This window comes from Pseudopodoces humilis, chromosome 3, assembly GCF_049639895.1.
Source record: "Pseudopodoces humilis isolate 2021_Gansu_Grassland_sample_001 chromosome 3, ASM4963989v1, whole genome shotgun sequence".
Classification (NCBI taxonomy): Eukaryota; Metazoa; Chordata; class Aves; order Passeriformes; family Paridae; genus Pseudopodoces; species Pseudopodoces humilis.
In genome coordinates this window covers 108,461,065-108,749,422 of record NC_142202.1, presented here as the reverse complement: position 1 = coordinate 108,749,422, position 288,358 = coordinate 108,461,065, and the positions used below count along the sequence as shown (strand labels likewise).

Below are 288,358 nucleotides of genomic sequence, written 5' to 3'. Positions count from 1 at the left end.
AGGACTTGAGGAAATGGCTGGTGCTAAGTCAGGAGAGGTTTAAGTTGGATATTACGAAGAGGTTCTTCACCTGGAGGGTGTCTGGGCACTGGAAAAGGCTCCTGAGGGAAGTGGTCATAGCACCAACCCTGTCTGAGCTCTAAAGTGTTTGGACAATTCTCTCAGGCACATGTTGTGACTCTTGAGGTGTCCTGTGTGAGACACAATGGACTTGGACTCAATGATCCTGATGGGTCCCTTCCAACTCAGCATACTCTGTGATTCTATGACTTTACCAGCTAGATAGGGATCACTGTGCTGACACTGTGGCTGGGATGGAGATACATTGACCTTAAAGGTGTCACCTTTCCATAAAAATTATTAAAAATTCAATCTGGAAGGTATCTTTCCAGTGAGTCTGGGGCTGCAGAAACCCACTCTGCAGTCCCTTTTCTGATTGCAGACATCCTTTAGTCTGCATTTGCTCTGCCTGGCAGTGATTTCTAATGTGATTATAATGTATATTTACACACACACCCTCTCAGCACTAACTGCCTGGCCACACTAGAAAACAATGATGAAATAATAAAAGCAGTCAATCCCCTTCTTTCTTGAAGTTTAATGCTGTGTGGTGAGAGAAAAAGTCTTAAAAATTGTTTTATTAAGGGAGTAAATGGGAACCAGGAGGTGTCTAAATGTCAGTCACTTCACAAAAACAAACAAACAAACCCCAAACAAGTAAAAAACCTAGTTGTTGTTTTATCTAGTTGTTGTCTTCTTTTATTCTCCTTTAGGAAAAACATCCTGTTAAGAACAGTCCTCATCACAGGCAAACAGAGAAATAAATCTTATCAGTGCTCAGGCAGAAACTTACTGGTAATCAAGAACTAAGATATCAGATGGAGGTCAGGAAGGAGAGAGGACATTCGAGGAGAGGAGAGGAGAGGAGAGGAGAGGAGAGGAGAGGAGAGGAGAGGAGAGGAGAGGAGAGGAGAGGAGAGGAGAGGAGAGGAGAGGAGAGGAGAGGAGAGGAGAGGAGAGGAGAGGAGAGGAGAGGAGAGGAGAGGAGAGGAGAGGAGAGGAGAGGAGAGGAGAGGAGAGGAGAGGAGAGGAGAGGAGAGGAGAGGAGAGGAGAGGAGAGGAGAGGAGAGGAGAGGAGAGGAGAGGAGAGGAGAGGAGAGGAGAGGAGAGGAGAGGAGAGGAGAGGAGAGGAGAGGAGAGGAGAGGAGAGGAGAGGAGAGGAGAGGAGAGGAGAGGAGAGGAGAGGAGAGGAGAGGAGAGGAGAGGAGAGGAGAGGAGAGGAGAGGAGAGGAGAGGAGAGGAGAGGAGAGGAGAGGAGAGGAGAGGAGAGGAGAGGAGAGGAGAGGAGAGGAGAGGAGAGGAGAGGAGAGGAGAGGAGAGGAGAGGAGAGGAGAGGAGAGGAGAGGAGAGGAGAGGAGAGGAGAGGAGAGGAGAGATGTCCAGGAAGCTCTGTGCAGTCTCCCAGTATGTCATGGACACCTCCATGACAGAGCCAGATTGTAGGCAGGCAGTTCTGCAAAAGTGAGGAAATTATCACTGGGCTTTGAAACATCACCCAAATGGGTTTGAATCATCATTTCCTCAGTTTTCAGCAGGAATTAGCACTTAAACCTTCCTCAAGAAATGCTTCACTACCCTTCAGATATGCCTAGTGTGTTTCTGGGCTAGAGCCAGGCCATCTAAATTAAGGGACATAAATTAGCACAGTAGCTCTAGGTCACCCTCAGAAGGCAGTGAGGTCTTGGTGGCCTCCTTTTTGTACTGACTGCAGGCGATGTCTGGTTCATTTAGACTAATCTGCCACCTAAACTGCACATGCCAAGCAAGACAAGAAGAGCCTAGACCTCATTTTCATTAAAATAACATCACTCCACCTTCTAAAGGCACAGTAATGATCTACAAGATGAAATCCTGGGGTGCTGGAGCGGTGGAGACTGAACAAGCACACAAGCTGGAATCACTGTTTAGGACTGAATTGGCTGAGCCCACTTTTCATCATCTCCTGAGATGCCTGATGTGTCCCTGGATCAGCATCCTCAAGGCTCTTTGACATGGATGGGGCCCTCGGTGCTTTGAGACACTGGAGGGTTCTCTGTGGCACTTTGCACGACCCAGCTGCTGAGTTCCTGGATGCTGTGGGGACGAGGATTATGGATTTAATACACCCACATGCTTATCCCCATGTAAATCAGAAGCAACTCCACTGATTTCTTTGGCATCCAGCCCACCCAGGTCCTAATGGAGCCATTCATAAGAATCCCACTAACTTTCCATGTGGGAGTGTGGATATGGCCCTTGCCTTGGGAGGTCGCAGTCAGCCCACTGGGGTTATCCTGCGAACGGGAGGGAAGAATCAGCCCTCAGGTTTTTCCTTACTAATTCTGAGCATGCTGCCAGGCTTAACCGTGTTAATAATTAACCCACAAGCCTGGAATTCCCTTCTCCTTCTATTCTGTGTGGCAGCCACCACCAAGAAAAAAGAGGCAGCAAAAATGTAGGAGACCTGAGCTGGCTGCCCATGAGCACACCTCACAATCTGTGGGATCTAAACAAAAGGGGAGGCTAATTTCCTGTAGGAAACTGCAGAAAATCTTCTCCTCAGCACAAATCTTCTGTTGCAGGTGAGAAAAATGGGAAGTTTGCAAAACAACTGCATATTTGGATTTTATACCCTGCACACAAATTAACCTCTTTGAATAGGGTCACTCCATTATTATTATTATTTCTAGATACATAGTTAAAGTTATGGTTAGCTTTATCCCCTCCTGTGTTATTGTTGTTATACCACATATTAATGTAGTGCTTCTGTAGCTGGGAGAAGTATGGTTGAATTACAGTAACATGCTACAAGCAGGAGGAAAGAGCTGCGGTTTGGCTGGTCCACTACTAGATATACACCAGCACATCTGGACAGGAGATCATGTGACAAGTAGGAAAGCCAGAAACATATCCTGGATACTATAAAAAATGGGTTCTGTTAAATTAAAAAGGCTTTAAATATTGGCTCAGCTGGTTTCTGTATAGCGTTTTTAGTAGTTTTGGAATGTGTTGCAAGATTTGTGATCATCAAGAATTTGATTAAATATTACAAATCCATTGTGCTGCTAGTTTGTTCTCATGGGCTCCATGTTTCTTTGCCAGTTCTCCTGTACTCTTGTAACACAAGCCATGACTTCTGATTCTGGATGAGAACTTTGTGTCCTCAGAACAACTTCTGTGCAAAAAAAAAAAGAAAAAAAAAGAGAAGAAACCAACACACAGAGCACCACCATAAAAAGTCACTGCTTTTGCATAACATTTTGGATACTTACAAGGCTACAGTAGGTTTTCAACTCCTGCAGTATGCTAGACATGACTGCCCCTGGTTAAAAGCCAGTCTGTTGACTCAGAAATCTTAATCCTCAGCCAGACCAGTTGCTAAATTTCACTCATGTCTATTCACGACCTGCTATGAAGTGCTGTTCTGCAAACACAGCTTTGTGGCTGTATGTGCCATCCTACCTTCTTCCTACATGAACTGAAAATCCTGGACAGTCTTTGGTTTCAGGTCTGGGCAAAGATCATGTTCTCCTTCCCTTCTGATGCATGGAAGCAACAGTCTTACTGGAAGAGGTTGTGGTTCTCTAAGGAGCAATGTTCCAGCAATTTTTATAAATTATTGCTATGGCATCACAAAGGAAAACGTCATATCATCATGTAAATAAAGGGCTGGAAGGGATCACAGAATCATGAATCACAGAATGGTTTGGATTGGCAGTGATCTTTAAAGGTCATCTACTCCAATACCCCTGCCATGAGGGGTCCACCTTCCACTGGATGAGGTTGCTGTGAGCCCTTCCCAACCTGACCCTGAATGTTTCCAGGGATGGGGAATCCACCAGCTCCAACACTGTGCCCGTGTTTCCTGAATCTCTTCGTAAAAAAATTCTTCCTTATGCATAATCTAAATCTAAACTTTCCTTTGGGGTAAAATCATTATCCTTTGTCCTGTCACAACAGGCCCTGATAAAAAGTTTTCCCCAACTTCCTAAAAAGCCTACCTGAAGTGCTGCAAGGTCACAAAATATCTCCCTGCTCCAGGCTGATCAACCCCAGCTCTCTCAGCCTATCCTCTCAGGAGATCTTAAGGATCATTGTGTTCAAGCTTCATGTTCTGATATTATCTCTTAACCTGTGCAAGGCTGAAACAGGAAGCACAGGAGGCTGCTTGGCTAAAGCATGAACCCTTGGAGTCTCAAGCACAAGAAGTGGTAGTGGATACAGGGGACAGATTACCAGGATGAGTGTACAGGAAGAGCAGAAATGCGTGAGGGAATAAACTCAGAGAAGCCAAAATACAAAATAGGATTAAAGTTTCAATAAACATACAATGTATGAAGAAGTCATTCTACAGATTCATCAGCAGTAAGAAGAGAACCGAGGAGAGCTGGCCTATTACCAACAGAGGAAGAACTATTGTCAGATGAAGCTGACACGAGGATACATTTAACACCTTTTTCAATAAGTTTTCATTTAAAGGCCTAAAATGATCAACATCATGAACAATGAATAGTTCCATGATTTATTTGCTCTCAAATTGGTTGAGACTGATGAACTCTGGTCTAGGGTGCTGAGAGTGCAGCTCCACATCCCTTGAGTTTGGTTGAGGAATGCACTTTTATAGAAGATCTCCTAATCAGCTCTGTTTAATCTGCTCTGGTTTTCTTTCCAGACAGTCTTAGACCTCAGAATGAAACTAAACAGGAAGACACACTTTGGGAGTGTTAATTGGTAGCTGCTAACAGGCATGAAGTCCCTGGGACCAAACTAGAGCCAGTCTGAGGAAAAAAACAAACAAGCAGAGTGTGGTCACTGAGAGTAAATTTTTCTTACGACTGATCCACTGCTTTTGCAGCACAATGCTTGCACAAACAGATACAGTGTGGAAGAAAAGGGCAAAGCAAAATTACAGGTGTTAGCAATTATCATTGACAAGCCTTTGGCAGAAAGGTGCAAAACTGGAAGTGGAAATAGTGTCCATTATAAAAGAGGCAGGAAAAGAAGCCAAGGAACTGTAGGCCAGTAAGTTTATATTTTAGCCCCAGAAAAACTCTGGAATGAACGAGTGAACAAATTATTACACCTGGAAAATACTAAGGACATGAGTAGCAACCAGGAAGAATTTGCCAAGAGTAAACCAATCTAATATTCTTTCAAAAGAGGAAAACAGGTCTTTCTGTTTGGGGAAAGTTGAAGGATTTCACAACTGATGCTTTTTCATTTGCCGTTCTCATAAGCTAACTAAAGACGCAGTTCAGATGAAATTAGTTTAGGAGAAAAACTGACCAAATTATTTTATGCATTGAGTAGGTAGGAATCTGCCAAAATCAGAAGATATAACTTGTCAAGAAGTTTTCACAGAGGTCAGTCCATGAAGCGGAAAGTAGATAAATTAAATTTGCAGAAGGCATGAGGCAGGAAGAGACCACAAAACATCTTGAAAGAACTAACATACAGCACTACCATGACATTGTCCTTCTGGTCCTCTACTGGGAATGACCACCCCAGGAAAGACTGGGGGACAAATTTTCTAGTTTCCACTGCTCTCATTTTGACTAGAGACTCAAGGAGTCTTATTTTTCTCCAGCCTCAGGATGATGCATAGAGAGGACCTCACAGCCCACAGATAACTGCCACGATTTAATCATCCTGAAACCTCAGCTCCATCCTACAAGCACTTATGTCATTCGGTCAATAAACTTACATGGTTGGGGATTTTTTCTGATTCAGCCCTGCTCTCCTTTAATCAATGACAGAACTCCTGAGGGCTGTGAACTACCAACGTGCCAGCTGAACAAAACAAGGACTGGTGATGTTCTGCTTTATTTCTAGATGGTCTTGTTTGAAAAGCAATGAGTAGGGCAGGGAAGAACATGTTGAACAGCACATCTATCAAGCGATTCCTACACGCAGTGTCTGAGACATTACAGTTACACGCTCCTTTGGAGAACCATCGTGCACAGTGTGTACGTTATGGTTTCTTTTAGGGAAGCTTATGGGAATCATTGAGCTCCATGTAATAGTCACAAAATGATTAATAAGGACCCAAAGGTTCACATGCACATACTTCCATGTTAATGAAGCCCTCATGCTTTATGCATGAAGCAGAACACAAAGCTCCGGAAATAGTTCTCTTCAACGTTCTTTCCAATGTTCCCATTTTTTATGCTATAATAGACATTGATTTATTTGAAACCAGCATAAAATATGTACCAGCTCAATAAACCCCAAAGAGGTTCTCAGACTTTCTTGAGTGTCCTCATCAGGCAATAAATCACAGAAGCAATAAAGTATGTTAAATAGCTTAACCAATCATGAAGTGCAGAGCCATCAAATGACTCATTTAAATACTTGTAGGACATTAACCAAATAAGAGATACTGGAGTCTTTAAACACATATTTCTTTCTCACACTTTCACAATAAGTATGGAGATAGGGCAGTGGAATTCTGGGCCATACATAAAAAAATTTAAAACAAAAAAAATCTTTTTCTTATCTTTGTAAATGAGAACTGCTATACACTCTATTTACTTAGCATATATCTAGTTAAAATATTTTGTGATGAACTACAGTATGTGAAAGCTTAAAAACCTTTGCTATATTTATCTTCACCATATCCTATAGAAAAAAGGAAGTAACCTTGTCACCTTCTTAAAATAGGGGAATTACAGAGAGACAGAGAGGACAGAGAGCATTAGATCTATAAGTGAGCCACCACTGGCATTTTCTTAGGGTCTACAAAAAAAATCTAGATGCTTGAGAGTCTTACTGTAAATCTAATGTTAGAAAGATATATATTCCCCTTCAGAAACGTAGATTCTCACTGTCACAGGAAGCCAGGATGGGAGGCAGTTTGCAGGTTAAGACACCTAAATCTGGTCAGCTGAATCAGTGTAAAGACCTTGCTAACTCTGCCAGGCAGAATTTCATTTACTATGCCTGGAGCTTAGGCAGCAACTTGCAGGTATTCATCTTCATTTACATGTCTTATTCTGAACCACTACCACATCCTGGCAGATATATTACCTTCTAGAGTCTTCTGGAGCACCCCAAGGTCTTTGGGCAATGAAGTGCATTCATGTGGCAGCCTAAAATTTGACTCTCACCAGCTGAGTGATTCCCTTCCTCTGTCTTTAAGGGGCCTTTGAAGTTTGAGTCAGGTCAGTGTGGGAGAAGGAAGTGAGGCTGAAATTCTGCCTTGCAGTGTAGCTGTTTAGGGTCTATTTTAGTTTTAGTGGCATTTTACATAGTCTGTAATGAGAATCCAAAGATGAACCACCTCCTTTTGATGCAGAAAAGGTCTACGGGATATTCAGACAGAATTTCCCACTCTTGCTCTCCTTCAGGTTTATTACTCTTCTCCTTAGACATGTACTTAAGAAATAATATCTAGCATAAAAATTTCTCATGTTTATGAGTGTGTATTATAGGAAAATAAAACTATATCTATTCCTGTGTATACATGGGGCAGAACTGGCAGTAGGTGTTTCAAATACATGTGCTAACCACTAGATAAGATCATCTCCCACCTACTTTCCCACTCCTGTATTCCTGAATTTGCTCTGCCTGGAAAGCCAGTTAGCTCAGTGAAGATGAGAGTCAGAAAACGAGCTTAACACTGGCACTGATGATCAGAGAGTTCAGGGTTCTGCACAGACTCGAGACATGAGCCAACACGATGGTGTAGATTCACTCAGGAAAGAGGATGGGTCAGAAGATATGTAGCACTCCACAGAAAGGAAAAAAAAAAGTCTGGGTTAAAAGCCAAGGAGAGGATTCAAATGTCTGGCTTTTTACACTAACCCTGAATGCACCAAGCCAGGTTTAATTATATTAAAGGAGATCCTCCCTCGTAATTTCTGTGATAGAGTAATGGTAAAGCTCATGATAAGCAGATGAAAATAGGGGGATTTTTCATGGTATACCCACTCATTGTCCCACAGACTGTTCAGCAGAGGGTTTTTTTTGGAGTGAGAGGCTACAGTCTGTTCTGTACAGACTAATAAAACACCTATTATTATTCCTGGATTTTTGAATCTCATCTTAAGCTTATTCACACTTCTGGCTTCTGTGCAAGCCTGCAACAATTAGTTCCTCTGCATAATTACATTTTTGATTAAAAAAAATACTTCTATTTGATCTAAACCTGCAGACTGATGATGGTGTTCTCCACTTCCTATATTCTACAAAATGGAAAGCAAATATTTCTGTTTACTTTCTCCATAAACCTTCCATTTCTACAAGCCTCTGCCAGCTGTCTCTTTTTTTAACTTCCCTTTTTGCAGAGACCATATCATACATACTTCTGATCATCATTGACTACTATTCTCTTCACCATTCCTGACCCCCTGTAGTGTGCAAATCTGCACAATTTTCAAGAAATGAGCTCAAGGGAAATGCATATTATTAAAATGTTATTTTTCTGATTTATAGTTTAGTCTTTGCTAATTGTCTATCTCTGATAGACACCTGTGCTCATATTTTCAAAGAGTAACGCCAGGAGCTTTCTCCTGAATTGACAATTGCCTGTTTAGAGCCTCTTATTGTTTATGAACACCAAGAACTGTTTTGTTTTTCAACAGATGCCTTACTTCACCTGTGAAAATCATATATTCAGATATAAAACTTAAGCCTCTTTCTTAAAACCTAATTTATTTGCTTGTTGCAGAATCAGGGTGCTTGGTTGGAAGCACATCTGCTCAGAGGTGCCCACTTTCTGCACATTTTGTATCCTGTGAGCATTGATAGGAGTTCTGTGTTGTCAGTAAGAGACCTGTGACAGCTACCTGGAACAAACCTCTGTTAGAAAGCTACATAATGGGTACAGGGTGTTCAGCTGACTCTAGGATATGCTGGCACATGAAATGGGGGAGGGTAGTCATGTGTGAGAGGATGGAGACCTGTTGGGGTAGAGTCAGAGAATCACAAAATATATCAAGTTGGAAAGGTCCCATATCGATTAATTGCAGGAATAGAAGCTGCATATCTTGAGCACAAATTCAAGTTTGATTAAAAATACTCAGGAAGAAAGATGGAGGGAAGAAATGTGGTCTCTTCCTTACCTTGTAGTTATCCCTGTTGCCTCATGAAACTGCTTCTTGTGTTTCCTTCCCCACAAACAAACCCCTATCCTTTCAGAGTCCCCACAGGCAGCTGCCTCCTCACTCCCTGCCAACTCTCACCCTGCCTAAATGACCCCTTGTCTAAACTGCTCACCTTCCCATTCCTTTTAAACTTGAAGAGGTGTTTTTCCATAGGAGCCACCATGACTGACAAAGCCATACCTCTTGTCCTGGATCTTTCCATAGAAACAAAATCCCCCTTCTGCTCACTGTGATGGCTTGCAAAGCCTGGTCATGACTGATTTTATGAATAATCCTTCTGGAAAAGATAGAAGAAGGAGGAAAAAAGGAATGTGTCTGAAATCAGGTCCACAGGAGCATCAGAACCAAACCCTTGGCTCCCTGTTCATAACCTGATGAGGTAAATGGTGAAGTCTCACAGTGCAGCACAAAAAAAAATTGGGCCTGAGGCTCTGTTCATGACTATTTCCCAAACCACAGTAGACCTTGGGCCAGACTCCAGCTCTTTGGGCTGTAGGTGAGATGACTTAAAGTTAGGAGTAGGTGGTGCCTACAAAAGGTCTTTACCATTGGACTAAATGATCATTGTAGACCCCTTCCAACTGAATCTATTCTATTCTATTCTATTCTATTCTATTCTATTCTATTCTATTCTATTCTATTCTATTCTATTCTATTCTATTCTATTCTGTTCTGTTCTGTTCTGTTCATTTTGATTTGATTCTAAATGTTCCATTAAAGGCTTGATTCAAATTCTCAAGAAATCAGTAGTCACTTCACCCTCAATTCCAGTCATGTTGGCAAACTTTTAACAGGCAAGGCAATGTTACTAATTCTTAGCTTGGGGAAAATTTTCTTGGCACTCACCATTCTCCTATCCTTCCAAATGTCTCTGAAATTTTGGCTGAAGAATTATTTTCTTCCAGACATCATTTTCTCTCTGAGTGTGTGAGTGTCCATGCTCATGTGTGTAGGAAACAGGATGAGTTATTGTGGCTTGATTTCTTAGCCAGATCACCAGCTCCATTTGCACAATCACTGCACATGTTTCCACAGGATTATACAATGCACTGGCCATTCCAACCCGACTGCAATATTTGGCATGTTGATGGTTGACTCCTCCTTTTTCCCAAACATCCCAGAGACTGGCTTCATGCCAGTGAAGCCAGTGGAATTACAATAAAATAAAAACTGTGTTGTGGAGCAGAAGAATCAAGCCCATCTCATGATATTTCTTTAACAATCCACTCACTTTGTAGAGTTCAGGTTCTGGCAAGTGACAACTTATAGATGGCTCATTACTACCACAACATGACAAGTCAATGCCCTCTTCTCAATAGCAGCAACAGGAATGACATGTAACTGGGCTTTTTTTATTTGATTTATCTAGTTTTGTGTGATAACAAGCCCAGAAGAGAAAAAAAAAAATCTAATTAACCTAAATATTATGCTACAGGTAAAATACAGCTTTACACGTGCACTCCAAATGTAGAACCCAAAGCCTGTTCAAACCACCATATTGCAGAAGATATTTACCACCTACTGAAACCTCTGGGCATGGAAAAGAGCACAGAAGATCCCATTCCAAGCTGGGAGAGTGCTGGGCTCCTGCCTCCTCTCCAGACAGCCCTCATCTGATGTCAAGAAAATGAGTGTAATAGTACAGAGGGGTTTTAGCTGAGCAAACAAGCAGCACTTCAACATAGCTTTGTTGTGTTTACCAGAGCCAGGGCAATTTTCAAAAGCACTTCAAAACAGTAGGATGAGCCTCGGGTCAATGCAGCTGATTTCTGATAGATAACTTTTATGTCTCTCCCCTTTCCAGGGGAGGAGCTGCAAAGGGAGCCAGTGAGAAAGAGCCAAAGTCTGTAAGGTTTTCCCAAGAGCATGTAACAAATGTAGGAAAACATGAAGGAGAGGACTATAAATCAGGATCCAAAAGGATGCACTGTCCACGGCAGCAGCTCTGAACCTTCAACAAGACATTTTTCGAGCAAGGTTTTGGAATTTTGGTGGGCTCTGACCTGCAGTTTTCACTTCCAAAATAACTTGACTTTTCTAAAGTGGTAATTTCATTTTCATGATAATGCTAAACTCAAGCCACATGTGCTTTAATTTAAAGCAGGACTCAGGCAGTGGACCCTGCCAAGAAACAGTAGAGAAACATGCTTATTCTACTAGTTTGCTTGAGGCATTCAGCATTTTTGAATGCCTAGGCAGAAATATAGTTTTTAAATAAACCAATCCCAGAGAGAGAGAGAGAGAGAGAGAGAGAGAGAGAGAGAGAGAGAGAAAGAGAGCAGAAGACAGAGGGAGGGACAGAGGGACAGAAGAAGACTGCAGTACATGTTTGCAATAAGATTTCCTTGCATTGGCTGGTTAAATAAGAACTAATGAGCTGGCAACTGAGGAAATATTATTTAATACCTGCCCTAGCTATTTTTTTTTTTTTTTGACAGCAAAGGTGTTGTCCAGACCCCTTCTCTTTTTCAGACAAAAACTGGCTTCAGTTAAACTCCATCATGGCAATGGCTATTAGATCATTTTAAATATACTTTTGGTGGTTGCACAACTATTTCTACTAAATAAATCCCAGGGAGAGATGTGTTTACAGTCCTTCTGCTGGCATTTTTAGGATTATTTTAAAGTCTCCTGTGAGGTTCAGGATAACAACCTTGTATTTTATTTAGTAAGAGAAAAAGAGAGAGACAGAAAAGGAAGAAAAGAGGCAAGAATAAGTGGACAGAGAAGGTGAGAATTTCTCCCCCCAAACCCCTCCTCCAGAAAGCCAGATGGCTGAGCTCTTGGATTTGGAGGCACTCTGTCTGGGTGAGAAGCCAGCTTCTTCCCCCCACTAAAATGCCTTCTGACTCTTCTATTTGTCAGTAAAAAAAAAAATTCCCCAGATTTCAAACTGCATCACCAAGGCAAGAAAGTGTTCATTTCCTGGTAGAGAAAATTATACAGACCTGCATGGATAAAGTCAAAGGTTTTCAGGTCAGATCTTGAATTTTCACGACTTCTGCAGGATCCTTTTCTTTGTCAAGCTGGTCTGATTTCTAGATGTTCACAAAAGAGATGTAGGTGCTTGACATAAGGCACCAATGGTTGCAAAGAAACCACCAATTCTTTCCTCAAACAAATTAATTGACTACTGTGAAAACATGTTTCATTTTATTGGTTTCCAGACACACTAAAGATGCTCTTGACTTATGTCTCTTGGGGATTTTCTTCACCAAAATGGGCACAATTAATAATTACAGGAATTGGGAATGGCAATAACCACTGCTGTGTTACTTCCCAGCTGTCTGTATCTGCCTCATAGTGGCTTGGAACTGTGCAGATAACTCAGAGCACACGATGCAGGGATGGTAACTGGACACCTGTGCTAGCAGATTTTGGCCTAATATGCTCATTTTAAGCAGTCCCATTCTGGTTGCCTTGACCTGATCCTTGTCTTCTGTGACACAAGTAGAACTTTAATCCTTCAGTCAGGGTTTCCTCCTCTGCTTCCCTCAGCCCTGTCCCCAAATGTCCTCAATGGCTAAATCCTGAGCTTTCTGATCCCTGTTACAGTCACTGTAGGTGTCCCTAAACTTGGACCCAGCTATTTCCAGCCAAGAAGTCTTCCCAACGTGCCAGCTTCACACTGCAGCATCAATTTTCTGTTCCCATAGTGTCCAACCACATCTTCAGTGGAAGTGGGGTCAGCATGACAGATGTAGCTGGGTTCAGGTTAAAGCCCTGACAGACTCCAGATGCCTGCTGACATAATTAAAATAAACCCCACCCTCATAGGTAAAACCCCAATGATCCACACTAGTCTACTCAGGATGAGTTTTTTAAATCCCTTGAAATAATAATTGATGTTCTCAAACAAAGTGAGGTTTTGATCTTAAATAAAAGGTATTCTAACAAAGAATTTCTAATTTTGAAAAGCTGAAAGTTGCTTTTCAAACAATTCTTCCCTGGCCCTGGAACAGGCAGCCCTAAGACTAGTTGTTTTATGGTGAAACATCCTCAGTAAGAAGTATTTAGAAAAGGAACCACAATGCCTCAAGACAGACATGATTCAATGATTTCCCAAAACAGGGATTTTAAATAAATATTGCATTACATCTTTCTGGTTTTGTTTTGTTTTTATAAGCCATCAGTAACATACATGTAGCAGCTTCCAGGAAGGATGTGCAGGTAGTGAATTATCCATAAGAAATGACCAGGGGCTGAAAGCTCAAAGCTTCCCTCTTTCCTTGAATTACCTGGCTGGCAGGCTATAACAAACATACATGCCACCCACACACTGTTTTAAAAGAGCATTATTAAGGTTGCAAATCAATTCTTAACTCAAAAATGAACCTTAAATCATTTTCCTTGTGTGTATGAATTATATAATTCTTTAATTAAATGAACAGCTTGTATGTTTTCCACCACCTCATTCAGAGTGGATGGTGCGCTCCTAAGTCAATATTTTGTTCTCTGCTTATTATCTGAGGTGTGACCCCAGGCCTTATTTACAGTGAAAATCTCATTCTGAAGACAGAATTATTAATTTCCTTGTGGCTTCTCCTGTGGGGCTCATCATTATAGGATCCAAGGGATTCACAAACATTCACTCATCTCTTACCAAAACAGTGGAGGGGATGCTGTTGCCCTTGCTGGTCTTTCAGAGAAGCAAAGCACAGAGGGATGGAAAATGGGATTTGGGGGGACACAGTATGAGACACATGCCCTGACCTTGGCTGAAGCTGGGAATGACAGCTGCTGCTGCAAGCAGAATCTACGATCTTATCAGATACCTGGAAGATGAGAAATGTGAAGTTAATGACTTGTAGGAAGAGTTTAGCTTCAGTGACCAAAGATGGGTTAAATAAACACCAGGATAAATGTGAATACAACTCAACTAATTTAACCAAGAGACCATCCATTCTTGTCTTACAGCCTTAATTTTCTAGTCTTCTCTCATCCTTTTCATGCTTCAAAAGCACTGAGGGCAGGACTTAAAATGTTTCCTTCATTCAGGATGTCAGGTCCCAGAGCAGACCCTCCTTGCACTGAGACAGAGGGCAGTGAGAAATGCAGGAAGTCCTCAAGCCAAGAAAATCTGCATGAACACCACTTAGACACAAGAAACCAAACCATTAAAATTCAGTGATTCCTAATCTTTGCATCATCCTGCAGTTAACATTTACTGTTTTATTTCCTAGGCTTTTATGAAGACAGTCTGAAAAAATTGATTTGGCCAAAGGAATTATGCTCCTGGCACCCACAAGGACCATCAGCAGGGTTGGAGCCTCTCTAGCACCTTCTTGGACTTCTTTATTTGAGATAACAAAAGAATTGGGCAGAGGAAGACTTTGGGGAGGTTGCTCAATCAATGTCTTTAAAACTGTGTGAATTGTGGTTTTTCAAAAGCCTGAAACTTTGCCAAATCTGGGCAGATTCTCACAGGGAATGCAAAAGACTCATCTCAACCACAGTAGCCAGCCAGCTGTAAAAGTCGAGATTCCAATTAGAAATCAAAGGCAACCGTGTCCAGAACTTAATGCAAAAAAATAATTTAGTCTTGCAAATGACTATTTCACCCTAAATTTCTACAAAAAGTAAAAAAAATAAAAATCAAATATAAAATAACAACCAAAATGGAAAATTTTGATTCCAACACAGAATCTTGGGCAAGACACAAATAATTGGAAATTAGAGTGTTTTAACAGTATTCATTGTGCAATTCTAAAAGTTATTGTGACAGAGAATGTTTGTAAGTTTTTCTTTTCATCTGGAACAAGGACATAACCTGAGAGATGATATGTCACACCTTTTACCTGTGCTTTGTTTGCTTAAAGCAATGCAGACTAATCAGAAAATGTGATCCATTTATCAGGTGGTTCAGTATCTCTACTTGACTTTGTAGTACTTTGACATCTCTTATTAAAATGCTGAGAGGAGTATATGCAACAAAAACCTCAGATTGTTACTATATCTGTTCCCACTCCCACTCCTGGATGAGACATTGAGTCAGCCAATTCCTTGATGGTTTCTAGTAATTTTCAGAGGTGTGAAAAGATTACAGTTCCCCCACATTTGACTAGCCCAACTAGAAAATTACACATCTTTGCTGCACAAATACGATCTGAGTTGCCAAACTGGAAACCTTGTGACTGAAAATGCTTGACTTGTTTTTGAGATGTTCAAAGCATTATCTTGCCTACACTGTGCAAAAGCCATTGAGAAATTAAAGTACTTTTTTGATGCCTGGCCTGATAACTCTATGGTAGGTCAGGGGCTCATTTATTGTTGGTTGTTGCCACTAGGATTCCTTCTAAAGAGCAAATGTCACCTGCAGTAGGACATGGAGCAAGGATCAGTTCCTGCATGCCCAGGTGCAGCACCTCCCTTACCCCGTCAGCTGCCTGCCAAAATCACCATACAAATGAGACCTACCCTGCACACAGCAGACAGAGCAGGGAGCAGAGGAGTGCCAGGAGGTATCTGCAGGTGGAAAAGGTTAACATCTCCCTGTGGGGTCCTGTTGCATGTTTCTGAACAATGCTAGCACAGACTGGGGTGCCTCTGCTGGATATCTCTGCTGCCAGAGAGGTGGCATTCCCAAACCTGTGTGCAGTGCCAGCATGGAAGTCACCTGGGAATGGCTTTGGAGTGAGTAGCTGGAGAGCCCCAGGTTGACCATTTGGGTATTATTTTCATTTACATTCTTCTCATATGCCAGCTGATTATTATTGGATATGTAAATCCAATAATGTGCAATCCATGTTGTTGGCTGCAGCTGGCTGGTAATTGGGTGGGGTTAGAGAGTATTTTTTTAAGAAATCTTTTTGATGTTTTGTGACAGAAATGAGGATTTGTTACAACATCCTTTTTTTTTTTTTTTCTTGGTAAAAATAAAACACTCCCAAATTCAGATTAAACACATCAAGTGTTCTGAATATTTTCCCCATGATGCAGTTTGCCAAAGCATTTGAATTTTGAGCAGTAATGGGTTTTTCTCCCCCCCATGTTTTCAAGTTGAAGCCAAGCAAAAAAAAAAAAAACCAACAAAACATTTTGCCCAGTACTAGCTGGGAGATCATTTAGATAGATGCTCTGTCAACAACATCCATAGAATTTATCCCCTAGGGTGTTATATCTGTGTTTCTCAAGCTCTACTATATCACAGCTTGCAATATCCTTTGGAAAAACCATAGGTAGACCACTGAATTAATCAGGTTTACTTGATTTTTGCCCACTTGAACTGGAATAAACAAAACAAATACTAGTGTCTAAACCAGAACAACTGCATGCCTCTCTGATGGATTAGGAAATCCAAGAAGTATGGTTTTTTAAAGCACAAACAATGGAGAGCTGACATTGCAAAAGGCCTGATAAATGATACTATATTGTTTTCTTTTCAGTGCTTTCCACCACTGCCCACTTGCTTCAAGCCCTAAAGACCAGCTCCAGAAAAGGAAATCTTGATGTTAGTGAATGCAACATCTTCCAGTGGAGCTCAATGATTTATATAGTTGCTCTGTAATTAAAACCCCTCAATCTGGATGCCACGTTCTGTGAAGAGCCTTTCTAGACTGTTAGAATATTTGTGAGGAGATTTATTCATGGTATTAAAGAGCAAACTTCTGCTAGCAGTGGAGTATTTAAGTCATCTAAGCACCCAACAATTTTTTTCCCAGTCATCTGAATTGAATCTCCAAGGATGTGCTCCTGAAAATAATGAAATAATAAAAAAAAAAAAACACCAGCTGTTTTAATACATGGTTAAAAGCAACCAATAAAATAGTTCATTTTCCCTACCTCTGAAACACTTGCAAGTTTAGCTCTGTAAAGGTTAAATAATTGTTTTAACCTGATCCCTCTATGACTCTCCTCTACCTTGTGGGAAAACTCCTGTAAGCTTATTGTAAACATAATTATGCTGTGTGGGCTTTTCATTAATCTACCAAAAAACCACAAGATGACATGCATCAGACTGTTTTTTTTTCTCTTTCTGGAACTTGCCTCTACTTGCTGTTGCAGCAAGATGCTTATTTGTATAGTCTGAGCTTTTTTTTGCAAATATACCATGAACTAAATCTTTGTTTTTTACATTCTGAGAATTAAACAGGAGTCATCCCAGGGTTAATAATAATAAGTTTAATACAGACCCACCTCTGTAGCTATTACATGATGGACAGAAACCTCTCACCCTCCTGTTCTTGGGCTTTGTTGGCAAGTCAGGCCATAATGTATGAGGTGAGAATGTGAAATACAAAGAGTGGAAGTTACTTTGAGCAATAATGCTGAGTGAAGAGACACATTGCACAGTGTCTTGGTGGCAGGGTAGCCTGCTGATTTACATGCAGTTTGCAAGCTCCCAGGTGAGGATCCTCTACCTTGCATGTGGCAGGAGCTTCCTTCCCACACTGATGCCAAGAGACCCAAACTTACTACCCCAGAGCCATCTGAGCACGCAGTCAAGGCTATTCTGCAGGGAAGCAATTGGGACATCTGGGAGCCATTGGCTTCTCCACCTTCTAAGGACTTTTGGAAAGTACTTTCTGCTTTCTAAAGTATGTGATAAATATCTGGCGGCTCTTTTGGGATTTTGGGTTAAGATAATTGGAAAGGAATGGATTATTGTACTGGCTTTGTGGTGGGTAACGTGGACTTTCAGGGTGTGTTTATTAAATATAGGTTAAATCCAAGAATATCCCAGTTTTCGCATATCTACAGGCTAGTTGGGCTGTCTTCCTCTGCTTTCTCCTTTTCCTGTCAACCACACAGGGTTACTCCAACAGCTCAATCTATCCCACGTTCCAGCAGTTGCCTGTTGTAGAGTAGCTGATGAAAGACCAGAGCTGGAAATCACCCTACAATGTAAGACCCATTTCCCTTCACTATCTTCATTAATTAGGGAAAAAAGCAGAAGAGTGTAACACTTGTTTGGTTGCCTAAAAGGATGTTTGGAACACGAAAGGATAACAATGGAAAAAGAGCTTTAAATAGACCTGTTACATATGGCTTTAAACTGAAAGAGTAAATTTAGATGGGCTATTAGGAAGAAACTTCATTGTGAGAGTTCTGAGATAATGGCACAGGTTGGGCAAAGAAGCTGTGGAAGCCCCATCCCAGGGAGTATCCAGGACCAGGTTGGATAGAACTTTGAGTGGAAGGTGTCTCTGCCCAAGGACAGGTGTCTCTGCCCAACCAGTTCGTGGCTGGAATGAGACGAGCTTTAAGGTCCCTTCCATCTCAAACCGTTCTAGGATTCTATGATTCTATAATGTATTGAAAAAATGGGTACAGATCCCTTTTTGTCACCAAAGAGAAGGTGCAACCAGTGCTAGAATATGCATTAAAAAGTGAGTTTGTCAGCATGGCCTTTCACAGACAGCAGGACTCCAGAATGGTTGCACCTGAAGCAGCTGTGATCCCAAAGCAGCAAGGGGTTCTCTGAGGGCAGCCCAGCACTTCCCACACACTTAGGGACCTAACAAAGCACCCGACTTTCCAATCTTGGCTGGCTCCTCTCCAGCTGAGCCACTGCAGCCTCTGCAGAGGCCAGTGCAGAAAACCCCACAGCTGGTGCTCCTGGGGTGGGAGCAGGGGCAGGAGCCACCTTGCTCACAGCATCCAACAAGATGCATAATTCAGGTCAGCTCCTGCAGCTACAACATCACAGATGCTGCTTCCAACCCTGTATCACTGAGGTCTAGGTGAAAAACATCAAATAAACTCTAAAAATACTCTTCTTTTTAATCCCACCTTTGGGATTCAGAGGTTGGGCTGCAGCTGACCTTGAAACAACATCCATATCATCATCTGTAGACAAAAAAAGGAGAGCACACAGGCTTCCAGTCTGCCAACACTGCTACAGCCCACATGGGTAAGGTGGGGACAGGAAACTGCACTTCAGGACCTTCCTCTGCAAATCAAAGTATTTAGGTCTCCCATAACGTCCTAAAGCTGGGTAACTCTGTGGGCCAGAGCTGTTAAATGGGAATTACAGCGCCTGTGAAACAGCACGAGAGGAAAATTTGCTGTCGTGGATTTTTTTAGAAGAAATCCTGCCAAAACAAATTAAACCTTTTCTGGCACAGCAGCAGGCCTTTTGGATAAGGGAGAAGCACAGATGTTTTATCTTGCCTCTAATAAGCTTTTGATATTGTTTTAAACACTGTTCTTTGGATCAAGTCAAAGGGATAGTAAATGGGAGAGGAGAAATTGCTGAGAAACTAAAGGCTGACAATACTACACTCTCTACCAAGAAATGTGTCAAGAACAGTAGTCTCCTGTGGTAATAGTCAATCCCCTCATGCATTAATTGGTGATAGAGGAGAGAGAAAACTCATTAAGTACAAGGTTGATAAATATGCAGGCATCCAAAAATGAATTCTGAAAGTATATTCAGGGACCAGAGTAGAATTAAAATAATTTTCACAAAATAAAACAATGACTGGTAAATGGATGCTATTTGATAAGGACAGTAGGGAATCTTATTAATAAAATGTGATATACTCCTGCTTTACTTGGTTTGGCTAAATTTAAATTGAATTACTCTGTTCAATTTCAGAGAGATGTAGTCCATTGGCAGAAGACACACAGAAGTCCAACAAGAACAGTAAAAAGGCTAGAAAATGCGACCTGTAAGTGGAAGGAATTAGGATTATGTAGACTTTTCTTTAGAGAAGATTGCAGGCAGATATGATACTGTTCTTCACATATATGAAATTAAGAATAAAGAGGAAAGGAATAAAATATCCCCATGTCCTAGTGCAGGTAGAACAAGAAGTAATAAGTTTAAATTGCAACAAGAAAGATTTAGGATAGCCTGTGGGAAAAAATGTAAACATAAATGTAATTAAGTACTGAGATGGATTGTTTTGCAAGGCTGTGGAATCTCCAGCACAGGAGGTGTTCAAGAACAGGTAAAACAAGCATTTGTTGGGATTAATACAGCTATCACTTACCTAAGGCTGGTTTCCCACAATAGACTAGATGACTTTTCAAGGCTCCTTCCATCCTTTTACAATTTTGAGAGGGGAATAAGCTGCAATGCGTTAACTACAGCACTGTAAATATGGAGCAGAGCTCTAAGAATATCCTTATTTCTACTCCTAACATGTGACTTGATTAAAATACTCCTTTTTCCACAATAGTCTTCCTTAACTTTTAATTGCTTATCCTCTAAGTTATTATATTATACTTCTAAGTACCTTTGATTCAAAAATTTCTTCTGTGCAGGTTTCATAGACCCAATTATATGTATCAGTGAGATATCAGCTAGGGTACAAAATAACATGAGGGGGTTAGAAGAAGATGATCATTATTTCTTAAAATCTCCACTATCCTAAAATAACAATTTTATATGAAGACTAAGGACTTCTGAATTTCCTTCCCCTCTAAGACAGGTTTTCCATTAAATATTCTAGTTGAGAAGAATAGCTTTAGCTCCTGGATAATAGTGTTCATGTCTTGAATTACACTGTTTAAATTCAATGAAATTGAAAATTTCATTGTGGTGGAGCAGCAAAATCAATATAATAAGTACAAAGAAGATTCAACCCACAAACCAAAACAAAACCATGACAGAGAGGATTTTTGCAGACCTTGGCAGAAGTGTAGAATGTAAAAGGCAATGCAGTTTTGGATGTGACCTTAGTACTATATAATTGTTTGTGTGTGTGTTTGTGTGTGTGTGTGTGTGTGTATGTGGATATGCCTTAGTTGAATGTTGGTATCTAACAATGTTCCTTGGATGAACTGAATGCAGTCCTTCTCTTGTCATCTGGAGCTCATGCCATAAATGAAATTCCTCTCCTCTTCTGGACTGCTTGCATATTTGAGTGACTGATTACTGTGCAAACAGAAAGAGATGTCCTGCCCTGAGCAGTTATGAGGAGTGACTCTGAGGAGCAGGGTGGATGCAAAACACATTGCTCTGCAGATCTTTTCCCTGCTTTCTTCTCATTTTGGATGCAGTACTGGTAGATTATACTTAATATGTATTTTGAAACTAATTAAGTTTGGCGGTTTATTATGCATCTAAAAAGGCAAATGTCTAATTTCCAGTTTTAAATATTCTATTTCATATTTTCCTTTGCAAATTGCTAGTGAAAGCACTTTAAGTGGAAAGACTATGACACATCATCTCAAGAAATAAAGATAAGGGTGATTTTTTTCCCCACATTTGCAGAAATTTTTCCATACACTTCTTTGGATTGAAAAGCCTCATCTTTGGGATACATACCACAAGGCAGAAGGATAAACCAAAATCCTCTTTTGCTGTTATTGCAGCATGTTGCAGGAATCCCCTATATCCTTTGGGACAGAGCAGAAAGCATTGGAACAACATTTCAAAGGAAATAAAGCGTGCAGAATGTACTACCCCAAAATGAACCTCACCTATAGTGGCTTCCTAGACCTTAGAGGTGTTCAGTTGCTGTTTTTCATAAGCACCACTTTGATGCCCCCTGTTTTGCCTTAGGTGTTGGCTGTAGATCCTGCTGGCTTTGCAATTGTGCTTTTAAGTCAGCGCAGGCATTTTCCACTGACTTTATTGGTCATGGGCTCAGGCCCTATAAGAACGTATCCAGCTTTATGAGAATTTCATTAAACTAATGCACATGGGTCCAGACCATCTCACCTGACTCTCAAGCCCACAAAGGTGAAGTATGTAGGTAGTTAGATGAGTTTCCTTGATGCTGACAGATTATTTCTCTTTTATAGATGATTTAGGAAACATTGAAGGAGAATTACATTCAACACATTCAACACATCATAGAGGTAGGATGAACATACCTATGTATGTCAATACCTGTGCAACTGAAAACCCAGCTAGGAGCTGAGAGACATGGAATCACAGAATGGTTTGGGTTGGAAGGACCTTGTTCCACCCCCTACCATGGGCAGGGACACCTTCCACCAGACCAGGCTGCTCAAAGGCCCATCCAGCCTGGTCTGGAACACTTCCAGGAAGGGGGCAGCAATCACTACGGATGCTACTGTCTCTCTGAAGTGGACCTAGAGGAATTCTCTGCAGGAACTTGGAATGCTTTTGCTAGTCATGCAATATTTCATTGTACAAAGAAATTTTTCCGTAGTGCTGAATGTCTTTAAGATATGACAGTCCCTGTGATTTGTTAATATTTACTATTTTGATTAGTTTAATACTTTAACAGATACAAGGAGGACCAAGGGGGAAAATTACATCCAACCATGGCCAGAGATGAAAGATGCTGTAATTTAAAATAAGAAATAACATCTCAGACCCATTGTCTTCAGCTTCTGTATTGCCTCTAAAGGCTTATCCTTTTGCAAAACCCTTGTCATAAATTAAATACCTTCTCCATGAACTGTAAGAAGGAAAAGATAACTTTGAAAGCTTTCTCCACTGGAAGTCATAGAGAAAATGTGTATTCAAACTGGGCACAAGGTTGTGTAGGATGGGGATCAGGAGCCAGGTGCTTTGGATAATACCTTGATGCTGGTCTTGTCATCTCTGTGATACACTGAACATTTTGAGCTAGAGAAAGGCAGCCTCTCTTTTTTTAAATGCAAATGCTATAAAAATTAACTCTCATTTATAATACTGACCCAGCACAGTTTTCTGATTAATAAAAAAGTCCTGTCTTCCTCCAACATATTGATTGCTCTCAAGAGAAGAACAATTGAATACTCCCTTATCATCAGGAGTGAAGTCATCTAAATTTTGCTTAAGGATGCTCATACTATTTGCCTCCAGATCCTTTGAACCAAAATCCATCCTGGCTATTTATTCTTTTCCTAAAACAATGCCTCCTTCAATTCTTATGCTGATGTCATCTGAGGCATTCAGGATGTGCTTACAAAAACTGATGGATTAAACCTCACAATGACCCTTCAAAACAGAGAATTATTATATTTCTGACTTGGTAGAGAAGGGAATTGAGATGGAGCAAAAAAAAAAATCTCTTTATCCAAAAGACAACTACATACAGTCTTAACAGTGGAAGGCCTTAGCAAACAGAGTCATTGTTTGTTCTCTGGATTTCAAGTCCATTTTCTAGCAGTAATGCAACACTTTCCCTCCCCTATGTAATACTTTCCCCTCTTCCTTCGAACATCTGTCCTTGAACCTCCTGCCTCGTGTAAATGCATTATAATCCTTAGTTTCAATATTTCATTCAAGTCATCCCATAAACAGACACTTTCAAGAGTAAATAATTCCATTTTGAATCATCCCCTTTTGTATGTGAGTCAATTTTCCCATGTATCATATTTGCAGTCAGATGCTTTGTGCTTTCCAGCTGAAAAGTACCTCTTGTCTCAGTAATTATTTAGGAATCAGTATCTGCTTTCTATATGTTAGTAAGGGAAAGCTTCCAGATATTCTCAGAAGCTTTCTTGCATTTTCATCACAGCCAATTCAATGGCAAATCTGATTTTTATTCATAAAGAATAAGCATGTCAAGTTTTGAATCCCAGTACAGTCTTTACTGCAGCCCTATATTATGTATTCAGTTTATCCCATGTTTCCATTGTCTTCAAAAAGCGCTGGATCAGGGAGGGATAGAGCTGAGATTTTGGAACAGGTTTTTATTGGCATAAATAGAGTGAGGTGCCTAACCCGAGGCAGTTTGAATGCACAAGTATCATGGCTGTTCAAAGCCTTTGGGGATTTGGAAGCCTCTTCCCAATGCCCAGTGCAGTAAAACAACCAGATCCACACCTACTTTGTGGGAAGTGTGTCTGGATAGGATGGCAGTGCAAAATGGAGTGTGTGCTGTAAACTCACACCTGAATTTGTTTCACAGCAGCTGCCCTGTGTAGAGAACCCTCTGAATTTTCAGCAAAAGCAAATAAATTGTGTTCACCACTCTGGCTGTTTGCTGTGATCATATTAGACTGGACACTGGACTTCAAAATTAAGGTCTTGCCATCCAGTTGGCAAAATCTGGGCATAAATATGATATTTCCTGTGTCTATGTGAAACAGTACATCATGGTCCTTGCAATATTCTGTGAAATTATTGTCCCATGTCACATCTGTGTCCTGCTTTCTACCTTGTTTTGTTTTTAAATCCAGGAAAAGAATCCACTTAAAGCTTAAAATTTTGGAAAAAGAATAATAATTTATCAAATTCAGCAGAGTGACAGGACGCTTTTCCTGTAACCTGAAAGTTTATGTGGGATTTTGACAGCTAGAGGGAAAATTATTTCTCTTTTCTTTTAAGCCTCTTTCTGATCTCAGGAATTGAAGCTTCAAGGCTTTGGGCAGGTGAAATGATGTCAGAGTCTATTCCAGGAGCACCCTGCAGTGACTGAAAGGACACTTGGCACACTCATATCTCCTTCCCCATCTATGTTAATAGAGGATCCTCAGCTCAGGTTGGCCTTGGTGACTCAGCCCAGAAAATCCCCTTCCTGCAGTCACATGCATAGGAAAGGCTGACTGATTAAATAATTCTTCTACACCATTTTCCAGGTCCTTTTGGAACAAATGAAACAGAAAGAAGCCCCAAGTATGCTAGAATTAAGAACAGCAGGGTTCAGTGTTTGGTACTCATTTGGAGAGAGGGGAAAGTGAAACAAGATAGCAGAGGCAGATATGCAAAAAATTGCCTTTGGCATCAGGGAGTCAACAGATAATAAAATGTAGCTCGGGAGAAATATGGGCAGAGGGAATTTGCTTCAGCTTATAGCTGGGATTAATGTGTGTTATTGTGGCATTCACACATCTGAGCCCACCTGACAGAAGTCTACATCTCCTCATGCCTCAGTAGTAATTACACAGTATCCTAAAAATGTAGGTTATAATGGTCCAGCTGACATTTCTAGAGCCTGTTGTCCTTTTGTTAGGTGTTTGGTACCTGGAGGTAATACCTGGAATTGGTACCACCTTAGTTCAGGTGGGACAAGCACAGTGTAAGCTGAAAAAGGGAGTCAGTCTGCTCCCCACTGCCAGGCAGAGGTTATGTCAAGGATTTGACTGATCAACAGTGATTTTTGGTTGATCCATTTTCTAGGCTTGAGCTGTGCAAAAGCTGTGCTGAAATCCATGCTCTGCCCACTTCACAATTAAGATTTGAACCTGCACTTTCCTATTTTTCTGGAAAGTTTCCTGGCTGTTTGATTGCCTTTTTTTTTCACCAAAGAGTTTTATCTGCCTAGCTCAAGTTAGTGCCCTGCTGTTTAAGTACCTGTGTACATGTTAGTCCTCCTACAACAACAGCTGCTCACATGGCCAGTAGGAAACAAAAAAACCCTTAGGCACAAATGAAAAAGAGAAAAGTTTGAAGGATTTCATAAAAGTGACCCAATGAACTGTATGAATCCAGGCAAGTTCTAGTCACATCTTTAGGGTCTGGGGAGGAATTGAAATCCACAGAAGAAACACTCCCATGACAGCTGGGATCCCCCTGCAGATGGAGCAAAGGTGCAGGGTATGGATCTCATCAAAGACAAGCAAGACCAGGAGCCTCTTTGGTTTGTGCTCATTCATGCCTTGCCAGTTCAGCTCACTTTGATGATAAAATTCCTTCTCGCTGCAATTTCAAGGAAATGGGGAGAAAACACACAAAATACTTTGGAAAATGTCACTAAGGCTTTTAGAACAATTTTCTGTTAAGGAAGCAATATTTTGTCTCTAAGGGGGATTTGCCATGTTTCAACCAATACTAAATAGGAAACTAAACCAACCTGTCACTAAAAGTAAAATGTTGACTTATGTTGACATTTGAGCCAAAACTCATAACAGGCCTTGGGAAGAACAGCTAAGATCTCCTGCATCTGCTTCCTATCTGGAGGTAGAGGTTATTAACTTTGCTTTACTTTTGACTATGATAAAAAGAAAGATGAATTAGCATAAACTGGAGTTAAAAATAAAAAATCTCCTCATATTCATAGTGCCTCTCATAGAGAAGTAAACTCTTGATAAAACTATCAATATTTCCACAGAATCACAATGCTCATTCTTAAGCCTTTATTAATCCCATTCTAAGAAAGAAAGAAAGAATTCAAAGCATTCTTAGTGTTAAGTGTGGTGAAGTGGGGAAATGCTAAGAATTCTTCTCCAGTAATATTCACTGTTTGCAACAGCTAAAATAACAAAACCCAACTCACAGACAAATCTGACACAGAGACAACTTTCCTGGCCCTGTAATTGATGATGCAGAGGACTGTAAGTTCTGAGGACTGCAGATGATGCACATCAGCTGTGTTGAGGAGACAATCTAGAAATATTAAAACCTGAAATACACATAACAAGTGACAAGCTAATCAGTCTTCCATAAAACTTAACACAGCTTTCCAAGGAAGAGTTACAGTCTTTAGGAAAACATCTAAGATATCTGTCAGGGAAAAAATAAAGAACATTTCCACCAGATTTCTGAAGGTTAGAAAATAAAGCACATCTACTAAATCCTGGACTATATGACCACACAAGGGTAACAAACTGTCAGTCTCAGAGCCTTAGTTTCCCAAACTCTGTTGGAGGTGACTGAGACTCATTTCCAAAGCTTTCAGCTGGGATGTTTTATTTAATGGGTTTTGTTGTGTGGGAACTGATTAAGACCAGTGATATGATAAGGTCTGCCACTTAATTGGGAAATGGTTTGACTTAATGAATTTGAGCTCAGCCACTGCCAAGTGCTATCAGAGGGTGAAATCAATGTACCAAAAAGCCCCACCAAACGTTGTGTTATGGAAATGGGTGAAAGGATCTGGCTGGATCAGATTCTGATGGACCTAATGTGAGAATCATATGGTGAGGTTTTGTGGTTGGCTTTATTCAGGGAGTCAGTCTAAATGATGGTGCCTCCTGGCTCCAGCAGACATTAAACCAAAGGATGTTTTGATCTCTGTGTTGTTTAAAACCTGTTTCTTGTGTCTGTTTTTACACTGTAAGTGCAAGGCATCCACTTGCACTAGTATTTGTGAGCTTTTAGCTGCTCTAACCAAGATGCTGCAAATGTCTTTGGGAATGGGGCTAAATATATTCCAAAATGTTTGCAGGAGCAGGCATTAATCAGAGCAACCTTTCCTAAAAGCACTGCATTTAATTAAATTAATTATGTTTCTTTGTATTTAATTAATTCCATGCTTCAGGGTTTCCACTGGAGGCCTAGAGAGGCCAAGAAGACTTTTTTTCCCACCTTTGATGAACAACTTGGCTGCTGATTTTTGGTGTTTATTTTTTCCCTATTTTACTCAGATTCATCACAGATTGGCGGCACTCTGACATGGGACATGAGGTCAGGGGCAGTGCTGCTTCCCTCTTGATTTCTTTTTGCTCCTGTACTCAGGTTTAAAACACTCATCAGTTACACAGCCAGGAAAATATTCTCCATATCAGATTTGCAACAATTTTGTGCATTGGGTGAATTCCTGGGGCATTTTCCCCTGGCCAGTGTCCTGCAATTGAAAGTGCCAGAATCAATGGTGATGACTTGTGTCTGCTCTGGTCTCATCATGTCAGTACTAAAGTTATTTTGCTTTCTTGCGCTATAGATCTAATTTTTTACTTTCTTTTTTGTTTGTCTGAGTGTTGGGCAATGTAGCCAATCATGTTTGGATTTGTGCAGAGAAAAGGCTCTTGGGGGATCTCCCAGGCTTAAGCATCTGCTACATCTTTGCTCACAGAGGAGTAGGTTCTCTTACCCAGGTGATGCTCTCCAGTCTGACATCCCTGAGACAGCTGAGCCTGAAGTCAGAGCTTAAAATTGCTTTATGCTCATAATTCTTGGGGTAAATGCATCTAACAAAAGGCAAACTACACAAATGACAACTAGCCACAAATTTAAAGAGATTTACATGTTAAGCTCAATAAAAATAGGTGGTATATTTAAGAAATGATAAGCTCCTATTACAGTTCAAAGTAGCCACCATCCTGTTAAGGGCTTCAGCGCTGATCTGTTGGAACCCTGGGCACAGAGAATTTCAGGCTTTCTGTGCTGACAGACACTGAGCCTCAGGAGAACACTGTATTTGACCTGAGGCCATGGAAGCGGCTTCCAAAATTGCATGATAAAACTAAGAATATAAATGTGTAGTTTGAATAAAAGTGTGTTATAACACATGGTGGAAAATACAGAGTTTAGGGTTTTGGGATATAGTAATATATGCAATATAGCAAGATGGAGGTTTTAGGGTGTAGGCTTGTCTTGCTTTTTCACCTTCTTCTTCATAGGTTTGGGTAATATGTGATTAGGTGGAAAAGTCTGCTGTGTGGAACACAGGTGTTTGGTTATTGGGTTAAAAGTAAAAATAAATTAGTTGGCATTTCATAATTGGGTAGCTGACACTTAAAAGGCCTTGTAGAGAGCAATATGGGACTCCACTTTTCGTTTGTTAGCTTAGTGCACTGAAGAACTCACGGTCTGTGAGAATGTAACATAGATAAGAAATAATAAACATCTCTGAGTCCGAAAAAGAATACCATCTCTTGCTCATTAATCCTCACCCTGAGGAAAAGAACCTCAAGACATTTTACACTGATCCTTGGGGCAGAGTTGTCCCTGGCTGCAGAGGGAGAATTCAGAGCAGAGCTGAGGATGGAAGGTGGGATCTCCTCACAGCTGGCATGAAAACAAGCAGGAGACCATTTCTTGTTCTCCCTCCACATGGCAGGGCTGCATCTGAGTGCTCAGCTTGAAAGAAAAGCTTGGGATGAGAGCTGGGACAACAAGGTATCCTGGCATGCACAGGGATTTGTGGTGACTGTAATTGATTAGGACTGTGACAAACTACTTTGTTCAGAAGGCACCTAAAAGCCAGGTTTGCCGTGGAACTAATATACTGATAACAAAACATGGCTTCAGTTTTTTTTAGAAATAAAGCATGTTATTGATCAAAGGGTTTAAATGTGGGTTTTCTACTTTGCTTATGATTTTTTTTTTGTTTTGTTTTTTTGTTTTGGTTTTTTATTTGATGTGCATCAACACAGAGACACATTCTTCAGAAAGTGCCAGAGGAAAGGTCAACATCCAAGACTACCTTGGATGTGAATAACATAGGGATGGAATCACAGAAATGCTTTAAAATCATGCTGTGTCTGTACAGGACAAAGTTTGGTTCCCACTGAGACAACTGAGACTAAAGCCAGCGCCCTCAGACTGAGGAGCAGAAGTCTACTGGAGCCTCAGGGCTCAGGCCAATATTCTGTTGTCCATGTAAGAGATGTAAGGAGAGAGCAGCATAGCTCCTCAACACCCCATCTTTCTGGGCTCTACCCTGTGGAAACTTAATTTATCAGGCAGGTTTTACTTTGAGTTAAGCCTGGGACCAATGTCACTAGATTTTCCTTCTCAAAATCCTCCCGCTTTCAGGTAGAGAGGATGACAGAAATGTTCTGACACAAGTTCTCTGTGGTTCATCTTACAACTGGGTTGAGATTGCAATGCTGTGATGAGGCTCAATGTAGAGTGTTCCAGGGCTTGCTTGAGATCAAAGGCTGTGTCGTTTTTTCGCCAGAAATATTGGTCTGTGGGGGAAGGAAAATGATTGCTGTTAGTGCATCCTGTCAGGTGTGACTTGCAAGGTTTTTGTGTTCTTAGGGTTCCCTGTCCAAAAAAACAACTGTCCTGGCTCAAGTGAATTTTCTGCAATAAGGGTAAGGAGAAAGATTTCTTATTTCCTGGGTTGAATTGTGGAATTAATTTCCCAAGGAACTGATGAACATCACAAGACTCACTGTCCTCTGGTGAAATGCAAGACATCAACTTCTGTGGTATCTCCTCTAACATGGGACTTGAAAATATTCCTTGGGAAAGCAAAATCCCCTATTGCACACCCATGTCTGCTGGGGAAGGAGTGACACAGAGAAGATGACAAACTCGGTGGGCTCCTGGAAGGTGCTCATGCATTGTGGTGAGGAGCCCAACACAAAAACATTCAGACATACAGTCCCAGGGTCTGCCAGCCCAGCACCACCCCAGCTTCATACCAAAGCCACGAGGGGATTCTGCCTCAGTAACAGGATGTCTCTTACTCACAGCATCAGCATTTGTTGCTCTAAAAGTCTTGAAGTTTTTTGTTTGGCTGTTGCATTTTACTTTTTCCAATGAGTTTTAAAGGAAAAAAAAAATACACAAGAAATTCCTTCCCTTTAACAAAGCTGTCTCCTTTTTTTAGATGTGCAGATGAGGAAGGGTGTGTTCGAGGAAGAGAATGCCAGTTTGTTAGGAAAGCTTTTATTTAACAACAAAACCAACTAAACACCAACCAAAACAAAAGTCAACAAGCTCATGGGTAAACAGTCCAACACAACAAAACACAACAAAAGACAACAAATAAGAAACTAAACAGTGATGTCAGTCAAAAAAAAAAGGATTATAATTCTCAAATAACAGCTACAGTTAGAGCAAGCCAGACGCCAAACTGATTTTATTATTCCTCTACTTTAGCATAAAAAGGTAAATGTCAAAATACAGCATCTTGTCATTCGACAAAGTGAAATTTTACTAAATTGAATCAAGTTGAACAGACAGATGACTGTAGTTTAGACAGGCACTCCCTCCCCTCCTGACACCGCGGGCCTGCTTGGCAGAACGCTCAGGTTGCAAATGAAAGAAATGTGTTGGAATAGAGCAAGTGATGAAAAAAATGTCCTTAACAGGAACTTTATTAATTAAAACCCAAGAGGCTGACATGCCTTGAGCTAATACAGTGCAGTGTTGGGGTAAAGGGTATGTATTACTCAGATCTATAAGCCAGGTTTATCCCCTGCCCCTATTATCAGGACTGGTGGGGGTTTCTACTGTAATTTAAACAGTATTCACTGCTGGAAAAGAAAATAAAAGAAACACAACATCAATAAAACTGAGCATTTTGTACTTCTGCTAACCTTAGGGCAGTGTGCTGCTCTCATCATCTATAAAATCTGGGTATCAGTGTGAGGGTGTTATGCTGGGGCAGATCAGCAGAGTATCTCTCAAAGTACCTAAAGTAGATTATCCCCTAAAGCAGATTAGCCACAGAGTGGCTTCACAGCAGTTGTCATGGCCTTGTTGACTTCTGGCATTTGAAAATCCACCTTGGATAGGATCATGTCTCAGTTTGTCCATGAGTTTTGAGTTTCTCTTAGCTTTCTACAGCTAGATTGGACTTTAGGCTGACCAGAAGGTTGCTGGAGGGGAATCACCCGGGGGCCATTCAAGCATCTTTCTGGCAATAGCAGAAGAGATATTAAGAAAGGGTACAGCTTTTCCTGAAGATCACAGAATCAGCTAGGCTGGAAAAGACCTTTGAGGCCATCAAGACCAACCTATGACCTAACACCACCTTGTCAACTACTGTCAGATGTACCTTGTCTTCCATAAGACCTATAAAGCACATTTTAACTTCTGGTTTGTAGAGTTGTTCTGCCTGTCATAACACAGTAAGGTATTTTTCATCATAGGATCCTGTGTAAATATTCAGTGTCCCTGAATATTTATCAGAACTTTTTCCATGCCACTCATTGCCCTTCAAGCTGGATTTCTCTGGAAGAGTCATCAAAATATTTGATCACCTTGCCAGTACAGAGCAGAGAAAAAATATTTACTCTTGTCAGGCAAGATAAGGAGAGAGTGACTGGAGGGGAGTTTAGACCACTCAAGAACCTTGACGAATCTAATGAAAAATAAAACCAAGAACAATTAAAATAGGAACTCTGGGGTGAAATTGTTCAGGCTGTGTCCTGATGGAACCTGAAAGCAAAGAGATAGACTGGTGGAAAGTCACATTCCTGGGCATTATGTAGTTGCATAAACCATGCCTCATGTCTCCTTCTACAGCCTTTGTCACTTTTAGATTAATTTCAGCATGTGGTGCTAAGGAATTTTTGTCATAATGAAGTAGGAACAACCATCTTTTCAACTGGGGAGCATTTCACTGAGTTCCTGTCCTGTTCACGGATTGAAACAGTGATCCAAAAGCAGGGAAATCCACATCTGATTGGAAAACATTAATTTCACTGAGGACAATAGAAAGGAAAGGGCAGGAATTAGGGCTAGCACCTTGCTCACGGTGCACTTCTTTGCAAAAAAGTAAATTAAAGGATCAGTGTACCTTATGAGTCCTCCACTGCACTAAGCATCAGAGGGATTAACATGAGGTAGAGAAAGAAGAAAAAACATTTAGAATTGCAATATTGCAAAGGAGATCATAAAAAAACCTGCTTTGCTATCTTTCCTTTTTGACTTTGGTTTTAAATTTGATATAAATTTCACACAAAGGAGGAATAATTTTTTTAAACAAAACCAATAGCGCTAGGAAATTTCATCTTTTCATCATGAAATAGCAAAACTTCTTTCCTGTCCTCCTGCTGGTCAGTCCCAGCCCAAAACCCAGAGTCCAAAACCCATGCTCAAAAAAGTATATGAAATAAAACAATACACATGTTAAAATACCGAACAACTGGTAATAATCAGGCTATTGAAATCAGGGGAGTAAAAGAAAGGGAGTTTGACCCGTTTACCAAAGAAAAAGGAAAACATACCCAAGGCTATTGTAAAAAAAAAAAAGAAGAAAAAATGGCAATGAGAAAAATTTATTTCTCTAAACAGAAATTTCTTACTAATATAAAGGTCTCCTCAGGACAGAGGAAACAGGCAGATGCCTCACTCAGGCTAGCAGCAGTTAGTCATATTTATCTCATTGACTTTCACCTCCAGTTCTACAGCAGTTCCAGAAACCTCAATGGAAATGGACCAGCCATCAGATGACTCCAAGTAAGTTCTCCATCCATTATTTTAGGCCATTGAATGTTTACATCCAAATCTAAACACAATTTATGGCCTATGGCTATTTCTATTTAAAACTTCCCTTGACAGTAGAGAGCAAAATTTATTTTTCTGTTACTATTATTTGAAATAAGATAAGATTCCAACTTTGTCTGACAGGTGCAGTTAAATATTTTTTAATCTTTAAAATGGGATTAGATAAAAAAATTCTGGAATAATTCCTATATGAGTTCCTAGTTACTTCATATTTAATGAAATTTTGAAAAATTGGAAGGCAAATCTCAAATTACTAGAAATTACTTTCAGTGAGAAATTCAATCTTAGACAAAATTCTTCAGTCCATGGAGTTTATCAGAAAGATAACTGAGCAGTGATGCAACTAGATTCTGTGAGAATGCTCTTAAGGTGGAAAGCCCCAGCATGCAATTGGTCTTTAATCAGAGAAAGGGATAATGGAAATGGAAACCCTAAAAATTACAAATAGAAATAGAACAATGGAAGTGATTATTCATAAATACCAGCTACAAGGAAAGCAATGATATATTCACCTGAGGAACTTTTCAACAGGATATAAAATTGTCACAGATATATTTTAACCAATGAAATATTATGGCTTTATGGAACAAAAGTTATTGGAGTATTTAGCCAGGATAGTTTGGATAATCTGATAGATGCATCAGCATAATAAATGTCTTTTTATCACCTTCTATGGCCTTATATCTGCTGACTAAATTAGTCTACAGTGGTGTCCCCAGTTCCAGCCTTGAACATCTATGAAGCCACAGACCTAATCTTTCCAGAATGAGCACATGGTTGTGGTGTTTTGGCACAGCTGAGGGTGGTGAGGCACTGGAATAAGTTTGTCAGAGAAGTTGTGAAGATGCCCCATCCTTGGGAGTGTTGAAAGCCAGGTGGAAGAGGGCTTGGAGCAACCTGGTCTAGTGGAAGGTCTCTGCCCATGACAAGGGGCTGGATATAAATGGTCTTTCACATCCCTTTTGACCCAAACATTCTGTGATTCTATGATTATGGTGTTAAAATTTGAAGTTGCATAGTTCTAGTTTAAAATTTGATGCAGGATTCGTACAGCTCATGTATGTGATGCCCCAAAGGAGGTGAAAGGGGTTTCAACTGCTGGGGAAGGCTGTTAATGCTGTCAGCCTGTCCAGATCTTCCCTCTGAACAGAAACATGCAGAGCAAACTGTGATTTATCAGCATAAAAGAAGTGCCAAGGGAGAAATTAAGATCTTCCCAGTCTTTCACATGGAGCCTTTGAATTCAGGCTGTCTTCATAGCAGGAATATTAAGTGATCTGAGGAGACTGCCTTACAGTCATTCCCAGGCTTCTTGTGGAGTAGCTGGCAGAAAAGATGGGAGGTAAACAGCAGAGAAAGGTGAAAGATAAAAGGAAAAGTTTGAAGTGTTCCACTTATTTAACTGACTAAAGTTCACCATCTGTGTAGAGCGGTGTTGAGAGCCAAGGAATTTGCATGTTACAATGAACCGTTTATGAAATACACAAATACAGGTATAAATATATTATAGTAAATTTTCTAGTAGCTGGGATTTTTTTTACCATTAAAAGACCCTCTTTACACTAATGTTCATAACTTTACATTAGTCACTTCTTGTAAGGAATCAACAGGTTTCTAGAAATTCTGAAGATTTCATGGAAAGTTTCTCAGGATTACATCTAACATAGTTTTAAGCATTTACTTGAAGTTTTCATTACACTTCCAAAATGCACGGTTGTTTATTCCCCCTCTAAATACACCCAATATCACTTTCACCAGCCTGGTTCTTTTTATTTTTTTTAATTGGATGATACAGTGTGTATTAGGATCAAACCAGGAAGAATATTGCAGGTGAAAATGTTCCACTTTATTAGAAAAAGTGACCTCCCTAATCCTTTCTGACACATAAATAAGAAAAATCCTCTCCAGGACCAGGTCACACATGGAACCTCTGTTCCATGCATGAAGAAATTCAGTTTCCAGCTTAACTTTGTTCAGGTGAAAGGCTGCAGATTTGCAACGTTGAAGAATCTGGAGGCTCAGCTGCTATAATGTAGTAGATCTTGGCACAAAATGAAGTTCTGAACCCATCTGGTCACTTAATGGCAGTGTGAGTGGGTAGAGAGAAGATGTCCAGAGGTATCTTACTCCTGTGAATTCTTTTGAAGTCTTTGTCAGTCCAGCAGCATGCACAGCTCTAAATTATTCTGCACCTTCAACATCCCCTCAGTCTTCAGCTAAACTCTCTGCATTTCTTTAAGGAAATTGTAACCGTTGTTCAGTGCTGTTGAACTCAGTAATTCTTCTACCTTCTCCATGAAAATTGTGGTTTAGGTAGATAAAACCTACAGAGGGGTCTGCCCTGATCTTGCACTTTCAGTATGGTATGGATTTGGATCAGGATGAACTGAATACAGTGGAGAAATGGTCTGAAAGAACAAAGAGAAGCACATGCAAAATTCCAGATTGAGGATGAATAATCAACTGTAGAAACACAAGATGAGGACTGAAAATTTTATTGAAAAATGTAAAGGTGTTACAGTGGATCAGAGGCTGAGTGAGGGTGCATCAATGTTGTCAGGCTGTTGAGGAAAAAAAAAAGACAAACCCAAGACCTTGAAGCCTCTCTTTCTCTTGTCAGTATCAGTATGTCCCCAGCTGATTACAGCATCCAGTTCTGACACACCTCTTAGGGAACAGCATACCTGACCAGGTCATCAGAGAAATCCACCTGTGGATGGGAGAATGGCTAGAAAACCTGGTCTAGGAGAAAAAATGAAAGAACTATTTTTAAGGCAATAAACCTGCAGCAGCTCCTGAAGGTATCTTCCATACATTCCTGTTTACATGCAATGTCCATGGAACATAATTACTTTCCTACTTTAGCTACCACATATGAACATATTTACTTCTGCTCCCATAAGGTAAAACTCCCAGGGGTCCAGAGTCCTGTGCCTCCTCAATTGGCCTCCTCCAAATTTGGCTTTGACCTCCTCATCTCCAGCCTTTAGACAGCTCCAAACCTGTCAGCCAGCAGGTCAGGGCTCTCCCCAGCCAGCTGCCTTGCAGCCTCTGGATGAGGAGTTGGCTGGGCCCTGCCTGCTGTGTACAAAATAATCTGGGTTTAGGCATCGACATGTACTTGATTTCTTCCCCCTGTAGAGCAGTGTCTTCCCAGCTAAATTACAAGAGCTCTTATTTTGTAAGATATCAGGAAAGTAGTTAGCTATGAGCTATAAATGTAGATCCATTGTCTGTTCAGCTCCACAAAATAGCAACTGCTCATCTTTAGGGCCATAAAATTAAGCAAAATAAAACATATACTTTCCTAAAAGAGGTTGTGATTCAATGAAGCTGGAAAAGCTTCTGTCTGAATAGGCAATAAAACAGGTTTGGGGATCCAGCCTCTTTCATAGGTGTTTGAGCTACACAAGATTTTGATGCTCACTGGCCATGGAGAAATCTGTGATTTATTGAACTTCCTCTGCAGCAGGCAGGGAAAAAAAAGTGAATGTTGCAGGAGCATGTGCACTGCCATTACAACACTTACTGTTGTGCTAAGCAAAGCTACTAATCATAACAGAAAAAAGAACCTAAACTACCCCAAAAAACCCCTAAAGATACATTTTCATGGCAGAATATTTGATGTAGAAAAAAGTGTACAAATGTGTGCAAACAGATGTACTGAACTGGGTAAAATGTGGACACTCCCATTGAAAAACCTGGCCATGACTGACCAGTGAGTTCAGAATAATTTTCAAAAATTGTTTAATAAGTAATCTTTAGTATGGAAGAATTCCAAGGAAATCGTGGAAACTAAAAAAAATGAGATAGGACTTATTGGTAACATATTTTTGTGAATTATTAGCCTGCAGTCTGCACAAAGCACATATATCATATTAAAGAAACTAATTTTCCTAGAAAAGAAGTCTTAGGATAGACCTGAACTATAGTGAATATTGCATCTGTTCAAACTGATTTTATCTCCATGAAAACAATTCAAGTCTCTATTTATTTTTTTAGCTATGCTGCTGCTACTGAATGAGAGAGCTGTGATGTGTTACGTATGTGCACCCATTCAACAATCAGATTATTGACATTCCAGTCCCCTTAGTCTTTAGGCAATATCTTCAATGGAAAACTTCCCTGTGAGGTGATGGAATATTAGATCAGACCTTGTGGTCATGATCAATCCATAAAATGAAGCCAAACACAAGGGAATTGATTTTAAACATACGTTGAACAAATCATCTGAGGGCATTGCAAACACTGAACAAAAGTGCACTTTGGAGAAGAAAATACCTTGTTTTGCTTCAAATGTATCAAGCATATCCACGAGCCCACCTTAGGGGTAGATGTGTGCACCTACACACACTTGCACGCGTGCACAGAGCCAGCTACGTGCACACACATATCCATGTGCATATAAATAGTTTTATGGCAGGTGCCTCCAAATGGCAGTGTTCCCACAGAATCCCCAGTTCTGTTTCTTGGCATGGAAGCAGACTTCCCTGCCATGTAAAGACATGCTGTTACGCTCTTATGAGTTTTAATTTTCTGGCTAATTGTTGACAGAAGATCATGAAATCTCAGGGCACCCAGTCAACCCTGAGACTGCAAGGGAAAGCGAGGAGCCCAGACACACTTAGCAGCTCTTAATAACTTGTTGAATCTGAACTTCTGTCAACTCTGGCCTTTATTCTTTCCCTAAATCTGTGCTTGGAGCTGTTTTCTGTGTTGAGACATCTTGGGAGCCAACAACCAGCATGAAAGGAAGGATTGCTCTGCCCATCCTTGTAATCCCCTCTCTACGGGAGAGGTGCAGACATCTAAATAAAGAAAATTGCACTTTGTATGTCACCAGGCTCCTCATCCATCATGCTGCTCAGCCAAAATGTGTGCATATACGCCTCCAGTGAGCTATCTATGGGGGAACAGAAGAAAGAGCAGGAGGGATTGCTATGTCTGCCTGGTTTCTAAGAAAGCAATGGACTCCTAGCCTAGGAAAAAAAAAGTGTTCTGATTAGAACACCACAGCCCTTTCTGATTCATTGTCTTGGAGAAGTGAGAGCAGCTTTGGCATATACCCCTACTATTGTGTGCCAGCTCTGAGAGAAGCCACACTGAGAAGCCTGGGGCCATACACCATAAGCAAAAAAAATAATCCACCGCAGTAATTGCTTCTTGTTAGTGCAGCTCAAACCCACAGACTGCAAAAGGTTAAGCTTTTGGTATAAAACCTAAATAGAGTCTGTCATGTTGTTCCCTCATAAATACAGTATTGTACTGTTTAGTTTGTTGCTTAAATCCTAATCTTGCCAGTGCCTGGACATTCTGCAGAAGTCTGAACATGAGAGAAGATTTCTGGTGTCAAATTAATTTTGAGAGGAGACATTTATTTTGTTCTGTTGGGGTTTTTTTGGTGGTGGTGTTGTTCCGTTTTATTATTGATTTATTTTTATTAATATTTTTACTCTCTTCACTGGGATCAGCCTTCTACATGTGACGTGCCAAAACACACTTGTGTATGATCATGAAACAATATTGTGGCCACGTGCCAAGGAGAAGGTCAGGTCCTCAGGCCATGAACCTGTGGGTCTACATGTGAACAGCTTCAGTGTGGGAGCACACCTGGAAGGGTCAGAACAGGGCTCCAGCTCTCTCTAGGGAGGCTGTGGAGAAGCCACAACCCCCTTGATTGGGCTCTGAAGAGAAAGCAGATTTCTCAAGCATGGCTAACACTGTCCCAAAAGCCTCTAGACACAATTAACTTGGGGAACTCAGCACCACTAGACAGAATTGAAACCAAGGTGGGAGTGCTATTCAAAGATGGCTGCTGAAGCACACCACAGAAACATCCAGAAGTACCTTATCTTCCATAAAAATATGTACATAGGGAAAGCAGCAGGGAATTTTTATTCCTAACATGCAGATTTCTGCAGTTCACACTCATTAACAAATTGCCTTAAAAGGCAGTGAAACAGTTAACCAAAGCTGCAGCTCTCTGAAGAAACTCGTGCATAAAAATGTACAAATGTTGTTTTCCTTCTCTGTATCAGCTTGTGTCCCAATGAACTGCTATAAATTATTCTGCAATACAGATTCTGAGTAGTACAGTTAAGCTCATCCCAGATAAGAAAGGTTTGTTGTTTGCAAAGATGTCATGGTTTTACCCACAATAATAATGTATCCCTAGACAGAGGAATCTCAGCCTGCTCGTGTGAATCCTCATGACTTGCTACAGTGGGAAAATATCAGAGTTAAAGATGGGTCAGAAGATGTCGAGTGAGTGATCAGCAATTCAGTCTCCTGAACTAACCTCTGGAAACCCTTGTACCAAGTTCAGGGGTGAAGCAAAAGTTCATCTTGAACCGTTTCAGCACGACCTAAACTGTGCTGTTCAAGCTGTACAGACAGCAGGAAAGCATTTCATAGCAATTTCTCTAATTAAAAAGTAGTTTCATTTAACAGACTTCAAATAGATTCCATTTTCCAGTGACAATTTTTGTGAAGCAATTCATTTAAGCACTTATGAGTATGACAAACAGGATATGAAAGCAACTTGAGAATGAATGAGATTTCTAAAAGCAATTACTTTGCTAATGGTTAAGACAAGAGTTTTCACAATAGTTTTAATTAAACATATGTTGTAAATAGTCAAATAAAACTAATAATATTGGCAATTGTACACCCATAAAAATGTATCAGACAATTTGCCCTTCTTTAAAGCAAGCAATTTAAAGACATTTGTTCACCTGCTCTATTCTTTTGCTGGAAGCTATTAAACATTCAGTTACACTGATCTGAGATTGCGATCATGTCTGGTGTGATGAAATGTGTTAGATTAGATTTACTGACTGGAGAGCCTGGATCACAACTGCTTCCTATTCACTTCAGAATGAATCTGAAATTATTCCTTTAAAAATTGTTTCATGAACCTCAAACCTAACTCAAGTCTCATTTATAGGGTGTTACACAAAAACATATCTCAATGTCTAACCTCTGTCCTGACATCCCTTGTCAGATTCCTGCTCCACCAGTAATTTCCTTTAGGTTGGGTTCTTCAAGCATGGTTCATACTCCCCTGATCATCTCTGTTGCTGGTCTCTGATTTGGTGGTGATTGGTTCTGCCCCAACTTCCTCACTCTTACCCTTCCCTTTGGTGTCTCCTCTCTTTTTTCATGTGTCTGCTGCCTCCCCCAAATGGAACTCAAGCCCAGCTGCTTCTCTATCACCCCTCTTTGGAACAGAGACTCTTGGGGACCCCAGGATTTGGCTGATTTCTCTATTACCCAGTATATATTCCTGTAATTTTGCTAGTCTTCTAACTAAATTTTTTTAGCTATTTCCAGACAACTCAACATGATAACATTACCCTTCAGTGCAGTTTTCCTCTGCCTTGCTTTTGCCTCACCATCTCCACTTTGGAGTTCTTCTTGAACTTTCACCATATCAGATCTCACCCGTGCTTTCAAAATTGCAGCATCACCTTCCTCTGGTTTTTGGTGCCATTTATTTTGCTCTCTTTCTGTCTCAGAGCACTCTGCTTCCCTTTTTCTGACACAAACAGGGACCTGTATGTTCCCCCTTTAGCACTGGCAGATCCTGTCCTCCTTACCTCTGAATCTTTCTTTTCATTTTTACTGCATTTCATGCCCCCCCTCAAATCATGGTTCTCCCACTGCACCTCCAGAGACACTGGTCAGGACTTAGGGTGCCATCACACTTAGACTGCTGACTGTCACACTGAGCAGCAGTTGTCACCTTACCCTGTGCTTACTCCATTGCTCTCCACAGCCACCTCTTGTTCCTTGTCTCACACCTACCACCAATACTTGAAGAGTCACCAGGACCCACTGAGTCACCAGGAGAGCCCATGTGTGAGCCATTAGTCCTTGGCAAACATGGTGTAAGACAGCTTAAGTGGGAACTTTATTAACACAGGGTCTGTATTTATACAGCTCCTAGTTGGGGATCTGACCCCAGAGTTCAGGTTCCCCAGGGGCTGAGGCACAATGGCTAATAATAATATTAATCCCACAAATATCATCAGGGGAATGTTTCTGATTACAATACAGATGCTGATGTTTGAACACAGGGTTTCAAAATCTGTTTGCCTTGTAATTTAAAAGAAATGGTTATGCTGTGGAAGGCCCTTTGACCCATCTATACCTGCTCCCACAGTGATGTGAAATTCATCCCCTGCAGAAAGGCAGAACAATGAGCCAATTAGACCCCCAAGACCCACAAAGGGTGAGTCATGTCCACAGAGCACCTACATGTTATGAAAGTATATTGCTGAAAAAAATACCCTAACTCTGTAACAATCTCTTTGAACACAATATAAATGCTACTGTGGACCATAGGGGTTAATCCATTACAACAGGGCAATTAGATTTAGTGACTGTTTGGAAGATAAAAGCAGCGAGTCATAATCAATCCTGAGAACCCAGACATGATAAATTTCCATAATTTCCTCTTACTTCATAGATCTGAGCATGACAAAGCGAGTTAGGGTGGAGTGGTTACAGTCCCATGTCAGAAACGCAAGAGGAATTTTATTTTTATTAAACAAGTTACATGTGAAAAAGGAGTCTTTCTCTCACTCTCTTTCTGGCAGTCCCATTCCAGATGGTGATACGTTTGTTTAGCCCTCAAATATTTTGACGATGCTTCTTGCTAAGTTTTGAATATCAGTTTCTGGAGGAAGATGGGAGCAAAAAGGGCTTCTTTCCTGGTGCCCCTACAGCCAGGGTATTTAAAATTGAAGTTCATATTCACCACCTTCTGGTTAAATCCTGATCAGGATAGTTATACTCTTCTTTCAGCTTGTTTCACCCACCATGGTGGGTGAGAAATCACATTTCCAATCTTGTGAAGAGGTGGGACATAATGTTATGCACACCCAGGTGCTTCCTAAGCTGCACTTCAGTAGTGGACCAAACAATTTCTGCAGCTGAGAGTATCAAATCCCCCAGTCATTAAGCAGTGGGCTGTCCACAGAGACAAAACTTCAGGCCAGTGTGAAAGACTGGCTCAAAGGAAAACCACCCAGGTAGTTTGAGTTCTGCAGCCATGGGTCCACTCTGCAGCACAGGTCAGCTAACCCAGCTGCAGGAGGATCCTGGCTCCCAGATCATGTCCTCCAGCAACCTCTGTATTTGCCTAAATTAGGTAGCCGAGGTTGGATGCCTGCTTGGTGTAACCTCACTGCATTGTGACATGCCTACAAAGGAAAAGATTTTGTTCTCACTGGATATGGTATTGAGGCAACGCCCTTGAAATGCTGATGTGCAGAATCAGTGTTCAGACTTTCTCTGGAGACTTGAGTTAGAGGAACAGGACTGCAAGTGCAAGGCACTGCCACCCTGCACAGCACAGCTCCTCCCAGCAATGCTGCCTGGGGCTGGGGAGCAGCTGGGGAGCTGGCCTTGATCAAGTGGGATTCATCTCAGATTTGGCTCTCCAAAAATTAGTAACAACTAAGCAAGCCATTGAGTCTCCTTCTGAGCTCAGAGGGAAAAGATCAGAGAAGGATTAGAAACATAGAAGCGTTAGTTTGGGAAAGACCTTTAAGATCAGGAGTAGGCAGAGGTTACTGAGGGATAAAATCCCCAGACTGGGGGGATTAATATTGGGAAGGTGCTAAACATGCAACACAATAACAACTTGTATAGGAAAGAAATTTAACATTTAAAGAGATGAAGTAAGATAAATGCAACTCTTTAAACCTCTAGAAAGCTAAAAACAAAAAATTAGATAAAATACAAAATTGTTTGATACATCCAACAGCTAGTTAGCATCCTTCTCACCTTTTTCCCTCCCCCTAAAAGAAATCCCCAAATTAAGCAGGTTGGTCAGAACCCAGGCATTGTCCTTGCCCTCTGTAGAGATGTAAGTTCAGAAGCACCACACAGGAATTCTCAGGAAGAAAATTTTGTCACTAGTGGAACAACGCTATTTTTCCCTAGGAAAATATCAGAGTTGTCTTCTTCAGTGAGCCCCCAACTCAGCATCACAGGAGTTGCCAACCAAAAAGGTGACAGAACTCTAAGAGGAAATAAGCAGCATCCCCTTCCTCTCCCCACCCACCCATCAGACCCAGCATTGTGCATCTGCTGGCAACATTTGGGTTGGGAGAACTCGCTGGTTGTGCTGTTACTCGGCGCCTTAAGTGACACATAATCCCCTGTTTGACAACTGGCCTGCATGTCTGTGGTGATGTGACCAGCTAACAGCAGTTCAAGCATTCCTCTACTGTGTGCAGCTTATTAGGCCTTTCAACATTCTTTCTTATTAATATAAGAATATGTGAGGAGGAAGAACATGGTAGCAATTAAGTACAGCCATGAATTTTATGAAGAGTATGCTGGAAACCACATTAATGACTTCATCAAGGCAGAGTGCAAACATCAGCCCAGTGATATTTGCTTCTTAAAATAAATGTAGAGCTCAGGAAAGATGCTCAGCTGACAGCCCTGAGGACCAAAGCACACTTCCAGCCACAGAAAAGACACAGTGAAAGCAGCAATGGGGTATACCTCACCACATTACCATGCACATGTGGGCCCCAAGCCTGCTGCAGAAGGATCACCTCTAGACTGGCAGAATAATTCAATATTTCATCCTTTGCTGCTCATCCACACTTGGAAGAGGTTCCTGTTTACGCCAGCAGTAAGAGAATCTTTAGTGCTACAGTAACCAGAGCCTGGATTCTCCTCCAAACTGCAGCAAAACAAATCAAATTACACTTCTCCAAGAGTCAGCATCATTTCAATGCACTTCTTTTCCTCGTAGGAAGCAGAGGCTCTGAGCTGCCTGTGAATTTAATCTTTGTTGTCTATTTGCTATTTTTTCCTGATATATTCACACCTTTTTTCCCCTTGAGTTTGGAAGAAGTTTAGCATAAATATCCCTAAACTTTGCTTATTTTCATTACAGTGGTTCCCTTCTTAAACACTTCCTTTGCCACACTGTCTAAAGATGACCAACTTGAAAAAAAAAATCTTATCCCAGTCCTTATCATACTGACCAGCAATGCCCCGGTGGCTTTTACTCCAGGGCTACCTGTTGGGTTATTCTCATCCAGTGGGTGGCCAGTGGTCAGCTCTATCCCACTGGATGATTTATTCCAGCTCCAGACACCAGACACTCCCACTGCACACCTCAGGGGTGGACAGTCTCGGACTGTTCTGATGAATAGTTGGCTTTTGAATGCAGAAAAGTGGAGGTTTCTTTAAAACTTTTAGCTTTTTAAGGGAAGAAGCCACTTTTAATGCAGTTTATGCAGCGAGAGCAGTGAGATCCAGGTTTCCTGCAAAAACAACAACAACAACATATATTTCAGACATCCCCAACCACAAAATTCATATCCTGTTCAGGATTTGAACATCCATAAACTTTGTTCTTGGTTGTGAAATTCAGCTCAGATTCTCATGGCAAATAATTTCTAAGGCCAGTGTCATAACAGGACACAGGCCATTCTCTGCTAGGAACTGAATCCCTGCACATAGAAAAGTGGGAAATTGTCAAGTAACTAGAAGTATACTGAAAAAAATGTTAATGGACAACCCGTTCAGCAAAGGCTGCTACCTGGGTACTCCGTGCATAAATTTTTTAGGCTGCTTCACCCTCTTTATTTCACCTTGTATTCCAGTGCTAATGAAATTTATCACATGCTGATTTTGCACAGGTTCTATTTCATGAGTGGATATTTGAGAAAAAAACAAAACCAGATTTTGCTATGTATTCTTCCTCATAGTGAAGGAACTAAAAGAGTAAAGGAAATGCAAACAAAGTTTTCCAAATACAAGAGAGAAAAGAACTTTTTAACAATCTGAATGATGAACCTGTGAAATTCATTACTTTTACATAAGGTTACCAAATACACCTGAGGACCTAAAACAAATAATTGATTTTAAAGTAATCTTATGTATGAGCAGAGCAGATTTATCCTGGAACAAAAGCCATCATTTAATTTCTCTATAAACTTTTATGGGTTTTAATGAAGTTAAGCAACTGAGGAAATCATTCTTCAGATAAATCCAAGTAATTGTGCTCTCTTCAACAGAATTGCAAAATCACAGAACTGCTGGGTCTGGAAGGCACCTCTGAAGATTTCCCAATCCAAGCCCTTGCTCAGAGAAGGGCCACCTGCAGCAGGGTGCCCAAGGGTCTTTCCAGATGGGTTTTGGATATGCCCAGGGATGGAGACTCCACAACCTCCCTGGGAAACTTGTTCCTGTGCATGACCACTCACCCAGCAGAAAAGGTTTCTCTTATGTTTAAGTGGAATCTGCTCTGTTTCAGGTTGTGCCCACTGTCTTTTCTTCATTCATTGGGCTCCATGAGATGAGACTGGCTCTGCCTTATTTCCCCTTAGCCCCTTCAACCAAGTGTTTGTACACACAGTGGTACTTTTATTTTTCTGATCTAAATTCTCTATCACACAACCCTGCAAACACATATGTGTGTGTATATATCTATCAATTTAAGAACATAAGTATTCATAGCCATGTGGCTGGCTTTAAAACTGCACATAATCCTGATCATTTTATAGTTACTCTGGTGTGCAAGCCTGCACAGCATCAGAACATTTAAAATAACCAGTCTGGATCCCAACAAGAAATATGCATCTGACCTCAGGATGCCAGGCATCTCACAAACATAGTTAAGAATTATGTATGTCAGGAAACTTACGTGGAGAAAGATTAGAAATGGAAACTATGAATATTTAAGTGTCTCCTTGGGTTTTTTAATGTAAATTTCACTGAGGCCAATCTCTTCAGTCCATGTTTTTTTTAAACATTTCCATACCTCTCAAAGTATCTAAGGTATGTTAATAACCAGCTTTTATGCAGCACAAGCAAAATGACACCATTTAAACTTATCAGAGCTCCTGCTTAGCAAAAAATGTCACCTTTATGCGGTTTTTCACTTATTTTTGTTTAGAAAGAAGGGCTCTTCCTGCACCTTTTCTGAATTAAAAAAGGAAGGGCAAAGGTGGGTGATGAAACGTGCTGTGAAACACAGTTATATATGAGGAACCAGGCATGTAATGTGTATTTTCATAACGTTCCCAGCAGCAGCCAAACTTCCACTTCAGAAGAGCTAGCCTTTCACATTTCTTTTTTTCTATGGGAGGGAAGATTTCCAGCACTGTGTTTAGTTTCCATATCACGCTTTTGCTGGAAATGTCCTCTTTCCATACAGTACCTCTGAGTCACGGCTCAACGGGAACGCTGACTATAATCTCCTCTTGACATTAAGATGTTGCTGAGCGACCAGAGGATATTTCAAGCAGTGGAATTCATGTTCAGCCACATGTTTGGGCTGACGACCAGTTAAACCTTGCTAGAGCAATATTTTTCTATGCCGTTAGTTTTTATACCAAACAAGGTCTGTAGTAACTGGATGCCCCAATTGAGCAAAGCAGTTTACAAGAAATAAATCACTCCTGGCATTAAGAAAACACAAGGCCCATGACTCTCAGGCACGGCATCATTCAGATCTTTATTTCTCATAAACCTAACCCCCAACTATGTGCATTCTCCTACATGATGACTTTGAGTTGTGGTTGGTGCATTTCCACAACCCTTTATTACCATGCTTACCTAATCTTGCAGCCTTACTTTGCTGCAAATGCATAAGCCATGATTTTGCTGCTCAGAAAAAGGTAAAAAAAAAATGCAGGTGAAGACCTGACATGAGGTAGAAATTTTATTTGCATAGAAAACCAAACCTTAATTCTCATGCAAAACCCCCAGTGATGCATGAGGATTAAAATTTGGTGCTGAGAACCGTGTGTAGCTGGTGCAAGCTCCTGAGTTTCATGTCCTCTTTCCACCAACCCGCAGAGGATATGAATTATTACAACTCCTAGCGTGGCTTTCCGCTCTGGAGGTTCCTGAGTTGCACCCTGACGTGTCAGGTAAGCAGGACCCGTCTGACACTTGGGAGCCTCAGCCCTCTGTTGCAGACGAGCTCCCTCCAAGCAGAGGGGAAGTGCAATCCATGGCAATGTGGAGCTCAGTTTTCAGACAGATTTCAGACCAGAAGGTGGTTGTTCTGTTCTGTTTCTGGAGCAGCACCCTCAGTTTTAGAAGCCCCAGGGAGCAGCTGCTGCCAGCAGGGAGCACTGAGCGAAAGCTTGGAAGGAAAAAAGAAAACAGATCCCAGCATGTTGCTTGCTTCCCTCTCCATCACAGGAAGGTAAAAGAGGAGTGCTGGACCAGAACTGGAAGTCAACCCCAAACCCACAGATGTCAACCTTGTCTGTGCATTTTTGCATCAAAGAGTCAGTGGCTGGGCACCACCACAAGGTCATCTCAATCCCTCTACCTTCCTGTGCAAGATCAGATCAGACCCAAGAGGCTACAGAGGCTGATGCTCCTTGGAATAGATTTCTTTCCAACCTGGAAGTTTCTCATCTCATATAAAATTGATATTCAAACCTCTGCGTGATGTGTGTAGCTGTTAGTTCCCCTTTTACAATGTCAGGAAAACAGTACTTGCATTTTAGTGCCCATAATCTCATCTCTCCAGACAGTTATCTTTCAGCATCAGAGCCTGCTTCTTCCTCTCTTTCTGTACAACATGTACCATAAGAAGACCTTGATTTTTGACTCAGACCTCTCATTTCCTCACCATGAAAAAGAAAAAAAAAAAGCTATTTTGAGACTTTAAACAAGTTCCCACACAACAGAATCTCACTTTTTATTTCTCATATAGTTAGTAAAATGGTATCAAAAGCAAATAGTTACTGCTCAAACATAAAGTGTTTTACCTAAATTATATCAATTATATGATTCATTTTTAATGTGCACTGCCTTTGTCTTGAAACATTTTGTCAAATGTCTGAGGTTTTCTCAGCCCATTTTACTCACCCTTTAAAATCATCCAGTCCAACCATTAACCCAGTAATGTCAAGTGCACCCCTAAGTTATGTCCTTAAGCACCTCATCTATAATAATAATTATAAAATATCTCCTTTCTGCTGAAAAATAAACAAAAATATTTGTCATTCAATCTCAAGGGTGTGTGCATAAATTTTGGTTACTGTAGGAAAGGTGATTGACTAGATATTAATGATGGTACTTCTGGCTCTAAAAGCATGGCTTGCATCCATGAGGGACAATTCCCTTGTTTATATTGTTTTCAGCTAATCTGCTAATTGTATACGATTTCCTAATTTTCCCAACCTGGAAATGGCTTTTTAAAGATGTACATTACAAGAAAGGCCAAAGGATCCTGCTCAGAACAGCTACATTTACTAAAATAAATTAAATGGGGTCAAACCCCTTTCTCTGGTCCTAAGAGCAGATGGCACAGCATAGATCATATCCACGTTCCCAAAAATTCCAATGTGTCATTTCCTACAGTGCTTCTCAGGAACACCATGAAGAAGTCAGCACAGACCATGTGAGTGACCAGGTGAGCCCCTGGCACAGGCTGAGTTTCAGTGCAGAAGTTTAGCAGAGGTCTGTTTTTCAGCTTTCTGGGGATTTGTGCTTGTTTACATTATTGAATAAAATATAATCCTAGACTGATAATCCAGAGAGCCTCCTTTTTCACACTTCAGCTATGGACAATCCCCTGTCCATCTCTGCACAGATGCAGAAAATTGCATTTTGGAGCCAGTCAATGGAAGCAGAGGTGAATGCTCCTGCCCCAGGCTCACTCCCATAAATGCAGGAGCTGGGCTCCCTGTGTGGGCGCAGGTTGAAGCTCAGTGGGCAGATTTCCAGGCTCGGTGGCGAGGCCAGCAGGTAGATCTCCTGAGACTCATGACGGGAAACTCTATGGCTGTGAACCGCTTTAAGATGCCTTTGAAGTCTCAGCTGTGAATAATCATAACATTTCCACAAAATTGACATAAATTCTATGGTGATTATACTGAGTTCATGTTAACTGTGGAGCCAGAGGTATAAAGCTGTGGCACCGAGTGGCAAGTGTGCTCATGAAATTGGATAGCCCACACTGTAATTTGTAAAACTGGAGTGTGTGTTTGGCCGTTGGATAAAATTGGAACAGCTTAACTTTGTGTCATCAGTCCTAATAATATTAATAACACTTTTTTCCTAGATGGTAATTTTGGCCAATATTCCTCAAAGTATTTTACAAAGTGACAAGTAAAATTAACTCCAGTTTATAGGATAATAATTCGAGGCACAGAGAGGTGAAATTTCTGGCATTAGGACTCACAGTCAAAGATCTGAACACCCTGCACACCAGACTGCCTTCTTGGTGGTGCTAAATCCCTGTTTTGGACCAACAGATTCTGAATTCATGTCTTTATGCACCCCAATGCCCTTTCCATGTTTTACGTATGATATTTGTAGATATCACACAGATCTTGTGATATAAAGGATTCAGGCTGCTTTCTAAAGAGAAAACAATTAGTTGCTGTTGGAATATTGTTTTGTATCCTAAGCTGTGTGAGAGAAAAAAGCAGGTGAAAAGAAAGCAGAATAGATTTTTCAATGGAGCAGTATCACTTATGAGGGCTATTGGCCTTTTCTAAACTGCTTAACCATCCCCAAGAACTGTTGTTCTTCAGACAGAGGGAAATAGGGAAGCACAACACATTGCTACAAACAATTTAGACAGATAAATTAATAAAAGCAATTAGCAGATATGAAACACTAACAAGCTCTACACATCTTCTAAGCTCAAGTGTTGCCTTCACCCTCTCACATGGCAGTAAATAGGAACAGAGCCAGACACACTGGGTTTAAAGGTTCAAACTCTTCCTCCTGCCCTGCCCAGCAAAGAAGAGAGATGTCCAGAATATTTTCAAAGCAAATTAGGATGGAGCCAACCACAAGAATGTCCTGCCATTTTGCAGTGGCTTGTACCAAGCCAGTCTTGTTGTTTTCCTGGTGGAGCAAGGAAGAGATGCAGTGCATTCTTCAATTTCAGCCCCATCAGCCTTTTCCAGCCTCAGGAATCTCTGGATAATGGATGACCAGCTGGCCCCTGTGGCTATCTAGGTGATTAGATGTGAATGTGCTGAATGGTAAGTGCTGTGCACTTTGGACCACCCCCCATCACGGATCTCTTGTCGTGTTTGGTGCCAAGGTTGAGGATGGACTTGTCATCTGCATTCTACTGCTCCACCATGAAACACACCACTGGAAATCCAGGAGGACAACACCAGTGTTTTTTCTTGCTTTGTGACAGCTTGGCTTTCTCTAGAGTCCTTCAAGACCTTTTTCTTGGCTTTCTAAAGAGTGGTTTCAGCTCAAATGTCCCATTTCTAAAGGGGACTTATTAAAAAGAGGGAAAGAAGGTTTTTGCAGAGGCAGATAGTGATAGGAAATGGGGAAAGAGTTTTGAACTAAAAGAGGAGATATTTAGATTACATGTAAGGAAGAAATTCTTCCCTGTGAGGGTGATGGCATCCTGGGACAGGTTGCCCAGAGAAGCTATGGATTCCCCATCCCTGGAAGTGTCCAAGGCCAGGTTGGATGGGGCTTGGAGCAACCTGGGATAGTGGAAGGTGTACCTGCCCATGGCAGAGAGATTGGAACTGGGTGATTTTTAAGGTCCTTTCCAAACTATTCTGTGATTCTGTGATTTTTTATGATATTCTTCATTGCACAGCTGTTGGGGCCAAGAGCCACAAAAAGTCTTGGGTGATTAATTTGTCCTAATTATCCTTCTAAGTTCCAAATCCCTGAATTACCTCCCACCTAACTTCGGAGGTGCCTCCAAGGCACCATCAGCTGTATTCCCCACATTTGCCACAAATCCTTCCTCTTGGCACTGCTAAAAAGCAAAGAGTATAACATGTGTGTCATTTCTAAATGCTGCCAATCCCCTTTTCAGGGTACAGGTTACCTATCCAGGAATATACTTAGTGGGGAGGACAGGTGAATAAGGAAACTCTAGCCCTCCTTTAACACCATTTGGTATGGGATATGTCCTCTGTGACAGCACTGGGAAGAAGCTGGCAGGAACACAGCCCTCTGCAGAAGTGCATGGGACCTTAACTCCATACCATTATTCAGACTACACTGTCCTATATGTGGCTTTCATAGCATTATGACACTCCTTTTATACATCTTCATAACTTTGTGAATTTAACCATTCAGGCTGAAATTTTACAAATGCAGTTCACCTGTTTTCAAAACAGAGCCCAAGGAAAAATGTTCCATTGTCTCTGAGTATAAAACTCAACAGAACCCAAATAGGTGTTTCATTAAAAAATTCTCCTATTCCTCTTCTCTGGAGCAGGGATTTGGAATTCAGCAAGGAGCTTACCCTACTGTCAGAGACATGTCTTTTCCTGTGAATACTTTCTCCAGTGAAATTACCCTGTGAAATTATCCTATGAAATGAGCCTTTGGGAACTCTGAGGTCGCACACACTCCACAGAGGGTTTTTTTTTCAAGTTTAACAGCTTTGGAGTTTCCTCCAGCCCTGAGCTAAATACGAGTTTCTAGATAATTTGCTGCTCTTGGCTGTGGAAGGGGTGCTGGTAATGCCGGGGGAGCACGGAGACGGGGGATGCTTCTCGTGTGCTCCCATTGCTCCTCCTGCTGGAGTTGAGCAGCACGAGGGAGGTTGTTGGGGAGGGAGATGGGTAAAGCACCAGCTGTGTGGGTATAAGTAGGGCAAGGGAAAAGGCTTGATACGTTTAGACTTTTCCCACAATTACTGAAGCTGGCAATTTATATGGTTTTTTTAAGAGAAAATGTACTTTCTGTACAAGTTTTTTATGCTGTCAGCTGAACAAAAAAAAGTATTTCTAATTGCACAGGGAGGTGTAAGCACAAGTGTTCCCAGGCACAAGAGCAGGGATCTCAGCAAGAAAGCAGATGGGGCCTCTTACGTCTCTCTTTTCTGTCCCTGTAGTCCCTTACTCCATTCCCCCACATGCTCACAAGAGTTATGGGTCTGCCACATGGCGTATCCTAGGTCTCAAGAGTTCTCATCCTGAGCACTAGATGAGATCAAGATGGTTTGGAAGAGATAGGATATGATCATTTCATTATAAAGTCACAGAATTTTATGGGTTTAAAAAACCTCTACAAAGCTTGAATTCAATGCTTAACCCAGCACTGCCAAGCCCACCACTAAACCATATCACCAAGTCTACACACCTTTTAAATACTGCCATAGATCTTCTGCACATGGAAAAAACCTGAGACTCCAAAAACTTCCTAAACTGTGGCTTTTCCTAATTTCTTGCTTGCCTTTGCAACCTAAAGCTCTTGAAGAACAGAGAGATGTATTCATGTGTTTGTATGTAATATCCATTTTTCCCAGGTAATTTGTGCCTGGAATAACACAGACACCAGACTATCTAGTGTGAAAATGTACAATATCCTAAGGAAAAATGCTGTCAGAAATTGGCATCTGGCTATAGGCTGCAAGGCCGAGACACCACAAATAGGAAAACAATGAGAGTTTCATGAATCCTGTTGCTCAATAACCTAATGCAGTTTTTCAAAGCCTCAGTGGTGGATTCCTGTCTCCAGGCTCTGTTGTGGTCAAGGAAGTGTGAGGAGCCACAAATGACAGCATGTTCTTGGCAGCAGCATGCCGGCCTTGCAAGTCTTGCAGGACTCTGGTTCTTCAGGTCTTCAGGTTTTCATTCACCACAGAAATAAAAGGGGCACGCACATGATTTTCTAAATTTTCTTTCCATCTCCTGTACTTCATGTACATCCTCGGTTCATACGTGTGTGAGTCTGAGAATGAAAGAGGAAACTGACGGATTTATCTATTTCACATCACTTTTCAGTAATGTTATTAGATGGGAAATAAAAAAAAAAAAAAAAGAAAACCCATCAAGCAATGAAAAAGCATTTTTAGAAATGGAGACAGTAGACAGAACTGAAAAAACCTGTTTGAATTGTCATAAAATTTTATATGGACATAATTGAAATTTCTCAACAAATCTGAAAGGGAATTATACGTAGTTGTGACACAGGGTGGCAGAGAGCTGCATTCACTTTGAATTTCACTATAGGGGTTTTCTAGGTAAGTATCTCTCACCACTAGAAAACACAATGGCTGAAATCCTTTCTTTTTGTAAAGGTAAAAGATGTTATGTTGGACACTGTGCGAGACAGACTTGCCTGTTGAGATCCCTAGTGAAAGGAGGTGTTCAAAACTCACTCCTGGTAATTGGGAGAGGAATAAAGCACCACTGCCTCACCTCAGGTGCAACTCCTCGCCAGGATGTGCAGGGCTGCTCTTTGAGTTACTAAGACAAGCTCCTCTACAACTGGAGAATACCAAAGCTTTCTCTAGAGTCTCAACAAAGAAAACCAGGTTAAACTGAAATAATACTCAAAGATCAAAGTGAAAATCCCATTCCTTTAGGAAAACTGTGTCTTCCTAGACAGGGATAAATAAATGAAGTTAAAACTTTCTTTGGGAGACAGAGAAATTCAAAACTTTGTTTTGGACAATTTGGAATTTTTATGAGCTTGGACACACCAGGTGCAGACAAGGAGCAAGGAAAGATAAACAAGAAGCAATAAGCTTGAAATTCAACAAGAACAATTTAGATTTGACTAGAGAAAAATCTTTTCAAATCTAAGAAAGTATATCACTTAGGAATTTGAGTTTGTCATTATAAGCTGTTTTTTAGAACATGCAAAAATGTCAAGAAGAACATGGATGATGTTCATGCCTTCAATATATTTGTGAAGTCTTTTCCAGAATTCCTGACTTAATATTTCTCTAATTCTGATATGTCACATGCACACATGTAAAACTACGTTAAAAAGACACCACTAAAAGCAGGCTTCAAAATGCTCATAGAAATCAGCCTTTATACTTTTCCTGTCTTTTGGCCCTGTACATGTGTGATAAAACTGCCAGCAGCATTATCATTGCCTCACTGCCATTTTCATTAGGAGCAGTGGCACCGGGGCTGGACTGTACAGGCATGGGGTCCAAATACCAGGTCTCTTTCTGCTCCAGGCCTAAGTGATAATTGAAGGGTAAACTCACCTTTGCAGTGCATGACCAACAGCTGTTGTGGCTGTGCTGCCAAATCAGCCTCCTTCTGCTACAGTGGGATGGATTGAAGAACAGTTTTGGAGCAGGTACAAGAGAAATTGTCACCTCCTGGCTGATAATGGTGAGAACACAGGTGTTTAATGATATAAAGAGACTGAAGAGATGCTGTAGACCTTTTGCTTCAGTAATTTTTGATTTGGGTCTCCTTCAGCAGAGCTTAGGCAGAGATCACCAGTTCTACCAAGAGCGTGCTTGCTTTGGGACAGATCAAGAAGACCACTGCATCCATAACTTGTGTGTAAGAACATAGCATTGCTCAACTGCCTGTAATAAAATGCCTTGAAAAGTAGAACTTCTAATTTCTTTTATTTTTAAATAAAAAAAAGTAAGAAGAAGGGAAGAGGTGAATGAATGAGATAACAGAAATTTGAATGACTTAGCAGTTTGCTGAGCAAAATCTTTGAAAGGTTTAATCATGTATCAGTATTGTTTTGGTGAAAACAGTAAAGGTGCAATAGCAATTCTGGTACATCTCTTTAAATCTTCTAAATTTGAATGTGTGTGAAGATTGCATTTATGGTTTCACAACCAGCTAGAATCTGTAATGCCTCAGAGGAACCACTTTGTCAAAGTGATGACTGCTCAGATGGTTGGTTATAATCTGAGTCAACACTTCCCAAGATAGAGAAATGAAGAAGACATCATAATAATTGTCAAAAAATTATGATCTCAGAATTAGTGGTTTAACTCCCCTTCTGCAGCTATTAGCTCCTTTTTTTTTGCAACTCCACTTCTGCACTCTGCTTCATTTGATGCAAAATTAATAAGCAAATCCTCCAATTCTTTTTCTGCTTCTTAATGTTACATGAACATTATTAGAGACAGGAGCCTTGAGGAAAAAAATGTATATGATTAGATAACTAAAGACTATCATAATTTACAGTGCCAGAAGGCAACATTTGGAACTTGATTGACACCCTTAATTCTAGCATTTATCAGCTTTTATGTGTTTGGTTCCACAACTATAAAATGTTCTTTCAGGTTGGTTGGATTATTTATTTATTTTGAAATGTAATATCCTAGGTATCAAAAAAAAAAACCATTTTCCCTTCCCCTGCATGGCTCATCAGGTGCCACCATGCCAACGTTCACGTGGGAAGGACTGGGCTGTATTGACGCAGACTGTGGACCAAACTCTATTAAAGATAAAAGAGAAAGCAGCAGTGAGAGTAAACTGTCCTCTTCTACCAGAGTTATGTGGAGGTGAGAAAACTTCACCAGCAATTTTCACAGACATTTACTGACTTCAAAGGAATAATGAGCAATAGAAATGCTGGGAGTCATCCAGACTGCAATGAGCACAAAACCAGGGATCATGCTTTCTTCCCCTTCCGCTCTTACTTCTCCCAGTCTCCTTCTTACTTATGAGTATACCTAATCCCATCCTTCTATGCTAGGCAGACTCAAATACAGCTGCTCAACTCACAGCAGAAAAATATCAGGAGTCAAATTAAGCATGTGAGCATTTAATTATTCCCTGGATGGACAGACTGAAGAACAGCAAGACAGACAAACAAATAGATAAAAGCTCCTAAATATGTAGACTAGCACAAGCAGAGGTATGCTTTTATTTGACCTGCTAAATATCTGATCTCAGATTTCATATTCTCACTGTGTCTAAAAACTGCATTAAAAATATTTAGGGGCACATTATACTAAATTTACAAAATCTGGAGTCAGCACTTGTTCACACACATCAAAGCCCCGTATAAACATGGGCACATTTGACTCCATTGTACAGATGCTAATGACTTTTTTTTTTCTGTAGAGGTTTACTTCTTGGTCACTCATGTGGTGGGGAAGATAATTTTCAAGAAGCCCAGTAAGTAAATTCAGTAAGGCCCAAGGAAGTGGGTATTGTCATCTGTTAACAACCATGTTGAGCTTTGAAGTCTGGAGAAGCCACAGTGCTCACCACATGGCCATGGTTAATTCTGAGTGGTAATGTCTTCCTCCAGATGACATTATGTCAACCACTGTAATAATGTGCTCTCTCTAGCTTTGAAGGGTTTTTTCCTGATCTGTGCCTAGGATTTTATCGGAAGAGTCATGGACCTTAGGGGAAAAATTGCCAAAAACTCATTGTGAAATTTTGCAGGATCAGATTACTGTGGTGGAGAGAGGGTGAGAGTCCAAAACAACTTTAGACAAATCTGCCTAACTCAGTTTATTTGATATAGATTGTACAATTGCACAAAGCCTTATTTCCCTGTAAATAAGAAAATAATGCTGCTTAGTAACAAGACAATTATATGGCATTATTCCAGCTCAACAGAGTGAATCTTGTAGCAAAACCTTTTTTGCCTTAAGATAGTATATTTCTATTAATATGAAAGAATAGTGTAAAAAATGTTTGTAAGAAAGATGTTTTATGAATGACTAAACATTCTTCAACTCTTTATTACTCAGGTATCATGTACTGACAAGACTTGTGCTCTAATACTTTCTATTCTTTACCTCTTTATCCTTTGAGTAACTCCTTTTCAGTGCAAAGAAATTCTCTTTCAGGTCTGTAATGGTTGTGAAATTAAATTAGCAGACTTGGATCCTCATTATCTCAATTAAAATATGATCCAGAGCTAGTCAATCCTCCTGTGTAGCATCCATTACTGTATTACTCTTACAGTGCTACTTACCCATGATCAAACAGCAAAACCATGAGATGACCAGAAACTGAATTTACGTCTCCAATACCGAACTCCAGTGCCTTGACCACAACATCATCACTCTCTTAAATCAGTCACATTTGGTTTTTGTTATCCCAAATCTCATCAATGAGGTTTTGCATAAGAAGAAAAGCATCAGCATTGGGCTAAAAGTAGCAGCCAGTGGGAGTGTTCCAATCCTAATGGCTTTTGTGGGTTTGAATTGGTATTAATGAGGGCAGGACTTGCCCTTCTGCTACTTGGCCCACAAAAGGATTTCAGTATGCAGTGCTTGAGAGGTAGGGATAATGGGAAAAAGATGGTCAGGATATGGATTTGTGCATGTCAGTTACTTGGTCTCTTTGTCCAGTTCTTTTTCTGGGAGTTTAATCCCATGGTCAGTCGCTCCTCAAACACACTGATCTCACATCACCTTCAACACTACAAGAAGTGCTGTGTATTGTTAAGAGTAACTCACATGTCTCCTGTTAAGAGTCAAGTGTTTCAAGGCCTGCATGAGACCCACATACTGAGGTTCTCCTTGAGCTCAGGTGCCTGTGGTTTGTGGGTGGGGAGAGAGTTTGGATTCCAGCCTAACTGCCTTCAAGACACATGCTCTGGCAGTCTGAGGAATTAACAATTTTTAATTCAACAGATCTTGGTAACTTGCACGTAAAAACTATCTGAGAGAGATTTTGGAGGGTTCATACTTATTTTTAATAACCATAGAAGCTCAGAATTCCTGAAGATCAAAATTCATGTGCAAATTTTCCAAGGCAGAAAAGTGAGATGATGCAGATAGCTGACTGAGGTGACTTAATTCACTGCAAAATTAAAGGAATGTAGTAAAGTTATTCAATAAGCAAAGAATTTAGAAATAACATGCAATTGGGGCCACTCAGTAAATTCAAATTAACCTGATTCTCTTTTGAACCAACACACTGGTCTATAAAAATATCTTCTGAGATATATGAGGTACATAGGCTTTTGCAAGGTCAGTTGGGTGTGTCATCATTCTCCTGCAACCATGAACTTTGCACAGTCTCAATAGCACAGAAGTAAAATGAATTAAGAAATTATTAGCCAAGAGATGTCAGAAATAGGAATGTCAACAGGAAATTAGTTTTTAATATGGTACACCCCCCAGGCTCCTACAGGGATTGGTTTTGTGTCATGTCATCCAGTGCTTTGATCATTGTTCTGAGAACAAGTATAAATATTGCTGTTCATAAAGTTTTCAGATTGCAGAAAGTTTTCCAGGTGGCTAAATAACAAATGAAGACTAAGCCTCAATACCAAATGAATTGGATCAGTCAGTAACCTCGTCCCAATCAAACAAGAGACGTTTTGGCAGGAACAAATGGAAGTATAGCTCGAGAAATGAGTGGTTCAAACAGTGCAAAAGATCTCCAGACCAGCAATGGATGCTTTTCCAGAAAATATAGATAGTTACATTAAAGTTATGATTTGTCCAGGCAAGATGTGGGTCAGATCACATTATTTCCAAGTTTTCAGTTTTAGATCACGAGAACCAAGTTATTCTGACCACAAGTATACACTTCTGCATAGAAGTAGTCACTCTGGATCCCTTAATCACAGAGTCATAGAACCATGGAGTGGTTTGGGCTGGAAAAGGCCCTCAAAGATCATCCAGAACCAACACCCTTTCCCTGGGCTGGGGTATCTTCCACTAGAACAGATTACTCAAAGCCCCATCCAGCCTGGCCTTGAATACCTCCAATGACAGAGCATCCACAGGTTCTCTGGCCAATTTCAGGGTCTCACCACATTATCAGAAAAAGTTCTTCCTTATACCCAGTCTAAATCTCCCTTCTTTCAATTTAAATCCATTGACCCTTGTAGACATACACAGGCACTGGTAATAAGTCTTTCTCCACTATTCTTATTAGCCCTCTTAAGATACTGAAAGACCACAATCAGTTGGAGACTTCTTTTCTTCCAGCTGAACCACCTCAGCTCTCTCAGGGGGAGATGCATTTTAAACTCATGATGTATCCCTTCTATATATAGATAACAAAACCAGACTAGCCAAACTTAATCTAATTAAGCAATCCCCAAGGGATCCCGTTTCTTTCCTTTCCTTATAGTAGATGCCTGGGCTAGCATCCTCAAAGTATATTCTAAAGTTATACAAGATAAATCCCACCTCAAGTGAGAACAAAGGAAACAATTCCCTCTAAGTAATGAGACATTAACATATCTTTTACTAAATCATAACTTCAGAACAGCAAAAATCAGGAATAGCTCAATTCACTGTTAAAAAAATGACAACTTATATTGGAAGATAGTCTGAGAAACTATGAAAGAGTCCAGTTTTCAAAAAGAGCTGCTCAGTTTCACAGTGCACTTTTTGAATCACAGACTGTGTACCCCTCATATTTCATTTGTATCATGATATGGCAGATTGAGTGAAATGGTGTTTTTGTGGTAGTAATGCCATTTGTTTACTCCTAGAATCCATTTGTCAAAGTAAATTTCAACAATAACATCAATGTTTTCTGATTGGTGGAGAGTTCAGTGTGTCTTTATCACAAACTCAACCACATCTGTCCTTCAAGCAAGTCTACTGACATTTCCAATGATGAGGAAGGGAGAATGGCAGGCCTGCTCACCCCTACGTGTCTGGCTTGCCTCCCTGACGTGACATCATTGCTCATGCCCTACTCCAGCATAATCGAGGGGGTCAGTGGTTATTCCAAACTTCACCCATTCCAGATTCCACCCTTAACCCTACAAAACAAGTCTTTTATAGTTAAATGATTCACTTATTAGGTAAAATAAACATGAAAATAATGTCAAATTAAAATAAAGAGAAGTAGCATGAAGTTAAATTCAGACTGACACTGAGCAAACAGTCTGGCTGGAATCATTATACCCTTTTGGAAACAGGCACGGATATCAGAGCATGGATCCAATTAGTTTCAATTGGGAGGACCCTTCCTGTTCCTGGCTCCCTGAGCTTAAATCTCACCATTTAGATGTTATTTTAGAGCCAGGGACAACTGTCCTGCAGTTGCCATCTACAGGAACTCAAGAAACCTGCAAACTGTGTTCTGGGCTCAAGAAACAAAGTACTGAAACAAAGCATGTCATTTATAATCTGCAAAGATTTTTAAGACCTTCAAGAGGCCTTGGCTTCTGTGAAAACTTGGAAAGACAGCTAACCCAAGCCAGGTTCACCATGTGTAAGCGCAGGTCTTGGTGTCTGGAGCCAGCAGAGGGGCCAACATACACAGACAAAAAACGAGGGCAAAGGGATGTGCAAGGGCAGCTCTGCAGCTGCCTCAGAGAAGTGCTGTACCAATCTTTCAGGCTGGCTTCTATTAATTGTGATCCACAAGTGATTAATTAAGGTGCACTACCAGACCGCCTACTGCTGCTTTTTGGCTTTTCTGGTGCTGCCTCTTACCTCAGCCCATCACAGACAAAATGACACACAAAGTGATTTGAGAGAGCAAGTCAGCAGCACTGGGCCAAGCTTGTGGCTGTAGGCAACTTTCTGACTTTCAGACATAGTTCCCTTGTAAAAGTTGTGGTATCACATAGGGAAAACACAAAACCACAAAATTAACTTGGTGGTGCCAAGTGAAAGTCAGAGAGGAACTTTTTACAAGGATAGGTAGTGACTGGGCAAGGGGGAATGGCTTTAAACTGAAAGAGGGCAGGGTTAAATTGGATATTAAGAAAAAATTATTTACAAGAAGGTGGTGGGGCCCTGGCACAGGTTGCCCAGACAAGCTGTGGCTGCCCCATCCCTGGAAGTGTCCAAGGACAGGCTGGATGGGGCTTGGAGCAACCTGGGAAAGTAGAAGGTGTCCCTGCCCATGGCAGGGTTTGGAATGACATGATCTTTAAGGTGTCTTTTGATCCACACCATTCTGTGATTCTGTGATTCTGTGATTCTGATTCCATCCAGATCAGGATATGTTGGACACAGGATTCTTTACAGAGTATGGTTGCTGTTGGTACCACTCAAATATAAACCCCAAAAGAAGGAAGTGCATTTCCCAGGTAAGCTAAGCTTGCTTGAGCTCAATGAAAAGATATTTTTCAGGCCCACATGGGAGAATAATTCCCAGTAGCACTTGTAGATTTTACACCTCTATGGAAACCATCCCCAGGGTGTGTATAGTTCAAGGTTCATCCCCATTTGTTTGCAAACATTCCAACACCCTGAGAACTGGCAGTTCCCCCCAGCTATGTCACAAGAGGTGGCATTTTAATATCCTGACCCAACAGAACCCAGCTACCTCAGCAGCTACCTGTGATGAGGCACCTGTAAGCACCACAGATATGTGAAGTACCTGGTTTTGCATGCAGTGAGAGTCAAAAAGAGTGTCAAGATGTAAATTCAAATACCTAGGTCTTTATCTATATTTTGGGAGGAAGTATGGACATTGAACGCCTTTTATTTTGTTCAATTTCTTGGAAAAATCTTAAAGCAAGTGGAGCCACGGTATTTATACTGGTACACCCATCTTTTTCTTCTGATTTCTGTGTATTTTGTGGCAAGAAGTTTTCATCTTTCTTTCTCTGCTACACCTGGAATTACCAATGCACATAAATGTATTATCTAAACACTTAAATTCCCTTTCAGCAAAATAAAAAACATACACGCATTTTTAATTAATACACTTATTAATTAATAGCTGATATCACCATCTCTGCCAAGTCAGAGTGATTCAATCAAAACTTGTCATAATCAAATGGTATGAATTCTTCCCAACATTCATTACAATATTTAAAACAATCCTTCATCCAAAAAGTTGATACAGCATCAGTCAGCACTCCCAGGAAGCATTAACAAAAGAGGTGTAAGAAAAGGCAAAAACAAGAAGCTCTTATTAAAAATTATGCAAATAGGACAAGAAAAATCTTAACTTTGTTTTTACTATACTTGCCTTTCAAATATAACAGCTGATGTTGTGTACTTAGGCTTGTGTATATGTATTCCAGTATTCTCTGGATGGGAACCTCAGCTTTTCAGCAGGACACTTTACATCCTGGCAGTGTGTCACAGGGCTCTGGCCACACAATAAAAGCCATGTCTACACAATTCTTGAGAAATAAAACCAGTAAGATGGCATTGCTGTAGAATTTCTCCCTTTCTGTCCCTGGAGAAGGTGATGATGTGTCTCAGCATTTGGCAGCTGCAGGTCAAAACCACAAAAACAAATTAAAAAATCTGGGAGGTAAGTTTGGATGGGGAAAGAATAAAGGCATTTGCAGGCATATCTGTAGATTTCACCAGTTACCATTTCATGTAATACAACATTTCATCTCTTAGTACTAAGAATGTCTTAGAAGCAAACACTTCAGACCTATTTTCAGTGTCATTACACTGTGAGAAAGTTGAGCGGACACTATGGCAGTAAATGTGTTCCCTTTAACCTCACAGAAAGCAGAGACTAATAAGAAATGCTTCTGAAAACAACATCTTAAAGAAAAAATTGCTCATCTTGTTCCCAGTAATGCATTTTTTACATTTGCTGCCCAGAGCTGCTGTGAGCCCCATCCATGGAAGTGTCCAAGGCCAGGTTGGATGGGGCTTGGATCAACCTGGTCTGAGAAAAATGGCCTGCCCATGGCAGGGGATGGGAACAAGATGAGTTTTAAAGTCATCTCCAACCCAAAACATTCTGTGATTCCATGATTTTATGATTGCCACAGCCTTTCCTGGCACAAGGTGTAGTGCACAAAAGGGAATCCCTCCTAATGTCTGCTTTACAACAAGAGAATGTGCCCATTCTGACCCCTAGAATTTTATAAACAGTGCAGTTTCAGCACACTGGCTACTGTTTTGTATATTAAATTGTTGGGGGGGTGGTATCAATAAACAGCTGCATGGTCAAATTAGTACTGTTTACTGTCAAATTAACAAAGAAAGTGATACTTTCTGCTCTTTGTTTATAACCCTGCACAGTTGGCCCTGGCATCAGAAATACTAAATGAAAATGGACAGCTCCTGATGGTAGATGGTCTCTGAGATCAAGCAGAAGGGAAATTTTGTTTGTCTTAAAAGCTAAACAGTATCTTTTCAGGTTCATGTGCTCAGAATAACAGCTATTCAGCTGCACCAGCTGTTTTGTATTTCACTGCTAACTGTGTGTCTCATTCCTTGCAGGTCATTTTTTGATTGTTGATGTTCACTCAGGGAAGGGGAACAGGAGTCCAGAGCACATGTGTGTGCATGAGGTGGAAGAGTGGGGAGACGTTTAAATTCCTGGATGAAAGTTGTGTACAGATCTAGGTTTTTGTTGCACTGAGCTTTAGAAGATAGTGATTCACAGTCTTTCAGCTCACTCTCTGAGCTCTGCTTTTGGAATGATGGTGTAAAAGCAAAGTCAAACGCTTGCAACAGTTACGTGATACTGCACCCACACTGAGGGTGTTTTACCCCAAAAAAATGCCTCAAAAAATCTACAAACAGACTTTGAGTCTAAAGAAATCTGAGCTCTTCAGTCAAAATATAAATTTTGGACAGAACTGAATCATTGCTTTTATTAAAATATCTACTTTAATAGGGAGAACTTAATTTATTCCAGCTGACCCTCTCTTTAGGTGTGGTCTACACTATTTGAATCATGAAGATGTTACCTCTGCACATTGCTTCTTGCCATTCACTCACTCTTCTGACTTTCCTTCCTTCACCTTGCCAGTTATTAAAATTTCTCTTATAATAGTTTCTAAACTCCCTTCACTCAGACAGAAATGTAGAATGTAAAAAGGCTGTCATCACACAGCAAAATAAAAATAATTGACCATGAAAAACAGGCACAACCTTTGTTTATGATAGATTTACCTCTAATTTTACATTATTTTCCTTATTGTCACTTCAAGACAGGTTTTTACAGGACACTTGTTGTTGGTGTACCCTTCTCTTTAATCCAGTAATAATTCTACCATGTATTTACAGGAGTAAACTTATGAGAACTGTGTGCACAGCTTTCTAGAGCTGTATTTCCTGTCAGAGGAGGCAAAACTTGGAGACAGTAAATATACAGACTGTTTGTATCCTTCTGCTAAATGTTCAGAAGCTATGTGAATGAGGGTGGCATAAATGCTTGGATGCATTAAACCCAAAATGCAGCTCTCTGTCTCCAGTTAAAAGGCTTTTGCAGTGATATCATGTTGATAAGAACTTTGAAACACTATAAATAGGTAGATAGGATCTCTAAAAAAATGTGTTTGAGGTCATTCTGACTCATCTATCTCAAGAAAAAAATTCACTGCAGGCAACTTTTGCAGATCACATAACATTTGGCAAACAGTTAAAACAGTAAGAGGGATCATTGCTCCAGTGACAGACCAGCACCACAATTTGGCATGAACGGTGGAATGAATCACCTCCAAAGTGCTTTCAGGACACAGTTAGACCTGTGCTGGGCACCTGACCTGTGTTTAGTCATTGGAGGTTTCATCCCAACAGTCAATGAGGTTCATCTGGCTGTAGACACCCACATCTGGTCAGAAGCTCTTTCCCCAAGGTTCCACTAACCAGAGCAATAAGGCTTTGACTATAGTGGGAGTCAAGACAAATAGTTCACTGGTGGATATTGACACATGTAGACACCTGAAATTATGAGTTAAGTGGCATCTAAGTAACTTCTCCATGTTGCCTGTGTAAGAGATGGAGTGTTCCTCATTCCACCCTAAGGGGCAACTGTAAAGTAACAGGTAGGATGTCACACTCCCCAAAATTCTGAGGAAACCTACATGAGTGATCTAAACTATCCACAGCTTTAGAGGACTCAAATTCAATGAGATGAGAGAGAGGGGATGGGGAAAAGGGATGGGGGAGGGAGGGAGGGAGGAAGGAAGGAAGGAAGGAAGGAAGGAAGGAAGGAAGGAAGGAAGGAAGGAAGGAAGGAAGGAAGGAAGGAAGGAAGGAAGGAAGGAAGGAAGGAAGGAAGGAAGGAAGGAAGGAAGGAAGGAAGGCAGGAAGGAAGGCAGGAAGGAAGGCAGGAAGGCAGGAAGGCAGGAAGGCAGGAAGGAAGGAAGGAAGGAAGGAAGGAAGGAAGGAAGGAAGGAAGGAAGGAAGGAAGGAAGGAAGTGGCGGAAGGAAGGAAGTGGCGGAAGGAAGGAAGTGGCGGAAGGAAGGAAGTGGCGGAAGGAAGGAAGTGGCGGAAGGAAGTGGCGGAAGGAAGGAAGTGGCGGAAGGAAGGAAGTGGCGGAAGGAAGGAAGTGGCGGAAGGAAGTGGCGGAAGGAAGTGGCGGAAGGAAGTGGCGGAAGGAAGTGGCGGAAGGAAGTGGCGGAAGGAAGTGGCGGAAGGAAGTGGCGGAAGGAAGTGGCGGAAGGAAGTGGCGGAAGGAAGGAAGGAAGGAAGGAAGGAAGGAAGGAAGGAAGGAAGGAAGGAAGGAAGGAAGGAAGGAAGGAAGGAAGGAAGGAAGGAAGGAAGGAAGGAAGGAAGGAAGGAAGGAAGGAAGGAAGGAAGGAAGGAAGATTGATTTCTCTTTTTTATTAGAAACAGCATCATACATTAAAAACTATATGACAATCTTTACTGGCATTTTTAGAGAACAGCTGTGCTATAAAGCAAGAAATCAAATCAGAATCCTATAAACTGAATTTTTCCCTGTGCTTTCATCTAGATGTTTAATGATATTCTTCTGAACTTAAAGCCTCTGTAATATTATTTCTTCAGGATAACTCTTCACAAATGACTAAAATTCAGAGATAACTGAAGCTATTTCTGAACATTTCTGCACAATTTTAGTCTGATAAAAATGTGGAACACAACAGCAAAAGGTGCCCAAATAATATACGACATAGCTCTGTTAAACCGTGAACATAGTGTCTACTTTACTTAACTCTAACAGCATTTCTGTTATGTGATGCCAGCTAATGCAGGGCAACTGTAAAGTCAAAGAGGATAAAGGAAATCACTTTTTCAAATCTGTGCCAGACTCTTTCAAAAGACAACTAGGAATGTAGCAAAAGTGATCAAAGGCAAAAGAGCCTGCCAGGCTTTATTTACTCTCTACTCTTTGTCTGTTGGGGATTGACGTTTTTTATATTTTTGTTTCTTTTTTAAAAACAATAGTTTAGACAAATGTGTCTAGACTGACGGTAGAGCAAATGTGACATTAATTATGGATTCTTACACAGTGGCTCAGCTTATGTGGGCAGTTGCCAGTTCCCAGGGAAACAAGGATTGCCAGGCTGCCAAACTGGAAATAGCAGCTCATCTTACCATGGCCTCGTCTCAGAGTGGGACTGGTATCAGATGTTTCAGAAGAGGCTGCTGGCACATGGGCCTGGGCAGCTGCAGGGCAGCAGAACCAGAAATGCTCTGCCATAACTCCAGGTGTTAATGGAGAGAAGCCTACAACAAGATTTGTTTTCACAGCTCTGCAGGAGGTACTTCAGATCCCATCATGTGCCACGTGAAAGCTAATTTGGTTTTGAGAAGATTTTTGTGCAAATGTGATGAGGCTTTGTTTACACCCTAACCAGGTCCATTTAGTGAAATGCCTGAATCTGATCTCACAGGGCTGGTTTGCTCAGGCTTGACCAGACAACAGGGACCCAGGCATTAGGCAATATTGCAGATCTTTTGCAACAGTGGAAAACATCATCCTTGCTGGGGACATCTTCCATTTTGGGAAGACTTTTGTGGTATTCTAATTCCATTGCATTGGTGGCTCTGAATAAATGGGCTGTTAGCTAATAAACTAATGCCTTTCACATCTCAGTTGCTTCCAGGTGATGTCTCTGATACTAAAGCAAAAATTCTCATTAATAATTTTGTAGTAAAATCCTTATATTTTGCTCCACTGGAAAAATACTGTTTCTGCTTTTCTCACCCTCAGGACATCAGATCTCCCTGCATGATAACCCTTTACTTTGTGACATCAGCAAAATATAGAATCATGGAATCATAAAAGGATTTGGGCTGGAAGGAAACTTAGACACCATTCAGTTCTGAGATTCTGCCATGAGCAGGGACACCTTCCACTAGACCAGGCTGCTCCAAGCCCTGTTCCACCTGGCCTTGAACACTTCCAGGGATGGGGCATTTACAGCCTCCCTGGGAACCTCTTCTAGAGCTTCACCACAATCAGAATTTCTTCCTAATATCTAAACTAAACATAGCGTTCTTCAGCTTAAAGCCATTTCCCCTTGTCCTATCACTCCATGCCCTTGTGAAAAGTCCCTCTCCAGCTCTCTTGGAGGCTCCTTTAGGTACTTGAAGAGGATCTAATGCCTCTGTAGAGCTTTCCCTTTTCCAAGCTGGACAACCCCATGCTCTCTCAGCTTGTCTTCATAGAAGAGGTGCTCCAACCCCGTGATCAGCTTAATGGCTTCTTCTGGACTCATTCCAAGAGGTGCCTGCTCCCCTTGTGTTGAGGGCTCCAGAACTAGATGCAGCACTCCAGATGGAGTCTCACAAGAGCAGACTGGGAGATCAACAGGTTTTTATGCTAAAATGACCAATGGCCATATTAAATGTGTTCATTCTTAAGAAATGTTTAGTGACAAGCATAATTCTTGAAAAAAAATCTGATCCAGTAGCTTTCTTCCAGCCAAACACATAACTTTTCTTATAGCATTCAATATTTCTTTCTATTGAGATGATTCCTTACAGATTTTCCAGCTAATTCATATTTGATCACAGATGAGCCACCACATATATTCTGATTTCTTGTGGAGTTTTTGGAGCATACAGCAAGATATAAACAAACTGTAATAACAGGACAATGTCATTAATTGTGGAATATACTGCTGACTATACTTAGTTTATGCATATAAGTCTGAGCTATATTAGTATCTCAGACCAGGCTGTCAGATTCTACACAAGTTTATAGGTAATGTGTTATCAAGGAAGGTATTTTTTAATATTTGAGCCCATGAAAAGAAAGAAGGAAGAAAGAAAGAAAGAAAGGAAGAAAGGAAGAAAGGAAGAAAGGAAGAAAGGAAGAAAGGAAGAAAGGAAGAAAGGAAGAAAGGAAGAAAGGAAGAAAGGAAGAAAGAAAGAAAGAAAGAAAGAAAGAAAGAAAGAAAGAAAGAAAGAAAGAAAGAAAGAAAGAAAGAAAGAAAGAAAGAAAGAAAGAAAGAAAGAAAGAAAGAAAGAAAGAAAGAAAGAAAGAAGAAAGAAAGAAAGCTGTAGAAGCTGTAGGCAAATTGTTCTGTCCTTTAACAAAGACTCAGCATAATAATTTTTAGAATTTGCCGACGACACAACCCATTATTGGTTTGCCCATATTAAAAACTTCCTGGCTTTATATTTAATCAAAAATAGCTCTGACTGGCAGAAGTGCTGAAGGCTGTAACCTTCTGGTTATCCACAGAACTAGAATAACAAGGGCAGCGGGGCAACCTCTCCTCACCCTGCCTCTTCACACTGCGTCTGTTCTCCCATAGGGTCCAGCTTTTCCCACTCAGTCTAGGGCTGTTTTGCTGAGTCTGACACCAAAACTGTGCAACTGAGTTTCCTGTAGGGATGCCAGGGATGAAACCAGAGTCAATGTGTAGCCACAAAGAATCCCTTAAAACTTAAGACTAAGAAAAATGACTCAGACTGGCTGAGGAAGCCAATTCATACAGATAACTACGCTCTGCAGCACTCAGACTAGGGTGAAAGAGGTGGGTGAAAACTCTTGCCCTGTTATTAAAAAAGCAATTTCCCTGAATTCTCCCTGAATTGAATTCTCCATTGCCTTAAGTGATCTGCTGCTGAAAGTGCAGCAGTCAGCTCCTCTGGTGCCAGAACCACAGGCGCTGGGCATGGCAGAGCACCGCGCGCTCTCTGCAGACAACGCACTACCCAAAACCTTTCATTCCGCACTTTTTTGAGATGTGTGAATATGAGGCCACTGAAAGTAGGTTGAGTGGGGATGGACCATACTCTTCCCTCAACATGGAGAACCAAAGGCTGTGGGAAGATCCCATAGGAGCTCTTCTGTCCTTAAAGGGAGCCCAAAAAAGATGGAGACTGGCTTTTTAATTGGAAAAACTGTGTGAACAAGGGGGAATAGCTTTAAACTAAAATAAAAGATATTTAGATTAGATGTTAGGAAGATGATTTTTACTATGAGGGTGCTGAGGCCCTGGCACAGGTTGCCCAGAGAAGCTGTGGCTGCCCCATCCCTGGAAGAGTTCGAGGCCAGGTTGGACAGGGCTTGGAGCGACCTGATTGAGTGTAAGGCATCCCTGCTACCTCATTTTGGTAACTGTTAATGCTCATGCTGAACATCAATTTATGGTTCTTTTTTCCCTAACACATACAGAAAATCAAGATGCATAAAGTTCCATTGGAGGATCCATAGTGCAAAGGCACTAAGCCCATTAAAAGCATTTATTTCATAAAAATAGCAGGCTAGTGCCTGGTGTGGAAGAAACAATCAAGAAGAATAGAAAGAAGGTAGGACCTCATGGGTAGAGCATGATCTACCAAATCACAGTAAAAGACTCTGAATGACATTTTGAGCTTCCTAAGTAACCAAATTCCCCTAAGTGACCAAATCCCCCTAAGTCCACATTTGGACTAACATTGTCCACCCTTCAAATTATTTTTAAATTTCTAGGAGAATATTCATTTTCCATTAAATCTTGGGCAAAGGAAAATACTTCTCTTTCAGCTGACTGCATAAGTAACAACATCCCATGGGTTACAGAAATTAAATAACTGTCATGTTGTTCCCACTGTGCACAGTTGTATTTATTTACTTAAAATTGTTCAGCTTCTGCCAGTAGTCAAATGCTTACTCTGAGTGCACAAGAGGAGAACAGTGACTTTCCATATACCTCCATTTACAAGATGCTTCCTTAAACATGTAAATTTAAGTAGGTGGTATTGTCCCATGGATATTTCAGTGAAGAACCTGGAGCTATAATCTAGATATTCTGTATTTAAGTACTTGTTTTATTGTTTCTCTGTGCCTCAGATCCCTAATTCTTAAGCATTAATATATCCTGAAGTATTGTCAACACAAGGTAGCACAGTAAGATTAGCCAGCTCTGTTTATTTAGCAAATTCAAAAAGATAAACTATATTCAACATTAGTAAATGTGCATGTAAGTCTAATTTGAATTTTCAAGAATGCCCTAAAGGACTAAAACACTACAAAATAGTGGACTGGGTGCTGTTTGAAAGGGAATTATTCCCTTTGATTTTAAACCATCTTTTTACAGGTTTTTGTAAAAGTTTCTAGTAATCTCCCTGGTTTTGCTCATTCTTATTTTCATTGTGTTGAATAAGGCCTATGTGTTAGGTTGACTTATTTTGTTTTTCCTTTTCCAGTATTTTTTCATTGAATTGGTCACTTGTCATGGAAAGTGCTTATGTTTCCCTATCCTTATTGTGATAAGAAATGGCTATGAGACAGCTAAAAATAGGCATTTTTCATACCTTTTTTTTTTATATAATTGGACTTTTGGAACAGAAAATCCCTTACAATACATAGGATGCAACCTCAGAATAGGTTTTTATTTTATTTTATGAAAACTTGGTTTCTTCATGGGGGTGAGTCTGAGGCTGCTGCTATGAATTATATGCTCCCAGCATCCAAATATTTTGAACACTCACTGCCAAATGCCAGGATTTACTATTAATATCTTTTGACTACTAAGTGCCCTGTAGATGACTGTTCCTGACACAGAATGGCTCATACTTGGCATGAGCAGCACATGTGCAAGTCTGAACATGGAATTCCCTGTGAAAACATGGGCAAGGACACAACAGAGAAGAGAAGGGGGATGGGAATATTATAAAAGTTGTGAGAGGGAAGGGAAGAGCCAAAACACAACAAAAGGAACCTCTCAGACAGCGAGTCCCAGGCGAGGAAGGTGTGTGGGATCTCACCAGCATCAAGGGGATATTGACGGCTCAGGCTCAAGGCCCACTGAGACCCTTGGAAATCCCTCCTGTTCTGGATTCCTGCCCTCTCTCCTTGACCCCCAGCCTTGTAGCTCTTGTCCCAGGCCACCTTTTCTGACTTTTTGCTCAGTTAATTCAGTATATATTCAGTATTACAGTAACAAAAGATATATCCAACAAAAAAGGTGTGGAAATTTGCCATTTCCTGCCATTTTACAGTGGTAGCTCAGCTCACACAGACATTGGATATACAGTGGAGCCACCCAAGGGAAGGTGCAGAACCCCAGGACCCTGGTGCAGGACCCCTGTCCTGTGGATTCCCAGCTCACTACCCACAAAAATCTGCCAACAGTTGTTTGTGATGGATATATGGTTAAATATTTTACTTTATTTTGAACACAAACACACTGATGGCACCTACATCAATACATAAACGTGGGAGCAATGCTTCTCTGGATGTCCATGTCCCCACTGCTAAATTCTCCCCAAAACTGGGAAGCTGCATCTGAACAGCTACTGGGAACAGTCTGAGATCTCTGTTAGCTCCCAGTTCCCAACTGGGCCCTGCTGGGACCGGGCCAGAAGCATGCTGAGAAAAATTCAGACAATTGAACAGCAGAGACAACAAAGGGGCTGCACAGGAAATGCTCCTTGGCACTGTTTAATCTGTCAAAATAGGTGAAGACACTGTGTCCCTCATTAAAAAAAAAAAAAAAACAAAACTAAAACACCAAAAAAACCAATAGCATCAGCAACATAAAAATATGGATCAACAAAACCCACCACTGCTTCCCAAGACACTGTGGTGTCCATCCACATTTTGCTTTCAGAGCCCCTAATAGGATGCCTTGAGTCAACAAGGTATTTACTCACTAATTTGTTCTATATTTTTCCCAAGGTTGAGTGACCAATCTCTCATTGCTTTTCTGCCCTTCATGAGAGTTTTGTTTCATCTCCCCATCTCCTCTTTGTATCAGACAACCCTGCCATATAAACATTTCCCAAACACTCCCAGTATGTGCACAATAAGTTGTCATTTCATGAGTACAGAGCTCAGGACTTAATCTAATGCATATTCAGGGTGTAGGGGAAGGAGAGAAAAGGGAAAATGTAGAAGGAATTTATTTCTTTTTTTTTGCACTAGAATTAGCCAGTATTAATTCCAGTTGCGCTGATGAAAGAAAAATTAGTCTTGGTGCTGCCCAGGAGGCTCTTGTAGACTACAGAGTGTTCCCCTTCTTGGTTGTAGACCAACACAACCTCACAGAACACAGAGCTCACTCTTCACAGCTTTCATCCAGGCTCAGCCCTGATTTGCAGAGATATCAATAAGAGCTTTCCTCCAGGCTCCAGTGGGGGATGTCTACAAACCCAGTTTGTTTCCTACTCATCATATTTTGCTGGCAGCTGTCTCTGCCACTGGAGGGACAAATGTGTTCTCAGTTATCTCCTAATCACTGGCCTATGGCACTGCAATGAGAGGAGCTTTTGGGGGGCTGAAGCAGAATTTGTGCCTTTCAGAGGGTGTTTCAGTCAGTGGAAGCACAAATATTCCTGGGGGGTGGGTGTTACAGCTGCTGACTGACCAATCCAGCAAAGCACAAGCCCAGTACTTCACTTCAGGTCACCCCTACCCCCATGTGCATGCAAGTGAGATAATTCTCACTTGACTTCATCCGTCATAAAGCCAAATGCGTGGTCTGAGATGGCCCTCTGGAAAAGAAAATGTTCCTCCCACCCTAGGGAGGTGTGTCTGCAAGAAGAAAAGCAAATAGCTTTGTGGGGTGCTCATCTCACATCACTGGTGGCAGATACACCTTGGTCTGAGGTAGCCAACGTTAGATGAGGACAAGCCCACCCCAGGGTTTTGGTGTGAGCCCTCATCTTGACAGGGTGACACCAAGGTGCACTGGGCTCTCCAGAGGCCACACACAGCCCTTACTGATTTGAGAGTTCCTAAAGATAAATAAAAATCTCAGTTCTCCTCCTGCTCCACATCTCCCTTAACTAAGTTCATAGAATCATTGAATCGTTCAGGTTGGAAAAGACCTCTAAGATCATTAAATCCAACCATTAACCTAGCACTGCCAAACCATGTCTATCAGTGCCACACCTACATGTCTTTTAAAGCCCTCCGGGGCTGGTGACTACACCACTCCCCTAGTCAGGCTGTTCCAGGGCTTGATAACAAAGTAATACAAATAAATTAGCAGACTGGTGATTCACAGATGCAAAGTGAGAAAAAAAAAAACAACACTGTTTAACATCTTTCTGATTGAAGTTTTTTGCAGAGTGGGATACCACTGTCCTGGTTGGAGACATCCAGTGCTGATGGCTCAATTAATTGGAAAATCTGTCCAGTCCTGTAGACACAAAATAGCAAGAAATTCAGCTCCTGGGTCTTTAGAAAACCCAAGTCCTTGTACTTCAAATAGTTTCTTGTTTACCTCCTCCACTGCTGTCACCTCTTGCATTCTTACAGGGAGTCAGAAGCAATTCAATGCTAGAAAGCAGTATATAAAGAAATACCGAGAATTGCAAAGAACAAGCAGAGAACTGCAAAGAAAGGACTAGCAGGCCTTATTTTCAGAGCACATTTTCACTGGTACTGCAGACATGGCATAGATTTGCAGCTGTCTGAGACCCAAAGTTGGGTGACCACCTGTTCCTGTCAACCACTGCATGTGTGTAACCTACACAGCCAAGAGGTTTTTACTACAAAATGCACCAGCTCCTGGTTTGTAGCACTCCAGGCTGCCCTTCTGTGAGAAGCCACACAGCTCCTCAGGATGCTCCTGATGGCAAGCAGCAGGAAGGGGTTGACCTCCGGGTACCACCACCAAGCCACAGCTCAGCTGGAGAGGCAGCTGCAGAAACCCAGCTTCACCCAGGTGGGGTTGGACACGTGGGGTCAGACGTCCGGTCTGAACCAGGACCTGGGTTTCTCCCTGCCTAGAGAGCATGTGGGCATGCACCACATTTTTAAAACAAGGACAAAATGCTTTGAAACTGGCATCTCCACCACTGCCTTCAGTGCCCACAACTATGTTTGCACAAATATATGAGGGTTATCAAGAATTTTATAATGATACTCCCTCACCCATGGTTCCAGTTAAAACCACTGTAATAAACAAAACATACAGAGCACATCACTGGCACCAGAGGCTGTAATTTTCTCTGAGCAGAAACATTACCAAAAAGAAAAAGAAAAAAGGGAGGATTTCATCCAATTGAGGAAGAAATCTATGCAGACCTTTCATTAAACTTCTCAACCATTATTAAAGGAAAGTCAGTAGCCAAAAAATTCTTTGATGATGACATTGAATCCTTTGATGACAGAGTATTTTGGGAAAGACTACAGATGCAGATCACTGGTAAAAACCTTGAGTCCCAGGAAGAATAATCTTTCAACAGTCACAATACTTTCTCTTTTGTGGGGGAACACTTTTAACCCTCTTTTACAAGTGAGCTGCACATTTTCTCTGAAATCCTTTGGTTTTGCAACTATGAGGAAAACAATATGTGACATCTTTTCTTCTGAAGCTGCAGAAGATCTTGACTGATGGCAAAGAGAAAGCAAGTACCAAACAAGAAATCTTGATACTCCAGGATATGGAAAATGCAACCCTCAAGCATACTGAGAGCAGAGGTGGTTACTTCCTTATTTTTCTGCTTAAGACATTTCATAAAACCACAAGGAAAACATGGGCTACATAGTGAACAATTCATCACCAAGACTCCTCATTATTCAAAATTCTGCTGTCTACATATCTTTATGTTTCAAATATCCCAACTTATTTATTTTTCTCTAATTTTTAGCATCCAGCTGTGGACTCCTTAAAGAAACTACTTTTGAAGGTGCTGGTCAGTGGTGTATAGAGAATGAAGTTATCTGAAGATGATTCTCTTGCTGTATCACTCCTGTCCAGTGACACTGACCATTTACATGATCTTGTCTTTTTCTTTTTTTTTCATTTATATGAACCTCTCTCTCTAAATTCTGTGGAAATGCTCCTATTCAGTAAACCAAATGAACACCTCTTCAAGCACATGTTAAACTCTATCCCAGCTCAACAGACCATGTAACCCCTTGACTTCAATCGTGGATTTAAGGATAAGAATGTGCTCATGCATTTTTTCAGGTGAGAGTCAAAAAACAAAGGATGTGATCCAAGTTGCATCTGGCCAGCTTTGATCACCAGCAAAACAAAGCTATGGACTACCTGTGCCCACCCCTCTGAGACCAAAACAGTGATCATTTACCACAGAGTCATAGAATAAGTGTTTGTGTTGGAAAAGACCTCTCAGGTCATCAAGTCCAACCATTAACCCAACACTACCAAGGCCAACACTAAACCATGTCCCCCAGTGCCACATCTATACAACTTTTAAATACCTCCAGGAATGGTTATTCCACCACTGCCCTGGCCAGCCTGTTCCAATGCTTCACAACCCTTTCTGTGAAGAAAATTTTCCTGATATTCAATTTAAACTGCCCCTGAAACAGCTTTCCACTTCCCCTTTTTTTCTTGCTTGCTATTTGGGTGAAGAGACCAACACCCACCTCTCCACAATCTCTTTTCACATGGCTATAGAGAACAAGAAGGTTCCTTCTGAGCCTCCTTTTCTCCAGGAAAGGCCCCCCAGCTCCCTCAGCTGCTCCCCATCAGCCCTGTGCTCCAGCCCCTTCCCCAGCTCTCTTGCTCTCCCCTGGCCATGCTCCAGCCCCTCAATGTTTTTTTAGTCATGAGTTGAGCAAAACTGAACCCAGGATTCAAGGTGTGGTCTCACCACTGCCCAGCACAGAGGGACAGTCACTTTCCTGGTCCTGCTGGGCACAATATTGACGAGGCACAAATGAAGATGTTCACCCAGTCCACATGCCAGACAACAGCAAATGAGCTAAGCAAGCAGGTGACAATGACTATCAACCAAACATAGCCCATTTTGGTGCCCTGGAAGGAACAATTCCTTTTGAGATGCTATTTCACTTAAAAAATGTAATTTATTTTCCAAATGCTGAATTTCAATGAGATTTTTAACTTTGGTAACCTGGTTAGTAAATCAAGATTAACTGTTTTGGTGGGGTTTTGCTTGTGTGTCCAAACCAGAAATTTTATTTGGAAAATTTTGGTAGGATTACATTTTTTAATGAAAATTTCCTTTGGGCTGAAAAATATTTTTCATCTGGGATACACATTGCTTAGAAGATCCTTTAACTGAGAGACACACACAGAAAATCTATGAGCTGTGCATTCAAATTTTTGGAAATTGATGATAGCATTTAGCTGTTCTCCTGGGAGTTCAAGTCACCTGTGCAGCAAGAGGCTCCTAACCAGGTCTCTGGTGATGAACCACACTCAGGGGAGACATCAGGATTTCCCTGGCCTTGTTACAAAGTGGATAAAAGCAGGAGAGGAGCAGGCCTGTGATGTCCACCCCTTTAGCTGTGTGTTGGTTTGGGCTGGGACAGAGTTAATTTTCTTCAAAGTAGCTGGGATGAGGCTGTGTTTTGGGTTTGTGCTGGAAATGGTGCTGACAACATAGAGGTGTTTTTGTTATTTCTGGGCAGGGCTTGGACATCACCAAGGGCTTTTCTGCTCTTCACCCCATCCCACCAGTGAGGAGACTGGGGGTGCACAAGGAATGGTGAGGGGACACAGCTGGGACAGCTGACCCCAACTGACCCAAGGGAAATCCCAGATCATAAGGCATCCCTCAGAGGAAAGAAGGAAGGGAGGATGTTTGGAACAACAGCATTTGTCTTCTCAAGCCACTGTTACACGTGATGGAGGGCTGCTTTCCTGGGATGGCTGAACACCTGCTTGCCCATGGGAAGTGGTTAATTAATTTCTTAGTTTGTTTTTTTTGCATACATGGGTTTTGCTATATGTCTCTTTCTTAAGCCACAAGTTTGCTCACTTTGACCCTTCTGATTCTCTCCCCCATTGAGCAAATGCCTGTGTGGTGCTCAGTGGTTGGCTGGGGCTAAACCACCACAGGCTGCTGCAGTGGTGGTGGCATTGAAGCCATAAGGGCTTCTTGGTCAGTATTATTTATAAATTGCATTATTTAGCCCCAGGGCATGGTGGACCTCAACCCTCTGCATGAGATGGGAGGTCAGGACCTAAAAGGGAACATGGCACAGGGAGATGTGGCAAACAGAAGGAAGGAAGAAATGGTAATGAGATTATCTTGTTTATTCAGTGTCTGATGTCCTACACTTTCCCAGAAATAATGGAGCACCTGGGGACTCAGAGAGGAGGTTTTCAGAGCCATGATCTGGCTATTTTTTCCTCTGGAACCAGCAGATGGCAAAAAGGCCCTAAGGAAACATCATTCCCTTTGGCTCTGACTATGTCTCCCTAACCCACTGTCCCTGGGTTTGCCTTGCCACAGCCACCACTTCTTTCTCCCCTCTTCCTTTCTGTGGAGGAGAAAATCCTCTTGTGAGCCAGCAATGGGAAGGGACTGATGGTCCTGTTCTTCACCCATTGTCTGGGAGATGAACAATTAACCTGACCGTTTGAGTGATGAGTGAACATCTCTGGACAGTCCTCCCTCTGCAAATGGAAACTCCAATATGAAATCTTCATTTCATTTGGATTGCACATTCATGGGAGTAGCACAATGGCTTTAAGGACTTACTGTATCATTTGCATATACTGTCATATATTTTCATTATTTTATTGCTATTACTATGACAAGATATCAGGCTGTGTGGAAAACCTCTTTCAAAGCTTGCTGACGTTACCTATTGATGATTTGTCATCGTCCCTTATGCTTCTCTGTAGTTTTATCAGAGGAAAGGATTAACCAAATGCTCTGCCATCACCTCCTCACAGAGCCAGACAGGTTCTCACTCTCATCCAAACTGCTCTGGATAAACACCATGATTGAATTAAGGAGTGCTCAGGCAGCCCCTTACTCATGGAGAGAGTTGTGGAAGTTGTAGCAAATATGTGGGACCAGGACATTTTCCAGCAGCTCAGTATTTACTTAGCAAACCAACCTCCATGGCGTTGGTCACAGCCCCCAGGGGCTCTGTAGGTTAAACAAGACCAGTGTACTGGACAGAGAAAGGAGGGTTTGTGAAAGAAGATCTCTGTCCTCTGCACTGTCTGGGGTGGCTGGTGCCACCGAGGTCCCACCTGGCCACTGTGACTTGTGGCACTGGGAAATGCAGTCAATTTAATTCAGGTTGTGTTTCTCCCAATAAAGCAAATTGTAAAAGTGCATTAAAACGTGATTTGTTGAATGGTGACCAACATAAGGAGCCACCCCAGGCAGCTGCTTTTCCCAAGCCTTCCCTTCCTGACAGGCAGCTGGAACTGATAAAGCCATAATTGCCCCTTCCACTTCAGAGAGCATCATGGGGAGGGGTGGAGAGAAAGCAGCCTCTGTTCTACCTGCTAGGCACAGGGCTCTCATGCAAAGCAGATCTTTGGGTGGAACTGGTGCAAGGGTGTAGAGAAAACTTATATTTTAATCAACAATTATCACAGATATTTATAAAACCTGTAAATACTGTGGTCCCTCTACTCTTCCCAGCCCTGGTCCTGTTGGTCTGTCAGGTGCTGGTGGAGAGGATGGAGCACAGTTCCATATTGCTCCTCCATGGCACAGATGAGCAGTCAGTGGTTTGGCTGCCAAAAGAGCCCTGGAATCAGGCTGGTCTCCTAGGAAACAATGACATTGCTGCCACTGGAATAAACATCCTGGTGGGCCATTTGTGTTTATCTGGTATTTCCATTCTCTGCTGATTAACCCAGCCAAGTGAGGTCTTCATGTGGCAATTACAGCACAGCTCATTTGTGTGTGTTTTACAATGGTGTTGATATAATCCCACTAGAGCACCCCAAGCATGTGCAAGGAGTTCCCACCAGAAATCCAAATAACGCCCCAGCACTGCTGACAGCTTAATAACATGACAAAGTTCAGTCTCACTGGATGTCAGGGACAGGAATGCAGCTCAGGCTGCTCTGACCTGGAGCTTTCAAAATACTGTACAGTTGAGGCTGAGTGTTTGACAAATAACCTTTTCTTTGCCTGTTCAAATCCATCAGACGCTACCAGGTGCCATGGAGAGGCCACATGCCACTGTTAAAATGTTAAATTGAGTGGCACAGCCATCGAAAGCTCTGAGGAGGGACATTTATCTTTATTATTATTGTTATTAATAATGCAGATATTGCTGTGCATTGCATTCCAAGGTATTTTTGCAGCACTAAATCACCCAAACGCCCATCGACGGCCCTGATAAATCACACAATAAACCAAAATTCAATACAGCTGTCAGCCCAGACCCTAGGCAAAATCTCAGCAGGCTTAATTATAAAGCTCAGGCAGAGATTGAGCCTGCTTGCGAGGGGACAAGGGCCATCCTGGCACTGGGACCCGGGGCAGGCTGGCACTGCCACTCCAGGAGCTCAGGAAAGGCTGCATCAGCCCTCTCCTCCCACTCCACAGCATCCCAGCACTGCCACAAGCAGCAAGGTGGGGATAGCTGCTCATGACAACACCTCTCATTGTTTTTCTCTTTCTGCTCTTTCCACTCTGCTTTACTCCTGATTTATTTTAAGCTGTTTCTCTCTCTTTGTATTATTTTTACTTTTCCTTTTGCTCCTCTCCTTTCCTCTCACCCCTTCCCTCTCCACCATCATTTGCCTTCTGTCTCACCATCCCGTTCTTGCTCTCTCCCTCTTCTTCCCCTCCCATCAAAGCGAGGAAACTGTAACCCAAAGGAAGAACAAGAGTTGAACCTGTGCCAACACAATGGGCCAAGAGGCTACATATGGAACCAGCAAATCACAGAGCCATGAAGGATGTTAGTGATTTAAAGTTATGTATATTGAAGTCTGGATCTTAAAATGAATCCATAATAGTAGAGGTAACTAATGGAGAGACTTAACTGACAGCAAGCAGAGTTTTTTTCTTTAACATTGTTATGTTCCCACAAACTCCTCTTTTCCTGTCCCCACCCTTCCCCTGTTCCCCTTTCTGATTAGTTCAACATCCACGCTGACAATGAAAAGCTAAAGCTGCTGCTTTATGAATAAAGATTTTACCCTGTGCACCATAAATATGAGTGCTGGTTGCAGAGCTCCAGCACTGGCTCCAGCATCTGTGGGGCTCTCCCTGGGGAATCATGCCAGTGGCAAGGGATGGGGAATATTCCCAGCAGAGCAGACAGGCAAAACAACTCTGGCTGTGGTGTGATAAATAACCTTCTAAACACTTGTGATGCAGCAGAGACGTGGTGCCAAAGCCATCTGGTCCTGTGGTGGCTCAAATCCCAGCTGCACTGATTTTCTGGCATCATTAAGGATGGTAAGGGAAAACCCAGAGTTAAAAAGCTGCCCAGAGGGAAGGATGTCACTGTAAATGTGTGCATCTGCATGTAAAGATAGGTGTGCATAAGTGTACAAAACATTATACGAAGCAAAACTACAGTAAAACATTACTATAATTGCAAAGTCACTCCAGAGTCAGGAAAGATCAAATATTGCTCATCTGCCCCAAATTTGCTACTTTTTATATGCACTGGGACCTGAGGCAGCTGCTGAGGGGCAGGAGCTTCTGAGCAGTCACAGCTGCACTTGGAACCATAACCCAAATACCTGCCTTTACTACTTAGTGGATATATGTATATACATTTATAATTTTTATATATAAATATATAAATACATGTGTATCTTGGCTCAGGCCATCCAGTAACCTCCCAAACTAACCTTTGAAATCAGCTGGAAGCTCATGTGTCCAGGGGGTGTTTCTAACAAGCATTTGCAGGCAGCTATTCAGTTGAGGAGGGTAAACCAGCATGGACAGGAGCCAGTTCATGCCAGTTTGTCCCAGAGGTTGGGAGTGATCCCAATAAATTGAGTTTATTGGTACAGCAGCTCCTGAAATCACAGCACAGTGCAAAAATCACATCTTTAATAGGTGAAATGGAGCATCTGAAGTGAAAACTCATCTCTTAAGTTTTGAGTCTTGGTTCCGGTGCTGTGAAACATCATCCTGTGCCCCTTGGGGACAAGAAGTGATCTGATGTGTGTTTGTGAAGCAGTCACAAACACTGCTGCAGAAAGAACATGATGCAATGACATGATGTTTTAAAGAGTTTCCTAACAGTCTGAGCAATAAGGAATAAGGAAGGCCCAGCACCACTCTGTGCCAAGAAAACAAATTGCATCACCCGTTCAGGGCACCGGCGGGGCAGGAGCTGTGCAGGATGTGGTGCATGAGCTGATGAAAGCTGGTACCACAACCCGTCCACACCAGGACTTGGATGAGGATTACACAAGCGACCTGAGCTCCTGCAGGTTCTTCAAAGTCCTTCCCTTGGCACCAATAATGTTCTTTAATGTTGTTTTAACAAAGGGTTGAGGGAAGGGGGACTTCTTGCAATAAATTCCTTCTCACATTTCCCAATGAATGTACTTCCATCCAGCTTTTCCCAAAACCTGTGGCTTTCAGTGCAAGAGAAGCAGAAGAAATCCCCTCTATTATCTCTGCTCTAAAATTCAGGAGCATAAGGGTTACAAGGCTTTATGCAATTAAAAAAACACCCTTTCTTCTTTTTTTTGGCACTTTAGACTTTTCAAACTGCTGCGCCTTCTTCCCTATGGCATTAAATTCCCCTTTGCATTCTGCAATGCTGATTTAGGGGGAAACTCAAACAGATTAAAGTCCCTGGGGTGTACACACAACACCCAAGAGAGAAGGGCTGTGTTTCCCTCTAGCTGCTGAACAACAGGGCGGGTTGGAAATTCACCACCAGCCGCTGGTATGGCCATGCTGGGCTCTGGGATGGTGGAGGAGCCAGTTCCAGTCCTGCTGAGGAGTGACCAGACTGCGGGTTTTCCTTTTCCTCCTGGCTCCTCCAGAGAAAGGCTAGATCCCATCAGCAGTGGCTGAATATTGGACAGATAATGGGGCATGTGGGTATAGCCTATATTTATTTTTCTAAAGTATATATTTGTTTGATGTTTTGCAAGCATCTGCTTAAGATTTCTGTGCTTATCTAATGGGAGGAAAGAGGCCATTCTTCCCAAAGCCAATTCAGTGCAAGAAAATGTCATAACACTGCTGGGCCCCTTCGTTTCATCCTTCGCCAGAGGGACTCCATAGCTCCTCGCTGCTCCTTGGAAAGCCAAGAAGTGAAGGCTGGCAATTAAAGGCATCTGCTGGGCTCATGAAAGGAAAGGCATGCATGAAATATGAAGGATGGATGACACCTGAAATGTCTAAACTCTTGTCTGGCGCAGACTGGACTGATTGCAGCATGTCGAGCAGGACGTGTGGAGTGTTATGTCAGGTATTCAGATAAAAAAGAAAACCCAAACTAAACCCTCCTTAACAAAGCTTCCCCCTACTCCATTGCTGAAGGAAGATGTGCCAGCAGCTCTGTGGAGCCCATCAAGGGCTCTATTTTATACATGGCAAGCAGGGAGAGACAGCACTACAAATCCCTGTCAGAGAGAGCGATTACCTGGGTAGAAGTGAATTTTCAGAGACTGAATGACCAAAAAAAGGACCAGCAGCAGTGAGACACTGCTGTGGAAAGGGTTTGGCTTTGCTCAGAGCAAATGCATAAGGAATGATAAAATAAAGACAGAAGTGATAAGTGATCCAGGTTGTTACTCACCCCATTTTTCATCATTCAGATCTGCAATCACAATCACTTATGCTCAGAAGCCACTTATTTTACACAGCACCTAATGGATCTGATGCACACAGTTTTACTAGAAGTCAAACATCACTTAGACCAGTGTCCAGAGAGCCTGAAACCAGTGTTAGGTTTGTTTGTACAATGAGAGGGGACAGAGCTGTAGGGAATAATTTTTAATTAAATAAACACAAAAAAAGCCACCAATGTTGAACATTTTTTGTGTATGGTCAGTAGGTCAAACCTCAAGGGTTGGGGTTCCTGGCAGCCCCCTGTGAATTATTGGATACTGACCCCTGTCAGAGATGGTCATCAGGATGGAGCAGTCTCATACCTGTGGTTCTGGCATGACAGTGACAGGATGGAGCTGTGCAAGGTGTGTGTTTCTATGACAAAATGCACAGCAGTGTTCCCCATCAGCCACAGCAGTGCATAGCAACCCTCAGCAGCTGAGTCACTGAACAGCAAAGCTGAACTTCCATTCAGGACTGGCTACAAATTAAGCAAAAAAAAGGTGTTTATTAATTCTTTGATACGTCTGATGGTGAATTTTTCAGATTCCCTGGTTTTCTTTTATGCTTCCACGACAGGAGAGAAAGGGAAAGATCACATCTGCTATGAAGGTGCACCTGGGTGTTTACACATTTAGGACTTCACCCAAAATCAATCAACCAAGGCCTTGGATTAGTACAGTGTTGGAAAAGTGAAATGGTATTTCAGCACTAGTTTGAGCAGAAACATTAGGCTGGCACTTACCACCTTGGGTCTGGAGAATTTGAAACAAATGCCCATTTTTATATCACACACAACATCAAAAGAGATATATATGGTACCAGAGCAATACAGGACTAGAGAGATGTGACCAATTGGGTACAATCTTTGGGACCAGAAGAGAAGTTGATATGTAAATTAAGAGAAATCCTGCTTGTTCCCCTCCAGCTGCAGCTGTTGGATGATGAATTCTTGTTTCATATGGAATGTGATTTCCTGTCATTTGCTATGAGAGGGATTCTGAGCTTCTGTATCTAAAGCACCTCTGGAGCTGGTTTGCTTCAGGGAAGATAAATTCAAAGTTCTGAGCTGGAATTCAATTTAAAATACTTCACATTTGTGTACTGTAATCCCAGAAAGGACATCCTGGAGCCAAAGTACTCAGCCCTCCTGTGGCTGTGTCTAATCTCTCACAGCAGAAACAATATAAGAAATGAGGCAAATGGAAACCTACTTCCTCGTGGACTTCCTCTCAGCCCTGCTACTTCTGGACTTCTTGACTCGGACAGTGCTTCCAAAGTTTCGTGTTTCACAGCACTTATGGATCTATTCTTCAGGAAGTTGAGCCCCATATTAATTTTGATCTGCATAGCATCATCCAGTAAAGGGCTCCACAGTTTAATTACACATTGTGTAAAAAGGCTTTTCTTTCTGATTTCTTTAAACTTGTGCTTGATTATTTCATTAGGAATGCACAACCTCTGATATGAGAAATAGTGAATGGTTACACCCCATTTCACCCCCTCCATTATTTTATAGATGTGATTACAACCCCACAAGTTCTCATATCCCTATCTTAGAGCAAAGGATGAGTATAGCTGTATTCAAGCTCTGGGCACACTTAGTTTTTTTGCAGGCAAAGAAAAGTTGCCTGTTTAAAAATAAAAACCCAACAAAATTAAACAAAGGTCCGGCAATAACCCAATGAGAAAATAAACCACTTTTATTCAAATTAAAAGGTGTTAATCACACTTGGAATATAATTATAAACAGCTCCAATTCAGGAAGGTGGGTTTCTTCATTTAACACATACTCATTTGAAGGATGCAAGAGATATATTTGCTTATCTATTCAAAAGCTTAAAATAAAACAATGAGCAGATACTTTTTCTGTTTAAAAATTAAATTTAACTCTTTCTTCAATAATAAAATATACTACCTATTATACAAAAAGGACATTATTTTATTCACAGTTGACAGAGTACAGTCTCACAATCATAATATTAAAGGTAAACTGCAATGACATATTAATTATATTTTTCCTATTATTACAGATTATGAGGGTAGAACAGCCCACAAAGGCTCTAATCAGGGTCCTGTCATGTAAAGAGCTGCACATGCAGAGAACAAATACATAGTTCCTACTCCAAAAGGTTGCAATCTAATCTAAAATTGCACATTAAGAAGAATCTTCCTTGGCTGAAAAACACAAGTACACAAAGGGATTCAGGCTTGCTTTCTTATCTGATGGTGCCCTCTGGATACACAGTTACTTTTCACTGTCAGAAACTATAAAATAGTTGTTTACAAATAAATTGCTTTTCTTTGAATCTTATCAGGTCTGAGTTTTAAGGTAATTCCTGATATGAGGTAATTCTCCATATGAGTTTTTGATCTTGGTTTTAGCCAAGTACTTCAGGCGGGAGCCCCGAAGCCATTAGCCATTTCTGGGATTAATGACATTTTGGAGGAGAAAATCCAGTCAATATGAACTCAGGTCTTGACAATAGCTAAAAAGTTGAGTGTCCTTACAAATGAGCTCTTTTTTTGATTGTTTTTTTACCCTGAAGATGTAGCATGTCTGATGAAGGTTCACTGCCCAAATTTTGCCTTTGAATATCAGTGCAGGTTTTAAGTAACTGTGGGTCCAGTGGGGCCACGCAGCTCTCTGCTCACCCACTGATAGGAAACTTGTCCACACATCTCATAAGACTTCCAGACTGGCTTCTGCTATCTCCTCTCTCTGTGGGGCTCCCCTTCCTCTCTTTCAACCTCAGACCTCCTCAAAGTAACCAGAATTGTGCTCCAAATGAGTCAGGATTTGAAAACGAGTAGGTTTGGGAGGGGAAAAAAGCACTTCTGCTCACCCGCAAATCTTACTGTACAACTTGGTTTTGATCTTCAGGCTTTAGAACTGAAAACAGGTTACAAAAATTAATCTATTGATCACAAAACCATAATTTTCTAGGAAATACACAGCAGGACCCTTCATAAAAAAAAAAAAAAAGAAAAAAAAAAGAAAAGAAAAAGAAAAAGAAAGGACAAAAGGAAGCAAAGAGGGGTTACCATCATAGCTCTGAGAGTTTGCACAGATGAGAACCCCATTCTCCAGGAACCAAACCAAGCAGCTATTGGGAATTTGTTCATAGCCTGTGAAAACACAGGAGTAAAAGCTGTCAGGTTTGCACCAGGAAAGAGGGCTGGGCTGGGGAGTGGAGTTTTTCACCCCAAATTCTTACAGTTATTAATGTCCAGCAATTTCCACCACTAAACAACAAAACACACTCCTGGTTTCTTTGAAACACAAGGCTTAGAAACAGAACAGCATTGGAAATGAGAAGTGAGGCAGCAGCAGGGCAGCTCGGTGCACTTAAGGGAACATTTTTAAGCCATTTAGCTGGAGTTTATTGCTCCAGCACTGGAGGCTTTGCTCATTCAAGCACGACAGGGTGTGCATTGTTGTGCCAGAGCTGCCCGCCCTGGGTGTGTGTGGTGTGGGGCAAGGGGCCAAGGGCTGTGTTTAAACGCACCCGCACGAGAAATGCGATTTAGGCAGAACAAAGCACACTCCTGTTGTGCCTCCCCGTGATTATAAAATAGATCTGTGTCATTATAAATAGAAAATGACTGGTGACAAAGATGCTGCTTTGACTCACTTCTGAGGCCAAGCTCCTTCGCTGCGGTTCCTGATGTCAGACCAATTTAGCGGCTGCGCTGCAGGCGAATGTGTCTGGTTTGGGGTTAGCCAGTCCACATCTCATGATGGCTTAATCTCGTTTTAAAACAGCGGGGGATTCACTGGGGCCCTTTGCAAGCATCACGCCCTCACCCAAGGACGGCTCTGAACGCCTTCAAAACGCGCTGTGCCCACTGCAAGGCTCGGATTGCTGCACAGCAAATTACCTTGCCCTCCAAGGGACTGCCAAACTTTCGGGTCTGTGAAGTTGAGATCCTGCTTCCACACAACTAATGGTGTGGTTCTTGTTTATTCCAGTGGGAACCAAATCAAAGACACAGAAATAATAGTGCCCTTTCAAAAGTGTAAGTTTTCCTCTTTATGCCGCTTGATAGCCCGACAAACTTCACAGCATTATTGAATTAAATAATGTAGATAAATACTCTGAATGTATATGTATATATAGTTTTTATATTGTAGAATAGGTAATTTAAAAAAAACAAAAACAAAAAACCAACACAGACCCCAAAAACCCAAACCAGAAACTAGAGCTGAAGACCCTGTTGCAGTATCTGGAATATTCTGTTCATTTACTCTGAAGCATGTTCCTTAAAACAAGCTGCAATCTTTCTGCTTCAATAATTTAATCAGAATCCCACTTGTATTTTACACCATGGTTTACTCACAAAGCTGGGGATAACCTCTCATTTCCTGAAAGCACTTAAAAACTTTCTTAATGAAAGAGTAGAGAAATCTGCTGTTTGCAAATTCTACTTACTTATTGCTTATTTCCAAATGAAAGTAGTTAATTTAATGAAGGAGGGGGAAAAAAAGGAGTGAAAAAGAAAAAGACTAATTTGGTGCCCGTAGCCATTTCCCAAATTCTTCAGAGTTTATAGATCTAGAGAGACAAGGAAAGAGCAACTTCTCAGCAGTGCAGCAGAATAGGCTAAAATGACCCTGTGAAACCCAAGCAATTCTGGGAATTAAAGGATGTTCACTCCTGTTATGGTTTTACACTGCAAACTGCTTTTAGGGCTCCCAGTAGTACCCATTAGCAATAGCCAAGCTTTTCTGTTTTAATTTAATTTAATTTAATTTCCACCAACAAATTCCACCCTGTGGTGAGAATTGACAGTATCATGTTGAGAACCATTAAAGCATATTTAGATTGTTTTTACTCCATGTATACATAAAAAAAAAATCAATTCCCCCACCCTTCTTAGTTTTCTTTAGACAAGCCACTTCATAATAAGAGTGAGGCAGACACAATGAAGGCATCGTTGTGCTGTGAGATACCAGCACAGGGAGTGTGGCTGGAGATAGAGTGGAACATGCCTTGGCATTGCACTGCCTGGTCCCTGCTCCACTCTGAACCCCCATGGGACCAGAACAGAGCCTGGCAGCGCTGCTCGTGTCCCTGCAGTTACCACCTGGTGTCCTTCTTCTGCACTAAGAACCTTTATAGCACCGCTGCCTCCTTTTCTCCCTGAGTGCTCTCTGTTCTCCCTGCACTGGAAACATCTTTGTGCTTGTGCCACCTTTGGCTTTACTGGGAATTCCTATTGGGAATTCCCCCACTGGGAATTCTGCCACCAGATTTCAAAGGAAAGAGAATAATAATTCCCTTCATTAATATAGGCTTTTCTGTCATGGCTTTTAGGCTCCTCTCCAGGCAGGCAGGCAGGCAAGCAAGCACATGTTTAACATTAAACACATCAGTAGTCCCTATTCACATGTGCAAGCTAGAAATGCTCATTAGCGCTGGATCATGGCTCCAGCTGAGCTCTAACACCTCAGCCAGGGAGCCAGGCAGGAGGAAAGGTGGCCCTCAAACCTTTCATCATGGTTGCACCATCACTGGTGCAGCAGTTTCGGCTCCTCCAGCATGTGGTGGGTCCCCTTGGCAGCAGAGGCTCGACCCGCTGAGCTGTGACAATGCCACCATTCAGAGCTGCTTAGCTGATGAGCACAGCTCAAATACACCACATTCAAACACATCCTTGGGAGTGTTTTCAGGATTAGCATCTCTCCAGTGCATGGTGACAGGCAATGATTTGGGGCAACAGGGGAATAAGATGATTGCTGTGGTGGTCTCTGAGAGGCTGCCGAGTCCTGTGTGGGGAGCTCCTGAGGGCTTATACGGAGTTCTTCGGGCTTTTATGTCATGTGTTGAAAAAATGGATATATCAAGCTTTGGAAAAGAGCATTGGATGGGGTTTCTGGGCCTTTCTGGAGCTGAGTGTTGTTTGGAATGTGGGACAAGGAAATAAAGCAGCTTAATGCTCTCCGCGTTCCCTACACATGAGCTGGAAGAAAAGGGAACAGGACTCCTCTTTTCACTGCTGAGCACTGAGTGGGCTGTTGTAGTTCAGTGTCCAAACCAGCACAGCCCTCCTGAAAGCAGGAAATGGGAAATTTGTGACTCAGAGGGTACATGTCTACTACCTGAGAGAAACCCCTAGGAAAAGCTACTTTCAACATGCTGCCTTGCTGTATATGCTGAAATTCACAGTCCAGACTAAACAGCCTATCACTCTTGGTTAAAGTATCCCAGATGAAAAGACACAATTTTTAAAATTATTTTAATGCTGTTTTCTCAAAAAAAAAAAAAATAAAATCAAATCATTACCTCCTTCAACTTCTCAACAAGTATAAACCTCACAGCTTTCCTGCCTCCTCTGGAATTACTAAGCCATTGCAGACATCAAAATTAATGAAGATATGAAAGATTCAGCAGAGAGGCAAAATCTTACTGGAAAAATGTTTCTTAATATCAAAAACAATTCAAGAATAATGAATATATTTAGAAAATTTATAAACAAAGGCAAATTTCCTGATGCTTAAAAGAATACATGTGAAGGAGGACACAAGACTTAGGGGGTATTTTTTCTTTAAAATACCAATTAATTTTTTAAAAAAATAATGTTTCCATGTGCTTCTGGTTTCACAGAAGTGTGGCTTCCACTGTCTAAATTTTTGCAGTACTTTCAACTCAGCTTATTAGCCGAACTCAGATGATGCAGATAGGGGCCTTCATCCCATCAGATGGAAGGGCTACACTAAAACAGTCTCCCCTGTGCCCATCCACAAGGATCCTGCTACTTATCACTGAGGAAATGGTTATGGCTAACTTGGAGCTGACAAGAGAGGGAGAAAGGTGTTTAGGAGTTAACATAAAATAAATATATATTTAAAATTAATGCTATGTGCAATTCAGCTGAACTTTCTTGTAGGAAACAAAGTTGTCCATTTTCTTTGTGCTATAGACTGTCATTCTCCCTAGCAGTGCCTTTTCACCTGCAGCAACCAGAGGAGTAGCCTGTAGTTCTATATTCCACACTAGATCTAATAAAGCAGTATCATTATGTGATATCTATAGGAAAAAATGTTTCTCAGAAAGCCTGGTTTGAATAGACTTTAAACAGATATTCTTTAGTCCTACCTGTGCTGTAAAATGACCTCTTGGCAATTCAAACAGTTCTAACAGAGAATAAGGGGAACTAACCTATGGGAACCTCAAAAACTCCCATACCACTGCTAATAGAAGAAAAATCAATATTCGTTCCAATATGAATGAAGTGCTGGATTGACTGAGCAGGGAGCTTTGAAATATATATCTAAGAAATGTTTGGATGAAATGGACATCTTCACAGACATTTGGTCTGCATTTCTGAAATGTAGATTATTAAATCCACATTGTTGGCTTCTTCCCTCTCTGCACTATGTCTTTCTTTACATCTTGCAAAAAAATTTATGAACAAAGTTATTATAAATCTGCAATGTCTGTCTTGTCACTTAGATTCTTTTCATAAAAGCTGCCTTGCCAATGTAGATATACAATCCTGTATGATTAATATTTACTACTTATAATTCTAAATACAATGGAAGGTCACCAAAAATATTCTGCCTAAAAGAGTCTGGAGCCCTTTAGAATCTCGTTGGTGATGGATCCTGAGCCTTGAGAACTGAGCTCAAAATCTTAGCAAAACACTTCTCTATGTAGGATTTCCAGTATTTCCTGCTTCTGGCAATGGATAAAGCCAAGAAGCACAAAGGTGAGTGAAAGTTACAGATCTGAAAACATGAGCTTGGATCTCAAACCCAAACAAAGGTCAGGGAATGCCTGAACCTGTCCATGATCTTGGATCAGCCTATAATGGAGTTATGAGTAAAATGCAAAGTTAGGATGCAGAGTGAGACTTGAATTCAGACAGAATCAGCACTATAGCTGAAAGCTGATCCATTTTCCTCTAATTTCTCATATCCATCATTATATTTTATCTAGATATTTTAGAGTACTGTATGAAAAATGAAGATATTTAAGGAAATATTGTTGCAATTAATTGAAAGGAAATTAGCCTGGGGACTTTTAGATTTTGTTATGAAATCTTAAGAAGATTTTAAGAACATGAAAATCATCTTAGAAAAAGCTCATTGCATTTATAGATAATTTTCTTTTTGATATAAGCCAAATCATTTTTAAACATAATATTTTTAAAACAGATGCAATTTTAGGTCATAGAAATCAGCTGATAGTGATTTGTCCCTCTTCTATGAAAAATAGAGACAAATATATAAGAGAATTTAAGAACTATGAGATTCAGCAAAATGGTGACGATTTTGAGATGGAAATCAGGGCAGACCCTGGTTCACCTGAGATCTGCTGCATGTTTGGACAGCCTTCTTTTAGGACATAAATAATATTATATAAAAGAGCAATAATCTGCATCTGCTTCTGTGTCTTTTATTCAAATGCAGCAACTGTGACTAAGGAAAGCAACTGACTGAAGTGCAAGCCTGGGAATAGGCAACTGAGAAAAATGTAGTTTCTGTTGATTGACAGGATCATACTGAGAATAAAAAATCCCCAGGACCATTGATCAGATAGAAGAATTTTCTCTAGGAACAAACTTGGAGAGCTTTGCTAATAACACTCTTCTAAACTGACCGACCTATCCTGACCCAAGTGTTGAGTGTACACAAATACCAGAAAGACAGAAAGAAAGGATTGAGTCAATTAAGATAAATAAATAAATAAATAATTGGCAGATTTCTTAAAAAGGAAAAAAAAAAAAGAAAATAATATCACAATAATTCCAATCTCATGAAGAAATGTTTTTAACAAGCCACATGTGCTTGTGCAGATACTTCTAATCTCATCAGATTTTTCTGGCTGCTATTAGTGCTCTCTGAGCCAGCTGATTTCTCAGCAATATTTTAAAGAGTGCAAGCCTTTGCCCTCCAGTCTAGCCACTGCTAAAATAGCTCATTCTAGGAGAAGACTTGGGAGTTCATGGATTTTCTTCCAAGGTTTTGAAAGTTCAGAACAAATTGACCATTGCATGTGAAACAATAGTCAACCACAAACTCCCTTCAGTCAATGAGCAACATTCTGCTCCCAGCTGGATTAGTGTGAAAAGTGGAATTAACCCACTAAAGCAAAAGGATGGTCTCAGATTGTCATCAGCATCATGTGGCAGAGCCTGGCTTTTGATGTTGTTCCACTTTTGCAGCTCTCTGGCTGCAAACAAGTCTGCTGTGAGGTTCCCCTTGGTCACAGCTTACCAGCTTGGGGTTCCCCTCAAACCAGTGCAGCTTTAGCAGCTCTGATCAGAAGGGGAGCCACATCAGGATACAGCTCAGCTTTATTTTATCTTTTAAAACAGCAATAAATCCCCCCACAAACTGAAACCCGCAAGCCATGTGCTCTCCTGTGCATACTGGGGCACATGAGTTTCAAGTGAAAGAACTGCCATTCTGAATTTGCTGAAGAAACGTGCAAATAATCACCAGTGTAAAGTAGATGTGCCAAGCAGGCCCTGCAGACAGAGCAAAATAATCACGTTTAGGGAAAAAAAGCCTAATTCAGAATTGTGGAACCTGGATGGGTAAAGCCTGGATGAGCAGGATTGAGGCGTCATGCATGGATTTCTGCTAGAAAACACTTGCTGAATTCCTGTCTGGAAATGTGCCTCTCACTGTGCCAGCCTGCCCTCTTTGAGGCTCTCCCAGCAAACTCCTCCTGGGGTGAGATGATGAGCACTTGAAAGTGACCCATCTGGAGCCCAAGGCGAAGAAAGCGCTTCCCCTGCCTGGAATCCATGTGCAGCGACAGCTTCCCACTGCTGATCCAAGTTTCCCAAGATAGCAATTATAAAGGAACTGGCAACCTTACAGTCAAGACGACAATATCCTACGTGGTTTGGTTTGCTGTGCCAATTCCCTCTGTGGGTGCTGGAGTCAATCTGCTGCCCCTGTTACTGCTGTCTGTCTGTCTCTACCAACCAGCAGATCCACTGGCACAGTTTTGGCACAGGCCCTGCTCTTCCAAGGGCTGTCTGCTCAATTGCTCTTTCACTCTCTTTTGCTTAAAACATTCGGATCCAACAACACCATGCAAATTTTATGCAGAGTAGCATCTGCAAGTCTGACATATTCACTCAGGCTTCCCCCTCTTGCGCCAAGTTAAAAATAAATACCCTATAAACTCCCAGGCCTGCTAAGACAGAAGATGCTTTCAGAGAGTTTATTTAAATATAACTGCTAAGAGCACTTCTGCTTTAGGGTCAAACTCCTATTTTTCCCCTCTCTCTCTCTTCTATTTTGTTCATGCCTCAAGGATCTTAATAGAACTGAGGGAAAAAGCGTCCTTGAAATAACCTAGAGAGGAACCTGTGTATTCCTAACTCTCTCACCTGAAATTTCAGCTATTTTTAAAACTCTAAAGAATACAGGTCATGATGTACCCCCAACAACAGAACAAGAAACTAGTCAAGTGGACTCATTTCCAATACTGATTGCAAATAATACTAGTTGAGCCAGATCTTGGGTTAGACCTCAAAGGGTATCCACCCCCCACCCCCCACTACAGCTGCCTTCTCTTTTCTCCAGGGAGAGGCAGATTTGTCCCTGCCCAATACACTTGGAACAGGTGAAGTCATAAAGATGCCAACCAGACAGTATAAGGATAAAGTACATCTTAAGGCAACAAGGAGCAGAGTCTGTGAAAGGGGATACTGAGCCATGGCTGGGGGCAGTTACGACTTGCTGAGCCTCTTGGCCACATCTGCGTAGGCTTGCTCGATTTCTTTGTCTGCTGCACAGGTGTTGGTGAACTCATCCCTCGTGTACGCGTTCTTCAGGTACCGCCACAGCCCCGTCATCTCCGCTGGGAACTCGAAGTTGCGGTATTTCTTTGCAACGATCTAAAGCAAAGATAAACCACGTGAAAAAAGCATCCCACAGGGGATGTATCTCCTTCTTAGGGAGCTTCTTGCTCTCTTCTGACATATAATTAATAGCAAATGAGAGGAATGTTTGGAGAATCAGGGGTTTATTACAGAAAAGCCTGAGAAGTGACTCCTGGTTGTCCCCTAACTTGCAAGTCTGCTGCTTGGCCTAAGGACACTTTAAAGCTATGAGCTGGCACTGTCACCAAATTTCAACTTTTATGGCACTTGAAGTTCATTTATTTTACTATATTGGGGTTTTGGGGTTTGTTTTTTTTACAAGTCTTCAGCACATCCCTTAAAGCTGAGACACCACATAAGAAGGGGCTGAATCATAAAAAGTGAGACAGATTTAAGAGAAAGGCATTAGTAATTATTATAACATATTTTCATATTAATTATTAAATTTAACTTTATTATATATATATGGTATTATATTTTTAATATATGTAATATATTTTGCCTGGCAAATGGTGTCAGAGGCTGTAACCACCTACAGCAGTTGTAAGGCTCTATCCGTGTTCATGAAAAGGAAAAATTCAGGGTGGTATGGGTACCATGATTAGGAAACCAAGATGATTTAGCATATATTAGAAACAGAAGCATTGGGAAAAACTGAGAGAGAAAATAGTTATTTCAAGACTTGTTAGACTAGGAAATTGTCTATCAAGGCAAATTTTTGATTTCTAAAAACACTCAGGCCCTTATTCGGGAAAATAGTTAAGTGCATACTTAATTTTAAGCACCTGTACTGTCCCATTGAAGTCAATGTGATTAATCTGTACTTAAAGCTAGTTAGTTAGTTAAGTACCTTGCTGTATTGGGATATTTCAGTTTCCCTGTAGGAATATACCATATAGAATAAGCCTGTGGTGACAGAGAGAACTATCTGATAGGAAGGGATGGATTAGCTAATTTAATGAGTGCTTCTAATCTCTAATTGTTCTGACAGTATAAAATTGTTCCTGGGCATAAATTACATACATATGTGCCACAGAGTTCCCCTTTATTTTTAAAGCACATGGTAGAGCTGTTTTCCATCTCAGATTTCTTAGGACAGTCATGTTCCCAGAAACGACTGCGATTTGTTTTTATTACCAGGATCCACTTGGTATATGCAAGTCCAAATCCTGTCCTAAACTGCATTTAATTAAGCATTCTTGCCTTCCACGGTGCTTCACACGCATATGGGGAAGATAAAACCTGCTCAGCAACTTAAGTCAACATTTTCAAAATTTCCAGCACACATCTTCCATAAAATGAAAATATAATTTATCCTTTTCTTCTATCTGTTAAATGCTTTTCAGGCAATATGCTATGGCTATGCTTGTCTGAGAAAAAATCTAGTTCTCTTTTTTACATCTTTCATTTCATCCCTAGAAGACAAGAACCAGTGAGGGGCCACACATTTATTTTGCATTGTCTGACTCCAATCTTGGCAATGAAGATGAGCCAGAATAAGCAATAGACCTGTGAGGATATTATCACATTTCTTACCTGGTGACTTATGTGCTTTTTCAATTATTTTTTTTTTTCATTTTGCATGTGTGCAGTCAGCTCCCAGGCTCAGTTTATGTTTTGGCTCACAGAGCCAAATTAGATGCATGACTTGGCTTTAATTCCTAGCTCACTCACTTGCCAAGGTCTGCCAGGTACTTGCGTTACTCTAAAGAAACATGTCATCTGATAAATTAAATAAATGCAACATTTAGAAGTCAAGATGATGTACATGATTTGCACTATACCAGCAACTGTAGTACATCTTAAATCCTGGACCTCTGCAATGATTATGATTTGTTAAATTCTCTGTGTGAAATACCAGATGGAATAAATATTCCCCCAAAGAGATGGATTGCTGCTCTTAACTTACAAATGGGTGGGAACTGACTAACGTTTTGACATGTTTCTTAAGGGCGTTAGGAACTAATTAATACAAAAAAAACTGCTGCTACTTGCAGCAGGGTAAAAATAAGGAGACAAGGCACCTAGAATTTAGTACTGTCTTCACCAGTAAGAAGTGATGGGATAGTTTTCCCATGAACTAGGTATAAAGTTCCTTTTTTTAACCTATAGGAAACACTGATGAGCAGAAGTGAATTTCAAACTGCTCTTCTAGGCCTTAAGAACTCTCTGTTGAAATGCATGTTGGCTTTGGAGCTCAGCTGTCAGAGCAAGGCTTCTTTGACCATCTCATGTCATCTTTTACCTTGACAACATGAAGTTTGGGCAGAAGGTTGCAGTCAGCAAGTGTCAGGTCATCTCCATCCAGAAACTTGCGTTTAGACACTTTCTCCTCTTCAGTGCTGTCTGCATCAATCTCCTCTGGCAGGGGAGTTCTCAGGTAGTCATCCAGCTTCTTCAGAGCCTTCACCAAGCCCCTTTCAAGTGCTTTGCCAAAAAAAGGTAAAGAATAAGTGATTAGAGCAGGATAAGAATTGTTTATAAATGCTCATTGTCTATGGCTACAGTAGTGTCTAGGAAAAAAGCCAAGAACCAATTTCTTTGTTAATTTGTGCTCCAAAGCCAACACAATTCAATGGCAAAGTAGCCCAGCAAAGTACATCTGCCTGAGGATAAAGCTCATCCTGCAGTGGGAAAAGAAATACAGGGACCTTGCTGTACCATATCTTCTCCTGACAAAAAACAAAAAGCAGTGGAAGAGATCACAGAAGGAAAAAACAGCTTGTCAAGATGATACACCAAAAAACCACATATTGCCTATGATATTCTTCTTGTGTGTTGAAAGCCATTGCACAGGAACTGGAACCCTGTACACCACTCCTTCATTTTTCTAACCAGCCACATTGGACTGCAATGAAACAGAATTTTCTAGCATTGCTTCAGCCCAATCAAGTCTTAGTTTTGCTTCTTTCAACACCCTTGCAGAGTAATTAAAGGCAATAGCAATAATTCCAAAGATGCTAACCAGAGCTCCACAGAGCTGAAAGATATGCTACAAATGAGACGAGATATTAGCCAGTGTTAAAAATTCCCATTTAATTCAGGTTCAGCTTGGGTGCAAATGCTCTTTTTGAGAGATCTCAAATAGTCTCACAACAGAGGGGACTCCAGACCTCTTAGCTCAGTTACTGAGGATCGTGTCCCACACTGCTGCTGGCTCCAACAAATTCCAGTCTTCAAATGCCACCTAGACCTCTACCGCAGAGTGCAAACTATGCAACCCAGGCAACAAATTTGTGTTCTGATGCTTCACTGCCAGGACAACAGAAAAGCTTTCTGGCAAAAACGCACTTACAAAAAGCTGAATAACGGTGCAGTTTTGTGCGTTACTTAAACTGCAAACACTCGGGGAAAAGAAGGGTCTTTCGTGTTTCTGTTTGAAGGGTGGAAAGCATGATGGAGTCCTGGTCCCCCACAAGTGCCCCAAAGTGCTAAAGCAACATAAATAAGAAACAGCAAGAATTTACAATGTGAAAAATAACAACATGACTCATGGGCTTAAGGCCAGAATTTCAGCTGGTGAAAATTACCTGCAGTGATTTATACCTGCAGCAGATGTGGCCTGGAGTCAGTATTAATGGCCTAATACTGTAAAATCTTATATCTCTGAGTAACTTACTGCCACTGAACTTAGGGGTGAATTACTCAGGTGGTATAGCACTACAAGGCCTATGGAGATAAAGTGCAAGGACCAATGGGTTCAAATTGAAACAAGCAAAATTTGGCTAATCATGTGCAATAAATTCTTTACTGTGAAACAGTGAGGCACTGGAACAGGTTTCCCAGAGAAGCTGCAGCCCCATCCCTGCCAGTGTTCAAGGCCAGGGCTTGGAGCAACCTGGGATCGTGGGAAGTGTCCATGGCAGGGGGTTTGCAACTAGATGGTCTTTAAGGTCTTTTCCAATCCAAACCATTCTATGATTCTGTGGTTCCAAAGATATTTGTGGACCACAACAGGTGCTCAAAAGGGCTGCAGCAATCACCCTTCACAGAGAGCCTTGCTGGCACACGTAACTCCACAGGCTCTGTTGTCAGCTGCCCCTGTGCTTTTGGCACAGGGAGAAAGGCAACACGTCCAGGGCCACTGAGAGAGCAGGAGCTGAACACCACAGAACATGATTTCTCTGCTGCCCTAACATCCATTAAACCTGTGCCAGCAGTGGAAGTCAGATTGAGCTGCTTGATGCCTTGCTCCCACTGAAGTCTCTTGGCCCAGCACCAGGGAACCACACCAGCTCTTTTGTGGCTGATTTTGAGACACAGTGGCAAACCCTGGCTTAATTGATTGACTGGAGAAATGACTGTGATCCAACTGAAAACACCCCCACAAACATAGCGGGGAGGGAAGGAATTTTATTTCTGAAAGCAGAGCATCTAAAATGACTGAAGTGCTGCCATCCATAAAACAAAAGTGTTGCCATCCCTCATTTAATCAATTCAAATTGAATTTTGACACTGACATTCTGCTGTCAGATGCTGGCAGTGGTGCCTTTAATCGCCTGCAGCTGTCGTTTGCCTCAACTTCCACAGGAGGGTAGGAACTGTGGAGTGTGGCAGCACTCAAAGGATTTAGCAATCTCTTTTTGGTTTGACCCATAACACCTGTCGAATAGACAATTCTGCTTCTCTTGGTCAGCCTCAGACTGTGCTCAGTGTATTTTGCAGAGCCAACAGACTTGAATTATTGTGATTTCATTCAATTTTGCACATCTGGGTTTTAGAGAAATGGCTCAACACTGACCACTTTCAGTATTCCCTTCACTCAGTGGGATTGTTGGTTCTCCAAGTCATCTGAGCAATATTCCAGTGTCAGGAGGATGTTTGATGCTTTGTGCTAGTCCATGGGATCAGCCAGGTGCATGCCTAGAGACAGCAGCAGCAGGTGAGGTGTGTTTACGTAACTTTTCTGGAACTTATTAGGTTTTGGGGTTTTTTTTCCTCTCATTGCTCTATCAAAGTGCGTCATGGCTGTCCCAAAAACAATGCCTGGAGTGAAGCCTGTTTATGACAGCAAAAAAACAACTATCTGAATTCATGCTTGGCACTTGCATACAGCAGCTTTAGGCCAAAAATAAGCGTATGTTCAGGGTTCAATACATCTGTGACCCAATTCACAGGCTCTGCTGGAGCCCACAGGATGCTGACATCTCACAGTGAAATCACCACACAGTCAGGATCATCTTATATCCTGATAGGCAAGAACTGAACAGCTATTCATGACACCAATGACCCCATTTTTTTAATCAAAACTCTTCTTAGTAAACTAGATCTTAGATTCCAGTAAACTTCTCAGAACAGCCTGGAAAACAGAAAAATAGGGAATAAGAGAGAACTGCTCTCCTTCCAATTAAATAGTGAAAAAATTTAGAAAAACTAAGAGAATTAACATTCCCAAATTGCCACATTAAATGGATTTTAGGTGCACAATGTCAGATTTTTAAAGCCTGTCAATGGTTTCCAAGACATTTTTTGAAATCCATATGCAAATATCCATGTTGCAAATCCTTCTTTCTAGGTGCCCTAACACACTCAGATTAATCTGTATGATTTGAAATCTTATGTTCCTTGAGAAGGTACTCAGGGAAATCCCCACGCAAAGTAAGAGGATGTGTAAAAGAATCTAATTTTCTCTCTTACTAGTAGATATTTAAGCATTATGTGAAAGACAAAAAATAGAGAATGGAGTCCAGGAAATGACCTCTCCAGAATAGCCTACAGCTCTGAATGTTCTGGGACTCTTCCTGAGGAAAGAACTGTCTGGGTTCATGTTACCAACCAAACTCAGCTTGGATTAATTCCTTAAACTTGGACTTAATTCCAAAATACCTATACTGTGGCTATTTCATGAAAATCTGGATGACTCTACATTTTCTCCACTGAGAACACAGAGGAAAGGATGCACCCACCAAGGCAGGGGCCATGTGAACACCAGTCAGCACCAGACTGGATGAAGACATTTAAAAAGAAGTGAAAATCTACAAGGTTACTAATTCTCCATTTGTGAGAGTACCACCCACAGTGAATTTCAGAAGTGGCTAAGCACCTAATTCCCTTGGCAACTTGTCCTCTGGGAAACATCATTAAATAACTAAACAGGTTTGATGATAACAGCTAATGGGTGGGATTAATCTTCCTTGAAGTGAGTAAAATTAAAAGAATAGGTTTGAACTAAACACCCTGAGAGCTTCCTCGCCATTCAGTGGAGTTTTCTCTTCTACACTTGGTTTTGGTGACCCTTAAATGAGCCATGGGGAGAACTTTTCCTGAAGTTTCGAATCACACCCTTGCAGTGTCTTGGTAATGTCAGGGTGGAGGATTCAATATTACAACACCAAGCAGAGCCAGGCCTGAGTATGTGGCTCTGTGCTGCTTTTGAAATTTCTATCTCCAGCTGCTCCCCTACCCTGCAGACTTTCAGTAGGAACTTAGAGATCCCAAATGTGACCAGCTCTGAGAGAGGAGTCCTGTCATCAGCTGAAATGTCTGAACTCCTAGAAACCATTTTTCTGGGCAGTGGAATCACCAAGCACAAAGGCACCAGCATCATATTGCCTTCACTGCGATATATTTAATATAACCTCGAATTCCAAGAAATTCTAACCATGTATAGACAAAATCCATGGTGAAGCCATCTCTCTCAGCCTTCTCTACTTCATTCTGGGCTACTTATGCAGCCAAAGACAACTTCTAGCAATCAGAATCCTGCCCTGTCATCCCACCAACAGTAAACAATAATATTAATAAAAAAACATCATGAGCTTTTTTTGATTTTTCTTCTGCCTTCAAAACTAGGATTTTAAACAACATCACTTAAGAATTCTGAGTTAGAAGCCAGAAAAATAGCACTTTCCAACCTCAAAGCAACCACAGAACACTTAATGAATGTATTACCCTCTGTCAAATGCACAGGGTGAGGTTCAATTTAGCTGATGACACCTAATTCACAATGATGTTCTGTTTTCAGCAGAAGGTTACTTGATGTTGAACAATGAGATTAACAAATTCTGACATGCACAGAAATACAAATAATGTAACAGAAGTTAATAATTGGCAAAACTGTGCTCTCAGTTACACTGACATAAAAGAGGAGTAACTCTGCATTGTCAACAAGCTATTCCATATTTACTCCAGTTCAACCAAGAACAGACTGGCTCTGTTCCTCAGCTCTTCAAGCAAAAACTTCCTTAAACTATTGCCTGTGCAACTATTTCCAGGGGATGGAGAGAAGCCCTTGTGCCTTGGAGTACTTATACAATATCTGAACAAAACATTGGAAAATGTAATGCATGGAGCAATCCTGCAAGTCAAGCAGAGGGCCAGATGACAAAGATTCATTAATAGGTACTCAGGGTGAAATTTTGGCCATCCTGAAGCTCATGAAAGTTTTGCTGTTGACTTCAGTGGGATTAGGATTTCTCCAGAAGCTTTTAAAGCCAAAAGAGACTATTTTAGTCAGTTAATCTGACCCCTGAAATAATACCAGCCATAAAACTTCCAGCGTCATCAGTCGTTTTCATCTCTGTTTTCTGTGGATCAAATAAGGCTGAAGCAAAATGGAAAGTAACTAGAAAGTAGTAAAAGAAAAATGGTTTGGAAAAAGTAAAACTGATTCAGGCTGCCCACACCCACAGCATTTGCAGAGGTCAGGCGAGGACTCTTTTTCCCCTTCCTTGAACTCCAAATATTTCCTTCCTTGTTTAATGTTGGGATAAGGAGAAATAGCAAAGCAGACAAAGCACATAAACACCAATCTCTGTGGCCTGAACGAGCCACTGGAAGAAAAATCATTCCATCTTAAAATAGTAACCTAGGAGAAGCTGAATTACCACCAGAAAAGTGGTAATTTCTCAGTCTCACTTTATCTATCTCTCTCACTCTCTCTCATAGGCAGACTGGCTACCTAAATTTAAAATAGCTAAAATGAGGTGAGATGACTCCTTTTTTATGTGCTTGTGGAGATCCTCTTGCAGGATAAGGATTTCACTGGATAGTTATTATGGAAAGAGATTCAAAGCATAGAGGGCACAATAAGAGTACTAAAACCAACTGAATTTTAAGCAAATTGAACATAAAAACTATTTGATTTATGTGAAAAGAGAGCAAAAATAGTTATTTTTTTTAAGCAAAATAATGCAAGATTTCTAAACAAACATGAGAACAAGAAAGTCATGCTTGGGGATGGCTGGTTAAGTCTTGCCTAGACATACAATCATTTTTGCATCACTTTTTAATTGCTGGTAATCTTCAAAATTAACATATCATTTCCAAATTAAAAGGAGAATAACCTTCTGTTTCAAACAGTTTGACAGAAAATACTTTTACTTTCCAAAGCAAGTTATTATTCACAAAATTCCACCCACATTTGCCAATAAATCAGGTTACTCACACCACCCATGGCATTTTTATTAAATAAACCTTTTGTCACAAAACATTTTCTCCAAGTCAAGGACAAATATATGTGGCCCTCTTTCAAAGTGATTATCCCTGTGACAACAAGGCTTCAAAGTGATTGAAGCCCAGCAACATCTTGTCTTTTGTAGCCAACATCTGAAACTACCTGAGGCTGATCTCGGCACAACTGCAAAGTTCTTAATTGTCAAGCCCAGGCAAGTACAACCAAGTGTGATCCATGTACAAAAACGAACAATTCCTGCTGCTACCCTGCATCACTGATTGATGTTTTCCCTTTTTACTGCTTTCTTCCACTGCCCTCCTGTAAGATTTATCCTGTAACACACGCAAATGAACTTGGTGAAATACGCAATGAGGGAAAAGGGGGAACAGTACATAAATATTCACAGTCTCAATCAAACCATCTGAGATTTATTTTTCCTTTAAGAAAACAAACCACCTTTCCTGATCGCTTCCAGATTCACAGTTTGATATTATATGAGACCCAATACTGTTCTCTGGTAGGAGAGAGGAACAAGCTAAGAAACAGCAATTCAAGGTAAGAAAATAATATCATTCCACTAGTCTGACAGACTGATTAAAAATCAAGGATTCATATTTTCACTCTCTTTTTACTCCATTCTGCCCTTTTTTTTTTCAGGCTGGCTCAACAGAGTATTGTAACTTTAATCTGTATAGATTAATTCTTCTCCATGGAGGAGCTGTGACTGCGATACATGTGACTCTGCACTCCATATTGAACAGTTTATCTTCCCCTTGTGATTTCAATAAAACTCTTGAGATCTGAGTGCTGCCTTGATTTCTTCTGCTCAGCCATTTACAAGTGGGGTGCCTTGTCTAAGCTGGTTCTGTAGGTTTCCTCTCTTCTCAGAGGGACTGAGCATCTCCAGAGGGTAATTCCATCCAACTGCCGGAGACACCTGATTCAGACCAGCGTGACTCACTGCACACATGCCCTTCTTGCTGCCTGAATTACAGATGAAACCTAAAGGACTAGCTCAGACTAGACACCTCACTTTCAGGGAAGTGAAGTCAGGCGAGATGAATCCTACCCTTTGAATATAATTTCACAGTTCACCCAAGTGATCTAGGATAATACCTCCAATTTTTTTTAGAAGTTACTTAAATATTAGGGTTTACTCCCCACAGGGCAAATACATTGCCCATTTGAGCATTGCAGCATCCTTTCCAGGCATGTTTCTGCCTCATAAAATCCCCAGTTCTGAGCAGCAAATGAGTGGGAGGTCACTGAGAGAGCCATTGGAAATGCAGAGGAGGATGAAGGTTGTGTGCTCCCATGCATCCAAGGCATTTAGATGCCTAAGTCTGGGCCAAAGGGAGTTTCTGGAGTGATTCAGCTCTCCTATTAAAGATGTTCCACTCCAGATAAATAATTCAATATTCACTGGAAAAGAGACTTGTGCATGTTCCCACAATAAAGCTGAATGCCCACACAGGCATGTGGAAAAGCTGTGATCTGTCTGTCTCTGCCCACTTAATGAATCAACAAATACCTGCTTGTGTACACAGGAGAGAAATAAATTAGTATCTCTTATTCCTCAGCTTCACTTTTTCCTGGTTTGGAGTAGTTTCAGGGGACAGGGGTTCATCCTCCAGACAAGTCAGAGCTGGGGCTTGAAAAGGGTTTTTTTTAATCCCTGCCAGTGTTGGGGTGAGCAAACACCAGGAATGGGGTGAGTCACAAAAACACAGGGGCACAGATGGAAACAGCCACACAGCTTGGTCATAAATCACCTTTCAGACATGGTCTGAGCCAGGCATAAACAGGGATGTATTTTCCATACATGTAGGCACATATATGTTGCTCTGTGTATTTGCAGTGAGAGAAATGGAGGGGCTAAGCCCCAGGAACATTTCATCCAGAACTCAGAGGAATATGGAGCTGACCCCAGGCACCCTCAGAAACCCAGACACATCAAAAATCTGTTCATTTGCTTATGGGTGAGATTCCCCGCGCCTAACTTCAGCCATATAATTGTTAGGTAATTAGTCTGACCTAATTGTTCAAGTATCCCTTATAAGTAGCAAAGAAAGGAACCTCCAAAGGAAATTCTCCCATCTTTAGACTCGTATTTTAAGAAAAATCAAAATGCCCTTTAGCAATGGATTGATGTCTCTCTCCATTGATCAGAAATAAACCAGGACTTTTGAATGACTAATATATAACTTTTAGACAGATTTAGGTGGGATGATCCCACCCTCATCATCTCTCTTCCCTTCCCTTCTCACCCCATCTACAGAATGATGATGTGGGTTGATTGATTGATTAGAGCTTCACCCAAAACATTTGGGATATTTTGACAGAAGCATCTCAAATCCTCCATAGAAGGAATGAGAAAGAAAAACTCAATTCCCAGCTACCTTTTCTTAAGACAGAGAGCAATGATCCAAGGATTAAGTGGTTACCTGGATTTAGGAGACTTGAGTCTCTTCTCAAGCTTTTTATATGATCTTGTAAAAATAATTTCAATCATTTGCCTTGCAACCTTCTATATAAAAAATAAAAATACTCTTTGGCCACAAGCTTTACTTTAGTGAAGCAGTAATGCACCAGCTGTGGAAATGTGTTTCAGGTTATCAGGTTAGACATGATAAACAGTAAATATAACAAAAAGAAGAAGCATCTTGGCATGTTTCTATTTTTGTGATACCATCTGTCCTACTCCCAGATTAAACCTAGCGAAGGAGGTGAATAAATAATGCCTTAAATGGTAAATTAGACATGTTTCCAAGCATTTAGAAAGATTTCTTTTACTGAAAACTCAGGTTTCCTCCTTCCATTTTCTTTTCCATTTTTACAATGGAGGCAAGAAATAAATGCAATACTTGTAACATTATCATGAAGAATGCGGTCAGAGCACCTTCAAATGCTGTTTTTTAAGAAGAAAACCCAGGTGTTCAAATGACACCAAAGAAAAGCTTCATTTCCAAGTCTCTCAGGAGTCCAAGTGACCCTGAGGGCAGGAAGCAAGTGAATGTAAAACTACTGGTCTACAAGTGCCCCAGGAAGAACAGCACCGAACTTGCATTTCACAAATCACCGTGACCCTGTAGCAGCACATAAGTGACAAGCATCATTTCTAGGGCACGTCCCCAAGGGCCTTATCCTGACCTCTGCCCTGTTAGTCTTGTGCAGGTGTCCCTAAAGCAACTGCAGACAAGCAGCAGCTGATTTGCATCAGGAACTTGGAAAAAAAAAATATCAAAATTTAAAAAATGAAATCAAGGCCTGCAGATTATAAACACACATTATTTGTAGTGTGAGGTTATCACTCCATTATCTCAATTTTTAAGTGCTCACTCAGAGTTTAAACTTTTGTTTTACTACAAAAGAGCAAATAAGACGATTCTGGGACTAACAAAGGAAAACTAACTTCATGTATCTGCACTCAAGTAGAAGTGAAGTGAGATTCTGGCAGTGAGTGCAGCTGGGCTTTAGCAGCAGTGCTGTGGGGACCCCTTGTGTTCCAAGATTTAAGCGGAGAAATTTGTTCCTGTACAGGAACAAACACCAGGCTGTTGGTGCTTAAATCTTTAATATAAATTTCTTCCAATTCCAGGCATGTAGAAGAATAAAGTCTGTTTCTGTTTATACCAGGATAATCCCAATTGCATTCCACTGTTTTCAACTACATTATTTAATTCCAGCATCTGTGAAGACACGAGAGGGAGACAGCAATGACTAGCTAGCTGCACCTGAGGATGAAATTTTAAAGCTATTAAGTCCCCAAATCCTTCAGTTCAGTTGGAAAATCTCAGTCTCAAATAGATTTATTTAATATTTCCTGATTTTTCTGCCTTTTGTGTTCAAAAATTGTTACAGAGACACAAAAGGCCATGAGACTATGAGATTTACAAATGAGTCACATCTTAATTCTTTTCCATTGTTTCTCTGCTTTTGAGATATTTTTTTTGCTTCAAACCCCTTGAAATGACTTAGGGATCATCTTGATTATGCCTTGACCTACTTGAAAGGAGCAGGAAAAAAATCAGTTATAATTAAGTCTGGATGTATGAAAATAATCCAAGAATTAGTAGGGAGGTCACATTGCCTCTGTTGCAACTGAGCTCTTTTGGCAAGTATTAAAAATATTTTTCCCAGTTCTGGTGTCCCCAATTAGAAAAGGGAAAAAGGCATTGGGAATTCCAGCAAGAGGTCAAAGGAAAACAGTAAGACAGTGCTCAAGGACTGGAAAAAAGCCTTAAAGACCAAAGACACTTTAGTGCACCAAAGACACATCAGTTTCTCCTGTTCTCAATCAAACCAAACCCTTTTAAGGATGGAACATTAACATGTTTGCTCAATGGGAAAAACTTGCTGGGATGTGATTTGTAGGATATGATGGTAAATAACACAAAATCCCTTCTGGCCTCAAAGTCCATGAAATTTGGATTACTATTTTTGCAACCAGAAAAATCAGAATATTTTTACAATAATTTTTTCTATAATTCCCATTTTGTCATCTCATTTCTAGCACCATTTTCAAGCTGAAAGTCAATGATTTAAGATATATCTAATAAAGAAACTTAGGAACATTGATTTCCATTTACATCTCATTCTTCTTTTCCCTGTTATTTTATGAAGAACGTTTGCATGAGTTAAAAAAAAATAAAATAAAATAAAATCTGTTTAGGGGAAAAAAGATCCTGGGTCAATTCTTTTCCTTTTGAAGTCATCAACAGTTTTGCAAACTCACTTCCAGGAGCCAGTCACTGGGCTTTCTACCATGTGATAGCTTGCAATGGCTAAATACAAGCCTGTGAACAATCCTGTCAGGACATCGAGAGCAGTTGGGCGTTTAAACCTGAACATTTGGTTATATATGATTTGGACACTGAACTGAGCAAGGCCATAACTTCATCTAAGTCCTTGCTGTGGGGAACACAGGATACACCAAGCCTATCACAAAGGAGGGAGCTACCCACCAGGGCAAAACCACAGAGCAGTGAAGTTAAAACTCAGTTCTAAATAATAATGTAATTTAGGCCTCCCATTCCAGCAGCAAGGCGCTTAATTCCTCCCAGGACTGCTGCTGCCAGATTGCTCTAATCCACTTCCAGCTGTGCTACTGCTCCTGTGTGCGAGCATGGGAGCTCGGCTGGGAAACAGAACAAAGCATCCCAGTAAAGCCAGCAGCACTTGGAGGAATATTCAAACACACAGGGGAAATAATTCCCTCTTAAAGCAGAGTGTCTGCCAACTACCGTTCCCATTGCAAGTGCTTTACTCTAGGCCTGGCCGGGCATTTAGGTCCTGACTCAGCAAAGGCTTGAGAAAGTGCCTTAATTTCATCATGTCATTCATGTCATTAACCTTGTTGACTTCAGCATGTTCTGTAACTTTAAATTATAGAAATACATCTTTTCTTTCTTTTTTTTTTTTTTTTACTTCTTTTCCTTCCTATGGTATTTTATGTCATCAAAGTTGCTTCAGCACAGATGTGTCAGAAAATTTTATCTGTTAGTAAATTTACTGCAAATATTTACTATCCCCAGAATGGCTGCATCTAAAGCTGCTAACCAGGCATACCAAGTTCCTGCATTGGAGAGCCTGCAGTCTGATCACATCTGGACTTACAGAAAATATTCCTTTTGTGTTGTTTTCAAATAGTGTTCTTCACATTTCCTTCGGGAAATCTTCATTCCTCGATTAACAAGGTCTTAGAAGATGTAAAGTTCAGAAATATTCCCTTGTAAGGTACATATTTCTCAGATTAAGGTGATGGCTTGTTATCATTTTAGAGAACTGAAAACCTCTTCCTTTTAATGGCATAACATGATAGTTCTCAACTTTGGCAGGTGAAAAGATATTGGTCCTTAAAGCTGTCACTGGTACCAGACAGAATATTGATGGCTCTGGGCCTCCAGCCAGCATGATTTTGAGAACTTTCAAAAAGTTATTTCTCAAGAAAACTTATTTTGCAAATTGCTGTTCCTGGGCATTTTAGTCTTTTATTACCGGGCAGAAAGGAGATAAAGCAATTTGGGACAGATGATAAATACAACTTGCAGCACTTCTTAACAAGTTAGCACAAAGCTACACCACAGTTTTAGTGGTCTTTATATGTGTGTTTTTATAAGGAGACAGAGTGAACAGTTTTATTAACATATCATGAGTGAGTTATGTGGGTCATCCCAAATGAATGGCAATAAAAGCTTTATATCACACTTACCAACATGTATTTGGTACTTTATGTGCCACAAATGTTGCAGAAAAGCTATTTTACATATGTTTTAAAGACTGGGTATTTTTTATATTAGGGCTGGTTTTGTAAAGCTGCCAAGCACTTTAGCTACCATGAGCCCAACATTATTCAGCTCAGGGGGAGTAATAAAAACTTGTTTAAAATGTTCTGAAATAGATTTCTTTTTTTTTTGTGCTTCAAAAGGCCAAAATTAAAGAATCATGGAATCATGGAATGGCCTGGGTTGGAAGGGATCTTAAAAGTCATCTATTTCCAACCTCCCTGCCAGGGACAGGGACACCTTCCACTAGGAGAACTGTGATCCTGACATGTTCCATCACTAAGCAAGTCCTTTCCTCTAAAACAATTTTAAAAGCTCTTTCTAGTCCTTCCTGGTTGTATGACAGAGAAAGCTTGGTACTGTCACACCACAGGACAAACCGTGGCTTGTCTTGGACTGATTTGGGCTTTGCAGTGGAAAATGGAAATTCTTCAACTAAAGAGAAAGAATAAAAAAATGTAATGGTAGGTTGATACACAGACACCACACACATATTTATACTTTTGCCTATATATTTATATGGCACCTTGAAAATCTGTTCAAAAAGCATAAAGCATTAATGTTGGTCCCAAATCAGAGTCTGATCCAAAATCCCTGTCACAGGAAATTTTCCATCTATATAAGAGCATTCAAACAGATTTTTAAACTTGCTCTGGCAATCTCAAGAACAGCTTTGCCAGGAATTTTCTGGGCACAGGGTGAAAGCCTTTAGGCACAGAACAGGTGAGAAGGACCAAAGACTCAGGGGAAGCCATACCACAGTTACAGTTTTAATATGACCCCTTTGGCTGAGAGAAGCCAGGCTGGAGAGAAGGAGGTGACTCCCTACCCTTCCCCACCATGCGTGGAAATGCTCTGGAGACAGATGTTTTGTGCTCCTGCTGCTGGAGCCAGACCACACCACGCTTGTCACCATGTCCCAGGCTGCCCCACCACATCAAGAAGCTCCTTCCCCTGGCTCAGGTGCCACAGAGGGTCTGACCATGGAGCTGGTATTACTGTGAATATTCTAAGCTGGGGTTTGGAGTGAACAGATTTTCTGCTTATTACAAGAGGCATATGATGGCTTCTAGGAAAGATCAGCATGCACAATTCAGCCTGTGCACATACCTGTGCTATGGGTCTGACCCTCTGCTTAGCAGGAGAAACTCCAAGTGTAAAGCTGATATAAGGCAGTTTCCATTCCAGCCCTGTACGTGTGTGTGCATTTCTCCTGCACGTGTACATACACAGCACACTGAGAGAGACATTTCCCACCTCACACACCAAACCACAGAGTGTGATGGAGCTACTGAAAGAGGTGAACGGCATTTAATCACATGTGAGTTAATGATTTAAATGCGCTTTTATTTTTGGCCTCTTGATGTAAATCCAAACCAGACAAGCAGAGTCCTCTGGTCAGACGGCTGGAAATTCCTCTGCACGAAATCACGTTGGTGGTCTCCCAGCTCAGCGCCTTCTGAGGAGCCGTACAGTGAAATATCCTTCCGTACCTCTAATGAATGCGCCCACCCACACTGGAGCTGGTGCCCCCCTAAGAACTCAATTCAAGAACAACTTTTTTAATTTCTACATGAAATCAAAGGGCTCATTCTACGAGCCAAAGAACTCACAATTTTAGGCGGGACAGTTAATGGGTGGCTACCCCAGGTTGTCCCCTTGGTTTGCAGTACACAGTCTCGCAAGTAAAAATAATAAGCAGGATGCTGACTGTGTACACAACATTCCAATTAATTATATTTCATCCTCCTCCAATGAATGAATAAATTGTTGCTTCCCTGGTGACTGTACAGAGCATGAGTGACTTGCTCAGCATCAACCAGAGGAACCAAAGTAAACACACAAGACCTCAGTTTGCTTTCCTGTGCTCAGACAAGACCTCCTTCTTGATATTAAACAATCACTAAGCAACCAAAAACTCTCAAATTGGCCATGAAAACTTGAGTAAGAGAACCCAGGAAATAATTTTCAAGACTACTGCACTGAACCCTCCCAAGGACTCCTGTTCATGTGTGAATGAGCACTTGTCATTTCAGGCACAAGGGGTGAAGCCTGGTGACAGCAGCCAGAGAACTGAATAATCCAGTGGTGCTAGTGAGACACAGATCTAATCCCACAATGAGGAGATGACTCCTTCAAACAGGCCTGTTATAAAATTATCAAGTGGCACAGGGGGTGGAAGGAATCAAGTTCTGATTGAACTGACTTGAAATAATAAATGCACACATTTTCTTTAAACACAGCTTGCCACATCCTGAGAATCTGGAACCAATTCCTTCCCTTTCAAGAAGCTTAAAAGTGGTGGGACTTTGATATGGCATGAGCATGTTTGCTTCTGGGCTTATAGCCCTCACCAGCCCTTTCCAAAACTTTCAACGTTTTTATATTATAAGACAGAAAAGTTAGGAAAACAAAGATGGAAAAAAGAATCAGAAGTTCAGGGAACTATTAAATCAGGGCAGCCTTGCTGCCAAATACCTTTGGTAAGTAAATGAATCATGATCAATAACATATTGCCATGCAGACTTACAGGAGAAGGTTATCACCTGCTTCTGTGCCAGGCATAAAACATAACGGTGTGTGGCTAATGAAATACTGCATGAATCCAGGAAAAAAAAATCACCATTTTTCTCTGTAATGTTAAAGCATTTTTACTTCAAAGTAAATTTAACTCATCCAGAAAAAACATCATTTTCCCATGAAAACTTTGTCAAAATTGATAGGTCACTATGAAACACTTCTCTTTTGACAATGTTACATTTGTAAGAGGAAACCTTCTTGACAGAAAGAACCCTGTTTTGTTAAGGGGATGTTTCCGCCCTGATTGCAAAGCTGCTTGTGCAAAGCTGCTTTATACATTCATGTATTTACCAGCAGAGGGTGTCACAATCTTAGAAACAAACCTACAAGTGTATCCTTGCGTCTGTTCGTTCACATACGAGGACTCAAGACACACATCAAAACAAGGATTTTCCAATCTCTTATTGGCCTCACTGACTTTTCACTATCAGGGGAAAAAGAATCATTTATCTATGTAAAATCTGTGTTATCAGTGCCATCTTGCCAGTGCTCTCAGGACAGGACACTGCAGTGACACAGCCAGCAGTGGCCTCACCTGAAGTGGAGAATTTCTCCATGGCCTGGCTGCAAACTCTGCTAAGAGGGACAGCAGCTTGGGCTTTTCTTCAGTGCACATTAGATTCCCATCAATTCTCACATTCAGTGCCCTCATGCTGCATAAATATCATTAATTATCCCAACCACTTCGTGCCACTTTTCTGCAGAGATGTAGCAGCCCCAGGCTGGGGAGAGAGCTCATGTTGCACACACCAGTACCCCACAAGGAATGGTCACACATAATCACACCTAACTCACACTTCTCACAGACAGAGACAGGCTGATGCCACAAATTCCCAGCCTGATATCCCGCGCGTTACTGAATTCACTTCCCAGGCTCCTGAGTTAAGAGAACTTACTTTAAAGAACTTGATGCTTGGTGCTTTAGCCACCTTGCTCTCCTGTTCTCAGCCCCCACCTCTATTTCCAATTAAAATAAATGAAAATTATTGTTTATAGAATTATCTTGGTTCTGTAATCTATTTTTCATTTACTAACAACTCTTTTCCTATCTGTGTTTTGATCACGTGCAACTGATGTTCCAGTCACTGGTGTGGCTTTCCAGATTAACCCAAGCACTGGAACAGCTGGAGCTAGGAATGGGTACAGAGGATGACTATGAGACATACATTACCTTTACCTCACAGCTGGGACCTACAGAAACCATTTATGACAACCACAAGCAGCAATCTCTGCTCTATTTGGATCTCATCTCCTCATGTGGAGACAGGGGAAAGGGACTTCACCTAAGTAATTATATTTTATGTTTATAAAATGCTTTTTTTTCGGTCACAGAACTATATATAACTACTTCTGCTGTTATATAGGAAAAATAAAAATATGTTAATATAATATAATATAATATAATATAATATAATATAATATAATATAATATAATATAATAATATACAAATATAATATTAAAATATATACAAATGAATGTATAAAATCTATTTAACATATAAATATAATAGACTATAATATTAATACAATATAAAAACTATTTACTTCAGCAGAAAGTTTCAAGCTGTAGTAGGGGAAGGCCAGGCTGGACATCAAGAAGAATTTAGTCACTGAAAGGGTTGTTAAGCATTGGAATGGGCTGGGCTTTCCAGGGAGGTGGTAGAGCCACCAACCTGGAAGTATTCAAGAATTGAGTGGATATGGCACTCAGTGATACGGTTTAATTGACAGGGTCGTGATCAAAGGTTGGACTTGATGTTTTCAAGGTCTTTTCCAGCTTTTAGGATTCTGTGATTCCATTCTATTATTTTGAATAATGCAGCAGGACCTGTTGTAAAATTATATCTACCAGATCTGGGCTAGAGCCCCAGATCCCTTTTGAATCAGTGTTGCAATTTTATAAGAAAGAATTTATGAAATACCAATCAAAAATAAATAAGTTGATTAGGAAACATGTACATGGTGTTGCTCTCCTTTCCTCTTTGCACACAATCCTTCCACTGCTCCAGAAATTTTACACAACTACTTTTTGACTAACTCATTCTCCTCCATCCAAATCAGCCTTCAGAAAAACTGCTGTTGTTCAGACAAACTGGACAGAAAGTGAAAAAATCCTTGGGATTAGGGAGAAATTATTTTTCCTTAGCCCTTGAAAACGGACAGTCAATTACTCTGCTTAAATTGAGGTCTGTACTGACCATTCCAGGGACCTTACTTCATTGATAGAAAGAACATAGTTATAGATCCAGTTAGAAAGATAGAAACATAGAAAGATCCAGTTCTACTCTGCCCATCTCCGCTTTATTCTACTTGCAGAGCAGCACTACAGCTGTAATAAAATTAAGCTAAAAGCTTTTCTCTACTTTGAAGAGGAAAGTTAAGCATCAGTACATTCAGAGACTGCAGTGTCTGGATAAGACAGGAGCAGGAACCAGGTAACGAAAAGTGAGTGAGGATGTTTGCAGGGAGGAAAGATTGTGTCTCTCCTGCAGCTTAACAGCTCTTGTCTCTAAAACTTTGGTGTGCTTAATTGTCATTTACATGAGTACTTAAACCAAGAGTTTGTTATGCAGAACTAGGTAAAGCTCTCTTTGATCATACTGCAGCTTCTGAAAATGTGGAGTGCTGTGCGGGTTTAGATTCATTATCTCACCATAGTGGACATCAGACCTTGAATTCCAGCTCTCCTTATGGCCACATGCAGACTCCTCTAGGACAACCATTTACTCCTGGCTGGAGATGCCAACTCTTGTGAGCCCAGGGATTTGAATATTGCAGTCACTGAGAAAGAAGAGTTGAGACTGTGCATGTGGGGCAGCACAGCTGAAGATTTAGAATTGCACAGCAGACCATAAAACTTCCTTGTAAATGGCCAAGATATTTTACTTTCATTGTTACACCTATTTACTCTAACTCTTAATTTATCTTCCTTTTACAACTTCCTATAAAGATTAGCTGAGCATCCTATTAGCATTAGACAAAAAAAAAACCCAAGTTTTTAGCATCACTGAGAAGTGAAGCACTGTAATTATTTCCTTCTGTTAACACCACAAAAATATTACAGAGGAGATTGTTATCTGACATAAATCATCATCTACCCACTTTTATCTCATGGGTCAGCCCCAGGCAATGAAATATAATTGCACAGATGAAATGTGTGGCAGAGCTGGAACCTGCAAAATCTAGTGTTTTCTGAATGATACGATATAAATCCATGGAATTCAACATGCCTTACGTCTCTGTCTGTGAAAGCAGTAACATAAGGGAGAAGGTACATCAGTGAATGACTAGAAACATTCTACTAGGTCATCTCAAGGGATAGGGATGTGTAAATCCACAGCTTTATGGAGCAAGAGGAGCTCAGACTCACTGAAGTCTTGCGTCTCCGATGGGAAAGAAATGTGGAGAAGAACAGCAATTTTATTAAGAAGACAGTGTGGGATGCATATAAATATGAATGGCATCTGGCTTCTGGGGGACTCTTTCTTTTCATAAACAAATGTGAAGGAAAATCTGGAGCTTACAGAATGCAATTACATTTCTTAAATTCACTTCTTTCTTTTAATTACTTTATATGGAATGTCTCAATATAACTGCATTTATATGAGCAAATTAGCTATAACAGTGTAACATAATCATGAAATAAGATGGCCAAGTGCCCAATGGCAACATCTAATAAAGCGTGAGCTGCTCTCACAGGTTTGGGTCCAGCCAACACACACTCATCTAGGTAGAGCTGGGGGAAAGAAGGAGGTAGCACAGGCCACCAGTCTCTTCCAATAAGCAGCTGGGGATCCTGTTCTGGCAAGGAAACTGGGCTATGGACAGGAGTCGTGCCATGGCTGTTGGTAAAGAGGATACCAAACACTCTGTGGCTCTTTTATTTACTACTACAGATTGTATTTAATTCAACTGTGGAGACACGTGAGTTGAGTTCACCTAACCAACCACCTCAAGCTGATCAGCAGCGGTTCCTGATGTCATCTGAACAAATTTTACAACAAAATAATGAGAGAATGGCAAAATTCTTCCACTTCTAAGCACACAAACTCCCTGGCACATTCGGCAATGGCCATACTCACCAGCATTATCCTGCTGCTTGGTGTTTTTGATGTATGCAGAAAATTTGGAGAAGATATCGATTCCAGCAGTGTTTGACTCCCGGTGCTTAGCAGCCAGCTTTGGGTACCTGGACAGGCAAAAGCAGTGGGGAGAGTAACATCTTGTGACCGGCATCACAGTGGTGGCTACAAATATAACTTACAAGAGAGAATAACCTCCTGTGTGAAGAACTGTAATTAACACTCATTATCTTAAAACAACACCTTGAAAATACCCCCTTACACCTTGAAAATACACCTTGAAAGACCCCTTAACAGTATCTGCTCTCTGTCTGTCAAGGCAGGCATGTGGGGAGCTACACAGGGATAGTGTCAAGACAAAGGTAATTGGACTTGTGTTTTTTGCAACCACAGTCCAAAATCAGCCTTAAATCAGAAGGAAGCATATATTTCCAGAAAGGTGCAGGGGAGTTTGGCAGGCAGATCCCTCCATTAAGAATGGCAGTCGTGTCTAATCCTCTACTCTGGAAATGTACTCCAGGATGGAATAGCAAGGGGTGTTAGGATTAACCCAGTGAAGGAACATAAATGTTCCAGTCTCTGCATTGCTTTTTATAGATATTTGGTGAAAAGGGATATATTGGTTTGAAAGATAAACACAAACTAATGACTCCTACTGACTTCAGTGGTCTTGGAGCAGAATACAGAAAATTTAAATGCCTGATCTCTTGCCTCAGGACTGGCCTTTAGCTGCTGATTCACTTGGAGGTAAAATTCTCCACAAGGAACCAAGCCAAATTTGATGGATTCATAGATTCTAAGGTCCAACTCACAAGCCAACTATTTCTTTTTTTTCCGTTATCCTTGTATTAAGTCCAAAATGTTTGACTAAGGAAGGCATATCTGGTAAATCTAAATCTTTCATTGGTAGCTTTTTCATACTGAAAAAATCTGGGCCTTATTTCTAATTTGAATTAGTTTAGTTATAACTTTCAGTTATGGGCTCTTGTCATTTCTTGACTAGAATAATGAGCACTTTTCTGCTTCCAGAGCCTCTCTTGTCCTCTGTAATCAGTTTCCCTTCCAACCTTCCTAACACACCATACAGCTCAGAAACCTCTATTTTTTCACTGTAAAATGCTTTTCCTGGCACAGATATTTTGTGTGGCAATTCTCAGCATCTATTCCAAGTTATTTTTAGCTTTGCAAAATGTGGCCACCAGACCCCTACAATTTTTTTCTAGTTCTGGTCTCCTTAATTCTGCATACAAGGGCATCCTGAAATGTGTACAGAGAAAACATTCTGCAGTTATTAGTCACATAAGTAACCTTCACACATGGAAGTCATCTCACTGAAGCCAGCAAGTTTCATAAATAAATATTACTCCTGTAAGTAAAGGTTGTAGGAAGGAGTGCTTTTTAGGAACTCTTCTTAGGACATCTTTCATTCCTAGGAAATGGAATATTGACTGAAAAAAAAAACTGAAGGTCTTACTTTGGAGGTGCAAGAGTCTCTTCCAAGAATTCCTCAATCTTGTTAACATCTGTCTTGACTTCTCCATTAAATGTCAGGAAAGGTGGGTGGGTCCCAGGAGCCAGATTGTGCAGGTCAGCTGGCTTTCTGCAAGCAGAGAAAAAGTCGTGAAATCACTAATCTTTATGGTCGGGTAGTTGCACAGATATTTATAGTTCCTACAAAATCAGTCTGCCTTTTTTTTTTTCTCTCCTGTAATTTGTGGTTGGAAGACTTTGAAACTACCCCAAGCACCCTGTTTAATATAAAAACATTCCACAAGTGAGGGAAAAAAAAAAAACAACCAAACCTGAATCCAAACTATTTTGTTGTGCACCACAGGCTCTCTAGGCTAGATAAAAATATGATTTAACTTGGAGGGGGTCTTTCTATAGTGCATACACTGGGTCATACACCAATTTTCAATTAAAATGAACAATTTTTACCTTTTCAGGTCAACAGTGGTGACATTGAATACAACTCCTTTGAGCCACAAGATCATGAAGAGACGCTGGGAGAACGGGCAGTTCCCAATGCTTTCTCCATCTATACCAGCCTGGGGAACAGAAAGAGAGAAAAATGGATTTCAGACTTGTCACTCATTTACCTCCCTCAATGCAGAAAATTGGATAGTGAAAGAAAAAGAAGCATTTTAAAAATAACCAGCAGTGCTTGTTATTTAATATAGTTTATCATCAACACAAGAATGGAGTTACTGCAGGATTCAGCGTTTGTCAGGAGCTCAAGGATGAAACATGGAGCCTCTCCTGAGGACATCTCTAAGGAGATGTGTCCCTTGCTGATGGCAAGAAACATCCAGGGTGTTCTTGCAACTGCTCTCATCCCTACAGAACCACCTGCCTCATGGACAGGGTGGACACACTCAGGACCTGATTTCTGCTTTATTTAAGTCTGTAGACTGAAGTTTATATCAGATAAATATATTGATATATCAATATCTACTTCACTATTTTACTATCTAAAATGTGTACTTTAGAGCTAAACCCAAAAACTCAGGACATTGACTCATTCTTGTTGACATCAATGATTGCCTCAGACACAAACAGCCAGGTCCAGACAGAAATCCCCATCTGAGTTCTTCCAAGGTTCAAGGTAGGTTTCAACCACCACATTCAGTCTGTTCCTATCTCTAGTATCTAATGAGTTGCCTACAAACCACTACACAACAATACAAAATTGCTAGTGTTAGCATTGAGGAACAGCCTATGCTTTCCTCTAAAAATTTATGGTCCTTAGCAATGCAAATTCTAACTATGAGCCATGGAAGGATACAAACAACAACAGCTGAACTGTGCCAAAGCTTTGGCCAAGGACAACATCCTTCTACAATGATTATGCTTGTGGCCAAGGCTTTCAGGACGATAATTGTTTTGATAGATTTCCATTTTAATTTGTGGTACCATTGTGTTTAAAAGATTCTTATAATCCTGGTGAAGCAACCAATCTTCCGTTGTTGACCCACATGGATTGCATAACTGTATTTTAAACACTGTGTGTGTCCAAAAACGGCTGATGAAAGAGCTAAGCAAATAAATGCCCTTTTCCTTTGGAGACAATATTATATTACTCTGTTGGCTCTCATAAATTTTCTCTTATTAATATTCAAGCTGTGAGGTAGCATTTATCTGTCTTAAAGAACGAATCCCTTCTAATTATTGCAGCTCTGTGAAACATCCCCAGCACAACTAGAAACATTTTTGAGACATGTCCAGTTGTTACAAATTTAGCCTTGCCTGTGAAACATTCAGCCGAAAGATTTTTTGGTGGACATCAAGAATCTTTCTCATGTCTTGAATGCAACTTTTGATGATTCTGGGTTTAAAAACAAATTCCACATTTCCTGTCACCAAACTAGGGGGAGAGTGTGAATTCAAGGCTTAGAGACAACCTGTCACAAAGTTCAGAGCTGTATAAAGAGTTTTGATCTGGATTCAGATTCAGTTTCAAGCACTCAGACTCTAGAGGTACTTGGATATATGGGGGAACAGTCTGGCTGAAGTTTTACTTGAAATTATGGATCTGCAGTATGTCTGGCACATGTTATATGCAAGGATCAGCAAATCATGTAGGTGAAAGAATGTAGGGCACGAGGATGAGCAAGAGAGAATGTATTTCCCATCTATCTGAGGTGTGAGTAGCCTGGTTTTGCAAAATTCCATTAATTTAACCATTAGCTCTGTTCTGCAGATTTCATGGCAAAGCAATAATGGCACCATGGGAACTCCAGGCACCACCATAATGCATGCCATAATTACTGCAAAGTCACATTTTCTGATTTGGATTTAGCTTGTTAAACCATTGCCAGGAGCTTTTGACTTCTTACCCTTCCCGAAAAGAGGCAAATGCTATGGGAGAAAACAGCGATATGACACCAAACTTCCCCTTGATTTTTTCACCGTCTTAGTCATAAATCACAATTTAATCTTTTTCAGGAAAGACATAGGAACACAATTTCCCTGCTCTTTACGTTTGTTTATTCTCATGCAAAGATGAAGGGTTACCCAGATGTGCATCTTCTTTTATGTTCTCTGTCCTTCAAGGGAATGGTGAAAAACCATCTCCAGACCAAAGGACTTAAAATGGGACGGAGAAGCTGAATCACACAATCACTGAATCAGCTGAATCACAGAATGACAGAATCCTCTGAGTTGGACTCAAGGATCATTGAGTCCAGCTCTTAGCAAAGGACATCCCCAAGAGTTTCACCATGTGCCTGGAAGAATGAGAAAGACAAGGAAGAAACAGAAGTGATGGATTTTGTGGGGCTAAAGGATGCAGAAATCATAGGGAAAAGGAAGAAGATGTGAAATCTAGAAGAAATAAGATTGACCTGGTGATCAAAAATAAAATTGTGTAGATCAAACGAGGTCTCCAACAGTCCCAAATGGTCAAAATTCCTTTTCAACACTTCCAATGCAATGGGAAACATTTATTGCTAGAGACACATTGGGAATAGGCAGAGGAAATTCCAAAAACAAAAGATAAACTAAAGAAAAAGTACAGTATGATCGATATGATCTCTGTTCAAAGCTCTGGGATCTGGAAGCCAGGCTCATGATTTGGGTGGAGACTGACTCATAGGTTTTGATTTCATGTGACTGGCATAACTGAAAATGCTACCACAAATCACAAGGCAAACTGGTGACAGAGGAGGGAACAGAATCAAAATCTCCCCAGCAACACAATTTATCCATTATATTCAGCTCTTTTTCTGTGGAAATTATAGGCAAGGCTCTGTCGGGTTTGTGAATCCTTTCTCATTGCTTCTAACAGCAGTCAGTAATTCAACGTTCAGCACTCAGAAAGAGCAAAACCTTAGTAGGTAACAACTTCAAAGGTTTATCAGAGTGTTTTGAGATCCCTTGTGAAGTCTATTAACTACCAGGAGGAGATGAGAAAGAAAACTTCTCAGGCTTAGTCACTCAGCTTCAAAGAAAAACAGCTTTCTTAAAGCACCCCAGTTGTGCATAAATACAAACTTGTAACATATTTGTCAAAGGGTAAGGGTTCAGAAAGGCAGGAATTAAATAATACCTTCATCAAGAACTCAAGTGGTGGATGGAAAGAAAAGAACAAATAATTGACAAGCTGGAGAACCACCATTTTTCCCTGCTGTTTTTCACAAAAGCTTTCTCATGCAGCTTCCCTGAAACACAGTAAAAGTGATGAAGCACTTATGAAACGGATCAAGCTGGTGCCATATGCACTCTCCCTGCCAGTAATATTGGATATTTCTGATATAATGACTGCAAGTAGGGATAGTACTGACAATTCTGAATAAAACACTGCAGCTAGGGACAGGCATGAGGCTTTGTGGGCACTAAGATAAAGGAGATAGAGTTGTTAAAGTGCACTCCCAGCTGAGAAGAACCTCGCCTGAAAAGGCAAATTCCCATAGTGACCATGGAAAGGTATAATAGATTTGAGGATTTGCTGGGCGAGACTCTTTGGCCAATCACTACTAACCCCACTGAAGTTTAACTTAGGAGGGAAGGGACCAAGGGAAGGCCTCCTGTGTGGGCAAGGCCAAGATTCACATCTGAAAGATTAATCTGTCCACCCTTCACTTTGACTGAATCCACTGAGTGTCTTAGTTTTAAGTGAGATGGACGTGGACCCCAGCAATAGAAAAGACTGGAGTTTGTGGAGACAGAATTTCTGGACACGTTTCTCCATCTTGGAAACAGCACTTTCTGTTCACATTGCTTCCTACAAACATAATTTTATTCGTTTACCTACTCAAAAAGTATGCTTTTCTGTTTAGTCTCCAGCAGCATTTGTCCTTCACACCAAGCAACTCAGTATAATCACATCAGGAAAAGCCTACTGTCAGACCAGCTGCTTCCCTCTATCTGAGTAATGGCAAGAATGAACAACACGTTCTCCTCTATTAATTATAAGGTGCTCCTCCTTAAATAGTTTAGCTGTTTTTAGTGAATTAATTAAACCTTAATGACTTTTGTGTGCATGTGTGGGGGCTGCATGAACACATCATCAATTAACAAAATTTATGTGGTTTTGGGAAGGAGAAAAAATAATCTCGGTGATTTTATGAACTTGTGTCAAATATTTTTGTGAAGTCATGGCAATATCAAAAGCCTCCAACCACTGCACAGGACAGCTGAACGATGTGAACAGGGAGCTCTTCTCAAGTTCAAGCTAATACTTTGCTATAAATTAAATAACTGGAGTAAATTTCCTCACATATTCCAAAAATACTCTAACTGGTACATGCACAGGGACTGCAATACACACAGACAACTGTATATTATTTTAACTAACCTTAAGGGAGAAAAAAAAAGACAAGTTCCATTTTTTCCCAAAATACAGAACTTTAAAGAAATATACCATCATAAATAATGACTAAGCAACTAGGTTAAAAATGGCAGCACTGGAAATAATTGCATATGGCAAAACACTGGGTTTTCTAGGCAAAGAATGTATTTGGGTTTATCTATCCTCCCTCTTCTTCATTTTTCACTGCACTGAGGTCACTCTGCACATGGTCCAGGGGTCTGTTAGGTAAAGCAAGGAGATATTTTTGATGACATTAAAACACATTTCTTTTTCCAGAGGATTTTAGCAAGTTAACAAAACCAAGCAGGCTAATTCACCTCAATGTTTCCCAGTAAGGATTAAGAAGGGATTTGATTTCATCATCCCTACAATCAAACTCAAGGCTCACATTACACATGGTTACACCCTCTCTGTTTTAAAACTGGGAAAGCTCCTGCCTTTTGACACTTACTCTCCTTACGCTCAGAACCCAAAGGGGAAGTGAAAATCCTATTGGAAAGGCAAAGCAGGCCAGGAAATATCCTATTTATTATGCTATTAAGAAAAAAAAAAATCTGTCTTAGTAATTATACCACACACACAATAGCACAAATCTCCATTGTAGGGAAAAAACATGGGTTGCAACATGAGATCAGACATGCCAAGGTATTGCTTTAGTAAGGGTTATTTTTTTTTCCATTTTCTTGTACTTTTTTCTTTCCCAACTTCTCATCCAAATGCAAAAGCCAGTGAGCTTTTTTGGAGTGCCACCAACCAAGAAGCAAGTTAAGAACTGTACATTCATAGAGCAGCGCTGGTAGGTCTTAAGTAAGAAGTAAATCTAGTCTCACAAGCCCTGTGTATCACAGGACACTCTTGTTGACTGTGGCTCTGGTTCAGGAAAGCATTTAAGCATGTGCTGAAATACATCCCAATTCAGAGGAAGTATATGCTTGACTTTAAGCATGTTCTTAAGTCCTGTTGATTTCAGTAGAACTTAAGCACATACTTAAGTACTTTCCTGAGCCAGGGCCTATAAAAACAATAATAAATTTGCTGCACAACATTTTAACTTCATTGGACTTTTCCTGAGATTTCGTTTTGCTAGGAGAAGCCGTGGGCAGCAGCCTTCCAAGGGAAGGCAAGATAGAGCAGGAATAGATTCCTAAGCACACACACATGGAAATGGAAATGGACCATGTGCATATATGTCAAATAAAAATAGAGCATTTGCCTGAAGGACTGTCAGGGTAGTAACAAAACAAAAAGGAAGTGGTAAGAGTCTTTAGCCAGCTCCCCAAAAGCCAGCCAAAATGCTGTCCAAGTTTGGCATTACATACAGGCATATATTTTAGATGCACATAAGCTGAACTGGTCTGTGCTGCTGGCCAATTTGAGAGGAGCTGGCTTCTTACATTGGGTTCAACCAGCTGAGCAGCACGTCAGCAGGGCTGAGGATCTCCAAGGAGCTGCCACCACACTCTCACATCTCTGCAGCTTTGGAAGAGATGCATTTGTACTCCTGAGACATTCAGGAGATGGAATTGCACGTTGGAGACCCTGTGGGCATCATGTAGTTAGGACATGACAAATATTATCTATAGGTCTGGTAAATCATGATTTTTCAACTTTTTATATCCACATGAGGAGCAGCATGGGCAGGAAGGGATCAGTCCTATAGGTTGGCTTCTTCCAAAGAATCCTTTCATGATGGCTTAGGATATTTACAGTTAAAGATCAGAATCATCTGCCACATCAGCTGAGATCCTGATAGCAGAACAGCTGAATGAACAAGGAGCAACCTGAACAAATAGGCCTCAGCACCTGAAGGGCTTTGTTGGAGCCACTGGCCACTCTGTTTCCTCTTGCATGAAATAAGTTTTGCTCTGAAATAATCCTTGTGATGTCTGAGAATTCCAATCAGTCATGTGCAGTTTAAATTTAGAAGACTACAGACTAAACATGAGTGACTGGTCTGATCACATGGAAAGGATTCCATGCTATTCCATCACCTCTTCTGCTTTCTTCTACAGTTCCATGACTTGACAAATATTACTAGAGTAGAAGAGCATAGACTGGTCTGACACCCAAGAATATGGTATTATTTTCATCTCATTTATTTTTGTAGATCTGGTACTTAGTTTTGCATGTGGTCAACCCAATTAGAATTTAATATTAGATAATCAGAGGCAGTGGGAACTGTAACAAAACTTCCTACACCACCACCCACACACACATATATGTGTGTGTATGTATATATGTACATATATGTATGTATGTGTGTGTATATATATGTGTGTGTGTGTGTTTGTATGTATGTATTTATGTATATATATACATATAAAGTTTGGTACCAAAACATTTTTTTTCCCAAGAGACCATATTCCAGCCTGCTCTGCTGTGAGGAACTTCTGTGCACCAAGACTGACCTTCACAGGGTGATGTCTAAGGGAAAAGCCCCCAGAAGAGTGAGAGTCATTAACACCAGCAGTACTGTAGAAAGAAATCACATAGAACATGTATTTATATTCTTTTAATGTCAGCAAAATACAAGCTAAAGGATGGGTGCTAATGCAGGCTGACATTTTCAGAGTGGATAACAGTTCTAGATCTTGTGAGACGATTTGAAGGCAGCTGACTTCTCACAAGTATCAACTCTCTAAACTTGGCAAATCATGCCACAAGCCACCCAAAATGAAAAGCTGATTTTAAAAGCCTCAGTAAGAGGGAAGTATCACTGACTGTGAGTTTCTTGGGCAAGTAGACAAAAAATTCAGGGTGTTCAAAAATAAAATCACCATTGGAAGAATATTCTTTGAGGAGCTCACTTGGAATTTGACAAATACCTGATGGAACAAAAGCTTTGGCCATATCACCTTGGGGAATACACCTGGAGTTGTGGTCTTTGGCCAGCCCCCAAGGACAAGCAGGGTGCTGGGACCACACAAATCTGGAGGGTCACAACATGCAGCTCAGCAGGACTCACAGGGCTCCTGGCTGCCCAGCAGCCCACCCAGCAACCAAAATTCCCTTTTAAAATTACTGTTGCAGTTTCCCTCCTCACAGAAAACCCACCACAGCCTCTGTTCAGTAGTGCTGTGAATGTTTTAAAATGGGTTTTTTAGACTTAGCGCTATTTAGAGCAAAATCTTGAAATTCTTCATAACCAAAAATTGCCATTCTTGTCATGGCACTTGATAGCAGATTGTGCACAAAATTCCTGTGTTCTGGAACATAGTGGACTGAAAATACAGGTGTTTCATTCTTGGCTTGATCAACAAATAACAATCATCCTTTACACTTCTTCCTGAGCCTTTTCCAATCTAATAAAGCAACTCACCAAGATCCTGGCACAGGATCCCCACATCAGCCAGTGGATGCAACCTCAGAGAACAGCTTTTAAAAGCTTTGCTTTTTGGGGACACATCAATAATTCACTGTGAGACGCCACAGAAACAAGAAAAGAACTCAAGAAATGTAAGATATATTAGTTTAACACACAGAAAGATACCAGAACAAATGAGTAACAGTAACTTACAAGTGAATGTGGAAATCTAAAGTTGAGGAGACAATATGGACATATCAGGAAGTAATTACATCAATTAGCCCCAGTAAATTTTGTTCTCTGCCATGCTTCCTAGCCCTCTGGGTAGGAAAGAAGCAGCAGGTACATAGAACTGACCTCTGTAAGGCTTATGACATCAGATCCAGACCATATTTCCATTAACGAAATAGGGAAACAAGACCTGCATGAAACCTCAGCAAAGTGCTTGTATGAGTAGTTGAAAAAATACTTAAGGAGCAGCAATAATCAAGTTTTCTGCTAGTGCATAAAGACCTAACAGATAGAGGTACCATAAAAATCTGTGACAAGATGAGTCATGTTTAATGTTTCCATTAGCAACATGGAGGAAGGAACAGACAGAACCTTACAAAGTTTCCTGACGACAAGCACAGAGAGGTTACTGGGATTTCCCAGGAGAGCAGTAGACTCAAAGTGATGCTAAGAAGTTGGAACTGAGTGTCTGAAGTCACTTAAATGAAATTTAGCAAAATAAACCTTCAGATGTGAGAAAAACAAAATGTAATGTACAAAATGTAGGATGGGGAATAGCTGGTGAGGGTAAAATGAGGGAGGTTTTACGTAAATCACAATGTGAATCATCAGTCTGTGCTTCCACAGGAAACAGCAACAAGATAATGAGATGTACACATGTTCTTCCACTACAACAACAGCCCTCAAGCATGTATAAGGCTGCTACACAAAGAGGATGACGATCCATTGCTGTTCATGCCCTCAGAAGATGGGATTGAGTATTTTGCTCAATTTGCAACAATAAAGATTTAGAAGCAGAAAAAATCGAGTGTAATTATAGGACTAATGAAACAAAAATCAGGCTTTCTAAGGAGGTTGTGTAATCTGCATCTAGTGGAGGCTTTGAAGAAAGCAAAAGAAGCTGGTAAAACTGGTCTTGATTTATTTCATACTGCTGCAAAGAGGAGAGAGGGCATAGGATGTTTTAAAAATCCTTTTTACCACTACATATTAGTGACTCTGACAATACATCTGCTCCTGCTGCCAGTGCTGGACGCTGGATGACACAGATATTTGCTTCCCTCTGACCTGCACAGGATGAAGTCTGGCCACAGTGAAATCAATGGCAATTTTGTCTGTGACTTTGACAGGACCAGAATTTCCCTCAGAAGTTTCATGGCCAGAGGGGACAATTATCATAATCTTTCCTGACCTTTTGCATCATACAAACATAGATTTTGCTCAGCCTGTAGCCAACATCTTGTGGCTGAACTAGAACATATGTTTTGGAAGGGTTTTTGGGAGGGACATGCCTCACATAGAGTGGTAGTAAAATCCCCTCTAGCGTCGCCTGTTTGCATTGCAGGGAGCAGCTCTCACTCCCAGGGAAGTCGACATCTCATTTCTGGGGTTTTCCAAAGGTACCTAAATGGTCACATCCCTTATACATGCAATCTTTTTTTCTTACTTATCAGTTGCATTTATGCATGTGGGTTCAAGAACTGACAGGATTTGGGGAGTCAGGACGCAGCAGTATTTAGAAAATTGTGACGATTTCAGTAAAATTCAATGGAGATGCTGAAGCATCAGCTACTGTTGGTTCTGTTGGTTGTTTGGGGTACAGTGTTGTATCTCATAGGAAGAAGTAATGGCTTTGAACATGAAAGTCACAAATCCTTTTTATTAAGACAAATAAACTTAGAATCATAGTGGTTCTGGTTGGAAGGGACTTCAAAGTCATCTATTTCCAAACCCTCTGCCATAGGCAGGGACACCTTCCACTATCCCAGGTTGCTCCAAGCCCCATTCAACCTGGCCTTGGACACTTCCAGGGATGGGGCAGCCACAGCTTCTCTGGGCACCCTGTGCCAGGGCTCCACCACCCTCACTGGGAAAAATTTCTTCCTAATATCCAATCTAAACCTGTCCTCTTTCACTTTGAAGTCGTTCCCCCTTGTCCTGTGACCCCAGGCTCTTGTAAATATTTTCTCTCCATCTTTCTCATTGGCTCCCTTCAGGTACTGGAAGGATCTTGTCCTGCAAGATATTGATCTCAGTGCCTCTTCATGCTCTGCATATCCAAAATGCAGCTCCTTCATTTTGGAAGCTTAAGCCTGCAGGACCTAATCTGGGATTTTGCCTTTATGTGCCACACCCATTAATATTCCAATGGAGTAGGTGGTGATGCCCCACCCCTGGAAACCTTAAAGGTCAGGCTGGACAAGGCTCTCCATAAACTGATATAGTTAAAGATGTTCCTGATTATTGCAGGGGAATCAGACTAGATGACCTTTAAAATGTCCTTTCCAACTCAAAACATTCTATGATTCAGTGATAACGTACCTTATGTAATTCCATAAAAGTCATAATTCACACAAAATATTCCCACTAAATTTTCCACCGACTTCAGTGAAAGCAGAGTCATACTTTGGATTCACTAGTTTCTTCCTAATAAATTATTAAAACCACAAGTGCTCTGAAGAAAGAATTTGTGAATACCTCTTATTTAGCTATTCTCAAAGCACCAACTTTAATACTTTCAAATATTGATGATTCTATATCCTTAGAGCTAATTAGATTAAAAAACAAAAACAAAACCAAAAAAACCCAACCATTTCCCCCTGGGGAATCTGCAGAAAATAAAATGAGACAGATCAGTGTCAAAAGGTGTCATAGGCAATGCAAATTCTAGCCAAATTATTCCTGTTTCTAGTGGAGATCAGGTGCAAATACAGGAGTTGTTTCTCCAAAACAAGATGTGTGCAGGGTTCCCATTACAGTACCAGAATCCCACATTAAGTTTTTCTTGTAAGAATTAAATCTGGAACACCTGGAATTTTAATTTTCTATTAAAAATCTCTGAGCCAGGGGTAGTAATCTGGTCACACAACATATTCTGCAAATGTTGGTGAATTGCAGCCAAATTTCCATGCCTCCAAGCAGCGTATCAGACTAGCAAATAATAACAGCAGCCAGGTGCTGAAAGTCAACGCTGAACCTGAAATAAGATCCAGGGCTGAATTATTTATTGAAATTCCATGACTTTATTTGCAGTCTTAGAAAAAAGAGTCACTTACAGGCACTGCAAATAAAGGTCTGGATGGTGGGTGCTGCTGATAAGGGCATTTACCATATCAGCTGATCCCATAAAATGTCCTCGGGGGGGCTCATTGTGTACCTTATTATCATCATAAAAATACTGTTCCTCAGTGACTCTGAATGGGTTAAAAGAGCAATTGGCAGCCCTCAGGCGGTGTCCCAGAGTGGGCAGGACCTGGTCTTCCTCTCTCCTCTTGCCTCTCTGAAGCTCAGAGAGCAGGGGGAAGCTCCATCCCGAGATGTGATGAGTGTTTCTCACTCTCACCCCAGCAGATCAATCCGTGCTGCAAAGAACCAGCAAACCACAGACCCAAGCCAGTCTTTGGTTTGATGTTTGCACCTCAGTGTGACTTCCAAGTGCAACACACAATCACTCCAATAAAATAATTGTCAATACAGTATTAATATTACTGGTACTTTGACTGAGTCTTATCACCCTGAGAATAAAAATGCCTTATAAATAAATTTTCCAGTTTCCAGCTCCTCACAGAGAAATAATTATAGAGCTCATTTTTGAGGGGATTTTTTTTTTCACTTTTAATCTTTTCTTCCTTGCTGTATTTGTTCATCTGATCATCTACACAGACATCCAGTCATATTTAGCCATTAGAGGGGTGTTGCACTACAAGACAGTATTTTCTGATGCCACTCCCTCTGAATATATCATTAAACAAGAAACAGAGAGCAAGTTCTGAGTTTATAAATGGAAATACTTGCAGTGAAAGCAAGAGTCTAAGACACAGACACAAACAGCAAGTAAATGTTCCTTGGGACTCACCTAAAAGCAAAACAATTTGTGTGTTCAATATCAAATGATGAAGAAAATAAACACTGATGTTTTCCAAAAGCTACTGACAAATTTTGAATAAGCGTGTGTATTAGTAAAAGTAGAATTTACAATTTTTTTTTGCTGTATGGGCTTCTGAATTTAATCTATAATAAATATTGTGAACAGAAAAACACAGATTAATGAGAGGAGTCTGGAACATATTTCTTGTTTGCTCAGTATCCCAGTGCAGGATGATTTCTTAAATTCCTTTTTCTGTATTGTTTGGGCCAGTTTGAAATGCTTTAAAAACTTTTCAAAGGAAATGGTTTTGATAATTTTCTCAAAACAAATTTTGACCTGATGCTCAGAGTGAATTTTCTCTGATTTCATTTTATCCTGTTATACAACATGAACGAAAAAACAAACCCAAAACCAAAGCTTAATTAAGTTTAATTCAAATGCTATTAATTGAAATAATCAATTTCACTTTGCCTAGCACCTCTTCACATCTTACTGTCCTTTTGTCTCTGGGATCCTTGATCACGCTGTAAATTTCAAATATAATTTTATTTTTGTTTTACTGTTATCACTCCTAAGTCCCTCATGCTCCAAGTGGAGCACCTCCAAAGAGATCAGCAGCAACCCCAGCATGGTTGTACAGCAAAACTCTTCTCCAGCCTGTTCCTTCCTCTCATAGCTTTTTCAGAAGAAATCAGTAGCCTTCTTCCCAAAATGTCTCTTGTTTGCAGTCTCCCTCCCACAAGAAAATAATCACTTTGTTGATTTATTTCATTTTATGCCCCACACCTTTCAGCCACATTCACATTGCCTGGCTTCACCACTGATTTGGTGACAGCAGCCCTGAGATCTGCCCCCAGCTCCAAAATCTTCCTCTGGCTCTTCACTCTGCTTCTCTGACATTGTCACCAGATGCTTTATTCAAATTAATCAAAACCTTTTCGATATGGTGGAAATGGAGTGTGGCACAAGGGTCATGCCCTCTAAATCTCCTCACCCATTTATTGATAAGTTCACAAGAAGGTTCCACCTTCTCTGGTGACAATCCAGGTTCAGCAGGTAATTGAGAAACCAGCATTTAGCAAGAGAATTTCTGAAAATTTTCTACACATTTGTGTACATGTGAGCTTAATTCCCTCAAGTACCTGAATAAGATCTGAAAAACAAGTATTATTTTTTATCTTTATTTAAAATTCTCTTTAAAAGGGAGATTTTTTTTTTCCCTATTATTGGAAAAAATGTCAAGCCCACGCTGGTGGTCTTCCAAAAATAACAAGAGAAATCCTATAATTTTACACTTCCAATGAAAAGCTAAACATCTGTTAGTGCAAAATCCCTCTTTCTGGCAGCATGGCACAAGGTGATTTGTACTAACATTGCACTCACATTCTAAGATCCTGGATATGGCTTTAAATAAATGTTAAATAAATCAAATAATTTTTAGTGAGCAAAAAAAATTAATAATCTTAAGTGCCCAGAGTGAAAGAGATGTCATGGGACTAATTGTAACTTTATGAAGTTTATAAAGTTTATATAACTTTATAAAATATATATAACTTTATATATATTATATACATATATAGAACTTCTTCAAAGTTCCCATCTTGGCCACATCTTTCCCCGGCTCTTCAAGGCAGGACCTGAGGAGCTGTTCACAGTCAGCATATTTAAGATTTCTTATTATTGTTGAATCGTCTCTTTGGAGATAAACTCTGAACCGTGAGGCCGTTGAGCAGAGATTGTGCTCAGGAAGAGAATGAGGTGTTCCCACAAGCACAGGTCACAGGGCTGCTGGTGCCCAACAAGCCAGGATAGGCAGTGGATGCCTCCTACTCTGAAACAAGTCTTCACACCTCCATGTTCATCTGCCTTTATTAGAAACTGAATAGCAAGAAGACCTTTGGAGTGTTTAGAGAAACATGTAATTGAAGATTCGTAAGTATGGAACTGAAATACACAATAGAAGATTACATTTGTGCACCATGAGGAGATCCTTGTGGCTCCATCTTGAACCAGGCTGAGTACAGAGTGCTTAATGCAGAGAAAACATCATTCTTGAACCTCAAGCAAGACCCAGCCCTAGGATTGGATCTAGAGCTTAACAGCAAGACTCAGATATATTGTTCTAAAAAAAACCAAAACAAAAAATTCAAATTTAGTGCATCTCAGTACAAGAAAAGGCAAAATAGAATTCCTTATCCAACAGCATGGGTGAGTGAACACTCAGAATGAAAAGTGAATTTAAATTAAACAAATGTTAATTGAAGACTGAAAATAGACTTAATTTTTAAGGGCATTGTTGCACTGGATCCTCTTGGCATGACCTGGACATTTAAAAGAACTAAGCACAGAAAAACAACTAAAATTGCCATTCTGAGAGAACCTAGAACCTGCAAGAATATTCCATGAGTCAATCCCTCTTCATTCAGGAAAAGCTTTTAAAAATACTATAAATAAAATAAACAAGCAAAACAAGTCTCCAGTTGCACACTGAATCAGCAGCAATGGCTCATCACAAAACACAGGGCGGTGAAAGAAAATAATTTCCCCCCCATGATATGCATTTGCATCTGTTTGTAGTTGCCCATTCAGCAGCTAAAAGCAAAAGGAAAGCAGTAACACAACGTGCCTGTTGACCCACACAAATTGAGTCACAATCTAGAAAAACACTGGCAACAATAGCAATGATCCATCAGGGCTGGTTTCTCTGATTTCCACTTGTCTGGGAAAATACACAGGTACAGGCATGCACCAGCACACTGAACAACAATAGCTACATGCCCTGGACATCAAGGTTCAGGGTGTTTATTTGGGTGTTAAAGTGTCGTGAGGAGGACAAGCTTGGCAATCCACACAGAGAAGCACCAGCCCAACCTGAAAATTAATTTGGTATTTTGTCAGGAGTTAATCCACAAGCATTGAGTACCTTTTACAGTCACTCGTCTGTATAAAGGGAAAAGAGAGGAAATTTTATCTGGACATACTCCTGGACTACACAGATATGAAAATGGATGTTGGGACAAATATTTCATAGGGAATGAAGCCAATGTAAAGGGCTGTGGCATGACAGGCAATGAGAGACAGAAAGGGAATTCTGCTCTTCTATCTTTCAGCTTAGCTCTTCCCCATCTCATCTTCAAGGTCTGACCTGTACTGACACAGTGCTCATCTGCTCTGCCTTTGACAGCCCTTCCAAAGTCTGGCCCTTGCATAACCAGGTATGATAAGCACATAAGATAAGCAATCCCATATTTAACCAGCACCTAAATTAATCACATTCCATTATCACACTCAGGAGATGTAAGCAGCCTCTCAGCATCATTTCTGTCAAGCTGGCCTCAATCAAATTTGTGCTGCCGTTCAGAGAGACAGAAAGCAAAGATTCCTTCTGTGCTTCAACCAAGCCCTGTTCTGCTTTGTCATGACCTCCTCCATAGCAATGTCCTGCTGGTTTGTAGATTTTCTGGTGTGTTTATTCCTTTATTGTCCCTAACAGCGTGTGCTTCATCAAAGCAAATCTAGTCTTGATCTGAATTGGAGGCAGACAGGGCATCTTCAGTGATTCATTCCAACAGGTAATCACTTCTACACTTACTATTAAGCCTATTCCTAATCTGACCACATTTGACCTTGACTATTTAATATGTTGCACAGAGAAGTTGTGAATTCCCCATGCCTGGAAGGGATCAAGGCCAGGTTGGTTGGGCCTTGGAGCAACCTGGTCTAGTGGAAGCTATCCCTGCCCATGGCAAAGGGCTAAGTAGACAGTCTGTAAGTCCATTCCAACTCAAACCATGGTGTGATTCTCTGTCTTGTTAGACTTCTTGCCACCATACTAAGAAGACCCCACAGATACATTTAATATTGCAGTCAAGTGATGTCTGCCCTTTTAATTAGGGGAGAGAGGCTGCCTTCAGGATGGAAATCTCAAGTAATTTTTAAGCCTTAAATTTATTCTTCTCTACTTCTTTTCCAATGTCCTAACACACATAAACTCTGTGTGTTGTTTAAAATAGCCAGTCAAAAGATAATCTAAACCTTGACCCCTCCCTTTTAATAGCAGTGGCAAAAAGAGAAAGTAAAAATGCATAGCTGTTTTTAGTATGGTTTGTGTGTTTGTTATTGGGCTATTTACTGTGAATTACTAAGCCTGAGTGGCAAATGAACACTGAATCAGTCATGCTAAGTGCTGTACAAAACCCAAAAGACACAAGAGCTGTGACTAAAGGACAGAGCACAGGACCAAAGTTAAGCTCTTGCTGGCCCTCCTTGCACAAGGCCACGGCTTCTCAGACCCTCCACCTGTAAAGTACTGACCAGGATTGTACAATGCTTTGGAAATGCTGTAAAAAGGCATCTGTATTAAATTTTACCTCAGGGAATGGCTTTTGCAAAAATAATCATGTTCAGAGGTGGCCAAAGCACAGAGCAGCCTCCTTTGCAGAACTGGGATCTAAGGACGCTTAATTGCTATCAGCGTCGAGGAAGTTTGGGGAATTTCTAGTGTCACCCTGTGTTTTACTACTAAGAATTAAAAAAACAAAACCCACCACTTTCACAAAAAAAATCCATCTTCTGAACATTTAAAACTGAAGCTAAACAGTCTTTTCTGAATACAGACAGCTGCTGAACTCAGCTGTCAGGTGTTTTCTGAGATGGAGCATACGAGGATTAGCTCATCATACTTTCAACTCCACTGTGAGCCTGCAGCATCACAGTCTCTTTGGAGGTGATAAGCCCTTTTCCAAGCAGTAGAGCACTACATTTACATCTTTACCAGCACCACTTTGACAAAAAATTACGTCTGCTTTGGCATCTTCTTGGCTAAGAGAAACAGAAACTAAAGCCATACCTAAATCAAGCAAATTTCCTATGTGCCTAAACCCCATTCCCAGAATCATGAACAGGTTTTAACACTTGAGACACTGGCAAATGGTGAACTGAATCATGATACGTTTTTCTTAGACCAAAGGAAACAAAAAGAAAATGGCCAGAGAAGTTGTGGATGCTCCATTCCTAAAAGTATTAAAAGTTAGGCTGGATGAGGCTGTGAGCAAGCTGGTCTAGTGGAAGGTGTAATTGCCCATGGCAGGGAAGTGGGAATTACATGATCTTTAAGGTCCAACCCAAACCATTCTATAATTCTATAAAATGCAAGAGAAGCAAAAGAAATAGTTAAGAAATCACTCTTTTATAGTAGTATTTACACAAAGAAGGGGGGAAAATTACTATTTCCATATAATATCCTTGAAAGTTTTACAGAATTTAAAGTAAATAAAAATCAGTTTCAGCCTTGAATATTTGGCCTTGAGCATTTTAATTACCTTTTGCAGCAAGCACATACAGGTGAATGCCATGGGCTTCTGTCATCTGCACTGCACACAAAATTAGCTTCTCTCAAGATGAGGATTTAGAAGAGCAAATTGTCACTATCTGAGAACTTTTATCCTTAACATAATGTCCTTTACACCAAAGTAGCTATAGCAGGGACAATTTCAACTCCTACTGTCCTACAGATGCATTCATACAACACAGTCCTCCTGAAACGCATTTCAAATAGTGCTTTATTTCAGTTTTATTCTTGAGTGGGACACAATAATACTCATTTATAAGGAATCTTTCAGTTTAAGAGAGTCAGAGAAAAAAATCCCATGGACTCATCATTTGACATTTATGTGTGCACCGGCAATCAAGTTATGTAACAAACAGCAATGACATGTACATGCAATCAGTTAGATTAAGTTCTACCCTTAGGTATTAATTAGATAAAATTACTGGCTTTGGAACTGCAAAACACAGCTGGATACAATTTGAATTACTTCTGTTCCACTGTAAAAATTTCCAAGTCTTAAGTTTAATATAAAAAATCATGCCAGGAATACATGATGCTGATTAAACTCCTCAGACATACAAAAACAGGTTTTTAAACTCATAGCTCCAGATGTACATATATATATATATATATATATATATATATATACCTGCTACCCCATCTACATGAGTTTTGCTGCATGTCAGCAACACAGAAGTGCAAAAAAATGGGGAGAACAAGAGACAAAGAAGGAAAGGGAATGAGGAAATTTCCACGTGAAATTTTACTGTGTCAAACAAATCACTTCAAGCTATTTACAAAGTACCTAGTGTAGCACTTTAGGCATCTGCTCTGATTTTCTACATTATGCAAGATTTATAGATTGGATCCATCACAAAACCAAACCCTTCCCTATCTCAACTGATTCTCCCCAACTTTAGGTCAACCTTAGCTAAAAAAAAAGTTTATCTTCTATTATTCACGTATAAAACTAGCACATAAAGGCACAGCCCTTTAACATCTCCCTGACTCTGTTAAAAAGGAGTAATTTGAAAAATCTACCAGAGCTCCTAGCTGAAAAATGGAAATACTACTAAAAAAATAATGTTTCTGATACCTCTTTAGCACTGCTGGTGTTATTCTGCTCATATCTCCCACATTTGAGGAATTATGTGCCACACAAGAACTAAGTGATATTGTTGCTGTGATGATCAATGTGTTCTCCTAAACAATCCTTACAGAGCCTTCCATTAAACTCTGTTTGACATAGGCAGGTGGATTGATACCGACATTAAATCCTGGAGCACGGGCAGACGTACTTCCTGCTGGCTCTCTTGGAAAGGGTCCCTGTGTATTTTTGGAATGTTATGTCAAATGATCCCAGTGACATTTGCTGTTCTGGATTAGCCTCAGCAGAGCCATGTATTGCCAATAAAAGTTTCCTGAGGACACTGGAGGTTCACTGTCATCGCTGAACCACGACACAACCTGTGAGCCTGACGAGATGGGAGCTGCCAGAGATGGAAAAAGAGCAACCTGCAGCTAAACATAGAGCACCCAGAGCACACTGGTGGCTGTTTCTAGGTACCAGCAATAATAATTATGAATATCACCTGTTCTTCATGATAAAATTAAAACACAGTTTCTACCCAATTTGGCTGTGTGGCTCAGAAAACCTGGGAAAAAGGAAGGAGCTAGCAAGTGGAGCTTAAGCACGATCTCAAATACATTTAGGTAGGCCTAATTCTGCTGCCACTGAACTTAGCAGTACAAAACTGACTTGCTTTTGTTGCCATGACCCAAGCTGAATGTTTCTAGATTCTTATTTATTCAAATGGATCCCATTTATAAAGGCATGTAAAGAAGGTACGCATATTCAACAAAGCATTGGAATATGTTTCCTTTTAATCAGATGTTTTGATCACAATTAGCAGGTATATCAGCAGCATCAAGTTTAATAAAAAGCAAGCAGTCACAGCTGTTTATAGAGGAAAACCCCCAAACCATGACAGATCAGGGCATCATTCACTGTCAACCATAAACTAAGGATGAGACCATGAACTTAGGCAGGAGACATGGCTGGAAATCCCTTCTTAACTTGACAACCAGTTTCCCAGGCAATCCTAAAAACATTCCAGACTATGTTCAAGGTGGCAGGGATAGTGAATATATCCCTGTCAAGTCACTTTATAAACTTGGCCTCCTTAAACAATTTACTGCCTGTCTCTAATATTCCCATTGCTGAAGCCCTTGTCTTAATGCAAAACAAAACCTGCAAATGCTCAGAGACAAAACAGACACACAGACACTGTGTTGTATAACTCAGGCTAAAACTTCTTTAAAATATTGTTTTTCTTCATCACAAGGAAAAAAAGCAATTGTAATTTTAAAACATTTGCCAGGCGGTTATATGGCAATTTTAAAATTATTTTAAAGATGTAATTTTAAAGCAAAATTAATTCTTGCCAAGATGAATGTTTTTCCTCTGACTATTTTTTAAATTATTTTATTGAAAATGCATTAAAAAAAACAGAGAAGCAGCAATCAATCCAGATAGCATTTCCCTGATTTAAGCAGGTCAGAAGTGGAGTTGCTACGGATCTGTCACTCCTGATTTGACAGGATCTTAGCAGAACCACTACACTGAAATACTCAAGTCCCCCTGCATGGAACTTTCAAAACTCATTTACAGATGTTTAAACAAATCTAGTAAAAATATTTTTCTTCCTGTGTCCAGACTACTGGTAAACCTTGTAAATTTTGCAACCTTAATACCAAAGCACAAGGCCAGGATGCTGGAAGAGGAGACTCGGGCTGCTGATCATGCACTGCCTCACCAAAAGCAGTCTGAAGAGACAAAAACCATGGTGCCCATCACCTGCTTGGTAGTTCCAAAAGTAAAAAATCAAGATGCACAGTAAACCCTGTGCTCCCATCAGTTCCAGGGTGACAGCTGAGAAGTGTCAGAGACTGTCACACACTGTACACATCTGCTTTGTAGGGTGATCGTGGCTCCTTCAAAATGTGAAACCTTGGCAACAAAAAAAAAAGTTATTGTCAGTCTTGGAGCACCAAACAGGTTGGACCAGATGTTTCAGTATCATTATTCTTCCTTGTACTTTTTTTATCTTTGTTATTTCCTCTTTATCTAGGAAATTTAGCTAAACATAGGAATGATTTTGTAAGAAAGCCAAGCTGAGCTCATAATACCCAGGAAATGCCCACACTTCTCAAGAAACAGAAATTAACTTGGAGCCTTCCAGATCTGATTCTGATTTCTAATCATCAGTAAAAAAAACTTTTTGAGGGCAGTCTATGAATCAAATACACTGCAGACCCTGTCTTGTTATAAAGTGTTAAAAGGTTCCTATCAAGTTATCTCTCCCTGTTTGCAAAGCCAGTACTGGTTGTGATAACCCTGAAATTCTGAAACTGAAATCAGTTTTCTTATCAGAGTGACTCTCTTATATTAAAACCACTAAAGCCTTAACAGTGGGGAATGATTGCTTGTAGCAGGTGTAACACTTTTATTTATATCTTTAAGACTATGTGACAACACCAAATCCAAACCAAAGCTGGTTTAAAATCACCTTCCAGCAGAAATAACTTCTAAAAAAATCCAGAAAATGCACTAACAAAACCCCAGAAAACAAACAAACAAACAAACACCACCAAAGAAACAAAACCAAACAAACAAAAAAACCCAAACCAAATACCCCAACTTGCTCCTCCCTGAGATAATTTCTGGGATAATTGCGTCCACAAGAGGGGCAGCAACACCTTCCTGAGAGCAGCAGCTCCTGGGACTTGGACAGAGCACGCTGCTGTTGATGACTGCTCTGTCCCAACAGCCAGGCTCCCCGACTGACCCATTCACTCAGAACAGTTTGGTACAAAATCTTGCCTTCTCTTTTAGACATAATGCTGACAGACCCAGTCAGCTGGCAGATGGGGACATCTTAAATGTCTGAAGTAGAGACTGCAGAAGTTCAAGGCCTCTGTGACTCTTTTAATTTGTACACTTGCAGCACCTTCACTTTTTCCCTAGAAGGGTTTTCAGTGTGACTGTGGATGAACACTTTGAGAAGTAAAGCCTTACACCTTGTAATCAAAAGCTCTTGTTCACCTAACCCTAGAATAGTTTGGGTTGCAAGAGACCTTAAAGATCATGTCATTCCAATTCCCCTGCCAAGGACAGGGACACCTTCCACAATACCAGGTTGCTCAGAGCTCCATCCAGCCTGGTCTTGAACTCTGTAAGGGATTCACAACTTCAGGCAACCTGTCACAGGACCTTACCACCCTTATATACAGAATATCTTCATAACATCTAATATAAACCTACCCTCCTTTAGTTTAAAGCCATCCCCCTTTACCCTATATTCCCTTGTGGAAGGTCTCTCTGTACCCTTTAGGTACTGGAAGGTTCTATAAGGTTTTCCTGGAGCCTTCTCTTCTCCAAGCTGTTTTCATAGCAGAGGTGTTCCAACCCTGTGATCAACTCAGTGACCTCTTCTGGACTCATTCCTGTGGGTTCACATCTTCCTTCTGCTGAGGAGCCCAGAGCTGGATGCAGCAGTGCAGGTGGGGTCTCAAAAGAGTGAATCACCTCCCTTGACCGACTGGTCCCTCTGATTTTGGTGCAGCCCAGGACACCGATGAACATACCCCTAACATTAATCAATCAGTGCCACAACAATGACTCCTTCTAGAAGTAGCTGCCTGCCAATTTACCACACATTCTCCTACTACCATGATATCACCGTCTTTTCACTATCACAAATATGGATTAAGATAAATCTTGTTATAGAGTGTTTCTAAAGTAGGAAGATTTTAAAAATGAAATGTACTTTGGTCCACTTGTGGGGTTTGTTTGCTTTCTAGACTGCATTCTGAGCAATGCAGTCTTCTTTGCCTCATGTTTTGTTTTCCATGGGTACAATGTATCTCCCTTCAAATTAACTTTCAATATTAGATACTACTCTAATCCTGAAAGGCAAGGAATGTACATCCAAACACCTGTTTCCATTGCAAACAGAAAGAAGCCACAAAAGTCCTGTGGTCCTCCCTTTAATTGTATTTCTTCACGTAAAAGGAGCACTATTTCAATTTTGCTATTATGCTCATGCATACAGGTGCAAGATTGCCAGGAAAAGCTAAATAGATCTTCCATCAGGGTGTCATTGTCCTTTATGCAGAAGCACTTTGCTTCTCCAGCACACAGGGGATTGAAATTAGCCTGAGTTACAACAAGCTGGGATAAGCGCAGAGCAAGCACTACCTCCCGATGTTCCCTTCCCCACGCTGCTGCTGCCAGCCTCTCACAACAGCACACATCAAACCTTTCTCTGTGGCAGCCTCCTCCAATTCCCCGTCAAACAAGTTTAGAGAGGGAATTGCTGCTGGAGAGTTTCAGCGTTCAGCAAAGGCCTGCTCACACAAGCTGCACATCTGATCAAGGCAGCACCACCTCCCTGGCAGACCTCAGTGCTCCCACCATCGCTCTCCTTGTGTCCTGCCCCAGATTTGGGGGGGTTTGCTCTCAAACACACACCTTGCAAGAACAAACGCTTGTTCACAAAAAAATACCTCACAGATCCAGGTTAGGACACCATTAGAAAACAAGCGAAATCAATGGGGATGGTAACAAATAGGTGTGATAACCACTTAACCTGTCCCTGCCACAGCAGCTCTGCTGTGTCCTGGTGGTGCCCAGCCTGTCTGTGCAGCTCAGGAGATCCGGAGCCAACCTGCATTAGGTTACAGAGCAGCTCTTTTGGTTACAACCCTGCTCCCTGCTTGTCTGTCTGAGGCTCCTGCTTGACAAACAGCAAAGGGAAATAGAGCAATTGTGTAACACCTTTCTTTTTTAATCTGAGACAGAAAATGCTTCTATTAGAGACACTGTGGCTGGTGAAAAACAGCCCTTTCTGGTTTTTTTGGGCTTGTGGAAGATACAGTTTCCACCAGGCTACATCTACTGCCCTACATTTTCTCACTCACCGCTGCATTTTCTGTGTTCCTTCAAGGATGCAGGACAGAACTCTTTCCCTTGGGTGAAGTATCACCTCTATAAAAATCAAATGAGGAATTGCTCATTGATCCCAACATCCCCTGCTGTTAGAACTTGCCTCAAGTGTGGTCCAGTACATTTGCCACTTGTCCCAGTATCTCCCAGTCCTCCAGAACCACTTTTCTGTTCTTTCCAGCCTGGATCAGCCTTCCTGTTCACCTCTCCTTATTAATATCCTATTCTTTGCAGTCATCCTCCAAAAAAGTTTTCACTTGTTCAGGATTCTCACATTCTCCTATTTTTCAGCTTTCAGCTTGTCTCTCTTTTGAAGGTTCTTCTCTTTTTATTTTTAAACTTCTGAGGTGTATAATTCAATACTCTGGTCACACACTTTACTATAGAACCTTTTAAACTTTTAATTAAATTAATGGCACCTTTCCAAAAAATCAAGAATTGCAATTTTTCAACCTAAATGGAAAGTCTCTAGGAAGATACCAATTAATTCTTCTATTCCAGCTCTGAGCTTTATGTGAGTCTCTATGCAATTCTGTAATATGCATTATGCAGGAAGTCACATTACTAAGAATGTTCTTTCTGGAGTTATAAATCTTCAGGTGGTGGCATGGCTTGGTTTAAGGCAGTGCTCATTTTTCCCAGAATCTTATGGATCCAGAGCTTCACACAATGAATCTGGGCAATGACCTTCACTTTAACAGCTGATGCAGTCAAAGAACCACATATCACAAACATCCATGTCAGCCTCAATGAAATAGTGCAAGCACTAAAACAAATCAGTAGCTACAGACTTCCATTGCAGCACACATTTGACTGATGATAGAGTGCCAAACAACATCACAAACCTATTTTTTAGCCTGTAAACATCTCCACTAAACTCAGTTTGGTAGAAACAACTTGTAAGAGGTGAGGTGTCTGGCTGTATGGACTCATGCTTGTCCATTTTAGTATGTTAAGCTCTCTGTAAAAAGGAACTATGGGGCTCTTATGAACCTGAAATTCTTGTCAAATCTGTTTGCTACGGAAAAAGATCTCACTGCTGGCTCAGTCACAGCACCTGCACCTGAACTGACTGGTTTTGGAAGATGTGTGAAGAGGCTGTGTATACACATCATGGATGTGGCTGACATTTCAACTTACAGCCCAAAATATCCATCAGGGAGTACAAAGCAATTACATACCCTCATCTTGACAGAAGGGAGGGGTTGGAATTTGCTTTCCTAATCATTCAGGGCTCTGTTTGCTAAGGGTCTGAGGTAACTCCCACATATTAATAACAATCCAATGAATTTACAGGAATGGACTAGGCTCAGAGAGACCAAACACCTGCAAGTGTTCCAGGCCAAGCTGGACAAGGTTTTAAACAACCTAATCTAGTGGAAGATGTCCCTGCCTATGACAGGGGGATTGGAACAAAATTATCTTTAAGGTTCCTTCCAAACCAAGCCATTCCATAATTTTACACAGGTATAGGGGATTTCAGCCTCAATGTCTGTAGAGGCTTTAAAACACTCTGAACATCAAAAAATCTGAGCTCTTCACTGAGACAGAGTTTCCATGAAGTTTGCTATTAATAAGGTTGTAGGTGTCATGGGTTTCAACTGTGACACCTATTGTAATGGTAAGGTTTTCACAGCCCAAGACCAAACATTCTGAAACCCTACCACATTACAGGTGTAGTTATTTTTCTATATTTTCATTAAATTACTTTCTGTTCTCAGTTACCATTCTATAAAATCAGAATGAGAGGCTAAGGAAACAGACAGCAAAACTGATTTAGTTTTTATTGGTTTAGAAAAAAAAGGAAGTATTGCAGTAAATAATCAGAAGAGTGACAGCTTATCTCAATCCTTACTGTTTTATGATCCATCAGCATTTCAGACCTGAGAGCCTCTACTGAGGTACCAATCCTGGTACCCCCCCAACTTTCCCAAAAATGGAAAAGAAAGTCAGGATTCATAAAGCAAAATCTGAAGCCTACAGCCTCAAGTCTAAAGTTAGGACACAGAACATTGCAGGCAGCAGGCTAAGAACAACAGGACAAACTCAGGAGGAGAGAATTAACAATAAAACACAGGAACTCTGACTCTCCCTCCACACCATTACCTAATTCTAATGTCACGAAGAAGAAAGCAGAGTGAGCATGTGTGCAGGAGATAACAGGCTGTCACAGCACCGCTTCTGCTCAGCACCAGAAAATTAAAGTTTGATTATTCAGTAGAAGCTGAGCCGATCTGAGAGTCACACCAGTGTCCAGTTCACAGCGCAACTTACCTTCACAAAGAGCTCAATTTCAGGGTCCTTTCCTTCCCCATTAGCAGCAACAGAGTCTGTCATTTTTCACCCCCAAGGCTACCAGCTGATCTCTTGATATTAAGAGGCAAAAGGAGGTTTCAACTGCACGGCGTGTCAGTTTCCCTTCCGAACCGCTCTCACAAAGCTCTTAAAACATCATTTGTAGTGATAAAGCTCGAAAGCAGTGGAGTAAACAAGTCTGCAGGTTATTAAATTAATAATAATTAAGAAAAGGCAGGCAGCAGAGGAGCAGCCCCTGTTACAGTAGTTCTTAAGAGCAACAAGTGCTGCTGTGCTCTGGTACAGTATCCTCATCTGTCAGAGCTGCAGCCCTCGCTGCCTGCCCAAAATAGCCCAGAGCATAAAAAAACAGAGGGTGGGGTTAAACTCACAGGGGAGGAGACAAGCTCCTGGTACCTACGGCAGGATCAGTCTCTGAGCAAATAATTCTGCTCTTCCCTGTTTTCAGCATTTCTGTTGTTCCCTCCATTATTCTACAGCTGGGAGCACCAGGGACAGGGAAGAAGGAAGTCCTGCAGCAGGGCTGGTTTCGTTGCTTTAAGCAACAGTGATGTTTTTTTCTGCTTTCCTGAAGGGTGTTTGTCCTGCCTCTAGCTGTTCAAAATCCTAATATTGTTATTGCTAAGAAAAGTAAGAGAAGAAGAGCCTGTGCACTGGCTGTTGGATCAATCAAGGAATGGGAAGAAAAGCAGAGCTTTGCCTCAGCAACCCTGCCATGTGTGTGGTAGAGTGGTACAGAAGCCAAAACGGAATACTCAGATGAGAGAAGATGATGTGACTGCTGCTGATGGAGCTCAGGCGTAGGGAAATGGGAATACTTGGGTCCTATAACTATTTCTCAGCCTGCCCCTCGAGGTGCTGGTTGTAGAGGGGGGACAGGAGAGCAATGATTTGCTGGGTGGAACACGGGAGAACAGTTCCAAGCCTCAGCCTGCTGCTGTCATCCTGTCATCCCTACTCCCTTTCCTTCCCCTTGCATTCCTTGCGTGACTCAGAGGGCATCACACAGCAGTGCTGAGCATGAGGTGGCACCTATAGAAAGTCCTGACACAGCCAAAAGGCATGAAGGGAGGGAGTACTGGCACAGGAGGGGACAGTGGGCACAGGTGAAAGGTTCAGTGGCACCTCCTCCTCCCCATCCCTGCTGGAGGGACTTTGTGTCCTCCTGCCCTCGGGAAGTTTCTTCCTGCACTTCTGCCCCAATCCTGTTTCAGGACTGCCAAAGCTCTGGCTCACAGGCTGTTGGCAGCTCGAGCTGCCAGACATGAGCATTTTGCCTTCCCCTTCTGACACAGAGAGGCCTTTTGGGGAGAGTTTTGACATGAATAAACACTCGCCTTTCCTGAAAGTGCTCTTAGCTGTGTGCTTCTGAGATGATCTCCAGTTCCCCTGTGACCTCTAGGCATTGGACACAGCTCCAGAGCAGTCACAGCCAACACCTCCATGGCCCTTTGGGTAAGTGGAATTTTCCCACAACAGCTGATTCATGTGCACTACGTGAAGGACTGAAATGGTTAACAAGTAAATCTCATTATGCTGTTGCAACTGTAATTACAACATAATCATCATTATAATTACTGTAAAAGTATGCTTATGGTTTTTAGATCTAATTAGCACTCATTCAAATAACTGGAAGGTTAACTATAAGAGAATTAAGTGTTATTACTCCTTTGATTTCAAATTTTTACGTGTAATTTTTGGAGTAGGCACATTAATTACCAAACATTTAGAGTACAATTACTCTTAGGCCTACCGGCAAGTTTCCAAGGACATGGGCTAAGTGTACTTACGTGTGGCAGAAAGAATCATTGCATTGTAATTATGCATTACAGTTATAAAAGTCTGCCAAAAACTTAAGAGTAATCACTGTATCTCTAAAATGCATTCCTAAACAATCCATTATTAACTGTACAATTATAAGCTTTTGAGTTTTATTGAAAAATTGTTTTGTTCTAACACCTTGTGGTGACATAATTTCTCTTTAATGAAGATTCTTGGGAACAATGGGAAATGGGTCATCTTCACTGACGTTACCTGTAGCTCCAGCCCCACTGAAAACATTGTTTTCATATAGGCAAGTGGTTTGAACAAATTATATCACAGGACCATCTCTATTGGAAGAGAAAATACTGTCAGCTATGAGCACAGTAATGAGGTAATGCTGCTAATGTTAAACCAAAGGGAAGAAATAAAACCAGCTTTCAAAATATCAACACTTACAAGTTATGATGCATGTGACCTATTTAGATGTCTATTCTAGAATAGCAAAATATGCCCTAGAAGTGTCTAATTTTTTCCATTGAGCCCAGGGTAATGAGATAAACATGTAATGGTCAGACAAATCCTGCAGTAATTTTTAAGTAAAATAAATCTATGGCTTTAGAGCCTGATTCCTGTGTATGTGCCATCCCTCACTCCAGAAGCTGTGCGTGCCTTGTGCTTCTGGAAGTCAAACTCCAGATGTAGCAATTTCAGTAGAGATTCAACGTGTCAAAACATTCAAATCCTTCCCTCCCAATTACTGTCTGGGTTTAGTGGTGTGTTATAATCACTTTGCAGATGAAGATTACTGTGCTGAGGCTCAGCAAAGCAGAAGGGAAACTTTGCAATACCAAGAGATCTCCATCCTAACCCAGATATAAACTCTGCAGGAAAGGACCAGATCCCACCTGGCTCAGGGTTTTTCTGGGCAGTGCTGCCACTGGAAAGGTGCCTTCCCCATTTGCTTCCACCTCACCCCCTGCCCCAGGACCTGATATGGGGTGCTCAGAGGCTATAGAAGTTGAGGAGTGAATACCACACATCTGGTGTTCCAGCTGTGCTTTTAGGTATCCATGGAAAGAATAAGCCAGCCCATCTCAAAAAAAATCCTCTGCTTTACAAAAATATCCCCATGGAATCCCTAGAAGAGACCAAACATAACAGACAACATAACTTGTTCATATAATGCTGCTTTTTAAAAAAGAGATTCTGAAAGCTGAATTTAGAATAATCATTGTCAAAGGCAGTGAGTAGGAGGAAATATATGTAGATGTATATATAAATATATATTTATATGTATTGCTTTAGGACTCTATTCATTTACTGCTTTTCTGTCATAGAAAACTGAGTTATCACTTACATCTGGGTGGAACATTTCTGACTATAATGCTTTTTAGTGTCTACACAGCTCTTTTGTGTGTTATGAAATCAGGTCTTTCTTCAGCCAAATTAAGGGCAAGACACTGATAAATAATTAGTACACTCTCATTTTACTGCAAAGAATGAGTCACTTAGTTTGGCCTATCATTTTCTCACAAGTCAGAAGTAGCAGAGGCTTTGAGTTACACACAAGAACATTAGACACTGAATTATGAACTTCTCATAAGGCAAGTCATTATAGTTTGAGGTTTATGAGATATAGAAATGAATATGAGCACATCGTCGCATTAATAAAAGAAGAGGACAGCTCCAGAAAAGGAACGGCCATGTCCCCACGTAAGACCTCTATTGTAGGTGAACCCTGATGCACTATCAGCTTTCACAGGCCTGATCCAAGCTTCACTTCCAGCAAAGATTTGTCCCAAGGGGGTGAAGCAGAGGCCAAGCCTCCAGAATGTAACTCTATCATGCATTTCTCCAGCAGACCGCTATGTTACCCAGAAGGATCAGAGCACAAAGCACATCCATCCCCCAGTGCTCCCATCCAGCTCATTCCATGAGAGCAGGTATTGCAAGTTTTATACAATACTGGCAACGTTTTTCATTGCTGTGATGAAAAGAAGTAAAAACTTGGTGCAGCTGCAGTAAATGCAGTAAATGGTAATCAGGGCTATGATTTTTCCAGGGAATTATTTAACTGCTTATTTGCCAAAAAAACCCACACCTAAGCAGCACCCAGGGTGGTTGGAATGGGTTATGGAAACATCTCTTCCAGAGACAGTCCTGAATTACCGGCAATTTGCAACTGCATTTATTGGATGCCAGTAGTTTTGATATGCAACACACTTAACAAGTTAACAACTGCAACAAATCAATCCAGTAATTTTTATTTTCTTTTGAGTTATAATGTCTCACTATCAATTTTTTGCCTGAATTTCAGAAAAATCAGAAGATTTGTCTCAGATATTTGGGGAGAGACAGTGGACTCCCCTCCTGAAATTTACAAGACATGCAAGAACATACAAAGCTCTTCTCATCAGCCTTATGCCAACATTGGGTGATCAGATTCTTTCCCTCAGTTCTAAAGACGTACAGTACCTCAAAATGTGCTGGTTTGATGGAAGAACTGTGATTTTGTTCCTTTTTGTGAATTTTCCCACACTCAAGGTAATGGAAGAAAAGACATCAATAGATACAAGAACAGCTGTGTAGCCTGAATGTTCCAATAAATGGGGTGGGATGAAAAAGCCTAGACCAGAAAACTTTGCACTCCATTAACTGGACAGTTTGTGATAACCCAATCTATACCCACCCAGATATTATGAATCCATCACAGCCATAAACTACAGCAGCCCTCCTTTGTATTTTTATTAAAAAAGCAGCACCTTAGCTCTAAAATTATCTTGCTGAAACTCTTCTGTTTAGCAGAATGAATCAGTTCAGACTGGAGTTTTGCAAAGTTCTACTCCAAAACCATGGAATTATTTTTATATATAATTATATTTTCACATGGATTCAGCATCAAACTTTGCTGTAACATTAATAAGCATTAACACCTTCAAGAGAAAACCTGCTGCTGTTCAGTGTGAAGAGGGATTTCATTATAGATAATGATCTCAGTGCTCATATTGAGACAGAATCAGGTACCCATTTGTAAGGAAGAGGCTCTGAAAAGGTACAAAATCATCTCCTAATGCTGCATTCAGTACAGAGGCTTCTAGAGGGCAGTGGTTTATTTCACTATCATTTCAAAACTGACATTTCAATTAAAAACAAAAGATACCTCCAACCAGGACTGAGACTGCTCTGGAAAGTGGTATTGTAGGAGATACAATGGACAGCATGACAGGTTGTCCCAGACTATGGCCTATATGGATAATGCAGCTGATGAAAGGAGAAATGCAGAAATCCTCAGCCTTTGCTTTTCAAAATGAATCCTCCATGCTATCAAGTGTGGTGAAGAAAAACAGCACCAGGTAAGTCTGATGTACCCATTGTTGTTGAATCACTACTGTCATAGAACTAAAATTATATGATTTTACTTCCAAATCTGCAACAGAGTAAGTAATGCCTATTCCTGTCTTATTTTACAGGAGTTCATCATGTAAGTCCCTATTTAGATTATTTCTGTTCACTTCTTTGTATGCTTCTTATCATAAATTAAGTCTAAATTAATTAAGATTTGAAGTATGAACAGGCAAACTAGGATTAAATCCCCCCCAAACAAAAGACCAGCACACAACACACTACTTTAATCCTGATTTATGAATTATTATTTACAGAAAGTGTTCAAAATGGCATTTACAACTCATCCACATCTCAGGCTAGGCTTCAATTCCTCCCAGTAAATAAGGCTCAAAGAATGCACAGTTGCTGCTGATTTCATTGGACACTTTAGTGTTTCACACTGTTGTTTAGCAAACAATTTGGCTGAAAGCTGGAATTACTCTCTATGTTCTGATGCACATTATTTCTAAAAGTTGAAGCTTTCAGCAGCTCAGTTTGAAATTACTCATGACTCAGGCTACTCCCCATGGGTTCACACACTGGCATCAGTACCTGCATGGCAGGTTATGTGCCTGGATCTGCACCGTGGATTTCAGAGTCCTCTGCAGTGTATGTACTGTTTGGCTTAAGAAAAGGGCCTCAAGATTTTTGCTTCCTGATAAACTCACACTTGATCAGTGTGAAATAGCAGGGCTTAACATCCTTACATCCCTCTGTGGCAGCAAAGTTTAACCTCTGCAATGGTGATGCCTCTGGTCAATGGCTGTGCTGCTCACCTGGGTTAATGCAGCTGGGTGACCTTGAGCCTCACAGTGAACTGAAGAACTCTTCCATTCTCCTTAATAAATTGCCTTCATTCATTTTTCATTTCACCTTTTGGTACTTCTTCTGTGATAAAGTTTCCACCAAGTTTGCCAGCTCACTTGCCTTAGTGCATCACCTTAAGCTCTTATGAAATGAACGGTGGGTTCTTTGTTCTTCTTTTTCCTTCCTAAGAACTTCAAAGTAAAAGTTCAACATCTTGCATACCTGAAGTTGACTTGGTGATACTCCATTTTAGGTTTTTTTTTTTTGCTTGAGGACTCTTTTCACTGCAGAGATAATGCAGACAACCAGGATGAACTGAAGCAAGGTGGTAAGTTAAGCACAGATATGACCTCCACTTTTGCATTTAGCAGATTTTTTCTGGTAACTGTCACATTAACAGATTTTTGCTGGTGACCAACAAACCCAGCTCATTAGGACTTCCAAGAACATGTCCCACATACTTCAGCAAAAGATGGTGGTGGTAATTCTTAAAAAGGTGGTTGGCTTAAGACCAAAAGTAATTTTTTTGTGAAATTCAGCACTGAACACAGTCTAAATAACTGGGGTGCCTTGTTTCAGTCTGTCAGAACTGAGAATATTGGGTAGTCCAACTAGAAAGACATAAGGTTTTTTGTTGTCTCTTAAGTGGAAGATTTTCCAAAAATTTTCCATCTTTTGCCAAAATCACAAATTTTCACAGAGCATGCAGCAAGTATCACTTTTATAAGAAAGGTGTGGACCCTTGACCACTGGCTGAAATACCTGGGAGCAACCTCATAGACCACCAAAATGTCAAAGCCCAGTTTGTCTTTGAAGTCTCACTGCTCTGACCCTGGTGACAACTCTGATGCAATTCTGTAGAAAATGGATAAGTTTTCCTGTGAGACCTACACCAGTTGGAAAAGTTCTAATGAAATATGGACCCCTTTACTCATTATTAGCAACTTCTACCCATTTCTAGCCAAGCAGCAAGTCAGAGTTGATACCAGACTAATTAATAAATATATATAAAGGTATCTCATGATGTTGAGAGAAAACTAAATTCCCCTGCAGAGGACAGCAGCCAACAGAGACTCTCAGTTAAGTTTTGACTAGAGGTTCATGAAGAAAATTGACCTTCAGAGAGGAAAAGCAGAGTTCAGAAGGATGAAGTTGTGTGTGTTGTGAGGTTTGACTCCTGTCAGCTCTGCATCTTCACTAGATAGAAGTCACTGTGAGGGAGTTTCTATCATCTCTGACCATGCTAGGTCTCCTGACCATAAGAAGATGACTTTAGGCTACAGAATTATCATACTAACATGCTCTGCAATTATCTCATAAGCCATGAGATATCTAGCAATTAAACAACAAATTAAAAGGTAATTGATAGCCCTTTGTAGATAACTAAGTATATACAATAAAACTGAAAGCAAGTTAGCCAGGTCATCTATCACTCTTCCAAGATACTGTAAACCTTGCACTGTATTATAGTAAAGCAAAAATAAAGAAAAAAATAAAAATGCTGTGATGAAAATGAAGGGGAATCCACACATGCAAACTTCATCGTGCAAAGCTTCATAAAATCAGAGGAGGACTCAGAGCCACTGGAAGTAATACATGTGGGAATAGTTTACTATTGATGGGTCTGATAGTGCCACTGATTTTTAATGCTTCGTAATTCTTTCCCTGTTTACGCCCTGTTTTCAAGTCAGTGTAGCCGGACTTTAAAAAGGGAGCTTTTCAACACTGGTGTCTTCTTTATTCATCCAAAGGACTTCAGACACCCAAAGATTTATCTTGCAATGCACTCAGCCACTGAAGTCACAGATTCCCCCAGGCTACATCTTAAAACAAAAGCTTGAAAGTGAACAAAATTCAAGGAAATGACCCAATTTCCCCAGAATCAACAGCAAGCTAAGAATAGGCTCCTGAACTCCTCAATGTCAGCTTAGTCAAACCATTGTCAAATGAAAATACATTTGTTTTCTCAAGCGTTCAGAACTCCATCGTCAGGGGGTACACTCTCCATACAGGTGATTACGTGAATATGTGTACAAGAACAACATTCTTGTAGACAGTATTCTACAGGCACACTTCCAAACACATTCCAGCAGCCCACCTGTCACGCTCTGCTTGGAAAATCTGGCCTTCAGTCTCTTTTTTTTTTTTTTTAAATAAAATATACTTGGTTACCATCCCCATGAGTCACACAGTCCAGTCTTGACAAGTTAATTGTTAAGTGGAATCAGGCAGCAGAGCGTTCTTTGGTCACATCCTTGCAGGGACTTGGAGAGCTCGGTCTCCTCCCTGGCTGGCAGTGGAGGAGGGAATGCCAGGCTGGCTGAGCTGCCGGCCGGGTTTTTATAGCGGGGCTATTTTTAGCTGTTATCAGCCGCGGGTGCGGGGCCAATCCGCACAGAAACTGCTCCGGCCAAACTTCACTGGCAGCAATCTCCCAGGGAGGAGCCGAGTGACTGAACCTGCTGCTCCCAACCGAGCTGTTCTTTATACGGGCTCCTGCAAGGCGCCAGCACGCCAAGGGCACGCGTTAGGACCATGAGGAAATCATTGATTCAACAGATAAGCATCCTGCCTATATTTGGTGAAAATCAGTGAATTTAAAGTGCCTCCTGAAGTCAAGTGAGGCAATCATTCAGTACGATATACATATAAATCAATCTCTGGTGTTTTTACGAAGGTGGTGGTTTTTATCACCGTGTAACTATGTACTGTGTAACTGGAAACTACTTACTGTGATTATTTACAAATCCATGTGCTCACCAAAGAAAGGGAAGACAGACTGGTGCCTTTTCAAAACAGGCCACATGGTGTATAACAGATTTTTGACACTGGACCCTTGTCCAGTATATTCTTTTAGTAACATTTTGTGGAAATATGGCCTTGTAGTAACTTTAGGGTTTGAGAAATTAATTTGAAATGGCGAGAAAAATGTGTATTAAAATTAGAAAGACTTTCTGATTACATTAAGAAAAATAAAAACTTTATAAGTTTATATTATTTCTTCTAGTATTTCTGTTTACTATTACCAGTATTATTTGGTCACCTCACTGGCCATTTCTGGCTAACAGAGACCCATCCTCTTGCAATGAGGGGCCACCCAAAATATCAGTGTTACAACTAAGGATGAACATATTTATAGACCAAGTATAAATGTGGGCAAATATAAAACACTTCTGCTGGTCAAATTTTTAATCAAATAGATTTTAAAATTAATCCAAAAAAGATATAAATACATGTAAGCAGAGGTCTGAAAAGTGATTAAATACCTATATTTTCAGATGCAAAGCTTCCACTCCTTCCATGTGCTTCCCAACTAGCCCACAAGTTACGGGGATACAATGTTGAGATTTCCCAAAGCACAGCAACATAGACATTTCACCTCAAACAAAATTTGTTTACTCAAACAATCATAGGTATCTTAAAACAGGAGGTTTTTAAAATAATCTTGTTGCTGCTTGTTTAGTTTAGCTATAAAAGCAGAAGCAACCTGAGACAAGATACAGCTGTGAAAAAAAAAAAAGGCACCTTTGTGGAAAGCAAATATGTGCAGAAGGGGATTACTATGACAACTGGCAGAAATGGAGACAAAAAGGATTGGCTGGTTTGGCCCCAAAACATCTGAGGTTGTCTAAGCCTAAACTGATTTTTAAAAGAGTTAAATGAATGCTGATGGACCATGCTGGCACAAGAGCAAGGATGTTTCAGCTGCACATAAATAAAGGTAATTTGGAAATTAAAGTGTCAAACCTTCAGAGCAGTGACATTCTGAAACAGATTTCCAAAATTAATAATAATAGTAATAGTTTCTAAATAGACCTTAATCACTTTATGAATGAAGTATTACATGACAAGGCTGGCTGTAACAGAATACTTGATTTCATGTCCCAAAATGTCACATCCAGTCCCATTAATTTCTTTTTCAGATTACCTAGAATTCCCAAAGAAACTATCTTGGTCAGTGTGCAGATTTCTACCTTTCTGTGCCACATCTGTTATAGACATATAAGCAGGAAGATAATGGTTTTCTCTCAGAAGATGTGTTCTAGAATTTTACTTCATTAACACATGCACGGAGCCTGCAACAGAAAATTAATTAACTTGTGAATCAAAATCCTGGTTTTGAACACTGCTGGATGTACTGAAACCAGACCTGTGCACTGACAAATTCACTTCCCATCTATCCCTGAGCACGTCATTGTAACATCATGAAAGTCACTGATGTCTTACATTATCAGAGACATACCAACAGTAAAAATTCACCTACGATTGTTTCATTAATTGATATGAAAAAGATAATCTAGAGATCTAAATATAAAAATCATACCTGCAGATGACAAATAAATGACTCATTTTAGAGTGACACACTTCCACCTTTTCTTCTGCCACAGAAGGTAGTTTCATACAGGTTCATAACATTTCCCACAAAGAACTGGTAAATATTTTTATATTGCCACAAATACATAAAAATATTTATATGTTTCCTTTCAGCCACAAACAAGGTTATGAGAAGACAATGAATATTTCTAAGTAAACTCATAAATAAAGTAGCAGGACAGTGGAAAATCTGCCTTCAGTGCAGGGTCTTATGACCCAAAGAAACAAACCATTTTTCTTTTCCCAACTAAAATCTTAAGCTGTGTTGGAAGTGGTACCTAGGAATTCAAATTTAGTATGTTCACTTGGCTTGTCTCTTCTACTGTGGTGTCTGAAATAAAATGTAATTCTAAAACAAATGCAGTTGAAAGACACATATATGGGATTGTTGTTAAAAAAAAGATAAAATTTGACTAAAGTTAGAATGCTGGATCCCAGTCTTGGAAAGATGATAAAATGTATTAGATTATTTTATCTGCTTAATTTAGACTGCAAAGTGAAGAGCAGAAGTGTCCAGCATCTCACTGTTCGATCGCTATTGCACTTCAGTTGTTGCTGAGTGACACTGAAACAAAAAGGGAAATTACATAGCTTGAAAAAAGAAATTAATCAATACAAAGTTTGTTTCCAGATGTCTGTCACCAGAATTCACTTGTAGTCTAATCTAGCCATCCAAGATTTGTACTTAAACTCTCACTGGTGGTATTCTGTTTATTTAACTTCAGGTGACCATGCCATTGTTTCCAGTGAAAGTTTATGGCTTGATGCAGTTGCCTGAGTTTAGATATCCAGCAGCATTTGATAGGATGGCTGAGGAAATCCATAAACATGTATGAGACGGGATCTATGGGACACCCATGGCCTGCAGATGAAGCTGGAGGTCAGGAAAGAAGCCTTTAGAAGCCTTCTAAACCAGCAGGAGATGCCTGTGGTTGGAAAACTGGATCAGGCCCCACTCCATACAGTGAACATACAATGAAATCTATCTAACAAGTAACCTCTCTCTACAGGTGGTGCTTGCACTTGGACACAGGAATTAACATTCCACCATGATATTTCAGGTAGCTGTTTGTTGCAAAAAGAGGCTAAGGCATCCTGCAGAGGTGTAGTTAATGGCTTACAGACACACCTGCAGTGGAATAAGCCAAATCCAACCCTTGATATCTAAAGAAAACAAAGAGCAGAGCAGAAATGCTTTCCTCTTGCAGACTCAAAAATAATTGACATGTATCATCGCCTGTTGCTCTGCAGGGATTATGCATTATTTTGTGTTTGTAGAATATTAGTCTCAGTAGAGCTTCTCTTTAGGTACTTCTGAAATAAACAGTTTGAAATAGTACAAATTGCTCTGTTTTGTACAGGATCCATTTAATAGGTGACAGTACCGCTACACAGATAAGTTTTCAAGCCCAGCAAAGAAGCAATCAATCCACAAATCCAAACATTTTTCACTCCAAAAATGTAGGTACTGGTTTTTCCTTTTTCAAAAGGAAAAACCAGTCCGTGCTGGGATAAAGGCCTTGTTTTCAGAACATCAGAGAGGGTATCACAAGATGAAATATATACGAGGAAAAATAAATGAGTAAATAAATCCTGTTTTAACTTTCTCTCAGTGTGACCAACATTATTTACGTTGTGTTTGCCATTGCTACAGCCGCTGTGCAGGGACAATTTCCTAGATAATACAGGTCTGTATTTGGAAGCTGTTGCTACGCTACCTCACTGTGCCCCGACACCGCTGTGGCTGGAGCCACACACTGAGGGAGGCACAGGAGTGCCAGCTCAAAATTGAGTCACAGACCTTTCCACAGGTGCCCGAGTCTGGCACAAACTTAGCAAGGGTTGGAAGCAAGACCTTTTACCCTCTGTATCCAAAAGATTAAGCAAAGTGCTCTGTCCTGCTGCTGGAACACACATTCTGCTCGTGACTGATAGTCAGGGGACTGGGTTATCTGTAACAGAACGGCCACCACTAATCTTTTCACACACACACAATCATTTGAATAGGCATAAATCTGGCTGTGAAGAGACCCACAGCACAGTTTTCCTACTCAGAAATAAGAGTTAGGAGCTATTAGTTTTATATATGAAGACTTAAGAGATTATCAGTCTGCTGTACATGACAGAGTGGATGGAGGAGGGAGCCATAAAGCCATGCTGGGTCTGCACAGTGGTGGGCAGCTGTTAGAGGTGTATCCCTATATTCCAATTTAGCAAAGCAAAAGCACTGGTGAGGGTGTTCTTCACATTGGATTTATGTCAGAGCAGTCCCCTGACTCCAAAACCAGGCTGTTTTCAGTGAGGGGTGATCAGAGTCTGATCACACCACTAAGTGAATCCTAAATTCTCACGGAAGAGAAACTTAATGTTCTACAAGTCAAATGCCAGCAGCAAACTGTGCTGTACTACTGTATTACACCTGCTTGCAAATGAGCAAGTAACAAATGGTTGAGACTTTCACTGAAGCATTTATTGGGAAAACACCAGGGCTGGAGAAACCCTATAAATGTTAAAAGATTCAACAATATGTTAAAATAGAGCAGATAAAGTGGTTTGATTAGAGAGTTGGATAAACGATGAATTAAAGAAGCACTTGCTGTAGTTATTTTTATTGGCACTGCTATTTGCACTACCTGTACCTCCAAACTGGAGCTTAAGAATTATATAAATTAACTGGAGAAACCCTGGAAAACGTCATAAAAATCCACCCCTAAAAAAAAAAAACAAAAAAAAACCCCAAACCACAACACACCAAACCACTCAACATTTAGAAATTATGAAGCTTCCTCAAGCTTGAAGGCAAGCTGAAGGATTTGTTTAATTCAAGAAAGCAAAGACTGAAGGAAATTTGATCTGTGTCTTCTATGTACATAAAGGTCTTAAAAATAGCATAATTCAGAGCAACAGGATCTTACTTGAGAAAAATATTGTCTCAGGATAATAATTAAGCATTATTAGAGACTAATTGATATAGGTGCTGAATTGCACCACTGAATGTTCCCAAAAAGCATCTGTTAGGATCAGTCTAGATAAGACTGAGAGCTGGAAGACACATCATTTGGTATTCCAGACTTGTATTTCTATACTTAATTGTACTTGTACGCTATCTCAAGACTGTTTGCAGGAATAAACAATTCATTTTAATTATCAAAACAGGTATTACGTTAGGATATTGGCTCCCCACGAGTCATTTCCTGCTGTGTACATGTCAACTTCAGCATCATAGTCTGTAAATCTGCCAAGACTGGAAAACTATGAAAATAGTTCTTGGATCTTTTCTTTTCTCAGGTTACTCAGTTAACTCTATTTAAAAGGTGGGATTATGAATCATTCAACCTTTTTCTAAGCTTATTCATAAGACCAAAATAATATTTGCTTACTTCCATTAGATTTATTATTTATAATATTTTTAAAAACTAAAATGTCATAAAAAACCAAACTACTATAAATTTGTGTGCATATGGAGAGTTACACTTGCCACCTGGCTTCAGCTACAATTCACCTTACAACCCTTCAAACCTTGGAGGAGAATATATGGCTGAACACTACCCTTATGTGCTGTATGGGAGTCAATTAGAAGAGTAACTGGTTTCCATTGCTAGGAGGTATCTGAACACCCAGCTACATTTACAAATATCTAACCAAAATATTTGCCCAAAACTGCAAATACAGTTGTTTTCCTGTGTAAATTATGAGTGTAGTAAGAAATGCTCAGTTCTGCTCAGCAAAACACCAGTTTAACCACTAACTTCTGACTAGACATCCATGTGGTTCTGCTCTCTTCAAATTATACATGCTTAAAATTAGATTTGTCCTGCGACTTCATGTTCTGAACCATTAATACACATTTCTAAACAGAATTCTCTCAACAGATACCAGAATGCTTCATAAAACAAGAGAAAAGCCAACTCATTAGGAAGAAGTGATTTTCCCAGTGACACAATGATGAGGCTCACTGTCCCTGTGAGGAACATGGTCTGTCATTCACAACAGTTCAGCTCTACTTGAGGAGTAACTAGGGAACTAGCACTGAGTTAATTATGACACCAAGCTGGAGTCCTCAGTCCTGGCTTGGAAATCAGAGAACCACAGAATCAGTAAGGTTGGAAAAGACTTTTAAGATCTTGTCCAACTGTCAACCCAGGACCACCACCATGTTCACCATTAAACCAGGTCCTCAAGCATCACATCCACATGTTTTTGGATGCCCAGAGATGGTAACTCCACTTCCCTGAGCAGCCTGTTCCAGTACCTGACAATCTTCCCCATGAAAATAATATACAATTCCTAATATCCAATTTAAACCTCCAGTGGCACAAAATTGAGGAATTTTCTTTCATCCTGTCACTTGTTTCTTGGGAGCAGAGCCCTGACTCCACCTTCCTTTCAGGGAGTTTTGAAAACAAGAGCCCCTCAGCTCCCTCAGCTGCTCCTCATCAGACCTGTGCTCCAGACCCTTTCCCAGCTCTGTTCCCTTCTCTGGACATGGTCCAGCACCTCAGTTTCTATTTTGTCATGAGGGGCCCAGAACTAAACCCAGGATTTGATGTGTGGCCTCAGCCATGCCCAGCACAGGGGGACAATCACTGCCCTGGCCCTGCTGCCACACCATGGCTGGTGCAAGCCAGGTGCCATTGGCCTTCTTACCCACCTGGGCACAGCTGGGTCACGTTCAGCTGCTGTTGATTCACACCCCCAGCTCCTTTTCCAGCTTTCCAGCCACTCTTCTCACAGCCTGCTACACTGCAGGAGTTGTTGTGACCCAAGTGCAGGACTCAGCACTTCAAATGAGGAGTGGGAAACATATTGTGGTAAAAACAAAAATGTCCTTTCTTTTCCAGCTCCTGACTTAATGAAATTTTACAAAAAGATACCATAATTCCAAACAGAAACAGCTAAATGCTTAGGTCCTGATTCTTAAATAGTGAGTGATCCAACAGGTGCAGGTTGATGATGCTAAACCACTGCATAATGTTGGTATTTTTGCCTAACACAAGGTGTTTATTGCTCAGGGTAAAGAGTTACCTTCCTTCTTTTGGGAACTGTGCTCCTATGGCACAAATGAGTATAGAGCGGCTATAATCTGCAGTCAGTATCGGGTCATTGAAAAAACAGAATGGCAATAATTTTCTTCTGAAAAGAAAATTGAAGGACTAGTCTTTAAATAACTCAAGCCTCAGGAAAACAAAAAAGTTTAAATTTTCAAAGAAACCTAAACCTTCAGAACAAACATGCTGCTCAACAGGAAAATACAGTGTACAGGTGAGAAGGCTGGACCTTGGAGCTATGATTGGGTTAGGCAGTCCTGTGCACTCAGTAACACAGCTTGTGTGCCAGTCACATTTCTGTGCAAATTGCAAAGGTTTTTGTTTGAAGAAATTACAGCGTTATTGAAAAGGCATTAAAGTGGCTGTGACAAGCCTGGACGTGCTGGAGTCACACAAACAGATTCATGTTGTTACATGCTGCATTCTGCTGTTAAAGGCACAAGGAATTTCTTTTTTACCTTATGTCACATCCTGAAATAGTCCACTGACATGACATTGTTACCAAGAACTGATAATCAGTGAAAAATTAGTTAAAGTGATGTGAACATTTTCTTGGTGTCTAATGAATGGACTACTGTAAACATTATCCATCCAGCTGCACTGTTAGATACCATTTAATATTCCCACTTTCTCTGGTGTTCAGTCCTCTGACACTCACGTTTCCAGTCATTCACAGTTTTATTAATGCTACAAGCCAAGGGGGGAATAAATAGTGGCAGAACAGTCATGATCACTATTGTCCCACAGCACAAGTGCTGCTGTCACTGTTAGTGTCTGCAGGAAAGTTCAAACCCAGATGAAACCAATTTCAGAGCAACACTGGCCTCAGGTGGAACAGAGACCATGTGAGAAGGGAACCATCACTGAATAATATTTATTGACACAACTGAGATATTAGTTCCATGTGCAAGAAGCCACAGCCCTCAGGGATATCACTACTCATTTTATATATTATTCTGTGACCTTCCATTTTACAGGCTGACTTTTGTTATCTAGATAACTGAAGAGAGCAAAGCTGGATCTGCATTCCATGGAATTACTACTTTATTGCCTTGATACCAGAAAGATAGAAAAAAAACAAAACCAGAAACTAAACATCATCAAATTCTCAAGGAGTAAAGCACTGTAACAGGAGTTCAGTTCAGCCACCTACCCAGCAGTACCCAGTGCCCTGCATGGATCACCTGAGAGCCTCATGTCTCAACCTTTCAGCCAGGTAGGGATATCTTGGGGCTCAAGGACATCTCAAAGACACCAGGCTGTTTGGCAAGTGAAGAGAGCAGTTTGCCTTTCTCTCTGGACTAGCTGATAAGAACCTTTATGGGATAATCAGCTACTCTGCACAACAAAAGCAAGGAAAAGGACTTCCTCAGACCTTGTCCATGACAGTTCTGTTCAAAATGCCTCTCTTCTCACTTTTCAAATTAACCCAAGCAACTCTGCTTGAATGGGAACATCTGCACACATTTCTTATTTTCTCTACAGGAAAGGAAGATAATAACATTGTTAAAATAAAATAAAACAAAACAAAATAACACTGTTATTTTGAAATAAGAGGAATATGAAAGAATAAGGAAATTAAAGAGATTTTAAAGCCAAAATAAAGCTCACAGGTTTCTAACACCATGTAGTTGCTAACAAACAAAATGTACTCAATTGCTGCAACTTTTAACACATACACAGGATTACAGGCAGGAATATATAATAGAACTAATGCCACAGCTCTTACTTTGACCATATAATCAACATATTTTTAGCAATGACAATGATCCAGTCATAGAAATAGGAAAGGTGCTGTTTCAGGGAGTCATTTAAACAAATAATAACTGCTGAAAACTCTTCCCATTATGTGTGGTGATAAAATCTCTTCTCCTGCTTCCAAAGCCCCCATGGAATCGAGAAACAGATTTTGATAATATTATTTATGTTGAAAAGTGACAAACTTCATGAGGCTTCTCTTGAAATAACAAAACATTATAATCATGGTGTATTGTTCTATTCAAGGTACACAAGATCTTGAACATCCTTATATAGTTAAAAAGAAGGCACTCTCAGGCTTAATAAATGTTGAGAATGGTTAAATACAAGTGTTTTTATGAAGGGAATTGTAGTGTTTATTCAAGAACATAGGAGCTTACAGTTTTGAAACCTAAGTAATCCTTTATAAAGTAAGAAAATATGTGAAAGCCCTCTCAGTAATTTATACCTAACTGGAAATTAATGAAAATATGTGTTGAAATTGTCACAGAAATACCTAAATCTAAATATTGAAAGAAATAAAAGAAAAACATCTTTCAGGGATGAGCATTATTTAAATGATATATTCAGTTTTATTCATAGCATTCATAGCTATTACTTTTGAGCTCTCAGCTACTAGATAGTGAAGTGCAGGGATAGCTGAACCAGCTCAACTAAAAAGTAGCAGCCTAGCCTGCTCTGTAAAAGCAGAGAGATTTCCCAGAATAAATTAATTGTAGCAACCATCAGAATACCTCTACCATACTTCCACCTGAATGAAGAAACCCCAGGCACTTCCACACAACACAAATCACCTCTTTCTCTGCTTAAAGATGCAAGAGGTAAGTGAAGGCTCCCTGCAGCAGAATTGGGAGCAAAGCAGTGGGTATCTGTATTTCACTGATTTGGAGGACACACATTGGTTTGGGGTTTAAAACTAATTCTTAGGAGCACCCAGGTTCTTACCTTTACAAAAATGGAAATCTCAAAATCTTCCTGAAAGTTGCTACTTTCTCCAAAGTTATTGTTAAGCGGAAGCTTGAGGGAAGTTGAAGAGTTGGTAAAAGTGCTCTGTCTCTGACGAGACTGGAAATCTGGAGGAAAATGCAGGTTGCTCTCAAACACTGTGCTCTCTACGTCCTTATCTTCCAGAGTTGGGCTCATCAGATCCATCTGCTGCTGTGGGCGCTCTTCTTCAGCACTATGGTGAGATGAAGAGTCATTTTCTCCATCACTTCCATGCTGAGAGGCCACAGAATTATTACAGCTATCTTCTGAGTTTTCTTTACTACTATCCGTGTTTTCTGGAACATTAGTGATGGAAAAAGGGGATGCTGAATCTGCAGGGACATGATCAGAAAGATCACCCCCTTTATTTTCCTCAGAATCTGAAACCTCAGAGACAATGGTGTCGTTAGCATTTTGATTGATGTCAGTGAAGACTGGATCTTCCATGGCTGCTGGGTGGTGAGTTTTGCCTGCCTGCTGGTACCTTACAGACTACAATTAAAGTGAGATGTTGACAGACAAGGCTCCTTAGGAGGAAGCAGAGTCTGTGGTGTACTTTCTGAATGCTCAGCTACACACGGCAGATCTCCAACAATCATTTACTGAGAACCTTGAATCAACAACTGCACTTCCACCGAAGTAAAAGGCTGTCGCATTTTTAACCCCTTTGTCGATCTGACTCTTGGGAACAGTATCTCAGGAGCTGTAACCAATTGTTCCTCCAGATGTTGCCTGGATAAGTATAGGGAAAAAAAAGCTGAAGAACTATCAGCACTAGAAAGCTACAGTAAAAAATAAGTGTTCTTACATAGGAAGTCAAAAAGAGTTCTACTGGAAATCTTATTTATGTAAAGAGGTAGAAATGCAGACTTTATCCACTTACCCATATTTTCAGCACATAAAAATTTCAAGGAAAAACAAGGTAAAATGTCCTCAACAATACAAGCAAACATCTGCAACATTTTAGTGGTTACTTACAAAATCATCAACAACTGATGACCATTTATAAAAAAACTACAAAAAATTATAAAGAGGGAAATTTTAACTCTTTCCAACATTGCCACTCATTCACTTTGGATTCCACACATTTCATATTTGGCATTGTCCTCCTCTCAACTATAAACTAGGGCCAAAAACTGTAAAATCTCTCATAAGCTGCCCTGGGAATATAGGAAAAGAAAGCAATGAAGAAGTATTAATTGTGATTACATATACATAATGCATCAATTATAATCACATTTAGGTTATGTATCTCCATGTCATAAGACATACACTATAGAAATCTAGTTTACCACCTTGTGTATACAGTTCCTTTTCTCTAATGAATGGAGAGACACACCAAACTGCACAGAACCTAAAGTGGGTGAATACTACCAGTTTTAGCATAGGATTAACTACTCTCCTAAAGACAGATACACATTCCAGAGCAACTGAATTCAGCGGAGCTGAAACTCCTGGAAGATCCAAACCTGTATTTATCAAACTGTTATAAAGTTTCCAATTTACTAAAGTCATGAGAATTTCAGGCCTTATTGACTAAAGAATTTTTATCCCCATGTTTACTGCATCTGGATTACATAGATTATTACAAGAATTCTTATAAACTAATTATATTTAATATTTTGTAGTTGAGTCAAAAGGAAAATTAAGGTATTTTCATCCTGACCCATCTTTGTAACTTCCTGAGAAGCAACTGCCATAGCTAGGTTAGATTTCTTAAAGAAATAAAGAAAAGAAGAGAAAGATGGTAATTCAAGCCATCCCAGACAGAACACAGGCTGTTTCACAGGCCAGAGTAGCAGGTGCTACCTGCCTGGGACTTATGACTGTAGTCAACTGCCATTACTCTTATATTAAGAAGATTAGAGTACTACTAAAGTTAAATATCAAAAGCAAAACAATATTTCATGTTAATTAAATTTAGGGGTGCTAGATAACCTGGAAAGTGCCAAGATCATGGTCACAACCAAGTTTAATCACTGTGACTGTACAGTACCAAGATGCAGGTAAGTGTCAGAGATCAGTGAGATCTCTTAGCTCACGAGGGTGTTTCTGGCCTGATACAACTCAAGGACTTCAAGGATACATTACCCATTATCAAGGCCTAACTTCAACTTTTACTGCCCCCACATTTTTGTCTGGCACAAGTGGTCCATGACCAAAACAGGATGGAGCACACCTCTTTACATTAGCTCTATGTAACTCAGCCACTATTCCTCACATGGAAATCCTAACTCAGAGATTGTGAAATGTGTGCTGTGTAATCTGTCTTGCAAACTTCTAGCACTCAAGACCAAGGGTAATGATAGGACTGATTTAAAATAATGAACTTAAATTACTGAAGTTCAAGAAACTTCAGAAAAGCAATAAACCAGCTGGTAAGTTTTATAAATTCAACTTCTTTTAAGACTATTTTCCACTTCTAAGAAAACACTTGGATTTCTTCATATTTTGTAGAAAGACAAATATATTTCTGCCTGGGTCTGTTCAGCCTGATCTGAGCTTGACTTTGATCAGCAACTCCCACTGATCTTCAACCCCTTCTTCCAGAGTGCTTGCAGGATTAAACTCGCTGGGATCATAAAAACTCCCTCCTTAATAACTCAGCTGGCAAACAGTTTGAGGAAAAGAAAGAACACAGAAATATGCATGACACAAAACAAAGAACAAAGTCCAGCTGTAGTCCAGTCCATGACTTTTTTTTTCCATCCACAAACACAACATTTGCAGGATGCAGCAGCACCTGCTGGAGGGTTTAAAATATCACAAGTAAGACAAGGAGTAAGAGTATAAGGTGAGTATTATTTTAAAATAAATAAGAGTTGATGTGGGTTTCTTTATTGTGAGTTATCCAAGTTCTTCTTTCCTCTGCCTCCCTCCAAGAGCAATGAAAATTATCATTAAGTGTCCAATGAAATGGAACTTCTCTCCTGCACAGAAGTGAGAGGGGAAGAGGTTGTATGAGGCAGGAGAGCAAAAAAAAGGTCTTAGCACAACAAAATCCCTCTGACAAACAGCCCCACTCCAAAGCCATGAGAATGCAAAATTACAAAACACAGATCACCAATTGCACCCATTCTCTAAACTCCTCTGCTCCCAGATCTAGAAGGTGTTGAGTTAATGTGGAAGTTATTAACACAATACCTTCTGCTGCTAATTCTGTAATCCAAGTTGTGTCACTGACCATTGGACTCTCATGAGCCATTGGTGATGCTGGTCACTAGCTTTGCAGAAACACAAAGAAACAAAAACCATAAGCAGAAAAGTTCATAAAAGGACAAAAATATGAGCAATAGTACTCCTCATTTTCAAGAGAAGCTTATTTTTTACTTTATGACTGAATTTCCAATTTTACTTCAATTTTATTCTTTTTAAAGGAAGACATACCAGAATCAATATAACTACAAATCCACTTAGCATACTTAGACACTTACCGTTTTGTTAGTGTTCAGCACCTGGAATAAGCAAATCACTGTTTCTTTCTACAGTCCAGTGGACAGTGAGGAGCACCTCAAAGTACATCATAAAAAGAGATGGAAATAATTATATCAAAAGGAGATTAAGATGGTCTTTAATACAGCCCAGTTATCAGAACTCCCTACAATAGATGTGTCTGTTTAGACAGCAAGGAAGCTATTAATCTACATTTAGAAGCCCACAAATGGACATCAAAACTGAGGCTAGGAACCCAGATAACTGCCTGGTTCATTCTGCAGAGACACACAGAGCTCCGTTCAGCAGCTCTAACATACAGAGACATTTATTAGTATTTAAGTTGTTTGCTTAGAGCAACTTGATTTATCTGAAGGATAAGGGCTCTGACACACTCAGACTGCTGAAGCAACTATTGGAACTTTAGCAGTTCACCCTGAAACCCCAACAGAAATCAGCACCTCTACCTTGCACCAATTTTAAAATGACAAGCAGAAGACTGACTTATAAAGAAATTCCTGAATTTCTAGTCAGTTATCCCTCACCTCCAGAGCGGAAGAGAAGGGTAGCAAGAATGAAGAGTAACAAGAATATCTTGACAGAATACTTCACATATTCTCAGAGATTAAGAATCAGAGGCAAAACCCCACATTACACTATTTAGTACAGATTCCCAAGAGTTCTACCTGGGTACACCTTTATTGAAGCAATAATTTGCACATATTCTAGACATTCCATAATATTGTAAACTTCAACCCATCCATCAGTGCCACAAGTAGCTTCAGTGGTTCACAGCCCTGTTTAGAAACAGCAATCTGCTTCTACTGGAATTTCTCTGGTCATTTTCAGTTGGATATTCCTATAATTATAATGGTTTACTAAAGGAGTCCTTCAGTTTTATTTGTCCTTGATGAAGATACTTGCATGCTTTAAGCAAAGAGCCTGTAAATCATTCCTCATAGCCTAAAGAAATTGAGGTCCTTCAGTTGCTTGCTCTAAAGTATCTTTTTCGAGACAGAAGACATGCAAAAAAAACTCTGAATATTTAAACACTGAGAGTTCTTGGAAACAGCCAAACGTGAAACTGAATTATGATAAACAAAGTTGACTGTCCCTCAGAAACTGAAGGCTCTTAGCATCGTGGATCAGACCCTTCATTTGCACTTAAGTCCACTCAATGCAAAATCATGAATGTTCCTGGCCATTCAGGATGTTGGTTTTACCAAAAAAAAAAAAAAACAAAAAAAAACCACCAACAACTTTTTTCCTTCATAAAGCTCCAAAATTTCCAAAGCTTTGCAACATGCAGTTCAAGGACATTATCAAAACTACAGTGTGGGCTCTGGGAGACAGACTGTTCATGGTTTACAGACATACTAAAAGATTCTTGCAATAAATTCATACCACTTTGTTTTCAATCCTGGCCACACTCAATGCCTGGATGAAATCAACCACAAACAAACTCTTGCACCATTTCCAGACTCAGCTTTTATTTTTGTTGTTAACAGCACCTCATCTCTACACAGTTCATCAACAGTAATCCTCTATCCACTCCCAATCCTGCACTAAACAGCACCAGGACAAAACTTTATCCCACATTTTGTTCCTTTATCTGTATCTATTTCTACTGCAGTAAGGAAAACAAACACACCAAATTATTTCAGTAGACAGTGGTTTGGTAGATGTCGAGGATGACACATTTCACACAGGAGGCAGCACATCCTTGAAACAGGCATCCAGATATCCATCTGTTGTTCTGCTAAAACTGATCTGGATTCTTCAGTCTTGAGGGACTGGTTCATAAATCCAGGACCCTCCTGTAGTAATGATGATTCACCTTCACCCAGATTTCCTTTGCTGCTGGTTGCATTAAAAACATATTTAAAGCAAACACATCCATAAACTTCACTCTGCATATAACAGACATTTCTCCACTGGGAACCAGACAAACAATAGAAAACCACTTTGCACAGGACACTCAATTCTCATCAGCTGTTATCAACAGCTTTTAGTTGTTAAAAATACCAGGAGTCATTGTCAACACACATTTGAAAACCTGCTTTACCTGCTGCAGAGCCTAATTATTCCCTATTTGGATGATTCAAAGCCCTTTATTCCTGGTCTTCCAGTTCATTTTTAAAATTTTACTTGGCTTGATCTTTAAGTCCATGGTCAGAGATTCCATTGGAATACCTGAGAGCCTAAGAAATACCTACTTTTGTCTGTCTAACTGCTTCAAGAAAAACATTTTTGTTTGCCTTTAAAATTTGGCATCATTTCAACAACCTTGTATATCTCTGAAACTAAGCACCCTTGAAAAGCTCAGCAACCCAATTTCAAGCCTGTTTTCAGTGGAGGCTCTAGTAACTGAAATAAAGAAAGCAGAGACACTACAGTCCTCTGTATCACCCTGTCATGCAGCCTTAGGGATCTCCTTCCACACAGTTTGAGAAACAGCAAGGTTAAGAGCTCTTTTTGTTTGTATCCTCCATGCACAAGCAGTGCTTTGGATTAAATGGGCACTAAAAGCTTAAGGTCTAAAAAAGCTTAACAGCTGTTACTCTTTTATGGTTTCATGAAACGTATATTGACCAGTTTTACTCCTCTTAATGTAAGCATACATATAACTCACCCATTTCTTGTAGCCAAGCACTGTAAATGGAACCAAAAGCTGTATTACACTCATTAGATACATATTGGCTAGACCAGTTCAGAGCTGCTGTGGTGTACTGCCTGTATGATGTGTCAAACTGGGCACACCACATTAGGCTGGGCTCGTGAATAAGTGAATACTGCAAATGGTTTTCAAAGCATGTGGGCAAGGGTAAACAAGAGATTACTCACACCTTTTAGTGAATAGCTGAATGAGTGTGCTGCAAAAGTAGGCTGGCAAAACAGCCTCAATGCTTAAAAGTTGTCTACATCTGTGCATAAAGTTTTTAACAAGAATTCAATTGTAAAGTGATGAAATTGGTCAAAATATTGAACTTGCTCTGTTACACATTCCCTGGAGCTCTAGTTCACTCTGAGTAACAAATATTTTTAAGGCAATACAACAAAGCAATTTATAAAGGACACATACCTCTCCTCCACATGATCAGATGTCATGTGCATATTCACAAAGCTGAATTTGTATAACCAAAAAGAGACTCAGAGAAAAAAAAACACCCAAGGACCTTGGCTTGAACTTGACACATAACACGTGAGTAGCTGCAAGAATTCTTATCTAGCTCACCTGGAGATGATTTTTTTTCCTCTTTTACAGGCCTGTGTTTTGCCACACCTGCTACATTTCATAAATCAAGGTGAATCAGGGGCGTGCCACTTTATTCAGCCTATTGTACCACATTTAGAGCCACTCTACAGCTGGCACATATAGCTAGCAAAACCTGCCTAACTCATACATATGTGAAAGCCATTAGTACGAAACAAGCTGAAATCTACACCGCCTGCAGAATAAACATCTAGCAGGGTACACAGAATGAAATTCAGATCTACTTCAGTCAGTTATGAAGCCATAAGCATGTATTTTTCTCAGTTTTTCGGATGAATTTTAAAATAATGATGACTTGTGCTCTGTGCTATTAAAGAACGCTTCATTTGTCTATTTACATAGAGCTGATCTCATTGTTTTTCAGCACCAGTAACTTAACAGGTTTTGCAGAATTACTAATCCCTTCTCATAATAAAAAGGAAAACCATGGGAATGTAAACTATTTGCCTTAATTTATGAAACAAACTTACACCAGGACCCAAAACAGATCTCAACTCATTATACCACTTACTGCTGCAGTGGCACTCAAGAGTACATTCAACAGCACATGACCATTTTATTCTGAGTTTTAGGGTAAAAAAAATATTTTTTTCCTCAAGAGATCACAAAAAGGCGATGTGTGTGAAAGAATACGAACAGCCAGCTTACAGAGCTGTGTGACCAAAAGGGAGATGGAGTCATGGAGGAGTCATGCTGACAAAGCATCACTGCCTCGGAAAGGTGACAGCCTGGGGCTGCCGGGCACCTGCAAAGGAGGCAGGAGGAAGGTTATGGGTGTGCTGGGAAAACACAGGGACACTCCCAAGGACGTGTCCCATCACAGCCTCACCTCACGAGGCCCTTCTGCAGCAATAGGAAGCCCAGCAAACAGCCCCGAAGTCAGCTGCATCCCGGTCTGGAGGTACAACACATCCCTGACAAACCCCTGAGCTCCCTGAAAACACCAAACTGCTCTGCTCGGGAGGGCTTCATCCCACAGCCCCCATGGCTCCCCTCAGCTCTACCTCCTTCATCCCGGTGTGTGGCAGCAGGGCACTGCTGAGGTCACTCGAGAGCTGTGTCCAGTTCTGGGTGCCTCAGTCCAGGAGGGACATTGAGGGGCTGGAGCGTGGGCAGAGAAGGGAATGGAGCTGGGGAAGGGTCTGGAGCACAGCTGTGATGAGGAGCAGCTGAGGGAGGAGCTGGGGAAGCTCAGCCTGGAGAAAAGGAGGCTCAGGTGGGACCTTCTGGCTCTGCACAACTCCCTGACGGGAGAGGACAGCCAGGTGGGGTCGGGATCTGCTCCCAGGGAATAAGGACAGGACAAGAGGTCATAGTCTCAAGTTGCACCACGGGAGGTTTTTAGTCGGACATCAAGAATAACTTCTTCACAAAAAGTGTGGTTAGACATTAGAATGGGCTGCTGAGGTAAGCGGTGGAGTCACCGTCCCTGGACGTGGTGTTTAAGGAAAACACCGGGAGCTGTTTAAGGAAAGACTGGACATGGCACTGATAGACATAGTCTAGCTGACAATGTGGTCATCGACCATAGGTTGAACTCGATGATCGCAGAGCTCTTTTCCATCGAATTGACGCCGTGACTTTGAAAAAATCCCCACTGCCCCCATGTGCCCCTCACGGCCACACCACAACCCCTCTCACCGCCCGCCCCTCACTTGCCGCTCCCCGCCCCGTTCAACCCAGCCACGCCCCATTCATCCCAGCCACGCCCCCCGCACCGCAGCCAATCGGATCTCCCGCCAGCGGGCCCGCAGCCAATCACAGCGGGCGGAGGCCGCGCTCACAGAGGAGCTCCCGTGCCCCCCCCAAGGCCCGTCAGTTGTCGGTTGGGGTTGCGCGGGAGGCGGGTGCGCAGGCGCTGAGCACCCCCTTCCCCCCCACCCCTTGCTGCCCCCGGTCACCTCCGGTCACCTCCGGTGCCGCCCGCGCGTCCCGGGCCGAGCGGAGCCGGAGCGGGACCTCACGGTGGGGCCCTGGCGGGGACGGGACGGGGGTATCCCTCGGCGGGAAGCTGTGGGGGCGGTGAGCTCGGTGTGAGTGCGGATAAGGGACAAGCGCGGGGGAAACCGACCCGGAGCGCCCGGTTGGTCGGCGGTGCCGCGTGTGTGCGCTTTGCAGGCGGAACAACCTCCGTTCTGACCGAGCCGAGCAACCCCAAAACCTGGTCGGGAGGTTCGGGAGCAGGTGGTCTAGTGCCGGTGGTCTTTCACGGCTGGGTTGTTTTGCTGGGTTTGTGTGGGGTAGAGTTAATTTTTGGTTATAACATGCCTCTTGTGTATGTGGCACTTGTAATGCCACACCGCTTTGGAGCATTTCGAAGCGAACGCTGCGGGTTTGCGTCTCACTGCGCTGTGGAAAACTGGTTGTGCTTTTTAAAGCACCGTACAACATCGAACGGTGATTGGCAGCTGCGTTGCTCTTCCCATTTCTTTTCTCCTTTTTCTTCTTTACAAGGGTTTTTTGTCCTCCAAGTCCTCTGTGTTAAGAGATGCCTCAATGCTGTTTTAAACAATCCTTGTAACTTTTGTATCTTCTGCAGGCATTTTAACTGCTGGGGGCGGGGGGTGGCTTCCCGTGCTTTGAATTCTCGTCGCTGCTAAAGCTGCAGCTGACATTAAAGCGCCTTATACCTTTAAATTAAACCTGCCGTTTTAAGGAGTTTGCGGGAAGGGGTTGACGTTAAAAATGTTGGGAAGACAGCTGCTGTGCCTTCTAGAATCACAGTTTGTCTGCACATAAAGGAAGATAAAGGATAAAAGAAATACAAAGAGAAAATTTGTAGTAATAGGGCTCTTCTTGAGAAGCAAATACACTCCCTAACAACATTGCAGAAGGTTTTGTGAAACCTGGAGCTTCACTTTCTCTTAAAGACGGAGAGCATCATTCTATAGAGCCTCCACATGAACCTTCCTAAACAAAGTGCTTAAGTCACATACAAGACATTAAGAGGGGGTAAAAGCTTACAGATCATACCTGGCACTCATAATGATCATTCTTTGCTGAGAAATACTTACCACATAGCTAAGGTTATTAATTTTGATTTTTTTTATAGAGAGAAAAGTGTGGTATGTAAAGGACAGGTTTAAATGCAGTTACTGTAGATGTAGAGCACTTAGAAGGAAAGCAGAAGTAGAAGTTACGCCTGGCAGTTCTGTGTTTGGAATAAGCAATGAGTAAATGAGAATGTTGAAAGGCTGAAAAGCCTTCCAGCAACTCTAGAGGGTGGAAACTAAAAAAGGAAAATTACAATTATAGTAGGAAACAGGCTTCTGATCTGAACAGTGATGTGTAGTAAGAATTTAGGACTGCAGAGGACTCTTAAATGTGGGTCCAGAACTGTTCAAGTGCCTGTGCTTGAACATGAGGAAAAATACTGATTTTCTGTCTTAGAATGTAGAATTGTAATAGGACACGCACAACAATGGAATAACTTATCAAAAGAAAACTCTTCTTCTTTTCCTTTAATCTGCAGTGGAAAAAATCTCACTGTTCATTTGTTTTAATATATGAAAAACTCTGACAATATGTGAGAAACCCCTGAAGTCAGTAGGGAAATCTGCTGTTGACTTGAGTGGTTGCTTAGACTGGGTGTTTTGGAATTGCCCTCTTGAAGGAAGATGTATATAATGTATAGCTAGTTAAACTGGTCACAGTAGAATTGTTTTGGTTACATGCCTTGTCTGTTTAAATTTCTCAGGTGCATCTGATTACGTGCTGGAAGCACTTCAAAGTCTCCACAATGAACTCGATGTTGATGTTATTTTTTACTGGAATCCTTCTCTGTTGTGCTCGCTCAGCTGGTGACTCGGTACCCAGGTTGCTTCTCGTGTCCTTTGATGGCTTCAGGGCTGATTACTTGGAAACCTACAAACTTCCTCATCTCCAGGAATTCATTGAGGATGGTGTGCTTGTAAAAGAAGTCACGAATGCTTTTATCACAAAGACCTTCCCAAACCATTACACCATAGTGACAGGTTTGTATGAGGAAAGCCATGGCATTGTGGCTAATGACATGTACGATGCAGATGCCAAGAAAAAATTTTCACAGTTCAACGATTCAGATCCCTTCTGGTGGGATGAGGCAGTTCCAATTTGGGTAACAAATCAACAACAGGGAAGGGGAGCAAGTGCTGCTGCAATGTGGCCTGGTAGTGATGTAAAAATCAACAACACGACCCCTCATTTCTTTATGAAGTACAACTTCTCAGTGACGTTTGAGGAGAGAGTGGAGAGAATTGTTGCATGGCTGAACAGCTCTGACCCAGTAGTCAATTTTGCTGTGCTCTACTGGGAAGAACCGGATGCAAGTGGGCACAAGTACGGCCCAGACGACACCCAGAACATGAGCGAAGTGTTGGAAGAAGTGGATAAACACGTTGGTTTCCTTATGAACAAACTGAAGGCATCAGGTCTGTGGGACACTGTTAATGTCATAATAACAAGTGACCATGGAATGGCCTCCTGTTCTGCAAAGAAGCTGATTGTCCTGGATGAATGCCTCGGGCGCAATAACTACACCCTGATAGACAGGACTCCGGTTGCTGCAGTGCTGCCAAGGCAGAGTATGTTTGGGTTTGGTTATTTCTTAAGGCATATACTGAGAATTAAATCTTGTTTATCTTGCCTCTAAAAAGTATGCAGTATCCTAGACTATTCTTATCTTTTGCAAAACCTATGGAGTTCATGTTGCAGAACTTTGACATAGTAAGTAAGCTAAAGATGGTTTATTTAGAAGTTTGTTTTGGCAAACAGTGGAACAAGGACAGTTTCTTGTCCAATTGCTGTGGCTGATAAGCATGACCCTGGTGCAGGTGGTTGATAAAGTAGATAGGTACTTATTTTGCCTGCTCTCTTGTTGCTCACTTAGCCTATGCAGCTGTAATTCACACTGAGGACGAAATAAACCCATGTGTTTATTCAGAATAAAAAATGTCATTGTGTAAATTTCCAAGTAAGAATCTAGTCCAAACCTTGATTGTTTTATCACTTCTGTTTTTGGGAGTGAAACCTAAGATTTCATACCATTAATTCCATTTTTGTATCTCAGAGGAGTCCCCAGCAGGCATGTCTGAAATCATGACATTGCTGGCCTCTCTGTGGCCAGACTAATGAACGAAGTGATTCATATGGTAAAAAAACTTAAAAAATATTGCATTGGATAAAGTATTGACTACTTGAGGGGGTGATTGTTTTCTCATGATTTCTCTGCTTGAATTTTTCCCTTCAAGCCCAGATGGTAAGTTGAGTTGTAGGTCCAAACCCACATCTGGGAGGTGTCTGATTTAAAATGAAAGCAAATTTTGAAATTCACCTCAACCAATGTAGCATTTCATAAGGGGCATGAAAAAATAACTTTCTATGTTTTTTTTTTTATAATTATTTTGAAATAATAGGTTTAATGACAGATAATTGTAGTAAACAGGAGTTAATTTCCACCTGTTTCATGTGCAATATTTCCCTTGGCAGACAAAGAAGATGTGTATAACTTACTCAAAAATTGCAACAGCCACATGAAGGTTTATCTGAAAGAAGAAATTCCAGACAGATTCCATTATCGCCATCACAAGAGAATCCAGCCCATAATTCTGGTGGCAGACGAAGGCTGGACAATCGTACAGAACGAGTCCCTTTCCAAGTGTAAGTGTGTGCTCCTCTGTGGTTTGTGGGGGTAAACTGCCTTGTTTCTATTCCAGCCAGCTGCAGGATGGTTCTCATTTAGCAAGGGGGAGTCCTTTCACTTTACAGGTTTAGGAACAGTGCAGAATTTTCTACGACATTCTCAGCCTGCGCCTGGAGTGTTTAACAGATGAGGAGGAGACAGGGAATATTCTGTTGGCTGAAACACTTTGTCATGTTTGACTTAATAGTCTGAGTTATCTTAAGCACGTTAGCAGACTGTCTCAAGCTTTCCTTGGAGTGTGTTTTAACTTTTTATTGTATATAAAGTATATATGTAGGAGTGCATAAATTGAAGCATGCAACACACAACATTTAATATTACAATACATGTACTAGGGAATGAAAGTAAATGTCAGGAAATACTAAAAATAGTAGGAACACAGCAGCATGTTTGAAAGACAAAACTTAACAGGTGTCACTTCTCAGTGCCTTGCTAAGATGTGCACATTCTTCCTGCTAGAATGTCGAATTACACATACGTGTATATCTATGTGTATCTATTTCCAGGTGTTCCACACACAGGGTTGTTTTTTTTGGCAGACAAGGAGCATGCATAATTTACTGAAAAAATAAAACAGTCACATGAAAGTGTATCTCAAAGAAGAAATTCCAGGTAGATTTCCTTGTAATAGTAAGAAAATTCAGCCTGTAATTCTGGTTGCAGATGAAGGCTCAGTGTGTGTGTGTGTAGTGTGTGTTCAGAAAGTGATTGGACAGATTCTTGGTAGGAAAATCCATTAATAGAAATAAAATATAAAAGTACCAACTTTTGGAAAGTTTCTGAGCAGCCAACAGCTTGGCCTGGTTGGTAGGGTCAGGGATATCCCTCCTGGATGCTTCCCTGTACAACTGCTGTTAGAGACAGGTGTTGAGTGGTGTAAAATCCTGGTTGCACCCAGTTTGGCTGATCTTACTATCTGCCCTTTGCAGAATTAAGTTCAGTTTTTTTCAGTATTTGTACAGAAGTACTGCTTTTTAATGCAGGATGTGTTTATATTTTAATTTCCCCATGGATTTGCTACAATTATCTTCAATTTGGCAACATGTAGCACAGGTGTTCTCTGGTCGGAGTTCCCTTTTTCTTGATTTTGGTTAGATTCAATTTCATGTACCTATAGATAGTTAGTAAGTGAATATTTATGAGGAACAGCATTGTATCAGTTGAAGTAAATCTCTTTTCAATTCAATTTTGAAGGCTTCCCAGAATCAGGCAGGGGAGATTTTAGCCTAAAAGCCTGTTTAAAGTTTATTGTCTTCGCAGACAAATTGTCAGCACAGTGATTTCCAAGTGTACCAGTAACTCCACACACCAGAATCTTACTTCAGAGGTGAAAAATTGAGAACTTCATTGGAGAGGGAACTTGGAGTAGCTCTGTTCAGAACAAACAAGTAGTAAAAGGCAGGGAAAACAATCTAGAAACATGAGTCAAAACAAGCAAGATGTGGTAACAGACAGAATGGTGGAAAACATTAAAAAGGACTAGAGGAAGCTCACTGAAGTGGTGTGATCTAATCAGTTGGAATCTGGATGTTTTGCTTCAGGGAAGCACCCAAGGAAACACATCTTGGGGATATTCCTCCACTGTTACTAAGAAATGGACTCAAATGCTGTCAGTACTGTGCTGTGTGTGCTGTGAGAGACTTCTGGCACCTTGGACAGGTTTTTCAGGAATGCTATTAGGAAATTTGACAATTTTCTCTTTAGCTGTTTATAGTCCATTTTAAAATCCTTCCAGATGTCCAAGTACTCCTGACCTTATAGCCAGAAGGTTTTGCTGCATGCCTGTCAGAGGCACAGTGATCTTTGTCTTTTGGTTTTGACTCTTTGGGTATCCCTTCACCTGAAGTACTTTATCTGATAAACACGAATTGAGGGTACTTAATATGCTCAAACTGAACACTAGCAAGGGAAAGGTATCTGATTTTTTAATAAGTAAGTAAAGTGTCCACTCTGCAAGGAAAGATGACTTTCCAGAATCTGAGAAGTAAAAATTTGCCTTCTAGCTATTGAGTCATTGTGGAGTTGCAACCTCCTTTTCAACTTTCCCATGAAGTATGGGAAGGGGAACACTGGAATGTTAAGTACTGAAAGGAAAAGAGATTAGTGGGAGGGAGAACCATGTGGGAAGGCCAGTATGGGAGAAGACTTGTGGGGTTTGGGGAAGAGGGAAGGAACTCTGGCTTCCTTCTGTGGTTGATCCAACAGCTGCTTTTATGTTGTGCATTAACCTTTGGTTAGAACACGTGATTTGGGGTTGGGGGAGATGGGGAGGGGAGCAGTGGCTCTGCAGCAGAGGCTGTGACAGTAACTGTGTGCTCTGCCCCGCTGCAGTGGGGGACCATGGCTATGACAACGCCCTGCCCAGCATGCACCCGTTCCTGGCCGCGCGCGGTCCCGCCTTCCGACGCGGCTACAGCCACGGCAGCCTGGACATCGTGGACATCTACCCCATGATGTGCCACGTCCTGAGGCTCGCCCCGCGGCCGCACAACGGCACCTTCGCCAACACCAAGTGCCTGCTGGCTGACCAGTGGTGCATCAGTGTTCCTGAGGCCATTGGGATCGTCATCGGGGTTTTCATGGTTCTCAGCACTTTCACCTGCATCATCATCATCTCCAAGAACAGAGTGGCTCCTTCCCGGCCCTTTGCCCGGCTCCAGTTACAGAGTGATGACGATGATCCTTTGATTGGATAGCGCGGAGGGAGCTGAGCCTCGCTTCCTACGTTGTGATTTCAGGAAAACAGTTTCAATTTGCACTGGATGGCATTCTTTGTTTGATGCACTTTATCTGTGTAAAATACTGTACAGCCAGACCCTGCTGATTTGTGTGACTAGTGTCATATAAAAATATTTTCATAACCAAACAGTGACCAGGTGGCTTTTTACTGGAAGAGATGCTTAACAAAATAAGGATGCTTAGTTTTTCATTCAAGCCTCTGAACACTTTCAGAATGAGACTCCAGAGTGTGAGTAGCCAAGATAGACAAAGTGAATTTTAATATTTATGAATGATAATTGCTTTTTTTGTACTAAATTAATATTGACTACTTTTAGTGTTGTTGCACCTGTGTTGGAAAGAAAAACTTTATTGAGAGCTAGGAGTTAGTTTTGTTTTGAGAGTATATTCTGGTGTGCCCTTAAATTTGGGGAAAGAGAAGATCCAAAACTTTTGTTTCTACCCTAAGGCAGCAATGTGACAAATTTCTGAGAAAGGAAACAGAAGTCAGTGGTGAAGGAACTGGTGCATATTTCTTCTATTTTAAGCAATAAATTATGAGGTTCAGCACTTAGAAGCTTGGGCAGGTGGCTCTGACATTTCTGGATATGTGTCTCTGGATGACTTTGATCCACAGGTCCAGCTGGGATGGCACTACTACCTTATCTCTAGAAAGTCAACTTAACCTGGGAGTCTGAATTACCCAGTTTCATCAGTTTTAAGTGTAAAATCACTGCTTCTAAACCCTGTGGAAAATTTCTCAGGAGTAAATTCTGCTGAAGGTGTTTTTGACATAAAGGTGGTTCTGCCCTGTGTACCAGCTCATAATTGTCTCTTGAAGGCTGTTGTGCTAAAAAGCAACAAATCAAAGTTTGATGTGCAAGTCATCAAGCAAGGATTCCAAACTCATATTTTAAACCCTGGAAATTTAAAGGAAGAAGTTAGCAGATCTTATCTCAAAAAACAAATTATAATGCTTGAGGTACATAGATGGAAATTCCTGATGAAGACCAGAGCTAACTGTTCTCTTAATTGAAACTCTTAATTCTTTGTTAATGGTCATCTAATAACTTGCTATTAAAAAAAATAGTTTGATTGAGAAAGCCTTAAATGGTACCTTGTCTTTCAGTGAGATTAAATTGTTATTGCTAACCCAAAAAGAGAACTACAGTTACCAAGTCCTTTTCTGATGGTTTTAAAAAATAAAGTGACAGAGGTACCTGGCAGCAATGGGGTTTCTCTTTCACAACTTCAAATTCATTGCAATTTGGTGTTGGCCACAGCCTTTTAATGATCTGATATGGAGGGAGCAGGAACTTTGGAGGGAAGGGGTTACTTTGAACTGGCCACTGGAAAAAATAAATTTGAGCTTCATAAATGTGTGGAAGTTTTATTAATGTGTCTTCCTCTAGAGATTCCATTATACTTGATTAAAAACACAATCCAAAACCTAACCAGTTCTGCTTTTTTTTTTTTTTTTCAAACTCCTAATTATTACTTACTAATGCTTTATTCTGAATTAATCTGAACTTGAAAGAGTTCAGTGTAATTGGAAGAGGCTCAGGCCCTTTGAAAAATCTGTGCTGCTATTGACAGGATACTGGATTTTAGCCTGTTGATATTCTAGAGCAGTAGCTGGACTGAACATGGAGTCACTTCCTCATCCTCCATATTTAAATTAATTATTACATACACCAAGACATCAGGTTAATGAGTAACTACAAAGAGAATGTGTTTCAGGGTAGAACCTAGGTTTAGATATGCCATAAAAAGGAGGATGCTTGAATTCCTGTGTTAGAGTTTTGTTAGGTTCTTGTAATTCTGGTAATCCAGAGTGGGATCCTCAGAGGGTCAGTCAGAGAATTACTGGAGATGCTTTGCATCATCTTTGTTTGGAAAGGCTTGACTGAGTTTACCTTTCTGGCAGACATCGTGTCCTCGTGTCATTGTGAATTTTGGGTTTTTTTCTAGAAGCTAAAACTGATTTTCTCCACTCTGTTCCTTCCCCCCAGCAGCTGTCACACAGCATGCGGTTGATGTGCTCTCAGTTCCTCTGTGAATCCCCTCCCAGGCAGGCAGCAAAGGTAGCAGCAAGGCTTTGGTGACCAGAACTGTAAATGCTGATTGAATCACGATAGCAGAACTCTGATCTGAAATAGCAATATTGCTACAGCTGGGGAAGTCAAGGTCTAAATGCATTTCTCCTCCTAGCTCTAGGCAGCCCCTTCTGATGGGAACTGCTACAGGTACTGAGCTGCTGTGAAATCAGCAAGTGGCTGTGTCTGGTAGAAATCCTTATCACCCTCTGTTCCTCCTCCCTTTAGCATGAAGATGGGAGAGTGCCACTGTGGAAAGGGTTTAAAGAGGGAATATAGGTGTTAAGTAGGATAAATTATATTCCAGTTGCACTGCTGATTATTTTCTTTTCCAAAGATGTGGTGTGGTCTGTAAGGGTGCTGAGTGTTCTTCTTGGCACAAAAGGTTTCACAGTAGCTCTTGTACATCCAGTTTCATACAGATCATGTACTAATCAACAGAATCTAGAAAAGACATCTTTCTGTCTTTAAGACATGCAGTTGATTTATTTAAGGATGATTATTTTTTAAAAATAGAGCTTTAAACATGACAAAACATTTCCACTGCCTCATTCTGGTTTGTGTGAAGTAATTCTCATGAAAGCCAGTAGCTGATTTCCTTTTGGGCAGCCAGTTCAGAACAAGAACAGCAAAACTGTGGCTTGTTCTTTCTCAAGGCTGCAATAAAGGGACAGTAGTTTGTGGCAACATTTAATGACATGCTAAATAGACACAACTCAGCAAAGGTCACACAGGGCAGGTTAATTCAGGGAAAAGTTCCTGCAGTTTAGAGAGGAATAGGGGATATTTAGTGACACTTCCCAGCACTGAAGGCTGATGTTAGACTGACTGCCTCCATACAGGAACTCTCCACACTGAGTACAGCAATGCTAGAATGTCCACCTCTCCGGGGTCCCGTGCTTTTTGGGCATTGGCATCATGGAAACAGTTCCAGAATTAAGGTGATTTCACCTGACTACAGCTCTGAAACACTGCTTTCAGTAACTTCCTGCCTGCACACTGCCTATGAAAATAAACCAACTTTGTGTACCTCCAAGGACCAGGCCACAGGGACAGATGTTTGCTCTAACATGCATGGCAGCATCTTTTACTGCAAAAAACCAGTAATGGAGGTTTGTTAATAGAATTCAGATTAGGATTTCATTATGGAAAGGCTGATACCACTATTGAATTTATTATTTTCACGTGCTTGCAACAATTTCTGTAGTTTACTATCTAATAAATGCTTATGTCACCTTTACTGTAGGGCAAACATGCCACCAAAGGTTTGTAAAGCAGCATAGATATGGTCAAGACAGCATCCATGGCATTATTTAAGAAGGGAAGAAAACTGGGAAGTAAACCTGTTAAATTTCCATTTCACAGAACAGGACCTAACCACTGAATGTTTGTCCTTCTCCCACATGCAGGTCAAGACTGTCCTGTTCACATTTCTAATAGAGGTCGGGGGTGGGGGAGGGAGGGGTGTTGAAATGAGCTGATCTTTAAGGTCCCCTCCAACCCAAACTATTCTGTGATTGTATGAAAAGTCAATTTGCACAACATTTCATCTTACAACAGGCTTGGCAATTCTGGGTTAATGGTTGAACTGGATGATCTTAAAGGTCTTTTCTAATCTAAGTGATTTAATGAATCTAATTTTTCTGGGGTTTTTTTTTGGTTTTTTTTTGTTTGTTTGTTTGTTTGGTTTTTTTTTTGAGAGTGTATTTCTTGTAGCAGCATTCCTGCAGCTTTTGACCAAGTCTGGAAGATTTTTTTTTTTCAGTTAAAGAAACTGGATTCCCACTATTGGTAACCGATAGCTGTTTCTTCCATATATGGCAGCAAGGTGGGAATCAAGAAGTCTGTTACATAAGAACTGTGACCTAAAATTCCAAAGTTCTATCACACTTTCAGTTATTTTTAAAAAAGGCATACACTTTGCAGAGTCCAGAGAATATCTGGGATGCATACAAGTTGAAAACATTCTCCCCCAACAATCTCCCCCCAGTTCAACTTTGTTTTCCTGAAGTGTTTTAAATGAAGCCAGCACTCCATGCTTGACAGCATTATAGCAAGGATGTATTTTAACTTCAGCATTTCCAAACAAGAAGAAACAAAGAAAACATTTGACATCTGAATGCTCCACAGGTCAGTAATGAAACATACCATGCATCATTCTTGGTTTCCAAGTTTAAATTACAAGCAGTACACAGTCTACTCAAATTCTCCTTCCAATAAACTTGTTTGTACATCATAGAAAGTCTCATATACAGAGAAACCAAATCCCATGTCCCCCGCCACCCAAAAAGGTGTCTGACAAAATGTCACATCAGAGAAAAAATAGCTGTTTTTCTCCAGTGGCATCATCTGTGCTTTCAATTTCATTAAGCTCACTCCCATTAAGCTAACTTAAAACAGTTGGGCAAATGTCCTAAAAAGGAACTACCCAAGAGCTACCTGCAAATACACTTAAGAATAAATGAAATGTTTGACCCTAATCTGAAATACCCAAATGCTACAAGATTCCCTTAATTTTTTTTTTACAAAGTTTTATTTTGCCCTCCTCAAAGAAGGGCCTCACAGTGCAATACAGAACAATGACATCAACAATTCTCACATTCATGTCCCCAGCCCATTCTGAGTATTATTGTTCCCAAACCCTTTGTTGGAGGAAACCTACTGCTCTATCCTTGTTTCCCATTTGGGCAAGTAAATCTAAGTCCCAAATGACTGATCAACACAAACTGCCCCCTCCTTAAAATCAAGGGTCACTTTGGCTGATGATAGAACTATGCTTGCCACAATTAAAGTGGGGTTTAAGGAAATGCTCTGAGATTACAACCCAGTTATTTTTACATCTGCCATGATCACTGCTATGAAATTACTGCAATAAGAAGAATTTCTACTACAGCAACATGTTCCAAAGTGCAGAAGCTACAGGTGAGGGTTATGGCATTGTTGTCACTGTTACTGCCTTAACAAAGCCTGCAGATCTCCTTTTAAACACACAGTCCATTTGTGCTACAATTCATCTTTAAGCTGCAAATAAGCAAGAAAAGGTTGACTCAGTGCATCCCTTTGCTGTGTGCCATCCACTTTTTGGAGGGGATTAGTAACAACTCAGAGGTCTGGGTTTTGTGCTCAGACTTGAGGTCTCTGAAAACTGCTGTGAACACGTTACTGCTGTGGTTCAGCTGGAGCCTCTGCAGCACTCAGTTTTACCTGTGCCAGCAAATTCAACTTCAGGCACAGCTGATGGCTAGCTGCACTAAGAACCAGCCTTACAGACCTTTTCCTTCATTTTTTTCTTAAGAAAATGGCAGTGCAAGAAAACAAGGCAGTTCACAGCACAGTAACAGCACTGAGTCATCTGGAGTTGACAGGATTTCATACACATCCCCCGAATCAAGGGCTTTTTTTCAGACTTGCATTTTTTTCTGCTTTCCTAAAGTTAATGTTACAGCTGAACTTTCAGCATAACCCTTAAGTTGGGCTATTTCATTGCCTTCCCTTGGAAGCATTCGCTGCACCCAAATGTGGCCTCTGGAAATGTCCACATCTGTCTGCAAGGCAGCTTGGTGCCAAGTGAGTGTCCCTGCCATCACAGAGGAGCACAACAGACCTTCATTGAGTCTGGAATTTAGCCCAGCAAAAGGAATTTTGTACCCCAGCCCTCGCCTTGCAGTACTGCCTGTCAGTTACACCCTTGATTTGGCAGAGCACATTTACATCCTTGTCCTCTGCTGGGGGGTGTGGATACAGACATAAATTGCATTTAAAAATACCTAATCTGCTACTTTACTAATTTTGAAAGTTTCTTTCTCCTTCAGGCATTGTACTCAGCAACAAAGTGCTGAGAAGTACTATCTATCATCTCACTGGGAGAAGGGGAGAAGTCTGATATTAGATAACTTTTCTCAACAACTACAGAATGTTTTTCATACAAACTTTAGTCAGCAGATTCTCACCATTTAAGTGAGGTCACAAAAAAACCCCACAACTACACTAGCAAGATTTATTGCCACAAGCAAAAGAATATGTGCCTTTGTTGATTCAGGACTAATATTTTTCCCTGACAGAAGTTTTCCTCTGGAAAAATAAACTCCAGTCCTACACCTTTTTTTTTAATTATTAAAATGTGCTTTTTCAGATTTAAGAACACATATGGCTTAAGATTTATATAGCTGCCCCTTAAACTGCAACTGTAATCCTGATCATCCCATTCCAAGACCCACCCAGACAGAGCAGACAAAGCACAAGACACAAGTCAAACTCAGAATCTTCAGTAGCAGACCAGGGACAAGACTGACAACACTCTGAAACCAGCTGGAGCATCCTTGTTCCTTAACTTATTCACCTCCCTTAGTACCACAGAAATAGAAGACTCCATTTGGATATACAGCTGTGGTGCTTGTACATGTCTTTATCCTGACAGCTGCATGGAAGTCCTAGAAAATTTAGTGCAGTGTACAGGAAACAGAAAAAGTAAAGACCTACATTTATCTGAAATCGTATCTAAAGTGGTAAAAACCTACATTTACTTAAATTAATTTTTAAAACATTAAGAATCAAGCAGTTTAATGCTGATTGCTAAAGGCAATACCACTTAAGATTTGTATTTTGGGTCTATAGTTAAGACAGGAATTTGAAGAAATATATGTAGCTCTAAATTTAGACACCTAGCACTGCATGACCTAGCTGAATAATAATGTTCTTTCCTGAAGGATTTAACCCTTAATCAAGTTATCTGTAATGGTGATCCATGCAAAAGCTTCCTTGGGCAGGGAAGAAAAATACTAACAAAGAAGTTAAGTACCATTCAGTGACTTGTTAAAATCAAAGAGACTCAAAAAATCCTCAAAGAATAAAACAAAAAAGAGGGTGGGAAATGAAATTACCATTAATAGTCTGTGAAGAGCAACCCAGTTGACGTTATTTCCCTAAAAATAGCCATAATAAGGTATTTGAGGTCTATTGTCACTACAGGTCTATATACACACAGAGCTTCCCAGATTTACCTAGGATATCTTCAAGCCCTGGAAGATGAAGTGGCTGCAGGGTGAAACAGGAATATGCTCTCTCTCCATCCCTGGTCTGTTCACGCCCCAGAGTACCAATGGATCAGCATCCATCTCCTTTCACTCCACATACTCATGCTGATCCACCTCCATTGTTTATTTTCTTTTGATAGGCTTATTTTAAGCCTCAAGCAGGAAATAATCCCAGGTGTTATTAATCTTGCAGCAGTGGCTGGGCAGCTTCAGTGTGTCGGATTTGCATGGAATTTGCTTGGGCAAGGACAAAATGCTTAACAAAAACTGCAGTGAAAACCAGAACGAGCAGGCTGCCCAGGAAGACTCCTACAACAGTGGAGTAGGAATCTGCTCCACGGGCTCCAGGAACTTTCTCAGCAAGTATATCCTTCACAGCATTGAAGGAACCATTGTTGGGCAGTGGGCTGATGCCAAGCAGATGGCACAGTAAGGGGTACAAGTCCGTAGCATTCATGAATTGTTTGGTGGTGTTCTTTCTGAAAGCTGGCCCAACTGCCAAAAAAATGGGATGCATTTCTGGTTCAGTGTTGTCATATCCATGATTGCCAACTAGAAATAAAAGATAGATAAAGGTCAACATCCCAAAGTCGCAAAACAAGCATTGAACGTTTTCCTAAAATTAGCAGAATGCAGAAAAGGCACAGCCATTCTTATAGAGGTTTAAAAGAACTGTTTTGATTGGCAGCACAAATGTCTCCTAGCACATAGCAAGTCTCAGAACTACAAAGGGAAAATACCTAAAAAACCCACAATGGAGAGCATTATTTACAAAGAGGGGGAAAAAAAAGTGAGCTCATATGGCATTTAACAGCATTATCAATGGCCCACTGTGTACACCCAAAATTCCTTGATTTTTCTCAAGGAAAAGCTCCAACTTTGCAACTGGTCCAGAACTCTTAAGGAAAATTAAATAAAAACATGTAGAGTCAGACTGTTGGTGTGATTCCAAAGAGACACTGACAATTTCATGCACTATCAACTCCTCAACAAGGAAGAAGAACTGGTGGGTGCCCAGTGCCCATTGCTGGCAGGGACATTAAAACCTAGGAATGTGTCAAACACACAGGAACAAGAAACTCAGCAGCTACTGAAAATGTTATTAAGTCTTGCTGGTAACACCCGTCAGATTCATAACCAGCAGCAAAGTTCAAAAGGTTCTCCTTTAGAAATGTAAGAATTGACCATATGACACCTGTGTTTTAGGTTACCAAGAAGTTACAGTTCACTGTCTCCATGCTACCTGTAATAAATTTCAAAACTACAAGGTGAGGAACTTGAAAGTGTTGGGAGTTTTATTCCTTCAAATCACCTACAATACATTTTTTCCTCCAAGGCAAATGAAAATCACTGGTGTGCAGTAACACAATATCCAAAGACTTTGTAGCAATAGAATGAGTTTACTCTCAGTGTAGCACCCACACAAGCTGAGAACTCTCAGAAAATGTTCTTGTATTTTCCAACCCAACCCAAGCCTTCACCAGTAAATAAGTAAAACATAGTAAAACAACCCTATTTACCCTCTACTCAACACATTCAGTTACAACTTTCTTTTTTAATCTCTCAGGAAGTGCTTGTTGGTTTGCTACATCCTGAAAGACCTCAAGCATGGGGCCACTAAAAACAGGTGATTTGTCTTATCTCAGTTAGTTTAATGTTTAAAGAAACAGTAAGTGCAGATCCTCCTCCCTTAACAGTAGGGTGCTTCCCATCCCATCAGGGGAAAAAAATATAAATTTCACACACTTAAGCTTTCCCTTCCAGCCTTAGAAGAAATTAAAAATGAACACTGGTTGTTGATACTAGGAGAGAAAGTACCATGTATGGTCCCTGCCTTGGAAGATACAGCAAAATGTTATAAAGACAGAATACTTACTTAGAAAACCTTCAGTCTTGTTATGTACAATTTCCCATCCTTTATCAGCCACTGCTAAGATAGGCTGAATTTTACTGTTGTGTTTGTAATGAAATCTATCTGGAATCTGCTCCTTTTTATATACAGTCATGTTGGGATGAGCGTTGGCCAAAGCTTCATATACTTCATCCAGTTTGCCTTCAAACAAACAAGAGACGAGACAAAAATTAAACATACCAGTGTGTTTACTGAACTCATCAGTAGTTAAAATACAGCTGAAGGAAGAGGGCAAAATGCACTTTCCCAGAAGCAAGTTATAACTGTAAGAGATAACAGTGTGTGCACAGAAGTCCCTGTGAGAAATCCAAACCTTCAGTCACGTTAAGATCCCCCTCAGCACCAGACTTCACAGCCTGTTCCCAAGCAATAACAACCTTGCTAATTTTAGAAAAAAAATCCCTCATTTCACACTTATCAGAATGTAAACTTCTCACAGGAATGAGTTAGAAAGCACTCAGTTGTCTCCTGGAAAAGGAACCAAACCCTCCCAGCTCTATGTAAATCCTGAAAGCAAGAAGACAGCTCCTAAATGTGTCTGTGAGGTAATGGCTGCATTCAGGACAAATTCTGTCACCTAGCTGTCTGTGACAAGTGACACTTTTCATGTATTTTAAAAGCAGTTTGTTGCTTTCCTTTATTAGTCAATAACAGCCAACAGCATGAGCCTACTCCTCTGTATTTTTCCATATTTTTTTGCTCCCTTTCCCTTCCCTAGTCACAGTGAGCACAAACCCTCAAGAGCTCTAGTAACACTGAATAAATAGGTATTTTCCACTCCCAATTCTTTATTTGCTTATGTCCAATTTCTGAGCTTGCCTTTCCAGTAAAAGCCACTGAAGAGCCACCAGCAGTTCATCAAACTGGCTGGAACACCAGTGCACAGAATGGAGGAACCAGAACAGACAGCCAGGGACACAAAAGCAAGTTCAGGAATTGACATCTGACCAAATTTCATTCCCCACCTCCACTTAAGGCCAGACTCCTGTTGAGAGCCATGGAGTGCACACAACAGACTCCAGTGACACACCAAATCCCTGAGCACTGTGACTTAGGTAAGTATTTGTGTGGCATATGCAGCTGAATGCACAGTGTGTCTGCAGGCCCCTCTCAGACTGCCATTTCCAGTATCCATGGAGTGTTAAATGAGTGAGAAAAAATTGGGAGAAAGTGGCCAATGTTTCTAAAGAACCCATCTTGCTTTTCCCCCTCAGTTCCTAGAATCCAGTATAGAAATTCTGAAGAAAAATACTTTACTGTATACATTCTGAAGGAAACATTAATGTTCCTTATCTCAAACTGGCACAAAAAAAATTGAATCACTAAATTAAGAAACAAAACAAAGGTCAAGATGAAGCAGCAAAAGTAAAGGTATCAGAGATAGTTACAGCAACAAGATGAGGGACTCTAATGCAGCATTTCTAGGACTATATTAGTAATAAAGTTAATTATGCTATGTCAGCTTCTATGTGGGATGGCAGGGAGGACAAGCCCCAAATATAGCAAACTTGATTTTATATTAATTATGTGAATTAATATATTTATATTAAATGCAAGAAAACGGTCAGCATCACCAGCTGTGGTACAAGTATCTTCTTTGTGAACATCTAACTAGTTCCCCACACACACTAATATAGCAGCATGGTTAAATAACAGCTTTAATCCATCTCTTGGGGAAGCAATACACAGCCAAGCAGTTAAAAGAAATCGTTGCATTTTTAAGCATTCAAACTTTTTCTCAATCTCACTAAGTTTTACTATTCCCTTGGTTTAAGAAAGACCAGTTGAATAACAGGTGAAGAATCGGTGTTATATACTTAAGCATATATTAGCTCATACCTGAACTGACAGTGAAACTCATTGCTTTATAATAAAAATCACATCTGGAACCACTGAAGGAAAGAATTTTAGCAGTGCTCAAAACTAATTCTTGTTTATTGGTACTGTAATAAATACCTGAATCTCTGGGCAAAAATCAAATCCAAGCTGTTTCTGAAATCCACTGAAATGGCTTTCTTACTATTCTGTCATCTAATTGCAGCAGAGATACTGTTTCTTATCAGCATTTAGCAGACAGGAGAATCAAGTTACGCATCTTAAAGTTCTCCGTCACTGCATTAGGGAGGTTTCAGCACTGAAGTTTACTTTTACAGCTTCTTTATTTGCTAATGAGAACATCTTGGGCAACCTGTTTGCCTCTATGGGGATGAAGCTCCCAAATGTGGCTCTTTTATCACCACAGAGAGAAACAGCACCCACCTACAGGGCCTGACTGCTCAGGCAGCAGAGACCATCCAGTTTGGGCATACTCACATTTTAGTCCGGAGTATTCTTCAAATTAAAAATGACAAGTCACATTTGTTCTTGCACTTAAAGAACAAAGAACTTAAAGAATCTTGCACATTCTGCAAAACACTCTCCCTGACTGGGCATTAAACACAAAGTGCTATCTATCCATTAGTGATACAAATGTTACAGAATTCTTAAAAAACACCTTTCCAGAAGACCACCTTAAAATTCAGCTTCTAAATTAGCTTCTTTTTTTTTTTTTTTTTTTTTTTGTGTGTGGGTGTGTGGGCAGGGGTGTTATTTTCCAAGTTAACACTTTTGCACTAAGTGGTTTACAGTACTTGATGATGAAAATAAAAAGCAGATGCATTAGCGACACTAAACATACACCTGTCACCTCAGCAACCCTTCGGTGACTGCAACCAGATTTCAGATTTCAATTCTAACACTATTCTTGCCCATATTTATCACAATAAAAATGGTATGAATGTAACTGGCTGGCTGTTCAGCATGACAGGGGAAAAAACTCAAGTGAACTACAATAGCTGGCAGCTAATCAAATAGCCAACACAGGCTTTCTTTTTATCAAAGATCCCCATCTGTTCTCAGTTTACTGTTCAAGTTAGAAAACTAATTCTTCCACTATGGCTTCATCATCTTGATGAAAGGCAAGATATGTAACATTCAGGTGTTATCTATCTTGAGAACCATTCAGCCTTGATAATGCCATTAGATTATCTTACTTCTCAAAAGGACTAAAGGATCCTTGGCAATATTAGTCAGCAGCAAACAGATTTGCTCTCTTTTCTTTTCTGGAAGTTAATCCAGGCTTTTGACAGAGCCCGCAAGAAGAACAAAGGGATCTTGCAAGTACTCCTTGTTCAAGGCTGATGGCCTACTGCCATCAGTGCTGCTACCACCAACTCGGTCTATAAAATCTGGATACTCAAGTACCTCCTCAGGGAACATTACTGCTGTAGCTCCTACCTTCTTTTGGCAAAATGGCTACTGTAGGAGTGTGGTCGATGACTTCATAGAGCTCTCTGCTCACGTACTGATCAAGCTCAATGAGCCTTTCTGAGGACGACTGTGACATTCCGTGATCACTTGTGACTATGACATTTATTGCATCCCACAGCTTCGCTTTCTTCAGTTCAGAAATGAGATATCCCAGTTTTCTGTCAATGTCACTGATTACTGCTCCCATAAGTGGGTTTTCTGGGCCCAGAAGGTGCCCCATCTCATCAGGCTGTTCCCAGTACAGGAGACCAAAGTTTATGGGTTCTTCTGATGTAAACCAGTCAATGAGCTTTGCTACCCTGTCTTCAAAGGGAACAGATTCATTGTAGGGCATGTAATGTGTAGGCAAGACTCCATGTATTTTCACATCTGTTCCAGGCCACATAGCGGCACCAGATCTGTGTCCTTCCCTCTGGTTCGTCACCCATATTGGGCTGGCCTCTTCCCAGAACTTGGAATTGTGGGTGTTCATTTTGTTCAGGGAGAAGGTTTCGTTCAGGACAGGGTCATACATCTCGTTAGCGACGATGCCGTGGCTCTCTGCATAGAGCCCAGTCACCAGGGTGTAGTGGTTGGGGTACGTCTTTGTTATGAACACATTGGTGACCTGCCTGACGTGCACCCCGTTCTTCATGGCATAGTGAAAATTGGGAGTGGACACTCTGTAGATGTAATCCCACCGAAACCCATCAAAAGACACCAGCAGCACTCTGGGCTGGGCTGGCTGGAGAGACAGTGCACTTTGAAGAAAGAGTAAGAAAATTCCCAGGACTTTACAGTAACTGCTCATGGCTGCTCTGGAGGATATCTGTCCTCTCTTCTGAGGCAACATGGTATCTGTTGAGCAGAAATTGCCAAAGTCATAATTCAGTTTTAAGAATGAATGTCTAAAATATTCCTTATGTATTTATATACTCTCTAAAATATATTTTACAAATGCATGCAGTGACAGGACAGGGGGAATGGCTTCAAACTGACAGAAGGCAGGGCTAGATTAGATATTAGGAAGAGATTATTTACTGTGAGGGGGCTGAGGCCCTGGAACAGGTCCAGAGAAGCTATGGCTGCCCCATCCATGGAAAGGCTCAAGGCCAGGTTGGATGGGGCTCTGAGCAACCTGGTCTCGTGGAAGGTGTCCCTGCCCATGGCAGGGAGTTGGAACAAGACGACCTTTAAAGTCCCTTCCAACCCAAACCATTCTGTGATTCTAATTCTGATCACAAGACTCAAGGATTTTGACTACTCCTAGCTATGACAGGTATTCCTCATCTAACAGTCCTTATTATGTCCTTATCTGACAAAATGTGACACATAATTTCACATTGTATTGGTTTGTGCACCCCTGCCCCAGTTTCTTCCTGTTCTTCCCAAACAATCTCTTGTTGAAAACTCAGATATCTACTCAAAGCAAGATCCCTGTAAAAACCCTCACACAGAACTTTCCTGTCTGTAACTGACCTAAAATTTCATGCTAATATTCCCTACTTTTTGCTCAACAGCATCATTTAACCACAAAACCAGACATTGCTTAGCCCAGTCCTGCATGTGGGTTGTACCAATATTCCTGACAGTTCCCTTTAGGTTCCCATTTTTCAGCAATCCTTTGAGACTCAATCACCACTGAAATTCAGCTGGAAAACAATGAATTTGTAACCAGTAATTCCATCTTAATACTCAGAGTACATAAATATCCTAGTGAATATAAGAAGTTATGGTATAAGAAGCATCTGAATACCACTGCAACAATGGAATGGGGTCTCTGGCTGCCCCATCCATTGGGAATGTCCAAGGCCAGATTGGACAGAGATGGTAAAATGTGTCCTGTGCATGGCAGAGGGTTGGAATAAGATGAGTTTCCAACCCAAACCACCCTGTGATTCTAGGATTCTGCAACTTTCAGGCAGTCAAATGTTACACCAAACTTGCATGTCTCTCAAAACTAAAATCCAGGCTTTGAGTTCTGCTAAGAACAAACTGACATTCCAGAGACATAATTCCCTTTTCAGCAAACAACACAGACTCAGAGGCTACAGACTACCTCAGATCCACCTGATGGGGGATTTCTTCCAGAGGAACCTGAAGGATGAAGGGACAACACACTGTTGTGCTCATAGGAACCCCAGCTGCCAAATTAGTCACAGCCCATAAATTCCCCTTCTGGGGAGGGACAAGTATGGATTGAAGCCTTCTCAAGTGAAATCAGGTTTCTGCTTCTGAATTTTACACGACTAATGACCTCAGTATGATCTATAATTCTATTATTCTAATTCCTTAACTGCAAGCTCTGAATAAATAATAAATGACGGGTGGTTTGGTGTTTTTTCCGAGGCCTTTTCATACCGCTCTTCCCCGATACAGCCTAAGCACATCTACTGACCCGGGTCTCCGCAGAACTCGGCACCATAAAACTCTGGGGACCGGAGGGGCTCTGGGGGGACGAACCCAACGGACTGCCAAGGGCAGGAGCTGCCACACGGACACACGGACGGACAAGACAGACAGAGAAGCGTCCCGGGCCCCGCTCGGCGGCCGCCGGAGCTGGGCACTCGCGAATGCCGAGCGCAGGCCGCCATTCCCCACACGCAGCGCCCGCTCCCCCAGCCGCGGGCCGGAGGGCACCGGGCCCCCCCGAGCGCGGAGCCGCCGCCGTTACCTGAGGGGCCGCGGAGCTGCGGGTCCGGCCCCGCCCGGGGGCGGGCCCGGCGCTGTCACGCAGCGCGTGCGGGGCGGGCCCGGCGCGAGCGGCACACGGAATGGCGGAATTACGGAATTGCGGGGTCATTTGGGTCGGAAAGGAGCTCTGAGATCACAGATCCAGCCTGTGACCGAGTACCGCCGCGGCAACTGAACCGGGGCCCTCGGTGCCATGTCCAGTCTTTCCTTAAACACCTCCAGGGACGGTGACTCATTCCACCGCCTTCCTCGGCAGCCGATTCTAACGTCTAATCATCATTTCTGTGAAGAAATTCTTCCTAATGTCCAGCCGAAACCTCCCCGGGCTTAGCTTGAGGGCCTGTCCTCTTGTCCTGTCCCTGTTCCCTGGGAGCAGAGCCCGACCCCACCTGGCTGTCCCCTCCTGTCAGGGAGTTGTGCAGAGCCAGAAGGTCCCTCCTGAGCCTCCTTTTCTCCAGGCTGAGCTTCCCCAGCTCCTCCCTCAGCTGCTCCTCATCAGAGCTGTGCTCCAGACCCTTCCCCAGCTCCATCCCCTCTTCTGGACAAGCTCCAGCCCCTCAATGTCCCTTCTTCAGTTAGAAATAATAATAATAATAATAATAATAATTAAAAAAAACTGGTTTTGATTCTGCTGTTTTTCTATCAGCCCTTTTTTCTCCTCTTGTGTTCTGAGGCTCTAAATTTTCCATTTGCTTCTCAGCAGATGCTTTTCCCCGCCTTTTGATGTCCACACCCACAGCTATGGCCTGGAATGCAAATGAATTTATCTCTCCCCATCTCACTAGAACCTAAACTGCTGAGCTGGACAAAAATCCAGCCTTTCCTAGCTGAGGATCTGTGCTATATGTGAGTCTGAAGTGCGTGTCCTGTGTATGTACACAAAAATGGCAGTGTGCAAAACCATTATCCTCTTACTGGTGCATGGGAACACAAAATCATAGAATTGTCAAGGTTGAAAGAGACCTTGAGGATCATCAAGTCCAACCATATAGAATCATAGAATCAAACATGATGCTTATTAATCACTTTATAGCTGACACTGCCTATCTGGTGAATATATATTTATAAATTAATTTATTTCTATTTCTTTATATTTATTTATATATACATATATGTGATACTTTTCTCCCTTTCACCCTACCACCAGGGATTGTATTAGGGGACAAGGCTCTTCTAATTGTTTTCTTAATATCTTTTTTTTCCCCTCCTTCATTACTGCTGTCCTGTTTCAGGTGTGAGGCTGAGCTATTCCAAGTCTGGAGAATCACATTGCCTCTATGCCTGGTAGAACCCATGCGGATGTGGCTGTTCTGCACCAGTAGGACAGAGTTCATCATCTGATTCCTGACTGTGAACCCCACCAGAAACTTTGGAGAAAGGGTAAAAAAAGAAAAAGTTGTTATAAAACTGCACCTGTGTATATTGAAATCCCTTGCCGGGTGTCCCTCAGCTGCAATGTGCTGTCCCACGCTGTTACTCATTAGCTAGAAAAAATTGTGCTCACATTTACTGTTGGTTCAGGTTTGAGTTTGCGCTCTCAGATCCGGAGGTGTTGGGAGCTGCCTCTGCAGTGGCTGGGATCAGTCACTAGAGGGTACAGGAGCACCTGGATTTAAGGAACAACATGAATAGCTGGAAATTATATTTGCCTTCCATGCCAGAAATGGCTCAGCTACTTAACACTGATATAAAATGAAAGCAAATCATGGACAAGGAGTTTGCTAATTCCACCAAAATGTTTAATACCATAATAGATTTTCATTGAAGTACAGAGCTAATGTGAATATTTGTACAAAATATGTGGTTAAAAATAGTATTGATTTATAATATATACAGATATGTCACATCCGTGTCAGAAATGCAGACACTCAAATGAAACCATGAGCAATGCTTTTAAATCTACAACAACATACACAAAATATTTCTGCAGCTACCCACAGTAGGACAACTTGCCAAACTGACACTTAAGGATCCACCAGTCCTTACAGATAGCATTTCTGTCAGAAGTTTCTGTACAAGAACTCAGCTCTAAAATGGATTCAAAACATTTACCTTCATTAACCCAACAGTGAAGAGAACACATCTGTGTGACACTAATGTAGACACAACTTTCTCGCACTAGATATATGATCAGATACAATAATTTGTTAAAAGAAGGCTGATTTTCTGGTGAGAACAGAGAAGTTTAATCTTTCTTGCTGGATACTCTTAATGTTGTGAGTGAGGAAGCCCCTGATTGAAATGGGCCCTTAACACAGCTCTCAGATACACTGATCTGAATCCTGAAGTCTGTTTTAAGATTGTGAATATCTTCATTTTTAATTAACTTCAAGGCTGCTCACACTTCACAGCTTTCCCAGCCTTACTCCAGCAAGAATCTCCCTAACAAATCTCCCTATTTAAGCTTTGTAGCTATGGCATGAAGACACAATCCTGTATTAAGATGACTCTTGCTGCAGCCCCAGAATGTATGTAGTTGCTGAACAAACTGACAGAAGGGGGGAGAGCATTCAGGCTGCTTTTTTAAAGCTTTCTGAGCATCTCTGCAGTAGGGGCTTTCAAGGTTCCTGCCTTTCCATCCAGAGTGTTGCTGCTGTTCTGCCTCTAACAGTGCTGGCTTCTCCCCCCTCCAAACCAAAGCAAATATACTCTACACTTCAAATAGACCTGTGGGAAAGAGCTTATACAACACTTCCTCCCTTGTCCTTTTACCCCTGAATGCTGCAGTCTACATGTATTCAAAAAAAGAGCACAGCTACTGTTATAAAAACATCTCTTTTTAAGAGGAGCCTGGAATATTGAAAGCTGCTGTACTCCCCCAGAAGATGGGTTAAACCAGGATAAACAGTGTTTGGGTATTTTGCTAGTGTAACTTGTTATTCAAGAGCATTGCATGATGCTGAGTATAAATGAGGGTCTGGCTGGGACTTTAATCCATACTTGGTTTTGCTTTTTAATAAACCAGAACTAAAAGTGATTTCTTAGGCAAAAGGGAATCAAGGAAATGCAAAGGTCTTACATTCACATTGAATGTGTGAGAGAAAGACTGAAATGGCAAAAAGTTTAGTGCTGAAGTGTTTGCCACTAAAGAAGGACCAAAAATAAATTCAGTAAATATTCTGTAGAGGATCTGAAAGCACTGTGACTGTGATCAGCCTGGTCCTCTGGGACACACAGCTCTCTGCCATCCACAGCTGAAGCCCTGAAGCTCATTTCCCAGTGCTGTGTCCAGTGCCAAGCACGATGGAAGAGCCACAGCTGGCATGCTGCAAACAAAGCATTTCAGTTGGGTGGATGAAGAAACTCACTGTGGTGGGGGATGCTCTTTCGGTGCTCATAGAAGAATAAACTAGGCCTCCTGCCTTTCACCTCTAAAAGAGGTGAAAAGAACCCCAGAAGAAGTTCATTACTAGTTTTTCTAATTAAAACACAGAGGTTAAGGCCTGTCCTTTCCAAAGGAATTAAAGAGCTCAGAGTTTACTTCTCTAGTGAGACTTCTTAAGTGGATCTAATTTTCAGAATCATGAACAATCATCCTTTGAGAAATGAAGTTTTTTATGCCAAGCACACAGAAAAACAAGTAATTTTTTCAAATCCATATTTGAGCAATCCAATATCAGAATTTCACAGGACGGTTATCAGCAAACTCATCTCCCAGTTTCCAGTCCTTTGCAAGACCCAGCACAAACTGATGCAAGAGATAACAATTAGTTTCAATTTTTATAATAATGAAAGTTAACAGAACTCTTTCCTCAGCCTGGCTAGCAGCTGCATGCCATGTTCCTTGTCCAAGCACTCATGGCCACAGCATCACCCATGAGTATAAAAGCACAGTGAGAACCACATCAGAGTTCATGCCGAGCTGTTGCTCACCAGGGACCGCACTGCAGCTTTTTTTGTGTACACTGAGCCAAATCCACAGCAAACCAGAGCAAGTTCACATGACTGTGAAACTGCAGCAGCTTAAAATGGAACATGGCACATCCTGCCAACAAGAAGGCTGCTTTCCCCTTAATTTCTACTGAAAGAGAGTTTGGCCTATGTCACACATTTAAGCATTTTCAGTTCTAGCAGGGGTATACACCACACTACTCATTTTATTGATATAGTTTAACTCTTTAAATATTGCTTTTCCAAATGCCAATGCAAGCAGAACACAAAAATACTGTTTGCCATATTTATTATTTTAAACTAAGCTCTGAATTATAGAAGTGTAAAAGTGATTAATTAGCCAGAAGCTTTTTAATACTCCTATAAAATATGACTAAATAGAATATTTCAAAAGTTATGTACAATAAAATGGAAACACTCATGGCATCTGTGACAGTGCTCAGACAAACCACTGGAATCACATCCTGCCAGGAGTTCAGTCCATTCCTCAATACAAACAACAATCTGTATTTTTGCTGAAAGCTTTTACAGAGTTGCTGAATGGGAAAGAGGGGGAAAAAGACCAAAAGAAAACCAACCCACCCCTCTCACACAATTTAGGATCAAATTAGTGCTACAAAATTGATGCATAGGGAGAATTTTTTTAACCTAAAACACTTTACAGCAACTATGGCTGTGGTCTTGCTATGGTTGAGGAAGAGATGCTCTTGCCATATTTTCTTGGCCAAAAACAAAGTTTACTGAAGTGTGTCTGTGTATGTTAGGAAGGGGGGGTGTTTGCACACCTTGTCTTAAATACAAAAATCAAGGCCACAGAAATTACTTGTGTTTTGATCCAAAAGAATAGATTCCAAAATACTTTCTCCATGCACTGGAAATGTTTTCATGCTTTAAACTGTAGTGAGGAAGTCAATAAAAAGTCAGCTTCATTTCTGAAGAGGTCAGAAAGGACGAGCAGGCAGCAGGCAACAGAAACAGCAGCTGTACTTCCCTGATTTCCTTCTTTTAATTTCCAAAGAGCAGCAGGAGCTATGTCCACCCATCAGAGGTCCCAGGGCATCACCTCCAGCTGCTCTCTCCAGCTCCTGCTTTGAGGAGGAAATTAAAAGGATGTGGGCCTTGCCTCAGGAGCCACAGTGTAAGTCTGAGGCTCCATTCTTCCAGGGTTCCCAGGAGAGCACCCCTGACACCCTGTAAGAAGTGCAAGTCAGAGCGGCTGACCTCAGAAAAGCTACAGAAAAGCAAATTCCCACTCAAATGAGTAGGGGCTCTGCCTGACTGAATAGGACAATTCCCCTTCCAGATAGTCAGCACTTTTTGAAAGAAGCATTCTTTCCATGTCAGGCGAGAACCAACCTTTAGTAAAACACTAGCTTCTCTCAAGAGTCACAAATGCTGATACTTTGCTGACAGGGACATTATTCCATAACACATGAAACACTTATTTTATGATGACCATTATTTTATCACATACAGGTAATATATAAGCTTTGCTCATAGAGACTGCTTTGAATTTTCAGGCTTGTAATTGTGTTTCTATTTCAGTGCTTCAAGCAATGAGCCATGTCCTGCTGCCTCCTGGGTAGTACCACACAGCTTTACAAAGCAGAGTTAGTCACTGAACAGGGCCTCATTTAAAATGTTTGAAAATGCACTTTGAGGAAAGAACATTTAAGGTCCAGTGCTTTAATTTGCAGTGTAGTTTTACATCATTTGAGGCCAAAGTACTTAATTCAGAACCATGTCTCTCCAAAGTTTGAGGACATGGATACAAGCACAAGATTTGGCCTCCTACAGTCTTGCCTGTAAAAAAATCCATTAGCAATGATATCTGATCATTTACATGTTTAAATCTTACTGTCCCTGTTTATACTGGGCTAAACTAAACCCCATGGACATCAGTGCTGGGAGTGTTCTCAGAAAAGCCAGTGGTGTTGCTCCTGGAATGTCGTTTGTGGCCTAAGATGGTGTTTTCAACATGATACATTCCTTGTCCTGTGAGTGACAGTTTGTTTCCTTAAACCAATTTTAAATGTGTCACTAGTAAAATAATTGAAGTGGCAGTCTAAGGAGTTACTTTAAGGAAACTTTACACAGCTATCATGAAGATACTAAAGCCCCATTTTCTGTTCAGTCTCTGCTGTATTTAATGACCAGTATTGTATCAGTGTAACACGCACACAACGATGCCCATAATGCAGCAACAATGATCCCATTACAGAAATGCACTGAGTGCTGAGTAAAGAGGAATACCAGGGAGGGCTGTGGTGGCCAGAGGCTGAACTGCGTGAGGATGACAAGTCCTCATTCCCAGATGTCCTCACCATGCACGTTGGGAATGCCATCTCCTGTCTTCGCTGACAGAGCAACATGCCTGTTGTCCTGGAAGTGCTGCTAAGCCAAGACCCCTGCAAGGGGGACTTGACTCTGCAGAAGCTTTGTAGCATTGCTGCTAATTAAGGGTGTGATGGAACCCTCCCTCAGAAACCAGATCGTTAGGTTTTATGACAACAATCTTGCTTATAGAACCTAAGCTGACTTTTCAGAACTTAGAATAAGCTTCCAAGATGTATTTACTTATTTTAAACTGTAAAGGATTTTAAACCATGGAAGCTCGCTGTGCCATTTTATAGTCACTTTGGGGAGAACAGCTGCAGCTAATTAGCTTAAAAATCCCACCATACCTTACACATACGCTCAGTTTCTGCAGTATTAATTTCAGTGGAACTACTCATGTGCATAAATTAAGCGCATGCTTAAATATATGCAAAATCTGAGCTCAAATGTCTAGAAAATATGTTCTCAAAATGACAAGTATGCATTAAAAAAATAGATCATCATGGAAGGTCTGCCAGACAGGGAATCCGGGATCTGCCTGCTGTCAGCCATGATGCAAACACAGAACAGTTTTTGTAACCCAGTATATATTGCAAGTGAAAGAAACATGCAGGATGGGGTGAAAAAGGGGGATTCAGTTGCATGCAGTCTAACTTCAAGTGTGTAGTTATGGTCCTGTTTTCTTTGGCCTAAAAAAAGAGAAGAACAAACAAACAAAACAAAACAAAACAAATAAACAGAAAAAAAAAAAAAAAAACAGCAAAAGAATTTTAACTAACCTCTGCTCACCTCCACAAACCCAAACTGCATACAGCTCAAAAAGGGTTTTGAAGCACAGGATGTGGGAAGGGAAAAGGGCTGAATATTAGAGATGTGCAAGTAATTACTGGCAATTTCAGGGCTATTCACCACACCACACCACTAGGAAAGCCTGTAATGTTACTGGAACATACAGCTATGAGAGAGAGCAAGGAATCCCATCTTACATGAGCAGTCAGCTCCTCTTCCTCAGATCCTGAGAGAAGCCACTCATCCCTCGACAGAAGATAAACTGACAATCCCTATTGATATTCTGTCTCCCTTCTCCCCTGAGAGAAGGACTGACCAAATCCCCCAGCAGCTGCTGCCTCTCCCCTCAGCCCAGAGAGCTCCATCTCGCATCCCTGCCACCGTTTCAGACCACCATTCTCTACAGCTGTTGCTGGAAGAGGGTTGTTTTCTGTTGTTTCCGAAAACATTGCAAAGATAGTATTCCTTACAGAAAATTCCAGGGGGGTTAAAAGGCCACCAAGCTGCTAGCAGAGTAAAAACAACACACCTACCCCCCTTAAAAGAAGGGGAAAAGGGGAAAGACTAAGGTCTGTTGGGAAGTGAGGAAGAAAGGAATAGGCTGCTTGATGAAGGGCAGTAGCAATCCTGGGAGTTCGAATATCAAGCCTGACATTGGCCTAATTCCCACCCGAACCATCTCTCTGGTAGTGGTGTTTCAGCATGCAAATTATAGCTGTGAAAAGATCCTCAGACTGAAACCCTCCCTTCTTTCCTCAGCCTTGTTTTGTCCTTTCCAGCTAGACCTATCAGTTGGTGTGTGATATGGTTACAGGTACAAAGATCTTTTTCCTAGCCCTTTTGTTACAGAGGCTTGATTACTGTGAAGGGGTTTCAATGACCTTAATGTCCCGGTGCTCAGAAGGCAAAGGCTGCCTTTCAACAGAACAAAGCAAACAAAAACCAAGAGCTGTGCTGGAGGAGAGAGAAGTGCTGCTTCTGCCGGAGAGGCTCAGTTAGATACAGGCGGCGGCACACCGGGGCGTCGAGTTTGAATGATTTTTGGCTTTGGAGAATTCTTTGGGTCCTCGTCTTCTTCCATGTCGCTGTCGCAGACGTGCACCACCACACTGGGAGTGGATTCTGTTCCTGCGTGCAGCTCGTATTTCTCTCCTGGAAGCAGAGAAAAGCAATCACATCAAAAGATCCGAGAAGACAGCCCGTGGCACTCCTGGACTGCAGAATACTCCACACCTGGGTAGGGAGCTGAGTGCGTGCTGCTCCTAAATACAGGTGAGCACCAGCACAGCTGGACTCTGACAGCTGCCACAACACATCCTGGGGATCCTGTCCCGGGAGGCAGTTTGATCACAGGTTTGTAAAGCATCATGAAATACACACACCCTCATGTCTATAATGGGTTTTCACATCAATATCGGCGGCCAATAGCACTGAAATAAACCCCCAAAGGAGGCAGAGGAGAAAGAACACAGAAGTTCACGGTTAAAAAGATGAAATGGAACCCAGCCTATCCAACAGTTGGTCTGAAGTTATTCCACACCCGTTGGGTTGGAATTGATCTTTATTTTTGCTATGGCTTTCCTTCGGTCCCATTTAAAGCCCAATTGCTGCCCTCAGACAGATTTCAACACTTAATCTAATTTCTCCAGAAATAAAAAAAACCCCTGTATCTCTGCTCCAGACAGATTTTCAGTTTCAAAGCTCTTTAGCTGGGGCTGTAACGAATTTTGTCGCTGCAGATGAGATTACAGAGCAGTCTAAAAATGCTCACTAGAGCAGGCTGAACGCCTAAACAGTACATTATATTTTCTTACTATCTACATTCCTTTTTTAAGTCTCAACACAGTGCTCCTCTGAGGAAGATGAATGTGGCTTTTTTTTTTTTTTTTCCCCAGAAAATATTCTGAATTGGAAGGGACCCACAAGGATCATCGAGTCCAGCTCTTAAGTGAATGGCCCATATGGGCTTGGGTGGTTACCTGCAAAAGTCCACAAGCGAACCAAGGATCAGTCATAGGACTTTCAGTCCTGAATTCAGCCTGCTGGCACTACATGTATTCTGGATTGTACATGGGATACAAGTAGATTGATTATTAAATTGCCAGGAATTAATTTAAGACTTTAAAAAAAAAAAACATTGCCTGCAAAATCATCTGAGATGAGGAAGGTGGGGCGCCAGCAACCCAATTGGCCTCTGTGGTGCAATGACTCCTAAATGCTGCACCACTGGCAGAACCCAGCAGCGTCAGGTGTTGTACCATGGAAACAAATGGCAGACCCTGTGGCTTGCCTGTGGTACTAATTTGGAGTTTCATTTGTTAGCCAGTTTATGGCAGAGTAATTCACCTGAGGAAGGGGTTGCAGGTTTGGCCCTGCATTAGCACATGCAGTTCTGGGACTGTGCTCACATGCTGTTTGTGCTGACAAATTCCTAGTCCAAATAAGCCTGGGTGGCTTGAGACTATAGGACATGGTGTATTTTTGCTTAAAAAAAGAAGGCAACTACTGAATAATAGCTATAAGCCAGGCATCTTGCTGTGATAAATATTTTACTGCTGTGATACCATTAATGTTGACATTTAACTGCTCTATTTTTGGCAACCTTTCCTCTGAATCCAAATCGAGCAAAGCATTACAGGTCTTGCTGATAGGCTAAAATATGAAAAGAGAAATAGCTTGGTTGTGCTGCATTGAGGAATTATATGGTTTTTCATTGCCCATTTTCCCTGTGGGCCCCAGCTAATTTCTCAGCTCTGGGCTGACGTCAATGCTGCCAGCCAGCACCGAGGGCTGCATTGGTCACTGTCACCGTGGGCAGCTCCGCAGTGCCGCGCACACACAGCGCCGGCCTGTCCTCCTACACCGGCACCGCCGAGGAAATCAGATTCACTGCCCTCTTAAAAGGTAATAATCCCAGTTCAAATGCCACATTCTTTTACTGCTCAAATCCCTCCCAGAAGGACTCTTTCTGCTGGAAAAGAACAGTGGAAAAAAGTACAGACGCAAGGAAAAATATTCAGATGCCTCTGGCACAAGTAACTGCAGCAGCAATTAATGTCACTTTGCAAACCAAAATGTGATGCACTCATAAATTAGATTTTTAAGGCATACAGTTATTTCTGAGAATAAACGAGCTGCAGACTCTGTTCTGTACTCAAACAGCACAAAACCTTTTCATGGCTGAATTAGGAACAGGACAACAATGACTGGGACTTTCGTACAGCTGTATCTTGTTCCGAACGTAGTCGCTGTTTGTGGAAAAACACGAATGTGATAAGCACAAAATAAGAATCCAATAGATATAGCCAGATTAGCCCTTCCCTTCTGCTGTTTTTCTATGTTTTTTCCTTTTTTCTTAAACACCGTTTCCAGCATTAAAAAAAAAAAATAATTAATGAGCTAAGTCTGCTGCAGTTCAGCTACTGAAGTAAAGGTTGGGTCACTGCACTCATGTTTACAAGACCTAGGTTGTCCCAAGCTATGAGTAGCACGTTGAGTTAACATAGGTAAGACTCACCAATTTCTGTAATACCACCCAACTATTTGTCCAGTGACCTCATTCAGCAGTCTCTGACATGGCTTTGTGTTCTCAGGCCCTACACTGATCCATGCTCCCGCTTCTCCTGCTTGCCTGGAGAATTCTTACAGGCTAGCTAAGCCAAAGGATTCTTGGGGACAGGAGTTTTTCTCCTCCAGCTGTCTTTGGTCTATCTCTATCCTGTAATAATAAATTTAAGCCTTCACATAAGCTAACAGTGTCAACTCACATATATTTGCCCAGAAAATTATAAAATTTATCAAATATACTCTGCCCTTCAGGGAAGAATTCAACTGTGGCACATCTACCATACAGACTTGTCAAAAAAACTGAGTGATAAGCCCCTGAAAACAGCAGTGATGTTCCACTCTAACCATTTGCTCTGAATAAGAAAAACAGTAAGAATTTGAAGTTTCCTCCCTTAACAATGAGCACGTCTGCTTTTATGTCACTGGGCCCTACTTTGTGACCTCAGAAGCCAGGAGTAAACCCACAGCCTTGGGTGACGCAAGGATGAGCACAGAAGCAACTTATAATAATTCAGAATTAAAAATAATTGTATAGGATTTTCTATTCCTTTGTGAGTCAGTACTGTGACCTTTTGTTGATGGTGCAGTTCCTGTCTAACAGGGCCCTTTTGTCCAGCAAAGACCATGTTCATATACATAAAGGATAATGAACAAATGCTAATGATAACGTGTAGCTACCTCATCCCTAATTCAGACTCATAAGCAAAGGTTAATGAGTTCAGAGCTGCCCAGTCCATGTAAATGTGGCATTAGCATCATGAAAATACCTTCCACTTACAGTCCCTTCATCCAAGTGCTTTACAAATAACAGGAGGTCCTTTGTATGGGTGCATGTTTGTGACAGAAGAGCTACAACCCATCCCACAATAAAACACCTCTACAGCATGGATCTGCCATAGCAAAGCAGAAGAGCTGCTCCCTGAAAGCCCATTATTGACACTGCAGGAGTTGGGCACCCTCCTCTCCCTACCAGAGGAAAAAAATTCTCCACCCAGCAGCTCTCCTTCCCCTGAGAGAGGGGAGAAGAGAGAGAGAAGAGGAGGGATGGGCAAAAGCAGCCACAGAACAGCAGGGAGAGGAAGGACAGAGATTAAAAGTTTTATCTATCACCATATGTTTGCCCCTCCATCCCCTTTTAATCCTCCCTGGGAGTCATATGAAGTATTTATGATTTCATTTGAATCACTGATGACAAACAGGAGAGTTTGAAAACATTTGGCCACAGAAAATCTGCCTTGTAAGATGGTCTGAAATCCCTGTGTAAATTTCCTGGGCAGGGTCCTGCTCTCACCTGTTTTCCCCTTCCCTAGGGAAGGGTGAGCCAAACGCAGGTCAGAGCAGGGCCAGATGCTCTGCATCCTCCTCAAGAAGCCCAGCTAGAGCATGGCAGGAACAGCTACTTCTGAATTGCTCAGAGACAAAAATGAAGCCCAGACCCAACACCCAAGTGGCACAGGAAGCTGCCAGGTCTCTTCTGTGTCCTAAGTGCCACCACCGTGGACTCAAGAGCCACCATGTGTGGCACTTCAGAATGGCACTTTCATAATGTGAAAAATGTATTGTACAAGACCCAGAGTGTAGCCTGAGGTGCAGAGCCTGCTGGAACGCTGATAAGGGACTGCGTAACATGGAGAGGAGTGCAACTGGTGCAGACTTGTCTCTGTGGATTGCGGAAATGGTGCCTTGCACTCATTTTTCAACACTGCCCAAAGCTGTGAGGCAAGTGGCCACTGACAGAGTGCAAAACTGCACCAGTGAGTGCATGGAGCAAGTAAAGTGCTGAGCACCCTGACCTGTGCTGGGTGTCATTGTACAGTGCAGATCCCATCAGTGCAGCTGTGATCTGTGAACCAAACCCACGGGAGAAAAGCAATTTCTCTGGGCAACCACAGTGCGGAGCAGCAGGGGTTGAGGCTGGCAAGGGGAAGTCAGGATGTGGCACCTGGGATCTTGGGGAAAGGCGCTCAGGAGTGCAGAGCTAGAAATGAGGGGGAACAAAGCAATTCTTGTGAAGAAAGAGGCAGTGGGGGAAGGAAAGCAGATACAGGCAGGTTGAGGAGTTAATATGGAGAGGGAGGGACTGATATCCAGAAAAGAAAGGGCATACTCTAGTGCCAAGAGGATACTTTGTAAATCACTGCACTAATAAACGGCAAACAGCTGCCTATCCTTAGAGAGGAGAAGCTCTGCTGTAGATACAGCCTGGACCTGGAGACTCCCTCTCCCTCCACCTTGCAAATATTTCTCATTTAAAATATGTTTGCAAGGTGGGGTGGTTGGTTGGTTGTTTGTCAGGTCCAGGTTGTATCCTCACCTGGCCTAACTTGGAGCTAGCTTTTTCATACAGGAATGCTTGCAACCTATCAAGCTGTTCTCTACTCCAGGCCCTGATGTCTTCATATCTTCATCAGCAGATCAAACTACTGGAAGTGTTTTCCATCAAACTGATTAACAGTTGCACTCCTTGATTTGCAATATATTGAAAAGATTGTAGGCTGGTGGTCAGCACCAGGCACAGTCACGGTTCCTGGCTCTGACTGATCTACAGCACTCTGTTCATGCCTCATTTAAAACCTAATTTCTGCATCTGCAGAAAGTGAGAATATACATCAATCATCCAGGAACTTAATTAAATATGCCATGATCTTCCCTAAGGAGTAAATGCACCCTCACCAATCTCAATTCCATATGAAAGGACCAAAACCAGCTTCCTTTTGAGCACAGAAAGAAATCTGTTCCATTAGATCTCCAAGATGCCCGCCTATCAATGCTGCAGCTAAAATACCTGTGCCAAAACTGCTGGCACACAGCAAATCTGTTAACTCACTTGCAGCATACTCCTTATACTCTGGAGCAAATCTCCCAACATTTTGTACCCAGGGACAGTTTTGGTCTCTAACTTTGTGGCTATGATGATTATGGCACTGTACTGTGACGGGAGATGACCTGGATTCAGGGAATGGGAAAGGAGTATGGGTCTGTGTCCAAGTAGTACATCTTGCATTCCCAGTGAAGTAGGACAATAAAACTCATCTTATGCTGAGGGCATACAAAAACACTGTTCACTATTTTGAAGCGCTAATGAGTTTTCTTGGTCCTCAGATGTTTATTTTATCAAACCATTGTATTCAATATAACAAAGATTACTCACAAGTTAAAGACAAGAAAGTCCGATCCTAACATTCTCAGCTCTGTAAACAACTGTGCCAAGTGAGTATTTTTCAACAGCTGATAAGCCATAGTTACATTTTTAAATTGTGTTTTTGAACGAAAAGAATCTCTTCTCTCAGGCTACTGATGCTGTTTGACGTCCAGCAGCGTTTTACTGCTGCAATACTGAGAAATGAGTGTTAGTGGGATTTGTTTTTCAATGAAATTCTAAACATAGTAAATGCACAACTGAGAACAGCAACACTATTTTAAACCCACCGCTGCAGTTAACTAAAATTGATCCCTCTAACAAGTGCTAAAAATAGAAAGAAGAGAGCACACAATGGCTTTTCATATTGCTCCCTGCAGGCTCCTTAAATCTGGGTGAATTTGACCTTCATGCAAAGCTGTCCCAGAGTGTGGGACAATGAGTGATATTTCACATTCCACTGCTCCAGAACAGGAATTGATTTATTACCCAGCTAGCTTGGGAATTTGTTTACATGTTTCCATTTATAACACTGCTGCATTGAAGGGAAAAAAAAAAAAAAAAAAAAAAAAGGAGGTTTCTGGTTTTGCTTTTATTCAGCATTTTTGAAGCAAAGTATCACTCCTGGAAATCATAATATGCAGTATCATATGAATTCTTCCACCTGACTGCCTTTTTCCATGGGCTTTCCTGCTGAAGGGGAACAAACCATAGGGATCTCCTGATATGTATTTTCCTCTTGTGAGAGATCCCATGTGAAAAAGATAGAAGATAACCCTGCAAACCCTGTGAATCATGAAACATCTTCCTGCACCCCATGCACTCCAGCTCTGAGTTCCTTTGGTGCAGTTGCACAAAAGCCCCAATTATAAGATGTCTGCAATTGGAAGATGTTCTCAGAGCGAGCAAGCAGCATTCCCAGTACAGCTGGGGAAAAAACAATTCTCTCATCCCACAAGAATTTCAAAAATAAACTGCTAAATTTTCATGAGCTCACCCCCACAATTGTTATTAGATTGGATCTGAAATGCTTTATTTCTGTATGAAGTTATTTTAATAGGCTATTTTTTCCTTGGGCTTATAAATGTAAATCAGATTAATTTGTAAATGATACTGCTTAGACCTGAAACTGGAACCTTTCTCATTTTGAAAATTCTAAAACAGGATGCTTTAATAGCTTTGGAAGAAAACTATTTGTAAAGATCACTTAATTAAATCAAAAGTAATCCTCTCCAATGTAAAGTTTTGGTTTCATCAGATGAGCATTTTCCAAGGGGAAGCATTGCTGGAAAGTCCCAGCTAGCTTCAACTCCTGGCACTAGCTGAAGATGAGAAGACAGAAGAAAACCTGGATGCATTATTCATTGACATTTATCCTGTGCTAACAGAGGCTACAACTTATCCCATTCCTCCTGCATATTTTTCAGCAGGAAATGAGCATTCCTAACAGAGCAATCCCACCGGGACTGGGGAACAGTAGTTCTCTCTCAACAAACAACGTGAGAGATTCTCCACTCCAGTGGAGGTGCACCTTTTCAAGTGAGAAATCTGCACCTTGGAATGCAGTACTGAGCAGATGTCGTGTACAGCAAAAATTCCTCATATCCATAGCCAAACATTCATCCAGTCCCCACCTAAACCATCAGCTGTTTCATCTAGGCACAAACCCCAGCAAAGTAAATGGTATAAGCAAAGCTTTGATCAGCTCTCACAAGCTGCAGATAACACACAATTCTGTGCCTACACATGGCAATACTCATTCTGAAGGAAAGAACCAGGTGATATCCATCAGCTGAAATCCAAATTTTAATGCAACTGCCAAGTCTATGCCAACTCCCTCTACAGTTATTGTCTACACTGGTATTTCTTGTCTGCTTTTCCTGACACATTTTCACCCAAGGACCACAAGCTTACCTGGTCCAAGCTTAGAAACTGCGTAAAGGAGGTCGTAGTTGATGACAGGTGTTGCATCATCTATTGGTTGCCACCCTACAGGTGGGGAGGCTGGAGGCGAGATGAGAAACTGTTTTGCAGGCTGTGGTGGTGCCAAATGAAGCTTGTCTCCATCTGTCTCAGAGGTCTGAATCTTTAAAGCATAACAAAGACACTTTTTAGTACAGGATAGAATCACAGAACAGTTTGGGTTGGAAGGGACTTTTAAAGGTCATCTCCTCCAACCATGCTCAGAGCCCCATCCAGCCTGGCCTTGAGTATTTCCAGGGATGGGGCATCCACAACTCCTCTGGGCAACCTGTGCCAGTGTTTCACCACTCCTACTATAAAAGATTTGTTCCTTACATCCAGACTAAAACAACCTTCTTTTAGTTTAAACCTATTTTCCCCTTGTCCTGTTTCAACAGGCACTGCTAAAAGGTCCATTCCCATCTTTCTTATATGTACCCTTTAAGTACTGAAAAGCCACAGTGAGGTTTCCCTGAAGCCTTCTCTTCACAAGGCTGAACACCCACAGTTCTCTGTGGTGAGGGGCTCCAGGCCTCTAAGAATCTTTATGGCCTCCTCTGGCCTCACTCCATGGTTTCCTGAGTTTGGGACCCCGGTGCTGGACACAGGACCTCAGGTGGGATCTCACTGCATCAGAGTCATGTCCCTCAGCCTGCTGGTCACAGTGTGGGTGATGCAGCCCAGGATATTTGGGGTGCCAGGGCACATTGCCAGCTCGTGTCCAGCTTCCCATCCCCACAGGATGGCCGGCTAACAGGAATGACTGCTCAAATCATACCCTTCTCATCCCCAGTGCCACCCAGGCAGGATTTCAGCATCTATCTCAGAAGAAAAGGCTTGGAGATGAATTTCATCTCAGCTTTACAGATGGTGCTTCTGCAGTAAATGCGCAGTGTGGGGCTGTGACATCAGCAAAGCTACAATGTCAATGCCTCTTGTGTATGTTCACTCAGGATAAATGCAAAGCTCTGGTAGCCACAGCTGCTAGTCCAGAGATCTTTGAGGCTGTAAAGGTACTGTTGTGATCTGGTCTAAATGCCTAAATAAAAAGTGACATTACACAAGTAACTCCTGGTTACTCCTGCACCAAGGCCTTGTAAGTAACTTCAGAAAGGTTTTTACAAATGTTCTTTCTTTAGTTGAAGTGAAAAATTAATCTATGATTTTCCTTAGTCATTTGCAACAGTGTCCTTATTTTATTTCCATCTTAAATTATCTACTTTAATTACTGCTCTTTTCTAGTATGCTGAAGAAGCCTTGACATAAATGAATTGCAGTGCAGTCATACCTAAGCAGGGTTACAACTAGCTCAAGCATAGATGCAATAAACTCTACTTCCATGACAGCAAACATGCCAAGGTCCTGGGATGGCACCCTGCTGTACCAGAATGGGGTTTCAAAGAGCAAGTCTGAATCTCTCAACTCCATGTTCCCCAGAACTTGTAGGTCTGGAAGTGGTTATTCAACCTGGCTGAGGCCAGACACTGCTCCAGACGCTGCTGCTTCCACATCTTCATTCCTTGAACATGACTAATAAGCTCTTGTAAGACTATATATACTGGAGAGCATAGTGCACGTACCAGAATGGTTCTGCAGGAAATCAGCTTAGATAGGGAGACTAATCACTATTGTGCACATCTTTCTTTTTCTTGTTATCCCAAGTTTTCAATTAGCCTATTGAATGTACAGTTAGAATGAAACCATTCTCAGATCTGCTTAACTGCAAGTTTTGAAACCTATCAGAATAAAATTCAGAGCCAGATTTAGGACATCAGGGCATAGAAAATGGGATAGAGGCAGATTCTTAACACCTAAATCCAGCTGTAAGATCTTCTGAGCTCATCTAACTCGTTGAGCACATTGTTTTTTTCACAGCTGTAGCTTCCCATCTTCCTGTGATTCTGCTCCTGCCTAGGTTCAAAACAGCTCCTATTCTGACCAGGATGAAGAGGATGATCATTTAACATTATGGGCTTGCTTGATACCTTCAAGTGAGCCAGCCCTTATCCTCAGACTTCTGAAGGGCCAACCTGGCAGATCAAAGCACACCTACATTGCTTATAAACACTAGTGGGTATCTCACAAGCCACAGTGACCACATCAGTTTATTAAACTGCATTCAGAAGAGGTGGTGGCTGGGTTCTCAACCTCCTTCTCTATCCTGGCTGGGGCCAGGCTGCTGTGAGAGATCTACTTTCTCTCTTCCTTGGCCAAGGAGAACTGAACCCCCACCTGACAGTTCCAATAGATGGATATAATCACTACAGCCCCAGGCTGGGAGTGTTTTCCTTCCCCTACCTTCTTCCTTTGACTTGGACTCAACAAATTCCTTTTAGAGAATTCAGTATTTGTAATTCATGGATTCAGTAAGGAAAAGTCAAAAAGGCAGGAGGAAGACTGACTGTGGCTCAGGGTTGCAGCCAAATATGTAATCCAGTCCCACCTTTTTTATTCCCTTGGATTCTTTACATTAGCACTTTCTTATGGTTAGTTAAGAGAATTACCCACAGATAACACAAAGTGTTGTAAATCACCTCTGAGATACATAATTCTGTGTATTGAATGAGCAACTTTAGTCCTAAGTGGTCCTTTAAATTTACTGCAGACCCTCAGGGCAGAAACAGCTCAGTCAACACAAGGAGGTTTAAGTAATCTTCTGTCAGAGAGATTGGGCACGGGAGTAACCTTTATTATTTTTATTCAGTGTTAATGCATAGCTTTTATAGAACTATTGTGCAGTAACAGGGAAGTACATTCCAGATTTCATTACCTGTGCAAAATACAACTTCAACTTCTTCCCTCTGAACTGTGTTTCATGCAGCTCTATTCTGGCACGAGCAGCTGATTTGGGACTGCTAAAATTTATCCGCACACGCCTGAAGCTTTTGAACAGCTGGAATGTCACGCAGTCATCATAGGCACGGAACAAACCTTCAAATTTCTCCTGCAAAGGAAAAAGAAATAATGCTGCAGATTAACTTTGTGTTCTGTAACATCAGTCTGAGTCAAACAACAATCTGAAACTTGACAACTGTTTAAGCAGGAAGTTTCAACCTGTGGCCTTTGGGGACACGTGTCCATAGGCAAATAAAGGCTCTGTGAAAAGAAATTAAGGAAAGCAGTGGTCTAGTAGTGCTGAACTCTACAAAACGTTTAGGGAAAGAAGACTTTAAATTGAGAACCCAGCAGCTATTGAACTTCTCATAAAAGTTGAACAAACCTATGGCAGTGACATATGAAATGAAGCTGAAAGAGCACATGACTGAAAACACCAGACAACGGTGGGCTCATCTGCACAGAAGCAACCATTGTGCTGAATTACAGTGGAATCAGCAGACAAAGGCTGCAATTGAAGCTTACATCCACATCAGCACTGCAGGGACATTTTGTATTGCATGACATGTTTTTCTGGATGTTTTGTCATTCAAATACTTAAGAGAACACACACTTGTTCTTTGAGAGTTCCTGCAGCCTCTGGAAACAGATCAGATAACTGAAAACAGTGATCTGTCTCAAAGACAAACTACAGGCTTCAAAATGTTTAGCTGTAGAAACATGCTTAAAAGCTCATGACAAAAATAGGGATACTTTAACATTATAAAAGGAAGGTCTGAAGTTTACCACATCCATGGACTTGAACAGAAATTCAAGACACTTTGGCAGCCTTCGAGGCTCAGACTCGGTGATTTCTCTGCAAGCTACGAGCACACAGAAGACTAAGTTCCACACCATGAAATAAACCCAAAGTCCTTAAATCAGTTCTGACACTTGCACAGGTCTCTTCATTCACACAAGCATTGATTCATAAAATGCCAAGGCTGAAAGGGGACCATTATTATTTAGTCCAACCTTCATGTTTACTCAGATTTCAGACTGCCATCCAGTGAGTCACACATCAAATCTGAGCATTTTAACTACTGCAATCAAAACTTGAAGCTTTGTAAGATGGAGAATCAGCCAGACCAAAGCCCCTGCTTTTAGGATTGCTTTACTCTGAAAAAAAACCACTGGTGTTCTGAAAAACTGTTTTGAAAAAAAAAAACACACACTGAGGGCTGTTATGTCAGAGGTTTGTATAGACACAATAATGTATATCGACAATAACCTGATGTGAATGCCCCATCCCTGGAAATGTTCAAGGCAAGGCTGGATGGGGCTTTGAGCGACCTGGTCTAGTGGAAGGTGTCCCTGCCCATGGAGGGGAATTGGAATGAGATGATTGTTAATGTTCTTTGCAATTCTTGCCCTAACCCTAACCATTTCAGGATTCTGTTTTCTTTGCTATCTCCGCAAGTCCTCACATTATTACATTTTAAAATACGACTTCTTTGCTTTTCATCCAGGAAAAGAATTTCTGTTCTCTTACAGTGGATAACTGGTAGAGACTACAGAAGATAAAAAGAAAATACCATTTATATAATCTCATCAGTACTTCAGTTCTCATCTATTGAGCTTACAAGCAAAACAAAGAATTCAGAACTTCTCAGAAAAATGCATCCTGAAGCACAGTACAGCTGCATCAGGGAGCACTAACAGCACCGTGGGAGTAACTACTGTCAGAGTGAGACATTTGTTAAGCAGTTAATAGAGAAACAGCCCAGTTCCACAGCCAGGGCTGTGACACCACGGCACATGTGCCTGATCTCCTTTCATTCACTGCCAGCTCTGTGGTCTTCCTCCCCATAACTGATAGCCCATCGCTGGCAGCCGCTCGAAGGAACCTCCCTATGGTCTATTAAGCTTTCATGATTTTCATTTCATTCTGCCTGACCTCACTCACCTCTTCCTCTCACCGCAGGAGATACTTTGGAGGAAGGAAAAAAGAAAGAAAAAGAAAAAAGGGAGGCAAGAGCTCTGTGGTTTGGCAGAGGGTGACTAAAGGCATGCAGCAATCCCCAAAACAGTGTGAAGTGCATAGGTTTGTACAAGTAGGTCTAGTCTTACCACCCAATGTCTAAATTGTCAACATTTCACACCCCAGTTAAGCTTTTTATCTGCTTTGCTTATATATTTTGAAAAATTCAATTTTCCTGAGCAAAAGGCTACATCAGTGGTATTTGTATAAAGGTCAGCCAAAAGCAGCAGTCATCTCAGTCCTGTCCTGATTGGAATTTTGATGCTACAACCTTCACAATGACCAGGGAAAAAGGGCTGAGGGAAGGGAAAGAAAGGGACAGGGGCCCAGTGTCTGTGTAAAGCAAGACTCACACAGCATTCAGAAACACAGTCCAAATAAAAAAAAAAAGTGACTAATTAAAGCTTATGTCTTCCTGCTGTCTTAATTACCTACTTCAGACCTCTCCAGTACATTTTTTAAATGAAGCAAACAAATTTAAATATGTATTAGTGGGGGACTTGGCAGTGCTGGGTCAACAGTTAATCCTAAAGGTCTTCAACCTAAATTATTCTATGGTTCTGTGAAAGATATAAAGGTGTGTATGTATATATATATACACACACACACACACACATATATATATAGGTTGATCAAGATATTATAACAGAAGTCTCATAAGGCAAAAATTAGCAGCAAGGTGAACATTTCCCAGTAGTAGCTCTCACTTTCTCTACGAGTCAACAATGAAATCATTCATTATATAAATAAGAAAGTTTCACCAAGAGGGGAAGGAACCATGCATGGACTTGTCTGGACACTGGGAAATATCTATTCCAACTATTTATAAATAAAGAGATGCTCCCTGTCTGGATGCAGCACTCAGGACTGTGTGCTTGACCTCTCTGTAACATAACCCAGAGCCCAGATCTTGGTGAGGGACCTAACACAACATTAGGGAGAACACAACTTCAAACGTGGGTCCAAGAACAGTGAGCACAAGGAATGTGCTGGGCACATCCCCAGACTACACTGAGACTCAATCTGATTAGGCACTGAAAGGGATAGATGGAGAACTGTGAAAAAAGCTGATTAAGTCCTGGATGCCATTGCCACACTGGGAGAACTTAAAAGCACTAAGGGCTTTATTCTGCTTGCTTTTCAATTTGATACTGGCATAGCTTTAAAGACCCAGCCTTGATTAATGCTCCTGAAAATGCTGTGGGGAGGAGGGAAATCAAGCCCTCCATTTGATATTATTACAGGTCAGTCTATCCACAGTGGGGACACTTCCACTGCACTGTCTGAAACTGCAACTCCCATTAAAAAGATTCATACATCTGGATTTTTCTAAGTTTTCAGCTGATAATAATAATGACCTCAGCAGAGGTCATTAATCATCAAGTGAAGTTAATGGCCCTCAGCTGCATTTTGAGCCATCCCCACTCCTCCCAGCTTGATATAAATTCCCAGGAAACGCCTTATGCCTTAATTGCTATTGCCTGTGACTTCTAATATCTGCTGAATGCACTTATCTGGATAAAAGTCTTTCAGAGTCATTCCAATCTATAGGAAAATTTATCATATGCATTTTAAAGACCTAAGCAAATTCTTTCCCTTTCAAGTTTTGTGGATAAATTATGCAAGACTCGTAATCTTCTCAGTTCAGGACTTTTAAAGTGCTTTTAGGAGTCAGTACTTTTAAAATGCTTTTAGAAAGTAAGTCTTTGAACTTTCAGAGCACTTTGAAAACTTGTGGGGGAAAAAAAAGGAAACATCCAAAGTTAAGCAGCAGCATTGCTATTCTTGAAAAGTCAAAATGTAGAAAGTCATGAGTTATGCATTTATTTCTGGGATTTTGCAGTGTCTTCATCCATCCCAAGTATGTCTCAGTGAGGCCCAAATAATGGTCTGGAAAATGTGAGAAACATTACTTCACCAAGTTCTCACTTCTCCCTGGTGGGCCCTGTGCCCTCTCCTCATCTCATTATTCCTTTGCCCAACACTGGGCACCTTTCCCCAGTTCTTTCCTGTCACCTTCTGTCAGCTCCCATCACTCAGTGCCTCTAGCAGTTTCCAAAGCTCTTTTGTTTGTTTTCCAAATTAATGAAATTAGCACAAAGTAGGACCATACTAATTAAAGCTGCTGATTACTCCAGTTTGATGGTTATCATTTAGGACAGCCAATGCTGAGAACAAACACAGCACCATGCAAGGAAGAAATGAGCGCTGCAGTGACAGACAGGAGCTAAAAGCCTCTGAGGACAAGGGCAAACCTATGCCCTCCTGGAATAAAAACAATTTCTAGCACTAAATGGCAGCTCATCTGGGACCAAGATCCTGCAAGTCACATGGTAACAGCGATCAGTGAAATGCAGCCATAGGGAGGTAAATAAGATGCTGGGTGTATTTGGAAAAGTATTTTCAGTAAAGCAAGGAGAGTATTAACAGCATTGTACAAAGCACTATTGCAGTTCATTAAAAATGCAGGGTTTGTTGCCTGTATCTTAAGCAGATTAATGGGAATAGATCCAGCTAAAGGTTACAGGGAGGTGCTGGAATGAGTCCAGAGAAGGGAATGGAGCTGGGGAAGGGTCTGGAGCACAGCTCTGATGAGGAGCAGCTGAGGGAGATGGAGGAGCTCAGCCTGAAGAAAAGGAGGCTCAGGGGGGACCTTCTGGCTCTGCACAACTCCCTGACAGGAGGGGACAGCCAGGTGGGGTCGGGATCTGCTCCCAGGGAACCGGGACAGGACAAGAGGACAGGCCCTCAAGCTAAGCCCGGGGAGGTTTCGGCTGGACATTAGGAAGAATTTCTTCACTGAAAGGGTCGACAGGTGTTGGAACAGACTGCCCAAGCAACTGGTGGATTCTCCATCCCTGGGAATGCTCAAAAGTCAGGTGGATGTGGCATTTGGGGACACGGATTAGTGGTCATCACAGCAGTGCTGGGTTAATGGTTAAATTCAGTGATCTTAAAGGTCTTTTCCATCTTTAACCATTCCATAATTCTATGAATTAACAACTTATTAAATAAGAAATGAAAATGCTTGGCTTATTTAGAAAAACAAAACAAAACCTGAGATGGACAGTCATCAGTAATTTACCAATACCGTTCAGAACAAGGACAAATCACACTGTATGGAGTAAATCTAAAAGATTACGTTGGCATAAAACAAGTGGAAACAGTTGGCATAAATAGGTTTAGTCTAAAAGTTAAAGGTTTCAAATGTCAGAGTAATGATCCAGAAACAATGTTCCAATAACAGCAGCAGCAGCAAATTATTTTTTTAAGATTGAATTTGGTTAGTTCAGGTGAGGGACTATGACAAAGTATCGACACAATGAGCATTGTAAAACATGACAGCCATAATTAGCAAGTGAATTGGGTTCTGACACAGCAAGTTCCTGTGATTTATTTCCAAACATTTCTTTCGTGAATAGCTCCACTGGTATTGTGTTCATTCAGGACAAAAGCCAAGGCCTAATTCAAATCAATGGAAGCCTTTCCACAGACATCAGCAAGCTTTGGATTAGAGCCCTAGAACTCAGAACCCAAATTACATTTTATTATTCAGTGTGTTTACACTCATTATCACCCTTGCTACACATTTGATTTAGGAGATGGCTGTGATTTAGAACTTTAGCCTCATGTTTTTCCTAGAGTTTTGCAAGCAAATAAAGAAAGCATTTTTCCTATTTTAATTTTTCCTGTTCGTTCATGTAAAAGATACTCCAAGGAACTAACCACAATAGGGAAAGGGATATAATTCATAATTATTAAATTAGTTTTTCCTGAAATTAGTTCTGTAGTGGATATAAATATCCCTGTAAGAAATAAACTCCTATCTCAGAGTTGGATGTATTCTGTTTCCAGACAAGCCATGCTGGTTGCAACCCTACAAAGCTCTCATGAGACACAAGAAAAAAGACAGAATCTGGTAAAACTGTGGAAGCTGTGCACTGAAGAGTCTTGTAATAAAAACAATCTAAGAGCAGATTCATTCCCTGTTTATAGCAGAGAGGATGGGTATACCAGTTACTTCTACATAAAGGAGGAGGATAAAGGTAGATAAAGGAGTCACTAAGGGGATACACATTTAACAAAAATACTAAATCAGAAGGCTAGAAAATATGAGCTGAAGTGATTTCAGCATTGAGATATGTCAATGCCATGTGAAGGGTATTGTAGTTACCTAGCCTGGTACTGTGTGGGGCTCTTCTCATCCACGATTAAGGAAGATGGAGGCAAGATGGAAGAGCAACAAAACACTGCAAGGATGATCAGAGAAGTTGTGAACCTGTCAGAGGAGGTAAAGGTAGATGATATCCATCCACGGAGTGTTCAATGCCAGGCTAAACAGGAACCTGAGCAACCTGGTGTAGTGCAAGGTGCCCCTGCCCATGGCAGGGGCTGGAATGAGATGGTCCCTTCCAGGTCAAACTGTTCTGGGATTCTGGGATCTTGCCTTGGGAAACAGAACCTGAAGTATTGAGGCATTTCCTGCTGCATCTGTGTGTAAGGAAATCAATAAATAATGTGAAGGGAAAGAGATTAGCAGAATTAAAATAACCAACAGTGTTGATATTAAACAAAGAGTGCCTGTTAAAAGATTTAGACTTAAGGCAGTTATTTAGCACTAGACCTGTAACATACCAAAATGCCACTGCCCCAGAAATAGAAAAAAGCCTAATTACTTTGATGAAAAGGGTAAGAAGGAAAGATTAGAGAAGAGCACTATGCATTCCTGTGGTTCTCAAAGAGAAAAGGAGAGGAAAGACTACAGGAAAACAAAAAGAGATCTTGATTTGTCTAATGAAAACTTAAAAGAACTGCATTCACCTGAAGTGCTTTTAACCGTTATTTAATGAGCCACACAAAACAAGCAAGCAGCTTGATATAACTCACATGTGAAAATTCCTTAAAAGCAAGAACATCCACAAGTAGCCAGTGTAAGCAACAGCCTCCTCAATGATCAAATTATCTGCTTTTAAAAAGATGAAACTCATTGGAAAATCCTGATAGAGCATATGAAAAACCACTATTGATTATCAGCTAAAATTCCAGGAGTGCTGTAAAGAGAGAAAATATTTTAAACTAGTGATGATAAATAGAGAATTTATATGGGCTTGTCCTGCAGCCTTTAAGTAATGGCAGGAGAATAAAATAAAAATTTACCATTTAGAGATCCCCTTAAAGCAAAGGTCTCCAGGTAGCTTTTTATTTCACCTTTCACTGTAGGTAGCTGTAGCTGAGAATGTGGAATCTTCCTACTCCCTCCTTACAAGTAGTGGAGGATATTATTTGAATAAAATATTCACATTGAATATTACTGTCTGAATGTTGGTTTGCAGAAAGTTTCTTCTGTTACCAAAGGGAAGCCCTCATGCAATCCCACAGCTACCAAAAGCAAGGGAAAAACGTGTCTTTCCACCTGTCATTCACCAGGGTACATTTTAAAAGGACATTTCTACATGTGAGACATTTTGAAAGGGGAGAAAACCAGGGAACACTGGCAATTTTGTCAGGTAACGAGGATCACAAAGCACTCTGCAGTGACCTCCTGGTTACTGTATTGTCTAACAGTGTGTTCTTCACCTTGCAACTCTGTGCAAAGCCCTGCTCATTTCTTCGTGAAGTTAGAGCATTGGGACAGGGCTGGAAAGAGCTTGGGTTTATTTACATTAAACATGGCAGTAATTAGCATCTTCCAAAATTGAACAATTCTCTCAATACATTAACAAACCAACCCAGTCTGCCACCCCAGTCCATTCAGTTTGTTGTTCTATGATTGGCTTTCTCCTGTTTTTAAGAGGTGAAGGTCAGGTAAATTGTGAACCAGAGATTAAATAAAACAGTAAAGCCATAAAAAATTTTAAGGCTGGGCTTCAAGATGGAGGTGTTACAAAATACATTAAATTTTGCTCTCTCCAGTAAATTGAGGATCAATTTTCCTGTACTACTGCAATCCTGATAAAGGGGAGCCTAACACCTTTAAGCTTTACTATGTAAAGAATGCACAGTTTGTATTTCAGAAGTGATGCTCAATGGCCTCATTGCTCTGCAATTTCCAGTAGACCAACCTCCCAAACAGGAGCACACTGGCCACAAAACACAGCCCTGGTCCATGGCTCACACCTCCTGCTGTGTTATCCTTACACACCAGGGCTGTTCAGAGGCATCTGCATAGAACTTTTAGATCCTGAAAGATGCATTGACTGTTCTACCCTCCACATTGCACCAAAATCATTCTTTGTACAATGAAATATTTGATGCAATGCTTACTGCTTACAGATCCAGCCTCTTGTTCCAGAGAAGGACTTTGAGACAGTATAACAAACGTTACACAGAGTTGTAAACACATTTGTAATTCATCATCTCTCAAAGAGCCCTGATGGCAAAAGGAGGTCAGGAGACGGAAGAAGTTTGCTGGTCTCACCTCACACTGGGACTAAGGCAGGAAGAGGCATTCATCCCTCACCAGCCCTCCTGCATTACATGCCCACCACGGCATGACAGCACGCGAACATCCGGGGGAACAGAACAACACAGATGTCCCTCTTGAAAAATCAGCTGAACCAAATAAATTTAGCTTCATCTTCCAGCTCATCAGCACAACAAAAGGTACGGAGATAATATCTGCCCCAAAGCTTAATGGAAAGGCATTCACATTTCGGAAGAGGCTGACAAATGTCAGGGGCACAGAATTTTGCTGCGTTGCCTTTTCTGTTTTTAACCAGCTCACATCCCTGTTTACCTCAATGTGACGCACATTCCTCCTGCTTAGCTCCACTGATCTGGAAACCAAAGGCTCCTTCAAGATGAAATAAATTGTTCCTGTGGCAATGCCAAGGGGCTGATTTAATATAGTTTGGAGAATTCTCAATTCAATTTCACACCCAACGATTGAGATAAAAGAAAAATCCACATTTTACATTTCTTCTTTATAGGAGCACTGTTATTTTACTGTATCATCAGCCACAGCCTTTCTGAGCACACCATATCTGAAGCACTCCAGTTCCAGATGCTGTATGAGCTCCCTGAAATGCTGGAAGTGCTCTTTCAAACCAGCTGGCAAAGTGCACATTCAATGACCAGATCCATTAGTCTCAACCCCAGTTGAAATGCTGAGTGGGATGTTCTGTAGAGACATCATTCTTTGTTCCCTGAAAAGCTACATTTGATTCCAGTGCTGGCTACCATTATTGTGCAACATCACCTAATAGTTGTCTTTTTTTTTTTTTTTTTCTCTTTTGCATTGTATTTGGCAATGGGAAAAAAAAATAATCAAAACCTGAACAGATTTGTGGAAGATTTAATGCATTTGTTTTCCAAATAGCAGCCTTGCATTTTGGCTTGAGAATGGTAAAAATAATGCTAACAACAAAGACATGAAGAAAATATTCAGACTGTCCTGAAAAAAACATCTATTTTTGTTTACATTAAGATTTAAAACAATAACTGAGTAGATTATGTAGTGAACTCTAAGGGGCTTATCTGCACTGGATTTAAGAATGTTCATAATACAATACCAGCTATCACTTTTGTCTTGTTCCTGTTGTTAAGCCCAACAATTAATCGGTAGCAAAAGGAACAAATTACAGTGTATATGTTTCCAAAGTTCTTATTATCTTAATTTAGAACACAAAATAAGGAAGAAAAATAACCTTAATTAGTTTTTACCAAAAGCTGCTACATTTATGTTAATAAGAAATGTTCCAAGAACAGATCTCTGCAGCAAAACAGTTGGTGCTGAGGACTTTCTGATCAGGTGCCATGGACTGAATGCCCATTACCAGCTGGAGCATATCAGGCACACTACTAGACTGCATCTTCTATATGAATTTCATCTGAAAGGCATCCAGTTCATGAACTGCTCTGTGAAGTGAACAAAAAGCACAGTTAATGAAGAGCAACAGGAAAGCTGCCTCATGAGAATGCTCAGTTCAGACTCAAAATGCTAATGTAGACACAAGTCCGTATATCTCATAAAAATAGTTAGCTGGCACTCCAAGAGAAGAAAAAAAACTCCACAACCAAACTGAAGTGCTAGAGACACTAATAAATAAGGGACTGGTGGTCAAACCTGTGCACAAAACAAGGATTGAAATTACTTATTATGAGAAGCTGTGTGAAAATTACTCATATTCATAGAACTATAGAATGGTTTGGGATGGAAGGGACCTTAAAGCTCACCTAGTTCCAAACCCCTGCTATAGGCAGGGGCACCTTCCACTAAACCAGGCTGCTCCAAGCCCTGTCTCACCTGGACACTTCCAGGTATGGGGCAGCCACAGCTGCTCTGGGCAACCTGTGCCAGGGCCTTAACACCCTCAGATCAAGGAATTTCTTCCTATTAACTGTATGAACTTTGATACTGTAAGAAAAGCTATCTTATCTTATTGTGACACTATTTTTAATCAGTCTTTGGCAGCTGTAATTTCATCTCAAGCTTCTGAGTCCACCCCACTGTCCTGTTAATGGTGACACTGAGGCCAGGACAGACCCACAGCCACAGTGGGAAACCACAGGCTCACAGGAAACCATGTAAGTAGAACTAGAGTTTCTATAATTCATTCTGAATCATTTTACTTCTACACAATCCCCCACTGGAGTATAGAAACCTCAGCCTCTTAAAAATCTGTTATTAAGGCTGTGGAAGTGTCAGGGGACACCTCTGTTGCTGTGATGCAGAATCAGGATGTCAGTGTACAAAATGCTAAATGCAAGATGAACTACAGTAAAGCAACACCAAGAGCTGAGAAACTGTGTCTTATTCATACTCTTTGAGATGCAACATTGTAAAACAACCATAAAATGCACACTAGTATTCCCTGACACTATCAACCCAGTTAAACTGGAAAAATAAACAAGAACAAGCCATGAGACAGTTTAAACAAATAAAATGCTTGCATTGCCCATTCCTGATTTACTGTTTTGCCTACAGTGATCAACATTTATAGCATTTCAGCTGTTCTCATCAGTCATGGGGAATGCTTTCTCCCTCTCCCCTCCTCTAACACTGCAAACTGCACAAATAGGACTAAAAATACAGTTTCAACTTGTCTGGATTTGGAAAGGACACTGACAATTTTGAAAGTGACTATGAAGAAAAAAAAAAATCCAAAAAAAACGAAGTAGGAGAGCAGAATAGAATCTAATATCATGCAGCTCCATAAATATTACTTAACTGATGAAAAATTGTACAAGGGAAATTCCTGACCCACCAATGCACATCCTGTCATCATCATCCTCTCTACTTCCTCTGCAGCCCACAGTCAGTGACCCCCCAGCCACAACCAGCAGCTCTGTGACTACTCTCTAACGCACTGCTTGTGCTGTTTGACTGTTCCTTGCTCTTCCCAGTCTGTCCCAACCATCTGTCATTCCCTGTCTTACACTTCATTTGCAAATTACTCGAGCAGGTCTGTTGTTTGTACATCTGAGCAGCTCCTAGGAGCTGCAGCCTCTGAGACTGGAGGCTCTTTGTACAATGAAGATAAACCAAGGATGGGAATACTTTTCCTCCAGTCAAGTGGCTGAGTGGAGTCTTTAGAAAATCTACATCAACTACAAGTAAATGGTGTTTCAGAATTAAAGGCATAAACAAAAGTATCAGAGATAAACATGTAAGGAAGTGGTAAAAAGAAAACTAAAGAAAAAATCATCACTGGGCTGGAAGAAAAGGAAAGGTCCTGTTTACAAATGTGACAAATTGGGGGTATTGACATTATATTGATATATATCAGGTATGTCTTTGGATGAACCAAAAACAATGAGTGCAGGAGGTGAGGGAGGGGATTCTGGCCCTCTACTGCATCCAGCATTGGGGACCCCACTGCAGAAAGGCCATGGACCTGATGGAGCAGGTCCAGAGGAGGCCACATGCTCAGAGGAATAGAGCACATCTCCTACTGTAGCTTGTCAGTGAAGATCCATGTTCATCATCAATTCTTTATGCACATTTTCTTTTTAACATAATTTCCTCCTTGGAGTGCTTCCTTCACTAATTGTTTATAAGAGAACAATTGCACTTGATGGATTTATTTGAACAGATTTTTTTTAAAAAAAAAAAAAATTATTACATAGGATAGAGACTTTCCCCACAACAGGAATTGTGCTAAAGTGTAAAGACATCAGTGTAAATATATGTACATACATATATAGATATATATGTATTTTCAGTTCAAAAAAAGGAATAACTACAGGTAGAAGTCTGTTCCTCCTAACTCCAAACAGCAGAACTTCCAGACTAGAATGTTCATTGCATTGAAAGAGTTATAAAAGACTATGAGCTTCTCATTCTCCCACACACACTGATTTGGTGCCTTCAGAGGAGGGTCAAATGAGCTATAATCTGCTGGGTATAATTCCTCTTAATGCTGTTATCAGTCTGAAAAGTTTAATTGTGAATTTGATTTTGCAGACCATGGCAGAAAATGGATGGAAAGCATCTGCATAAACAGAAATGATACACTTTTCTCTCCATGCTGATTCTAGACTGTCACTGGAACCCCCAGATCAGCACTGACCTACAAAAAACCTGAAGATGCTTTCCAGTTTTAATAAACTTCAGTGAAAAAAAAAAAAAAAAGCTCAAAAAAAAAAGCTCTTGAAATATTTTTACACTTGGAGAGGCTTTTTTCTTCCCCATCAGAGGTCGCAGTCTTTAGAGGATGCCAGGATCTCAAGCTGCACAGATGCTGAAATACCAAAGGAACACCACACAATGGTTTGCCTGCCTATTAAAAAAGATTTCAACAGCATATTATAATTTCCAGTATACACCACAATGCTTAATTAGGCTTTAGAACTTTATAGTGTTATAGAGCTCATGACATCAAGAATTTAGCACATATCAGAAAACTGGGCTTGTGCAGGCTAGGAAAGAGGATTTATGGGGACTTAGTAAGCAGATTCCAGCACCCAAAAAGGCTGAGATTACAGATACAGGTTCTGTACTGGGTACAGAAGGTCAGAAAAAGAAGCAGAGGTTTTAATCTGACTCAACAGCCACTAGTACCATCCCCTTCTAGACAGGACACAGGGAATTTCAGTCTTACAGTGATATAATTGTTTTATTAGGCAGATGGAAGGAACCCCAGGGTGAAAAAGCAAATTTTCCTGACCAAACTGCTCCCATGTCATTTTTCAACCAACTGGAAAATTTCCAGTTGGCACGATTTCTGTTTAGAAACAAGAATTAGAAAGTAGACTAATCCTATATTAGAGCTAAAACTAGCACTGCTCTTCATCAAAATCATTTTCATTTCCTGATGTGAAAAATACATCAGTAACAGCATGATATTAGAAAGATACTGGTCTGGGATTATGAAACTGAAGCTGCTGTCCACAAATGCAGAGCAATTGGTGAGAAAGAATAAGCCTTGTGACTGGCAAGCAGAGTGGTAACAAAGGAGATTTTCTTTTTTATGAACAAGTTTTAAACAAATAAGTAGGACACAAAAATAATCACTATCCCATAGTTCCTTGCCCTGTGGCACTGTTTCACACTGGCTCTGTGTTGCATTTGCCTTGTAAATGCCCTTATGCCAGTCTGGAACATTGGAGACAGATGTGTAGAACCAGAGAACGTCCAGAGCTGGAAGGGACCCACAAGGATCATCCAAGTCCAACTCCTGGCCCTGAACAGGACACCCCAACAATCCCACCCTGTGTCTGAGAGTGTTTTCTAAACACTCCCTGAGCTCTGTCAGCCTTGGGGCTGTGGCCATTCCCTCAGGAGCCCACCCAACCACCCTCTGGGGGAACCCAGCCTAAGCCTCCCATGACACAGTGCAGACTTAAGGAGTCTGGCTTTGAGGTCAAGGAGATTTTTTTGGTGCAGATAGATTTTAAATGACAGGAAGAGTGGGATGCCAAATCTGGGGGAAGCAGTCATTCAAAATAAAGGGAAGCCACCTGTTCACTGTGGAGGCTACATCTTCAGAGTTCAGAGGGTGTCCCAGAGCACTCAGTCTGATGCATGGAATGCGCCTGCATGCAGCTGCATATCACTGCACTGGAGAAGCAGCACCAGTTGTAGCCCCAAGAACAGAATTCATACTTCTGAACTGAAATTGAAAACTGTATTTAATCAAGATGGGATATTAATATTTAATTAAGAAGACCAAATTATCAACTAAAAGTGAACACATTCATGTGAGCATATGTGAGCACATTCATGCTCAGCATAGTCCAGACTTTCTCCAAGGGATACTCAAACCAGAAACACAATAGAACTGGATTTGCTACACATAAACTTCAAATTTAATGGAAAACATTAGTGGGGAATAAACCAATGAGGGTACCATTATATAAGCAAGTGGTCTCAACTGAAAGAGATCAGGTTTATATTGGGTATCAGAAAGAAATTCTTTCCTGTGAGGGTGGTGAGGCCCTGGCACAGGGTGCCCAGAGAAGCTGTGGCTGCCCCATCCCTGGGAGTGTTCAAGACCAGGAGGAACAGGGCTTGGAGCAGCCTGGGATAGTGGAAGGTGTCCCTGCCCATGGCAGGGGGTGGAACTGGATAATCTTTAAGGACCCTTGCAACCCAAACCAGACTGTGACTCTGTAATTTTATGATTCTAAAATAGAGTAGTTAAATAGGTACCAATCTGCAGCATTATCACCCACACCTCATTTTATACACACTCCCATTATACCATCATTTTACCAACTACTTATTTCCAAAGTAAATTCCCCTTATCCAAGACCTTTTCTTTATAGAATTATTACTGTCCTTTGCTCTGCTTCTATTTCATTATACCATACATAAACTATAAAACTGTATAATAGTTAAAGTTTAAGCAGGAATTTTACACTGAGCTAATGACATAAAAAAATATTCTGTACTGTTTTCTAGGATGCAGCATGCATAGAGTAAATTCTTGTTTTGTGACTGCTACTGTTTGCCAAGCTTCTTCCCCTATCGCAAAAAATATCACTACTTTGGGAGTTAGGATTGCAGGCAGCTTGCTTACATCACTACAGTTTTTCAACAGTGTCATTCTAATAAATTGTTACAAAAGTATGAAGCAGATAGCTAAATATCTTTATTCTTTATTTACTTATTAAAAAAAAAAAAAAAAATCAGGCAAAAAGGCATCAGCTCCTAAGCCTCTAAAATTTTAAGTACACCAATAATTTACTTCTGTCTAACATAAGTAGCATACTCATTTCTGCTATGGCCCAGCATTTGGCTTTGCTCCCAGCTCTCTTGATTAATAAGAATTTTTTTTAGCTCAACAACTCCCAGATTCTGGTTCAAGGACTGGCAGCCGCCTGCAGAATGCTGGCTGGTCACACAGCCCTGCAGTTCCTGTCATGGAATCAGCTGTTTCTAAAGATAAAGGTACTACTTTTCACACATCAGTGGTTTTCTTCTTAGGCTCTGTAAACAAGGTAGCAACATGAAATTTCCTTTCTAGAAAAGAAAATGTGCATTTGAAAAGTCTAAAGAGTCTCTCCAGAGCCAAACAGCACAGCTTCAGCAATAAACTTGGGCTAGAGCACCTTGCCTGTAAGGAAAGGCTGAGAGATTTTGGGGTTGTTCAGCCTGGAGAAGAGAAGGCTTTAGGAGTTCTGAGCTGTATGGCAGCCTTGGGATACTTAAAGAGGATATTTAAGAAAGATGGAGACAGACTTTTACCAGGGCCAGACAAGGAGCAATGACCTTAAACTAAAGAGGGCAGGTTTAGATTGGACCTAAGGTAGAAATTCTTTCCTGGAAGTCTTCAAGGCCAGGTTGGATGGGGCTTGGAGCAATGTGGGATAGTGGAAGGTGTCCCTGCCCATGGCAGGGGATGGAACCAGATTATATTTGAGGATCCCTTCTAACCCATACCAAAACATTTGTTTTGCTTACAGAAGTGTGGTACTGCTGCTAATTATCCACTGCAATTCATTAGAATTCGAAAGATTTGCATCACACAACTGTTTAGTTATTTGAATGTCTCTATACAGCTGCAACTTTATTTCTTTTTGCACTAAATTTCATCCTGTTGTTTAACCAAGGGTTGTTCAGAATTTTGACGCTGCCATACCAGACCACTTTTTTGGAGGTTTTTCCCTTTTGATTACTGCCATCATTCTCAACTTGCTTTCAGGAAGGAACATGTGAGCTCATCTACTTAAATGGCTTCACCATTTGAGAATGAACTGGTTCTGGTTTAGACATTCTGTAAACAACTATGCACCCACCTCATGGAAATTATATTTGGAGTGTAGATTACTTACGGAAATTACTCAAACAGTGTGAAAGCTTTAGTCAAAATATCTACACTCCACATCTTCTTTATCCCACTTATCCCATTGCCCTGTCAAACAAGGAAGGCACGTTGATTTGACATGACTTGGTCTACACAGCCTAGGCCTAATTACCTCCAAAGTACTTCCAAACTTATTTCCAAAATTTGAGTCAGATAAAAATACCTGTAATTGTCCAGGTCTTTCTCCTCTGCCCGTTTTAAACACATATGCTATTTTTTTAAACTCTCATCCTCAGCAGTTTCTTTATAACCTATGAATTCTTAAAGACAATTTCATATAGTAAAAAATTATTTCAGCTGCATCCTAAAGCATACTTAGGTAGATTTTAGCAGCTTCTATACACTTAAATATCTGTCTTACCCCTGCATTTTTCACAGTTTTTCTTTGCTCTGGCCACTACTAGGGTTGTTTTTTCTATTAATTTAGGTAATTATCTGTGTTATTATATAACATAAATTAAATCAGTCACACCATAACCCTTCCCACATTATGTATCTTGCTATTAATGGATTTACACATTATTTTAATTTTTATCCATCACAAGACTTCCCTTGTTCTTATTTAAAACCTCTGATAATGGAAACTTATTTTGTGATTTTGCACACTTGATTTTCACATTATATATAAATCCTTAAACTGCTCTAAAGCAAAAGGAGTATCTGATCTTGCCCTAACAGTCTCTCATTGTATGTCCCATCTGTCCTTTGCATCAGGATAGATAATCTCCATTATGCATTCAAAAGTGCCTCCTTAGCTGCTAATTCTCATGTTCTTCTTGGTCTCTCAGATAATCCTCTTAGGAGACACTTTTTACCAGCTCCATAAGGTCACTGAAAATGACTTTTCAAAAAAATTATTCTCCTCTAACTTCAGACTTTATTTCAAAAGCTACGAACTTCAAAATAATCTTCACCAACAGCACTTGCCATTATTAATTTCTTCAACTGCTAAAATCAAAACTAAAAATCAAATAAAATTACCTATCTCCATTTGCTGAAAAAATTGCACCCAGAACAGGCTCATAATTTGATATATGTCTTACTGTATCACCTACTGTTTGGATATTTCCAATAGTTTAAAAATTACTTTTATTTGTTTCTAGTTTCATCTACCATATTGAACATAAACAACATGGGAAAACACAAAATTCTTTCTTGCATTTCATGAGGATGAAGCAGAAAGGCAGAGGAGGCGGGAATAAAATGTACAAAAAGAGAATATATTTGATTTTTTTTTTGTAAGATTTCCAAAATATTTTCTGTCCCACATGTGCATGCGTAGCTTAGTCTAGTCATGTTCAATCATTTAATTCCTTGTGAGATATTTAACAGCAAAAAGTTTTGAGGAAGGAGCTGAAAGAAGAGTGGCAGCAGCCCAAAGTACCTGTTCACAAAGGGATTTTGTTACCTGGAGGTGGGATGGAAGCCTGTGGAAGATGCTTTCAGTAAAGCAGAAAGCTATCAAGATAAATTTAACTAAGGTTTCAATAATGCTTAACACCTGCTTGATGAAAGCTTTGTCACAAAACCTCCTTTTTTTAGACTATCAATGGGTTTTTCCAGCATCTTGTACCATCTTCTGCCCTTAAACCATTCCACTACAGCACAAGAAGTCAAAGTCACCTGTTCTCACCTTGGTCTTCCATTATTACTGTTGTTTTCATGAGCTCTCCTTCTATCCCGACCCCTGCTGCTGTCACCCCCTCAGACAGCAGTCCTGCCACCACCTGCCCCAGCCTCCACTGGAGGTTTCCCCATCTCACCCTTTCCCAACAGAGGCACTTCATCAGAGTGACTTCCCTCCTCCCAATTCCCATGCTCCCCTTCCTCATTTCCACCACATTTTGAATAAACAACTGATTTTCTCCTCCCTCAGCTCAAAGCAGTTCCACCTATGATCTGCCCCTCAGAGATATTTGCTTCTCTCAAAAAAAATATTCTTCCCTGAGGGAGAAAGGCCATTTCTGCTGGTAGGTTACTTTTGGTTTTGTTTTTGTATCAGCAGTAGGAAATAAAACAATAATCCTCCAAACAAAACAAAATATACACTACCCCATCCCCACCGCAACCAACATTTGTTTTGTGGTTAAAACAAATTTCCCAGTATAGTTTTAATTATTCAGACAACTCAAAAGTTTTTATTCTTAGTGGTTTAGTTATTGCTTTTCTCTAAGAAATGTGGAGAAGTAGCCAAAACTGAACGAACCTTGTCACTGGGCATGAGGATACATAGCAAAGGATGATGAAACTTGAGGATGGTAATGTCTGAGTAAAATTTGTACAGCAAACAAAACAATCATCTTCTTATCTCCTCCATAGATGTAATTTCTTTTATTGAGAGGATTAGCAGGATTTTTACCATTATTTGTTCATCTGCCTCACACCAGCACATCTGACCTACATGAATAAAAGGACAAGTGAGATCTCAGTAAAGCGGCTTCTCTCTGACTGTGCAGAAGTCCTGCTGCATGATTCAGCTCTCTGGAAGCCTCCACCTTTTAATGGCAAATATATCCCTCACTGCAACAGATGAAGCAGAGAAATTCTTCTACAAGTGACAAATTGAGCTGCAGATATTCCCCTGCACAGCTGCCTGGTGCTACTGCTCGGAGCTCAGCTGTTCATTGGGTTTCTCAGCTCACGGACTATTATTTCAACAGGTGGAACTACCTGGTGCTGAAAACTGGAGACTCTTCCATGCTTCTGATAAATATGAAGCCATTCTCTAAGATAAAGTCAGTCTTTCTGTCTGCCAGAAGCTAATGCGGATTCTGAAAAGCAGCAAGTTAATTAAAAACAAATTACAAACATACCCCAACAAAAACAAACCACAAAAACCAACCAAAATCAGCTACTAACTCATCAAACTCCTTGGTCTCTGGAAAATGCCTAGAGCTCAACGACATTTGAGACTGAACATCTACAGAACATGATTAATAAAAACAAGAATTATTAATTACCCCAGATCTGCCTGTCAAATACAGTTTCCTTACCAGAGAACATACTTCCTGGTTCCTTAGTTTTGCATCTGCCAATGAGAACACTTGGAACTTTTTACCTATAACATCACTTTGAGGTTTTCCAGCAACTCCAGGTGTACAGAAGAGAAGATGCCATGGAGATGCTGCTGTCATCCAGCTCTACACAGACCCATCCAGCTGTTTTCCCACTCTGCAAGGACGGCTGGGATGTTTGCTCCATCACAACTGCTACAACCAAAGGCTTCTCCTTGATTTAGCACCAACAGAAATTCCATATGGAGACAATTAAAGGCATCACAAGGACACTGATGTTGTGAGAAGGCAGTCTGTGCTTCCAGGAATGGACACGGACAAAGCAGAAATCAACTGGAATCCAAGATGGAAAACACAGTCTGGAGCCAAAACTCGATGGCTGCACGCACTTTTTAGAGGCATTGCCAACAAGGAAAAGAAAGGGGAGAAGTCTCCCCTGGGGGAAATTTTAATTCTGTTGGCCTTTAGAAGGAGAAGATGCTCATTGAAAATCATATTACTGGGGGAAATCTTTAGGAAAAGCTCATGCACACAATGCTGACACCACTATAAATATGTGCATGGAAAACACAGAGTGTTCCAGCAAGTGGCCACTGACTGGAGGATTTGCTTGGCCTGTATCTGGCCCTTGGCAGCCTGTGTGTTAGTCAAGTGTTTGACAAACTGTGGTACAATTTCCTCATTGCCTTTTTGCCAAGGAAGAATTCTCTGCTCAAGACCACACTGTCACGGTTGTTTGCACTCTAGCATATGATTAGGCAGCATCTTCCAAAGCAAACAGGCTGTTTAGCACTCAAATGATCAAAACTGAGTAGATTATTTAAGATCTCTGGCAGAATCACCCCTAGAAAATCTTAAAGGAAGACCTCTCCAACCACAAAGCATGTACATTAGTCTATAAGCTAAAAAAAAATTACTATAAATTACTAAAAAATTACTAAAGATACATAAAAGATTGAGAAAAAAAAATTACTATAGATTACTAAAAAACTACTAAAGATACACAGAAGGTTGGTGCAGACCTCTGCCTCAGAACCTGCAATGCTGCTCACTATCAAATCTTAGTCATGCTAAGAGGTAGCAAACAGCATCAGTAAAATTTGAGACAGAAGAGTGCACATATACAGCACCTTCAGAGGAAAATGAGACTGGATTAGAACAGATCTGAAAATAATGTGTCCCTGATAAATTTATTTTTTTTGAGAAGAAGAGAAAGAACTTGGGTACTTTATCCCTCTCTAGGTTCTTCTTAGAAATTTAATTTTATTATAAAAATTTGAATTTAAGTAATTATTTAATGAAAAACCAGTATCACACTTGTATCCATATTACAAGGATGTCAATCTATAGCTGCATGGATTAATTCTTCAAATCTGCTTAAGAAAATCACCATCTCTCCAGTGTTCCTCATATAGGCTGGGCCATTTGTCAGTAGAATTACAAGGTCCATCTTACCTTATTACTTGCCTTGGATTAATTCTGCACCTTCTACCAACACACTCTAACTGTTATTTATTTTCATTTGACAAATTACTCATTGTCTAGTTATCCTTATGAAAGGGAAATGTGACTTCAAGTGACTTCCAACAGAAAGAAGAATCAGAGAGAATACAAAGCCCTCTGACTTGCTTTGCTGTTCCCTGTTAGCATTAAAAGGGTGAAGAAGGAGAAGCAGAAGTTTTGCCATATTCAGAGGTGTGTAAACACCTGCAGCTGCCACCAACCTCTGGTGAAACAGTAGCACCCCCTTCTTCTGAGGCAAGGGAAAAGCAACTACAAATAAGTGAAGATCAGTCTAATGAGCATATTATGACCTTTAGAAGACTTACCAGTCTATCATTTCTTTGGGAGCTTCCCTAAAGAGTCCAGCTGCCTTCACAGAAGGGTGTTAGAAGGAGAGAGGCAAAGCCCAACCTGTGACTGCCACTGGGAGCACCTCAGTGTGCAAGAGCACTGGCTGCACAAGCCCCAGCTTTGCTGTCAGAGTCTTTCTGTGCTGATCCTGAAGCAAACAGCAGGGTCAGTGTCCTGGAAACAGCACTACAGCATTTGGTAAGCTCCTCTCCATTACTTGCTCAAGATGAACAGACAGTAAGCAGAGATCAAAAGACATGCACTTCCATTTCTCTAGCAAAACTCTTGGGTCGTGCAGATTTCACAGACTCAACCTTATCTGCAATTAGAAAGAACCACCAACTACAGAAAATACCAAGAGAAGTTATAGAGCAAGCCTTTCTAGCCATCAGGGTATTTTTGGCAGTCATGCTGTTGTTTGGCTTCCTCCTTATAGCCCGTCTGTGAAGTCTTATGACTGTGCAACAGACTCTTCCCACGGATCGAGCTCACATGGCTGAGGAGAAGGATGTAAAGACAGAAACCCAGAAACTCTCCCAGCAAGTCATGCTTCCTGCCACTGGACAGCTGGCACCATCCAGAGGGGCAGAAACACTTCTCCCCCTTTCTCCAGTTTTCTTCACTTGACTCTGACCCTAGAGCACTTAAACTTTAAACCTCAGAACATCTTTGTGAATGAGCCACTTAGACAAGTGGAGAATTGGAGAGCAAAAACCACAAGCATCTAGTGTGCTTTTGCCCTTTAGACCTCAGAAGCTTAGACTGCTAAACCTCTCAAAGGCAGGATAGTGACTGAACCTCCAACCCATCCATCCCAAACAACTCTCATTAGCAGGGAGCATCTGAACTGAGTAATGAGTTTACAAATTGACAGAGAACCTGCTCCAATGAGGATTAATCCTCCAAAGCAACAGTCCAAACAGTGAAACTATTTCCATTTCCCTTTGCTGCCTGGCTCGTGTACACATTAGGTTTTTTTCCCTGTGTTAAGATAACAGTCCCATCCACATTACATTACTGTCTTCAGAATGTGATCCATCTGGACCATTAGTATTTCTTCTCTATTACAGCAGTGCCAAATTGCACCAATTCTACCTTGTTTCTGAGTGGACTGGTCTGTGTGAACAAAAATGAGGAGAGAATATGTAGAATTAATCATATAAAACCACATTTCTTAGAGTAAGAAATAGAAGTTTAAATTCTCTTCCACTGTTTTGGTTATGTCTAGAATTCCTCTATTAGAAATAAACAAGATATTCATTAACTAATTATTTATATAATAAAGATCATTACATGAAATTATCATCTAGAGGCACTGAAGAATCTTAATTATCCAGGTAAACTTCAAAGAAGAAATGCACTTCGTGATTTCTCTGGATGCCTTCTCAACTCTTCTAGTTCTTGATCTACAGTCAGTAGCATGTTGATTAGCCTGACCCAATTTTTGGATTAGAAACTCAAAGCAGCATGTGATCAGAAGTGAAGGGCTTGTTGGATGAGTTAATGGGTGCCAAAACCCACGGTGTCAGTGCTGGTGGCCAGCTGCCACTGCCAAGGTACCCATACAAGCCTCTGTACATTGAAAGGATGAACAGCTCCAAATGCAGCAACTAAAAAGCTCTGCCTTCAGTACTAAATAATTGCTCCCCTCTTCCAAGGGCCAAATGGAAACAGAGTGTTTCCAAGCCTGACTGTCAGATGCTAAGGGCATAATGACTACAAAATAAGATCTCCAGAGGTGAAAAGCAGCAATAAGCTGGAGAGCTCCCTCTGTTCCAGGTCCTGTGCCCAAAGCCAGCTTTATATAAGAATGCCCCAGCTCTGAGGGACTGATGATCCTGAGAAGTGGCAACTTCCAGGAGTCCCCATTGCCACCTGCTGTGGGAACTGCTGCTCCAGAACCTTAACACACCAAGATCTGCTACTGCAGTCCTGGCAGGCTTCTCACACCCTTAACCTGCAGCTGCGGCCAACATGTGCTGCAAAGTGCAGAGCAATGGCTCCGTGTTGGCCAGCATCCTTCTCCCAAACCTCATGGGAGAACAACGGCTCAGTAACATCAGCATCCTTCTCCCAAACCTCATGGGAGAACAACGGCTCAGTAACATCAGCATCCTTCTCCCAAACCTCATGGGAGAACAACGGCTCAGTAACATCAGCATCCTTCTCCCAAACCTCATGGGAGAACAACGGCTCAGTAACATCAGCATCCTTCTCCCAAACCTCATGGGAGAACAACGGCTCAGTAACATCAGCATCCTTCTCCCAAACCGCATGTCAGTTCTAAACCTAAACTGAAACAAAAGTGAGATATGCTGTAAGTACATCCTAAACCCTGAACACAACCCTTGCTGACATCAGAGAACTATTCTACAGGACTAACAGCTCATCTTAGTGAATCTCACCAACCACCACGTATTCTAAGATCTTCAATATCTGTTCTACCACTGAGGGAACATTCTTTTCACACAGGGAGAAGGTTCCCTGCAATAAAACCTTCTATCAGAGAAGGGACAGTAGCCTGGACTTCAGTTGTCAATGCTACCTGTGCCTTCAGGATGACTCACAAAAGGGTTGGGCAGAGGGATACTCACAGAGTAGGTGAAGAAGACAGGAATTCTGCACTTGCTTTTGCCCTTCAACTTCCACACCCATCTCTTCTCAGAAACAGCCTCCTTCCTTTTTAACCCTAGATTTGTTTCCCATCCTATCAAAGTCAACATAAACTTTTCTTTGCTGTGACCATAATGTCACCAAAAAACCTGACTTTGAAATGAGCCCTTTGGCATACAAAAAATAAAGCCCTAATGTTTTTTTCCCTGCAATTCTCCTGGAAGTGAGGAAAGAGCAGTAGGTATCTCCAGCTTTAAATTATTAGCAGCAGTGAAACTTTCACAGAGAGGATGCCCACACTGCAGGCTGCTGCATTGGGAGCTCGAGAATGAGCACAGAGCTGGCCACAGCCTCCACAACAGAGTTTGGGGACAGGCCAGTGGAAAGGAGCCTGCAGTGAGCTGTGGGTCACAGAGCACACACTGCTCACACCCTCTAAGTCAGGCAACTTCAAAGTAGACTTTGCATTTCTAAGCTGCAGTGCAGTCTGCAGTGCAGTCCCCACTGTAAATATACCCAAAGTCTTTGCAATCAACATTTTAATTCAAACATAAGAGAGGAAAAAAGCAAAACAGGGCAGCTTTAACCAAAGCAAAAAAGGTACAGAAAGTCCAAGTAACACAAAAGGGTTACAATTCCTGTAATGTCTCTGTAACTCTTTTGTTCTCTTATCTCATATTACTGGCCCACACTTTATAGATGTTGCAGCTTAAATCAGGCTAATCTAAGTCTTACCTAAGTCAATGGAATGCTTTCTGCTGAATTATGTTAGTCAAAATTTTGCTTTTGCATTGCTATTGACATATGAGTAGCATGAGGATAAAAGAAGCACACTAATTTCTTGCATGGTCTTACGTCAAACATGGACGAGACACCACAAGACCGAGGTACAAGATCATATCAATGCAGGTGTAAATCCTACACGTTAAAAGAAAATACTCTCAATGAGAAGAGAAGAGAAGAGAAGAGAAGAGAAGAGAAGAGAAGAGAAGAGAAGAGAAGAGAAGAGAAGAGAAGAGAAGAGAGCAGATAAACATTTTGCTACTTCAAAATAATACAAGAAACATGTCCCAATGCAGGCAAGACTCCTCACCTGAATCATTCCTATGAATTACTCACTTTTTAATCTCTAAATTCACTGTTAACTGTTAGGAAAAAAGCTTCTTAAATTAAGAAGCTCTTGGTGCCAACACAAAAGCATCTGTATAAAGTATAAATGATCTCAAGGAGCAACAAACTAACAGGGAAATAAAAATCATCAGAACCTCTCGCAAAACAAAGTAGTTTTATTTCCAGTGGCTTCAATGTTTGACTCAGAACCAAACAGAACAGAGGTTCAAAATTTGACCTCCAATTTGTAAATCCTTCTTACCCTGTTCCAGTCTTTCAATACTAAGAACCATCAGATTAGAAACTAATTTTGTCTGTACCTTTGTCCTTTATAAACTGCTGAATATCACTCTATTACATCTATGAGCTCCTTCAGCTGATCTGTGAAAAACATACTTAGAATTCCTCTTTCAAACTTAATTTGCAGTGATTTTCTTGCAGTAATATGAGAATAAATGAAAAAATTAATTTATTTCAACAGTAAGCAATTACACCCAATGACTTTTCTACAGCAGTTGTCTAATTAAGAGACTATGAGCCCTGCATATCAAGCCTTAGGTTTAAGCATTGTTTTTCAGGTAGGCATATGATACGCAAGATGCATAACTTTTTGTGTTCTGTTACACTGCAGATGCACAAAGATACTTACTATAAACTTTCAACCCTTCACAAAAAATTTATGCTTGCATATTTGATTTGAATGTGAAGAAAAGAAACGGCTACTGTTCAACTAAGTAAAGATATCTGAAGGTTATCACCATCAATAAATAACATTTATGGTAAGAGTGATCTAAAAAGTGACATTGGACTAAAAATAACTTGACAAAATCAACACAATGAAAGATTTTTTATGAATATGAAAAATGCATATGCACAGATGTCAGTTATATAACCCATTTCTTATATCATTAAAGAGTAAACACTAGGCTATTCTTTCAGCTTATCAAAACACAGTAAAAAGCAGGCACATTTCCTTTCCCATATTTCTCGCCCCTAAATAACAGGTTTTTTTAACTGCGTGTCTTTTACCACCGCAGCAGAATCTCATCTGCCCTCTTATTTTCAATTGCTACATTCAAATGCCTATTGCTCCCAAAGGCTTTTCTGACAAGCAACAAAAGGATTGCAGGCGCATACCTTAACCTCTTGGCTGGCAAAAACCTCCACATCAACCCCACAGGCAACCAGAGTGGAAACATCACAGTCCATGCTACGGGCTGGCATCCCCCGCCTTTGAACACAGAGTTAGGCAAGCTCAGTCACAAACGATGGAAAAAAACAACAAAACAATGAAAAAAAAATCTTCAGTACTGCAATTGAACAGTCCAAGATTCAGTTTCAGCGTTGGCAATGCCTGCAAGCCTCCAACACGAGCTCTGTGCACTTAAAGTGAGTTGCTGGTTGCCTGTCCCCCGTACACCCACCAACTGAGCAGGCACAGCATAGTAACAGCGCTATTCCATCTCTCATGGCAATGACATCACCACAAAGACTGACATAAGCTAAATCTATTTTTTCAACCCTTTTATCTCTAGGCAGCACAGTGGATCAAATTGAACATGATTATGTGCTAAATCTGAACTCGGACTAAATCAATTCAAGCAGCGTTCACTGTCAACTGAGTCATAGCTGTTGTTTCAGCTGAGTGCTTATGGTGGCAAAAAAAAAGAAAAGCGATCGCCTGACACTGAAAGCTCCACTCTGAGTGTAAAGTAACCCACCATTTAAAGCCACTAAGCTCAAGGTAACATTTGTTACTTTATTATGCTTTAAAATCTACAGCAGAGCACTAATAAAAAACCCCTCAAATCAACAAAATCTCAGCACTCTGCTTTTAATAGTTCTAAGTCCTGTTTTTTAATAAAGCACACTCTATAACCCCACACATGGGATTAGAGAACATCTCGTCCTGTCATCAGCAGTGATCAACACGCTGCAAATTTGATGCCAGTGCTTTGCATCCACATTGCACTGTGACTCATCCCCAGGAAGATCAGAGGCATGTCTGTGTGTGATTTGGAAGTCAATACCCCTTCAAAGAACAGAACATGAAAATTTCCTTGAAATTAGGACTTCACACTAGGCAACCTTTACACCATCCATCCTAAGGGTTAACCCCTCACAAATACAATCGTGTTCAACAAAAGAAACAAGCATAAGTGAAGATGCTTTACACCTGCTGACTCAGTGATGTGATCTATTTATTCTTTGCAAGTTTTATAATTTTTTTAATGATAGAAATAAAATATCTACATGTCTGGGACTTCTAAAGCGATCTTCATTCCAGACTGGCACCATTATTTTTCCTCTACCGTTTCATTTCTGTGATCCATAAATTACTATTAATTGTTTTAAGTTTAAAATTGGCATTTATAGATACATCAGATTAATAAGAAGCATTAAATATTTAACTACTGGTATGAACCTAGGAGCATCTCATGGCTCAGTCTAAAAGACTGGTCTGCTTACCTCCACTCACAGATAAACTCCTAATTATATTAACATTGGGTTTAGGAGGAAATTCTTTACTGTGAGAGGGCCGTGACATTAGATGATGCTGAGACAGATAAGCCAATCTCTCTTACCAAACAATTTTTTTCCAAGTTCTATTAAATAATTTTCCCACTTTTCAACATGAATTTTTAGCAACCTATCCAGCAGTAATCACAAACTAAGATCCACAGCCAGGACAAAAACATATCCCAGGACTAAATATTTTACAAACCCAGACTATATAGACCAACAGAAATGGATAGGGCAGCAAAAGGCAGAAAATGAATCAATATTGTTTGTCATGATCATCAATTGCTTTGTGCACTGGTCACTTAATCACTGTCAAGATTTTTCATATACCACGGGAAACCACTTTTTAGAAAGAATTTGAAGTTAATATTTTTGTAAGTGTTTATAGGACCTTTCATTCGTATATTTGAATATAATATGTATATGGTAACAGAGAAAAAAAGCCATAAAGGCCTGATTGAAGTTGTAGGCACACAGCAATGGAAAAATCACGGCATCAGAAAAGTGAGAAGCCAGTAAGTGCTATCAAAGAGCTGGAAGGAAACACTGAAAGCAAAGATGAGGTGTGTGTCTGAGTCTTATGAAAGTTTTAACAGTGATGGACCATCAGGATGAAAACAAAATAGGCATTTGGCAAAAGATATGATCAAGAATCAGATCATGATGGTCTCTAAGGTCCATAAAGGCATCCAGAATCAGAGTGATTCGTGGCCTGAGTGTGGTCTCACAAGAGTGATGGAAAAGAAGATCTTACATTATAGAGCTACACAGGATAGTTCTGGAATTATTTTTTTCCTTTCTTCTTCTTTAAAAACTGTCACCTGTCAATTTCAATAGCTTTAATCTTATGAAAATTGGCACCTGATGTGCAAAATGACCTGTTCCACTTCATGATTATTCCTGTACTTCCACTGTTCATCTCCTTTCAAAAGAGAATCACTGCAACATTTCCACTCCATCTGACTAAGGAAACCTTGCTGAGACCTGTTACTTTCATTTCTTGCTTCTTCTTGCTTATTCCAAAGTATAACTTAATTTTTCCGCTTAAAAACCACTCTAGCTCACTAGAGTATTTTAGGGAGCTCTTTACAAAGATAACCTAGTCAATTTTGCCTCCTGAAAACAAAGATTACCTAACAGAAGAACTCTACAAAGCTTTTGAGTACTCCAACTAGTATCTTTCAATATACGTCACATTCTATTTGTTACTGCTCACTTCTCATTTGAAATCAAGACATATTCCTATGTGAATGTTTTTTTTTCAGGGCACTCCACAATTCTTTATAGTCTCACCTAATGTTAATGAAAAATTTATTATTGAATGCTTTACAATTGGTTAATACTGACTTATTTCTCCAGTTCAGGAGACTTGCTGTTCACCCAAATTTAAAGAAAAATTATTTAAATTTCTTTCAAAAAATTTCCTAACTTTGTCTCTAGATAGTCTTGCTAAATTCAGTTCACCAAGCTCCCAAGAAAAAATTAAGCCATGTTTCATGCATATTTTAAAGTATTATATTCAATAAATAGAAATTGATACAGATAGACCTGGACTTCAGCATTGTACTGATACTCATTCAGTAGGTTCTTCAGATCACAAACTGGTACCAGTATGTAACTCTACTGACATCCCTCACCAAATTTATATGGAGTTTAAGGCCATGACCATAAATTCTGAGAACAGAAAGTGGAGAGTTTTGAACAGTTACTCAGAAGTGTCTTAATTTGTTTCAATGTTTCCCCATAGTAACAGCTGTGCATGGAATTCAAGGGGCACTTCTTGATATGGGTGAATGTCTCAGGGGCTGAACTTAGGAGCAGTTGAGGCTCATTTGTAAAATCAGGCTGAGTATGAAAATACCGAGTTTTCACAGTTACATGCACAGGCATCAGACAGGTTCTAGAACTCAGAGCAATATTCCAGGTTATTGTTCCTTCACAAGCACCACAGTAACCCCAGAGCATCATGAGACTGATGATTAAGACCTGATGATCAGGTCTTATATTTTCATCAACTTCTATATTTTCATTTCCTCGTCCAAAAGGAAAATGAAAGCCATGTCATTCCAGCCAGGAATCTTGCTTTCTCAATCTGTACAGCTCCTAGGACAGCACAGCCTTTACTCCTGTGTGTGGAGTTGTTTTTCTTCTGTAGTTCCAGCTGTGTCTCAGCTTAACACATATAAGCAACACCACAGATTTAAGACTTGCAAGCTCAACTCTCAAGTCATCAAAACAACTGCTGCAAAATCTTGACCCTTCTTTTGCAAGCAAACTGATTTAGCCTTAGGGAAACTTCAGTGGCTCTGGACCTCACAGTAACAACCACGTGGTAACCAAAACCAGCAGCTAAATTCAGAGCCTGACTTTCTTCCTCTCTGGGTGAAGCTTGTGCTTGCTATCACTGGTACTAGAGGGGTTCTTTCTGTAGCAGCTCTGCTTGCAGGTGCAAACCTTACTAAGTCAATGAACAAATCCAGAAAAATAAAAAGGAGGCCTCCATCAATGACCCTTTGAGGGCTGAATGGATCACTGGGAATGGATTCACTTTATGGCTGACTGAAGTGCTTTTAATGATGTGCATCTCTGTTGATCTCATTCAGCCCACTGCACAAGTAAACAGCATTTAAACCATGCTCCTTCATGTCAGTAGGAACATACATTTACAAATATAATCTCATTTTTAATGGAATTATAAATGTAAGCACTTTCAAGGCCTCATAAAAATTTAGAAATGTAAGAGACAGCCCTGGAAAAAATAATCCAGAAAAATAAGACAGTTCTTCCAATTTCTTTGTCTGCAGCAGAAGAAAAGAAAGGCCAACCACAAACATTCTTCAGGAGCAAAGTTAACTCCTTTGGTTAGGAGTTGAAAGGTGTTTCACAAGGACATAAAGAAAATAGAACACTGAAGACTGGGCAGGGTTCAGCTCACCTATAGCAAGAAAATATTTTTTTTCCTCATGACAGTGAGCATTGGCTTGTGCTAAGGTCAACTGCCCCCAAAAGAATGGAAGCACCAGTGAAGTCCAGCCAGAGGAGCACACCACAAACAGAATGGCCATCAAACTGCTTGGAAATATATATTTTAAATAGAACATTTAACTATCATTTGCAGTAAATAAGGAACACTGAACTATCCAACAACTACAAACCCACTGATTTTCCCATGATGAGTCTGACCCCTCTCAAGTTTCTACAAATCCCAAACTGACATCAATTGTGACAAAAAAAAAGGACTTCAATTCACCCCTTCTCATAATTAATAATCATTCCTATGAAGATTTTTAAAGACACAGAATTCTGACCAGACAAGAAAAGTTTCATTAAACTTAGAATAATCCTAAATCAATAAGTTCCTCATACATGTAGCAACTTTTAATCTTAGAAAATGAGTTGGCTGGCTTTGCTTTTAGGAAAGGTAGCTTTGCTGTATTTTAAGTAATATTTTGCTTTTCTGTAGGCAATAACTTTCTGTTAGTCACGCTTCTAGCTCTTGGAATCTGAGGGTATCCAAGAAAATAAAACAAGTCATCAGCATTATGAAGGATTTCTCCCTCCTTAATAAAGGTAATACCAAACAACTCAAAGACCTGCACATGATGGGAGAATACTTCAGTGACTGCATAAACAACTGTGTCAGTCAGGCAGCATCACTCTGCTGTCTCATTTAGCTACACACAAGCTGCAACTGTGAGTCAGAGCTGCTCAATTATTTTAACGTGGCTGTACCATTCATAGTCCCTCGCTTCCAAGTAAATTCAGGGAGGTGTGAGGGGGTGGAAATCTGTGCGTGTGTCTTCTGTCAACTCAGAATGGTTACAAATCCTTTTCTGTGCCAGATCAACACAGGAAAACAACTGTTATGGTCCCAAAATGCAAACCCCTCTCTCTGGCAAAATGAACTGCTGCAGTTCAGTAGTCAGGACATCCTCGATTCGTCTGGTGAACCCATGACCACCTACAGAATACATAACACACACATGAATCCTTGGCAACAGAAGAAAATCATAACCCTGCAGTGTAAACTGAATTTCTTTGCAGCCTAGCTACACAGGATCATTGATAAATTGCATAGGTTTCAAATTAAGAGAACTAAACATAGATCCCCACATGCTGGGATACACATTGCCAGTATAAGCAACAGATTTGGGAATTAATTTCATGGCTCCAGCATGGATAGCTAAGGCAATGGAAGTTGCCTAAGGATATCCAAGACACACATACAGGCTTGACAGACATGATCAACGACCTCTGGAAGATTCCTCTCCTCTGAACCAACAGCCAGAGGCCCCAAGAGGTTCTTTAAGATATTTAAATTAGCACTTATTATTTGGGCAACTGCTCCATACACTCCCTGTTCAATGCACTCCATGGCCTATTAGAGGGGGATTTTACTGAGAATCACTTGCTGTGTAGTTTAGGATGGGCTGAATGTCTCTCCAGCCTCTGGCTGCTAATAGATTTCCAGCAACTACAACCGAAACATAAACATCTAGCACGTATGTATAAACTGATGCTGTAATTTATGTGCTAATCTTAAACTGAATACTACACATAAAGTTATCACTGTGCCTCAGTTTCTCCAACAGCAAAATAGGAATGCTGATAGCTGCTCTGTCAATGCATTCAATATTGATGAGCACATGTAAAACAGATTTTTATGCTGTCTTTAATTTTATAAAAGTGATAATGACTGAAGACTACAAAACAAGTGAAGTCCTTACATTATTCTTGCAGTACTTGAAAACAAAATTAAAACCAGGTCCTATAAGGATTCTGTACAAGATTCACACACACAGAGGATGCCAGGCCAGAGCTCTGACAGCTGCAGGAAACTGAAATCCCAAGCACTCTCTCAGTTCCCAGTGGGAAGACGGGGGTACTCAGGGGCTGTCACAGGAATAAGACACTAAAGAAATGGATTCAATTCTTCACAAGAACTACCTTTGTGACCTTGGATGAAGAGCATGCAGGAACACATATTCAGAATGGCTCAGAGCTTTGTGTTTTATTTCGATTTTAAGTGTAAGCTGGGCAGTACAAGGACTCTCCATTACTATTTGTTATTTAACAGATGATGCCAGTTGGAATAAGTCTGTAATGCTCCTGCCTAAAACTGTGATTTGCAGTTATCCATGAGCTCTGTTAACAGCTTCAAAATGTATTTTTAAATCATTTCCATTTACTCGTCTCAGACTAGCAAGGGTATTTAACATGCCTGTATGTTTTCCTTGTCATTTCAGACGCTTCATCACAGCAAAATGCCCTTGAAAGAAGAGCCTGGAATACAAATGCTCACTGCTGTGAGAGAGACCAACCTTATCTCTCAACTGCAGCTCTGCACAGGACATGCAGGTGAGAGATTTAATGGCTGTGCTGAGAGAAAACAGCGTTTACTGCCAAGCCAGCAAAAGCAGCCCGGTTCAAAGGGAAAAAAAAAAAAAGAAAAAAAAAAAGGAGAGAAAAAAGTCCACTGTCAAACAGCATGCAGTCAGACAGCAAAAAAAATGAAGCAATGAATAATAGATTTCTTACATAATTGCTATTTTATCCTGGTATTATAGGGTGGGATTTATTTTGCTGCAACACTTTAAAACAAATAGTCTCTTCTGTTAATCCCCAGATAAAACTGCAGACAAAAAAAAGGTGTTGATACTTAAAATTTGTCATATAGAAATATTACTTCTTGTTTTCATTACAGATGACACTGTTGTCTATTCTGTTAAATCCTCTGCTATTATTTTTTATTTACGTTAGAAAGATAGAGATTAGATACAATGAGACCTAAAAGTCATATGTAAAGATTCCAATGGCTCTAAAGTGAAATAATACTGGTAAGAAAGGGTTTTTTCCCCTAGAGCATGAACATGATGACCAGAAAAAAAAAAAAAAAAAAGAAAGAAATCTGAGTAATTCTGAGATATCAATGCACTTGTAATGTATTTATAAAATGGATTTATCCTAGTTTCTCCTTACAAGACTGATTTCATGATTTCACAAACAGAATAGAGAACATGATGGGCCATTTAAGAGCCTGTTTATTTGAAGACAGATCAGATTTACTTTCCCCCTTTTCCTAAATCCCAGACCTTTTTCTTTTTCCTAACTAGAATTCAAGAAACAGTCTTCCATTGACCCCGCCCAGGAAAGGACCAGAACCAGTTCCACTTCTATGTTTTGAACTCTCCGTTTATTCAGTATCTCCATATTTCTTATGAAGTATGATACAGCTCTAAAGAGAAATCAACAAAAATAAAATAATGAAAAAATTGATGCAGAATTAGCTCCTATACAGGCATTTCATGTATGAGGTATCAGTATGGTTTCAGAAGGTGAATATTTAAAACACTTCCAAACCATTTAGTTATTCTATATGTTGGCCCACTCTCTAATAAAAGAGCTTGACACGGCATTGTCAGTATTAAATTGACAGTAATTAAATAGCAAATACATTAAAATACAAGTGAGTGACAGAAAATTGATCTTATTTCAAAGCAGCTGATCTATATTTAAACAGTCAGCTTCCTTCTGAAACATGGAGCTTCAAACAATGAACCCAAATGCATGATACTCCCCAAACCAAAGCATCTTCCAGTAGTAAAACATTTCCACACAAAAATTGCAACTCATTCTACTTTTGATAGGAAAGTAGAAAAGGAAAAAAGGTTTAGGAAAGCCAAAGGCAGAAGGGGAGAACCCAAATATTGCGTCCAACCTACAGGAAGTCCAGCTGTTACTTTACAATAGGTTTTACTTTTTGTTTAGTTGTTTGGGTTTGTGGTTTTTTTTGTTTGTTTGTTTTACTTTAAGTAATTCAGTTTTAATCAGAAGCCCATGTCAGAACTGGAGAAACCAGAAATAACTCTTTCTATGAAGTTCTGTGAAGCTTCTTGTTTTCTTGAAAACAAGACTTTCTCATCCTCTACTTTTTTATTCTTTTATAGCTTCTTATAATCTTCTGGTTGCTTCACACCTTCACAAACCCAGCTTATGAACTTGTTTAGCTTTGGGAACATACTGGTTCATTTTTTGTAGATTTCACATTAAGTGATTACACACATTTGGGAACTAGAACTGATTCCTAAACCACACTTGCAGTTACTCCAGGTAACTAAGTCTGCCAGGAAGATTCTGAACTTAGTTTTGAGACCCAGCAGCATGCAACAGTCCATATATGTGCTAGTATTGCTGGCCACGTTTATGATCTTTTAGTTGTCTCCACTCTCAGCCACGCTTTAACGATCAAATATACTTTCTAGAGCCTAAAGGACCTGTTGAAATTTTTTTTCCCTTCAAAAACTGTATTAAAAGATTCCAATTGCAAAGGTCAAAAAAATATGTAATCACTTATTTCAGAAATTGTAAAGTAAAACTTTCATGAAGTCATAACTTCAGTCCCACAGCAACTGCCTCTCTGACTTGTGCATGTCCAGACAAACAGATGCAGACACAATAATCTGATGTGAGTTGTTCTCTGCAGCCCCGTCCAACCATCACTTTGTCCAAGATAGATTTAAACAACCAAATGAAGGGAGTCTTTAATAAAACCAGTGATTAAAATTCTGTTAGTACACGATGACTTTTTACCTGCTACTCAGTTCTGCATTCCTAATTATGACCACTTGTGCCCCAGTTAATTTCACCCTGAGTTTTGCTCACAACCTTATCACAGCTGCCTTCACCTCATCACCAAGCAATGCATATTTAGTTATGTTTATATTTCTTCACAAGTAAGCTCATCAAATTATCTGCTAATATTTATTGGTGATTTAACTTTAATTTTCTAATTATTTTTGCAATCTATTAACATGATTTCATGGTAATATTCTATTCTGGTTACATGAATCAATTCACAGAAGTTATGGATACAACTCCAATTAAAAGCTTATCACATAGCTATAGACCACTTAATTTCCTCTTTAGTCACTTAAATTAGAACAATGCAAATAATCTATGAATGGAGAGTGCCGGCGGTGGAGCACTCAAAAATTTCAACCATTAATCCAAAATACTAATTTTTTATACAGTGCACAGTATCTCAGTTAAGGGGGAAAAAGTGTCTGACTAAAAAACTCCAGTCCTCTCTATCTTGTGCCCTTTGATGTAAGGTGTTCCATACCAATATTTACCATAAAATATTAATTTCTTTCAATGCTTTCTTTTTCCTTGCAGCCACCAGAGCTTACTGTAGAAAGCTGATTGTTTCCTCACTGTTGAAAATACAAAAAATATTTAAGTATTAATTTGCAATTTATTATGAATTTTTAAAGTAGGATCTATGTATTTTAGTCATAAATGAGATTTTACAGTCAGAACTTCATATTCGTCCTTCAACTTGAGATGGACAGGTCCTGCTTCGGTTCACTTGACATCCCACCAACTATGTTACAATTTCCTCAGGCCACACAGCTAAATTTAGGCTCAGAAATTACAACACATAGCAAGAGGCACCTTGGCTGTAGCACCTGCTCTCTCAAAGGATCACTTGGAACTGCTCTATTTCATTCCACAGCCCTGGTTTCATTGACTTGAATAAGAAGAAATTCATGCTCCAAAATGTGTGTAACACAGTAAGGTTACAACTCTTTAAAAAAGCACTTGAAAGAGTGCTAAAGAGAGTTCTAACATTGGATGATATCCAGTGATAGCAACCCCTTCTCATGGCAAGGATAAACCCTGCAGCTGATGCAGTAATTTAGACTAGGAATGAATCTCAGTGTGCCTCAAGCATGTTTGTTTTTCTTTGACACATGGAGGCAACTGAAGACAGTTATGGACCAAGAAACATTCCTTGAAGATAAGAAATACAGCTTGAACAAAGAATAGTGTCTTATCTTTTGGAGAGAGCAACTGAGAGTTACTATTTCCTGTTCTGTCAACGTCCTTGTAAATCTTAAAATCTGATGGCAATGCCTGGTTGCCATTTACAAAGTATTTTACATACACCAACAAGACAGCCAAATTTCTGAAGGGACATGGACCAGGCCATATACAGTGATCAGATTTTAAAAAGAACCAATTTCCCAATAAAACAATTCCTGTATCAAGTTCCAGATTGTCTCAGGGCAGTCTGCTATATATTAGACCTTATTAAGAGAAGCCCATTGAAGCCTTCAAGGCATCACATTCACTGTAGTGATGGACAGAATATATAAAATTTGCACATAAAAAGCCCCTTGCTAAGCACCAGCAGACTCCCATCAGTCTGCCAAGGCTACAAGCCAAGGAAGCGCGGTGGTCACGGACCAGGGGCACTGTGAAGCCACAGGGGCTTAAACTGAGCCCACCCTGGCAGCAACACAAAGCCAGGGACTGAAACCACACTCACTGATAAAGACACGTATTCTGGCATCCCTAAAGACAGCCCCAGCTTGCTGCCTTGTTTCTGTAAAGGTACAAAGGAAAGGTGGATGACAGACAGACAGCTTTCTATATAAACATCCACTTACAGGTAGAGTTAGCTACAAAGCTGTAAAATAAATGTTCAAAAGCTACTAAATGTCACCGGATCATAGGAGGGACCTTTAAAGGTCATCTTGTCCAACCCCCCTGCAATGAGCAATCTGTCAAATCTGACCTTGGCTATTTTCAGGGATGGGGCGTTTTGAAAGCACAAAGATTACCAAAGCTTTTATGGAAGACAGAGTAGTTACCAAGTACAAAATTGTGCCATGAAGAATCTTCAAGGCACTGCTAGGATTTTTTAAAATATCAATTTAAGTCTAGAGATTATATTTAAATTTTAATGGCCCACATCTTTGACTTTTCCTCTAATGCCTTTGAGCCATTCCCCAGTTACAACTGCTGTATTCCAATTTGCTAATTAAATTAATCCGTTTATCAAGATAAACACAAAATAATTATTTTTGCTGGATTATTTACTACCATACAAAGTATACTTTTTCTGAAGTAAAATATTTATGCAAGCTTAATGCTCAAAACCAACAGCATTTCCTCTGCCCCTAAAATGTAGGCAGAATTACAGGCTAAGAACTATTTTAGAAGTACTTCTAGAGGAAAAGGTGATGAAAGGAATATTTTTTCAAAGTAAAATTTTAAAAGGCAAAAAAATAACCCTGAGGTATTTTTTCTATTCTTTAGAAGTCATTATTCTCAAACAGTGATTGTATAATCCACAGGGCAGCTGCATGCTGCAAGCAACAGAGTATTTTTTTAAATATGCAATAATTTTCTGTCCAGAATTCTTTATATGTAATAATCATGGAGAATTCAGTTGTGCAGATTTTGCTATGTCTGACAAATACTGTCAAACATTTGTCAAAGAATACTTCTTCGTATGAAGTATTACTTCCTTTGGTGAATGGGAAGCCAGAGTCACTGGTATTTACAACATGAATTTGTTAAGTAACAGAACACTGCAGAACTTACATAAATAAAATTGACCTGAAGTCCGTGCAGTTTTATATTCAAAGGAAAGAACAAACAGATCCCAGACAGAGATTTCAGTCTTCAAAATTGCAGATAACAGAGAAGCAAACCCAAGCTTCTTTCTTTCCACTATCTCAGACCTCCATTTATCAATGTACAGAATCTGCTGCAATCTGGAAAGCCACTCAAAGTGGCTGAACTAGAAAAAGAGAATCTTGTATTCTCTCTATATCCTGTTTTTGCAGAATAAAGTTTTCTAACCATTCAACCTTGTCTCTTAAATTACTCTTGAGATCTCATTATTTGAGTGCTTTCTTGATTTAGTGTATTGTTTCCAAATGTTAATAAAAAAATCTGAAAATTTCACACAAATCAAAAGCAAGGTATTAGGACAATCTTTAAATTTCATCATCTGGGGTTGTGTCACCAACTCATAGAACTCCATGACTAGACAAACATAAATACAGCTTTCTTAAATACAGGCAGAAATGTGGTAGGCAAACACAAGCCTGTGCAAATTCAACAGATGTTTGGAAGATGTTTGAAAGAGATCACTGCAATCCATACACCTGAATGCTAAAATAAAGCAGCGATAGTTTACAGTTGGACTCTTTTTGAAGAGAATCTCTAATAGATTTTTGTCTAGTATGGTTTATTTCAAATAAATGAATGGGGGATCACATATAATAAATAATTTCAAACAGAATATTGCTAATGCAGAGAAGGCAAGATTGGTGCAGAACAAAGTGCAGAAGAAGAGAACACTCCCTTCAGCGCCAGCAGCGGAAGTACCAATGTGTGGGAAGGCTGTGAATATCTCCTATTGAATTGTATTATTAGCAGCAATTTTATCTGTCATATTCATGACAACCCACGCGTGACCCATGACAACTCATGCAGCAGGTCAGCACTCACAAATCTGCCGATGGATCAAAGTCTTCAAAGCATGAAAGATCAAGATGGGGACCAAAAGCTGACCAGGACCAACAACCTGGGTAAGGTAACATAATTAGCATTTGGAAAAAGTCATTGCATTCCCAGGTTTCAGCACCAGAATACTTCCAGGTAAAGAAAGACAAGTGATTATGTCACTTCACAACACCTCAGCACAGTTTAAAGAGAGAGCGAGAGAGAGAATAAAGGTGACAGAGGTATGGGAAGTGAATAACTCCTGCCATTGAAGAACAAGCTCCAAGATGTCTGTGGGAATGTTAACAGGACAAGATGATTGGCACTGCTGTGGGAAAGAAAAAGACAGGAGTGATTTGAAGAATTTTAAAGTGTGGGAGGGAATAAATGCAGAGCAAAGAAGGCGATAAATTTGAAACGGAAATGTAAAACAGCAGCATGAATACGTAAGAGCGATCACGTTGGAGAGGGGAAAAAAGAATCCTGAGCACTTTCCTATCTCACACCATTTTACATCTTCCAATACATCAGAATCATGGGCACAATGATTCACAGGGAAGATGCTTAACAGTGATGCTGAATAATGGAATAGCCTAGGAGAAAGTGTGGGAGTCATGATACCCAAGTGCATGGTCAGCTCAGCTCAGTGGCTGCGCCCGTCATTACATTCCTGCAGCCACAGAACCAGAGAAAGAACAGTTCTTGAAGTTTGCTGAGCACAGTAAAATTGTCTGGGGCTGCCACCTGGAACCAGGGCAGAGGTATTTGCAGCACACTCAGCAGAAGAGAACAAAAAAGGCATCAGAAAAGGAACAAGAGTTTGGTTGAAGTCATTCAACTTTTTACATTGCCAGCAAAGCACACGTAAGTGAACATTACACTTACGTGGACATTACATTATGTGAACATTAAACCAGGCCAACTGGATTTAAGCAGCCAGGTAAGAACTGAGAAGCTGAATCAACTCCAGCTTTTGTGCTGATGACTCAAGTCAGGAGAAAAAAAAAAAAAAAAAGATCCAAGAGAAGTTAAAAAGATTCCTACCAAAAGAGCCAATGAAGCACAAACAACAGTGGGTTATATCTATTAGTAAACTAGGAATGCAGTCTCAAATCCAGATCTAACAGGAGCTTGTAACCTAAACTAAGAACATACTAGAAGCTATTTTACTTCCACAGAGTTTGATTTTAATTTGAGTAAAAACTTCAACAAGTGCCAGTCAAAAAAGTGCCCAAATTTGTGAAATAAAGTCTGTGATAAAATGATTCTAAGGAGTGCTAAATCAGTATGAGCAATTGATCATTTTAAGTTAAGTGGTCTGCAGTGAGAGGTCAAACAGGAACCAGGAGTAGTTTGATACCAGCACATCAACACTCCTGAATGTACCAAGAAAATTTTGCTTTATACAGAGCTTTTATAGGGATGTGTTGCATAAAGACATTTTTATAAGGGAAGGAAGATAAGTAAGAATCAGGGAATAGCTGCAGCTGAAGGGCAAGGCTGGAGAACATTTAGTCCAGCACCCTGCTCAGTGCAGGGTCAAACCAGAGCTGGTTGCTCAGGGTCATGCCCAGTCAGGATTAGAGTATTTTCAAAGACTGAGTCCACAGTGTGTCTAGGCAAACTGTGCTAACACTTGACCACCTTACCATAAAAAGAAGGTTTTATTGCTAACTTTTTTAATGTTTAAACTAATCTTCCTTTTTTTCAGTTTGTGTCCGGTGTATTTCTTTTCAATGAAAACGAAGAAGAGTCTGGATTCAGCTTTTTCACTCTTCTACAGGAGATGCTTATGCACAACACTGGCCCTAGCTGCAGCCCCAGGGACACACCACCAATGGCTGACCTCCAGATGGATTTTGTGCTGCTGATCTCAACCCTTTTATCGCAGCAGCTGAGCCACTTTTCAGTCCTCCTCACTGTCTACTCATCTAGTACCTACTTAAGTAGTTTGTGCATGCGGATGGTACAGGGGACAGTGCCAAGAGACCTAAAGTCAGGATAAAGAGTATCTGCTGCTCTGCCCTCATCCATTAAGGTTATCACTTCACCATAGACCATCATCAAGTTCATCAGGCATGACTTTCCATATATTTAGCATTTCACACTATAATTTAAGGAATGAACCAAACCCTACATTTAACATTTTGTTCCCTTCTCTCATTACTTGCCCTTCTGTTCCCTCTGCTCTTTATTCTCTCTCTCCACATCTGAAATTCAACTAAGCACACCCTAGTACAACACATTTGCAGATGGCCATTCAGTAGCTTTCACAACACAGATGTGTAAAGATCAGAATACAACCCATGGTAATGTGGTAATCACTCATTATCAAAAATCTATTTTACTTTTAAAATGTTTGAGTTTACATGACTTAGGCTCATGCTATATATGCCCCCAGGAATAAGTTTTAAGTCTCCACAAGCAGGTAAGAAAAATCTCAACTACCATACATTTCACATATACAACAGAATTTTATAGATGCATCTATATTTGCATTTAGTTCAGACCAGGATTGTGCTTTTAAAGCAAGCCTCCTGACAACCCTCACCTATCACACTTTGTTCCACACCAGTGATCAGGCTGAGAGTGCAAATTGGATATCTTGGAATAAAATTGAAGTGGAAGAGGCATTCCAGGCATGCTCAGTCCAGAGAGCACAAACTAGGTTAAGAATTGGTCTGAAATACCACAACCACACACAAATACACCAGAACCACTCTGGCAAGATCTTAGTCCAGAGACAGCTTCCTTTAGTAGAGCTTGTCAGAAAGTAAGAACTTTATCACAGGGTATTTGGCCACTATGGGGAAAAAAATTAAATTTAATCAATGCAAGAAAGATAAGGTTGGTGTCAGAATGTTGATCTAATTTCCACTTCTTCCAGTCATGCAGGAAGGAACAGAAGGTATGAGAACTTCTGATCTGTAGTAACAACAATGCACAGAAGGGCCAGGAATATGTCCAAATAAAAGTAGGATTTTAAGAGGCCTGCAACCACCCACACTCCACCTATGACATGTTATACACAAGGAAACTCCACATTTGCCAATCAGACAAAAGGTTGATACCAGACTCAGTAAATCAGTTTTCTTCAGATGTCAGTCTTCATGTGGAAGGATAAAATGCTTTACAAAATCCTAAGAGAAACACAGCACAAAGAAATTACTGACTTTTCTGAATGATCTTCAAAAGTCCAAGAACAAAAGAACAGACATGTACCTAAACCCATATTGCTTTCCAGGATACTCAAATGAACTGCCTTGTAAACCTATGTTTTATAGGCCAGCAGAATAATCTACCTTAGAAGAGACCTCTGGAGTCATCTGGTGTAACCTCCTACTCAAGGGACAGAGAGCTTCAAGGTACAATCAGATTGCTTAGGGCCCTGTTCAGTTAACTTCCAAGAAAATCTTCCAAGGATGGAGGTTCCTCAGCATCCTTTAGCAGCTTGACCCAGTACTTACCCACTGTGAAAACTGGTTTTTCCTTGTAAGTTTTGAGGTGGGAAATTCTGACTGGCTTTATTTACTGCCTTCTCTCCTTTCATGGTGCATGTGCAAGAAATGTCTGGCTGTCTGTTCACTACACTCACTTGGCAACAGAGGACAATTAGGTTCCTCCAGAGTCATATTCTTCTTTTTTAGGCTGAACAAGCCCAGACCTACACACAGGCTCTCCTCATTATATATGCTCCCCTTTAGAGCCCCTCTCAGCTGGTCTATATCTTTTTTTTTGTGTACAGAAGACCAAAACAGGACATGCTATCCTAGATGTTGCTTCACCAGTAAATAAAATAAATCACCTCCTTCAGCTGCTGGCTCTGCTCTTGCTGACATAGCACACGATGCAGTTACCTGTGACTGAAGACTGGAATCTGAACATGTTAAAATACAGAAGCCTAAGAGTGAGAAAATAGAAATGAAATAGAGCTTGAAGCTAATTTATCCCTGTCTGCTGCATCCTCAGAGATAGAAGGGCTACCCTGTGGGGGGCTTTCCACCCAGCAATAAAGTGGCTTCTGGCACTGCAGGAAACTCAATGTGTTCTCTGATTCCCTGGGAAGTCCCTTTCCAGTGTCTCTGTAGCTTGTGGTTCTGTCTTGCCAAAACTCTGTTGCACTGCAGGTTTCTTCCTCTTCACCTTTCTCCTCCCCTGCTATTTCCTGCTCTGGAGGCCTGCTTTTCCCAGGGCTCAGCTGCTTCCAAGGAAGAAACAACATCTCTTTGCCTATTCAGCAGCCCAGGTTTCAGGGTCCAGTAGCTCACGGAAGGCAAACTGAACTCTGTAAATTGTTCTTAGACATTAAAAAAAAAACCCAAAACAAACAAAACCAAACCACAGACACAAGAAATAGTACACTAATACAAAGCATTCAAATATTATGCAAATATCACCTGTTTCTTAAGCATTTTAAAGAGCTTTGACTAAGGCCAACTTATCTAAATTGTGACGCAATGATCTTGTTTGTGAGTTGAGGAAGTATGGGCTGCATGATCAGCCTGTTAAAATGACTTGCTGAACTGACAGACAAGAAGACTAATTATCAAGTGCTCAAAATCCATTTGACAAAAAATAGCAGGTGAATATCACAAGGGTCAGTATTAGGCCAGACTACTCAGTATCTTCCAAAGCACTCTGGGCAACAAGGCAAATTGCAAAATGTGCTGAAAGCACAAATGATAGCAAAATAGTAAAGAAGGGGCAAAGACCTCTGCTTAAAAAAAAAAAAAAAAAATCACTTGAAGATGTAATCTGCCCAGAGAGGCTAGGGAGTTACATGGAGGTTTTCAAGAGCTGATGAAAAAAAGACAGAGTTGACCTCAACTAGTGTTGGCAACACTCCTAAACTTGGAGGCAGAGGCGCGAGCAGATGGCCTCCAGAGATCCTTTCCAACCCATGTCTCCGTGATCCTGTGAAGATACAATGCAGGAACTTAATTGCTCAGGACAGAAATAGTAATTTGGGGAACAAAAGCATACCTCAGTCTGACACATGGATGCATCAAATAAAACACTTCCCATTCTACTCAGGCAAATGGGCACATTTACCACTCTCAGATTCAAAAAGGAGTGTGTTGGTTTCAGACCTTCTCATTACAGTTTTTTAATTATGTGCATGAGGAAAAGCAGAGAGGTCTGCTTACATGTAGACTCAAAAAACCTGAAGTAGAGAGAGAAGTTAAATTCAAAGTCAAATAACACAATATACTTTGTATTGCCAAGAGCTTAGAGAAGTCTCTCTCTTTTGTCTGACAAATCTCTGACGACTCCTCAACTGCCACTTAAATATCACTACAAGCACATTTTAAATATCTCACTACATTTACACAAACTTCCAATTACAAAATAACTCATCACAATGGCTTCTGAGTATACAAAGCCGTCCTTCACCTAGCTGGCCTATAGACTCTTCCACCATTGCCAACAGAAATAGGATGTATACAGGGTTGAATTCCAGTTAGAGAAAATTGTTTTGCAAATAAAACAGTAACTCTTGCAGTGATGAGTTGTCTCTCTGCCTAAAAAATTTATTGTGCTTGGTCTGAGTTGCCTAAACTGCTCCAGTAACCCATTTTAAATCCGGCAAGCAGATTTCTTGCTGCTGTTCTACTAGTCCAAGAAAATCACAATGAGCTTCCATACAAGAATTATTTTCCTGAAGGTTGCACACACACTACGTGCATATGCACATACAACACAGAAAATCAAACAGAAGAAAAATTCAACTGGTAGGAAAGTTTATTATCTGCTCTTACATACTCAAAATACAGAAAAAAGTAATCATCACATTCAGTTCATGCAAACATATTACACTAATCTTTTTCTACATGCAGAAAAAACCCGTTTTTAGTTATTACCTTAGAGCAGGAAGTTAATAATTAAATGTTTTGGCTTAAGAGTCATTGAAAAGTCCAAGTTGCATAAATGACATGGTATCACCAAGATTATTTAAGGTATTAGAGGGACATGAGTCACATCTACCTAAAAAAACTGCTCCTGGCATCTCTAGTGTTACATTATTCATTTTGATTGTGTTTATTCCTCTAAGGTCTAGGACAATGTATTAGGCACTGTACTAACAAGCAGCATAGAGACATAACACACGTAAGATAATCAATAACCACATCAAAGAGATCAGTCCTTCCATTCACAAGACTTGAAAATTATACTTTTTTTTCCTTATGTTTTATGCATTGAAAACTACTGATGTATTTGAATATTTCAGGAAGCATTCTCTTCAGTCCATTCATTAACTACCTTTTCACATTAGACAGTAACTGTACCCACTAGGCACCAATTAGCTCTCCTAAGTATTTCTGTGCATATCTGGAGGACATTCCACCTCCCCCATAAAGATAAGAATACCAAAGACTTCTCCCCACCCCTTACCAGTCAAGTGCAGAAGGCACAAGCGATATATTCTTAAATTAGAAGATTCAAAGTTAAAAGTGGAGCTTTTTAACAAGTTATTTTTACCAAAAAAAGTCTCCTTAGCAAGGCTGTGCTATGAAAAGCACAAGTACTCAGTCTTCTCATTTTGCTCAAAAAACACTGTAAATGTAGTTAAATAATGTACTACTACATATTTAAGCTGATCTCATTCATCTAAACTAGGATGAAACTTTATCGTATGCATTACCTTGCTTTCAAATAATCCTATATATTTCAGTAGGGCTTTGCCAAATAAGACAATAAATATCCATAAACATGGATCAGATTTTAATCATCTTAATGCAACAGTACTTCTCCTCCTTTACTTCACCAAAAAGAAAAATAAAATTATGAGGAGCTCCTTATAACAGCCAGGCTTAAGTGCCTTAAATCATTCCTGGATTTTTTTCCTGGACATTTGCTCTGTACAAGTGCCTGACAGGAGGCTGTATTCAGGTGGTCCCTTCTCCGGGGTAAGAAGCAACAGGATGAGTGAAAATGGCCTCAAATTGCTCCAGAAAAGGTTTGGATCGCACATTAGGAAAATATACTAGGATACTATATTAGGAAACCCTTCACTGGAAGAGTTGCCAGGCATTGGAAAAGGCTGCCCAGGGAATTGATGGAATCACCCTCCCTGGAAGTGCTCAAAAGAAGGTGGATGTAGCATTTGGGGACATGGATTAGTGGTGTCCGTGGCAGTGCTGGGTTAATGGCTGGGCTCCATGATCACAGAGGTCTTTCCCAGCCTTAATGACTCTGTGATTCCATTTATCCCAACATCCAGCTCCAGTAGGTAGAACTGCAATGCAGTCCTGGTCAGGAGAGAAAGATAAACCTGTACACAATTTGGGTCCCAAGCCCTAAATAGACCAATAATCATTTGGATTTGCTTCCTCTCCACAGCATGGACAGCAAAGCTGCACCATGACTGAGGATTTGCTGGAATCTCACATTACAGTGACGGAGCCCTGGCCAGAACAAGATTTGATTTACAGCAGCCCATGACGATGGTATTACATATGTCACATTTATTAGGACTGAATTCCTTCTCAGTAGATACTCACCAGAATTCAGTTGAGTGACTCAAAGCAATAAATCTATTTTAGGTTTTAAAGAAAACTATGACAAGCAAGACAAAAAAGAAGTTGCCTTTAAACTAAATTTAATCAGTGGGCTCTAAACTTCTCTAGGGTCTAACTAAACTGTTCTCCTCCAGTTTGCTCCTTCTCTCAGCTTTGTTACTAAGTTAGGTGTAGTCACCTATTTATACCACTTTACCTGGTAGTGCTGCTGGTATGGTCACAAAGGACAACAGAACATATTTTACCAGGTTACCAAGCAAGCACAACACAGAAATTATTTCAGTCTGACTTCCTAGCAATATACAGGATACCATAGATGGAATAAACACATGGAATGAGGAAAGACTTAAAAAATATTGAAGATAAAATGCTGGAAGTTTATTTCAGGTGCTGAGCCACAATACACTGTGGAAATTAAGATCTAGGTCCACCATAAGCAAAAACACTGCAAAAGAAATCTGATAATAACAAAAATTCCCCTGTAAAATTATTTTTGCAAGGCTGAAATGAAACTGAAACACATTTAGGGTGAACACTGTTGTTCTAACTCCACAAAACAAGAAAGGATTAAAAAATGCATTTTGTATTTAATATTCCAGTGGTGGTGTATTTGAAACTCCATTCCTTAACATGTATTATCTTTCCGTCTTCCAACAGCAAGTGCTGTGCGGTGCAAGGACGAGTCAGCAGATGGCACCCACGAACCAGAGCACACACACCCTGACGGCCTTTAGCTCACACACACTGGGCTGGGTTATTCACAAAAACCTGGGATTTGTTTCTGTACCAGCCAGGATTTTCCTTTATACCGTGTAAATGGTCTGTGTATAAATCAAGTTTACATTCACTACCAGGGTGACTTGCTGCACTATCATCAGTTGCAAGGAGATGTCAGAAAGAAGCAAACCAGTGCTTTTCACTTTGATAATTTTAATCTCAAACTCCTCAATATCAGTGTTTTTACCCCAGTTTACATCAGTTTTCTGTTCAAGAATGCCAATTGCAGATATTCCCTTCCATCTTGCCAAACACACACATAAGATACAACCTCAAAAAATAAAAAAGAAAAACAAAATCAACATACAGGTGGCAACTTAGGTCAAAAACCAGAAGGCATTATAAAGAACCTAAAATTCTCTTAAAAATCAGTATCACAATACTGACACAATTCATGTTTTTTAGGTCTAGGGTTAACAGCAGTCCTTATGCTACAATAATGTGGATAAAGGATAGCTGAAGGTCCCTCAACAACAAAATAAGGTAGGGAGGGAACCTGCTAATGTAGAAGAAAAAGCAAGACAGGTACCAAATATTTTAAAGAGACTGGACTACCCAGAAACTCTATACTGCATATCTGCAGTACATAAACCACCTAAAATTCTAAATATGCCACTGTCTTCACATGACTTTCACCTTATAAAGAGTTTTCTGAAAATCCAGTGCCTGTTATTGTTCATGTTCAGACTCCATCACCCCTTCTGCCCTTTAGTTATACCACTAGAAAGTAGTTGGTTTTCAAACAAAACTAATTCTCATACCAAGTGCAAATCTGGGCAACACTATGTTTTTCTTCTTCCTCCTGTTAGTTAGAGAAAGAACAGGCTGGAAAAATACAGAGTTGTGCTGGGAATGGAAGACATTCCACTGAGAAAAATCTCATCCTCACTCAAGCTACTGATAAGGTGTACATCCATCTCTTTCTGTTTCAAGACTGACAAATACCAGATAAGGATTTAATTCTTAGACCTGAAGTAAATACATGGAATACAGACACGTAGCTTGGAGCAGCTATTTTAAGCAGATGCTTTTGTTGTCACCACATGGCGTCAATCACATCATACATTTTAGATCAACAGAAAGACTGTGATGCAGCAGGGTTCTGAATAGATAATCAGAACTGTGCTTCAGTATGTGACAGCTCCACCAAAAAAAATCTCAAAATCTGAATACACGCACAGGACAAACTGCATCTGCTATATGTAGGTCACAAACCAGCAGGGAGTCAGAAAAACTTCCATTCAGAACTGTAATGGATTAAGTGATGGATTAAGACAATAAAACAATTTATTTGGGAAATACTTATTAAAAAGGTATAAGCTTTTTTATTTAAATTATTTGAAACTGGAATATAAAAACAGGAAGACAGATTATATGCCTAAGAAACACTTCTATACCATTTGTGCTGTGTGTTTTCCCCTCTTTACTGTGAGGCAAACAGAAGCCATCACAGGAGCAGCTGCATCACAGAGGACACAGTAGGTAGAATGGACACCAGGTAAAGAAATATCTGAAAGGAAGATTTGTAGTTAAAGAAGCAAAAGATAAAGGGATTTCCAGGAGGACATAGGAAGGAAGGACAACATAACAGCATTCTGTGATGTACTTCCATAGTTTCTGTTGGCAGCAGCAGACTTTAAAGGAATTTGGAAGCATCTGTGACCAAATCCCTCAAGTCAGACAGTTTGAAGCAGTCCTGCACATTTATTCAGAGGAACAGGACCACCAGTATGTAAGAACTGAATGGGTCCAGAAGTTGCTCTTTTACGCATCTAATATTATATATCCTGAATTGTATCTCTGCTTGTTAGGCAAACATTCCTGGGAGAATCCACACAGAAGCTTTGCAAAGAAAAAAAGGTGAAAGTAAGCAGTACCAACTTGTTGATGTACATTAAAAATGTTTGATACCACATAGGAGGCAACCCCTGGGCTGTGTCAGTGCACTCAGTCTGTACATGGGTCTGTCCCAGGATCTCAAAGAAAACCAAGTAAAAATAACTCTAGATCCCAAATTGGCAGAAGGCTAATTCAGATGGCCCTGTGGCTCAGTGCAACACAACCTCAGCCACATTAAATACCCATTTCATTCTCTTCAAGACTGCTGGTATTTCAGTCTGAATGAACTGACTTTGCTTTCAGTCAGGGATACCACAAAATCCAGCTGTTTAACAAAAGCAAACAAATAAATATAAAAAATAATCAGGATCCAAAGAATCATGAGTCATGAAGAATGAAAATGGAAGAGATGTGCGCTTCTTGACTTTATCATAGCTTTTGTAAGTCAGCCCATGGTACACACCAGCCTGATATCGAGGCATTAACACAGGAGACATCTCCCCCCAATTTAGGGCTGGTACCTCATTTCCTCAGCATCTTCTGAAGTTCCCAGTTTGTTCTTCCCTTGTAAGCCAGCCACACACTGGAAACACAGGGATGAAACAATCAGATTTCTCCCCAGTACTGGTTCCAGTAATATGAAACGGAAAATTTCTGTATTCTGCATGCTGCAATGTCTTTATGCTTTTTTAACTCACCACAAGGCCACATAAAGCCAACACACACAGACTTGAGTCCACCCTGCTGCAGTGCAAGAGTTGCTTTCATTACTCTCTTGCCAGAGATACCATATTTTTTTTCCCATTTTATTGTCAACTTCCAGCTCATTAGTCCCTACCACATGGAAGGCTCAGAATCCCTCTGAGACAAAAACATTAAATCTACCTGTAATGCCTCTGCTTCTGGATTAAGTTTCAAAGCTCAGTACAAAAGTTATGTAACTTAAGCAGAGTAGGGTGCCCAGAAAATGCAATTGAATTAGAAGAAAATAACCTAAAAGTAATCACATCAAACCAAAACAATTTTAAAAAGTACATTCACACACACTACACAGGAAACTGAGAACTCAAATAAAATCCTCACTGGTGGAATGGTATCAGCAGATCTTGTTGCCTGAGGATTGGACCCGAGTACAAAACCATGAAGAAATCTTTGCACTACTGCAGCAAATGCTAAAATTTCCATCAGCTGGAAAAGAATGAGGAATTCATCTGGCACAGAAGAAAACATGTTTTCAAATGCACAGAAGTAATTGATAATTAATTTCACCTTGATTCAACTATGATCTCTCACCTTTGTGCTCAAATCTGTTGCAGATCCTGTCTTAATTAATGCCACAGTGTTAAGCTGCCATCTCTCTCTTCTCCACCCTGTATTTTCTCACACCACCTCCCCATACCCCCCATTTTCTAAGACAATATTCCTCTCCAAGCAGTATTTTTTACCCACCTCTATTAACCATTAGTTTATTTATTGCATTTAACTCTTGCACAGTGTTAACACATATTTTATAGGAAATATTTGAGAAATTTCCTTAAATAAGTGGTAATTAGAGTTGTAATTTTACTGTTTTGAATGTGATTAAACTATAAGGTTGTTTCTGTAAACGCAGTGTCTTTATGCACTGCTAATGAAGGCTGACCTTCATTTAGCAGCCTTTTCCTTGGACCAGAAAACTGATATCAGAACTTGTGGTTGGATTAGGACCTCTGATGCTATTAAAATAAAGAACAGCTGCTGCTCTAACCACATTAGAATGGCTTTACTGCACTTTTTGATTACTATCAGCTAGAAAAACAGGATTTTTGTTGACTTCAGAGTGACAGTTTGCTGGAGGGAGAAGGGCAAAACTCTGTTTGATCATTAGCAGATATTTGCTGATAAGAACTACTTAGTGGAACAAACCAAAGACTTTTCTATAAATTACATAAAGGCAGCTTTTCCCTTGGGGAGCTGTAGTTCTTGCTTGTGTCAGCAGATACCAGAAGGGTTGACTTCTTCCTTTAATATGCAATGTGCCAGCATCAGTTTCAAGGAGACCACAAGGAAGTTCCTGCAGTGTTCATGGCTGTGCTTTATTCCAAGTGTGACCAGTCATCTTATCATCTTTACTTTTATTGCTTTATAAAAGCATGCCATGCCTTAGATTTCTAGACGAGAAAAAAAGAGAAAAAAACCCAAACAGGAATAACACTGGTCAAGAATAGTAAGTATCACTATGTTACAATAAATCTTATCATTCCAGAAAACAATATATCCTGCAATCATCCTGGAGATGAAAGGCTCAATATTCTGTGTACAGTCAAACTCCAGCATTTTCAAGAAGGATAATCAAAAGGAAAACTGCATCAACACCAAAACTCTGTCAGCAGAAGTCCGTGGCTGAAACCCCATTCCAGCTAACCCTGATGAAGTTCAGAAGAAACCCTCACACCAGCCTCAGTGTTCCAGGCCAGATCCAACTACCTCAAAGATCAAAAGGCATTTGAGTCCAGGAATGTAGTTCAACTATTACAAGAGACAGACAACTGCCAAGTGGAATCGTAACCTAAATTTATACAGTGCTTAGGGATATCTGAATCAGACCTACCCCCAGTTTATCCTACAGTGGCCATTGTGCTGGAGAAAGGAGTAATTAAAAGGAAAATTTTTTACTGACTTACACTCAAGACCTTGCAATTCCCTATAGCTCCCAGAGCCTGTTTACTCATGTCATAACAGAAAGCCCTCATAAATCTCGGCATGAATTTATTAATATATTTGTTAAAACGTCTCATTATTCAAAAGTCTGTATTTTAGTAGAACATTATATTCCTGTTAAAAAAAAATTAATGGAAATACTCTGAATGGTCCTTTTCCAATAAAGATTTCCCACCCATCCTGGTTTGAGATAACGCATTCCCTCTAGACTGCAGAGTAGAACACAGACACAGAAAGCCAACACTAGAAAAATTTTTCCATAGTTGCTCTTAAAGAAAAAAGTACGTTTCCATATTTAAAAAGCAGACAGTAACTGCTGTCTTGTGTGTTCTGGAAAGAACATTAATGAGGTTATTTTTGTAATTTACAAACAACTAGTATAGTTAAATGCTTTGAAGTACTACTTCAGATTTCAGCTGCAAGGAATACAGGCCTACCTTTAACCCAGCTGGTCTTTTGCCAGGCACGTTCTCCCATCAAAACGGGCATTTGTGCTACCAAGAGCACTGTGCATGGATGGGAAAATAACCTCAAGTACTGTAACAATTATTAGACAGTATCCACATGACAAACAGTGGCCTTTCAGACCCAGAAATATTTGGTACTAAGTTTTTGGTTGGCTGAAGGGCTTTTTGTTTAAAAAGAAAACACCAGCACCACCACAAAAACACCAAACCACATTTTCAGAGCAGGACTGAACACTGATGTAATTCAAGAATATTCAGAGCTGATTAATTCCTGCATGCCAACAGCATAATCTCCAGAACAACCCAAGAGAAGATGGAAGGAATGCCTGAACTAGACTGACAACTCCTTACAGCTCCTTCAGAAATTCTGCAGAGCACCTCAGAGGAAATTACCATCAGACCCTATATACATACATAAATGCAAGTTGTCTTGTTAAGAGCTACAAGAGCAGCCTTAAATCATCTCCTTATAAATATGCATTGACATTCTGAATCTGCAAAACACACCAATCAAAATTAACTCATTTTCTGCCTCTGAACCAGAATGAATACTCAACAGATCCCAAATATCAATGAAGGTGAACCTCCCTACTGCCCCTTCTCCAATAAAACTTCAGCTCCTTATGGTTACTGTGGCTTGAGCCCTAAGGAATTCCAGACACTGTGATGCTTTGTGGATCTTATTGCCAGTCATGTTTAGAGAGTTCACATTCTATAGTACATCAAACTTCATGAAGTTTCTGCTTTTCTTATCGGAGCTCCTCAACAGAACTCACACCTGACCTGTGAGCAAAGCACAGGAACAAGAGCTACAGGGAGGAGCTGTGACTCCACATCCCATTCTATATACCAACACAGAGCTGGATAAAAAGGTCCAACAGCTACAGGGAGGAGCTGTGACTCCACATCCCATTCCATATACCAACACAGAGCTGGATAACAAGGTCCAACAGCTACACCATGGGGGAGTAAAAGGGAAGTTTATGAATGACAAATACAGAATCATTGAATAGTTTGGGCTGGAAGGGATCTAAAAAGATGATCTAGTTCCAATCCCTGCTATGGGCAGGGACACCTACTAGACCAGGTTGCTCCAAGCTCCAACCAAGCCAACTTTGAACACTTTCAGGGATGGAACATTTACATTTTCTTTGGGCAACCCATGCCAGGGCCTCACCACCCTCACAGTAAAGAATTCCTTCTTAATATCTAATGTCAACTACCCTCCTTTGGTTTAAGGCCATTTCAAGGCCAAATATCAACAGCTTTTTCCAGTTGTAGAGAAAACTTCTATAATGAGGCTGAAAAGATGAGGCTTGCACTCCAGCAGTCAGGTGGAATATCAGATGCAGAGCATGGAAGATCACAGGTGTTTTCAGACAAAACACTGTATTGCTCAGAGTTCACAGGAAAAGCATTTGAAATTAGTTACAGAAAAAAAATGCAGTGGAAAAAGAACTTTAGATTGCATATTTCTTACAGCAAGAACAGCCTCCTAAAGCTTTATTTTAGTGCTTCCAAGATCATACAAAAAAGGAGTGCTTGACTGTCTGCAAACCAGCACCCAGGGAAAAGTGCAAAATAGGATTCCCAGGGGGCAGCTGTGATTCATGAAGGACACTGCTCCTGCAGCCTCTCTTTGCAAGCCCTCTATATTTTCATTTTATTAGACACACAGACAAGAGTATAGTAAAGAAACACTTCCATTTTCACAGAATGCCAGGGAGTAACACTGATCCCATTTATAAAGCAAGACAAAGAAAAGAAGGTAGATTCCACAGCATGAGGCACAGTCTGCTTCAAGTGGCAGCTTCTGATAATGTTATCATATCAACCACCACCAACCTTAAAAGGTAGAAAAACTGAAAGTAAAACAAAGCAACAGCAAGTGTACCAGGAAGGCAGAGTGAAGCCTGCATTCTTTTCCAGCCTTGGAGCCTGATTTCATCTTTGCTAGGGTGACCTTCCACTGAGTCCAGGCTTGAATACTAATATTAGACTAAAAAGAAGTGTGCCACCCTCTAAATATAATTATGACTCAAGACCTAGAGGCTTCAGTGATGTAATATGAACAAAGAGATTCTGACTTCACAGTCTAGATGCTTAAAACTCAAGTCAAAAGGAACAGATCTTCCTTCCCCTGCAGACACAAAGCCTGCCTAGAGCCTCCCAGAGCATCATCTTGAATTGCCTGTAGGAGAAGGGAACCGAAGAAACATTTCACACATGGCAGCAGACACACTGGCTCCTCTTTGTTTAAAAGAAGCACTGAACAGACACATTTCAATTATCTGCTTCAGTCAAAGCATCAGCAGAAAGTTTCAGTTCCAGAATTAACATATAAAAGTTAAAGACAACACAGCAGACCAGTAAGCAGTCCAGTGTCTTTCACTGAACCTTAAAAATAAAAATAGCAGCATGAACATGGGCTTTGTTAAGAAATCTGACTGCAAGTATAAAGGGAAAAAAAGCCTTTGCAAGTAAGGTTACAAAGAGCTCTTAAAGTATCACCCTTGGACAAATATTTCAGTACCCACGTGAGGGAGCCTTAAATATTTTTCAGGATCCAAGTTCAAAAATACATCTTTAAAAAAAAAAAGCCAGAGGAAGTCTAACAGAGGCTTCTCCAGTAAGAGAAAGCAATCATCCAATATATGTAAATAAAGTTGTAATGTGAAATAATCCCTCATGAAAATAGTAATGGTTTTCATAGTAAAGTCATTCTATTAAAATAGGATTATCTTTTCCATTGGCTTGTTAGTTTGACTTTTCTCCTTCCTGCCCCACCCTACCTCCATTAAGCTCACAGTTCAGAAAATGTATTTTTAACCACCTTCATTCCCCAATCTTGCATTCCCACACTGGCCCTCTGCATCAGAAGAATTAGCATACACTTCAACAGGTGTTTACAGAATCACAGATTGGAGGAGGTTGGGAAAGAGCTCTAGACGTCATCTTTTCCAACCCACCCCTGGGTCAAGCAGGGCCAGCTCGAGCTCAGCTACCCAGGACCATGTCCAGACAGCTTTGGAATATCTCCATGGAGAGAGACTGCACCACCTCCCTGGGCACCCTGTGGTATCACTGCCACAGTAAAAAGTGTTTCCTGAGGTTCAGAGGGAACCTCCTGTGTTTCAGCTGATGCTCATGTCCCCTGCTCCCTGGCACTTGGCAACACTGAAAAGAGTCTGGATCAGCCCTGTTTGCATGCTGTCTTCAGGGGTGCAAAAACACTGCTCAGATCTACCTGAGTTTCTCCAGCTCAACAGGCACAGCTCCCTTGGCCTTTCTTCAGAGCAGACAGGCTTCCATCCCTTCATCTTTGTGACCTCCCTCCAGTATGTCTACATCTTCCTCATGCTGGAAATTCCAGAACTGGAAACATTTGATGAATATTTTCTCATGCAGAAATAATAATAGTATCTCCTATTGGTTTAGATTGCATTGGCAAGAAAAAACACTTGGTGGAGTTCGGTTATCACTGCCTAGGCAGCTTCACCATAATAACTAAAATGCTCACAAACTTATAAATCACTCTTTATATGAAATAAAACCATCAAGTTTAACTGGTGCTACTTCCAATTTGAGCCAAAAGAATGGTAAAAAAAGGAGCATGCAGCTTCTTAAACGCTTGGGGAAACACATCCTTCCCTCATGAAAACATATTCTAATAATGACAGCTTTGTGTAAGCATCTCCTGAGGCACTACAACATCTGAAGAAACTATCCTGAGACAAAGATGCTTCACTTTGACAGCGTGTTTACCAGTCCCACCCTGAAGGAAGTTCCAGTCACAGAACAGAAAGGTTGGTTTTACAAAACAGTGATACATGCCTAACAAAAGCACAACAAAAGGGTTACTAGCCAGAGTTTAAGGGCTATGGGTAGCAATTAACTGCTGAAACACTCGAATATCCACCCTCAGGAGTTATCAGTCATGGCCTTTGGCTGACCAACACAGTTGCTTTATCAGGAAAGCTAAAAGGAGCAGCACCTTCCCTTCAGTCACACTATCAGCCAAAAATAAGTCTCAATTTTGCAATATCTTGCTCACACATAAATAGTCTGATCAATGCAACAAAACCATGGGTTAAGGAGAAATTTTATTTTTAGCTCCTTTACAATAAGACTTCCATGACCCAACCAACTCAGTGCTGTACACTCCAAAATACCAAATTAATCTGCCCCTACCATTAACAGTTTTATGCCAAAACAAATTATCAGAACACAGGACAGTGACAGCAGCACAACCAAATGTGATCCCAGCTTTGCAACAGGTTATCCTGTTGGATAATCTCCACACCTTTGCTGGATTTTAGAAACTAAAAAGCTCTGCACTTTGAGCACACTGTAAAGTAGGTACAATTTCATTTTCCACAGGAAGGTGCAAGCTGTCCATGATGGGAGTGGAGATAAGCAAAACCACCTTCCCTCAGCTGTAGCAAGCTGCTATCCTTCTGAAGCTGATAAAACATCCTGCACAAATCCTTAAATGCCCATATTATCAACCCAGTTATCTGGGGCTTTCTCCTGGTCTAAGCACACATTTCTTTCCAAGAACATAGCCTGGAAGGTAGGGAAATATTTTTTGACCAGATGTTCTGTTAATGAAGAACAATCAGTTGTAAGTAGCGTTAATATATATCCCCCTTTTCTTCAGCGTGTCAGGGCAGTCAGTTCCAAACAGCTTCTTTGAAGCCTGATGGCAAACTCATTTTCAGATTCCAGAGTCCACAGCTCGTCAGGCTCGATGGTGAGACCTCAAGGTGCCAGCCAGGAGAAAACCCAAGCCTGTTTCTTTCCCTGCAAAGGACACAGCCTTCAGCTGCCAGAATTCCTCACCTTCAGAAAATGAACATCCAAACTCAGGCTCTCTGCAAGGTGCCATCATTGCTTTTGACAGGAGACAGAATCCCTTCTAAGAGGGATTGTAGACACACAACACCGGTGAAAGGGTATTTCTGACACAGGACTCAGAACAAACCAAATCAGCTTATCTCCCAGCACAGGTGTACATGCTGCCAGTAGCTGCTGCAAGTCCATATTCCAGCACAATGTGGAATTTACCCTGTACCTGATACCAAGGAGCTAAATGCCTTCAAATTAAAACCTGTCTTTTGTGAATGTACTGCTTAGATATTAGTGTGTTAGAAGTCTGAACTTGACATTTCAGCCCCTTAGACACTTCAGATAATGTAACCTTAGAACTGACAGGGTAACTTCTTTAATACTGCTCCATGCTAAAACCACTCAAAACTTCCCACACCAAATCAAACCAGTCATTTACAATGAGGGGTTTCTTTAGCTTCCTTTACTAACTAGCTTGTAACTTCCAATCATACCTTTATTTTCCTCCTAAAAGTGCAGGTCAAGAGTAAAAGTCAAAAATACATTACAAAAAGCTTTACTTTCTGTAGAATAAACACCACAATTAAACAATATTATATATAACTATTACTGTATTACATACTTTTTAGAAGTTTAGTGTACCATTACATATACTTTGGATCAATATATAATTGAAGATAGAGTGTTAGCACCATTTATGAATAGTGATGATGTGAGATTTTACAATTTAGCTTAGCAACTTGACAATATTTTATTTTGAATTCATGTGTGCTCTTATCTTGCAGCAACAGTTATTAATAGAAAGGATTATGGGTATTAATCAACTGGGAACACAAGTACATGTTCTACAGGAATAATAAAAACCATAATCAACTCCCCAGGTTCTTGGATTTAATGAGAAATCCAAAGATAATCCCATCTTGTTAAATAGAGACTTACAGGAGTAACCACTTACCTGCAAACAGAGCTGCTCAACCCACAGCATGGACAGGGCATTTACAGACCTGCACATGGCACAGAACACCCACCTCCACAACCCAGCTGCTATTCTTAAAACACATCCTTAAGTCCTGCAAGTCTTTGGGGATTGCTATCCCACATACTTACATAATCACCCATTCCATTTTCTAACTAAGCCATCAGCTAAATACCAGAATACAGCTCTCAAAAGGGAAAGCTCAGGAGCAAGTGGGGATAGAATCTCTGCAGGGTGAAGAGAGATTCTCTACTTCCAGGTGGGCTTCTGTTGTCTTCCTTTAAAAATGGATTTTCAGACCCCTCCAACTTAGTCAAGTTCATTACCAGATGGTGAGAAAATTCTGGAAAATGGCAGAATGTAAATGCAAGATGCTTATTAGCAAAAGGTCTATTCAGTAAAATAGGGCACTGTTTTTCAAAACTTCAATTTAGAGTGTAGAATTTGTAATATATAAACACCCATTTTAAAGCTCATATCACAGTACTAATCTATATTACTCAAACATATACAAGACATTATTACAGAAGACAAAAATGCCTAAAAATCTAAACCCAAATAATTCCACTTGTGCAGCCTCAGCAGACATCACTTTCAGTACCTTTAACAGGAAGCCTGTATCCTTATAAGTCTTGTTTTATTCCTCTTTTATCTGGTAATCCCTCCCATTAAAAAGTCTTTGTCCATTCTGGTCCCAGTGATTTTGATCCAGTTTTACCTGGATACCTCAGACAGTTTCAGGCAAAACCCACTGTACCACTGCCAGCTTGTTTCTGAATTGAAAATTCTGAACAGGACACTCAAGTAGCTTCAGATGTGCCTATAACAATTAGCTCAGACTCATTTCATCAGACAATAAAGCCCCAAGCCATCAGTTTTATATTCCTGAAGTCTCAGTCAGAAAGAATACTAGAATAAGAAACAGAAAATGAATTCTTCCTGCAAGAGTTGATTTTCTTCTTATTATTATTATTATCTTAAGACCATGTTGTTCTCAACTTTGTTTTAGATTAATTGCAGAGTTCAAAATATTTTCATGAAGTTTCTCATGTCTTTTTATCTAGAAAATCAGAAGTGAATGACAGTGAGAACACAGCATTACAGATAACTTAAAACATGCCAGACCTTAACTCTGTTCTCTACAAATACTTGAAAGGAGGTTGAAGTGAGGCAGGTGGTGGTGGTCTCTTATCCAAATTAGCAATCATTAAAACATATGGAAAAGGTCTCAAGGCATGCCAGGGGAGTTTTAGCTTGGATATTAGGAAAAAATTATCCACTAAAAGGGTTGTCAAGCATTGGAACAGGCTGCCCAGAGAAGGTGTTGAGTCACCAGCCTTGGAGGGGTTTAAAAGATGTGTATGTGTGGCACTTGAGGACACAGTTTAGTGGTGTCAGTGCTGAGCTAATGGTTGGACTCAAAGGTCTTTGCCAACCTAAGGATTCTCTAATTCTGTGAGAAAATACAGAAATCTCAGTGATCTGTGATCAGCAAGCAGGAGCAGCCATCACACGTTTGACTTTGCCATTCCCACCATCCCTGCAGGCAAGGTTGCCATGAAGACACAAACCTCCATTACAGTATTCTGCAAATCTCAACAAAAGAGAAACATTATTTGTTTACCTCAGCTGACAAAAAGGTTTCTAAGTTCTTGAAATAAACATCAAAACAGAATGTTGTTGCCACCTTAGGAAAAAAGTCATATTTGTGATCTAGTCTCTTTGCATAAACAGATTAAACTGTTTCACTGACTGCAATAAACAGATATAAAGCATAGGTTCTCTTACAGGGAAAACTTGGGAACAGACACTGTACCTTACTGCCCTCATCCTCAAACACGGACTGGTGAACATTACACGCGAAGAGAGAATCTGGGAGATCGTTGAAATCAATTATTTCATGAAAATCTTCCTCAGCAAAACATCTCTTTAGGCCGTTGTCTCCATTGATAGAGTAGAGTAGGAACTGTCCTCCATCCTCTGGGATGCAGCCGTAGTGGCCAAGGCCCCGCATTCCAAAGAAGTAAGAATCTCCCCTCATCCCTGGCAGCATAGAGAAGATAACATCACACAGTTACACTACATATTTAAACATTCCACATCCACAAGGTGACCCATAGATTCTTAAGTATGCGGGTTCCATTTGTAGAAAGAATTTTTCACACTATTTCAAGGCAACAACTGGCCTCTGACACAGGGCACAAAGATCTCACCAAGGTTTAAACAGGGACTTGGCTTTAACTTCATTTATTAGCACAGAAAAGGTCTAAACATACCAGTCAAGCTTCTGAACACAAGCAGAAGAGACATTACTTAAGGGCCCCTTGCCCTATGAGAAAACACTGTGCTGTATTTGGGTTTAAGAGAACCATGTTTGTTACTGGGCAGGCTGCTGGTGCTTCTGAGTCTGCAGACAGCTCAGGAAGCATAATGCCCAGGGTAAGAAGAACTTTGAAAACAACTTCAAAATTTAAACCAGGCATCAAGAAAAAACAAAACAAAAGACCCTCATGGAAAGGAGCATGAATATGTCATCATCAAGAACCAGTAGAACCAGACACATCTCTGGTACAAAGAATACAGCCAATTTTTTCTACAGTTTAAGTACAGAACTTACCCTTGAATAGGTTTTAAAAGCCCATTAGCAATTTATTATTTGCATCTTAATCACACTAGGAAGCAAATAAAGTTAAGGAAAGAGTGGACTCAAGATGACTTTCAGCACTTTTAGGAAAGTCAGGCTGATTTTGGAGCCTTTATACCAAATGCATCAGTACAGAAAGGTACATTTAAGGCACACACAATGATGGGTGCACCTAATGAGACCATACATTAAATGGTATCATTACTGTTGTAATGAGAGAAAGCTTCATACCAACCAAGGGGAGTAAATCAAGGCCAAATTAATGATCAGGGTGTTAATTAGTATAAAATCAGGTATTTAGCAGTCCTTAGTAGACATCAACGTATCGAGACATCAACCTACAGAGCCCCAGTAAGTTAAGTTTACTGGATAATCTATTCTAATCTATTTCTTTTTTGTTTCTTTCAATAACAGTATACAATCATTAGCTGCTTTTCCTCCTAACACAAGCATTTAGAGAGTTACATAAACTCAGCATGCTCATCTGTTCTGCTCTGCCCTTGCTGTCTTGCATACTTGCTATTCTCTATAAATAGCTGTAAATATTAGCTCAAACACACTATATAGGACTGCTGTCCAAAATTAAACCATATGGGTTTATTACACTTAATCTCAGCAAAGTTAAATTATAGAGCTAATTTGCTATGGCTGTGCCTTTCATATAACCTCTGCTCTGAAATGAGATTTGGCTGATGACAGAGCACATCATTCCACAACATAAGGTTATGGAAATATCAGTAATTGTTATTGCTGGAGTCTCAGGGATAATGACAGAAGTTCTCAAGTACACAAGCTGAAGTCATGCTCAAAAGTACTGCGTTAACCTAAGGATGGGTTTTCAGGCTATCAAATATACACTTTCCTTTCAGCAGCTCAGCCCAATATTAGCACAACTACCTCCAATTTATTTCAGTTCAGAAATTAAATTCTAATTGGAAAGAAGAAGCCTGAAAAAATGGCAGAAGAGATGGCTACAAATTCAGCAGTACATGTTAGTGTAGGAGAGCTCATCATCACAGTAACATTGCCTCTGGTACTTGAACCAACTCACTTATGCTTTGTATTACTGTACATTTCATGGTAAACACATCCAGGGAAATACTATAAAGAAAACCTCACAGCAGCTAGAAACTTCACATCAGAATGTAGTATTTTCTCTAGCAAAAAGCTTTAATAAATCATCTCCAAAAACAATCATCTCTAAGCATGTTTGTCATCATGTCTAGCCCATGTCATTAGATTTATGGAAATGAACCTCAAGCCCAGCATGTTACAAAACACAATTTACATGGCAGGGCAGACTTGTGCCAGGCTGTGGGAAGAATTTCATTCACAACAGGCAAACAATCTGCAGCCAGAGAAGACAGTGACCATCTGAGAGTCACACTGGACACACTGAAGTTGTAGGAATTTGGATTATGTATGTTAAAGCTAACCAGTTTCACACCTCCTTTCTCAAGGCATAACAAAGTTAATTGTCCAGAGAAGCAAATAATCTCAATCTATTGACAGAAGTCAGTAAAGTCTATAGGCTTCCTCACAAAACAGTTGTTTATTTTTCTCTCCTGGGAGAGCCATATTATAATAAAGTACTACATAGGAAGGCTTTTATGTTAGGAATTCAGCAAAACCACTACGACAAACAACAAAACATAACAGGATTTTAAGTTACAACCACAAAGCTCAGGTTTTTAACCAATAAAAAAATGAACATATGCTGCAGCAGCCAGGATGAGAAAATAATAAATATTCACATCATGTGGCAGTAGTCTTGCTCTGCTAGAGCTCTTGGACAGAAAAAGCTTGATTCTTTTTTTTCCAGCCAACTATTGACACATTTTTGCCCTGTGGGACATAGGCATTGGCCAAATCTTTTTAAGAAAGTCTCTGTTTCACAGGTCTTTTGACCAGCTCTTTTCCCAGACTTGCAGGTAGGTGTCTGTGCCTGCACAGGCACCTTCTACTCGTAAAGATACACCCAGAGTTTTGATCAGCGTTCCCTCCACCAGCAAGTCAACTTATACCTGATTCTTAAATCCTCTGCCCATTTTATGATGGGATGGTTTAAGAACACCTGTATGGAGTGAAATCACAGATTTTCTTTTGCCATACACTGCACCATAGAAAGCACAGCCCCACAGTTAAAACAGAAACCTCACTAATTAAATACATACATGTTCCCCAAGAGAAATAAACTGCTCATAAGCCTGAGCTCATGATAATGAGAGGGGACAAACATACTTGAATCATTTGTTAGCAGACTTCAATCAGAAGTTATCCTCAGGAATAAGATAGAAATCTTACATTTTTCCATATTATGAATAATGTTACTCATACAAAAATTTATATATATATATATATATATATATTTATATGTAAAAATCATAACTACCTATTCTTTATTATGTCTGTCAAACCTTAAGGCTCAGGTATCATGTTGTTGGTAGTGTTTTGTGGCTTGAAATTACTTAGCCACTTCAGGCAGTTCTCTGACAAGTAAAATATTCTCTTTCCAATTATTTAACTAATTTAGAACAAAAGAATTTACATTTCAAATCCCTTAAAAAATTAACTCTAAGTCATTTATCATCCATTAACTGGATTTCCATATAAAATAAATCAAATTAAAAGTAATCTTTTATGTTATTATAACATGATCACTGGTTCACATTCCCATTTATGTTAAAGCTCCTTTCCACAGCTTCTGACAAAATAAGTTAATTTCATCCCCTTAGGATCCTTTTTTATATTAAAAAGAAAACAAATGCACACAAAAAAAGAAACAACAACCAGAAAAACCCCACATAATAGTAAACTGTACTTATCTTCCTTTTAAAATGCACTGAGTTCAAATCGAGTCATGCATTTGCTTCTCCCCTCCCAAATAAGATTTTACAAGTACTTTAGATATCAGAAGTCGCCATACAGAATTTCAAAAGAAGTGGCAATGCCGTTAAAATAAAAAACAAACAACATATATATATATATGCTAATATAGACACTATCCAGCACCAGTATTGATGATAAATTATCCAAAATCTTAACTGGGATCATTACAGCAAACCCTGTCATGATGATTGTTCCCTTGAAAAGTCTGAGACACTGAGACAGATTCAAACCCGAGCCAAACAACTTCATGTAACCTCCAGCTAAAGCTGAGCACTTGCCACATCCATTTATTCCCTTCATTTAAAGCACACCGGAATGTTACCTGTGTTATTTCTGAATTTGGTAGAAGGTTTGGACCCTCAACTTTAATACATCCCACAGAATGAGAGCCTCAAGAGTGCTGCACCATTAACCATTGGAGAATCACAGCAGCCACTCTCCTTCCAGACTCTACACTTCACTCTGATGTGGGTTGCTTTAAATTTCTCCTCCCGTAGTCCAGGTGTGCAAAAGTTTCTAATTTGGGATAGCTCCAAACACAAGGCACCCTTCCCACTGGCACAGACCAGGTCATGTCAGTGTTCAGCAGTGGACATGCTGTGACCAAAATCTCTGTAGAGATTCCATGCTGGAGCTCTGTGTTCATTCTGTTACCTCACTATTTTTAGACACAGTACACCTCTAATTAAACTTATCAGAGGCCAGCAGAAAATTATATTCACTGGAAAACAGCAGTAGTTTCTCTACTGCTTCACTGAAGTTTCTCTTTGAAAAATTACACTTATTTAGTGTAAAACTGAAAGGGCAAAGATGTACATTCTCTCATGAAGTCAGATTCCTGCAGAGCCAAAACCTTCAGCAGAAATCATAATGAATGAAGACAATTTGAGTATATGAAGTGTCTGAACAGACAATGTGTTCCATACCATTGAACATTTATAGATTTATCCACTGTTTTTATGGACACTAATAATGCATTTCCTTGGTGAACATTTCCCTGTCCTTAGAGTTTTCAAGAAGAATCCCTGAGGGACATCAAGAAACAGGCACATATCTCTTGGAATCACAAGGAAACTTTACTTTTTTTTTATTAAACACTGCTTGCCATGACAAACAACATGACTAAAAATAGAATAAAGCAAACAAAATGTTACAAATAGAAACTTTAAATAGAATCACTAGAAACTAGAAGTATTATTGAGTCCTGAGTACAAACCTGGAAACCATAATCTGCAGGAATTAAGAAAATTTGGAGAAAAAAACAACACAAAAGTTGCAGTTGCTTTTCTAGAAGGGTCCAGGAGAAGTGTAGGGATTCTATCTTGGCTCCCATGGAAAAAAACCAGCCCCCAAAAAAATAATTTTTACCATAACTCAAATCCAGGAGAGAGACAGGAGAGGGGAAACCAAACCCAGTGAATAAGATTTTACTGAAAGAGTAATTTTTTACTTAAAATATCACTGACTTCACAGTAGCAGAGTCACCAATTTCAGTGGTGACAGCCTAGGGCTGCATCTCGTGCTGAAGCCAACTGGCCTCACACCGGAGGCTCCGTCAGAAAGCACAAATGTAACAGGAAAGGTCACAGAGTAACTTACTGGAATTTCATTCCACTCTGCACAATGAACACTGGAGATGAGCATTATTTTTAATGGTGCTAATTCTTCACTGTGGAAAGCTCATATGGACTTAAATAGAGGTTTTTTATTTGATTAGAAAGAGCAGAACTGGACCTCACATGACAGGATTAATGAACCTTTGCAGCCTCAAAGCAACAAGGACTATAGTGACCCCCTCCCACAGCCTTCACCCTGATTTCCCATCTGAGCAAATTCCCTTACAGGAATCAAAATTACCAGTACAGGGAAGTGCACTCATAGTTGAGCTCCAGTTTGGATAGCACTACACAAAAATAGTGCCAATCTCCACTTTTCTTCTTACAAAAGCAGCAGATATGAGGAAGAGGATTTTAATTTATTTTTTTTTTCTAAATGCTAACTGGTGCAAATCTCAAATGTTCTAATCCTTTCCATTGACATTCTAGCCGCATTAAATTTAGCTGAGACTTTGGAACTATTTTTGGAAGCTTTTAACATCCAAAGGGACTATTCAGTTTTATTCCTCTAGAGCAGGACTGGTCAGCTCAAGCAGTCCCAGACATGCACATCACACTGAAGGTTCAGTAGTGCCTCCCCTGCCAAGCATGTATCCTGACACCACAAAGGATTCGTCTGGCATGGCCTTGCTGAGCATCTGCATCCCCAGCGCTGAAGAAAACAATCCAGGAGGCGCTGGTGAACCCAACCAAGCCAAAATTCCAGTCCCACTGCACAACAAGAAGGTGGTATTTTGGAGCAGCCAATGCCAGGTGTGAAGATTCCCTGTGCTGTTCTTAAAGTCAAGAAGCTGAGCTTCAATCAATTGGGCACTACAGTAACCATGGCAACATTAAGGTATTCAAAGAACAAAGAAGAAAACCCTTCCCAAACACAAAGAAACCAGAACAAGCCTCCTGATCACCTTCACTTGGCCTCTATGCTAATCTATTTAAAGCAAGCCTGTTTTATAAGGGGCACACAGCATTAGAGCGTTACTGGCCTTAAGCCAGAGCTGTCGCCTCACACAGGGGTCAGTGGAACACTCGTTCAGCAGCCCTCCAGCTTGTAACCTGAAATGGAGAAGTGTGCCCCAAATCTTACCCAGAACTACCTGCAACAGGAGCCATTCACAGAGTTTAACTCCTAGAAGACAGTCTGAACACAATGATGACTTGGAATAAAATTTCAAAGTTTCTTCCTCTGAAAGGATTTCCTGCTAGCACAATCAAGTAATTTGTAAATAAATAAATTAAGGACACCAATGCAATGACAAACGTTTTCAACACAATGACAAACCAAGCTACTGAATCTGAACACAAACTACAATACTTGGAAGGGCACAGATAAACTGTATCACACAGCTGACAACTTCTAGGAAGTTTGAGGAAGATAGCACAGATCCTAATGTTAAAGGTACCAAAGATGAGTTAAACCGACATGATCATCTACAGAAAATCTTCTGTCCTTGTTTACTGAGATATGTTAGCAGTTTTCTGTAATGTTTTATATTCTCACAGTATTCAGACTTCCATCTATTCAAGGATGATGGGCAACCAAATAATTTAGTTTCACTACAAGAATAAATGCAGCAGTTTCTTTACACTAATAATGTATTTTCATAGAATAGGAGCTTTCCTTTTCATCATGACAGCCACTCTAACTAACTAAAAGACCAAACCATTTCCAAGGACAAAACTTGAAAGCCAGACAGAAGCTGGTATAAAGTATAACCCACATATAAATCACAATTCTCATTTATATTATTTCTTTCAGCTGTATAAACTTATCATATATTTGTTTTTAGGAACCTTCATTAAACTCCAAACTAAAGAAATAAAGGAACACAATATTTTAAAGATATACAAAAGAATCTACAAGAGGTGAGGGGAAAAATAGCCAAACCAGCAAGTTTGGAGAGCTATGTATTACATAAGCATCAAATGATATTGGCTTGGGATCACTGAATCACAGAATGGTTTGCGTTGGAAAGGATATTAAAAACCATCTCGTTCCAACCCCCTGCCATGGGCAGGAACACCTTCCACTATCCCAGGTTGCTCCGAGCTCCGTGCAGGCTGGCTTTGGACACTTCCAGGGATGGGGTATTCACATCTTCTCTGGACAACCTATGCCAGTGCCTCACCAGCCTTACAGTAAAGAACTTATTCCTAATATCAAATCTAAACCAAGCTTCACTTCACAGCCATTGCCCCTCGGCTACGGCAGCCAAGTTTAAAGCAGCCCGAGAAGAGCCTCTCTCTCAGAACTCCCGGCGCAGCCCAGCCGGAGCTGCCCGAGCGCCCGGTCCGGGTCCGCATCGCTGCGACCCCGACCTGCTCCCAGCACGGCCGCACACCTCCTTCCCACGTCCCCATCCCTCCTCACGAGCTTCTCCGCATCGGCTCCGACCCCTCCCGAAGGGCGGTCTCGGGCTCGCCGCGCATCCCCCGAGAGCCGCGGGTGGAAGGAGCCCCGAGGGCAGCCGGGGCAGGACCGCGAGGCGATTGCATAACCCAGGTCTGCGGGACAGCGCTGCGGCCCTGGCGAGGAAGGAGCCCCTGGGGAGGCGGCCGTGCCCTTACCTGCGGCTTGCTCGCCCTTCCCTGCCCACCCGGAGTCCGCCGCGCTCCGCGCCCAACGCTCCCTCAGAGCGCCCCGCGCCGCGCCCGCCAAGGTGGAGGACAGGGCGGCCCAATCAGCAACGCCCCCGCGTAAACAGTCAGGAGGATCCGCCAATGAAAATGCGAGAAGTGCGCTGGTCCCGCCTCCCACAGCACTGGCCACGCCCCCAGTCCCACGGCGACGCGCCGGGAATCGGTGACCTGCGGGGCCCGTGAGGGGACGGGGGACAGAGGAGAGGGCACGGGGCATGTACGGGGACAGATGAGTGGGGCCAGGTGAGCTGGGCAGGGGATGTGTGAGGACAAAGGATGAGCGAGGACAAGTGACAGGTGAGTGGGGTCAGGTGAGAGCGATATAGGACAGGTGAGGGGACATAGGTGAGCCAAGGCAGGAGCTCGTGACAGTGTTCTGTGTTCTCGTGGCAAAGCTGCTCTCCCTCAAGGTGTCGGTGCCCCCACCCTAAGGGTGAGGAGGGATGGGATGGGATGGGATGGGATGGGATGGGATGGGATGGGATGGGATGGGATGGGATGGGATGGGATGGGATGGGATGGGATGGGATGGGATGGGATGGGAGTGAGGAGAGGTGGGGTAAGATGGGATGGGGTAGGGACATACAGGATGGGTTGGAATGGGAATTAAGAGGGGTGGGATGGGTGGAGGTAAGGTAAGGTAAGGTAGGGGAGAGGTGGTGTGGGATGGGATGGAATGGGATGGAGTGGAAAGGAACAAAATGGAATGGAAGTGAGGAGATACGGGGTAGGAGAGAGGTGGGATGGGATAGAATAGGAGTAAGAAGGGGTGATGGGATAAAGTAGGGGAGAGGTGGGGTGGGATGCAGACAGAAGCAGGATGGACTTCCTCACACTGCCAGGGCACCTCACCATGGTTTTAATGACAACCTCTCAGTCCTTCCTGTGGTGATGTTGCAGGAGTCCTGATTACTCTGGAGGATGGATCTCCCTGACCACCAGCACCCAAACTGTCCTTTGAAGTGAGTGAGCTCCATCTGGGATGGAGCCAGTTCTTCAGGCTAACAGATGAATCAGGGGTATTTCCCCACTACGGATGATGGCAGAAGAAGCATTTGTGTAGGGCTTTAAAGCAACATCACGTTTACAATGGAAAAAGGCTGATGCTGCTTATGATTTTAAAAAGAAGAGAAAACCCTCAGATGCCCCCAAGGCATGTTTTATTAAAGGAAGGGCTATTTTCTCTCTTCCAGCTGCATATTTGAGGCTGCTAAACATCAGAGGCTAACACTGATTTTCTGTGGTCTCTTCACTTTAGAATGTAATACAAAGGGATTTAATCAATAGGGTGATACAGAAACATAAATAGGTTTTTGTAAAGATGGCTTTGAAAATCTATAGCATGTAATGAAGAACTAGAAGGCTCCCATGTAATTATTAAATAACCTATAAAATCTATGTAAGGAATAATTCTCCATTAGTTAAAAATATATAAAAAGATGTGTGCCTTTTATAGCAGCACTTTCCAATAATAGGAGAAAATAAATGGTGTGAAGAATAAAATCAATAGCGTATCCCACCTCATATCTGCAGACAGCAAAGAGCAATGCACTGGAGACTGCTGTATTTGCAACAGAAGAGTTCCTTTCTGGTCCCTCAACAAAGGACTGACTTATGCCTTGATGCATATCTGGTTAAGACCCCTTTCAGGATTTCTCTCAATTCTACTTTTATTTTTAAATGTATAATAGATAACTTATAATAGTAACTATTATTTTCGTTGGTTTGTCCTTGTGCCTAAAATATCGATCTCTGACCATGATCTTACTGCTTTAGGCATTATGCAGAAGAGTAAGCGAGCTATGGAACCAAAGATGTCACTATATAAACTAATGAGGTTTTAAATCAAATAATCTGCTTGTTGTTTTTTGTTTTGGGAATTAAACCTGGTAGGATATTTTCCTTTGTCTCCATTTATGTGTGTTCCCTTTGCATGATGTGTTATTTTAATATTCTGCGTAGGAAGAGCATCCACTGGGCTTTTTCTGTCCTGCATTTTATGTTACACAATTTCCTTGTGTCTTCTCATCTCCATCCTCTTAACTGTATCTTGTGTTTCAATTTTTATTAATTTTCATATTGGGAAGAATGTTTTCATTGTGATGAAGCTGTCCTAGCCTATGTATTTCCTTGTAGTAAAATTCTGGTAAAATAGGAATCTCTTGCAGTTTTGAAAGCAAGCTAACCCATGCTCAGGAAAAACCAGGAAAGGCAAGGTCAGCACTTTGGGTTTATATGCATCCAGGCACCATTGCTAAGATGAAGGGGAAAAAACCCTAAATTCCACTGATTGCAGTAAAATGTCCTTCAAAGTAGATAATTATAAGAATGGAAGCAATTGCAGCATTTTAATATCCCCTGTTATAAGCATTAAAGATTTCCATTAGGTAAGGTCACAAAATAATACATTATTTAGACATGGAAAAATGGTGTTGCCAAAATAATAGGATAAGAGCAATTGAGAGAAGGTCCTTTGTGGAGTCCCACCCTTCACCTCAGAGCTGTTCAGGCCATGCACCCTGTGCCTCTTAAAGGCTGTGGCCATCTTCCCACAACCCAAGTAGTTGCAGAGTGCCAAAACCTGGAGGAAGCTGTAGTTCTGGAAAGGATACCAAAGGAGGTGATAAAACAGCTGCTACTTGCAGGATCCACAAGCAGTGCTGTGAGCTCATCCCACAGAACTGAGTGGGAGTTTGTTACTGATATCCCAGAGCACAGGCTTAGCCCGTCTCCTCCGACTCCTGAGCTGCTCATTATCTTCAGTCTGCACCTGCTTCCCATCTCCAGATTTAATCTGTAAGCAAAAGTGGCCTCTCAAGTGTGCTGAAGCAGCCACGGAGAATTTCAACACAACTGAGGCACTGTAACCAAAAGATTTTGCCCCCTGATAATGTTACCTTGATTTCTGATCATCAAAATACAAACCCTGGCTAAGTCCTTCAGCCTTTGCAGATGTTTCGGTGACAAATTCTCCTTTTTTCAGAATAAGCAAGTAAGTAATCCCTGAAAATTGGTAGAAGCTGAAGAAATTAATGCTTCATCTTTTACATTTCTGTTCACTGGGATAATCCAAATTTCTTTGGCCAGATATGGATTATGATTTCTTGCAAATGTCTGAATCTGGAGATTAGAATGGATAAAGAAAATAAAATTAATGTTGACTCTGTCAGCATTATAATCTCAATTGTTTCTGTTACTTTTTTAGAACATAAAAAACACAGTTGGATCCATCTAGCTTTTTTTTTTGTCTCCAGCAGACAAGACTGGATGCTTAATAAATCAGTGTAAAAATAGGCTCTATGTTCTCCTATTTACCGTAGAATTTTCCAGCTACTAGGGAGGTAGGGATTTCTGGACCTCATGGTTGAATCCAAGTTACTTGGCTTAGTAGGTACCAGTGGTCCTGTTCTCTAGGAGTTTTTTACTCTTTCTGAACCCATTTGTGGTTTTGCTTTCCACCATGTGCTGTGACAGCATAGTTCTTCACTGTGTAAAAACAGTTTCAAGTCTTACCCCTCTTTAAGTGTTCCTTTGTTATAGAGGCAGTAAATTTATTGTTTATACCTTCTCACCATCATTATAGGACAAGGATTGACTTAAGATGAAGAAAGAGGACAGGTTTAGATTAGATATTGGGAAGAAATTTTTCTCTGTGAAGCTGTAGAAGCTTTGGCACAGGTTGCCCAGAGAAGCTGTGGAAGAGGGCACATCCCTGGAAGTGTCCAAGGCAAGACTGGAGCAACCTGGTCTAGTAGAAGGCATTCCTGCCCATGGAAGGGGTTGGAACAAGATGATCTTTTAGGTTCCTTCCAACCCAAACTATTCTGTGATTACTTTCTAGCCTTTAATTGGATTTCCATCCAGCTATCCCTTTTTCAATTTAATGTGGTTTTCTCCCTTTTCACTGGGAGACTTTATCACCATCTTCTCTAGCCTATCTAATTTTACAAGAAAACACTACCTTGAAACTTTGATTCTGCTGAAACGACTGTTGGATTTTGCTAGGTCTGGAATAGACAAGAGCAGTCTGGCCAAGGGACTTTGAATAACTCTGAGCATCTGGGCTAAAGAGTCCCATGACTCTGGGGGTCCCCTCATCATCCAAGGAGGAAGCTACTGATTCTTAACATTCAGTTCCCCTTTTTGACCACTTCCTAGCCCCACACTGACAGTTCCAGAGGGCTTTCCACTTCAGTCTCCAGATCTCCTGCAGTGCTGGAACCAGTGTTTGTGTGTGTGTGTGGTTGGGGTTATTTTTCCCCTGTGCATTGCTTTGTACTTATCACTGCTGAACTTCATCTGCCAGTTTATCACCCAGTCACTCAGGGCAGTAAGACAACATTGCCTCAACACCTCTCCAGAGTCTCTGTGTGCTCAGTGTGCTGCAGAGCAGCTTAGCTGCAACATATTACAGAGAAAAGCAAAAATGTGCAAAGCAAACGCTTTTTGCTTTTTATCTACAGAGCATTTTACATCATTCTGGGTATAGGAATAATAATTGCACAACTGAAAAATTTCTCCAGGAAAGGAAACTATCCTCCACCTGCTGTAGAATTTCAGTGCCTGTATTCCCTTGTACATATTACTCCATGCAGGTTGATCATGGAGCGGAGCTGTTTCCTTTGGGGCCTTGGATATGCAGGGAAGCACATGCTCCAGCTGGGATGTCTGTTCTCTCCAAATCTGGTGCGTGGGGGTCAGGCAAGTGTGGAGAAGAACCTAGAGCTTCTTCCAGCAGCTAAAGGGGCTACAAGAGAGCTGAAGAGGGACTTTTATTAGGGGCATGGAGTGGTAGAACAAGGAAAAAGACCTGAAGGAAGGCAGGATTAAATCAAGTATCGGGAAGAATTCTTCCCTATGAGAGTTGCGAGGCCGTGGCACTGGTTACCCAGAGAAGATGTGGCTGCTCCATCCCTGGAAGTGCTCAAGTTCGGGTTGGATGGGGCTTGGAGCAATGTTGTCTAGTGGACCGTGCCCCTGCCCGTGGCAGGGGATGGAATGGGATGATCCTTAAGGTCCCTTCCAACCCAAACCAGTCTGTGATTCCATAAGAACCTGTGGCACTGCTCTGGAACCCCTGAGCTTCCACCTTTGCAGTGGGACTGCATTTGGCTTTGTTGCTCCCTAAATTCCCTTTCTGGCATATCCCTGTTGTTTCTGAGCACCTTCAGGAGCAGACAGAGGTCAGACAAGGAGCTTGTGTCTTTTAAGGCAACGAGAACAGGAACAAAGAATCTTTCCATTTTACATCTACTTCAGAGAACAAGAGCTGCTGGAAAAAAAATGAAGGGCTTTTTGGTTTCACATTGCAAAAATTCTTTATCTAACATAAAGTCCCCCAAAACAGAAATTTACTATCTTATAGCTAACCCTCAACTTTAAAGACAGTACAACTGGCACGTCCCCATTTCTGTTGAAGGAATATTTTTAACCAAGAGATGTTTTTTCAGCCTAGATGCATGATAGATCAAGGGGAAAAACAGGTTTCATTGACTTTTAAAACAACCTCAGTCTCAAGAAAGAAAAACACAAACCTTTTGTTCTGTAACAAACAACATCTTTACAGTACAAGTGCAGCTCTCAGATCTGAAATATTATGGCCAGATGCAAATTGCCACATTTGAATGAGGATGCTGAAATAGAAGGTTTTCATTTTGTTCCTTGTTCCTTTCAAATGTTGTGGTTTATTCCTTATGTCCTTTTCCAAGTGGTCTCTCAGCAGAGTCCTGGACTGTTTATTTCATAATTGGTTCATTAGGTCAAGGCTTGTACAGGCTACTGTGCAAATTCAAAAGCAATCTTGGAGGTGTAGCCACAATTCAAGAGCATGACTGATGATGTCAGCCCAAATTCCACAAGAATAAACTGTGGTTTGCTGCCATGTGTTAACAAGTAGAAGCACTTAGTTTCTAGGATTTACCCAGTCAAACTACAGAAAGCTGAAACATCTGGCTTGTCAAAATGGTCACAAGGTTATGGAGGCAATGACAAAGATGTCAGAAAATTCAGTCCAGGAAATGAGCACAGCTCAAACACAACTTAAGTTCAGTATCTAAACATACTGTCTTACCTTTCTGATGCACTGATTTCTTTATTTTTTTAGATTTTAATTCTCCATGAATGAAACTCCATGTATTTTAAGGAAATGCTAAACATCATGATGGTTTTTAGTAATTCTTATCACCTCTTCTGCTATTTCTTACATTTGTGATGAGAATTATTAGAAGTGACTTGCCCATTGTGACCCAAATGGAAATAAAAAAATGCAATGAGCCATAGCTATGTGACCTCAAGCCAAACACTTTAAACTCATGGACCTAAATATAGACACCTAAATAAATGGCCTGGTTTTCAGGAGCACTGTGTGATTCTCAGAGTTGTAGGTGCTCTGAAAAATCAAGATGTTTATTTAGGTATCTAAATGCAGACTAAGCTTATGAATTTATTATTTAATTTGCTTCAGAATGTAAACAGATAGGAAAACAAAGCTACCAGAAATTCTATTTTTATATGTGCTAATTAGAAGGCCACAGAGTGTAATTCACTGCAAGACACAATTTGCTCCTCTAAAGCAAATATTGTGGTAATTAATGTTTGTTAATTGTTGAGAAGCAGAATTTAGGAGCCCTAGTTCTGAAGAAGTGCTAGGCAGGTTTGATGGAGAAGTCCACTTGTGTGAGATTTCTTTGCCTTTTATTAATCTTTATCCTTAATTATGGAGATTGACACAGGAGGGCTTTCCAAAATGTCATTTTAAGGAGCCTTGTTTATATTGAGAGATCATTTTAAAAAACTGAGATGTTTCAGTCTTCTTAAGTGTGATCCATAACCTTCAGCTTTCTTGTATTTTCCTTTCTTCTCTGAAATTTTCATTCATTATTCTGACACTGTTAAATGACTTAGGCATAATTGGAGTATCATAGGAAGTAGAAGGCTGTGTTGTTAGTCAGCATGACACTACATACATATCCAGTTAATAGAAAATAAGCACCTCAAGCAGGTAAGTAACGATTGAGACTGTATTTTTGAGCCTGAATTGCACCTACAACTGAAAACTTAATTTTTCGACACTTCTACTAAGACATAGTTTGCTTATACACTTTACCTTTCTGTATGCTTGTATTTATATCTTTGCTTTTATATATTTAGCACTGATTTTTCTAGAGATCACATCAGTGACTGACAGTGGACGATGCCAGTGCCTCTGTCCTGCCAGTTCCTCGTGCAAGGGGAACACTGGGGATGGCAAAATAGAAGTGGTCTTGGTCTTGACTCTTGGGCAGTCACAGTTTCCACAGCACTGAGTCACTGCAGCAGAGCAATCTCTAAGGAGTGTCCTCCTTCCACATCAGCCAGAGGGAAGGCTCTGCCCCTTCCTCCCGCTGTCCCAGCAGTGTGACACAGCTCCAGAAGGGATAGCCAGTCCATTCAGGAGTTATCTCCTACAGAGGCACTGATATGCTGGGCTTGCCCTTGCAGTGTTGCACTCCAGCTTTTCAGGTATTTAGCAGCTTGGATGTCTGAAAAACCTGAAGGAAAATGTAAGCTGAGTTTACAGTTGAGCTGGGAAGGGGGAAAAAGAGCACTATTGAAGTTCCTAGGGAGGATAGAAACAGTAAATGGAAGACAAAAAAGGAAAAGATGAAGCAGGGCCTCTGGTCTGGTTGTGCCCTTCGACTGCTCCAGGGCCACCTTGGGGAGCAGCCTGCTATGCCATTACTGTCCTGTTCAGCCAGCCTACCAAGACATTCAGTGGCCTGGCACACTTCCAGGCTATGACATCCAGAGGTATGGCACCTTCCCAGGCTGTGAGAGTTCAGAGCCCAGCAGGCAGGACAGCCCCAGCTTCCAGCTCCTTTGCCCAGCTTCCACCTTTGAGCCCTGTACCAAGGTGCCAATACTGGAAGGTGTCTGTGTGGAGGGATAAATGTTCCTTGCGCGTGTGGCAGCTCAGGGCAGATGTGATTGCAACAAATCACCTGGATTTGTCCTGGCTTGTGGATGTTTAGAGAACTCATTTCCTACAGACCCACATGCCTGAATGTACAAACTCTGCATGTGCACAAAACCTCTGAACCAGGCTGCTGGAAAAGTTTAGCTGGATATATTGATTAATACCCAAAGGACAGAATAAAACCATCTCCTGCTGATTCAGGCCTCTTTATTATTTTAAGGAACAACTAGATCATTGTGATGAAACTGGCTTTTAACAAAGTGGTGCTTGATTTCACTTCATGGTAAGCAAAGACCAGTTGGCAGGTTTTCAGATAGTAAAATATTCCTTGGTTTATTTTCTCAGAAAAGGGAACTTCAAACCTCAGCTTTAATGCCTGAAAATGTGCTAGTAATTATCCTTTTTTATCTGTGTATTATTCCAGTTCTATAAACAAACTTGAAATAGTAAATTATAATATTAAGATTTGGGCAGAAGAGCATCAAAGGCAATATCTTCAGCTCTAGTGAATTACTTAAAGAGCAGAACTCTATCTCGCACTGCTTATCCATTTTAACCTGGGAATCACATTCAGGGGGCCATGTCATGATACTGGAAATCACTTGATTTTCTTCTGTGTCAAGCAAACAGGACACACTTAATGCTTTTCTGAGCATAGACAGTTTTCAGAATAAAGGTCAGATAAAAGGCCAGTGCCTTGAAAGTGCCCGTGTATCTGTGTCAGCAAAGACCAACACTATGAACCCAGTGTGTTTATTTCAAACAAATCAAGTCTGGCTACAATTGAGATCTTTGAGGCAAAGATGTGACAGAGCCCCCATCTTCAGCTTGGGTCCTGCTTTACCAGTGCAAGACCCCGCAGCAAGAGTAGTTTGGACATGCAGTGCTGAGGGACCACATCCACAGAGCCTGTCTTGGCTCTTATTTGGGTCAGATCTTCACCGAAATCACTGGTAATTGCCTCTGAGCAAGGACACAGGAAAAAAGGAATTCCAAGTCTTTCCATTCCCTAATTATGCTTTGTAAAGAGCATGTTCCTCCTTAGGTTTAGATTCCTCTGCCCAGCTGTGATTACATGATCTGAGTATTATGCATTCAGAAAAAGATGTTTTCTGCCTTTGTGGACTACCTAGAAGTTGCTTTATGGAAGCAGAATGCCCATATAGATAATTTAGGTCTTCAGACTCTCCTGGTTTGTTTTCAGATTCCTGAAAAGTAATGAGGTTGCCTTTTCCTCCTCCCTTCACCCCAGGAATACACAGACTTCACAGCAAGAGCTTCTATTTCAGAAAAATGGGCAATTTTGTTGTCAGGACTATTCATATAGAAATGTCATTTCAGTGCTTGGTAAATCAATTCCATTTCCTCATCTGCAGTTCCACCTCATTCCAGGTCAGAATCTGTTCATTTTCATTTCAGCCCACTGCAAAAAAGGCACAGCAAGCTCCAAAGGCCCATCCACTATTGGAGAGCTCTGATCTCTCTCAAATTTATCAGGAGCTGTTTGCAATCACAGCCAGGGCTGCTACAGCACTATTGATGGGAGATGCAGCATCTCTCTCAAGCGCTGACATTTTTGTTTTTTTAACTAAAATCCATGTTAGGGTCTTCAAGCAAAGTATCCCATGTGACAGTCATTTGCTCATTTGCCATCACTCCTTCCTCACTTGCCTTTTTCAAAGCTGGAAAGATGATGTATGGCATACCTAGAGTGGGAAAAGTGCAGCTAGGAATGTTAGAGTATAGCTGTAGTTCCTACTCACTGGCAGCTGCTACTCAGCTTATAATTATCTATTCTAGATAATGCTCCTCCATAGGGGTTGGTTTAATAAAAGGAAGTTGTCTTTTCACTCGACAAGAAACTTGTCCATAGTCTTTAAATGCCAAGCTTTGCATTAAAAACAAAGTATTTCTGAAGACTGTGGGGTACAGCTGTTTCATCATCCTCTTAAAAACTGTGAATTAAGAGATTTAAAATATTTCTCTTGAGTGTTTTGACCGTAACTCTACAAGTAGTGTAATTTACCAGTAGCACACATCTGGAAAAAAGGTAGCTCATCCAAAGCCTTCCAGACAGCCATTGCTATCAATAACCAAGCAGGAGTGCACTGATGAGTGGGAACAAAACTTATACCTTTTAAGCCATACAGACTTTGCAGCAGTGTGTAATTGTCATTATTACCCCAGTGTGAGGAAACAGGGATGAAGTGATTCACCCAAAGAGCACAGTGAGTCAACAGGGGAGCTGGGAATAGAGTGCAGAATTCCCTGCATTATCCATTGGAGACCTCAGATAATATCATTTTATAAATGCTCTATCTTTGTAAAGACTACAGTGCTATAATTATCCTCCCAGGACTCTCATGGAAACAAGATATTTATAACTCCATTAAGCCTTTCCTGGTAATTTTATGATCAAAGTGAAAAACCCAAATAATGCTGTGCCAATCAGTCGCATGTCCAATGTCATCCAGAATGGCCACATGATGAAAGCCTCTCCTTGGCTGTTGCAATTAAGTGTTTGCTATCTTTTGAATGCCTTTCCTGTGTCCAATTCCCCTTCTACCACATGGAAGACAGGGAGTATTTTTTGCAGTGTGATGAGCCATGCATTTAGAATGTACCAAATAACTGGGAAAGATCCTTGTTGCCAGCAAAGCCTACTGGTTTGGGCTACAAATGCTTCCCAAAATCCTTTCATGTGTGCCAGGTTCACCTAAAATGAGTAAAGCCACCTCAGTATTTCCACTAACCTTTGTACGTCCTTAAAATTGCAACAGAGATGCCAAGACTAACTGTAAACAAGGGTTAGGGACTGAGGCTTTTGGACCCTGGTTCAGCAAGGCACTTAAGCCTGTGCTTAAATCAAAATCCATTCTTATTCTCCAGATCCATTTTAAGTGTTTGTTTAAAGCAAAACACATGCTTAAGTCAAGTTTTGCTTGGCACAGTCCTTAAGCCCAGCACATAGCAAGGGCCTTAAAATTAATTTCTTTTTGAGGGGAAGTCATTATTTTTAGCCCACCTCTCAGTGGCCACAGCACTATCTTTTAGTCCCCAGACAGCTATTCCTGAGGTGTACATACGGAGCCTAAATTTCTGGATTCTGTGACAATCAGTGGCACAGAAAAGAGAAAGACCACTTGAAATACTTGACTTGAGAGCAGCCTTAGGGAAGGCTCATTAGAGGGAAGACATGAAAGAAGTTGTGATTATTCTGGGAGGTGGCTGCTGATACTGTGGGTGATCTTTTCACTGCGCTGACTGGAGAAAATTCACTTACAGGAGGTCAACAATTTTAACTCAAAATGTTTTCAGGAGGTTTGTATTTCCACAGGAAATTCATTATTTCAGGGGAAATGATTATACTCTCTTCAAAAGTATAAAAAAATATTGGGCTGGAATGTGCTAGTTTCCTTTTTCTTTTTTTCTCTGAAACACTCTTTGATACACAATTATTAAAGGAAAATTCATATAACAGAGTTTCATTTCTCATTCCTTGTAACACTAGATTTCCTGTCTCATTGAGACAACTATTCCCATGGTTTCACTGACTTTTGACACTGAAATTTATCAGGTAGATCTGGTCTTTACTTAATGTCTGGAGGAGGAACAATTACATTTTCTAAGATGATTTTTGAGGGATGCTCCACTGCTTTTCCTTTAACATCCAGACTTCATATAGAAGGTAAAAATAAAAAAAGGTAGCTTGAAATACATTTTATTTCTCTGTGGGCTTACAAATCTTTGGCTTCTTATAGTCTTGTGGTAAGGGTATGGATAAAACCTTACCCTGACTCCTGCTACTAATATGTAGGACAGCTTTCTCACAGCAGGGAGAGTCAGGTAAGAGGACACATCTCCCATGGAAATTTGGTACTGCTGTATTTAAGCAGATTGGACAAGCACTTGAAGAGGAATAATTTAGATACTCTTAATCCACTCCTGCGCAGGGTATCGCGATGACCTTTTAATGCCCATTTAACCCTGTCCCATGGGAAAGCCTTTCACTCCCCCAGAAGTTTCTGGATTATTTCCAGGCAGAAGACCCCTTTTAGCTCTATCACTTCACCACCACATTGCTTTACTAATCCACCTCCCTTGTTTTTTTCCACCTTGGAAAGTACAGCAAGTGCCTGGAGCTGTCATCCACCACAGGGCAGTGATGGGATCCCATAGTCAGGCCCACTTTTCTTCATCTCTGCCATGAACAGGTATTTCTTTTGTGCCAAAAGCCTGCATTTCTAATAAGATATGTCCTGCCTTTCAGGACTCATATTTTCATGGCTGACTCTAGTCTGATTGAGAATTGCTAAATTCAGTAGCCCCACAGAGATGAGGCTGCTGCAGCTCCACAGCCCTAGGTCCAGCAGACACAACCACAGATGTGTAAAATGTGTGCAGGCACTGATGGATCCATTGGCCAGCTCAGACAGAAACACTCAGCACTCAG

General features: G+C 40.7%; 4 protein-coding genes across 11 annotated transcripts; 1 reads left to right on the top strand and 3 right to left on the bottom strand.

Moving 5' to 3' along the window:
- Positions 1-83,716: 83,716 nt before the first annotated feature.
- On the bottom strand, positions 83,717-166,359 carry CLIC5 (CLIC family member 5). Of its 2 annotated transcripts, XM_005528766.3 has the most exons (7): positions 166,222-166,359; positions 159,666-160,439; positions 116,159-116,268; positions 115,695-115,820; positions 114,221-114,327; positions 95,125-95,306; positions 83,717-92,894 (listed from the first exon to the last, which is right to left on the bottom strand). In XM_005528766.3, exons 2-7 carry the CDS (start codon positions 160,152-160,154, stop codon positions 92,727-92,729), a joined length of 1,182 nt encoding a protein of 393 aa, XP_005528823.1. In that variant the 5' UTR covers positions 160,155-160,439; positions 166,222-166,359; the 3' UTR covers positions 83,717-92,726. The 2 variants fall into 2 exon arrangements, with proteins under 2 accessions (XP_005528823.1, XP_005528824.1); XM_005528767.3 differs by lacking the exons at positions 159,666-160,439; positions 166,222-166,359 and adding an exon at positions 141,544-141,916.
- A 1,927-nt stretch (positions 166,360-168,286) lies between these two features.
- Positions 168,287-176,265, top strand: ENPP4 (ectonucleotide pyrophosphatase/phosphodiesterase 4). 3 transcript variants are annotated; one of them, XM_005528765.3, is made up of 4 exons: positions 168,287-168,378; positions 170,111-170,975; positions 171,880-172,050; positions 174,425-176,265. In XM_005528765.3, the coding sequence occupies exons 2-4, from the start codon at positions 170,153-170,155 to the stop codon at positions 174,787-174,789; spliced, it is 1,359 nt and encodes a 452-aa protein (XP_005528822.2). In that variant the 5' UTR covers positions 168,287-168,378; positions 170,111-170,152; the 3' UTR covers positions 174,790-176,265. The 3 variants fall into 3 exon arrangements, with proteins under 3 accessions (XP_005528822.2, XP_014113147.2, XP_087909893.1); XM_014257672.2 differs by lacking the exon at positions 168,287-168,378 and adding an exon at positions 168,416-168,435; XM_088053767.1 differs by lacking the exon at positions 168,287-168,378 and adding an exon at positions 168,518-168,597.
- A 2,681-nt stretch (positions 176,266-178,946) lies between these two features.
- On the bottom strand, positions 178,947-191,346 carry ENPP5 (ectonucleotide pyrophosphatase/phosphodiesterase family member 5). Of its 3 annotated transcripts, none has more exons than XM_088053414.1 (4): positions 191,248-191,346; positions 187,129-187,998; positions 183,817-183,993; positions 178,947-182,492 (listed from the first exon to the last, which is right to left on the bottom strand). In XM_088053414.1, the coding sequence occupies exons 2-4, from the start codon at positions 187,991-187,993 to the stop codon at positions 182,122-182,124; spliced, it is 1,413 nt and encodes a 470-aa protein (XP_087909540.1). In that variant the 5' UTR covers positions 187,994-187,998; positions 191,248-191,346; the 3' UTR covers positions 178,947-182,121. The 3 variants fall into 3 exon arrangements, with proteins under 3 accessions (XP_087909540.1, XP_005528821.1, XP_014113129.1); XM_005528764.3 differs by lacking the exon at positions 191,248-191,346 and adding an exon at positions 189,815-189,901; XM_014257654.2 differs by lacking the exon at positions 191,248-191,346 and adding an exon at positions 189,539-189,679.
- Positions 191,347-191,551: 205 nt separating this feature from the next.
- Positions 191,552-275,972, bottom strand: RCAN2 (regulator of calcineurin 2). 3 transcript variants are annotated; one of them, XM_005528762.3, is made up of 5 exons: positions 275,880-275,972; positions 267,982-268,208; positions 208,290-208,463; positions 205,472-205,643; positions 191,552-198,003 (listed from the first exon to the last, which is right to left on the bottom strand). In XM_005528762.3, the coding sequence occupies exons 2-5, from the start codon at positions 268,204-268,206 to the stop codon at positions 197,843-197,845; spliced, it is 732 nt and encodes a 243-aa protein (XP_005528819.2). In that variant the 5' UTR covers positions 268,207-268,208; positions 275,880-275,972; the 3' UTR covers positions 191,552-197,842. The 3 variants fall into 3 exon arrangements, with proteins under 3 accessions (XP_005528819.2, XP_087909135.1, XP_005528820.1); XM_088053009.1 differs by lacking the exon at positions 275,880-275,972 and having other exon boundaries at positions 267,982-268,218; XM_005528763.3 differs by lacking the exons at positions 267,982-268,208; positions 275,880-275,972 and adding an exon at positions 234,352-234,772.
- Between the last annotated feature and the right edge of the window lie 12,386 nt (positions 275,973-288,358).

Coding starts and splice junctions, on each gene's coding strand:
- ENPP5 (XM_088053414.1), bottom strand. CDS start 187,993: ATGTTGCCTCAGAAGAGAGGACAGATATCCTCCAGAGCAGCCATGAGC. Junction 183,994..187,128: donor AGCCATTTTGCCAAAAGAAG/GTAGGAGCTACA, acceptor GTTTGTTTGAAG/GCAAACTGGATGAAGTATAT. Junction 182,493..183,816: donor CAAGACTGAAGGTTTTCTAA/GTAAGTATTCTG, acceptor TTTTATTTCTAG/TTGGCAATCATGGATATGAC.
- RCAN2 (XM_088053009.1), bottom strand. CDS start 268,218: ATGCTGCCAGGGATGAGGGGAGATTCTTACTTCTTTGGAATGCGGGGC. Junction 208,464..267,981: donor TTGAGGATGAGGGCAGTAAG/GTACAGTGTCTG, acceptor TTTCCTTTGCAG/GAGAAATTTGAAGGTTTGTT. Junction 198,004..205,471: donor AGTTTCTAAGCTTGGACCAG/GTAAGCTTGTGG, acceptor CTCTGCTTCCAG/GAGAGAAATACGAGCTGCAC.
- CLIC5 (XM_005528766.3), bottom strand. CDS start 160,154: ATGGAAGATCCAGTCTTCACTGACATCAATCAAAATGCTAACGACACC. Junction 95,307..114,220: donor CAAGCAGCAGGATAATGCTG/GTGAGTATGGCC, acceptor TTTTTGGCAAAG/CACTTGAAAGGGGCTTGGTG. Junction 92,895..95,124: donor CCAAACTTCATGTTGTCAAG/GTAAAAGATGAC, acceptor TCTTTGCTTTAG/ATCGTTGCAAAGAAATACCG.
- ENPP4 (XM_005528765.3), top strand. CDS start 170,153: ATGAACTCGATGTTGATGTTATTTTTTACTGGAATCCTTCTCTGTTGT. Junction 170,976..171,879: donor TGCAGTGCTGCCAAGGCAGA/GTATGTTTGGGT, acceptor TTCCCTTGGCAG/ACAAAGAAGATGTGTATAAC. Junction 172,051..174,424: donor GAACGAGTCCCTTTCCAAGT/GTAAGTGTGTGC, acceptor GCCCCGCTGCAG/TGGGGGACCATGGCTATGAC.